The following is a 288,358-nucleotide window of genomic DNA, read 5'->3' on the forward strand; positions in this document are numbered from 1 at the left end:
TGCAACTAGAGATTATCCTATCAAGTGAAGTAAGCCAGAAAGAGAAAGACAAATACCATATGATATCACTTATATATGGAATCCAAAATATGACACAAACGAACTTATCTACGAAACAGAAACAGCCTCACAGACATAGAGAACAGAGTGGTGGTTGCCGAGGGGGAGTGGGGGAGGGATGGAGTGGGAGTTTGGGATGAGCAGATGTAAACTATTGTATATAGGATGGATAAACAACACGGTATTGCTGTATAGAACAGGGAACTATATTCAGTATCCTGTGATAAACCATAATGGAAAAGAATGTGAAAAAAGAATGTATATATATGTATAACTGAATTACTTTGCTGTACGGCAGTAATTAACACAACATTGTAAATCAACTAAACGTCAATTAAAGATATTAAAACAAAAAAGAAGGACTATGTACAGTTCAGCTTCAAAAGAGAGAGAATTGGGAAAAGCATATTGTCGGTAAAAGTTGGAGCTTTGGAATCAGAAAGACCTGGGTTCACGTTCTACCTTGCTGATTGCTAGCGGTGTGACTTTGAGCTGTAAATTGGGGCAGTGAGATGGAAGCATAACACCCAGCTGATGGGGTTGTTGAGTGTACCTACCTCCTTCTGGCACAAAAGGAGTTTGATAGGGGTTGGTTCTTTATTCAGCTTCCCATTTCTAGGGCAAAGCTCTGATATGGAACATTTGGAATCCTTAACTCACTCTTAGTTGTCAAGGAAGCAATGAATTGAGTCATGAAGACCCATTAGGAGGAGCTCAGGAACTGGTTTCCCCCTCAGTCACTCTCCAGCTGTGACTTCAGACGAGCCACTTCTCAGAAGCTTCTATTTCCTCAAATGCAAACTGAGGGGTTTGGAAGTTAAGCATCTTCCAGGATAGAAACTTACAGGAGCATTACCTTTATTATTTCAGGAGACCAGGGCCACTTGCCTTCATGTCTTTCTTTTGGGGAAGGTGATGGAAGACCCAGAGAAGAAGTGAAGCGCAGGGGTCAAAGCTGGAAATTAGAATCTGTATAAAATTAGTAAAATACTTTCATCTCATTAAAAAATGAGATCATCATACACTGCTATAGACTATATACGTATATATGAATTTTTAAGTTAACTTTTATTGGAGTATAGTTGATTTACGATGTGTTAGTTTCTGCTGTACAGCCAAGTGAATCAGTTATACATATACATATATCCACTTTTTTAGATTCTTTTCCCATATGACAATCTCTAGGTCCATCCATGTCACTGGAAATAGCATTATTTTGTTCTTTCTATGGCTGAGTAATATTCCATTGTATGTATGTGTGTGTGTGTGTGTGTGTGTATATATATATATATATATATATATACATATATACATACACACACACACACACACACACCCCACATCTTCTTTATTCATTCCGCCATCGATGGACATTTAGTTTGCTTCCATGTCTTGGCTATTGTAAATAGTGCTGCTGTGAACATAGGGGTGCACGTATCTTTTTGAATTATGATATTGTCTGGGTATAAGCCCAGGTGTCACTCCATCTTCTTGGTCTTAGCATCTTCCATCAGTAAAAGATGACTCGACCTTTCTAGCACTGGTGCCTCAGGGACCTGCTGGTGCAAAGAGTTTAGGAGATGGATGTGCTCCTTCATTCATTAAATAAAACTCGCTCACACAAAATAAGCAACCGTATGAAACATGTATAAGGCTAGCTTAATATAGAGAGGTTATTTACCTTACTGTAATTATATTTTGAGTTCTTTTTTTCAGATAATAAAATTTCCCCCAGCTTTATTGAGGTATAATTGACAAATATTGTATATCTCTTGTGTGTACAACTTGATGTTTTGATACACGTATATACCTTGTGAAATTATCACCAGTTGAGCTAATTAACTTATCCATTTCCTCCTTCTTTTTTTGTGGCAAGAACACTTAAGATCCACTGTCTTGGCAAGTTTCAAGTGTACAATATGGTATTGTTAACTATAGTCTCATTGCTGTACATTACATTTCCAGAGTGTATTCATCTTGCATGCCTGCAACTCTGTACCCCTTGACCTGTATCTCCCCATTCCCCGCCCCCCACCCCAGCCCCTGGCAACCATGCTACTCTCTGCTTCTATGAGTTTTGACTATTTTAGATTCCACAGCTCAGTGAGACCATGGAGTATTTGTCTTTGTCCGGCTTATTTCACTTATCATAATGTCCTCCAGCTTCATCCATGTTGTCTCAAATGGCAGGATTTCATGTTTTAAGGTTGACTAATATTCCCTTATATATTTACACCGTACTTTCTTCATCCACTATGGGCATTTAGGTTGTTTCCATATCTAGGCCATCATCAACAATGCTGCAATGAACACAGGAGTTCAAATACCTCTTCAAGATTCTGATTTCATTTCCTTTGGGTATATACCCAGAAGTGGAATTGCTGGATCACAGGGTAGTTCTATTTTTAATTTTTTGAGGAACCCCCATACTGTTTTCCGCAGTGGCTGCACCAGTTTACATTCCCACCACCAGTGCACAAGGGCTTCCTTTTCTCCACGTCCTTGCCAACATTTATTTGTTGTCTTTTTGATAATAGCCCTTCTCACAGGTGTGAGGTGGTATCTCATTGTGGTTTTGATTGGCATTTCCCTGATGACGAGCGATGTTGAGCATCTTTTCATGTACCTGTTGGCCATCTGCATGTCTTCTTTGGGGGAATGTCTACTTAGATACATTGCCCATTTAAAAATTGCTTTTGTTTGTCTTTTGGCTATTGACTTGTATGAGTTCCTTACATACGTTGGATATTAACCCCTTATCCACCCCTGCAGTGGTGGAGTGGGCTGCTAGGGCCCTCCTGCTCTCCTTTTCCCCCACAGGGAGAATTTGTGGCTGAGGTGATTCCTCTTGGTGCTGAACTGTACCAGTCTGAAGGATGGGAGACACAGTTAAACACTTTGTATAGCTTTCTATGAGGCCTTCTTTGGTTTTTCCCCTCTACTGGGTTGTTACAGCTTCTTAACTGTACCCTGAGACTCTCCTAGAGCTATTTTTCTCCATGACTAGTTGTTAAATTATTGTTTTGTGGGGTACAAAGGCTGAGACCTCTTAGTTCTCCATCTTACTAATGCTCTCCAACTCAGTCATATGATCTTTTTTAAAATATTTTTTATTATATTTATTTTTTAACGTTTTTATTGGAGTATAATTGCTTTACAATGGTGTGTTACTTTCTGCTTTATAACAAAGTGAATCAGTTATACATATACATGTATCCCCATATCTCTTTCCTCTTGCATCTCCCTCCCTCCCACCCTCCCTATCCCACCCTTCTAGCTGGTCACAGAGCACCGAGCTGATCTCCCTGTGCTATGCGACTGCTTCCCAATAGCTATCTATTTTACATTTGGTAGTGTATATATGTCCATATATACACTACCACTCTCACTGTGTCCCAGCTTACCCTTCCCCCTCCCCCATCCTCAAGTCCCTTCTCTAGTAGATCTGCATCTTTATTCCCATCTTGCCCCTAGGTTCTTCATGTCCTTTTTTTTTTTTTTTTTTTTTAAGATTCCATATATGTGTTCGCTTACGGTATTAGTTTTTCTCTTTCTGACTTACTTCACTCTGCATGACAGACTCTAGGTCCATCCAACTCACTACAAATATCTCAGTTTCGTTTCTTTTTATGGCTGAGTAATATTCCATTGTATATATGTGCCACATCTTCTTTATCCATTCATCTGTCGATGGACACTTAGGTTGCTTCCATGTCCTGGCTATTGTAGATAGAGCTGCAGTGAACATTGTGGTACGTGACTCTTTTTGAATTATGGTTTTCTCAGGGTATATGCCCAGTAGTGGTATTGCTGGGTCGTATGGTATTTCTACTTTTAGTTTTTAAAGGAACCTCCATACTGTTCTCCATAGTGCCTGTATCAATTTACATTCCCACCAACAGTGTATCAGGGTTCCCTTTTCTCCACACCCTCTCCGGCATTTATTGTTTGTAGATTTTTGATGATGGCCATTCTGACTGGTGTGAGATGATATCGCATTGTAGTTGTTTTTTTTTTTGCGGTACGCGGGCCTCTCGCTGTTGTGGTCTCTCCCGTTGCGGAGCATAGGCTCCGGACGCGCAGGCTCGGCGGCCATGGCTCACGGGCCCAGCCGCTCTGCGGCATGTGGGATCTTCCCGGACCGGGGCACGAACCCGTGTCCCCTGCATCGGCAGGTGGACTCTCAACCACTGCGCCACCAGGGAAGCCCCGCATTGTAGTTTTGATTTGCATTTCTTTAATGATCAATGATGTTGAGCATCCTTTCATGTGTTTGTTGGCAGTCTGTATATCTTCTTTGGAGAAATGTCTATTTAGGTCTTCTGCCCATTTTTGGATTGGGTTTTTTCTTTTTTTCATATTGAGCTGCATGAGCTGCTTGTAAATTTTGGAGATTAATCCTTTGTCAGTTGCTTCATTTGAAAATAATTTCTCCCATTCTGAGGGTTGTCTTTTCGTCTTGTTTATGGTTTCCTTTGCTGTGCAAAAGGTTTTAAGTTTCATTAGGTCCCATTTGTTTATTTTTCTTTTTATTTCTGTTTCTCTAGGAGGTGGTCAAAAAGGATCTTGCTGTGATTTATGTCATAGAGTGTTCTGCCTTTGTTTTCCTCTAAGAGTTTGATAGTGTCTGGCCTTACATTTAGGTTTTTAATCCATTTTGAGTTTATTTTTGTGTATGGTGTTAGGGAGTGTTCTAATTTCATTCTTTTATATGTATCTGTCCAGTTTTCCCAGCACCACTTATTGAAGAGGCTGTCTTTTCTCCATTGTATATTCATGCCTCCTTTGTCAAAGATAAGGTGACCATATGTGCGTGGGTTTATCTCTGGGCTTTCTATCCTGTTCCATTGATCTATATTTCTGTTTTTGTGCCAGTACCATACTGTCTTGATTACAGTAGCTTTGTAGTATAGTCTGAAGTCAGGAAGCCTGATTCCTCCAGCTGTGTATTTCTTTCGCAAGATTGCTTTGGCTATTCGGGGTCTTTTGTGTTTCAATACAAATTGTGAAATTTTTTGTTCTAGTTCTGTGAAAAATGCCAGTGGTAGTTTGATAGGGATTGCATTGAATCTGTAGATTGCTTTGGGTAGTAGAGTCATTTTCACAATGTTGATTCTTCCAATCCAAGAACATGGTATATCTCTCCATTTGTTTGTATCATCTTTAATTTCTTTCATCAGTGTCATAATTTTCTGCATACAGGTCTTTTGTCTCCTTAGGTAGGTTTATTCCTAGGTATTTTATTCTTTTTGTTGCAATGGTAAATGCGAGTGTTTTCTTAATTTCACTTTCAGATTTTTCATCATTAGTGTAGAGGAATGCAAGAGATTTCTGTGCATTAATTTTGTATCCTGCTACTTTACCAGATTCATTGATTAACTCTAGTAGTTTTCTGGTAGCATCTTTAGGATTCTCTATGTATAGTATCATGTCATCTGTAAACAGTGACAGCTTTACTTCTTCTTTTCTGATTTGGATTCCCTTTATTTCTTTTTCTTCTCTGATTGCTGTGGCTAAAACTTCCAAAGCTATTTGAATAATACTGGTGAGAGTGGCAGCCTTGTCTTGTTCCTGATCTTAGTGGAAATGGTTTCAGTTTTTCACCACTGAGGACGATGTTGGCTGTGGGTTTGTCATATATGGCCTTTAACATGTTGAGGAAAATTCCCTCTATGCCTACTTTCTGGAGGGTTTTTATCATAAATGGGTGTTGAATTTTGTCGAAAGCTTTCTCTGCATCTATTGAGATGATCATATGGTTTTTCTCCTGCGATTTGTTAATATGGTGTATCACATTGATTGTTTTGCATATATTGAAGAATCCTTGCATTCCTGGGATAAATCCCACTTGATCATGGTGTATGATCCTTTTAATGTGCTGTTGGATTCTGTTTGCTAGTATTTTGTTGAGGATTTTTGCATCTATGTTCATCAGTGATATTGGTCTGTAGTTTTCTTTTTTTGTGACATCTTTGTCTGGTTTTGGTATCAGGGTGATGGTGGCCTCATAGAATAAGTTTGGGAGTGTTCCGCCCTCTGCTGTATTTTGGAAGAGTTTGAGAAGAATAGGTGTTAGCTCTTCTCTAGATGTTTGACAGAATTCGCCTGTGAAGCCATCTGGTTCTGGGCTTTTGTTTGTTGGAAGACTTTTAATCACAGTTTCAATTTCAGTGCTTGTGATTGGTCTGTTCATATTTTCTATTTCTTCCTGGTTCAGTCTCAGAACGTTGTGCATATCTAAGAATTTGTCCATTTCTTCCAGGTTGTCCATTTTATTGGCATAGAGTTGCTTGTAGTAATCTCTCATGATCCTTTGTATTTCTGCAGTGTCAGTTGTTACTTTCCCTTTTTCGTTTCTAATTGTATTGATTTGAGTCTTCTCCCTTTTTTTTCTTAATGAGTCTGGCTAATGGTTTATCAATTTTGTTTATCTTCTCAAAGAACCAGCTTTTAGTTTTATTGATCTTTGCTATCATTTCCTTCATTTCTTTTTCATTTATTTCTGACCTGCTCTTTATGATTTCTTTCCGTCTGCTAACTTTGGGGTTGTTCTTCTTTCTCTGATTGCTTTAGGTGTAAGGTTAGGTTGTTTATTTGGGATGTTTCTTGTTTCTTAAGGTAGGATTGTATTGCTATAAACTTTCCTCTTACAACTGCTTTTGCTGCACCCCATAGGTTTTGGCTGGTCGTGTTTTCATTGTCATTTGTTTCTAGGTATTTTTTGATTTCCTCTTTGATTTCTTCAGTGATCTATGTGTTTGTATTTCTTATAGATTTTTTCCTGTTATTGATGTCTAGTCTCATAGTGTTGTGGTTGGAAAAGATACTTGATACTATTTCAATTTTCTTACATTTACCAAGGCTTGATTTGTGACCCAAGATATGATCTATCCTGGAGAATGTTCCATGAGCACTTGAGAAGAATGTGCATTCTGTTGTTTTTGGATGGAATGTCCTATAAATATCAATTAAGTCCATCTTGTTTAATGTATCATTTAAAGCTTGTGTCTCCTTATTTATTTTCATTTTGGATGATCTGTCCATTGGTGAAAGTGGGGTGTTAAAGTCCCCTACTATGTTGGTGTTACTGTCGATTTCCCCTTTTATGGCTGTTAGTATTTGCCTTATGTATTGAGGTGCTCCTATGTTGGGTGCATAAATATTTACAATTATTATATCTTCTTCTTGGATTGATCCTTTGATCATTATGTAGTGTCATTCTTTGTCTCTTGTAATAGTCTTTGTTTTAAAGTCTATTTTGTGTGATATAAGAATTGCTACTCCAGCTTTCTTTTGGTTTCCAAAAGATGGAACATCTTTTTCCATCCCCTCACTTTCAGTCTGTATGTGTCTGTAGGTCTGAAGTGGGTCTCTTGTAGACAGCATATATACGGGTCTTATTTTTGTATCCATTCAGCCAGTGAATGTCTTTTGGTTGGAGCACTTAATCCATTTACATTTAAGGTGATTATCGATATGTATGTTCCTATTCCCGTTTTCTTAATTGTTTTGGGTTTGTTACTGTAGGTCTTTTCCTTCTCTTGTGTTTCCTGCCTAGAGAAGTTCCTTTAGCCTTTGTTGTAAAGCTGGTTTGGTGGTGCTGAATTCTCTTAGCTTTTGCTTGTCTGTAAAGGTTTTAATTTCTCTGTCAAATCTGAATGAGATCCTTGTGGATAGAGTAATCTTGGTTGCAGGTTTTTCCCTTTCATCACTTTAAATATGTCCTGCCACTCCCTTCTGGCTTGCAGAGTTTCTGCTGAAAGGTCAGCTGTTAACCTTATGGGGATTCCATTGTATGTTGTTGTTTTTCCCTTGTTGCTTTTAATATTTTTCCTTTGTATTTAATTTTTGATAGTTTGATTAATATGTGTCTTGGCGTGTTTCTCCTTGGATTTATCCTGTATGGGACTCTCTGTGCTTCCTGGACTTGATTGACTATTTCCTTACCCATATTAGGGATGTTTTCAACTATAATCTGTTCAAATATGTTCTCAGTCCCTTTCTTTTTCTCTTCTTCTTCTGGGGCCCCTATAATTCAAATGTTGGTGAGTTTAATATTGTCCCAGAGGTCTCTGAGACTGTCCTCAATTCTTTTCATTCTTTTTTCTTTGTTCTGCTCTGCAGTAGTTATTTCCACTATTTTATCTTCCAGGTCACTTATCCGTTCTTCTGCCTCAGTTATTCTGCTATTGATCCCTTCTAGAGAATTTTTATTTTCATTTATTGTGTTGTTCATGATTGTTTGTTTGCTCTTTAGTTCTTCTAGGTCCTTGTTAAACGTTTCTTGTATTTTCTCCATTCTATTTCCAAGATTTTGGATCATCTTTACTATCGTTATTCTGAATTCTTTTTCAGGTAGACTGCCTATTTCCTTTTCATTTGTTAGGTCTGGTGGGTTTTTATGTTGCTCCTTCATCTGCTGTGTGTTTCCTTGTCTTCTCACTTTGCTTAACTTACTGTGTTTGGGGTCTCCTTTTCGCAGGCTGCAGGTTTGTAGTTACCGTTGTTTTCAGTGTCTGCCCCCAGTGGCTAAGGTTGGTTCAGTGGGTTGTGTAGGCTTCCTGGTGGAGGGGACTAGTGCCTGTGTTCTGGTGGATGAGGCTGGATCTTGTCTTTCTGGTGGGCAGGTCCACTTCTGGTGGTGTGTTTTGGGGTGTCTGGGACCTTATTATGATTTTAGGCAGCCTCTCTGCTAATGGGTGGGGTTGTGTTCCTGTCTTGCTAGTTGTTTAGCATAGAGTGTCCAGCACTGTAGCTTGCTGGTCGTTGAGTGAAGCTGGGTGCTGGTGTTGAGATGGAGATCTCTGGGAAATTTTCGTCATTTGATATTATGTGGAGCTGGGAGGTCTCTTGTGGACCAGTGTCCTGAACTTGGCTCCCCCACCTCAGTGCACAGCCCTGACGCCTGGCCAGAGCACCAAGAGCCTGTCATCCACACGGCTCAGAATAAAGGGAGAAAGAAAGAAAGAAAGAAAGAAGAAGATAAAATAAATAAAATAAAAAATATTATTTAAAAAATTGCAAAAAGTTATAAAAAAAGAAAGAAGCGAACAACCAAACCAAAAAACCATTCCACCAATGATACCAACTGCTGAAAACTATACAAAACAAAAACAAAAACAAAAACAAAAACGGACAGACAGAACCCTAGGACAAATGGTAAATGCAAAGCTATACAGACAAAGTGACACACAGAAGCATACACATGCACACTCACAAAAAGAGAAAAAGGGAAATAAAAATATATATCGTTGCTTCCAAAGTCCACCTCCTCAATTTGGGATGATTCGTTGTCTATTCAGGTATTCCACACAGGCAGGGTACATCAAGTTCATTGTGGAGATTTAATCCTCTGCTCCTGAGGCTGCTGGGAGAGATTTCCCTTTCTCTTCTTTGTTCGCACAGCTCCCGGGGCTCTGCTTTGGATTTGGCCCCGCCTCTGCGTGTAGGTCGCCTGAGGGTGTCTGTTCTTCGCTCAGATAGGACGGGGTTAAAGGAGCCGCTGACTCGGGGGCTCTGGCTCACTCAGGCCGGGGGGAGGGAGGGGTAAGGATGTGGGGCGAGCCTGCAGCTGCAGAGGCAGCGTGACGTTGCACCAGCCTGAGGCGCACCGTGCGTTCTCCGGGTTAAGTTGTCCCTGGATCCCGGAACCCTGGCAGTAGCGGGCTGCACAGGCTCACCAGAAGGGGGGTGTGGATAGTGACCTGTGCTCTCACACAGGCTTGTTGGTTGCGGCAGCAGCAGCCTTAGCGTCTCATGCCCGTCTCTGGGGTCCGCGCTGTTAGCCGCGGCTCGCGCCCGTCTCTGGAGCTCCTTTAAGCGGCGCTCTGAATTCCCTCTCCTCGCACACCACGAAACAAAGAGGCAAGAAAAAGTCTCTTGCCTCTTCGGCAGGTCCAGACTTTTTCCCGGACTCCCTGCCGGCTAGCCGTGGTGCACTAACCCCCTGCAGGCTGTGTTCATGCCGCCAACCCCAGTCCTCTCCCTGTGCTCAGCCCGAAGCCCGAGCCTCAGCTCCACGAGCAGACAAGCCTCTCGGGCTGGTGAGCACTGGTCATCACCGATCCTCTGTGCGGGAATCTCTCTGCTTTGCCCTCTGCACCGCTGTTGCTGCGCTCTCCTCCGTGGCTCCGAAGCTTCCCCGCTCCGCCACCTGCAGTCTCCACCCGCGAAGGGGCTTCCTAGTGTGTGGAAACCTTTCCTCCTTCACGGCTCCCTCCCACTGGTGCAGGTCCCTTCCCTATTCTTGTCTCTGTTTTTTCTTTTGCCCTACCCAGGTACGTGGGGAGTTTCTTGCCTTTTGGGAGGTCTGAGGTCTTCTGCCAGCGTTCAGTAGGTGTCCTGGAGGAGTTGTTCTACATGTAGATGTATTTCTGATGTATCTGTGGGGAGGAAGGTGATCTCTGTGTCTTACTCTTCCGCCATCTTGAAGCTCCTCTGGTCATATGATCTTATATGTAGAAAACTCTGAGTGGGTCTTTGTTCCAGAAAATGCACTTCCCAGTTGGCATGAAACTCTTTTATTTCTTTTAATTAAAAAATTTGAAATGTATGCTTCTGGTGGTTAGGCTTTGAAGATTTTGTAGTACTTCGCTGGCAGAGTTTGTGTCTTCACCTTGCCTATGGAATGACTTTCAAACTCTTTATCCAAATGTTTGCAGCACTGGACATTTGGCTCTAATGTATTTTCCTGTCTGGAAACTTCTGTTCTCTGTGTACTTCAGCTAGTCCATTGATTTGCTTACTTTCCCCAGAAGGCCCAGCCCCAGGTGTGCAGTCTTTGCAGGAGTGTGGGATCTTGTCTCCAGGAAAAGGACAGCTGATTCTGAGTACAAACTAATCCACCACCTTTCCTTGAAGTGTCTTAGTTAGAACTCAGAGCCAAGGGTGCTCTCTGGAAGGAAACAGCAAGACTAGCCCTAAAGACAGATTCAGGGAGATGCTCAAGGAATGCTGTCCCCATTTAAGAGAAAAGGTTTTAGTCTGTAGGAGAGAAATTTATGGGTGAAAAGAAATCAGTCACGTCTCATAACTGCAGTTACTAAATTTTGGCTGGTGTTTTGAGTAGCACACATCTTAGGTGAAATAGGGAGCAGAGAGGAAAATTCACAAAGTTCTTTGGGAGAATCCCAAAAGACAAGCCAGGTACTTCTAGGCACGTAGTAGGTGCACAATAAACACTGTTGAATGATTTTCTGATTGAGGAGCAAAAAAAGAAAAAAAATGTCGAATGAATAATACACTGAATGGTTTTCCAAGCTCTCATTACAGTGTTTTAGAAGGAAGCACAAAAGTGTGCCTTAAATAGAGTATTAGAGTTGTTTTATGCCCGGCTATCTTTAGGAGAAATTGGGCTGACCAAGGCAGGGGTCAAAATAATTCTTGTATTTTCCCAAATCCCTTCCTTCTGTTGAGAGCTAGGAGAAGCTGGTGTTGGAGAAACATAATTAAAAAAACCCAAATCTTCCCTCAATCCAGAAAACCTCTCCACAAAGGTAGCAGAGAAAGAAAACCATTGTATTACTGCGGGAGCACGGGGGCATTAAACCAGACTGTGATGTGCGTCACAGTCAACCAGCTGGGAGTTTGCAAAGACAGAAAGGAATTTCACCCCCTTAGATGGCCAAGCAGACACAACCTGTGATAGACCCGTTCTCAAGAGAAGCAATCACTGGTCCTCAAGCGATGCAACTTTACAGTGTCTTTTCCCACTCATAGTCTATCCTCACTTTCTCATGGTAATTGGGGCACCACCTGCACTGGCTTTATTTCCAAGGAGAAACAAAACTCTCATATATTTAGGACAGGAGGTAGTTTTGCAAATCGAAGCCAGGTGCCCATGAGGTCAAGCTCTTATGCTCCCAAGGGAACCGGGAGAGAGGCGCTCTATCTCCCTTGATGTGTGCACTTCAAAAAGGTGGCTCCCAGGTCCCTGAGAAAACATTCCTGAGTGGTGAGACCTCCAAAAAAAAAAAAAAAAGGTATGTAAAGTTTAACATACATTTGAGAAAGACAGAGAAAGAAATTCTGGAAGAAAAGGGAGAGGAGAGGGAGAAGTTTCTTCTCTCATTTTCAACAGGGAGAATTAGCTCCTGTTTTCAGTTGGTGTTTGTCCTTACCCTGGCCAGGGCTGGAATCATTCTGGACCAGACATAGTCTGTTTCCAAAAATCTTCTCTTGTCAGGTAGCAGGATGGGAAACAAAATAAATGGACTCTATCTAGAAGACATTCTGAACTTGAAGACCATATGTGAACTAGGAGATGTGCATTTAAAAAAGAATTCCCTGCCACTAATGGTGTTCAGTCTTCTTTTGTCCACACTGTAAAGGCCCAGGTGGCTGGACACAACACTCTCAGTTAATGTCAGAGAGGCTGTTTCTGAGCTGCTTCTCAGAGACAATCAAGAATTATTCCTCTTGTTGCTGATTTGACTTATAAGACACTCTAGACTACCTATCTGTCTATCCACCCATCCATCTACCTACCTACCCATCCATCATTATCTATCTATCTATCATCTATCGATATATTGATATAGTTATATCAATAGCTAGAGATATAGATGATAGATAGGTAGATAGATATGATGGATGGGTGGATAGATAGATAGATAATCTTCCCTCAGGCTCATGATCAAATTGAAAATATTAAGTGACTCTCATTAGGAAGCACCCACTAATTCCCCGCACTGTGCAGGGGCATCTTTTATTCTCATAATGGACCATAAGCTCCATTTTATAGGTGGGAAAATCTCATCCAGGAAGGTAAGTGATGCTGCAAAGCTTATCATGGCTGAGCTGGGACTGGACCTCAGGTCTGTCTGGTTTCCAAACCCACAGTCTCTCCGCAGGTCCCCATGTCCCCAGCACATCTCGGCTTACACATGGGATCATAGGAAGTGATTTTTTTCAACCAGTGTGTTCACAGTAGGGGGGCCAACAAGCTCTCAAGATTGTGTGGAAGTAGTTCTGGCACCAAGAGGAAAGCTTCACTAGCTGTGACCCCAAAGCCCTCGCGATGCGGCAGCTGGGGTCTGTGTTCTAAATACCGTCAAAGATTCTCCCCTTGACCAAACTCCACTCAGCCTTCCTGAACTCTTTTTCAACTAAGGGTTTCTCTGTTTGTCTCTGCATTGTCCAAGTTTAGCAAGAATCTCGCTAAGTCAGTTTAACCAGAACCCTCACTCGGGGCACCTGATCGGTTTCCTCATCCCCCAGGTGAGGTCTGATCACCTGGCTTGCCTCAGCAAGATCCCGATAGGTCGGTTCAGCCAGAATCCACCTTCCCGCTGCTGTTTCCTCTTAGTAATCTTCCCTCCACTGCCCTGCCCCTCACCGCCACCCCGCACCCCGCCCCTTCTCTATAAACCCCCGCTTTCCCATGCAGTCTCGCCGCTACTGCAGTACCCATCGCTGCAGCCCGCCTTGAATAGTCATCCTTCCTGCGCTTTCACAAGTGTCACTGGGTATTTTCTTTAACCACATTGACACGTTTATAAACCGCGGTGTGGATGTCCCACCGGCAGGATGCCAACTCACGAAGCGCCGGAGAGAGGCTTTCTTCCTGTGTGTCCGGAAAAGCTGAGCTCTGCAGTCAAAGAGGATATTGAAGGCCGGTGAGGGAAAAAGCAGGCGAGGGAAGTGAGGTGACAGGACAAAAATGGAGAGAAGAGTAAGAACCGCGATGGGGAATTCACGTGGACAAGAAGCTGGGCGATGGTGGGAGGTTGTGCCGTGGGAGGAGGGAGGTGAAGGCCTGGCAGGGATGGCATGGCCCGCCTGCACGTGTGGTGGCCGGATGGGCAGGATGGCACAAAGCTCACTGCCGCCTTCTCCTAACGCACTGCTGGCTTCATAGAATAGTGTGTATCAATTTCCCAAGGCTGCTGTCATAAATTACCATAAGCTGGGTGACTTGAAAACAACAGAAACGTATTTTCTCTCACTTTTGGAGGCCGGAAGTTCAAAGTCAAGGTGTTGGCAGGACCACGCTCTCTCTGCAGGCTCTAGGGGAGGACCCGTCCTGGCCTCTCCCAGCGTCTTGTGGCCCCAGGTGTTCCTGGGCTTGGGGCTGTTTCACTCCAATCTCTGTCTCCATCTTCACCTGGCCTTCTCTTCGCCCTGTTGTCTCTTGTAAGGACACTCGATGTTGGATTTAGGGTCCAGCCATAAAATCTAGGATGCTCTCACCTCTAGATCTTTAACTTAATGACACCTGCTGAGACCCATTTACCAAGTAAGGTCATATTCGCAGGTGCCAGGTGGACGTACCTTTGGAGGGGCCACCATTCAGACACCACACAGTGCATTCATTTACTTCCTCACCTGCCCAACAACTCACTTTGAGCCCGAGTATACCAAGGAAGTGTGGCAAGGACAGAGACAAACCAGACAGAGACTCTGCCCTCAGGGGTGTACAGTCCAGAAAGAGGGGCAAAGCAGATGCTTGTAGAGCTTGATGAAAAAATGGTGAGTGCCTGGGAAATGGACAGAGAAATACAATAGGACGGGACCTTAACAAGGTGAGAGACACATCAGCTCAAGTCGGGAGTGTTTCATGGCAGTCTTGATACTTGAAGTGGATCTTGGGAGATAGGAAGACATGAACTTGTGGGAATGCGGCATTCGAGGCAGAAAAACTAGCTTCCCGAAGGCCTGGAGGCAGGAGACGATGGGGATTCACGGGCAGTGCTAAGAAATCCGGCTCAGTGGGAGCACAGGGGAGTGAAAGGCAGCGATGAAAGGTGATGGTAGAGAGGCTGTCTGGGGACAAGGTGGGGCGCCCTGGATGGGGTTCAGCCAGGGAAGATTACACAGCGTTTTGAACGTGAGGGTGTGGGATAATAACCTTGATTTCTGAAGATAATATTTTTATATTTCATAAATAGTAAAAATTATTTTAAGCTAGAGATATTTGAGATTCAGTAGATGCAGAGAGAGGCCTTCCTGGAGCTTTCTTTATCTAACTAAAAGCAGACACTTAGGAGAAATAAGGACCACCGTGAATTCCTTCTTTGGGGTGGGTCTGACCCCAGGAGTGAGGCTGAGTAAACCTACTTCCATGAATCTCCATCTGGGGGCAGTTTTTGGCCCTGAAGAGAATAAGACAGGAAGACCACTCGTACCTATGCGGACAAACGTTATCACAAACGTTCTTGTCTCCTGAAACCCCTATTTGCTCTTTGCGTTGGAGGCTTTTCTTCTTCCTCTCTTTCCTCTGGTAAGCTAGCTATTTAAGCCCCAAATTCTAACCACTCCTTTGAGTGCCTCACCACGTGTACGCATGTTGCATGTGTAGATAAAAGCATGCTTCTCTTGCTCATCGGTATTTTGTTCATTTAATTCACAGGCCCTCAGGTACTGAACCTAAGAGGTAGAGGAAAAGTTATTCCCACTCTACAGTTTATATGTTGTCTATGTGAATTAAAATGGAGAAGGAGACTTAAGATGGGGACACTGGTTCATCCGCTATTAAATAATCCAGGCACGATTAGCAGGAGAGAAAGTAGAGATAAGTATATAGTTTGGCAAAGTTGCAGAGGCAGAATCATAAGAATTTGCTAAGAGAGAGAGGGAGGTTAGAAAGGGGGAGGGGATAGTCAACAAGGACTCTGTGGTTCTGAGCCTGGATGACCAGGTCCATGATGGTGCTGTTAATAGAATGAGGGACTACAAGAGATATAAAGATCATAAGTGAACAGGATGAGTTAGTGGAACCTGTGTGAAGCCTGGCAGAGGCTGGAACTGGGGATGAGGATTGAGATTGTCTGCGCTGCACGTTCGTGAAGGCATGGCGTGGGAGGAGAAAACCAAGGAAAAGTGAAAGCAAGGAGGGAAGAGGGGACTTGGAGGTGATTTGGGGAAGGAGGGAAAGGGGCCAGCCGAGGGTAGCAGGGGGTGGGTAATCAAAGGTGGAGGGAATGAAAGAGCAAAGGGCTGTGTCAGAACATCCGAGGGGCCAAGATCAAAGAGAGGGTCTTTCCTTGTATAAAAAGCTGCAGAGGGGTAGATGAGGAGCTAGAACATTTCACATGAACTGGCAAGAGGGCGTCCTTGGGGGAAGCAGTGTCAGGAGAGAAGTTGGAGGGCAGAGCTGAGCTCTGGGGTTGGAGATCACTCCTTCAAGAAGCTTGTGGGGGGAAGAGCATCCCAAGTACTGGGAGCAGGAAGTGCAAAGGCCCTGAGGCAGAACTGTGTCAGGGTGGTGGGGAAACCACTAGGACTGAAGCCAGTTGAGCAAAGTTGAGAGCAGGAGGCTAAAGACCTCATCCTGCAGGTCCTTTGAAGGCTGTGTAGGGAATCTGGAATAAAGTATGTTGGAAAGTGAGTGGAAAAAAAAAAAAAAGAAATCTTGTGGGGAAGGAAAGGAGGAATGTAATACTAATAACTTAAAGGTTATCTGAGTTTCTCTCCTGTTGGGGATTTTTAATGATTCTCAAAATTTAAAACATTAATTCTAGCTGCATTTTGATGATAACTAAAACAGAACCAAGTTTGGAGCAGGGGGAGGGGCAAGTAGGGAATTAAACTATGAAGAGGCATCTTTCTTTCTTTTTTTATTCCATTTTTACATATGCACCTCTTTGTCATTAAGTCACAACATTTTATCAAAATATACACACAGCACAGATATTTTAAACATGGATAGCTAGAATTCTTATTAAATAAGATCACGGCAGATAGCATGCATGGGTCTTTGTCTTGAAGGATGTCTCTCTCAAGAGACGTAGGAGTCATCAAATCATCAGTAATGGTATAATAAAGGGATGGGTTACCTTTTCTCTAGAAGAATTACGCACTTCATTTTTTTTTTTCCTGTTCTAATGTGAGGATGGTGATGAGAAACTGCCACTGATACTGAAATCAACTGAAAATGGATGGATGGAAAGGTTTTATTGGCAGGAGTAAAATGACTCTATCTTTATTGGACTCTGAATTTAATTCTACGTTGACAAGATAACCAGAGTAGGGGTCTGGCACGTGGATGACACGAACTCTCCCCACTTTCCTCTTGCCTGTGAATTTCATGGCTAAATCAGAATGAATGAATGTGTAAATCTCAAGTTACAAGCATGTTTATTATGAAGAATTCCCGTAAGAACCTATTCAGGGCTTCCCCTACCCCCTACCCTTGACACTCGCCCAGGTGTGAACAGAATAAAATGGGTTAGTGGTTACTTGTCTGCGGCCGAGTGGATGCCCGTGCTACGCCAGGCAATGTGCACTTTCAGTCTTGAGAAGTCTGGACTCTGCTCCGTGAGTCAACACGTATGTCACTGATCAGCAGTTGGTGCCCAGGTGAAGAGCCGTAACTTAGAGTGGAATTAAGTTTTCAAATCTTTCACAGTGCGGAGAACCATCTTCAAGTAAATAACTACAGTAAGGAAGGACCTAACTTCAAGAGTGGCTGTGAGAGATGACAGGGGAGAATCCAAAGGGCATCGTCATTAGTGAAGCAGAGCTGGTTTCTGCTACAGATGCAAAGTCGGTGAGGAGGTCAAAGGGCTCAGCCTTTATTGTTGGCTGCAGATGCAAAGTCCGTGAGGAGGTCAAAGAGCTCGGCCTTTATTGTTGAGTGTTTCTTTTCTTTTCCAAGTTGAAAAGGAACCCAAGAAGTGTCACTTGAACCAGTTCACAGAGAGAAAGCAAATCCCTTCGTGTGTCTGGAGAGGCGAGTTCAGGATATCAGCTTCTCCATCCCTGGATTCATGAAGGAAAAGTTCCGGAACATGTTCTGGTCCATGCTGTTGATCAGCGCTCTGTCTGCAAATGACAGCCGGGGCTTTTCATTCAAGAATTCTTTGTCGAAATTGCTGCAGTCGTACGGTGATTTCTTGACCAGCGTTTAAGGGGTGGGGAGAAAAAGAGAGGAAAATCAGCCACTGAATTCATGATTCATTCAAGACATGGCTTTTGTCATCTAGGCTCTAATCTGCATAAGAAAACGTTGGCACCTGCCAATCAACGAAAGTAATACTGATAGATGATTGTATAGGGCCTTTATTGAACATCTCTAAGATCCTGACTCATCAGCGTATCAGTAGTGTAATTAAATTCGTACACGGGAATTCCATGATGTGTACATTCAAATAACTTTACATGAAGCAGGACTGACAACCTTTGAAAAAGTGGTAAGCCCCAATTTGATCTCTGTCTTTTTAGTCTACAGGGGACAGTGGATGGGGGGAGTGGTAGGTTGGGGTGGGAGCAGAGGGGGCGCAGGATCGCAGGAGTTTTGCAGATTATATATCCCGGTGATCGATATCCTTCACTACCATTGGTTCCCCTACTCACATTAATTTTATTCTTTTATTTTTAAAATTTTTACTGGAGTATAATTGATTTACAACGTTGCGTTAGTTTCAGGTGTACAGCAAAGTGAATCAGTCATACACATACATGCATCCACTCCGTTTTAGATTCCTAATAAGGACCTACTGTGTGGCACACAGAACTCTACTCATACTCTGTAATGGCCTATATGGGAAAAGAATCCCACATTAATTTTATTATTAAACATCTTGGACTGTCTTCCAGAGACAACACAGATTGGGGTGAGCTCCCTTCTGGTCACCTGGTCCACTGGTGCCCATGACAGAGAAAGAGACCTATTTATAAATACTGTTCAGTATGGTGTATACTTCAGCTTTCTAAGATTAAAAGCAACCGTAATCAAATGTCACCCTTACGTGAGTGTGACTAAGATCCAGGCCCATCCCACCCTCAAGGGGGCCCCTGAGCTGCTGAGGCCAGTGGTCTGTGGTCTCTGCCTACAAACAGCCACTCAGACCATGGGTCAGGGAAATCCCTTCCTACGGGAGGAACTGGGAATTGTCGCATAGGGAAAGCAGAGCTGAAATGTCTGATTTTTATGTGGAAAATCTTGAGTCCATTGCAGTCTACCATGGAAGCTGAGACATGAATGACGTTGTTCTGATGAGCTGGAAAAAGGCAAAAATTCATCATATCATAAACAAATTATTCACCCATGTAGCAGAAATGGTGCTGTTACGAATAGTAAGAGTGCTAGAGGCCAGCCGGTAGGACCCTTGGAACATCTCCAGAGCTTAGGACAAATGTTGAGCACAAGTAACTCTTCCTGCTCTGGGGGCACAGGGCTGCTTCTGGCACGACTAATAACAGAAGATACTTTCTGGAGTGAACGCTCTGCTTTGAAATCCACGAGCCTGTGCCACCGCCATGCGAAGATGGTTCATGTCTACCCAGGTCGTTGCTACCTTATTCCCAGAATCACCAGGAATGGGTAAAGATGGCAAATCCACCACTTTGCTGTCCTCCTTAAAAGACTATTATTTACTCTTTAAGTTGAGGTAAACTGTACATAACCTAAAAATGACGATTCTAACCATTTTAATGTACAGTTTAGGGGCGTGAAGCACATTCACGTTGGGCCGTCCATCTCCGGAACTTTTTCATCTCATCTTTGCTTCATTTTATGGTGACCCAGGAAGTTCTGCCTTTTCTCGGGGAGGTTGGTGGCTCTTGCTGGTGGGTATATACATGGGAATTCAGAGACCAGTCTTTTTCTAAGTATCAGTTTACTTCTTAAATGAAGAAACACCTACCAGTTACCATTGGGGTCTGTAGTTATATGAACAGATGACAAATGTCCGAGAAACTTTCATAAATATCACAGAAAACATGGATCCAAAGCTCCTGTCAAAGGATGCAGGGTTTATACTGAGGTTTGGGTCATGCGGACTGTGACCCTGAAGCCTGGACACACCCTGTGCAAAGCTCCACATGGCATCTGAGGGTCATCCCCACATATACATGTTCAGTCTAAGGCATGTACACGTGGTGATCCGTTCTTCACACAAATACATTTGATCACACAGGTTAAATTCTGCCAGTGAGTAACACCCCCTCCCACCCAGACCAACAGCCTGATTAAAGAAGACTTTCTTCCAAGAACTGCAGAGGGTGGGTGGGAAGTCGAGGCCCCGGCAGCCTGGGTGTGATGTGAGGACTGTGCTGGCAGGACCACAGGGCCCCAGAGGCTCCTTACCACCTTAGGCCTGAACGGAGGGTCAATCTCCTTCCTTTCCAGCTCTTCCCAATTGATCTCCCGAAACAAGGGGTGCTGGCGGATGTCTCCCCTCACCCCCAGGCGCTTTTCAGGTTCTCTTACGAAGAGCTGAAAGGGAGCAGAAGGGGAGCAGTTACTTCTCAAGGGATGAACCAGGCCCCTGGGAGGCAGGACAGCACGCACTTGACTCCACTAAGAGAAGGGCCCGGCTTTTGCCACCTGATTTCCGAACCTTGTTTTTCTACCAACCACCATAAACTATCGACTCAAGTCAAACCAGCGGCAACAAGTCTACTGAATATTCCAGAGTCTGGGCTTTGCTCTAGAAGTGCAATGTTTTGAGTTATCTAGACCTGGGTTGAAATCAGCTTTGCCCTGTGTTGTTATTCATGGGACCTGGCAAGTTATAGAGTCAGTTCCCTCATCAGTAAGGTGAGGGAAGTATCCTCCTCACAGGGCTGTTTTGTGGGTTAAAACAACAACAACAATACACACACACACGCCCGCACGCACACACAGAGGTGTGTGCTAATTCCTGGTCTGTAGAAGCCAACAGCAGAAAGGAAGTGACCAGTGTGTGTGTTGTTTGGTTTACTGTCCATCGATCAAGTTTGATTTCTTTAAAAACTGCTTTCTTAGGATTACAGTCTTGCTCTAAAGAAAAGCTCACTTCAGGCGTGACATAAACTAGCCCCTGACAATCAGCTTTGTATTTTGTAAGGCATCTGAGTATCCGGAATCACTCTTCCTTCCTGCAAACCTGCTGGACACTAATACTTTATTCAAATCATCTTTAATCATCTCTGACCCATCACACATGTATTTCCTCTTTGTGCGCTCCCCTCTCCTATTACTTTCCCCCATGAGGTCAAAATGAACGTTGGCCAGCACAGGAAAGAAACCTGGAAACTCTTCAAACTTAAATAAAACACGTCACGGGCTTTAAGGAAGTAGAAGAGTCCTAGAATAGTCTCGGGTCCTGGGGGTCTGGAGTAGTTACCTCTTCTCTTACGTCAGCTAGATGTTTATGTATCAAATAACTGCTTATTACAGGGTATCATGGAGACTCTGAGTCTTGAAAACAGAATCCAAGTCAAGTGCAGTGATTTTTCATGAAGTTCTGGCGGGACTGGACCTCCATGTGCACCTACATTGCATGAACCTCTTGCTTATACCTCTCATAAGAAGAGTCAGTCTTATGTGTAGTCGGAATCTTCAAAAGCTCTAGTCTATAATCACTAACTAATTAACTACCATGCTGTAGCAAAGTGGAGATTTTTTTTCTTTCTTTTTTTTAATTAGGAGACTCCTCTAAAAGCCCAAGTGAGACCTCATGTGACCTCCTAGTATATCCAAGTGGTAAATTGTTGGAATGGCCCCAGCTTCCTCTCCCCTTTTTCATATGGAGGCCACTGAGGCCTCTCTATGGAAACTTAGGGTTCCAGAGCACCCCATTAGAAAATCACTGCATAGTGGATATAACATGAGACTGTCATTCAGTCTCTTGGCCTGGGGCAAGTTTTCTGAGTCTCAGTTCCCTCACCTGTAAAATGAAGGGTCAGACAAGGTGGTCCTTATGTCCCGTGAGTCCTAACATCCCCTGAACCCCTAGGCCCGTCTTCCAGGCTCTCTGCAATGCTGACACTCGTCCTCTGATTTCACTGTGACCTTCTCTTCCATCCGGACACGTCTACTCATTGCATACGCATCTGCCTTTCCTACCTCTGCCCTTCACCAATGACATTTCCATCTTGCCAGGGCTTCCCTCTCCCCACATCCACTCCCATTTCTTCCTCTTCTGCTTTAAATCCTGACTCACCTGTCAGGATTCAGCTTATACCCCCTCTTCTCTGTGAAGCTTTCTTTGATTACCTCCACCCATGGTGAGCTCTCTCTCCTCAAGTCATATTCACATAGTTGGTTACATCACTCATCCCACCCAATGTCCCTTGAGAGTCAGGTCTTGTGCTAGAGGCCTCAACGAGACCATCTTGACTTTAAAGGCAGATTCTAAAAGCAGAAAGCTTTTAGAAACTGAGGCTCAGAGTAGCTAAGTAACTTGCTTAAGACCACGGGTCTAGCCATCAGTAGAGCCTAAATGATGAGCAACCCCTTCCTACTTCTGGTTTTGGATGGTCTCTCCTCTGTGGTCCATAGAACACCTCCCTTCCACTAAAGGAAATTAGCACACTGTGTGTGTGTGTGTGTGTGTGTGTGTGTGTGTGTGTGTGTGTGTGTGTGTATTTAAAGACTGTCTTTCCTGCTGTAGTGTAAGCTCTGGAAGGCAGATATCATTTATGTTTCTGTTTCTTACAGAATCCAGCCCAGTGCCATGTACAAAGCAGACACTCAATAAATGTTTGTTGAATGCAGGAGTAAGCTGTCTTTCTACTTTTTTTCTAGATTACGTGTCTTAAAGTCTCTCTCTTCTGTTAGTCTCTTGGTTTCAGCATATAGAACAGCCTAGAGAAAAGTTCACAGTACAGCACACTTTCCTATAGACTCAGACACCAGCAAGAGTCAAGAGAGGGAAAAGCAGATTGATGCTTTCAGGAGAAGAGGGAATAAGTGACTTGCCCCCCATCCCTTGCCTTGAAATCATCCTGATAAATGTTCGACTTCCACTTCTTAAGGATATTTTGATGAAGCAAGGTTAGAGAGAAGGTGCGAGTGCCCCATGAACAAGCCGAAACCCAGCCTCGTGTTGTTATAATTAAATGCTTCAGGGAATCAGGTTAGAGGTGTGCACATGCTAGGTTTCCTGTTAGTTTTCCCCAGTAACATGCGGCATTTGTTCCAAGAGGATCGTGACAGAGAGCCTCCTGGGCCTGGTATATGTACCTGTGAAATTAAAAAAAATTTTTTTTAAGATAAAATGTATAATGAGTAGATCGTATGATCTCCAGCCTCAAGACTCAAAATCCTTTCCCGTTTTGCACAGACGAGTGAATTATCTTCTCTGCCCTGCAGCCAATCACCCCCCACACCCTGGTCCTGAAGATGCCTGTTGACCTTATGGGAGGTCATCGTCTCTGCCACCGGGAGGCTGCACCGAAGGAATAAATGTTCATGAAAGAAAGACTTGATTTTTGTCCATAAAAGCTGTCAGAAGTGTGGTTTACACTTACAGGAAAAAGCCCATCTCTGACATAAATGGTCAGGATGCAGCTGGAGTTTGTTAAATTTATTCGGTTATCTGGGCAAGAAAGCAGTGCTGGGCTGCTGGGGATGGACCCCCGCTTCGCCCGGCTCAGCGCCTGCCACTGGAATCTCCCTCCCTCTTTAGTCCCTCTTCAGATGGCTCTTTCTACAAAAGGGAGAGGTATTTCTGTTTACGATCGTTCGTTTTCCATCATTTTCCAAACAAATGGACAGGACATCCTGGATGAATAAATGAGGAAGAAAGGGGCGTGTCTTTGACAATAGTCAACTGGACAGCAGTGTCCCAGCGGTAATTCTGTTTTTTTTTTCCTTTTTGCAGTATGTGGGCCTCTCACTGTTGTGGCCTCTCCCGTTGCGGAGCACAGGCTCCGGACACGCGGGCTCAACGGCCACGGCTCACAGGTCCAGCCGCTCCGCGGCATGTGGGATCTTCCCGGACCGGGGCACAAACCCATGTCCCCTGCTTTGGCAGGCGGACTCTCAACCACTGTACCACCAGGGAAGCCCCCAGCTGTAATTCTTTAAAAAAATTAAAAAAAAATTTTATACAATTTTTAAAGGTTACTTTCCATTTACAGTTATTACAAAATATTGGCCACATTCCCCGTGCTGTACAATACATCCTTGAGTCTATCTTACACCGATAGTTTGTGTCTCCCACTCCCTCACCCCCTCCCCACTGGTAATCAGTAGTTTGTTCTTTATATCTGTGACTCTGCTTCTTTTTTGTTATATTCAATAGTTTTTTGTAATTTTAAGATTCCAAATATAAATGATATCATACAGTATTTGTCTTTCTCTGTCTGACTTACTTCACTTAGCATAATGCCCTGCAAGTCCATCCATGTTGTTGCAAACGGCAAAATTTCATTCTTTTGCATGGCTGAGTAGTATTCCATTGTGCATGTGTGTATATATATATAAAATATATATATAATCTTGTTTATCATTCATCTATTGATGGACACTTAGGTTGCTTCCATGTCTTAGCTATTGTAAATAGTGCTGCTATGAACACTGGGGTGCATGTATCTTCTTGAATTCGTGTTTTTGGTTTTTTTCGGATATATACCCAGGAGTGGAACTGCTGGCTCATGTGGTAGTTCTATTTTTCGTTTTTTGAGAAACCTCCATACTGTTTTCCACAGTAGCTGCACCCATTTACGTTCCCACCAACAGTCTACTAGAGCTTCTTTTTCTCCATATTCGCCAACATGTGTTATTTGTGTTCTTTTTGATGATGGCCATTCTGACAGGTGTGAGGCGATATCTCATTGTGGTTTTGATCTGCAGTTCCTTGATTAGTTTGATTTGTACTTCCTTGATTAGCACATTCTTTGAATGTGCTTGTTGGCCATCCTCATTTCCTCTTTGGAAAATGTCTTCTGCCCGTTTTTTTAACCGGGTTGGTTCTTTTTATTTGGTTTTGTTTTGTTGTTTTTGATGTTAAGTTGTATGAGCTGTTTATACATGCTGGATATTAATCTCTCATGGGTCGAACAATTTGCAAATATCTTCCCCCATCTGGTAGGCCGTCGTTTCGTTTTGTCGACTGTTTCCTTTCCAGCTGTAATTCTGGACGGAGCACAGCCTCTCGTGATGTGCATGTGTTCAGCGCGCGACGTGCATCCATGCCCTTTGAGGGCTAAAGAGGTTGAAGTCTGGTACTGACAACACTGCTGTTACAGAGGCCGCTGAATACTCTTTGCTTAGCATTTCCAGAGGACCCGTTACTTCTGGCTTTCAGAACATTATGTAAAATTCCCTAGAGGAGGTTTCTCTAGAAATGATAGATCACCTTTGATTTTTGCAGAAAAGGGAGCTCAGGGCTGTGGGGGCTGTTGGATTAAAATCAGAGCACAAGAGGCACAGGGGCAAGTAGAAGCCAGTCTCACAACCAGCACATTGCCGGGTGGCCACGAATTTTTATCAGCCCAGCTCCTGGAAAACAGACAGCTGTCTTCTTCATGGACAAGAACAGAGAATTTTTATTAACTCACAGGAGAAAGAATAAGCCCAGACTCTTCCACGGGGGTTTAAAACCTCTTTCACCAGCGAGTCCTTTTTCTTCACCGTCTTTATCCTTAACTGTCTCGGTCTCTGCTCCAGTCACCAAACTCACTTTCTACTCTCACAGCAAATCTTCTTCCTGCCACTGAAACTGCAGCTGACTCTCTCTTTTTTTGTTGTTTTTTTCGTATTTGCTGGAATTTAGCCTTAGATGTAGTTTTGGTTTTCAACTTTTTATTTTGAAATAATTACAGTGTCTCAGTCTGCTTGGGCTGAGACTGGGAGGCTTACAGAGCACACATTTATTTCTCATGGCTCTGGGGGTGAGAAGTCCGGGATCCAGGTGCTGACGTGGTCGGTTTCTGGTGAGGCGTCTCTCCCCGGCTTGTAGATGGCCGTCTTCTTGCTCAGTGCTCACATGGCCTTTTCTTTTTTATTTATTTATTCTTATGTTTATTTATTTACTGATTTGTTTTCTTATTAGTCATACTTTTTTTTTTTTTTTTTTTCCAGTACGCGGGCCTCTCACTGTTGTGGCCTCTCCCGTTGCGGAGCACAGGCTCCGGACGCGCAGGCTCAGCGGCCATGGCTCACGGGCCCAGCCGCTCCGTGGCATGTGGGATCTTCCCGGACCGGGGCACGAACCCGTGTCCCCTGCATCGGCAGGCGGACTCTCAACCACTGTGCCACCAGGGAAGCCCTAGTCATACATTTTATACACTTCAGTGTATACATGTCAATCCCAATCTCCCAATTCATCACACCTCCCCACTGTGGCTTTCCCCCCTTGGTGTCCATGCGTTTGTTCTCTACATCTGTGTCTCTATTTCTGTTCTGCAAACCAGTTCATCTGTACCATTTTCTAGGTTCCACATATATGTGTTAAAATATGATATTTGTTTTTCTCTTTCTGACTTACTGCACTCTGTATGACAGTCTCTAGATCCATCCACGTCTCTACAAATGACCCAATTTCGTTCCTTTTGATGGCTGAGTAATATTCCATTGTATATATGTACCACATCTTCTTTATCCATTCATCTGTCGATGGGCATTTAAGTTGCTTCCATGTACTGGCTATTGTAAATAGTGCTGCAATGAACATTGGGGTGAATGTGTCTTTTTGAATTATGGTTTTCTCAGGGTTTATGCCCAGTAGTGGGATTGCTGGGTCGTATGGTAGTTCTAGTTTTAGTTCTTTAAGGAACCTCCATACGGCTCTCCATAGTGGCTGTACCAATTTACATCCCCACCAACAGTGCGAGAGGATTCCCTTTTCTCCACACCCTCTCCAGCATTTGTTGTATGTAGATTTTCTGATACCCATCCTAACTGGTGTGAGGTGATACCTCACTGTAGTTTTGATTTGCATTTCTCTAATAATTAGTGATGTTGAGCAGCTTTTCATGTGCTTCGTGGCCATCTGTATGTCTTCTTTGGAGAGATGTCTATTTAGGTCTTCTGCCCATTTTTGGATTGGGTTGTTTGTTTCTTCAATATTGAGCTGCATGAGCTGTTTATATATTTTGGAGATTAATCCTTTGTCCGATGATTCGTTTGCAAATATTTTCTCCCATTCTGAGGGTTGTCTTTTCGTCTTGTTTGTAGTTTCCTTTGCTGTGCAAAAGCTTTTAAGTTTCATTAGGTCCCACTTGTTTATTTTTGTTCTTATTTCCATTACTCTAGGAGGTGGATCAAAAAACATCTTGCTGTGATTTATGTCAAAGAGTGTTCTTCCTATGTTTTCCTCTAAGAGCTTTATAGTGCCCGGTCTTACATTTAGGTCTCTAATCCATTTTGAGTTTATTTTTGTGTATGGTGTTAGGGAGTGTTCTAATTTCTTTCTTTTACATGTAGCTGTCCAGTTTTCCCAGCACCACTTATTGAAGAGGCTGTCTTTTCTCCATTGTATATCCTTGCCTCCCTTGTCATAGGTTAGTTGACCATAGGTGTGTGGGTTTATCTCTGGGCTTTCTATCCTGTTCCATTGATCTATGTTTCTGTTTTTGTGCCAGTACTATGTTGTCTTGATTACTGTTGCTTTGTAGTATAGTCTGAAGTCAGGGAGTCTAATTCCTCCAGCTCCGTTCTTTTTTCCCTCAAGACTGCTTTGGCTCTTCGGGGTCTTTTGTGTCTCCATACAAATTTTAAGATTTTGTGTTCTAGTTCTGTAAAAAATGCCATTGGTAATTTGATAGGGATGACATTGAATCTGTAGATTGCTTTGGGTAGTATAGTCATTTTCACAATATTGATTCTTCCAATCCAAGAACATGGTATATCTCTCCATATGTTGGTATCATCTTTAATTTCTTTCATCAGTGTCTTATAGTTTGTGCATACAGGTCTTTTGTCTCCCTAGGTAAGTTTATTCCTAGGTATTTTATTCTTTTTGTTGCAATGGTAAATGGGAGTGTTTCCTTAATTTCTCTTTCTGATTTTTCATCATCAGTGTATAGGAATGCAAGAGATTTCTGTGCATTAATTTTCTATCCTGCTACTTTACCAAATTCATTGATTAGCTCTAGTAGTTTTCTGGTAGCATCTTTAGGATTCTCTATGTATAGTATAATGTCATCTGCAAACAGTGACAGTTTTACTTCTTCTTTCCCAATCTGTATGCCTTTTATTTCTTTTTCTTCTCTGATTGCTGTGGCTAGGACTTCCAAAACTATGCTGAATAATAGTGGGAAGAGTGGACATCCTTGTCTTGTTCCTGATCTTAGAGGAAATGCTTTCAGTTTTTCACCACTGAGAATGATGTTTGCTGTGCGTTTGTCGTATATGGCCTTTATTATGTTGAGGTAGGTTCCCTCTATGCCCACTTTCTGGAGAGTTTTTATCATACATGGGTGTTGAATTTTGTCGAAAGCTTTTTCTGCATCTATTGAGATGATCATATGGTTTTTATTCTTCAATTTTTTAATAGGGTGTATCACATTGATGGATTTGCATATATTGAAGAATCCCTGCATCTCTGGGATAAATCCCACTTGATCATGGTGTATGATCCTTTTAATGTGTTGTTGGATTCTGTTTGCTAGTATTTTGTTGAGGATTTTTGCATCTATATTCATCAGTGATACTGGTCTGTAATTTTCTTTTCTTGTAGTATCTTTGTCTGGTTTTGGTATCAGGGTGATGGTGGCCTCATAGAATGAGTTTGGGAGTGTTCCTTCCTCTGCAATTTTTTGGAAGAGTTTGAGAAGGATGGGTGTTAGCTCTTCTCTAAATGTTTGATAAAATTCACCTGTGAAGCCATCTGGTCCGGGACTTTTGTTTGGTGGAAGAATTTTTTTTTTTTTTTTTTGCCGTACGCGGGCCTCTCACTGTTGTGGCCTCTCCTGTTGCGGAGCCCAGGCATCGGATGCACAGGCTCAGTGGCCATGGCTCACGGACCCAGCCGCTCCACGGCATGTGGGATCTCCCCAGTCCGGGGCATGAACCCACGTCCCCTGCATTGGCAGGCGGACTCTCAACCACTGCGCCACCAGGGAAGCCCTGTTGGAAGATTTTTAATCACAGTTTCAATTTCATTACCTGTGATTGGTCTGTTCCTATTTTCTATTTCTTCCTGGTTCAGTCTTGGAAGTTTATACCTTTTCAAGAATTTGTCCATTTCTTTCAGGTTGTCCATTTTATTGGCATAGAGTTGCCTGAAGCAGTCTCTGTGGATGCTTTGTATTTCTACAGTGTCCGTTGTAAATTCTCCTTTTTCATTTCTAGTTTTATTGATTTGAGTCCTCTCCCTCTTTTTCTTGATGAGTCTGGCTAATGGTTTATCAATTTTGTTTATTGTCTCAAAGAACCAGCTTTTAGTTTTATTGATGTTTGCTATTGTTTTCTTTGTTTCTGTTTCATGTATTTCTGCTCTGATCTTTATGATTTCTTTCCTTCTGCTAACTTCGGGTTTTGTTTGTTCTTCTTCCTCTAGTTCCTTTGGGTGTAACGTTAGATTGTTCGTTTGAGATTTTTCTTGTTTCTTGCGGTAGGCTTGTATAGCTATAAACTTCCCTCTTATAACTGCTTTTGCTGCATCCCATAGGTTTTGGATCATCGTGTTTTCATTGTCATTTGTCTCTAGCTATTTTTTTATTTCCACTTAGATTTCTTCAGTGATCTCTTGGTTATTTAGTAACGTATTGTTTAGCCTCCTTGTGTTTGTGTTTTTTCCAGGTCTTTTCCCTGTAATTGATTTCTAATCTCATAGTGTTGTGGTCAGAAAAGATGGTTGATATGATTTCAGTTTTCTTAAATTTACTGAGGCTTGATTTGTGACCCAAGATGTGATCTATCCTGGAAAATGTTCTGTGTGCACTTGAGAAGAAAGTGTAATCTGCTGTTTTTGGATGGAATGTCCTATAAATATCAATTAAATCTATCTGTGATTGTGTCATTTAAAGCTTGTGTTTCCTTATTTATTTTCTGTTTGGATGATCTCTCCATTGGTGTAAGTGGGGTGTTAAAGTCCCCCACTATTGTGTTACTGTCGATTTCCTCTTTTAGAGCTGTTAGCAGTTGCCTTATGTATTGAGGTGTTCCTGTGTTGGGTGCATATATATTTATAATTGTTATATCTTCCTCTTGGATTGATCCCTTGATAATTATGTAGTGTCCTTCCTTTTGTCTTGTAACATTCTTTATTTTAAAGTCTAGTTTATCTGATATGAGTATTGCTACTCCAGCTTTCTTTTGATTTCCATTTGCATGGAATATCTTTTTCCATCCCCTCACTTTCAGTCTGTATGTGTCTCTAGGTCTGAAGTGGGTCTCTTGTAGATGGCATATATATGGGTCTTGTTTTTGTATCCATTCAGTGAGCCTGTGTCTTTTGGTTGGAGCATTTAATCCATGCACGTTTAAGGTAATTATCGATATGTATGTTCCTATTATCATTTTCTTAAATATTACAGGTTTGTTTTTGTAGGTCCTTTTCTTCTCTTGTGTTTCCCACTTAGAGAAGTTCCTTTAGCACTTGTTGTAGAGCTGGTTTGGTGGTTCTGAATTCTCTTAGCTTTTGCTTGTCTGTAAAGCTTTTGATTTCTCCATCGAATCTGAATGAGATCCTTGCCTGGTAGAGTAATCTTGGTTGTAGGTTCTTTCCTTTCATCACTTTAAGTATATCATGCCACTCCCTTCTGGCTTGTAGAGTTTCTGCTGAGAAATCAGCTGTTAACCTTATGGGAGTTCCCTTGTACGTTATTTGTCATTTTTCCTTTGCTGCTTTCACTAATTTTTCTGTCTTTAATTTTTGCCAATTTGATTACTACATGTCTTGGTGTGTTTCTCCTTGGGTTTATCCTGTATGGGATTCTCTGCACTTCCTGGACTTGGGTGGCTATTTCCTTTCCCATGTTAGGGAAATTTTCGACTATAATCTCTTCAAATGTTTTCTCGGGTCCTTTCTCTCTCTCTTCTCCTTCTGGGACCGCTATAATGCAAATGCTGTTGCGTTTAATGTTGTCCCAGAGGTCTGTTAGGCTGTCTTCATTTCTTTCCATTCTTTTTTCTTTATTCTGTTCTGCAGAAGTGAATTCCACCATTCTATCTGCCATGTCACATATCCATTCTTCTGCTTCAGTTATTCTGCTATTGATTCCTTCTAGTGTGTCTTTCAGTTATTGTATTGTTCATCTCTGTTTGTTTGTTCTGTAATTCTTCTAGATCTTTGTTAACCATTTCTTGCATCTTCTTGATTTTTGCCTCCATTCTTTTTCTGAGGTCCTGGATCATCTTCACTATCATTATTCTGAATTCTTTTTCTGGAAGATTGCCTATCTCCATTTCATTTAGTTGTTTTTCTGGGGTTTTATCTTGTTCCTTCATCTGGTACATAGCCCTCTGCCTTTTCATCTTGTCTATCTTTCTATGAATGTGGTTTTTGTTCCACAGGCTGCAGGATTGTAGTTCTTCTTGCTTCTGCTGTCCGCCCTCTGGTGGATGAGGCTATCTAAGAGGCTTGTGGAAGTTTCCTGATTGGAGGGACTGGTGGTGGGTAGAGCTGGCTTTTGCTCTGGTGGGCAGAGGTTAGTAAAAACCTTTTCTTGGTGCATGTGTTTGGAGGGAGAGATCTCTCTCTCTCCCTCTTTTTATAAGGGCATTAATCCCATCATGGGGGCCCCACCCTCTTAACCTTATCTACACTTAATTACCACCAAAAGGCCTCACCTCCTATAACCATCACATTGGGGGTTAGAAGACTTCAACATATGATTTTCTGGGGGCGACACAAACATTCAGACCATACATATAGATTCACAGGAAGTTGAAAAGATAGTACAGAGATGCCCTGTGTACCTTTTACCTAGTTTCCCCTAATGCTTCCATCATATATGGTGATAGCACAATATCAAAACCAGTACACTGTGTGTGTCTTGTTCTGTGTCATTTTATCCCATGTGTAGGCCTGGGTAACCACCAGGACAAAAAGGATACAGGAGTCTTATCACCACAAAGGTCTCCCTTGGGGTCCCCGTCACAGTCATTCCCCTGCCTCCATGACCCCTGACCCCTGACCCCCGGCAACCACTGATCTGCTTTCCATCTCCACAGTGTTGTCCTTTCAAGAGTGTTAATACATATGTGGACTCATACGGTATGTGACCTTTTGAGATTGGCTTTTTTTTGTTTGTTTTCACTCTGCTTAATGCCCTTGTGATCCAAGTTGCTGTATGAGTCAATAGTTCCATCCTTTTAATTGCTGCATAATATTCCACACACACGACTGTGCAACTTTTCTCCTCCAACTGGAAGAAATCCTTTCCTCCTCCCCAGTCTCCCTCTCCTTTGGAAACCACCACTCCCAGCGTCTTTCCCTGAACTTATTTCCATTACCTTCACCTGGACCCAGTTAAGCCTCCACCACATCCTTGCCAGGTGTTCTCCCTTTGCTGAGCTGGGAGGAGCCGGGTTTGGGAGGCACAGCTGTTCAGCATTACGGTAAAGGTCGGTTGCAATGGCGGCTGCAGGGCCTCCAGGCTCCCCAAGCTTTCTCCTCGTTTCCTTTTACCAGTGAGTTTTGATGGCCCAGGCCTTCTGAGTGCAGCCTTCATGCCACGGATTGAGCAGATGCCAGAGCTTTCACACCAGAAAGCAGCCGTATGCAAGCCAGGAGGACTCTCACCAGAAACCCACCCTGCTGGGCCTGGATCTTGGACTTCCAGCCTCCAGAACTGTGAGTAAACAAATTTCTGTTGTCCAAGCCGCCCAGTCTATGATATTTTGTGTTATGGCAGCTAGAGCCAACTAACATACCTCAATTAAATCCTTCCAAGAGCCAGTTAAAAGAAACATAGCAACTGTAACAATGCCTGAAGTTGCCCTTATGGAAAGCAAAATTGTTTTAAGTTCCCATCCTGCTAACTTATTTTTACTCTTGTCCTCTCTTTTTTAAAACTGGTTAATTATTAAATTAGCTTTCATTTTATAGATGTTTTGTCCAGTCACTAAAAGTGAATTTAATTGGCTGTTTGTGGAGTTTTCTAAGTTTATTGCTTGTTCGGATCAATTGGAAAGTGAAAGCTGAGGGGTACTGGCTCAGATTTTTAAATACCATCAGCCTTGGGCTGGGTCTCCTCCTGGGGCTTTGTCAGCACTTCAGATTCAAGATCTTGATTCTTTAGGGAGAAGTCCACAGTTGCTGCAACATTTCAGATAACCCTAGACAAGCTGATAGCTGTATGAGAGAGGGAGAAGTGTATTATGCCCTTTAAATTGAATTTTGAGTTCTTCATGAGAAAAAAGATGGGCTGGGTAATCTTATAAGTTTGGATTTAAAATTCATTGATAGCGTCTGATGTTGAAAGATCTTATCCTAGCCCCCTTTTCACTGTGAGAAGAGCAGGGCTAAAAATTATTTCCCTAAATGACTTTTTTTAGCCAGCTGATATGAGTTGCCACAAATCAAAACCCTGTTTTGTTCAGAACGCCTGCATTCTCGGTCCACTTTAGATTTTCTGGGCCTTGGTAACATTTGTAGGTCTTTTTGATCCACATAGTTGCTGGGACAGCTCAATAAATGTAGGTGCTTACTATGATATGTAATTAGCATGAGTTTTTTGGGGTTTTTTTTTTTTTTACAACTTGTTACAATCACACTGTAGATGGCATTTTTGCATCTTCAAGAAAGGTAAACTGGGACTTAAAGTGTAAATCGTTAATGATGGCTTTCAGGTGCTTCCTCTGTGTTAGTTCGCCCGGGGAGCTCCTGGTTTATGGCTAGTGATTCTTGGAGTCTGGTTTACATCTGTAGCTCTGGGTGCCAGTTCTTAATCGATCCTGGGTTATCATGGGCGGTGTGTGACTCCGGCTTTGCTGGTAAGTTCTGGAGATTCCTGCTAAGATGGTAACAGTCAAGGATTCAGGATGAAAAATACATCAGTGTTTCCCATGGACGCAGGTAGGGAACACGGCAGGAGAGCTGGTCTGCGTCCATCTGAAGGACTGCCTGTGAGATTGCCCACTCAGCAGGCAGTGAGTCTCGGGGTGGAGTGCTGGTGGCTTAGAGTTTGGTACAGAAGCTGGGCTGTGGAATGGATTGAGCAGCCTCTACGTCAAAAGCTTCAGCTAAAAATGTTCCCAGTTATAGGTATTTCCAGAACACCTGCTAGAATCCCATACAAAGCCTTGGCTTTATTTTATTATTATTTTTTTGGCCATGCTGAGCAGCTTTCAGGATCTCAGTTCCCTGACCGGGGATTGAACCTGGGCCACGACAGTGAAAAGTGCTGAGTCATAACCACTGGACCACCAGGGAGGTCCCAAAGCCTTGGCTTTAAAACCCACCAGGTTCAAAGAGCAGGGAGCCCCTCAGCCATATAAGAGCAGTCCTTTCTCCTTATAATTCCTCCAGCCTCTCTGTGTGTTTGGTCTGAAACAGAAACCCAAGAGCTGGAGAGGAAGAGAACATACATGCGGTAGACACACTATGACCGTACTCCCTTCTCCAAGGCGAGTGGCTGCCAGCCATGAACTTGGCCAGAGGAAAGGGAGTGGGAGTCTTTTGAGTTAAGACTGATATGACGACTTATATCTTGGACTGAACAGCTTCAATTTCTCAGCTGAGACAGTGTTTCATGACTTAGGAGTGACAAGAAGTTTGTCTTTTCCCCAAGAGTGAGCAGAAAGTTACGCATCCTATCCAAGTCTTCATCCAGGGGCAGAGGAAGATTTTTAATGATAAGTTTCAGGTGTGCAGTACTATAATCACTACAGCGTAATCACCACTGAAGTCTGGTTACCATCCATCACCACAGCGTTGACCCCCTTCACCCATTCTTTGCCCAATCTTCCCCAACCCCTAGTCGTCTGGGAACCACTAATCTGTTCTCTGGATCTATGAGCTTGTTTTTATTTTACTGGGTTTGTTCCCTGTTTTTTTTTTTTTTTTTAGATTCCACATGAGTGAAATCACATGGTATTTGTCTCTGTCTGACTTATTTCATGAACTTTAACACCCTCTAGGCCATCCATGGTGTTGTAAATGGCAAGATTTCATTTTTATGGCTGAGTAATATTCCATTGTGTATATATACCACATTTTCGTCTATCCATCCATTGATAAACACTTAGGTGGTTTCCATATCTTGGCTATTGTAAATAATGCTGCAATGAACATAGGGGTCCATAGATCTTTTCCAACTAGTGTTTTCATGTTCTTCGAATAAATACCCAGAAGTGGAATACCATATGAGTGTGTGGCAGTTCTATTCTTAACTTTCTGAGCAATCTCCATACTGTTTTCCATAGTGGCTCTACTGATTTACATTCCCACCAACAGTGCAGGAGGGTTCCCTCTTCTCCACCTTCTCCTCAGCACTTATTATCTCTTCTTGATAAGAGCCCTTCTCACAGGTGTGAGGTGATAGCTCATTGTGGGTTTGATTTGCATTTCCCTGATGAGTGACGTTGAGCACATTTTCATGTGCCTATTAGCCATCTGTATGTCTCTGAGAATTGTTTATTCAGATCCTCTTTTGTCCATTTTAAAATTGGGTTGTTTTTATTGTTGAGTTGTATGAGCTCTTTATATATTTTGGATATTAATCCCTTATCAGATATATGATTTGCAAGTATCTTGTCCCGTACAGAGTTTTCATTCTGATGATTTCGCTTGCTGTGCAGAAGCTTTTTAGTTTGATGCAGTCCCATGTGTTTATCTTTGCTTTTGTTTCCCTTGCTTGTGGAGTCAGATCCCCGAAGACACTGCTAAGATGGATGCGGATGAAGTTACGGTCTATGTTTTCTTCTAGGAATTTTACAGTTTCAGGTGGACTGAATAGGTTGAATAGGGACTATGGGAAACAAATTTTAAGCCCAAAGTTGTTTGTTCAACAGACCAATTACATCTCAAAGCAAGGCCATTCAAGAGTCATGGAACTGGTTTCTGGGCATTTCTTTTGTAAATTATGCATGTGAGGGTCTATCTTATGCTCGTTTTGATTTCTAAGGTTCATCCTATTGGTGCCTCAGTTAAAACAGATGGTGAGCAGCCTCTTTAAATCTTGTTTGACACAATTACTGTTTACAATGTATAAATCAGAATTTAGAAATGAATGGGAACACTGATCAGAAAACCTAATACTAATCATATGAAGGTCTCCTTGACTTCACGTCTTACCTGCACTAAAAGGTCCTTAGCCTCCTTCTCGAGCCATCGTGGGTAAAAGGGGCTGTCCATGCGGATGGAGTGGAAGAGCTCCTCTTCATCTTGCCCATGGAAAGGTGACTGACCTATTAGCATCTCATAGAGAAGGACGCCAAAGGACCACCAGTCCACAGAATGGTTGTACTTCTGACCCAGCAGGATCTGTGGGACCAAAAGGCAGAGACATAATTAATCGAAACGAGGTTGACTTGAAAACCCTGCATGGACTTTTCAGGGCCACTCAGGACATAACTGATGAAGAACAGTGCATGGTTTTAGCAAAGATTACACTGAAAACTGTAGCTTTTGTGAAGTTAATGATTGGATAGAAATAAGTGGGCAGTACCAAAGCTAAGCAACATTTTTGCATTTCAGCATCTTTCTTCCCCCCTCTGGCCTTAAGCAAAACAACTAAATTGTACCATCAGCTCTTCATTTTCCTATCTGTGATGGGAGCCCATGGGTGGTAGCTTCAGACCTAAGAGAGCTGATGTGTATCTAAGCCCTTCAGTGCCTCTGAGGTGAATATCTAAATCAAACCCATGTGTTTTATGGACTTCTGTGGTCTTGAGTCTTTGCATAAAGTTCTGTAGCTAATCAGGCAGCCAAAGGGGTCATCTGACCAAGTCCACCCCTTAAACCTAACTAGTCACGGTTACGAAGAGTCGAATTTTGTGACTATGCCAAGAGAGACTAGGATAACAAGCTGATAGATGTTTGTGAAAATAAAGATCAAGTTGCAAACAGAATTTTGCAGTCTGCTGCGGACTTCCAGTATAAAAATGCTATCTACCGGCCTTAACTCAATATTTGAACACTGAGGTTAATTCTAAAGTAAAAAAAAAATAAACTTAGCCTTAAGGAATAGTGTAAAAGTAGACCCCGGGAGAATGATAAAATAAAGATGCACACACTGCGCGATCTTAGTTCAGGTACGTTTGCCTTAAGTGGGGCCCGGTTCACACGCAATTCCCAGGATGTGCCACAAGAGGGAGCCCAAGGCAACCAGAAGCTGCCCTGAGCATCGCATCTTGGTAAGCAATTTCGTTCGGTGGATTAATGGAAAGAAATTTGGAAGGAGAGGAGACAGCTGAGGTGGAAATTAAGTCTTCCAAGGCTAGGGGATGTTAGTAAAGAATTTCAGTCTTAAGTTAGGAGAAAGAAGCAAAATGCCGATTCACACTCAGTTATACACTGTATGAACAGAACGTCTGCAACTGCCTGCTGAGGTGTACTGGGTGTTTCCCATACTTTGTGTTTATTTGTAAGCACCTCTGGGGTAGGTGCCGCTATCCCTATTTAACAAAGGACGGTGACTGAGGTTATGTGTCTTCTTTAAGGTTGCCTGGTTAGTGGGTTGAAAGCTATGCTCTGGACCGTGGTCTCTTGGGATTTTACTACATAATGTTCCTTTTCTATTATAATGTTTCCAGGATTTAAACTTCGATCTAATTCATGCTCAAATTAGTCTGTATTTTAAAAGAAATTGGTGTAGAAACAATGGCTGGAGTGGCTCTTTTTCTATCTCAGCCCCTGGTGCCTTCTTATGGCCATGCTGTCTTTTGTCCTGTTCTCTCCCCATCTTTACTCAAATAATTCAGATGATAATGACGTTACCACTTCACGTCAGAGTCCCTCTTTCTCTCTTAGAGTAAGAGAAAGCTACAGTTCCATCCACCTCTTGGAGCCAGTGATCTGAGGTCTGTACATGGCTCACGACATGATGTGCACAGCGGGGAAAGCGTCCTTAGAAACTAAGTGACCACCAATGCCTCTATGGCTCTGGTTTCCGAGTGACTCCTGCTTTCTCCAGGGAGCTGCTTCTAGCTACTGAAATTCCACCTGGACTTACTAAGTGGCTAGTAGATGTTGGAAAGTAGGGTGTCTCCCTATTTAACTATTTTCTATTCTTTGTCAAAATGAGCGTGGACCTCCAATTATACGTTAGACCCTCGGTCCTATAACCGTGACATAGGGAACCACAGAGCTCTGGGGAAGGTCTCGGGAGACGTGGGCTGGTGAGGCTATTCCCTGGTTTGAGGGAGCACAGTCTGCTTTTTCATGCATCGTTCCTGAGGCTGCCCTGAATGCACTTGTTTTTTGTGTTTCGGGCCCTCTGCCCATATCATTGAGGTCCCCGGGGAGAGGGCAATGGGTCAGTGAGTGAGATAAAGGAAAAGCTTCGCAACGGAGATGATGTGAGTGGAGCTTTGGAAAATGGGTGGGATTTTGATGGGAAAGGGAGAGGCTAGAGACAAAAGGCCCCATCTCCAGCACATGTTCAGAGATGGGCATTTGGGGTGCATGTCTTGGTGTGGTCATTCACGGAACAGGTGATGGGTGCTCTGAGCTGTGGAGGAGGAGACTAGACACTAAGGTGGATAAATCATGGTCCTTAGCTGTGAGAAATTCAGTTTACTGGCAAATGGGATTACACATGGGCTGTGGTAGCACAGAGGAGGAAACAACTGATTATTCCAAGAAGCCAGAGGCACCTTCAGGGAGAAGATGACTTTGGAGGTGGGAGTAAATCAGACCAAGGATTCCGAGGGCACGGCTAAGGGATATGAGAGAGAAGGAAACGGATGTCTCAGGACATATTAAGAACCTTCTCTTGGGGTTTTGGCTTGTACCCAGCTGACAGTGGGGACTTCCTGAATATTTTTAAAGGCGTTGGCGTGACAGGTCTTCCCGTTAGAGAAGTAGATCTGGTGACGTGGTGGAACAGCGGCCCTCAGAACAGGGCATGCACCCCAGGGAGCACCCAGACGGCGTAACGCCGAGATACGGGAAGAAAATATTAGAACTTGTATTTATTCGAGTTTAAAAACTTCCAGTAGTGGCACTGATGCCCTCATTTAGAAATTTGACCAGTGACTAGGTTTTCCAAGGGAGGAACGGGAAGCCTCATCTCGGGAGGAGTTGGTGGTGGATTGGCTAGAGCATTCGTCTTGGGCACATCGTAAGGTGCATCACTATTACGATTACTTCTTATCCTAAGGTGCGTCATTTGCGTTGCATGCCCAGTTAAGGGGATCGGTGGGTTCTGTTTGAACTAAACTCATTTTCGCAAACTGGAACGTCCTTAAAAAGTGATCTGCAAAAGAGACTTGGATTGAAGACCATGCTAACGATGCAGAGCAGAAAACGGCAAGTGCAGAGATCTTCCGTCCTCCTAGTACCAGCTCTTTGTCACGTTATAACGAAGCTAAAAACAGTGACCGTCTCATTAGTTGTGACAGGAAGCTGGCTAAATCAGAAAACACTGTCGTGCATTCTGGACTTATATCCACTCTCTCCAGCCACGAACCTTGCCTTACGGACATACTGTAGCATCTGTCTTCCAGTGTGCCTTTGTGAGGGCTCTTTCTCGGCTATGAGCCAATAAAACCAGCAATTGAAAGAAACCAAGCAGACTTTTGAGTGGCAGAATCATAAAGGGTTAAACCAAGATTTTACAAAGTTATTTAGCCTCATTATTTTAATAAAGCATAAAATGTGCTATTAATAGAATACAACTTAGTTATTTAAAACTTTATTTCATCTTGAGTTCAGCCTGTTCCTTTTTCTGCATGTTTGATATCAGACTACATTAGTTGGTGATAATGTATAATAAATATACATATGCCGGGGATGCTTTTTAACTGATGAGGAGCATGATCAGAAAGTTTGAAAATATGTAAAGATGATGCATTGGCAGTTGGGTGGTCGTAGAGAGGAAAGTCTGGGTCAAAAGGCATCACCAGGATCCAGACCAGAGGTGCTGAGGGCCTGGACCAGGGCAGCAACTGGAAGATGGGGCGGGATTGGAGAAGCTTGATTTAATCCCCAAAGGGAGGATCAAAAAAGAAGGGAGATTCTTAGTACAATCACGAGACTGGGGAGGCATGAAAACAGATGTGTGAACCCCTGAGGTCTATATTTAGAAGGTCTTGGTGTTTGGATTTGGGAGGGGTAAGAAGGAATGAGAAGACTTGGAGGATTCCAGTTTTCTGGCTATAGGGGACTGGACGGATGGATGTGTATGTCACTCATCCAGAAAGGGATAAAGGAGAAGGGTGTGTGCATGTGTGTGTGGGGGGGCAATTTCAACAGAGAGTGGGTTTGGGATCTGTTATGATCGAACGGCCTGTGACAGTGAGTTGGAGATCTCTGCAGAAAAACAGACATACAGGTCTGAAGCAAGAAGTTTGGGCTGGTCATACTGATTTGGGAGTTGAAATCATAGTCATAGATACAGCTGTTCATGGAGAAGGTACAGAGAGAACAAAGGACCAGGGTGGAATTGTGTGAAGACAAGCAGGCTTGAAGATGAGTGAATGAGATTGGAGTTGCAGAGAGAAGCCAGTCTCTGAAGGTAAATTCTGGAAGATGCCAAAGGAAACAGAATTGGGAAGGAAGGATTGCCTGGGAAAGGGTTTGGCATAAGGCGTGTATAGACAGGATAGGTAAAAGCCATGATTTCTTGCTGACCAGAGGCCAAGCTTGAATTTAAACAAGGGGAAATCTAAGCTAAGTACATACGTACAGGGCAGAGTCTCCTGTTTCTTAGACTGAGGATGCGACAGTTACTTTGGCTATGACAGGGATCTGCTGCTGAATTTGTTTTGCCCAGGAAACCGGAGGCCCATCGCTGTCTATCCATCAGACAGCCGTCACCACTCACACACTTATCAGTAGTTGTTCATTCACTCTTTGAAAAGCTATCTATTAGCACCTTAATGTGCTGAGCCTTGAGCTCTGTCCTTGGATATAAAAGTGGATAAGATCACACTGATCTACACATACGATAAGTGGGGCAAAACTTTACACGCCTTGTAACAACATCCGTGTCCTGGTTCTGATACTGTACCATAGTTACGTAAGCTGGAACCAGTAGGGGAAGGGTAGATATGGGTGACATTTCTGTACTATTTTTGGCAACTTCTTGTGAATTTATAATTCTTTCAAAAGAAAGTTTTTAGAAAGCGAATAAGAAACAGCCTCTGACTTTAGAGCAATCACCCAGTAGTTCAGAGAGACCCAAAGATAGAAAAGCCGCGATAAGTTTGTGCTGCGGGAAGGACCAAGGGGGAAAGGCAGTGTCTCGTCTCCCTGGGGTGGGCAGCTGGCGTTGATGGAGGCCTTCTGAGCAAACTCTGATCTTCCAGGGGCTCAGAATATGAGCGCAACGGCTTATTTTGTTTTCTCTGTTGCTGTTTTTAAACTTTCATAGGCTCTCCCATGGGACCCAGGAACAGGAGAGAGAAGTGGGACCTCTCCAGGCTCACACAGTAGCAGCTTGGAAACCACAATTTAGGTTTTTCTGGCCCCACAATGAAACCCCTGGACTTAGGTAGATGCCTGTTCAGTGTCCGCCTGGCTCTTCACCAGTTGCTTCTTCTGCTTGGTCTGAGCAGAGTGACTATATTTTAAGGCTGGGGTGGGAGAGCCAGGATGGGAAGGGCCTGCTGGGTCCCTCACGCCTTGGCGAGGTGCAGGAGTTAGCGCGGGTACCGCGCCCAGTGCGACACTAGCGGCGCCTAGGTGCAGCTGCATTTGTCAAATACTCCGAAAAGCAAATACACATCCTGAACGAAAATAGTTTAAGGTCTTCTCATTTTCAGGGGAGAAGGAAGCAGTGGTGCTGGCCCCGGGGAGGCGGAGTTGTACGGGTGGGTGCAGAGCGGCGCGTCCTACCTCCGGGGCGATGTAGTCGGGGGTCCCGCAGAAGGTGTTGGTCCTGGCGTCCCCCAGCATGTTCTCCTTGCACATCCCAAAGTCCGCTATTTTGATGTGTCCATCTTTGTCTAACAGGATGTTATCAAGCTTCAGGTCCCTGAAAAACAAATCAGATTCGCACTTTAATAACACACGGTTTTGTTAACATGGACTTGCCCTGTGATGAGGGCTTGCACGTCCCGTCACAGCCTGAAGGGCAATGAGTAGGTACTTTGCTGGTCCTCCTGTCTGCTCCAGGGTCACTGCTTCTCGTCCTTGGTGTTTCCTCCTTGACCAGCGTCTCTTGCCCAGGACTGGACGTACAGTACAGCCCCTCGTGGTCCAGGTCGGCTTTCTCTGGGCCTGGCTCTGACCGAGTTCTGTATCTTCTGTATCAATACGTGGCCCATCTCCAGAGCTCCCTTCATAGTTCATGTATGATTGGCGGAGCAGGTGCCGAGATGGGGCCACATAAAGGTCATGCGCTATCTCTGCAGAGTAGCATCCCTCAGTGTTAAGAGGGGCCCTCAAGAAACAAAGCCTGGATGGAAAGGAATACGCTGGTGATGAAATGTCGTGGGGGCTGTGTTTGGTGACGTGTCTGGTGTAGGGTGGTATTCAGTACTACACAACACGTACACCCATCCACTTCCGTCCAAGGTAGGGGTGTAGATAAAACTGACTCTTCAAGGGAATGGCTGGCTGCTACCGATTCCCCTTTCTGACTTGCCAAGGAGTACAGCTAATATACCATGGACAAGACACAGACCTGAGGCTCTTAATCCCAGTACCTTTCCTGGGGGTAACGGAAAAGGAAGAAAGGCCTAGAAATATACTCATTTTATGCCATTCTCTAAGTATCTGTGTTTGTGGATAAATTATCCTGCACCTAATTCGAAGACCAATTAAGGAAAGATGTCCCTAACCCAGATTAATTCTAGAATCAGAATCCATCTGCTACCAGAACACCGTGTCAATGACTTCCTCTGTCCTCAGAGAACCAGTATCCTTGTAAGGCAGCCCACTTCATTTTTTAGGGATGTGTAAGTGGTGACACGATTTTAAAAACACGGGCCAAACTATGCCTCCCTGTGACTTTACCTGTTGGCCTGTTTACCACACGTGACCGCCTGGATATTTGGAAAGTGACACCAAGCTTTCTCTTGTCTTTCCTTGACCAAGTTGAGGACCTTTACTCCTCCACACAGCATGGTATTCAGACTCTGCAACATTCCGGCCCCTGCCCTGCACATATCTCGAATTTGTCCATTTTCTTCTTCAAAGATGGTTCTCAGAATGAAAGCGGTGTCTTCCGGGCACGTGATCTCACAGGTGCAGATGGCGGTGGCACCCTGAGCTTCTGGTCTAGTCCTCTTGCCTCTGAGCACCGTGGCTGCACTAGTTATTTTAGAAGCTCCCTCACAACGATGCTTAATATGGAACTCACTGTAAACTATAACCTCCAGGTGTCCTTCCCCGCCCCCCCCCCCCCCCCCCCCCGCACAAACTACCATTATACCATTTTCCTGTCATCCTGTACCTGCGAAACGGATTTTTTAAAAAGATAATCCAGGAATGACACTTGACATGAGTTTCTTTAAACTTTTATCGACTTTAGTCAGTGGCATTTTATGAATTCTAGTCGGTTATATAACATCCAGCTTTCTCTTCCTTTATCTGCCGTGAATTTCTGAGCTTTGTGAAAACTCCTTTAAGTCTAGGATATGTGGTGGGCGGTGGCTACCACTGCCTTCCTTAATGAGCTAAGACGACTTGGGAGAGAAGAGCTATTGCTGTTGCCTTGTTCTGCACCTCCTCTAAGAGAAGATGCTCAGAATCTCCTTCTCAGAGATTCTGCTCCCAAAGGGCCTGGCAAGTAGCTCTGTCTCCTCCGCCCCTGTTGATTGAGCCACAGGTGGAGGCCTGACTCAGTGGATTCTTCTTGGGGAAAACTTGCTGAGGTTGCAACATGACGGCACTCGTCCGTCTCGGCTGGGTGTCTGATGCATAGGGCTGCTGTGGCGCGCCCTCCACCATGCCCTTGGAGGGACAGAAAACCAGCCTGTAAAAGAAGAGACTGAAGTGGCTCGGCCAGGAGTAGAGACAGAGGCCGCATGAACCCGAAGAACAGCCCAGCCAATGAGAGAGCAGCCACTTCGGTTCTGATGGGTTTGCATTCTCGGTTCTGCTTTGTCAGTGAGGCTTAGCTTCTGCTTAAGCAAAGGTTTCAGTGGTTGTATGATGCTTGTAATCGATACCCGTATCCTAAAGTCCCGTCACTATTTGTTTTATCTCCTTTGTTACACTCTAAGCTTCACGAGGGCGGAAAGTGTATTGCTTGGTACTTGCTGTGCTGTGATGCTCTGACGCGAGTGTAACACGTGTTGCTGTCATTCCATAACCATCTGAGTGAGTTCATCCCCAACCAGTGACCATCTCACCACCAGCGAGTATCAGCTACAACTAAGTCCCAAGTAATGGTTCCCTTTTGTTGCTTTCTCACCTTCTGTGAGTAAATTAGCCAGAGGACGTGAGCATGGGATGCAGTTCTGTTTTGGTGCAGAAATGCTGCTAGCAGGTGTTCCCCAGAGCTGACCTCTTGCATTGCTGACCTCTGTCACTAATGCATCAACGATGGTTTCTGTCTGACCAGGTGCATGGATACCTCCAGGATACATGTATGTGTGTCTCACATTCAGATCAGTTTCGGTTCTGTTTCTCCCATCCTAATTCAAATGCTGTCGCACTTTCATTATTAGGACTGAAAACTTCCAATATGTCTAAGTCTTCTCTGTAGGCAGGCCTTCTGCCTTGTTCCTTCATTTTAATTAAATCCACTTTCATTGTGACTTATGGATTATATTGCAATAAGTCCAATTATAGGTCATGTTTAACTCCTTATGCTAAAACTGCAGGTTCATTTCCTAATCCACACTCTATGCGATAGTGATATCATTTTGAGTTTCTGCTATATGAAACATATTTGCATCATTCGCAGCCACGTATGTACGTTCCTAGAAATCTGGCTGAAGGATGGTTTTAGGGTCATCACTAGGGAGCCAGATATCCAGCTGCAGTACTGTACATAGCTCAAAAGGATAATGAACATAATATCTAATATTGGAATTTCTTTCACATGCATTTTATCATTTGATTCTCACAATAGCCCTTTGATCTGGAATCACTATTTTTATTCGTATTTATCTAATGGAAAACAAAGGCTCTTAAAATTATACAATCTATACCAGCAAAGCCAGGCTTTACCCTCTTTTACATCCCCTTAAACCATGCTCACCCGGTCTTTCGCATTGAACTGGTCTTGCTGAGATACCTAGAGTCTTCTGTGATTGCAAGGGTACATTTTAGTCAATTCTAAAAATGAATGTTCTCTAGGCCTCAAGCTAGGAAAGTTTCATGTTCAATTTTCAATCCACCCTCTAAAGTGGGCAGGGTGTCTACAGGGCTGGGAGAGAGGAGGTCATTGAAGCTTTGAGAGATCTAAGTCAGAAGGGGAAAGGTCTAGAAGGCCTGCCATGCAGAGCCAGACACCCTGAGGGGCAGGAAGGGGTGAAGGCAGAGGGAGACGAGCTGGAGAAGCCACAGGACCCAAAGGCCAGAGTGTTCACAGGTACCTCACAGGACACCAGGACCCAGAAGGGGCCTTCAGGGTCCAGGTCACCTGGAATGGCTCTTGGAAGCACCCGTCTGCCCAAAGGGCTGCACATCGGGGCATCAGGTACAACCGAGAATTCAGTGGAAGCCTTTCTTTCCATTGTGTTGTCAACATAAGCAAAGCTTCTCCATTTGGAAGAGGCAAAGTGGGAGCCAGAAGAAACAGCTTCCAAATCCAAGTTTTGTTCCTAAGTAGCTCGGCCAAGCCATGTCTCCTCTCTGATCCTTTAATGACTCATCCATAAAATGGGTCCAGTGGTGCCTGCCTTGCTTATCCCACAGAACTTGTGAGCATCCAGTGAGGTCATCCACATGAAGGCATTTGTAAGTGGTTTCAGATATAGGCGTTGGGTCCAGTGTCATCGATCAAAGATCATCTTAAGGTCCCTTTCAGTTCTAAGAGTTCTAAGACTTGAGACTCTAGATTCTGCTGCTGCTACGTCTGCGTATTTTCCGGCTTCTTGGTTTTACGTTTAACCTAAGCCAGGGCTGAGGCATCTTTTAAGATGCCACCGCTTTTACGATGCCACCAGTAATGGTAGATGATTGACGTTGCCACCTGCTTCTCTGCATCTCTTGGCCTCAATTCTTGCGACTGCCAACAACGGCCTTTCCAGAAAAGCTGGACACAATTTGTTTAATATTCCTCCACTCGACCTCCTTACTCCTATCTCTTTTTGTTGGCACACCCTCACCCATTTCTGATGATACCTTCATTATTCTTCCCTTTGGCAGTTACTTCTTTTTTTTTTTTAATAAACTTATTTATTTTATTTATTTATGTTTGGCTGCGTTGGGTCTTCATTGCTGCCTGTGAGTTTTTTCTAGCTGCGGTGAGCGGGGGCTATTCTTCGTTGTGGTGCACGGGCTTCTCATTGTGGGGCTTCTCTTGTTGCGGAGCATGGGCTCTAGGCATGTTGGCTTCAGTAGTTGTGGCTCGCGGGCTCTAGAGCGCAGGCTCAGTAGTTGTGGCACACAGGCTTAGTTGCTCCGTGGCATGTGGGATCTTCCCGGACCAGGGCTCGAACCCGTGTCCCCTGCACTGGCGGGCGGATTCTTAACCACGGTGCCACCAGGGAAGTCCCGACACTTACTTGTAATTAGAATCTCATTCACTTAGACTTTTTTAGAGTATATGCTGTTTGTGTCTTTTCATGTACTTACATTTTACCTCCAAAAAAACCCAAAATACAAATCCAGAAAGTGGCTTAATTATGGATCCAGAGGTTGGGACTTCTGTAGCTTTTGCATCCACCACAATGCTTAACCAAGGCTGTGTGTTTAGTGGCTGGTCCGTCTTCGTTACCAGTTGTAGTGGGTTTAGTGGGCTCCCCCCCCCCATAAAAAGATATTTATGTCCTAGTCCCTGGAATCTTGTGAGTGAGACCTTATTTGGAAAAAGGGTATTTGTAGATGTAATCAAGTTAAGGATCTTGAAATTAGATCATCTGAGATTATCTGGGTGATCCCTAAATCCAATGTCAGGTGGACTTGTAAGAGACCTACAGGGAAGACACAGGGAGAAAAGAAGGCCCTGTGAAAACTGAGGCAGAGACTGGAGTGACCCCAAGCCCAGGAACACCTGGGGCCACCAAAAACTGGAGGGGGCAAGGAAGGATCCTCCCCTAGAACCTGCAGAGGGAGCGTGGCCCTGCTGACACCTTGATTTTGGACCTCTGGACTCCAGAGCTCTGAGGGAATAAATTCCATTGGCTTAAGCCATCAGGTTTGTGCTAATTTCTTACGGCAACCCTTCAAAACTAATATGATGATCATGAGTGGTCAGAAAAAGGAAACTAATAGAATCCCCTTGTTAATTCAGTGGCCAATGCAAAGTTTAGGCCAGTAAAGTTACAATGGGCAGTTGAATAATTTCTTAAGGCCAATCTCGGTGTCAGTGTACCTGCCGGATGACCTCCCCCAGTTTTAATTATTCCATGTCTTTCGAGGATCTCCTACCACCTCAGTGAGTACACTGCTAAATAAACCCAGGATGCTTTCTTTGTGGTGCATAAGAAGCCTTAGAAAATATTTCTCATGGATGTAGTAAGAGCTCTAAAATGGGTACAATTTATGATATTAAAGACACTTATGGACCCTCATTGGTCTTTGTCCTGAGTGTCAATAATTTACAAGATGAAATAATAGAAACATCGTGATGTGGAGAAAGAGACTATACTGGGGCATGTGGGGTTTGGTTGCATGAGGTCCCCTTCAGCCCTAAGATCTCTCTTCTCTCCAGTCTTCCTAACTCTTCCTCCCTCTTTCCTATCCATCCATCCCACACAATCTACTGAGTGTCTCAGTATAGGTATATCTTAGGGATATTGCAGGCATTACAGATATTAAGAGGAAAACAACCACGGAATGTGATCAGGGTTTTCAGTGTTCTGGTATTTCTCACTTTCCTGAAGATTAAAGAATGGTATAAAACAGATTTTTAATCTATCATTTTGGAGATAGCCCCTGCTCCCCCAAATACAAAAGTATATCCAAAGGATGCCAAAGAGACGGCTTAAGAAAAATGAGCTCCCAAACCTCCCCTACGTCTTTAGTTCTGGGCTCTAAATGGGGCAGCCCTCACTTGGCTGGACCCTCTGGAAACGGAGAGGTTTCCCTAAGTGAATTTTCAGCCTATTCTGTAAGCACCAAAGCCCAGTACTGGCCATCCCAGACGGAATGCTTCTGGACTGTATTATACACAGTTTGCCATCTTCAACAATCTGTGTGGAACATCACTTAGCCTGTACTGATGACTCCGGTCATTCCTGTGGGCATCTGCTGCAGAAAAGCACGTGATCCCACTGTCTCGGGGCCTTGAGGTTGTCCTGCATCTTCCCTTTATGTCGGTTCTCAGCTTCCCTTGTCACCAGTGGTCACTGTGTAGGCCTCCAGCTCCTCAGTCAGCATCCTGTCAAGCTCCTTCCTTCCTTTTTTATTTGTTTTCTTCAATATACCCCCCCACCCCGCCCAATCTGCGGGAAACGAGACAACTAAGCCTTTGAAGATCTGTATGCTAAGTGTCAACTGTGCTTTGAGAGAAGTAAGGAGACTGAAGTACATCAGCTTTCATCCAAGAAGGATGTGAAATGATGGTGTCCAATAGCTTCTGGACAGACATCCACTCAAGAAAGAGGGCACACATGGCATCCTGGGCATGCAGACAAGGTGTAGGCTTGTAGGTTTTCGCAGGTGTGTTTGTTCAAGGAAGGCCTCCCCTTCTCCCTCACCCAAAAGGAGGACATTCAATGTGCAAATACAGGCAAGAAGGAGAGACACAAAAGACAGAAGAAAGAAAGCAACAGTAAGAGGCCAAAGAGAAAGTAATGGAAGGAAATGAGACAAAAGGTAGGAGAGAGGGAGAACAAAATGAGATCAGAGCCTTATTGCTTTTTTTTTTTTTTTTTTTGTGGTATGCGGGCCTCTCACTGTTGTGGCCTCTCCCGTCGCGGAGCACAGGCTCCGGACGCGCAGGCTCAGCGGCCATGGCTCACGGGCCCAGCCGCTCCGCGGCATGTGGGATCTTCCCGGACCGGGTCACGAACCTGCGTCCCCTGCATCGGCAGGTGGACTCTCAACCACTGCGCCACCAGGGAAGCCCCCCTTATTGCTTTTGAGAGCGGAATTTCTTACTTGGTTGGTAAATCACCATCCGTGCTGTCACTCTGGGCAGGAAGCCCGGGTGTGGAACTTTCTGCCACAGAAGCACACTGACCACTTCATGTCCCTCAAGCACAGTGATGAAATCACCTGGACCAGGAAATCCAGTTATCCCAGTACTTGTTTCCAAAGAGTAAAATTTACCTGTAGACTATTCCTTTGGAATGAAGGAACTGCAGACCGAGAATGATTTCGGCAGCATAGAACCTGAGGGAAGGAAAAATCAAGGCTCAACATGAATGCTTACTAGGAAAAAAAAGTTCCCCTTTCTATAGAGTGAGTGTGCAGCGCTCTGCTAAACGTGCGCACGGAAGTTTGTTTCATCACAACAAAAGGAAGATATCATCCATCCTACACATCCAGTCTCAGACCTGAGAGAATGAAATGGAGCCGGTATATTTAGCCCTACCCGCATCTAGGGCTTATTCTTATATTATAAACTATAAGGTTCAAACTGTCATTTTTTTTTTTTGCTAATAGAACATTCAGAAACACTCAATGTAACGATAGGGAAATAATTTTCCCTTTTATCTTAAAATCTACTTGGACCCTTCAGACCTGTCTGCAGGTCATTCCACATAGCCTGAGAGGAGGAGAAACGCACACAGGCAGACCTCAGGGATCTCACGGCTTCGGTTCCAGACCACCGCAGTACAGCGAGTCACACGAGTTTTTTTGGTTTCCCAGTGCATATAAAATTATGTTGACACTACAGTGTCGCCTATGAAGCACGCAATAGTATTATGTCTAAAAAAAGCGTACATATCTTAATTAAATACTTGTGAACTATACTTCAGTTAAAAAAATATGGCTAAAAGATGCTAACCGTCATCTGGCAACGCAGAGCTGCCACAAACCTTCCTTTATAAAAAAAACCAAGTATCTGCAAAGCACGATAAAGTGAAGTGCGATCAAACGAGATACGCCTGTATGAGAAGCTGGGAGGTGATACCTTGCTCTCCACCTTCCAAAATGACAGACTCAAAGGAGGTGAGTTTACAGGAGGATTAAAGTTAGAGATAAGGGAGAACTTCCCGCAAGTGAGGTCTGCTCGATCTTGGAGAAGAACGCAGAAACCCCTTCCTGGGGGAGGCAGTGAGGACAGATAGATAGCATGTGTCTGCGATGGCTTTCGTGCCTTACACACCTGGAAGGGACCCCGAGAATCCTTTCTAGCAGAAAAATACCCGATGATTTCTGGGCTGCAGGAATCTCATAAAATTATCTCCGGGCACTTGGCCGACGGTTCCTGGAAGCAACGAGATCAGTGGCGCGCTACCCACTGGATTCGACAAAACAGCCGCTTCAGCCGGGGTTTCTGTAGGAGCTCGTGGAAAAGTCTCTCTCTCAACGCAGCTCGACCTGAACCCCCCGGAGTGTTCACTAGGGGTGAGTGAGATTACTGAGCGTACAGCAAGCAAGGCTAGTGTGCACCCCCCCTTTTCAGTGGAGCCAGGGGCACAGTTTTCTTGTGTTTGACCGTCTCAGTGGTTTGATGACTCAGGAAAGAGGGCCTGAGGGAGGAAGGGTGCGGGGCTTCTGTGGGACTCAGCTGCAGTCCCACCTAGTAAAGCCACCCTGCTCGATTTCGCCAGCGCCTGGAGTGGCCTGATGCCAAAGAAGGAGAACGTATTCTCGAGAGAGAGCAAATGTCTCTTCCTGTTTCCTGTTTCTCCTGCCCCCAGAGCTGGCTGACTGATGCCTTCACACTGAGCTTCCCTTGAGACGCCTCCGTGAAGCCCCACCCAGTGACCGCCTCGCCCCTCTGTGCTCCATTTGACTTCCATTCAAGGGGCAAATATTGCTTCTGGGCTCGGATGATTTAGAAGCCTGATGAAGTGGGGCGGCTCCTTAAGAAACTAAGCAGTTGATCTCGCGGCAGAGAAGTGAAATAAAAGCGACTTGAATTTAAGTTTCGCAAGCTGGGAAAACAGTTGCCTCATTGGATGTGTTCCTGGGGTCACCTCACCCTGGGGTTTAGGCCCACTGAGTGAGAAACAGGAAACGTGCCACGTGGGGAAAAGCACGGTGCGGGCACAGTGGACCCCAGTCCCTGACAAGACCAGTGGGAACCCCCCAACCCTACCAGGGCTCTTACGTGGCTCTGCAAAGATCGAACTTGTGGCAGCTCTGGATGTGGTACATTAAGTCTCCTCCGTTGAGATACTCCATCACAAAAAAGAGGTTTTCCTGCGGAAAGACACAACCATCCCAACTGTGAGCTTCTTTAAAATAAGAAAACAAGGATTACTTTTTAAATGGATTTCATTATTTCAGAGGAACCGATTCTGTCTTGAAGTCCCTTATAAAAAGGCTGGCAAGACGATTTAGCGGATCTGTATAGCATTTCTGAACCCCAGGAAACCTGGGGAGTCCAGGAGGAGTATGTGGGATGTTTGCTAGGATGCCTGGATGCTAGCACGCAGCAGATGGGGCACAGCACGAGGGAGGGTCCACCCGGACTTGACCACCCGACGGTGGGATGGTCTTGGGCACTTCATGGATGCTGGCTGTATACCTACTGAAATTGACAGTGTGTAGGATGGTAAAAAGTACAAACCGGGGGCTCTGACTACAGGGGCAGGGCTTGAAAGCGTTCACTCGTTCAACACTCAGTAAGTAGTTCTGAATGTATTCTTCGGGTATGGCCAGAGCGAGAGTGGGTGTGCTCATGCGTGCCTCATCCACCCAGGATGGAGACAGCCCTGCCTTCAGGGAGCTCACAGTCAAGTCTGGGCTTACTTCCCTCCAGTCCTGACCTCACCTGTTGCAAGTCACGGCTTATAAGCTGTGCTGCTCCTAACAGGACGCCATGCATGTTGTTAGAGCCGCTGCCCCTGGACGGCAGCTGTCAAAAGCAAGGCTGAGTGGTCTTCGGACCGTGGTCGAAGCATCAGAGGTGGCTGATTCCAGGGAGCCTGAGCTCCTCCATGGCGTGAGACAAGAGTTCCTCAATACGTGTATTTATGACCCTTGGAGCACCCTGACTTTGAGAGTCCCCGTGAACCACAGATTAGTAATCTGCTCAGTTGGCGTGGAGACAGTTGGGATAGACGGGACTCAAGGCAACTCTTAGGATAATGGGCTTTGCCCCTACTCGGACCCGAGTTCAGATTTCCTCTATTTGTGACCTTGAAGTTACTTAACCTCTCCTAAGCCTCATATTTTTCATCTGCAAAATGGAAGAAGTAATATTCCTACTTCATAGGGGCGTCGTGAGTGGTAAATGAGATGACCTATGTAGAAAGCTAGCCCAGCGTTGGCACTCAGCCTGCACTTCAGAACTGGTAGCTGTTGTCATAGTAAACAATTTAAAAGCCAGTCAAAAACACAGATCACAAGAACTAACCAAATGGAGAGAGATTCCACGTTCATAAATAGGAAGACAGTATTGCCAAGATGTCAGTGCTTCCGAACTTGACCTACAGATTCTCCACAATCCCAGTCAAAATCCCAGTGAGTTACCTGGTGGGTATCGACAAAACTGACTCTAAAGGTTACACGGAGGAGAGGCAGAACAACATGTTCAACAACATGTTGAAGAAGAACAAAACTGGAGGACTGACCTTACCCGACTTCAGGACTTAATAAAACTACAGTAATCAAGATGGTGGTATCGGTGAAAGACCAGACCAACAGATCAATGGAACAGAAAAACCTAGAAACAGACCCATGTAAATATAGTCAACTGATCGTTGACAAAGGAGAAAATGCAATACAATGGAGCAAAGACGGTCTCTTCAAGAAATTGTTCTGATCATCACTGTATATTATCGTATTTCCACATTTCTTAATTTTCATTTGCACAACGTCAGAAAAACAAAACACCCAGCAGATACTTCTCAGAGAAAGGAACCGCACAGTCCTGTGGATCTTGAAAGAAGGAGGAAAACAGGGAGTTAGATCTCCTCCAACAAGTTAAATCTCCTCCAGCGCTATCTTTCTGTTCCAGTCAGAGCTGGGAGAAAATGCAAAGTAGGCAAAGCGAGGGGAATGTGGGCTTGTGACACGTGTTATTCCAGCAAAGACCCTCTTCTTAATGCCGGTGATACGTTAACTGATGCAAATGATTCTTCTGGGTGGAGTGAGAGTTGAAGTTGTGATGCTGGTGGGGGGTGGGTAGGGTGGGGATGGGATGGTCCAAAACTGCCCTGGACTTAGGATTTGTCAACAGCTCCTGGCACAGCATCTGCAGAGAGGAAATTCTCATCTCTGTGTGTCTCTAACTAGCTGTGTGATCAGGTAAATCATACCATCCCTGGGCCTCAGTCTCAACCTCTGAAAAATGAGAAGTATTGGTGAGACAGAATTTCTCTTTACTAGCCTAAAGATGCCCTGATTTTCACCTTAATTTCTCTTCCTTTTTCTTGGAGGAAAATATGAAATCCACAAACTTTGGTTATTGAGCACATGACAAGACCTATGTAGTGCTTCCCAGATGATAAAACACATGTTGATAAGAAGGTGTTATGCTGTAAAATTCTTAAGAGAAATCTTTGTTCAGAAACTGTGTATTGGAAGTAAACTGAAAGGTATAGAGATGAGCCTTCTCTCTGAATCTTCTTCCACGGAGGTCAGTATTATGGCTGGGTTCATTATGACCTATCATGATGCCCCAGAGAAGTTCACGAAATAGAGGTCAGAGGGCTTCCTCCCGTCTCATTCGTCTCCTGATTATGCTAATAGAATTTGGCTAGTCGGGGGCAAATACCTCTGTGTGTCACGGTCCTGAATTCTTTAATGTCTAAATTAATCCCGCCATGCACCGAGGGCTGAAAAGCAGAATGGGTTAGGACCTAATGGGTTAGCGCTGTTGTGTAGACCAGAGTGTCAGGTGAATCACTTTTTGATTGGTCTTTGTATTGTTTCTGAATCGTGTGTTTCTCGCTCTAAGAAAGATCTCGAGCGCCCCTGCTCAGAGAGGAGTATGTATTATTTCTGATTTCGGAAAAGAGTCCAAACAAAGGATTAAAACTCAATAACCTCCAGGATTTACCCTCCCAGTCCAAGCACTTGGTGAGTTTTTCACTTGGCCTACTTGGGCGGCAAAATCATAGCATTTTGTCAGGTAGCTCCGTGAAAAGTGAGTTTTAAAAGAGGAAGGTTGCCTTACTCAGGGTGTTCCCTCCTGCAGGGAAACGGCTAAGGTTCTTTTGAATGAAACAATAAGACACTGAGCTTATTTCCATCCTGTCCATGAAGTCAGTTTTACTTGGGGTTTGACAGTACAATGATGACAGCCACTGGAAGAAGTGATTCACTGAATAGTGCTGAAGAACCTCTCGCTAACAAGCAGGGATTTGCTACATCATTCAACAACACTGATTTATCTCTCAGCTCTCCGGTTTGCAAATATACCTATGGCATACATACCGTCCTGTATGCCAGATTCATAAAAACAAGAGAGTCAGAGTTAGTTATTGCTTTGCTGTGATTTTCTGGTAACCGAAGGATATAATCAATGCTGACATTCTGGAGATAGATGGGTATTCAAAGCTCTGTGGCTCTTTTTTTTTTTTTTGCCTTTAAAAAAGGTATTTATTCTTGCAAAGTCATTTAAATATATATACTGAGTACTTTCAAAAATTGAAAATAGCAACGGATTCTGTGTGTTTGTGTACAAAGTACTGTATTTCCCAAAGCGTCTACAAATATCTTGCATCACTTGGTTGATAGAACGGTATATTTTATTCTCCTATGTACTTACAAAAATATGACAGACCACTTTAGGGGGCCTCTAACATCTAAATTGCTTTGTATTCATCTTCTTTGTAAAATCTCTATATCAAATTTAGCCATGAAAGCGATTTATACTGGTAAAAAGGAGGAAGCAGGTAAAAGCTATATACAGAAATACAAATACTTAGTTTGCCCATCTAAGAGCTGGAAAAAAAAATCATCTTTCAGATGACAGACATGTACTAATCTCAGTGGTTTTCAAGGCCAAATCCTTTAAATCATTATGGTCTAAATTCAACCAAGATACTGCCTTTGAAACTCTACCTTTGTGGATCCCACCCTTGTTACTGACACTACCGATGTCCTGAGTCTGCACTAGTGTCAGACTGGAGGTGAGTCTCCTTCAGATTGACGACTACCTCCAAGGAGGTTTACATCTTTACTTCTACTTATTGTTCCCCGCCAAGCAAAGGTTTAGTTTGGAATTGCAAGTTGTGAGAGCTGCATTCTTGACGTGCACAGCTCTGTGGTGGGGATGCATTACAGGGGCTTCCTGTGTAGAGGAAGAGCACAGAGCTGGGGTCCAGGCTGCCCAAGCCAGGAGCTTACAGAACCAGCCAGGGCCCCACGTGGGGACGGAGCCTGCACCCGGATGGCACACCTGCAGGGCACCTGGACACGGGCTCACCCAGACCGCCTGCTGCTACGTGCACACAGCCTGCGTCAGTGTGGTCATTGACACTCAATGTCTTAGGTATGCTTGTCATTTAGAAGGCTGGAGCCATTCCAAATGTGGAGTACTTGATCTATTCCTTCCTTGTTTAGTGAGCTATAAGCTAAAACACCCTAGAAAACAGGTTTATTTCCTTTTTCATAAAGAATAAGCCATCAGACTTGAGGACACGGGGAGGGGGAAGGGTAAGCTGGGACGAAGTGAGAGAGTGGCATGGACATGTATTTACTACCAAATGTAGAATAGATAGCTAGTGGGAAGCAGCCACATAGCGCAGGGAGATCAGCTCGGTGCTTTGTGACCACCTAGAGGGGTGGGATAGGGAGGGTGGGAGGGAGACGCAAGAGGGAGGAGATATGGGGATATATGTATGCATATAGCTGGTTCACTTTGTTATACAGCAGAAACTAAAAGCCATCAAAAAACAAAAAAACGAACAGATAATCACACGTATACTTTTGATATCTAAGCGTTGCATGTGTATGTGTGTGAAGGAAGGAGGGAGGAAAGGCTCTCTGCAGACCAGCAAACTCATTCATTACGGCCTGTTTATATTTCTACTGTAAGTCTAATTAGTAAAACTCACTGCCTTGGATAGATTCATTAGTACCTGTCAGAAATAACGTGCCTGAGTTTCTAGAGGTTTGTACCTGCACGGGGAGCTTGGGCTCAGTTGGTATTTTCTGGTTTAACCGTCCCATGGGGTCATCTTGCATTAACTAGCAAATTATTTTCTTCCATAACGGAAGTACAAACAATGATCCATTTCACGAATTTTAAAATTGTTTTCCCTGATACGATTGGGTCTCTACTAAGAGGCAATAGAGCTGTTAGGCTGATGGACTTTGCTACCAAACTGCCCAAGGGTGAATCCTGGCTCCCTTGCCTGACACCTGTGGTGCCTTTGGCCCCTGTAGGGGCCACCTCGATTTCCTTGTCTGTAAAATGGGGATAATAATAGTCTCTACTTCAGAAGGTTGCTATGAAGATTAAATGAGCTAAAATACACAACGTGCCTAGAACATGGACTGGCACATAGTAAATGCTTTATAAACATCATCTGTTATTATATTTATGACCACAGTTATTGTATACAATATACACACAATGCATGTTGAGAAATATATATTCCCAAACACAGAGGGGTCCCTGGAACAGACTAGGTTTTAACATAAAAGGCAAGTTTTAAGGAATACGGTTTTGATGTGAAAATGACCCTACTCTGCTGAAGATTTTACAGTTACTAAATTATCACTACGACAAAGAGAAAAAATATACACAAGAAAGATGAAATACTCAAAAATCCTACCTGTGGGTGCCTTGAATGATATAACTAGAAACGACCCTTTTCTTCTTATAATGCTTTTGTGTATTTTCCAATTTTTAAAGTATGTTTTTGTGTAATTACTTTTATAATTAGGGAAAATGTTAAAGAATTTTCCTTAAGAATTTATAAGTGAGTGAGTTTTCTATCACTGGATGTTTGTATGGTGTAGATTCTCAACATCTGCCATGGGGGTTTGCTATCTGGCATGGAAATGTCGATTCAGTGTCTGATGTAAAGTAAGATGCTATCTTTTTTAGTGCACCGAAATTGAAACTGGCAGGCTTAAGTATTATGAAGCAAGCATGACCAGGTACAGGGGAGTAGAGTCATGTGATAAAATACTTTCAAAATCACTTTTAATCACCAGAATACAAATAGAATAATTCTTCTTAAAAAGAATAACAAAAATCTAAAAATGGAAGCATCATTAAAGTAAAATTTTACATTTACAATATGAAAGATGATTAATACAAGATTAAAGTGATAGATTTAACAAAATCAGTGGTGTGATTCTCACAGGGCTGTGTTTGCATATATGAATGTCCTAGAGAAATTAAAAGCCCTAGGGCTGTCAAAATATATCAGTATTTAAAACATGAGATCATTCTTTAGGAGGACATTTTGTGAATGGATATTCTAGTAAAGGGGAAATGTCAAGAGGGCTCAGTTATTCTAATATGATGTAGCTTCTACCCTGATTTCTCCTTAGTATATGATTACATTTGCTTTTAATGAGAGAATGAAAATAAAGAACATGGAAAACTATTTAGTAATGATGACTGTTCAGTATAGCTAGTCAAGTACTGAACCACTAAGGGGACTGTTGCCGAGTGTGCATACATTACTGGGTAAGTGAGAACTTTGTAGCATTAAAGATGCTATCATTTTATCAAACCTGTAACAATTAATTTTGAAAATACATGGAGAACACAGTAAATATCATGCACATGAGGTCAGGAATATAGAGTCCCTCTCCAGAAAAAATAAGAAACGGAGGAAAAGAATAATTATAGTCATTTTTTCAGGTTTTTGCCCCAAGGCTAGTAAATTAATAAATTTTATGTGAGAAGATTTGCATGTCTGAGGAAATAAAATTAGAATACCAATATTTATTAAAAATATCCAAGTATACCAGTATCCTTTTCAGAGTACCATATGTTAAGCATATGTAATAAATGCTGTAACATCCAAGATGACAGTTATTGATATAACAGTATGGAAACCGGAGAGTACATGTCAACTCAACTTCGGGGTATATCCTATTTTAGCCAGTGGAAAGTGCGGGACGGTGTGCCCTGAAGAATGAAGGGGAGCTGGTCCAGATCTAAAATTAAAGGAAATAATCCACATTAGGTATTTAGCCCTGCGCCTGACATAGAGTAAGAACTCCATACATAGTAACCTTTATTATGTCTATTATTATTTTGTTAGAACAAGTTAAATACGTTCTATATTCCAATATGTTCTCTCTCTATATATATCTTGAGAAATATACCTTCATAATGACCAAAAAGGCATGTGATGAATTTAGAATTCTTCCAAATCTTGTACTAGTGAAGTTGCTGAATGGGGAAAGCATCCTACCCCCTCCAGCCCCTAGCCTCCACAACAGGGAAATGCACACGTTTTGAGCTATTGGGGCATGGAATTCTGGGGTCCTAGAGATGGAATGAGGGATGAGGGGCCATGGTCCCTGGCTCCATGGGGGAGATGCTTGGCTCTAAGGTTGAGGACATGCAGTAGATAACTGTCCAATTAAATGAGTTGGATTTGGTGTCTAGGTACCTTGAAATCTCAACTTTACTAAGTTTTGGATTGACAGGATGATCTAGAAAAGAGACTAGATTGTGATCAGCTAGGCTGATCATGATTGGATCTCAGTTTCCTTAGCTGCAGAATGAGAGTATCTGATGTGATAACCTCTACAACCCCTTCCTGCTCTTAAAAATTTCATATAGTCTGTCATTACAATAGAAAAAAAACAAAGAGTATAACAAATCAGATTAGTAGCTATAAGCAAACAAGATGTCTCTCAATAGGTGAGGGATAAATTATAGCACATCCAGACAATGGAATGCTATTCAGTAATAAAAAAACCAACTATTAAGCCATGAAAAGACATGGAGGAATCCCAAATGCATGTCGCTTAGTGAAAGAAGCCAATGAGAAGGCTATATGTACTGTGTGATTTTTAACTATATGACATGGAAAAGGCCAAACTATGGAGACAGAAATCAGTGGTTGCCACGGGCGGGGGGTAGGGGGTGGGAGGGATGAATAGGTAGAGCACAGAGGATTTTTAGGATAGTGAAACTGTTCTGTATGATGCTGTAATGGTGGATGCATGTCGGACATTTGTCAAAACCCATAGCATGTTCAATACAAAACCCCTAATGTAAACTGTGGACTTTAGGTAATAATAATATAGGTAATAATAATATATAAATATGACGCATCAGTTATAACAAACACACTAGACTAAAGCAAGATGTTAATGGGGATTCCCTGGTGGTCCAGCGGTTAGGACTCCGTGCTCTCACTGCCGAGGGCCAGGGTTCAGTCCCTGGTCTGGGAACTAGGCTCCCACAAGCGGCACTGTGCGGCCAAAAATAAATAAATAAAGTGTTTAAAATAGGGGAATGTGCGAGGTGTGGAGAGAGGAAGGGGATGCATGAGAAGTCTCTGTTCTTTCCAGTTTTTCTGTGAACCTAAATCTGCTCTAAAAAACAGTCTATTAAAAAAAAAAAAAAAAAAAACGCTAGTAGCTATAGACCAGCCAATGCATTAAAGTACAACAAATGTACCAGAAAAAAACCTTCTTTAGAGTCTTCCTCATGTGGAGTTCATAAAAAATTAATAAGATAATGGCTGAAGAAGATGGAGACTATTAAGTTCTACTAAATTCTAATGTTTATTTACCCTGTCAAGGTAGAAATGACACAAAGAAGGTAGCACTGCGGTTTCTATCTAAAATCTGAAAAATATGACTTCTAAAAACATCTTTATTTTGGTCGATAGTGTCCACTTAAAATATTTGTAACTGCTCTTCTAGAAATATTTTTTTCATAGTTTCTTGGAGAATTTGCTTATTTCTTTTAACCTATTAAACACGTAGGATTTAAGAGCTCATTCACATTCTGGATAAATACAAATCATTCTAAAATGGTGGTAGAAGTTGAAATAGTAAGTTTTATTTCAACTTGTGTTGAAGGTTGTTTTCACTTTGCCGGTTTTCTGTCCCTGGGAAATTTTCATCACGAACTTTGTCTCCAAACTCTGGCTCTTAGATGGTCACTCGCAATTTGTGCTTCTGTGTGTTACGCAGCCTTTACTGGAGCCCCTACTGCTGACGTGTCAAGCCCTTTCTTCTGTCTCCATGGTCCCGTTCCTGTCCCTCTCATTTCCAGCCTGGAGACACTTCCTACTTTATTTATTGTGGTGATCACCACCATGGTGAGCCCACCCGGATTTCCTCCTCTTCTTAGTCTCTCTCCCCCGCCTCTCCCTCACACGTCCTCTCTCAGAAGTGACCCCGGAGACACTTCCTACTTTATTTATTGTGGTGATCACCACCATGGTGAGCCCACCCGGATTTCCTCCTCTTCTTAGTCTCTCTCCCCCGCCTCTCCCTCACACGTCCTCTCTCAGAAGTGACCCCTCTCCTTGTGTTTGCCGTATCCTAACCCCTTCGTCTTCCAGAATCTTCCACCACAAATTCCTCCCTTTCTGGAGCATTCTCTATTACTCATAACCCTTGAACCCTGTGATCATAACAAGCTTCCACCTTCGGAAACACACTTTCTGAAAGACTGCCGTGTAACTGCCAAGTTCACCCGCCCGCCAGCTACCCCCCTGTCACCTGACATATGTCCTCAGCCTCCCAGTGGGATGCTTCCTTCTGTTCCCCCTAAGTGACAGTCAACAGGTGGGCTCCTCACCAGCCTGACCCCATGGGCCCCTCTTTCCTGACATCCTTCTCTCTCCTGGCTTCCAGTGACCCTACTCCCCTGGTCCCCCCCTCACCTCCCTGAGGGATCTGTGCTGTCACTTTCCCTCTTCTCCCCCCACCCTCCTTACGAGGGGGCTGCGCTTTGGTTTGGTCCTTGAACCACTTCCGTGGGTTTATCCCAACTCTCATGTATTCCCACAGTGTCAACGACTGCCTGTTTGCAGAGTCCTGCATTTTTCCTTTCCTTGAGATGTGTGCCATGTCCCCTCCAACGCACGTGGTCTTTGGTTGAATTGGGGGATGCACCTCCAGGTGCCCTGTTGTAAGAACGCTGGGAATGACACGTATTAGGCTGCCGTTCGCTATTGATCATGTATTTTCTCTAAGACTGTCAGCTGAGAAAGGGACACATAAGTGACCTGAGTGTTAATGTGGAGAGACGAGAGGTGGATAAGAATGATTTTGAGGTCAAGGTAGAGAGTCCACAGGCTGCTAGGGGCACAAGATCAAGGGGACTTGGGTCGAGGGGGAGATAATGCACTTGAAGGGCACAGAGGGGTGGAAGAGTGGACACCAAGGGTGGACGTCCTCTCCTCTCGGCCAGCCTTTCTGGAACCTGAGGATGCTGGCAGACATGCCCCAGTCAGCCAATGTAATTTACCAGAAGACCATTTCTTTTTAGTTTTCTTCCCCTACAGCTCCCTATCCCAAGAACATTGTCTAGAATGCTGTGGGATCATTTTTTTAAAAAGAGAGAAAACATATTCTTGATATCAAGGGAAAATACTATTTAAATGGAGAAACCAAATAAATGCATCTGAAAGCGGTCACAGGAAGGGGCAAACCACAGGAATGAAACCAACCACAGGAATGAAACCACCTTTCTAGGTCTTGTCACCTGAGAAGCCTGAGGAGGTGAAAGATAACGGTCACTAAGTAGGACCTGGTGAATCTGAAAGATATTTAGGGGGGAGATCCTCTTTGACCCTTCAAAGGAGGGCGACATAAAAGTGAGAAAATATCTGTAAGCTTAAAAGCAGGTGTGCAGAAAGGGCACGGCATCTCAGACGCAGCAGGCAACACGTGTAGTCACAGGATTCCTGCATACGTGTTCACTGATTGCCTATTATCACCAGGGTCTTGTGAGGGGTGTGTGTGTAAGGCAAGCTTTTTGAGTACAACAGGAATTTACCACGCGTCTACTGTAAATTGACTCTTTTTGGTACATTTACTGTGAATCTGACATCTGCTGAATCATACTTTAGGTGCACAGAAAGGACATCTGAAGCACAGCAAAGTGATGTGCTATTTGTGAGATAACAATTTTCAAGCAATCTTCGTATCAGAAAACTGCCAGGGTCCTGTAAAGAGAAGAGACACTTCTCCGTTACTTACAAATGGGGACACACAAAAAGTTAATTCTTGTCTTAGTTCATGGATAAGTGGTTTTGAGGATGTGGGTTTTCTTTTCCTCGTTAAAATTGTGATAGTTGCTAGCGCTCCTAACTCAGCTGGAGGGTTTGTGGATTAAAGTGTGTTTTGAACGCTTCAGACGAGGTAGTTTCTGAATAAAATGCTTGACCTGAAAAACCTTCTGGCGATCTCAGGTGGATTTTACCTTCAAACTATGGGAATTCCAGAATGACACACTTTAAAAAAAACTGCCAAGCTGAAGTCATTTTTCTTCTATTTCAAAGAATAACAACTTGCAGTTCATATGGTACTTTCTCCATGAAGGATTCAAACTTCTCCGCAAATGCTATTTTCTTTTTTAAACGTTATCCCTTTGGAGGCTAAAAGGGGACGACCAAGGTTCCAAAGAAAGGTTCGGTGACTTGTTGAAAGTCACGTGAAGCGTCAGGCGTCAACTCCTGCTCTGAAGTCATGAGCAGAGGAGTGACCATGGTGAGGCCACCCTGGAAGTTAAGCCTCATGTGTTCTATAAAGGGAAAGTGAAACTCAGTTTTCTTTTTCATGAAAGAGACGTTGCACAGTAATGCTGACAAAGAAGGGTCACCTGGTTCAGACAGGGCGTGTGGAAGTCGAGGGCAGTGGTGTAAATACACGAATTAACACTAGCATCCTCACTCCTGACGTTCGGGAGCCTGCAAAGCCTTTGGGCCTTCGCTCACATTCAGCCTGGGGGGGAGAGGCCCGGAGATGTGCTCATATGATCTAAAACGTCTTGTAGGTGTGAAATTGTAAGGCTACTGAAACGACCTGAACACAGATGGGCCTTTCAGGATTCAAAGGAGACACAGATGAATGCAGACCACAGTCCACTTTTCATTTCTAAGGAAAAATTAGTTCCCTAAAAAAAACCCCGAAGAAGTGGTAGATGTATCTTTTCCTTTTTTTTTTTTTTAAGAGATAATAGTCCCCAGATGGAGTCACTTGTGTTAAGCCCACATCGCCAAACTGAGACTTAATACCTAACCTATTTGCAGTTCCAACCTTCCCCAGCGATGTAATCTTAAGCGGTCAGTCTGGATCTTTCTGGTCAGTGCGAGGCAGGTAATGCCCCCGCTAGAACCCTTCTTCCCTAAGGGAAGGTGGTCTTGCCTGAAACAGTCTGCTCTTTCTTTGTCCCTCCCCCATTTCTGCCAATAAAGTCTTCATTTCATGCAGCTCCTCAGAGCTCCCTGTTAATTGCTAGATGGGATGCTGCCCAATTCGTTAGTCACTGAATAAAGCCAATTAGAATTCTAAATTTACTCAGTTCAATTTTGTGTCTTAACAGATTTAGTGATGGTGACGGGATCCGAAGGAAACATCTGAGGACAACACGAGACACAGGAAAGAACACTTCGAGTGCATCATCCTTCCCGCCGCTGCAAGGGCCGTGGGTAAGTTCCCCTCGGTTTTGAGCTCTGCTCTTTGCGTCGGGCCCCTGGTCTAATTTAATTGGCTATCCAGTCCCCCATTTGATTGGAACCACTAGTTCCATGCTGGGAGCTGCTGGTGGTTTAGTCTGCGGTTCCCCATCTGTTTGGAATCCTCCTCCAGATTCCATGCTGGGAGTTGCTGGTGGCAGCTGTGCTTCCCCATTCTTTGGGGTTTGCTGGTTCAGTCCTTGCTGGTGGCAGTTGTGGTTCCCCATTCTTTGGGGTTTGCTGGTTCAGTCCTTCGCCCAGTCCCTGGTTCCATGTTGGGAACTGTTGGTGTGTAAGGTCTTTGCCTTGGCCGGGCTGCAGTGACATCTCTTGGTTACTGCTGGTGTGTTTAAGGTGCATGTTTGTCTTGTGTAGATAAAGGCTATTGTTGATGGGAATTGATGGGAATTTCAGAAGCAAGAAAAGCCACAAAATTGGTGGGCATGGATCAAGCATTTAAACTGTCAGAATGCTCACCACCTAACACAGAGACTCTTGTGTTAGGACAAGCTGGTCATGGAATGAGTTAGAGTGACACTAGGTCAGCTGCCAACCTCAAAATTTCCATGCAATGAGGCACACTATAAAACACCGCACAACCTCCCACCCCGTGGCATATCCCTCTTAGTTATTGACCTGGCTCTGAGAGACCCAAAGGCTTAGCCCGAAAAAATGAGACCTTTAAATTCTAAAGAGTTAAGTGTGCCACGTGCTTGTTTTATATCTAAGAACTATAATTCCGGAAGCTGCAGATAGATAGCTACAAAAATGGCAAAAATCTTACTAAAAATAACTCAGGATTGTTGTTTGGGGTTCTGAGAACTTAGCTTGGTAACTGTCACGATGGGGACTCCAAAATACGGCTGGACAGAAACGTGGCTGAACTACCTTTGCGGCTAAGGGTCCTACCAAACACTGCCGGCCCTTGGAGACATTGCAACGGCCATTATGAGGAAAGTTCCAATTAGTTGAGATCATCTGAGAAGTGCCCTTGAAAGTAAGGGCTCCCAAATCAAACAAACAGAATGGGGATACTTATTTTAACTGGCCTACAGAAGCCTTCAAAAGGCTTCAAGATGCCAGAATAGCTTCACTGAAAATTTTGTTGCAAAAGGCTAATGAAAAATTAAAGGCACAGGAGGTACCTAAAACAGATGGTAAAGTGAACGTTATATAACCTTTACTGCTCCCCTCTGTCCTCCTTTATTTGAATACTCATTCTAGTAATCCGGTCTAAATTGTCTTTCTACCCTAAAGAGGCAACAGGACCATAAAATCCACCAAGTTAGTGGCTTTACGGACAGCCCCATATCTACCCTTAAAGGAGGGCCCCCAAAGGGCGCTTCCCAGGATGGTCGAGACTCTGAGGGATTTTCTGGTAAACTGCTACATTATTCCCTTAAGCAGCTAAGGCAAACTAAAATTAAAATGAATGAAAAACAATTACCAAGTTATGGTAGATACCAGAGCTATACTGTCTACATTAAACCCCACGCAGAGCCTGCAGATGTGATCCCACGAAAACCGGCAGAAGCCAGCTAAGGTGAGGGTCAGCTCCTCTGGCTCTCTTGTAAACAGAGGAAAATATAACGACGTTTGTATCCCCTTTGGGGACATCAAGTACAAGGGGATGTTCAATACTGCAAGAAATATCTGCTGTTTGTCCCGATTGAAAACTGGCAAGATATTTATAAGGATTTCTTTAAAAAGTAGCTCAGTGGTAAGAAGTTGGTCAGAAATTGGAAGCTCATAGGAATTTTTTTTTTTTTTAGGCCTCTTCCCCTAAGCCAAAATAAAACTATGTACCCCCCAGGGTAAGCAAAACCTTCTAAAGCCTTTGTGAAAGGATTTACTAAAACATTCCAAAGGCAAACAGCTCTAAATCCAGAACATAGGATTTCCATCTTAGTTAGAAATCTTCTCCCTGATATAAAAGAAAAAAAAAAAAAAGTGAATTAAGGATAATTTAGTTGGATGGGGTGGATCAATTTATGATGTCATTTAGGCTGCAACCCAATTCTTTGAGGAATTGAGAGCTACTGTCATGATCTTAAAAATTTTGCAAAACTAGAAAATCAGCTCTAGAGGCAGTTCAAAAATCCAACTATTCCTATCACCCATCCCACGACCTCCCCTATTTATCTCAAAAGGCGTGTATGTATTGTAAAAATTCTGGCCTTAGGAAACCAAAGTCCTGCTTGGAGGAACTTACATTCTATCCCTGTGCCTTTGAGATGTAAACGTTATATAAACTTTAGGGAGGGAATTCGTATCAGAAGGAAAACGAAAGGGGGAAGGTCATTTGAAACTTAGGCGAATAAAAAATCTTCTAAGTGTCTTCCCCACAAACATTAGTGGAAAAGCTTTAGCCGTCTGAGCGGGTAACCTTAACTTACTCCCTCCACCAGGTAAGCAACTTAGATATTCAGCTGCTTTTATAAGCAGTGAATTTTGTATTATTGTAGCTGATTCATGGTAGTAATTTTAAATGAAAGCTATAAGGTCGCTGTACCTCTCTGTAAGCTTATGTGTCTGTGTATATGTGCTGTACGTGTATGGCATTTTTCACCTCCTAATGGTATTGCTAAAATTGTAAAAGAAAGATTAAGCACTTATATGAATTAAATATTCCTAAAACTCCCAGAAATATACCTGCATCCCTCGGTGATATTGCAGGTTGAGTTCCAGACCCTCACAATAAGGCTAATATCATAATATACCAAGTCACACAAACTTTCTGATTTCTTAGTGCATATAAAGGTTATGTTTATACTGTAGGCTATTAAGTGTGCATAATAGCATTATGCCTTAAAAAATACATATATATATATATATATATATACCTTAACTAAAAATACTTTATTGCTAAAAAATGTTAATCATCACCTGAGCCTTCGTCAGATCATAATCTTTTTGCTGGTGGAGGGTCTTACCTCAGTGTTGGTGACTGCTGACTAATCAGAGTGGTGGTTGCCGAAGGTGGGTGTAACCATGGTAATTTCTTAAAGTAAGACAACAATGAGGTTTGCTCTATTGATTGACTCCTCCTTTCATGAATGGTTTCTCCAGAGCAGGCAATGCTGTTTGATAGCATTTTACCCATAGAACTTTCAGAACTGAAGTCAATCCTCTCAAACCCTGCCACTGCTCTATCAGCTAAGTTTATATAACGATCTTCACAGCATCTTTACCAGAGGTAGATTCTAAACCGAGAAACCACCTTCTTTGCTCATCCATAGAAGTAACTCATCCATTAAAATTTGATCATGGGATTGCATCAATTCAGTCACATCTTCGGCCTCCACTTCTAATTCTAGTTCTCCTGCTGTTTCCACCACATCTGCAGTTACTGCCTCCACTGAAGGCTTGGATGCCTAAAAGCCATGCATGAGGGTTGGAATCAGATTCTTTTAAACTCCTGTTAATGTTGATATTTTGATTTCTTCCCGTGAATCACAAATGTTCTTAACGGCATCTAGAATGGTGAATTCTTTCCACAAGGTTTTCGATTTACTTTGCCCGTATCCATCAGAGGAATCACCATTTATGGCAGATTTAGTCTTATAAAACGTATTTCTTAAATAATAAGACTTGGAAGTTGAATTCACACCTTGATCTAGGGGCTGCAGAATGGACGCTGTGCTAGCAAGCATGAAAACAATAGTAATCTCAGTTTATATCTTGATCAGGGCTCTCGGGGTGACCAGGCGCATTGCAAAGAGCAGTAATATTTTGAAAGGAACCTTTTTTTTTTTTTTCTGAGCAGATCTCAACAGTGAACTTAAAATATTCAGTAAACCATGTTGTAAACAGATGTACTGTCATCCAGGCTTCGTTGTTCCATTTATAGAGCCAGGCAGGGTAGACTTAGCATCATTCTTAAGGGCCCTAGGACTTTTGGAATGGTAAATGAGCATTGGCTTCAACTTAAAGTCACAGCTGCATTTGCCCCTAACAAGAGAGTCAGTCGGCCCTTTGAAGCTTTGAAACCAGGCACCGACTTCTCTCTAGCTATGGCGGCATCTTCTTCCATCATAAGGCTCTATCATCTACATTGAAAATTTGTTGTTAGTGGAGCCACTATGGTTAATTATCTTCACTGAATCTTGTAGGTAATTTGTAGCAGCTTCTACTTCAGCCCCTGCTGCTTCAGCTTGCACTTTTATGTATATGGCTTATGGCTTCTTTCCTTAAACCTCATGAACCAACCTCTGCTGGCTTCAGACTTCTCTTCTGCAGCTTCCTCACCTCTCTCAGCCTTCACAGAGTTGGAGAGTAGGGCCTTGCTCTGGGTTAGGCTTTGGCTTAAGGGAATATGTGGCTGATTTGAGCTATCCAGACTATATCATTTTCTTAGCGTTCCTGTGTTCACTGGAATAGCACTTTTAATTTCCTTCAGGAACTTTTCCTTTGCATTTGCACCTTGGCTAATGGTTGGTGCAAGAGGCCTACCTTTCGATTTATCTTAGGTTTCAACATGCCTTCCTCACTAAGCCTAATAATTTCTAGCTTTTGACTTAAAGCGAGAGATGTGTGAGTCTTCCTTTCACTGAACACTTAGAGGCCATTGTAGGGTTATTCACTGGCCTTACTTTCAACATTGTGTCTCAGGGACTAGGGGGGAACCCAAAGAGAGGGAGAGAAACGGCTGGTCAGTGGAGCCGTTACAGTAGTAACATCAGAGATCACTAAGCACAGACCACCATAACAAATGTAACGTTAAAAAGTCTGAAATACTGCAAGAATTAACAAAATGTGACACAGACATGAAGTAAGAAAACGCCGCTGGAAAAATGGCAGCGGCAGACTTGCTCAATGCAGGGTTGCCATAAAGCTTTGATGTATTAAAAATGCAGTATTTGTGAAGTGCAGTAAAGCAAGGTATGCCGGTAATAGAAACTAACCCAAACGCTTCTCAAATTCACATGGTCTGAGATAATCTTTGGTAAATAAAAGCTAGCTGAAGTTTGTTCGATTTTAATTAAAATGTGTCTTAGCATTGAAAATAATGCAGACGTACGACTTTGTGTTTTACTGCTCAAATTATCTCTTACAAAGTTTTCAGCAAGAAAAATAGCTCGGGGGTGATGGTTGACTTTGTCTAATGTCTCACAAAGTTTTCGTGGGTGGTCTAAACATGATTATTGAGAACAAGTGAATTAAATAGATGTAAATGGGATAAAAGGTTTTAGGTAACTTTTAAAATAGTTTCCTCAAAACTTTGTGGTAACCTGAAACAAAGTTTGCTAAGTTAGATTAAATGATGGATAGGCATTAAATATCTAGATAATTTCCAAATAAGATAAAATATTGAAACACTAATTACTGAACACGGGTTTATCTACTTTTGGCTTCCTACAGATCAACTAAAGATATTTGGGTCTACTAGTAAATATTTCGGTGTAGCACAAAAAAATATTTACTATCAGAAAGCATGTTTCAAGAAATTTTAAAAACTATATTAAGCTACAGAACGCCTATTTCACAATGTTCTATGTCCTATGTGACCAAGTATTTTTAAACCTTTTGATGTTTTTGACAAACTTCCCACAAATCAAATTCTAAATGAAATCTTTTTGACCTCAAACCAACTTTGAGATTTTCCAGAGAGCCCCAGGAACATTTCAAAAGATTAGTTTAACATCTCTCTTTTTATGAGGAGAGAAACAAACTATTTGTTATGCTAAATTGCATGGGAAGCACTGTCAAAAAGTAACACTAAGCCTCCTTTATGTTGTATTTGTACAGATACATAAGTATTCCCAAAATTGATATGTCCTGGTATAATGTAATCAGACATCCTTCCAGTTATTATTTTAAAATGTATATCACAGAAATAACTAATTTCCTTATCAAATGAACTCTCATTAGATCTTTGACCATATTCTTTTTTAAGTTTTTGTCATTACAGACAGTTACTGTTTAACTCAGATGCTTTTGCAAAAGTATTTCTTCAAAAGTGCCTCATCTTTGGAGGAGCTTCAAGATGGTGGAAGAATAAGACGTGGAGATCACCTTCCTCCCCACAAATACATCAGAAATACATCTACATGTGGAACAACTCCTACAGAACACCCACTGAACGCTGGCAGAAGACCTCAGACCTCCCAAAAGGCAAGAAACTCCCCACGTACCTGGGTAGGGCAAAAGAAAAAAAATAAACAGAGACAGAAGAATAGGGAAGGGACCTGCACCAGTGGGAGGGGGCTGTGAAGCAGGAAAGGTTTCCACAAACTAGAAGCCCCTTCGTGAGCGGAGACTGCGGGTGGCGGAGGGGGAGGCTTCGGCGCCGTGGAGGAGAGCGCAGGGCAAAGCGGAGAGATTCCCACACAGAGGACCAGTGCTGACTGGCACTCACCAGCCCGAGAGGCTTGTCTGCTCCCCCGCCGCAGCGGGCAGGACTGGGAGCTGAGGCTTGGGCTTCAGTCGGAGCGCAGGGAGAGGACTGGGGTTGGCGGCATGAACACAGCCTGAAGGGAGCTAGTGCACCACAGCTACCCAGGAGGGCGTCCGGGAAAAAGTCTGAACGTGCCAAAGAGGCAAGAGACTTTTTCTTCCCTCATTGTTTGTTGGTGCGCGAGGAGAGGGGATTAAGAGCGCCACTTAAAGGAGCTCCAGAGACGGGCACAAGCCGCAGCTAAAAGTGCGGACCCCAGAGACGGGCATGAGATGCTAAGGCTGCTGCTGCCACCACCACGAAGCCTGTGTGTGAGCACAGGTCACTCTCCACACCTCCCCTCCCGGGAGCCTGTGCAGCCCGCCACTGCCAGGGTCCTGGGATCCAGGGACAACTTCCCTGGGAGAACGCACGGTGTGCCTCAGGCTGGTGCAACGTCACACCGGCCTCTGCCGCCGCAGGCTCACCCCACATCCGTATTCCCCCCTCCTCCCTGCCTGAGTGAGCCAGAGCCCCCGAATCAGCTGCTCCTTTAACCCTGTCCTGTCTGAGCAAAGAACAGATGCCCTCAGGCGACCTACTCACACAGGCGGAGCCAAAGCCAAAGATGAACCCCGGGAGCTGTGCAAACAAAGAAGAGAAAGGGAAATCTCTCCCAGCAGCCTCAGGAGCAGCAGATTAAATCTCCACAATGAACTTGATGTACCTGCATCTGTGGAATACCTGAATAGACAACGAATCATCCCAAACTGAGAAGGTGGACTTTGGGAACAATGATATATATACCAATGATATAAATGATATATATATATATATATCAATGATATATATATTTTTTCCCTTTTTCTCCTTTTGTGAGTGTGTATGTGTATGCTTCTGTGTGTTTTTGTCTGTATAGCTTTGCTTTTACCATTTGTCCTAGGGTTCTTTTTATTACTTAAAATTTTTTTCTTAATAATTATTTTAATAACTTTATCATCTTCTATTCTGAGCCATGGGAGGACAGGCTCTTGGTGCTCCAGCCAGGCATCAGGGCTGTGCCTCTGAGGTGGGAGAGCCAAGTTCAAGACACTGGTCCACAAGAGACCTCCCAGCTCCACAAAATATCAAATGGCAAACAGAGATCTCCATCTCAACACCAGCACCCAGTTCCACTCAACGACCAGCGAGCTACAGTGCTGGACACCCTATGCCAAACAACTAGCAAGACAGGAACACAACCCCACCCATTAGCAGAGAGGCTGCCTAAAATCATAATAAGGCCACAGACACCCCAGAACACACCACCAGACATGGACCTGCCCACCAGAAAGACAAGATCCAGCCTCATCCACCAGAACAGAGGCACTAGTCCCCTCAACCAAGAAGCCTACACAACCCACTGAACCAACCTTAGCCACTGGGAACAGACACCAGGAACTACGAACTGGCAGCCTGGGAAAAGGAGACACCAAACACAGTGAGTGAAGCAAAATGAGAAGACAGAGAAATACAGCAGATGAAGGAGCAAGGTAAAAACCCACCAGATGTAACAAATGAAGAGGAAATAGGCAGTCTACCTGAAAAAGAATTCAGAGTAATGATAGTAAAGATGATCCAAAATCTTGGAAATAAAATGGAGAAAATACAAGAAACGTTAAACAAGGACCTAGAAGAAATAAAGAGCAAACAAACAATGATGAACAGCACAATAAATGAAATTAAAAATTCTCTAGAAGGAATCAATAGCAGAATAACTAATGCAGAAGAACAGATAAGTGACTGGGAAGATAAAATAGTGGAAATAACTACTGCAGAGCAGAACAAAGAATAAAAAGAATTGAGGACAGTGTCAGAGACCTCTGGGAGAACATTAAATGCACCAACATTGGAATTATAGGGGACCCAGAAGAAGAAGAGAAAAAGAAAGGGACTGAGAAAATATTTGAAGAGATTATAGTTGAAAACTTCCCTAATAGGGGAAAGGAAATAAATAGTCAAATCCAGGAAGCAGAGAGAGTCCCATACAGGATAAATCCAAGGAAAAACACAGCAAGACACATATTAATCAAACTATCAAAAATTAAATACAAAGAACAAATATTAAAAGCAGCAAGGGAAAAATAACACATAAGGAAATCCCCGTAAGGTTAACAGTTGATCTTTCAGCAGAAACTCTGTGAGCCAGAAGGGAGTGGCAGGACATATTTAAAGTGATGAAAGGGAAAAACCTACAATCAAGATTACTCTATTCAGCAGGGATCTCATTCATATTTGACCAAGAAATTAAAACCTTAACAGACAAGCAAAAGCTAAAAGAATTCAGCACCACCAAACCAGCTTTACAACAAATGGTAAACGAACTTCTCTAGGCAGGAAACACAAGAGAAGTAAAAGACCCACAATAATAAACCCAAAACAATTAAGAAAATGGTAATAGGAACATACATATCAATAATTACCTTAAATGTAAATGGATTAAATGCTCCAACCAAAAGACATACACTGGCTGAATGGATACAAAAACAAGACCCATATATATGCTGTCTACAAGAGACCCACTTCAGACCTACAGACACATACAGACAATGTGAGAGGATGGAAAAAGACATTCCATGCAAATGGAAATCAAAAGAAAGCTGAAGTAGCAATTCTCATATCAGACAAAATAGACTTTAAAACAAAGACTATTACAAGAGGCAAGGACACTACATAATGATCAAGGGATCAATCCAAGAAGAAGATATAACAATTGTAAATATTTATGCAGCCAACATAGGAGCACCTCAATACATAAGCCGAATGCTAACAGCCATAAAAGGGGAAATCGACAGTAACACAATCACAGTAGGGGACTTCAACACCCCACTTTCACCAATGGACAGATCACCCAAAATGAAAATAAATAAGGAAACACAAGCTTTAAACAAGATGGACTTAATTGATATTTATAGGACATTCCATCCAAAAACAACAGAATACACATTCTTCTCAAGTGCTCATGGAACATTCTCCAGGATAGATCATATCTTGGGTCACAAATCAAGCCTTGGTAAATTTAAGAAAATTAAAATCATATCAAGTATCTTTTCTGACCACAATGCTATGAGACTAGATATCAATTACAGGAAAAAATCTGTGAAAAATACAAACACATGGAGGCTAAACAATACACTACTTAATAACCAAGAGATCACTGAAGAAATCAAAGAGCAAATCAAAAAATACCTAGAAACAAATGACAATGAAAACACGACAACCCAAAACCTATGGGATGCAGCAAAAGCAGTTCTAAGAAGGAAGTTTATAGCACTACAATCCTACCTTAAGAAACAAGAAACATCTCAAATAAGAACCTAACCTTACACCTAAAGCAATTAGAGAAAGAAGGACAAAAAAACCCCAAAGTTAGCAGAAGGAAAGAAATCATAAGGATCACATCAGAACTAAATGAAAAAGAAATGATAGCGAAGATCAATAAAACTAAAAGCTGGTTCTTTGAGAAGATAAACAAAATTGATAAACCACTAGCCAGACTCTTCAAGAAAAGAAGGGAGAAGACTCAAATCAACAGAATTAGAAATGAAAAAGGAGAACTAACAACTGACACTGCAGAAATACAAAGGATCATGAGAGATTACTACAAGCAACTATATGCCAATAAGATGGACAACCTGGAAGAAATGGACAAATTCTTAGATATGCACAACCTTCCAAGACTGAACCAGGAAGAAATAGAAAATACGAACAGACCAATCAAAAGCACTGAAATTGAAACTGTGATTAAAAATCTTCCAACAAACAAAAGCCCAGGACCAGATGGCTTCACAGGCGAATTCTATCAAACATTTAGAGAAGAGCTATCACCTATCCTTCTCAAACTCTTTCAAAATACGCAGCAGGAGGAACACTCCCAAACTCATTCTACGAGGCCACCATCACTCTGATACCAAAACTAGACAAATATGTCACAAAACAAAACTACAGACCAATAGCACTGATGAACATAGATGCAAAAATCCTCAACAAAATACTAGCAAACAGAATCCAACAGCACATTAAAAGGATCATACACCATGATCAAGTGGGGTTTATCCCAGGAATGTAAGGATTCTTCAATATACGCAAATCAATCAACGCGATACACCATATTAACAGATTGCAGGAGAAAAACCATATGATCATCTCAACAGATGCAGAGAAAGCTTTCGACAAAATTCAACACCCATTTATGATAAAAACCCTGCAGAAAGTAGGCATAGAGGGAACTTACCTCAACATGATAAAGGCCATATAAGACAAACCCACAGCCAACATCATCCTCAATGGTGAAAAACTGAAACCATTTCCAATAAGATCAGGAACGAGACAAGGCTGCCCACTCTCACCACTATTATTCAATATAGTTTTGGAAGTTTTAGCCACAGCAATCAGAGAAGAAAAGGGAATAAAAGGAATCCAAATCGGAAAAGAAGAAATAAAGCTGTCACTGTTTGCAGATGACATGATACTATACGTAGAGAATCCTAAAGATGCTACCAGAAAACTACTAGAGCTAATCAATGAATTTGGTAAAGTAGCAGGATAGAAAATTAATGCACAGAAATCTCTTGCATTCCTATACACTAATGATGAAAAATCTGAAAGTGAAATTAAGAAAACACTCGCATTTACCATTGCAACAAAAAGAATAAAATACCTAGGAATAAACCTACCTAAGGAGACAAAAGACCTGTATGCAGAAAATTATAAGACACTGATGAAAGAAATTAAAGACGATACAAATAGATGGAGAGATATACCATGTTCTTGGATTGGAAGAATCAACACTGTGAAAATGACTCTACTACCCAAAGCAATCTACAGATTCAATGCAATCCCTATCAAACTACCACTGACATTTTTCACAGAACTAGAACCAAAAATTTCACAAAAGACCCCGAATAGCCAAAGCAATCTTGAGAAAGAAAAACGGAGGTGGAGGTATCAGGCTCTCAGACTTCAGACTATACTACAAAGCTACAGTATCAAGACAGTATGGTACTGGCACAAAAACAGAAATATATATCAGTTGAACAGGATAGAAAGCCCAGAGATAAACCCATGCACATACGGTCACCTTATCTTTGATAAAGGAGGCAGGAATGTACAGTGGAGAAAAGACAGCCTCTTCAGTAAGTGGTGCTGGGAAAACTGGACAGCTACATATAAAAGAATGAAATTAGAACACTCCCTAACACCATACATAAAAACAAACTCAAAATTGATTAAAGACCTAAATGTAAGGCCAGACACCATCAAACTTAGAGGAAAACATAGGCAGAACACTGTATGACACAAATCACAGCAAGATCCTTTTTGACCTACCTCCTAGAGAAGCCGCAATAAAAAGAAAAATAAACAAATGGGACCTAATGAAACTTAAAAGCTTTTGCACAGCAAAGGAAACCATAAACAAGATGAAAAGACAATCCTCAGAATGGGAGAAAATATTTGCAAATGAAGCAACTGACAAAGGATTAATCTCCAAAATTTACAAGCAGCTCATGCAGCTCAATATCAAAAAAACAAAAAACCCAATCCAAAAATGGGCAGAAGACCTAAATCGACATTTCTCCAAAGAAGATATACAGATTGCCAACAAACACATGAAAGAATGCTCAACATCATTAATCATTAGAGAACTGCAAATCAAAACTACAATGAGATATCATCTCACACCAGTCAGAATGGCCATCATCAAAAAGTCTAGTCTACAAACAATAAATGCTGGAGAGGGTGTGGAAAAAAGGGAACACTCTTGCACTGTTGGTGGGAATGTAAAATGATACAGCCACTATGGAAAACAGTATGGAGGTTCCTTACAAAACTAAAAATAGAACTACCATACGACCCAGGAATCCCACTACTGGGCATATACCCTGAGAAAATCATAATTTAAAAAGAGTCATGTACCAAAATGTTCATTGCAGCTCTATTTACAGTAGCTAAGACATGGAAGCAACCTAAGTGTCCATCAACAGATGAATGGATAAAGAAGATGTGACACATATATACAATGGAATATTACTCAGCCATAAAAAGGAATGAAACTGAGTTATTTGTAGTGAGGTGGATGGACCTAGAGACTGTCATACAGAGTAAAGTAAGTCAGAAAGACAAAAACAAATACCATATGCTAACACATATATATGGAATAATAAAAAAAAAATTGGTCAGAAGAACCTAGGGGCAAGTTGGGAATAATGATGCACACCTACTATGGAATGGACTTGAGGATATGGGGAGGGGGAAGGGTAAGCTGGGACAAAGTGAGAGAGTGGCATGGACACATATACACTACCAAACGTAAAACAGATAGCTAGTGGGAAGCAGCCACGTAGCACAGGGAGATCAGCTCGGTGTTTTGTGACCACCTAGAGGGGTGGGATAGGGAGGGTGGGAGGGAGGGAGACGCAAGAGGGAAGAGATATGGGGACATATGTATATGTATAAGTGATTCACTTTGTTATAAAGCAGAAACTAACACACCATTGTAAAGCAATTATACTCCAATAAAGATGTTAAAAAAAAAAGTGCCTCATCTTTGAAGAGATTTATGGAGCAAACTATGGCAAACACAGGTTAATGATAACTTTACATCACAAAACTGAACTCGGTAAAAATTCCCAGAACTAATGGAAAAAACTGGATTCAAGCAGAACAAGAATTAATAACACAGGACTGAATGAACTGAGGACGATGATTAGAATTGTTATGACTTATTTGAAATATTGCTGGTACTTTAATGTTTTGTTTTCCAGATTTGAGACCTCTTGAGTTATCATGACTTATAATTAGGTAAAGTATACTTTTGTAAACAAAGATGAAACACTTACTTTTTCTCTCATTCCTCCAGAATCCAGAAACTCTCAAGTATTCTTTTTATGGAAAAATAGTTATTTACGTTAAGTTCAGTGAGAGTCTGTTTTTGTAACAGGACACAATTGGATACACTGGTTATATTACCCAGACCTTGACTGGAACGTTATATGTGAGAGAGATGTGTATAGACTCAGATATGACCAGACAGATTTAAATAACTAAGGTTGACTTTAGGGAGTCAGTAAAGTCCCTTGGAAAATTTGGACTGGTATTCTGGTACCAAGGTTCCTGGGAGCTAACCAGGTGAGTAAGAAAGGTAATTTCCTGGTAGGTTCCAGGAAGCTCAAGGAGAGAGAAATTCACCCAAAGCTATAGGTATTGCAGGTAAAATCTTACTGTGAGACTTTGGCTTAGCTTAAAGCCTCAGAGGCTTTAAGAGTTCACTCTGAGATTCCTTTCTAGAAAACAGTTTTTAAAAGTGCTTAAATGGTCAGTCACTATTCTTGCTGCACTTACGTAATTAATCAGGCCAAGTTCAATGCAAACGAATTAGGTTTACTGTAATTATCTTTGGTTAAAAAAATGGTGATGATACAGAGGAAAACTGTATCTTTGTAGATATTAGATTCTAATCCTGGTAATTGTTTTTGAGGTTTTGTTATATACCTGTAAACTGGATTGGATCTTGAATACTTCTAGTTCCCTCAATTAACTGGCTGTGACTCTCCAAACTCATGTTTCCAATTTTCTCCCACCCTTCTGATTTGGAGTCACTAAGAACAAAGACTGCCCTTGTGTCTCCTTGGAAGGGACTCTACCAGATCTTCCTCACTAACCTGATGGCAGCCAACCTGCAGGGGCTTGAACCTTGGGTACATATCTCACAACTGAAGAAGTCCCCACCGGATGCTGGGTACTGTACACCCACTGAAGACCTCAAAATCAAATTGAGAAGTAGCCGATGTTGAGGTAGACTGCTGGACAACTAAACTTGACACCCTTTCTTCTTCAGCGTTTACTCTGGCACTGGCCTGGAAAGATAACATCATCATCCGTATCTCCCAGGCCATTGCTTGGGTGTGTGGGGGGGTATCCTTTTAGATTGCTGGATTTATCATCAAAAACTCTGATCTATCCATGATGTTAGAGACCCTCTGGTCTGTTTCCCTCTCTCTGGCTAATAACCCCAAACCTGGGGAACTTTGTATCCAGGCTTTGTAAACAAAGAAAGGGACACGAGGCTAAGGGGAAGCAAACCCTTTCTTTGTCAGGGCCCTACTTCACTCGGCCAAGGCAACCTGTTGCACCTGGATTAACACTTCTGAGGAAGTTGAGGCTCAGTTACATAAAAATACTGAACAAGCCACTTGCCTTAAACAGGTGACTCTTTCAATGGGGTCTTTCTTTGACTCATTTGATTTTGATTAGTTTGGGTCTTGGGGCTGAAGCGCACTCCAGATATTGGGAATTATCCTACTTTTCATAATCATAGTGATCTCCCTGGAATGCTGTATTCTTTCAAAGGCTTTAAATTCATGTTGGCAGCCACTGACCACCAACTAAATGATCTCCCTAAGAGTGGAACTTCAAGAAAGGAATGAAGAGAATGACTGACTTAGAAATTGTGACCCTGAACTCTGTGGCCTGTGAATACCACCGATTAAGTAAAAACACATCCTGACCTATGAACACCACACAAAGGACCATCAAAAACCATGAGAACTTCAGAATGGTAGCTGGGAGTGGTGCTAATACCTTAAATTTTGATCACATCTCCCAGTTAAGTTGAGGGTCTGATCAAAAGAGGGGGTGTGATTGTTAGAAAAGAGACAACAGTCCCCAAATGGAATCACTTGTGCTAAGCCCACATCTCCAAACCGGCACTTAATACGTAAGCTAACTGCAATTCCAAACATCCCCAGGAATGTAATCTTAACCAGTCAGCCTGGAACTTCCTGATCAGCACCAGTGAGGACATCCGTCTAAGGAAGGTGACCTTGACTGAAACAATCTGCTCTTTCCTTGTCACTCCCTACTTTCTGCCTTTAAGTCTTCCATTTCATACAGGTCCTCAGAGCTCCTTTCTGTTTGCTAGACGGATGCTGCTCAATTCATGAATTGTTGAAAGAAAGACAATTAGATCTCTAAATTTACTCAGTTGAATGTTGTGTTTTCTTTCCAAACCCTGTTATTTTCACCCAGGGTTATCAGAGATAGATCAGAGAAACTTTGTGTACTTGAGTTATTGAACTTTTAATCTAGCATAATTAAAAAGAGAGGAAAACTATTTTTCTGTGTTTTTTTCCCCTGTAGGTGAACGTTTAGATACTACAGAGAAAACATGTCACTAAGACATGGTATGAATATATAGGAGGCCCATATCTGGACAAAGACATGGTAAGATTGATTGCTGTTTCCCGTTTCCAGCTGAGTGGCCTTAAGGCAAGGTTCATCTTTCTTAGCTTCAGTTTTCTCATAGGTAAAATAGAGTAATAATATCTACTTCATTGGGTTTATAGAATTAAATGAGATAATATATTTAAAGTTCCTAGGAAACTATCTGGCACAAAATAGGCTTCAGTAAACCTAGTTTTAATCATATTTTTATTTTAATATATATGTTGGAGCAGAAATGGCTGGTTGCCTCCCTTTCTTTCTTAGTAAAAAAAAAAAAATTATTCTGGATGACAATGTGCTTAAGATTCAACTTTCCAGCTTTCCTTACAGCTATAGAAGAGTCAGAGAGAGGTAAGCAGCAGTTTTTTGTGGGCCTTTTGGAAAAGTGACTTAAGAAAGAAGACTAAGCTGGCATGGGGTTGTTCTTTCTTCCCTAGAATGTGGCTGTGAGGGCTGGGCTCTAGCAGCCATATTGGACTGAGGAGTACCCTTGAGGATAGGAACTCAGTACAGTAGATGATGGAACAGGGAGCAGATGGTTCCTGGATCTCTGACACCATGGAACTGTCATACTTGCTTTGAACCATGTATGTAACTCCTTTTATATGAAGAGAAAAACACTTCTGTCTCATGTAAGTCATTGTTATTTTCTATCCCTGTTACTAGCAGCCAATGCAATTTCTAATTGACATACATGTTAATTCACATTTAGATAATTCTGAAATTGGGAGATGGCTTCTAGTTTTTAAAATAATTTTGTGTATCAAGTAAACAGGGCGGTGACTTCCGGGAAGATGGCAGAAGAGTAAGACACGGAGATCACCTTCCTCCCCACAGATACACCAGAAATACATCTACGCGTGGAACAACTCCTACGGAGCACCTACTGAACGCTGGCAGAAGACCTCAGACCTCCCAAAAGGCAAGGAACCCCCCACGTACCTGGTTAGGGCAAAAGAAAAAACTAAACAGAGACAAAAGGATAGGGACGGGTCCTGCACCAGCGGGAGAGAGCTGTGAAGGAGGAAAAGTGTCCACACACTAGGAAGCTCCTTCGCGGGCGGAGACTTCAGGTGGCGGAGTGGGGGAGCTTGGGAGCCGCGGAGGAGAGCACAGCAACAGGGGTGGGGAGGGCAAAGCGGAGAGATTCCAGCGCAGAGGATCGGGCCGACTGGCAGTCACCAGCCGAGAGGTTTGTCTGCTCGCCCGCGGCAGGCGGGGCTGGGAGCTGAGGCTCGGGCTTCGGTCGGAGCGCCGGGAGAGGACTGAGGTTGGTGGCGTGAACACAGCCTGCAGGGCGTTAGTGCACCGCGGCTAGCCGGGAGGGAGTCTGGGGAAAAGTCTGGAGCTGCCGAAGAGGCAAGAGACTTTTTCTTCCCTCTTTGTTTCCTGGTGCACGAGGAGAGGGGATTAAGAACGCTGCTTAAGAGAGCTCCAGAGACGGGCGCAAGCCGCGGCTAAAAGTGCGGAGCCCAGAGACAGACATGAGACGCTAAGGCCGCTGCTGCCGCCACCAAGAAGCCTGTGTGAACACAGGTCACTATCCACACCCCCTTCCGGGGAGCCTGTGCAGCCCGCCACTGCCAGGGTCCCGGGATCCAGGGACAACTCCCCCAGGAGAAAGCACGGCGCGCCTCAGGCTAGCAACATCACGCTGGCCTCTGCCGCCGCAGGCCCGCCCCACACTCCGTGACCCTCCCTACCCCCCGGCCTGAGTGAGCCAGAGCCTCCGAATCAGCGGCTCCTTTAACCCTGTCCTGTCTGAGCGAAGAACAGACGCCCTCCGGCGACCTACACGCACAGGCAGGGCCAAATCCAAAGCTGAGCCCCTGGGAGCTGTAAGAACAAAGAAGAGAAAGGGATCTCTCCCAGCAGCCTCAGAGGCAGCGGATTAAAGCTCCACAATCAACTTGATGTACCCTGCATCTGTGGAATACATGAATAGACAACGAATCATCCCAAATTAAGGAGCCCTGTGGATGAAAGGCTCTTGGTGCTGCAGCCAGGAGTCAGTGCTGTGCCTCTGAGGTGGGAGAGCCAACTTCAGGACACTGGTCCACAAGAGGCCTCCCAGCTGCACATAATATCAAACAGCGAAAATCTCCCAGAGATCTCCATCTCAACGCCAGCACCCAGCTTCACTCAACGACCAGCAAGCTACAGTGCTGGACATCCTATGCCAAACAACTAGCAAGACAGGAACACAACCCCACCCATTAGCACAGAGGCTGCCTAAAATCATAATAAGTCCACAGACACCCGAAAACACACCACCAGACGTGGACCTGCCCACCAGAAAGACAAGATCCAGCCTCATCCACCAGAACACAGGCACTAGTCCCCTCCACCAGGAAGCCTACACAACCCACTGAACCAACCTTAGCCACTGGGGACAGATACAAAAAACAACAGGAACTACGAACCTTCAGCCTGCAATAAAGGAGACCCCAAACACAGTAAGATAAGCAAAATGAAAAGACAGAAAAACACACAGCAGATGAAGGAAAAGATAAAAACCCACCAGACCTAACAAATGAAGAGGAAATAGGCAGTCTACCTGAAAAAGAATTCAGAATAATGATAGTAAAGATGATCCAAAATCTTGGAAATAGAATAGACAAAATGCAAGAATCAGTTAACAAGGATCTAGAAGAACTAAAGATGAAACAAACAATGATGAACAGCACAATAAATGAAATGAAAAATACTCTAGATGGGATCAATAGCAGAATAACTGAGGCAGAAGAACGGATAAGTGACCTGGAAGATAAAATAGTGGAAATAACTACTGCAGAGCAGAATAAAGAAAAAAGAATGAAAAGAACTGAGGACAGTCTCAGAGACCTCTGGGACAACATTAAACGCACCAACATTCGAATTATAGGGGTTCCAGAAGAAGAAGAGAAAAAGAAAGGGACTGAGAAAATATTTGAAGAGATTATAGTTGAAAACTTCCCTAATACGGGAAAGGAAATAGTTAATCAAGTCCAGGAGCACAGAGAGTCCCATACAGGATAAATCCAAAGAGAAATACACCAAGACACATATTAATCAAACTGTCAAAAATTAAATACAAAGAAAACATATTAAAAGCAGCAAGGGAAAAACAACAAATAACACACAAGGGAATCCCCATAAGGTTAACAGCTGATCTTTCAGCAGAAACTCTGCAAGCCAGAAGGGAGTGGCAGGACATATTGAAAGTGTTGAAGGAGAAAAACCTGCAACCAAGATTACTCTACCCAGCAAGGATCTCATTCAGATTTGATGGAGAAATTAAAACCTTTACAGACAAGCAAAAGATGAGAGAGTTCAGCACCACCAAACCAGCTCTACAACAACTGCTAAAGGAACTTCTCTAGGCAAGAAACACAAAAGAAGGAAAAGACCTACAATAACGAACCCAAAACAATTAAGAAAATGGGAATGGGAACACACATATCGATAATTACCTTAAATGTAAATGGACTAAATGCTCCCACCAAAAGACACAGATTGGCTGAATGGATACAAAAACAAGACGCATATATTTGCTGTCTACAAGAGACCCACTTCAGACCTAGAGACACATACAGACTGAAAGTAAGGGGATGGAAAAAGGTATTTCACGCAAATGGACACCAAAAGAATGCTGGAGTAGCAATTCTCATATCAGACAAAATAGACTTTAAAACAAAGACTATTAAAAGAGACAAAGAAGGACACTACATAATGATCAAGGGATCGATCCAAGAAGAAGATATAACAATTGTAAATATTTATGCACCCAACATAGGAGCACCTCAATACATAAGGCAAATACTACAGCCATAAAAGGGGAAATCGACAGTAACACATTCATAGTAGGGGACTTTAACACCCCACTTTCACCAATGGACAGATCATCCAAAATGAAAATAAATAAGGAAACGCAAGCTTTAAATGATACATGAAACGAGACGGAGTTAATTGATATTTATAAGACATTCCATCCAAAAACAACAGAATACACATTCTTCTCAAGTGCTCGTGGAACATTCTCCAGGATAGATCATATCTTGGGTCACAAATCAAGCCTTGGTAAATTTAAGAAAATTGAAATTGTATCAAGTATCTTTTCCGACCACAACGCTATGAGACTCGATATCAATTACAGGAAAAGATCTGTAAAAAATACAAACACATGGAGGCTAAACAATACACTACTTAATAACGAAGTGATCACTGAAGAAATCAAAGAGCAAATCAAAAAATACCTAGAAACAAATGACAATGAAAACACAACCACCCAAAACCTATGGGATGCGGCAAAAGCAGTTCTAAGAGGGAAGTTTATAGCAATACAATCCTACCTTAAGAAACAGGAAACATCTCAAATAAACAACCTAACCTTGCACCTAAAGCAATTAGAGAAAGAAGAACAAAAAAACCCCAAAGTTAGCAGAAGGAAAGAAATCATAAGGATCACATCAGAACTAAATGAAAAAGAAATGAAGGAAATGATAGCAAAGATCAATAAAACTAAAAGCTGGTTCTTTGAAAGGATAAACAAAATTGATAAACCATTAGCCAGACTCATCAAGAAAAGGAGAAGACTCAAATCAATAGAATTAGAAATGAAAAAGGAGAAGTAACAACTGACACTGCAGAAATACAAAAGATCATGAGAGATTACTACAAGCAACTCTATGCCAATAAAATGGACAACCTGGAAGAAATGGACAAATTCTTAGAAAGGCACAACCTGCCAAGACTGAATCAGGAAGAAATAGAAAATATGAACAGACCAATCACAAGCACTGAAATTGAAACTGTGATTAAAAATCTTCCAACAAGCAAAAGCCCAGCCAACAAGCAAAAGCCCAGGACCAGATGGCTTCACAGGCGAATTCTATCAAACATTTAGAGAAGAGCTATCACCTATCCTTCTCAAACTCTTCCAAAATATAGCAGAGGGAGGAACACTCCCCAACTCATTCTACGAGACCACCATCACCCTGATACCAAAACCAGACAAGGATGTCACAAAGAAAGAAAACTACAGGCCAATATCACTGATGAACATAGATGCAAAAATCCTCAACAAAATACTAGCAAACAGAATCCAACAGCACATTAAAAGGATCATACACCATGATCAAGTGGGGTTTATTCCAGGAATGTAAGGATTCTTCAATATACGCAAATCAATCAACGCAATACACCATATTAACAGATTGCAGGAGAAAAACCATATGATCATCTCAACAGATGCAGAGAAAGCTTTCGACAAAATTCAACACCCATTTATGATAAAAACCCTGCAGAAAGTAGGCATAGAGGGAACTTTCCTCAACATGATAAAGGCCATATATGACAAACCCACAGCCAACATCATCCTCAATGGTGAAAAACTGAAAGCATTTCCACTAAGATCAGGAACAAGACAAGGTTGCCCTCTCTCACCACTCTTATTCAACATAGTTTTGGAAGTTTTAGCCACAGCAATCAGAGAAGAAAAGGAAATAAAAGGAATCCAAATCGGAAAAGAAGAAGTAAAGCTGTCACTGTTTGCAGATGACATGATACTATACATAGAGAATCCTAAAGATGCTACCAGAAAACTACTAGAGCTAATCAATGAATTTGGTAAAGTAGCAGGATAGAAAATTAATGCACAGAAATCTCTGGCATTCCTATACACTAAGGATGAAAAATCTGAAAGTGAAATCAAGAAAACACTCCCGTTTACCATTGCCACAAAAAGAATAAAATATCTAGGAATAAACCTACCTAAGGAGACAAAAGACCTGTATGCAGAAAATTATAAGACACTGATGAAAGAAATTAAAGATGATACAAATAGATGGAGAGATATACCATGTTCTTGGATTGGAAGAATCAACATTGTGAAAATGACTCTACTACCCAAAGCAATCTACAGATTCAATGCAATCCCTATCAAACTACCACTGGCATTTTTCACAGAACTAGAACAAAAAATTTCACAATTTGTATGGAAACACAAAAGACCCCGAATAGCCAAAGCAATCTTGAGAACAAAAAACGGAGCTGGAGGAATCAGGCTCCCTGACTTCACACTATACTACAAAGCTACAGTAATCAAGACAGTATGGTACTGGCACAAAAACAGAAATATAGATCAATGGAACAGGATAGAAAGCCCAGAGATAAACCCACGCACATATGGTCACCTTATCTTTGACAAAGGAGGCAGGAATGTACAGTGGAGAAAGGACAGCCTATTCAATAAGTGGTGCTGGGAAAACTGGACAGCTACATGTAAAAGTATGAGATTAGATCACTCCCTAACACCATACACAAAAATAAGCTCAAAATGGATTAAAGACCTAAATGTAAGGCCAGAAACTATCAAACTCTTAGAGGAAAACATAGGCAGGACGCTCTATGACATAAATCACAGCAAGGTCCTTTTTGACCCACCTCCTAGAGAAATGGAAATAAAAACGAAAGTAAACAAATGGGACCTAATGAAACTTAAAAGCTTTTGTGCAGCAAAGGAAACCATAAAGAAGACCAAAAGACAACCCTCAGAATGGGAGAAAATATTTGCAAATGAAGCAACTGACAAAGGATTAATCTCCAAAATTTACAAGCAGCTCATGCAGCTTAATAACAAAAAAACAAACAACCCAATCCAAAAATGGGCAGAACACCTAAATAGACATTTCTCCAAAGAAGATATACAGAGTGCCAACAAACACATGAAAGAATGCTCAACATCACTAATCATTAGAGAAATGCAAATCAAAACTACAATGAGATATCATCTCACACCAGTCAGAATGGCCATATCAAAAAATCTAGAAACAATAAATGCTGGAGAGGGTGTGGAGAAAAGGGAACCCTCTTACACTGTTGGTGGGAATGTAAATTGATACAGCCACTGTGGAGAACAGTATGGAGGTTCCTTAAAAAACTACAAATAGAACTACCATATGACGCAGCAATCCCACTACTGGGCATATACCCTGAGAAAACCATAATTCAAAAAGAGTCATGTACCACAATGTTCACTGCAGCTCTGTTTACAATAGCCAGGACATGGAAGCAACCTAAGTGTCCACTGACAGATGAATGGATAAAGAAGTGGCACATATATACAATGGAATATTACTCAGCCATAAAAAGAAACGAAATTGACCTATTTGTAATGAGGTGGATAGACCTAGAGTCTGTCATACAGAGTGAAGTAAGTCAGAAAGAGAGAGACAAATATCGTATGCTAACACATATATATGGAATTTAAGAAAAAAAATGTCATGAAAAACCTAGGGGTGAAACAGGAATAAAGACACAGAGTTACTAGAGAATGGACTTGAGGCTATGGGGAGGGAGAAGGGTAAACGGTGACAAAGCAAGAGAAAGTCATGTACATACATACACTACCAAACGTTAAGGTAGATAGCTAGTGGGAAGCAGCCGCATAGCACAGGGAGATCAGCTCGGTGCTTTGTGACCGCCTGGAGGGGTGGGATAGGGAGGGTGGGAGGGAGGGAGACGCAAGCGGGAAGAGATATGGGAACATATGTATATATATAACTGATTCATTTTGTTGTGAAGCTGAAACTAACATACCACTGTAAAGCAATTATACTCCAATAAAGATGTTAAAATGAAAAAAAAAAGAGAAGAAAACAGGGCATCTAATTATTGATGGTATCTTAAAATCAAGAAAGCAGACTACTACTCTTCCAAGCTAGAACTTGTATTTTTCTATTTACTACTTAGAATTAGGTAGCAAAAGGAAATAGTTTTCTAATTTAATCCCCATATAGTTTGAGTCTTGCCTCTGTTGGGGAAACATAGAACTTAGCAGGTCAACAAGAAACATTTGTTAACATGAGTTTCTAAAGTAATTTATGACATGTATTTTCAAGGTTTTATGATTGTTTCTAATAGATTTTAGTTTGTTAGTGAGTACAGTTAAAAGATTCCTCCCATGGACACACTGATGTACACCTACACAGAAAGCAATTTCTCCTGAAGAACAAAGAGCTGATTGAACAGCTTCTGCACAAGAAATGACGGAGGGACCAAGACCCAGCATCAACAGGAAACACCCCTGACACAGCGATCTGCAGTAGAGAGGGATACCACTGAGAGGCCTGTGCACAGACTTGCCCACCTTGGTGCACAGTGAGAAAAAAAACCCCAGCAATTTAAAGGACACTTTAGACCATATTTGAAGGAAATCCATTTACTAACCTTAGAGCATCTGCCAAACACATGGGGAACTGCTGGAACTCTCTCCAGGGTTGGAGGTGCTGTGCATGGATGGAAAAACAGGCCAGACACTGTAGCCAGCCTGCCAAGGCCACCGTAGCATGCCCAGGCCTGCACTAGCTACAGCCATGCTACCGGGGTGGCTTTGGTGTGGTATATATCCTAGGCCACTCTGGCTCATGTTGCTCCAGCCATCCTGCCAGGGTGGCCACAGGACACCCTGCCCAGAGACAGCCCCCGCCCCCTGGCCCATACCTGCTCCAGTTCCAGCCCCCCTCACCCCTAGGCTGAGCCTGACCCAACCAGACTGCCAAAGCTGCCCAGCCCACACAGGGGATACTCCTTACACAAGGCCACCCTTAAAACCAGGAGATGTAGCTGTCTTACCTAATTCATAGAAACAAACCAGAAAGTCAAACTAAATGAGGAGACAGAGGAATATGTTCCAAGTGAAAGAACAAGATAAAACCCTGGGGAAAACACCCTAATGAAATAGAGATAAGTAAATTACCTGGATTTAAGAGTTCAAAGTAAATGGTCATAAAGATATTCACTGAACTCGAAAGAAGAATAAAGGAACACAATGAGAACTTCAACAATGAGTCAGAAAATATAAGAAAGAACCAATCAGAACCGAAGACTACAATAACAAATGAAAAACACACTACAGGGAATCAATAGCAGATTAGACGATACAGAAGAATGGATCAGCAATCTGGAAGACAGAAGAGTGGAAATCACCCAAACAGAACAGCAAAAAGAAAAAAAATTTAAAAATGATAGTTTGAGGTACCTCTGGCACAACATCAAGCCTACTCACGTTCACATTATAGGGGTCCCAGGAGGAGAAAAGAAAATGGCTGAAAGCCTCCCTAACTTGGTGAAGGAAACAGATATCCAGGCCCAGGAAGCAGAGAGTCCCAAACAACATGAACCCAAACAGATATACCCCAATACACATTGCAATGAAAATGGCAAAAATTAAAGATAAGAAAAAGCAGCAAGAGGAAAGCAACTAGTCACCTACAAGTGAACCCTTATAAGACTGACAGCTGACTTTTCATCAAAAACTTTGCAGGCCAGAGGCAGTGGCATGATAAAGTGCTGAAAGGAAAAAATTTAAAAGGAAGAAAACTTATAATCAAGAGTACTCTACCTGGGAAAGTTATCATTCAGAATTGAAGACAAGATCAAGAGTTTCCCAGACAAGTGAAAACTAACGTAGTTCATCACTGCTAAACTGGCCTTAAAGAAGACCCTTTAACATTTTTTTGTAAGTGAAACGAAAAGGCCATAAACAGAAATATGAGAATATATGAAAGAAAAAATCTCACTGGTAAAGGAACATATATAGGAAAGGCTGTGGAACAGCCACTTAAACTAGCATGAAGGCTAAAAGTAGTAAAATCGAAAGTAGTAAAATCAACTATAACTACAAAAGAAGTGAAGGGATACACAAAAAGACATAAAATATGACATAAAAACCAAAATGTTGGCAAGGAGAGTACAAATGTAGTGCTTTTAGAATGCATTCTAACTTAAGTGACTTTGAGCTTAAAATAAACTCATATACATATACGAGAGAGAGAGAGATGAACTTCATGGTAGCTGCAAATCAAAAACCTATGATGGGGCTTCCCTGGTGGCGCAGTGGTTGAGAGTCCGCCTGCCAATGCAGGGGACGTGGGTTCGCGCCCCGGTCCGGGAAGATCCCACATGCCGCGGAGCGGCTGGGCCCGTGAGCCCTGGCCGCTGAGCCTGCGCGTCTGGAGCCTGTGCTCCACAACGGGAGAGACCACAACAGTGAGAGGCCCGCATACCACAAAAAAAACAAACAAAAAAACAAACAAAAAACAAAAAAACAAACCTATCATGTACAAAAAATAAAGAGAAAGGAACACAAACATTACATTAGAGAAAATGATTAAACCACAAGGAAAGAGGCAAAGAGCATAAGAAAGGAACAGAGAAGGGCTATAAAAACAACCAGAAAACAATTAACAAAATGGCACTAAGTACATATCTATCAATAACCACTTTAAATGTAAATGGACTAAATGCTCCAATCAAAACACAGTGGCTGAATGGATTAAAAACAAAAAACAAGACCCAACTATATGCTGCCTCCAAGAGACTCACTTCAGACCTAAAGACACACACAGAGTGAAAGTAAGGGGACAGAAAAAGATACTCCATGCAAATGGAAATGAAAAGAAAGCTGGGGTAGCAATATTCATAGCCAACAAAATAGGCTTTAAAACAATACTGTAACAAATGACCAAGAAGGACATTACATAATAATAAAGGGGTCAATCTAAGAACAGGATTTAACATTTGTAAATATTTATGCACCCAACATAGAAGCACCTAACTATTAACAGACATAACGGGAGAAATTGAAAGTAATACAATAATAATAGGGGACTTTAATGCCACTTTCAACAATGGATAGATCATCCAACCAGAAAAATCAATAAAGAAACACTGGCCTTAAATGACCTACAGAACGTTCCATCCAAAAACAGAATATAGATTCTTTTTCAAGTGCACATGGAACATTCTCCAGGTAGGTTATGTTAGGCCACCAAACAAGTCTCAATAAATTTAACAAGACTGACATCATACCAAGCATCTTTTCTGACCACAATGGTATGAAACTAGAAATCAAAAGAAGAAAATTGCAAAAAACACAAACAAATGGAGGCCAAACAACGTACTACTAAATAACCAATAGGTCACTGAAGAAATCAGAGAGGAAATAAAAAATACCTTGAGACAAATGGAAATGCAACTTTCCAAAGTCTACAGGACACAGCAAAAGCGTTCTAAGAGGAAAATTCATAGAAATACAGGCCTACCTCAAGAAATAAAAATCTCAAACAACCGAACTTGACACCTAAATGAACTATAAAAAGAAATAAAGCCTGAAGTTAATAGGAGGGAAATAATTAAGATCAGAGTGGAAATAAATGAAATGGAGACAAAAAATAACAGTAGAAATGATCACTTAAACTTAAGAGCTGGTTCTTTGAAAAGATAATGAAAACTGGTAAACCTTTAGCCACGTTCATCAAGAAAGATGGCCCAGATAAAATCAGAAATGAAAGAGAAACTATAACTGACACCACAGAAATACAAAGAATCATAAGAGGCAACTATAAACAATTATATGCCAGCAAATTGCACAACCTAAAAGAAATGGATAAATTCCTAGTAACATTCAATCTTTCAAGACTGAATCAGGAAGAAACAGAAAATCTAACAGACTGATAATCAGTAATGAAATTGAATAAGTGGGGAAAAAAAAAAAAACTCCCAACAAACAGAAGTCCAGAACAAGATTGCTTCACAGGGGAATTCTACCAAATATATAAAAAGAGTTAATACCTATCCTTCTCAAAATATTCCAAAAAAATTAAAGAGGAAGGAATACTTTTGAACTCATTCTATGAGATCAGCATTACCATGATGCTAAAACTAGACAAAGACACCACACAAAAATTACAGGCCAATATCCCAGATGAATACAGATGTAAAAATCCTCAACAAAATATAAACAAACCAAATTGAACAATATATTAGAAGAGTCATACACCATGATCAAGTGGGATTTATCCCAGAGATGCAAGGATGGTTCAATATCTACAGATCAGTCAACATATTAACAAAACGAAGGACAAAAACCATATCATCTCAATAGATAACAGAAAAAGCATTTAAAAAAATTTAACATCCATTCATGATAAAAACTCTTATCAAAGTGGGTATAGAAGGAATACACTTCAACATATTTAGTGAAGGCCATATATGACAAACCCACAGCTAACAACTTATTCCATAGTGAAGAGCTGAAAGCTCTTCTTCTAATATCAGGAAAAAGACAAGGATTCCAACTCTCACCACTTATATTCAAGATAGTATTGGAAGTCCTAGCCATAGCAATCAGACAAGAAAACGAAAGATATCCAAATTGGAAAAAAGAAAGTAAAACTGTCACTATTTGCAGATGACATGATACTATACATAGAAAACCATAAAGAAACTGTGAAAAAACTAATATTAGACCTTATAAATAAAGTTGCAGGATACAAAATTTATATGCAGAATGTGTTGCATTTCTGTATACTGCGTAAAGAGAAGGTACGAAAACAATCCCATTTACAGTTGCATCAGAAAAGAATAAAATACCTAGGAATTAATTTAACTAAAGACGTGAAAGACCTGTAGTCTGAAAACTAAAAGATACTGATGTAGAAGATTCAAGATGATACAAAGAAATGGGGAAAGATATCCTGTGTTCATGGATTAGAATACTTAATATTGTTAAAATGTCCATACTACGGAAAACAATCTACAGATTTAATGCAATACCTATCACAATACCCACGGCATTTTTCACAGAACTAGAACAAATAATCCTAAAATTTGTATGGAACCACAAAAGACCCCAAAGAGCCAAAGCAATCTTTGCTTTGTTAAGCAAGTCACATATGCTTGGAATCCTCGTTATTATATAAGTTAAACCAAATTCTAAAAAATAAGCAAGCAGACAAAATAATCCAGAAGTAAGGCCCTTTCCCAACTGACTACATTAAAAAATTACCCAGAGGAAATCATGATTCATATCGACTGCTGCTGTTTACACTCACTTGTGTGTAACTCACTTGTGGTTATTTTGTTTGACATACAAGGTTTGAAGAACAAATCAGTACTATTAAGTATAAAATAAGTTACAAGGATATATTGTACAACACAGGGAATCTAGCCAATGTTTTATAATAAGTATAAATGGAGTATAACCTTTAAAAATTATGAATCACTATATTGTACACCTATAACATAATATTGTACAGCAACTGTACTTCAATAAAAAATGAATAAAATTAAAAAATCAGGACATCTCAAATCAGGGTCCTTCAGAAAGTATAATGTAAGCTTTGCCTCTCCCTGCCCCCCCCACATCTCTTATTTCTAAAAGGACTCAATTCCTTGAAATCTAAGTAGTGAGACAGTCATTTTTACATTTGATATGTACATTCTCTGACACTTTTTTCTCATGCATTTACTTTTCTGGTTTTGGTAAAGCATTACATAGGCTTGAAATCTTAAGAGCATTTCCTGTAACGGGGAAAGAAGCAAACTCTGCCTGAGGCTCTAACTGACAATCAGAGAAGGAAACATACCTATTTTCTGCAAAGTGGGATTCACAACAGCCTTCCCTACACAGTACGAAAACAATGATACAAACAAATATATAAAAACAGCAGGGAAAGGTGCCGAGTGAAACTTGATTACATAATGCCCCTAGAAGCCTGGTCTGAGGTGTATTTAGTATTTTGATAAAAGTCCCACAATATTTCAAGAGGAAAAAATGAGATTGTAAGTAACCACAGCAAATCTAGAACACAGCCCAGGAGAGTGGGACAGTTGCTTACTTTGTCTTCCAGTAAAATATCTGCACCATCCCAGACCAGCAGATATTTACGATCTCCAGGAGGAAATTTCTAGCAGGAAATCTTTCTAACCCTCCTTATCAGAAATTCCAAACTCCTTCCTGCTGGAAAACATAAGCCTACTTTTAAAGAGCTTATCATAATCCCTTTATTCCTTCATGCCTTCTTATAGCCCCTACACCTCTGCTGTCCAAGACCCTTTCTGCCTATTCTAATTTCTATTCAAATTCTACTTTCTAGTTTTCTCAGCTCTGGTGCTTAGAGTCTGCATTCTGCAATTAATATTACTCACCACTGTTAGAAGTGTCATTCTTGCCTCTTTAATTTTTTATAGTATGAAATTCTCCAGGTCAGGAACTGTATTCGTTCTATATCCTTCACAATGCTTTGAATACAGTATATGATCATTGAGTGCTTTTTCATGGTCTGGTTTCTCTTTATTTTAGCCAAGTATATTTATTCATTTATTCCCTAATTAAACACTTGCTGAGAAGCTACTGGGAGCTGGAGAAGTGGTGATGAAACCCCTAGTGACCGCCCACATTTTCTGGCTGACTCCGTTTCCCCACTAACGCCTCCTGTGGCTGGAGGCATCTTGAGGTCCTCGGTTACTTGTCCTAAGGTAGGACATTCTCATCAAGGCTTGAAAGAGAACAAGAGAAAAACTCCTCATGTTCTTTGGACCTTAACCATATGGCTCCACATGGGTCTGCTTATTATTCTAGGCTCTCATACATAGGGATATAGGGTCAAGTAGGGTAGAAAAATAAAAAGAGAAACTCATTATGTCTGTGCAGGAAGACTGAACTACAAGGATGTTCATTTCAGTGTTATTCGAATCAGAACAAAATTTAGAAGTAGCCTAATTAGATAAATTGTAGAAGAATACCCACAGATGTGAGGAAATGTAGAGAGTGTTGAAAATGCAAGTTACAGAACAGGAGGTATTTCCAGTAGGTCATTATTTTTACCTTTAAAAATCTAATGGGGGAAAAATCTAGAAGGATAAACTTAGAAGTATTAACGGTGAGTATACCCAAGTGATGGGATTACATATGATTTGCTTCTCTGAGCATATAAGCACTTTCCAAATTTTCTAAAATGATCTCTGAGCATATAAACACTTTCCAAATTTTCTAAAATCAATTTTCTAAAAATGATTTCTTCTCTGAGCATATAAGCACTTTCCAAATTTTCTAAAATCAATTTTCTAAAATGATTTCTTCTCTGAGCATATACGCACTTTCCAAATTTTCTAAAATGAGTCAAACGAAAATTTTTTTTTAATTTTAAGGAAAAAGGAGATCAGGAGGAGAATTCTCCCAGAAGAGACACTTCTGACAAAATTCACCCTTTTACCACAATGCTCAGGGCCTCACTGATGAAGCCCGCTCTAAAGGGTGATCTTCTACTGGCCTTATAAAGGAAAATAACAGTGCACACAGGTTTTGATCTATTTTTCCAACTTTCATCTCTTCAAATACACATATGGTAGATGAATAAACAGATGTCACTTTTTCCCTCTCACAAAGCACTGCCTTGTTAAGCAAGTCACATACTGCTTATATAAGTTAAGCCAAGTTCTAAAAAACAAACAAATCCAGAAGTAAGGCCCTTTCCCGATCAACTACATTAAAAAATTCTAAGTAATATTTCAATGGTGTTTAGCGCAGAAGAAACTTATTTGGATGGATGGAAGAAATAAACGGAGAGAGTATCCCATGTCTCCAGATGAGGGCTGCCAGGAGCACCCAGATTTACTGGGGTGAGAGGCAGAGATGAAGGATAGCCTTACCTTGGTCTGGAACGTACAGAACATGTGCGTTAAGAACGGATGCTCCCAGGCCAAGGAGAGAACTCTCTTCTCTACCATTGTACACTCCACGTCGTCGTCCATCAAAACCACATCTTTCTTTAAGGCTTTTATTGCGAAAAATTGATTGGTTTTCTTGAACTCCGCTAGGAAGACCTAGAGGGAAGGGGAAGACACTTTATTTTAGAATTTGGATTCACGCTCATTAAAGAAGAGTCACGAAGTCCTGAGAGAGATGTACTGGGTGAGAAAAGACGACTTCTCCAATCCTCCTCCACCCTCTTTATGGAGACAAATAGAGCTTCACAGGTGTGGGATGATACAGAACGGTTTCATCCTCTCTCTACCTTTCAAAGGGTTTCACAAAACTATGGTGCAATTGGATGGGTTATTCTCAGCCACTGAGAAATTCTATTTAAAAAAGTGTGCCCTGTCTACCCAGGGACCTGAGTAAGTTTATAAAACCATTCAGAGGCAAATATGTATTGAAGGAAGCAGCAGCAAGTAGTGGAAGGAGGACTTGATTGTTCTTGAAGTATCACTGAAAATGAGCATAAAACCTTACTCTAAGTTTTAGCCACTTTTTCAAGGCAGAAAAAGAATATGTGAGGAATTGAGCTTTCCTGATGTGCTTATAGAATGCACAGCATTTCCTCTGATGGCACAGACACTAATATTATCTTCAAGACCTACTATGTGTCAGGCATTCTGCTATGTGCTTCACATGTGCTATCTAATTTTAGGATCTATTTAATTCTTAGCTCAGAACACTCTGCAACACAGATAGATAGTAATAATTTTAAACAAACTAGGCTCAAAGGGTAACTTTCTCAAATTCATGGAGCTACTCAGTGGGAAATCTAACTCCAAAGTTTACTTTTTCCACTTGATTTCATGAATCTTATAAGAAAGGACACCAGATGGCATGTAATGGAGAGTTTCACCAACTTTCACTTTTGCAAATGATGCAGCCACAGACGATTGACAGGAGTGAGGACATGGCATTTGGAGACAGAAAACCCCAGCTCAGGCCTCATTTCACAGATACTTACTAGCTGTGGGAATGTGGGCAAATTAACCTCCCTGGGCTGCTTCAGTTCCCGAATGTGTAAAAGCGTAACTAGCAACACACTGCTGACTTACGGGACTGTTGTGAAAATCAAATACCAGGTGGTAAAGTGATTTGTGAACTGTAAAATGCTTTCTAAATGACAGTTACTGGAATCTAAGAAACAAAACAAATGGATGTATATAACAAAACAGAAAGCGACTCACAGATATAGAGAACAAACTAGTGGTTACCAGTGGGAAGAGGGGAAGGGGGAGGGGCAATATAGGGGTATAGGATTAAGAGATACAAACTACTATGCATAAAATAAGCAACAGGGATATATTGTATAGCACAGGGAAATACAGCCACTATTTTGTAATAACTTTAAATGGAGTATAATCTATAAAACTACTGAATCATTATGTTATACATCTGACACTAATATTGTAAATCAACTATACTTAAAAAAAAAACCACTTGCCATTTGCTTCTTTTAGTGACTTTTAGGGATTGTTGACGTTAATGATGTTACACCAATAGTGAAAATGCACGTGTCTGTGTTTAAAATAATACAGTGCAGACACATAACTGTGGGGTAGCTGGCTTGATAGAGGGGGTAGAGCTTAGATGAGAATTCAGGCAAATGAATGATGTACATACATATCCCCAGAAAACATGCAGTTTGTTCTCCTGGGCCTAAAATCGATGGAGAACCAGAATACAGAGGCTACCATTTTGATGAGGAACCATACTTCCCATATAGAGTGAAAAGAAAGAAGAGAAACAAGCTTGAGTATTCTTAGTGTTGGAAGAAAAGGAGATATGGCTGCCCCTTTTTGCTCTGGTGCTCCGTCCCCCTCTCCTTGGGTCCCAAGGTGCAGCCCCCTCAGAGTGCAGGGATCCGGGGTCCTGATGGTGAGGGGCTTACTGCTTTGGACACAGAGCAGAGGATACCTGAAGCTCTCAGCTGTCCCTTGGGTTATTTACTAAGGCATCTAGGTTTAACTTAATGTCTTCTTAACTTTGTTGAAAAGTAAAATCCACACGGGAACAAAGAAAAGCTTTCCTTTAACAATTAAAAGTCCCCTTTTGGTAATTGCTTCTTTCAATAAAACATCCCCAAATCAGCCATAAACTAAGAAGCTGGGAAAAAAAGCCATTTCCATCTCTATAACGTGCTTTCAGTTTTTGGAAACAGGTTATAAACTGCACATTAATTGATGCTAAATTTTAATGAAGACTGGCTGTAAAATTGCCTCTTACACTCAGATTAACACCAGACGAGCCTGCTACGGTTCATGTTATTGTGGAAACAAGATAAACGAATTAATGGATATCAGCTACAGTTTGTAGGGCAGAGTGGATTTTGCCAAAGGCAATGCCTTGGTGTTATATAGAAACCCCAACTGCAGCACAATGTCCTTCAGCTACGGCAATACCCAGTTACATTATTATTAAATAAACTGGGTGAGTTTTGCAGCCAAAGTCTAGTGAGCAGGTGCTGAGCACAATGCTGGTCTTGGCTGCACAAATTCACGGAACAGTAGTCTTTGGCTAAAACTTTCCTAGACGTTGCATCCAATATAAACATAAAACAACTGAGAGTTCCATTAATACACGTGATATCCTTAATATCCAAAATAACCTAAAAGCCTATATTCCATGACATCCCTCTTTACAATCACTGGCTTGAAAATCTCCTCTTGTCACTGAGAGTTGATTATAATTTCTTCCATTATGTCTCCTTCCTCCTCTCCTTGCCCTCTGTGACTGACTAATGGCCCATAACCTGAGTGAGTGGCAGGAAGAATTTAGAGGAGGGACTTCCTCTGTGGAACTCTTCCTAAGACGCTCAAGCTAGGGCCGTGTTCTGGGCTGAATTGTGTCCCTTCCAAAGAACTGATATGTTGGAGTCCTAAACCCCAGCAGCTCAGAGTGAGACCATATTTGGAGACAGGGTGCTTACAGAGATAATTATGTTAAAATGAGGTCATTAGGGTGGGTCCTAATCCAATATGACTGGTGTCCTTATAAGCAGAGGGTGTTAGGACACAGACATGCACACAGGAATGGCCATGTGAGGACAAAGGGAGAAGACAGCGTGGACACCCAGGAGAGAGGCCTCAGGAGAAACAGCCCTGTCCACACCTTGATCTTGGACTTCCAGCCTCTAGAACTAGAAGAAATAAATTTCCGTTGTTGAAGTCTCCCCATCTGTGGTATTTTGTTACAGTAGCCCTAGCAAACTAAAACAAGGCTGAGGACGTTTGGTAGAGAAGAAATCACACAGAAGGTAAAAACCACACTCCAGGTTTGAGAAAGGAACAAAAACAACAACAAAAAAACCACCAATGAAACAAACATATCTGTGAAACAGGAACCGGCTGAGGCACCTTCTCATTTCTTTGGTGTCCAAGGATACCAAACACACAAGCTCGTGGGATGGACACCTTCCAAGTGAAATGGCTTGAATCGTTGTTCCCAGGAAGCAGAGGCTGCTATTCCCCAGAGCTCCCCGGGTCCCTATTACTTCAGATGTCTCTCTGCCCTCTAACATACATCACATCACATGACAGTTCCTGACCAGGAATGCGCTCTCTGCACACCCATGTATGGTTCAGTTCCACCAGTTCAGTTCCACTGGCCAGATCTGCTCTTCAATTTCTGGAAGTTGGGCCACAGAATTCTACATACAATATCATACCTTGCCAAAACTTCCTTTCCCCAACATTTTGTGCAAGGTAAAATCCTCGATTTTTAATTTCATACGTAGAGATGGTCTTTCTACGTTAAGTTCAGGTTCTGGACGATGGCCTACTTTCTCCATCTCATCCAAGGGAGACTCCCAGGAGATCCCCTGAGGCTCTGAAAATGGCAAATCAGTGGTTAAAAGGAAATAAGGAACAGCGGAAGGTCGTCCTAGCTACTTTGAGAACACGCTTTCTTTTCCACATCCCATTCTGAAGCTCCATTCAGAGCGATGCAGAAAGGGGTGCCTGCAGGGCAAAAGCAGCACCTCCTGCCTGGGAGCCTGGGATCTGGGGGATGGACTGTGTCTCTTTATGCAACAGACTGGGGAAAATATCAAGTTAAGAAACATTCCAATCAGCAAAAGACCATCTATGCAACAGGAATGAGCACTTCTGATAACGCCGAATCGCAGACAAATAGGGATTTTAACCAAATTGGAGGGAAAATGGTTCTCCGTTGCTTGCGTGGCTCACAGGCACAGTGGCGTCAGTTTCTGTGACCGACCACGTGGGGACGAAGAAATGGAGAGCAGATCGTTAAAGATCTGAAATGCATCGTTCGCCACAGTCTTCGAGTCAAGATACTACCTACCTTGATCATGTCTGAGACACAAGGTCTACTCCTCTGCCCGGAGACCCTTCCCAAATGTAATCCAAACCCTTCTTTAAAAAATTTTCAGGACAATTTATTCCTCACCTCCTGCCAGAGAAGGTGTAGAAAAACATTTTTGGAGCCTTCCTCCGACCCCCTTATCACATTCCTTTCTTTTAAATTGAAATACATTGACATATCACATTGTGCTAATTTAAGGTGCATAACATGTTGATTGACACATTTATCTACTGTGATATCACGAGATAGTTAGCACCTGTATCACAGCACATAATTATGTCTTTTTTTGTGGTTGGAATAATGACATTTATTTTCCGATCTCTAGGTTTATCTTTCGTATTCTAAGTCCAAGGAAAATATTTTATAATGTATGCTGAAAACTATTCAGAATCACATGGTCATATCCTCTCATGAAGGACCTTCAAAGAGGAGGCTGGATAAACTTCCATAACATCAGAAATGTTAAGGACGTTAGGCTATTCTTCCCCTTTCTAATCTTTTTTTTTTTGAGTTTATTTATTTATTTTATATAGCAAGTTCTTATTAGTTATCTACTTCATACATATTAGTGTATAGATGTCAATCCCAATCTCCCAATGCATCCCACCATGCCCCCGCTTTCCCCCCTTGGTGTCCATAATCCCCTTTCTAATCTTAAAACTTTCCAGAAAAGTCTCAAAGGTACAGAATAAGATGGTCTGTGGCATTCCTAGTCTAGAGCTCTATGGAGGATTTATTTCTGTAAAACTGTTTAACCACGGCAGGGAGTAATGTTCTAAAATTCTAAGAAAAAGTTTGCAATTGTTTCCTCCAGAGATGCCGCATTTTCTTCTCCCACCTCAACCTCTCACCACCACCACCTGCTTATGAAGGTTTTCTAGTGGGGTATATTTCGGTTTTATAATACTTCTAAGAAGTAGGAGACTCTCTGTTGGTGGCTAGGTCTGTAATCTCGAACTAGAAAAGAATCGTTTATCAGGCCAGGTACGTGGAGAATTTAAATCCAGAGGACTCAGGTTAATCAAGGTGAATTACTGACGATTCTACAGTGGATCAGGGTAGCTACCTTTTTTCCCCGGTGCTGGTCCATACGGCAGCGTTGCTTCACCTTTTATGGAGCATGGGAGACCAATTTCAACTGGACCTTCTCTGAAGATGTGTTCAGAGTCTCTTAAGCAGCGAGCCTGGGTTACAAACAAAGAGTCAGACTACCCACCTACCCACCCACCATTAACGGGACAGTGCAGCCTGCTGTCCATGGGCGTGAAAGCCATTTCAGATCCCTAAATGTGTAAGATAACCGAATCTCTCCCTCCCCCTGGCACTCTCTCAGGGATCCCATATCCTGCGGACGTCTATCATATTTTACGTAGCAGCAGAACGTATTCGCTTCCTGCATACTTTTCTGGGGGCCAACTGGTTTATCCCATGCTATCCACATTATTCGGTCACAAATAAGAATCAAAGGCCAATGGATGGAAAAATAGCTTACGTGGGCAATGCCAAGTCTTAAAGAGGGTTCGTCCCTGGATGTGAGGATTCGGCATGCTAGTAAGTAGCAAGGCAAAAGTTGCCTTGGACTCAGTGTTTTGAAGGCATTCTAGGGATGATTCTAGCAAATATGTTTTTTCCCCCAGGCTATTATATAGTTGTCATATATAGGTATAAAACTGGCAATGAGTCCTCAATAATTTTAATGAATTTATTTGTTTCTTCCCCTGCTCATTCCATGAAGAATTTAAGATCTTATAAAGATCCACACGATGCAAATGCATTAAATAAATAAGTATCTCAAGCGGGGGATGTGGACACGAAGATGAAAGTCAGTGTCAAGGCAAGTACTCAGAAATAGAGTCCACGTCGCCCTGTAGAGCTGCTACAGAGCACAGGGCAAAGGGACTGGAATAGTCCTAGTTGAGCTGAAATTGTGGGAACTTGTCCCCTAAAAGCCGTTCCTACCTGTTGAGCGCTCTCAATCATTGCCAGTGCTTCAGCCATTAGCTTCTGGTTTATGCCACAAAGGTTGGCGACCTTCGTCTGGCATCTGTGATGTACGTTCATGCCACATGCTGAAAGGAAGAAAGCGACACCTTGAACAAGGGCAACAGAACCAACTTCCACGGACTCTGCCCGTGATCTGTTTTAGGTGCATGTACGCCCAAGGAATCACTGGCAAATCCCCGGCGCCATCTTCCCAGCAGAGGGAGACACTGAAGGCAAACAGACCAGGGCAGGGCTTTTATGCCACCGCACATTCACCTCTGATTCCCTGAGACCTTCACCCACACACCAGATGCTCCTCAGCGTGCTGCTGGGAAGTGACTTCCGCTCAAGGCAGAACCAGAGCCTGTGGATGGGGAGGAAGGCTGCTCCCAGAATGCATGTCCACTGTGCCATCGCTGAGAGTGAAAAACTGAGGTTGGCTCTTATTCCAGGGATGATCCCAGCAAATAAGTTGGTGGTAATGTGGAATGCTGGGTGGAAGGTCATTCACTGCCACTTAGACTGGGGTCCAAGCATCCCCTTTCCCACGTGGGCTGCGAGAGGCTTCTCCACCCTCTAGGCTGAAGCCTAGGGTACAGCCTCCGTCGAAATGGAAATTGAGACAGTGGGGTGGTCTGTGCATATGTGAGAGGCGGGGGTGAAAGGAAGGAAAGTGTCCGGAGACCGTGTTCTCACCACATGGGAGAGTTGGGCTACTTGAACTAAGTGATCTGTATAGGCTTCTAGCTCTGAGACCTACGATGCTGGAGGAGTATCCTGATCCATTAGTCCTAAAAACAGCACGACCGTGCTGTGACTGTGGGAGCCTTCTTGTACTGGGGGTCGGGCACCTGTGTGTCTGTGTAAAGACAATATCGCTTCATGTCATTAGTCTTAGAAAAATGCAAATTCTGCTTATGAAACATCACCGTTATGCCAAAAAAAAGGTACCAAAGATCTCCCAACACCAGCAGATAGAACTCTGATCTCACGTCCTGCTAGGTTCTATAAAGGTATATCAACAGGGATTGTTACAGTGGAATTAGGCAGGAGAAGATATAAAATCATGCCATTTTAATCTTCTTACCTTATTACTTGCCCATTTGTGTGCAAAAACTTAGCACAGTGATTGGCCTCCAACAGGTGTTCACGAAAGACAACTTTTCTTTCATCTTTATTATTTACTACAATAAAATATTCTTGAAATATTTAGGTGAAATTTTAGCCATCTTCACCTTTAGTTTTCACTAAACAGTTCATAACAAGACAAAATAAAACAGCATTTTCTAGTAGGTAAGCATAAACTATTACTCATCCCAGTATGAAGTCATAAAAATCCACCTGAAGTGGAACCTTTAATATAGTAGAGGTGCTGCTCATAATGGCTTCTGCCCTCTGAACTCTGCCTCGTTAGCTTGACTCCTCCCGGCTCCCGGATACAGGTTTTACGCTGGGCGGCCCCATTTACTACTTATTTACTGCAAGGTAGAGGGAGGTATGTAGCGAGCATCGAGCACCTTGCTCTTTTTTTTTTTTTAAACATCTTTATTGGGCTATAATTGCTTTACAATGGTGTGTTAGTTTCTGCTTTACAACAAAGTGAATCAGTTATACATATACATATGTTCCCATATCTCTTCCCTCTTGCGTCTCCCTCCCTCCCACCCTCCCTATCTGTAATGAGGTGGATAGACCTAGAGTCTGTCACACAGAGTGAAGTCAGTCAGAAAGAGAAAGACAAATACCGTATGCTAACACATATATATGGAATTCAAGAAAAAAAAAAGTCATGAAGAACCTAGGGGTAAGACGGGAATAAAGACACAGACCTACTGGAGAACGGACTTGAGGATATGGGGAGGGGCACCTTGCTCTTTAAAACTGTAGCGGATCTAAGCTCCTCTCTGATGTGCCGTGAAGAGAGGCCCCGTGCCCACTAGGATCACAACGTCCTAAGTCTGTTACTAACCTAGTTGGTGATAACTGGACCTCGGTGAGTGCAAACAGTCCCTCCAGATGACTACTTTCATGGCAATTCAGTGGCGAGAGAAAGGAGACAGGGTCAGGAGGAGTGGGGGCCCTACTTAGGAAGGAAGCTTACAGGAGAGTAAGAAGAAGAGAGAGTGAGGAAGAGGCGGGGAGAGACCCAGGGGAGAGAGTGAGAGGCGGAGATGCAGATGAGGGTAAGGGGGGGGCAGACAGCGCCCAGCCTCTCGGGGTTCCAGGGAGTGACTTGGGGAAGGAGAGGGGGGAGGAGAGGGGAGAGGAAGGGGAGAAGAGAAGAGAGGGAGTAGGGTTAAGGAAGCACAGGAGGACAGGGAATGAGGAAAGAGAATGGAATGAAGAAGGAATGTTCGAAAAGGACAGAACCCAGCAGGTCGTGGTGGAACAATGCCAAGTAATCCTGGAAGTTCTGAGCTCAGAGGCACAACCGTGCTGTTGGGACCAGCTCGGCCTCTGCAGGTGGGGCGCCTGGGCTCCAGGGAAAGAAAACCCGACGAGTGAGAGTATCACAGGAACAGGGGTGCCAGCAGACGGGGATCTGATTATTCCTGTCCGTTTGTCCCCGCAGAACACTCCAATATTACCTGTTGCCTACGACTCTTAAAGACACTCTATACAACGCCCAGCCCACCCACCCACGGACTCTTAAACAGGTGTAGAGAGGAAAGTGCGTGGTGGTACTTTGGGTGATGGAGGGACTGTTCAGGTGAATTTTGACTACCTGTGGGTTTGCCTTCAGTAATGATTTGGAGACCTAACCCCTCCCGCCTCCATTAAGATGTCACTCCAGGCTCCACCAGACACGTGGATGCAACTGGGATGAGGACAGGCAGGCAGCTAAGGGTGATCTTCCTCCTTAGGTCAGCGCCCTTTATCACTTAAAAGATACAACACGCATTAGCCAGTGGCATAAGTTAAAATGGGGCTGCCCAGAAAAAATAAAGTGGCTTCTGTGTTTAATCAATATCCTATGATAAACCATAATGGAAAAGAATATATAGTAAGAAATGTATATATATGTATATAATATATATATACACACACATATATAATGTATATATATATGTGTATAACTGAATCACTTTGTTGTACAGCAGTAATTAACACAGCATTGTAAATCAACTATACTTCATTAAAAAAATTTTTTAAAATAAAACAAAATACAAAGGTCCCTGCTGAGCGAGGCATCTCTGTTTTGAATGTTATCTGGGCTCTGTCCTCCCCTCAGCTGCACTCCAAGGGCAGAAGTACTTTGTTAGTTCTTGTTGGACTTTTTCCTCCCTACCCCCTAATCCTGGCATAACAGCATCTCAGTTTCTAAAGGTTTTTGCCTTCGCAGCCTGGACTTTCAGAGAGAGAGAGCTCTTGTGCTTTTTCTCAGGGTCCGGCTGAATAACTCCACGGTGGAGGGCAGCAGGCTCGGGCTCTGCTCTCAGGCCGTCAGCATCAGAGCTGGGCGTCTTCCCGTGCACGTGGAGTTCACAGCACGCTTTGGGGACAGGCTCGCCAGCTTAAGTCAGGCAGTTTTCTGCGCAGGACTAACCAGCAGCGAAACAGACGTGCCAGGCTCGCTCCCTGATGGAGCCACAGACAGAATCGCACTCGCTGGTGCTAAGGAGAGCAGCAGGGGCAGGGCTGGGGCTGCGGAGGTCAGGAAGGGGCAGCTCCAGGGGAGGGAGCCAGTCAGAGGAGAATCAGGCAGGTACCACAGAAGGCATGGGGCCAGGGGCTGTGACATTTGACCTGGAAGACTGGGCACTTCTCTGGGAAACAAGGCATGGGGTGGGGACAGGTGGAAGGAAAAGAACAGCAGTGGCTTCTTATCGGGGAACTGCTCATTCAGGATCACGGGGCTTTTCCGGGCTGGACGGAGAAGCCAGTCATCTCCATCCTCCCCCCCGCCCCGCCCCGCTCCCTGGTTCTCTCCATCAAAGCTGCAAATCCAGCCGCAGGGGGTTCCAGGGGGGCCACGCTCATTAAACTCACCGTCACACTTGAGGCCTTGCCTCGCCAGGCCCCAGAGCAGGGTCCCACAGTGCTCACAGAAGGTGGGGCTCTTGTAATTGTAGACCTTAAATCTGTGTGGCATGTCGATTTTGAACCTCTCCTTGTGGAACTGAAAGGGAAAAAGAATGCGTGATGGTCGGTGTGTCCCCACTTCCCCACTTTTCACGTCTTAGCAGATACTTCAGCACAGTGAACAGAATAATAAAAACACTGCAGTGCTGTTTATTAGAACCCATAATTTTTACTTGTCAAGCCTTATAGTCATGGCCAAAGAAGACACGAAGCCGTTAGCTCTTCTAGGTCAAGGGCAAGGGGGCAAGTCTGCGGCCTTCCCACAGACGGGCTAAGATTTCAGGAAGAGGAGACCAGGGTTATTTATTTAAATGGGAGCTAAGTAAACGTACTTCCCTTCTTTTTTTTGCGGTATGCGGGCCTCTCACTATTGTGGCCTCTCCCATTGTGGAGCACAGGCTCCGGACACGCAGGCTCAGCGGCCATGGCTCACGGGCCCAGCCGCTCCACGGCATGTGGGATCTTCCCGGACCGGGGCACGAACCCGTGTCCCCTGCATCGGCAGGCAGACTCTCAACCACTGTGCCACCAGGGAAGCCCCTCCCTTCCTATTTTAATATAAATATTTCCTTTTCTCTTTTAACCTAGCGCTAGTGCTTTAACCTTTGGAAGATGTTACATAATGCCTCCTCTAGAGAGATCGGTTTATTAGTGTGGGAGCCCAAGGTGGGAAGGCTTTTCACACTGCTTATACATGAACTGAAGAGACAAGAGGTAGATAACAGTTCTGCCAGGTGCTGTGATAGACACGTTAGACACGTCACGTGTTATCTTTTACATGTGTGATATCTCATACAACCCTCAAAATACCTCTTTTGAAGCAGCCTCTGTTAGTATCCTGCTTTGATAGGTGGGGAGATTCAGCACAGATAGGGCCAGACACTTGTCTAGGACACACAGCCATCAACTGAGCTGGGATATCTATGAGCCTGACAGTCCGAATCTGAGCCCATCCCCTCTTTCACCATTACTCTTCGCTCTCTCAAAATAAATGTGATGGTTTAAGGGATGGAGAGAAGGGAGATGACAGAGGGATGCTGATAGTAGATACAGTGAAGATTTTCTTTTTTAAAGTGTTCTAGAGTTTAAATTCTCCCCTTTAATCAAACTTATTACATTAACAACAACAAAAAATCAGGCACTTTGATTCCTGGCAAGAATACCAATATTCTTGTGCAGCATAAAAAGTTTTATTTACTTGAGACTTAAAGCCTCTACAAAAGTTTTTAATTAAACAATGTCTTTGAGAACATGTACAGTAAAGTGGCCTTATTTGTTAAAGGAATACATATTCTCATGGTGGCTTCCGGTCAGCATTTAGTCTTTAGAATGGCTTAAAAGCTGCCCAGCACTTACTCGAGATATTTTCAACCAAGAAAAAGTGCCTTTCAGAACTCCTATTTCGTAGAAACTTTTCCACATAAATATGAACAAGTGATGTCAAGGTCCAGGCTAGGAGACTTCTACTTCAAATCCTGAACCCAAGTCCAAATGCTTCAAGATGTGTCTGCGAAAGACTACACATCTGTACTTTCCAACACGACAGTCACTCACCCACGTGGGCCAACACTTACAAGGTGTTGAAAAGATGTGCTGTAAGTGTAAAATACATACTGGATTACGACAACTTTGTATGAAAAAAAAAAACAATGTAAAATATCTCAATTTTGTATATTGAGTCTATCCTGAAATGATAATATTGGAGCAGATTGGGTTACATAAAGTATATCGTTAAGATGAATTCCACCTGTTGCTTTTTCCGGTCTTTCATGTGGCTACTTGAAAGTTTAAAATTTGACCTGTGGCTCTCATTCTAGTCCTACTGGACGTTAGCCATTGAAGTTCACAGTCATGCTTACAATTTGTGATTTTGCCAGGAAAGCTGAAGGCATCAGATAAAGGGAGCAGGCGGGCGGGATGAAAAGAGGCACTGTGATTTCAACAACAAAAGCCTTAGTCTGGGAGACTGAGATCCGAATTCTAGTCTGCCAGGTGAAAGTGGCTGACCTTGGACAAACTACTTCAACCTCTTTGAGCCTTGGCAGAGTCACTCATAACAGGAGATTATCCCCTTCTGGCTCTAAATTTTAAAAGACATTCTACTCTGGAAAAACCCAACCGATCTGCTGTCTCTTTGCCTACCCCTTTGCTGGAGAAAATCACACACCCGGGAGATGGCTGCCCTAAACTCAAATGGACTTGCAACTGTGCTTGGCAATCCTGCTGCTTTTCTTGAATCCCCTTGCCCTGCCATCTATGAGATAATTATTTTAGAGCTCCTTCTTCCTCCTCAAAGACACTTGCTGCCTTCTTTCTTCCCCTAGTCCTCAGACTTCATCGAGGACCTAAGTCATCTAAGGGAAGCTCCCTCATCCGTCCTTCCCCAAATCTACAAGCCTACCTTCATCTACAACCATCTCTCCAACTCCTTCCTGTCCGTCAGAGTTTCATGTCCATGTGGCTTTGGACCTCTTCCCTTCTTGCCAAGACTGACTGCTTTGGTTGCCTCTCTCTCTCTGCAGCTCCATCTGCCTCCCTCTCCCACAGAGTAAAGTCTGACTTGCCCCCAGATGATACATCTCAAAGTTCATTCTGAAAGAAATACTTGCCTCTCAATATAAGCATTACATATCTGTTACCCTCCCTTGTCAACGCTCACATCTGCATTTTATAACCATTGCCTCTACTCTTTAACTGTCACTTCTAGCTGTAGATGCCACAGGAGTCGTTCTCACATAATTGATCAGAACTATGCTTTCTGGCCACCTTTCTGTGATGTTTTTCTGGAAAAGGTAGAATCATTAAAATTCTTCTTGTGCTCTCTTATTCATCCCCTAGTTTTGGATCTCAGTAACCATCACCACTGGAGAGGAAAGGGTTTTAGGGTGTGCAAGGAAAAATATAAGCATTCAAATTCAGGCATTAGGAACAAGAAATAGCGGGCTGTAAAATTTAATGTCAGGATAAAAATCATCGTATTTCAGACAGAGAGGAATCTAGATCTGTACCATGGTTTCTCGGCTGTTGATAGCTGATCCCGTGCACTTCGCTATAACCTTATCGATACACTTCTTGTGAATTGCTGCATTACATTCTGAAACGAAATGACTACAGCTTGAGATTTTCAGAAGTTAAGGGACAACTAAACGAAAAGAATGACGATAATACAAAAGAAATCCTTCTGACTTACGTCGACACTGGTAGCCCTGTTTGTTCAGACCCCTGCAATAAAGCACATGTTTGAACATTTATATGGACCTTTGAGTCAACAGTCGTAGCAAAAACATTTAAAAGATGAACAAGATCCCATAGCTTTCTGCCATCACAGAGCATTTTCTGATCTGAAGCACTAGTCTATTATTAGCCAAGAGTGTTAACATGTGCTTTTATTTATTTATTTTTTGCGGTACGCGGGCCTCTCACTGTTGTGGCCTCTCCCGTTGCGGAGCACAGGCTCCGGACGCGCAGGCTCAGCGACCATGGCTCACGGGCCCAGCTGCTCCGCGGCATGTGGGATCTTCCCAGACCAGGGCACGAACCCACGTCCCCTGCATCGGCAGGCGGACTCTCAACCACTGCGCCACCAGGGAAGCCCTGTGCTTTTATTTTAACCTGCTTTGTGAAAAGTCTGATAATTAGATAAATAAGGAGTTGTTGATTTCCCTCCCATTTGCATATTTTCCAAACAAACATGTAGAGATAAAAATGCCTGACCAAAAACGGATAAAGCGGGGGCGGGGGGGGGGGACTTCCCTGGTGGTCCAGTGATAAAGAATCCACCTTCCCATACAGGGGACGCAAGTTCGATCCCTGGTTGGGGAACTAAGATCCCACATGCCGCAGGGCAACTAAGCCCGCGCGCCACAACTACAGAAGAGAAAACCCACATGCCACAGCTACTGAGAAACCCGCACACTGCCGCAACTAGAGAAGCCCGTGTGCCGCAATGGAAGACCCTGCGTGCCTCAACAAAAGACCCCGCATGCCACAACTAAGACCCGATGCAGCCAAAAAAAGAAAAAAATTTTTAAATTAATATTTAAAAAAATGGATCACGGGATCATGGTAGCAAATTTCCACGTCTATGCTTAAAAATTCAATGTCTCGCTAAGCTCAGTACAGATAAGCAAAGATATCTACATTTATAACATTTTATTTTATAACATTTTATTTCCTCTGAGTATCTGAGAATATGTGCAACTAATGAATTCTCAAGCTTAAGACCGAAGCCTGAGTAACATTCACTCTTAGAAAGGAAGGAGGTTCAAGTCATTAGATGAAGACAGTTGATGGAAATCCACCAAAAGTCTACTTGACCTCTGGATACCCTGGTTACACAGGGGTTAAGGAGAGAACACCCCAGAAGAGGCGAGGAGGCTGAGGCCAGAGATAGGAGTCATTTCAAGTCTCCACTCCCCCATAGCCTTCGCTGTGTGTTTACTGAGGGTTGAACCAATCTCTCTGTTTGAGGGCTCTTAAGACACCCAAGAGCCCTGTAAACATTGAAACCCATTAGCTCCAACGGGCAAGTGTTGCCTTTTGCAGACATTAGTAGCAGCACGGTTGGGCTGTTGAGCTGGTGGCGGTTTTGGCTGTAAAACTGTGCTTACGATAAAGCTCTCTCCTTCTTCTTTCCCTTCCCGCTCACCCCCATAAGCCTCCCATTTAATTGGAAACTGAAGTCCTTGGAACCTTTCCTAAGGAGGCTGGTTTCCTGGCTCTACAAGAGTTATATTATGAAAATGTTCTAGAGAGTCACACCCTTTGAACCTTCTCCATCCAGGTGAGGCCACTGGAAACTCTCAGGTGGTTCCTATTCCGGCACACTTCCCCAAGGTGGGGCATGCCAGACCTGGTGGATCGAGAAGATGCGACAGAATGCATAACTTGAAGCTTGGAGTGCAATGCTGAGTTACCATACCAGACAAACTCATGGCAGACGGAGCAAAACGTGGGTTGTGGGAAAAAGGTGGCCGTGAACTCATGGCACTTGACGTGGTGGACCTTGGCCTGTTTGATGGCTCCTCGGCGCTGGTGCAGAGCAAAGAAGCCTTCGTTCTCGAATTCACTCATGTCCTTTGTGTCTGCAGGAAGAGGACAGGGGACAGAGTGACATTCTGCCATACGACTGTCAGAGCTTGGGGGAGCGGGGCTGGGGGAGATGGGGAACGGAAGAGACTGACGAGGAATGAGACAAGCCTCGAGACCAGCAAACCCCAAGTGCTTTTTTTTTTTGAATTCTATTTATTTTTTACACAGCACATTCTTATTAGTTATCTATTTTATACATATTAGTGTATATATGTCAATACCAATCTCCCAATTCATCCCACCCCACCCCTCACTTTCCCCACTTGGTGTCCATACGTTTGTTCTCTACATCTGTGTCTCTATTTCTGCTTTGCAGATAGGTTCATCTGTACCATTTTTCTAGATTCCACATATATACGTTAATATACGATATTCGTTTTCCTCTGACTTACTTCACTCTGTATGACAGTCTCTAGGTCCATACGTGTCTCTACAAATGACCCAATTTCGTTCCTTTTTATCGCAGAGTAATATTCCATTGTATATCTTTATCCATTCATCCGTTGATGGGCATTTAGGTTGCTTCCATGACCTGGCTATTGTAAATAGTGCTGCAATGAACACTGGGGTGCATGTGTTTTTTTGAATTATGGTTTCCTCAGGGTATATGCCCAGTAGTGGGATTGCTGGGTCATATGGTAGCTCTATTTTTAGTTTTTTAAGGAACCTCCATAGTGTTCTCCATAGTGGCTGTATCAATTTACATTCCCACCATAGCACAAGAGGGTTCCCTTTTCTCCACACCCTCTCCAGCGTTTGTTGTTTGTAGATTTTCTTTTTTTTAAATTTTTTTGCTGATTTTTTTAACATCTTTATTGGAGTATAATTGCTTTACAATTGAGTGTCAGTTTCTGCTTTATAACAAAGTGAATCAGCTATATATATACATATATCCCCATATCTCTTCCCTCTTGCGTCTCCCTCCCTCCACCCTCCCTATCCCACCCCTCTTGGTGGTCACAAAGCACCGGGCTGATCTCCCTGTGCTATGCGGCTGCTTCCCACTAGCTATCTATTTTACATTTGGTAGTGTATATATGTCCATGCCACTCTCTCAGTTTGTCCCAGCTTACCGTTCCCCCTCCCTGTGTCGTCAAGTCCATTCTCTAGTAGGTCTGCGTCTTTATTCGTCATCCTTGCGCAGAGGCCATGCTAATCTTCTCTGTATTGTTCCAATTTTAGTATATGTGCTGCCGAAGTGAGCACTGTTGTTTGTAGAATGATGGCCACTCTAAGTGGTGTGAGGTGATACCTCATTATAGTTTTGATTTCCATTTCCTAATAATTAGTGATGTTGAGCAGCTTTTCATGTGCTTCTTGGCCATCTGTATGTCTTCTTTGGAGAGATGCCTATTTAGGTCTTCTGCCCATTTTTGGATTGTGTAGTTTGTTGTTTTAATATTGAGCTGCATGAGCTGTTTATATATTTTGGAGATTAATCCTGTGTCCTCTGATTTGTTTGCAAATATTTTCTCCCATTCTGAGGGTTGTCTATTCGTTTTGTTTACAGTTTCCTTTGCTATGCAAAAGCTTTAAAGTTCCATTAGGTACCATTTTCTTTATTTTTGTTTTTTATTTCCATTACTCTAGGAGGTGGATCAAAAAAGATCTTACTGTGATTTATGTCACAGAGCGTTCTTTGTATGCTTTTCTTTAAGAGTTTTATAGTGTCTGGTCTTACATTTAGGTCTTTAATCTATTTTGAGTTTATTTTTGTGTATGGTGTCAGGAAGTGTTCTAATTTCATTCTTTTACATGTAGCTGTCCAGTTTTCCCAGCACCACTTATTGAGGAGATTGTCTTTTCTCCATTGTATATCTTTGCCTCCTTTGTCACAGATTAGTTGACCACAGGTGCATGGCTTTATCTCTGGGCTTTCCATCCTGTTCCATTGATCTATTTCTGTTTTTGTGCCAGCACCATACTGTCTTGATTACTGTAGCTTTGTGGTATAGTCTGAAGTCAGGGAGTCTGATTCCTCCAGCTCCGTTTTTTTCCCCTCAGGACTGCTTTGGCTATTCGGGGTCTTTTGTGTCTCTATACAAATTTTAAGTTTTTTTTCTAGTTCTGCAAAAAATGCCACTGGTAATTTGCCACTGGGATTGCATTGAATCTGTAGATTGCTCTGGGTAGTATAGTCATTTTCACAATATTGATTCTTCCAATCCAAGAACATGGTATATCTCTTCAACTGTTTGTGTCATCTTTGATTTCTTTCATCAGTGTCTTATAGTTTTCTGAGTATAGGTCATTTACCTCCTTAGGTAGGTTTATTCCTAGGTATTTTATTCTTTTTGTTGCAATGGTGAATGGGATTGTTTCCTTAATTTCTTTCTGATCTTTTGTTGCTAGTGTTTAGGAATGCAAGAAATTTCTGTGCATTAATTTTGTATCCTGCAACTTTACCAAATTCATTGATTAGCTCTAGCAGTTTTCTGGTGGCATCTTTAGGATTCTCTATGTATAGTATCATGTCATCTGCAAACAGTGACAGTTTACTTCTTCTTTTCCAATTTGTAATCCTTTTATTTCTTTTTCTTCTCTGATTGCTGTGGCTAGGACTTCCAAAACTATGTTGAATAACAGTGGTGAGAGTGGACATCCTTGTCTTGTTCCTGATCTTAGAGGAAATACTTTCAGTTTTTCGCCATCAAGAATGATGCTGGGTGTGGGTTTGTCATATATGGCCTTCATTATGCTGAGGTAGGTTCCCTCTAGGCCCACTTTCTGGAGAGTTTTATCATAAATCGGTGTTGAATTTTGTCAAAAGCTTTTTCTGCATCTATTGAGATGATCGTATGGTTTTTATTCTTCAGTTTGTTAATATGGTGTATCTGAAGAATTTGTGTATATTAAAGAATCCTTACATCCCTGGGATAAATCCCACTTGATCATGGTGTATGATCCTTCTAATGTGTTGCTGGATTCTGTTTGCTAATATTTTGTTGAGGATTTTTGCATCTAAATTCATCAGTGATATGGGTCTGTAATTTTCTGTTTTTGTAGTATCTCTGTCTGGTTTTGGTAACAGGGTGATGGTGGCCTTGTAGAATGAGTTTGGGAGTGTTCCTTCCTCTGCAATTTTTTGGAAGAGTTTGAGAAGGATGGGTGTTAGCTCTTCTCTAAATCGTTGACAGAATTCACCTGTGAAGCCATCTGTTCCTGGACTTTTGTTGGAAAATTTTTAATCACAGTTTCAATTTCATTACTTGTGATTGGTCTGTTCATATTTTCTATTTCTTCCTGGTTCAGTCTTGGAAGGTTATACCTTTCGAAGAATTTGTCCATTCTTTCTAGGTCGTCCATTATATTGGCATAGTGTTGCTTGTAGTAGTCTTTTATGATGTTTTGTATTTCTGCAGTGTCTGTTGTAACTGCTTTTTCATTTCTAATTTTATTAATTTGAGTCCTCTCCCTCTTTTTCTTGATGAGTCTGGCTAAAGGTTTATCAATTTTGTTTATCTTCTCAGAGAATCAGCTTTCAGTTTTATTGATCTTTTCTATTGTTTTCTTTGTTTCTATTTCATTTATTTCTGCTCTGATCTTTATTTCTTTCCTTCTACTACCTTTGGGTTTTGTTCTTCTTTCTCTAGTTCCTTTAGGTGTAAGGTTAGATTGAGATTTTTCTTGTTTCTTGAGGTAGGCTTGTATAACTATAAACTTCCCTCTTAGAACTGCTTTTGCTGCATACCATAGGTTTTGGATTGTCGTGTTTTCATTGTCATTTGTCTCTAGGTATTTTTTGATTTCCTTTTTGATGTCTTCAGTGATCTCTTGAGTATTTACTAATGTATTGTTTAGCCTCCATGAGTGTGTGTTTTTTACCTTTTTTTCCCTGTAATTAATTTATAATCTCATAGCATTGTGGTCAGAAAAGATGGCTGATATGATTTCAATTTTCTTAAATTTACTGAGGCTTGATTTGTGACCCAAGATGTGATCTAACCTGGAGAATGTTCCATGCACACCTGAGAAGAAAGTGTAATCTGTTGTTTTTGGATAGAATGTCCTATTAATATCAATTAAATCTATCTGGTCTGTTGTGTCATTTAAAGCTTGTGTTTCCTTATTAATTTTCTGTTTGGATGATCTGTCCGTTGGTGTGAGTGAGGTGTTATAAAGTCCCCCACTATTATTGTGTTTCTGTCGATTTCCTCTTTTACAGCAGTTAGCAGTTGCCTTATGTATTGAGGAGCTCTTACGTTGGGTGCATATATATTTATAATTGTTATATCTTCTTCTTGGATTGATCCCTTGATCATTATGTAGCGTCCTTCCTTGTCTCTTGCAACATTCTTTATTTTAAAGTCTATTTTATCTGATATGAGTATTGCTACTCCAGCTTTCTTTGATTTCCATTTGCATGGAATATCTTTTTCCATCCCCTCACTTTCAGTCTGTATGTGTCCCTAAGTCTGAAGTGGGTCTCTTGTAGACAGCATATATATGGGTCTTGTTTTTGTATCAATTCAGTGAGCCTGTGTCTCTTGGTTGGAGCATTTAATCCATTCACGTTTAAGGTAATTATCAATATGTATGTCCCTAACCATTTTCTTAATTGTTATGGGTTTGTTTTTGTAGGTCCTTTTCTTCTCTTGTGTTTCCCACTTAGAGAAGTTCCTTTAGCATTTGTTGTAGAGATGGTTTGGTGGTGCTGAATTCTCTTAGCTTTTGCTTGTCTGTAAAGCTTTTGAGTTCTGCATCGAATCTGAATGAGATCCTTGCTGGGTAGAGTAATCTTGGTTGTAGGTTCTTCCCTTTCATCACTTCAAATATATCGTGCCACTCCCTTCTGGTTTGTAGAGTTTCCACTGAGAAATCAGCTGTTAACCTTATGGGAGTTCCCTTGTATGTTATTTGTCATTTTTCCCTTGTTGCTTTCAATAATTTTTGTCTTTAATTTTTGTCAATTTGATTACTGTGTGTCTTGGTGTGTTTCTCCTTGAGTTTATCCAGCCTGGGACCCTGTGCTTCCTGCACTTGGGTGGCTATTTCCTTTCCCATGTTAGGGAAATTTTTGACTATAATCTCTTCAAATATTTTCTCGGGTCCTTTCTGTCTTCTCGTTCTGGGACCCCTATAATGCAAATGCTGTTGCGTTTAACGTTGTCCCAGAGGTCTGTTAGGCTGTATTCATTTCTTTTCATTTTTTCTTTATTCTGTTCCATGGCAGTGAATTCTCCCATTCTGTCTTCCAGGTCACTTATCTGTTCTTATGCCTCAGTTATTCCACTATTGATTCCTGCTAGTTTATTTTTCATTTCAGTTATTGTATTGTTCATCTGTTTGTTTGCTCTTTAATTCTTCTAGGTGTTTGTTCCTTAATTTTTCTAGGTCTTTGTTAAACATCTCTTGCATTCTCTCGATCTTTGCCTCCATTCTTTTTCCAAGGTCCTGGATTATCTTCACTATGATTATTCTGAATTCCTTTTCTGGAAGGTTGGTTACCTCCACTTCATTTAGTTGTTTTCCTGGGGTTTTATCTTGTTCCTTCATCTGGTACATAGTCCTCTGCCTTTTCATTTTGTCTATCTTTCTGTGAATGTGGTTTTCATTCCACAGGCTGCAGAATTGTAGTTATTCTTGCTTCTGCTGTCTGCCCTCTCCTAAGTACTTCTTAAGGTTGGTACAATACGAAGCATCTTACCTTAATTCCATAACAGGATTATCAGGGGGTGTATTGTTATAGGATTGGAACCATGAGGCTGGATTACTGGCTTGACCCTTCACTCCTCTTTCATGACACTGAGCTATATCCTCTTTCAATTTTTAAAAACAAAAGTCAGAACATTCAAGGTATTTACCAGCCTCTCCTATTCACTGTCAATGATGATTCAGCCAGAAAAGGCAGGAAGCGGCAAATACTTTACCTGTAATTCTAGAGAATAACGTGGTTACTGACAGTAAGTTGGAAACGACGTTTTTTTTTAAGGTCCCAGGATGCTTTGTATCTGGTTGTTTATGGACAAGAAAAAGTAGGAGGGAGCTAGCCAGACTTCTGAAGACAAAAGAACTTTGGGAAGTTGTTCATGCTCTGGTTCCTGAGGCCCACAGTAATCAGAGGCACCAGCCATAGATTACACAGGTCAATGTGGAAAGGGCCAGAGATGAACAGATCACTGCAATTAAAAAAATAAAAATGTAATCCTGGATGTTACCTAGTCACCTACATCAAATCATCGCATTCACATTTCTTCAGTTCACCCTGGGCTCTGGATATTGGTGAAGGTACTTTGGGTAGTAACTGTCCACAGTGCCCAATACCCAAATGACATCTTCCCAAAAGGCTGGTAGAATTCCGAGAATACCAGTGAGACTATCAGCACTGGCTGAAGCCCAGGCCCAAAGAAAACACACAACAGCAAGGCAGTCGTGGTTTAATAGCACGATCGAAACTCTAGCATGTGAGACAGTGTGACATGGCGAACAAGAAAGAAATAACAAAAATAATCATCATCACTAAAACAAGGGTAATGAATTTAATGATTATAGTTCCTATAACCACGATTTTAAGTAGCTTGAAGATTCTTGGATGACTTATTCTATTTATTTTTTCCAAATACAAAACTAGGAGGTTTAACGAGAATAAGGGGCTCATGTTTCACAAGTGAAAAGAGTTCACAATATTTAAACTAAATTATTTCCATCCTGGCTAAGCCATGGCAGAGAATGGACAACACACTTGAGGCAAATGTTCCTGCCAAAGTACTTTAATTTCCCCACCCCTTAGCGTGGCCAGACTAGAAACACACTGGGTGGACAAAGGTGGGGCATGGAGGTGGAGACCTCTCCCCCAGGATGCAGCCTAGTCTCAGGACTCATTTTAGGACAAAAGTCTTCTCCACAGGGCTCCACAGGTCTGTTTTACGGAAACTCCAAACTTCCAGATATAAAGCCTTCCTAATAAAGAGCTCCTTAGATAGGGCTGAATATTTTGCCTAATACTTCATTAGGCAATTTAAGTCTTTTTATTAGGAACTGGGTCAGAAATAAACTAGGCTTGGTGAATAAGGGATTAAATTTAGGGTCACTAAGGCAACTGCCTTCTTCTTCAAGTTCTGGTTTAAGTGTAGAGATCCATTTACAACTTGGGACTGGCATGGTAGGCCATTTGTCAGTAAGATTTGACTCATTTTTATTTTGATCCAGATGTAATAAAATAAAATAAAGCATAAAATTACTTTTAAATTCAGGGATGGAAGTGGATTATTCTGGGAACCCTATCTGTATTACTGTAAAAAAATTATATATATATATACATATAATTATGTAAAAATTATATATAGTCTAATACATAAACTATTATATAATAGTACAGACTACATATAACTATATATTTATAAATAGAGTCTGTATTAGAATATAACATTGTACATTTAAAAAACGCCAGAGTATTAAAAAGGAATTCATTCCCTTGCTCCTTCCTGTGATTTCCTTTATCCTCTGACCATTTCAATCATTACAAGAAAGTAAATGTATAAAAAACTCAGAATTTTAAACATTCTCCTTGTATTTACTGTTTATTTCTGAAGTAATTTGGTCTTCCGTTTGTTTATTGGCTTGAATAAGTGCGTTGGTTTTTGTATGTTTGGTTATTTCTTTTATAGTAATGGCGCCCAATCTATTTATTTAATCTGTCACTTGTTTGTAGTCAGTTAAATCACAAATATTTCCTGGCCATCTATGAGCAAATTGTTGTGCTGAATGGTCTAAAGAACTACGAGACATCACCCCTAATTCTGAATGGCTAATAGCCCAGTCAGGAAGACACGGCACTCACACAAAGAATAGACTTGGAGATAAGTACACACCCATATTTTTTAGGAGGTAGGAAAAGGAATTACAAAAGAGGCCATGAACAGGCAGCTGAAAAATTAAGAGGAAAACTTGAATAATATTACATCAAGCAATCCGAGAAAGAATGGGTTTCTCAGCGTTGACTGAAACAGAGGTGTCAAGGGAATTGAAGGTTAAGACACATGCATTTGTTTTGAGGATTTGTTCTCTTGGAGAAAGCCATTTAGCAGATTGGTTGAAATATAAGCCAGACTCTTAGGGTTTAAGAATTGACAGAGTAGTGAAGAAACAGGGACTGATACATTAAACTACTTTCTCAAGAAATGTGTCAGGGAAGGAAAGGAAAGAAAAACTCATGGAGGTTAAAACATTTAAAAAATTTTTCTTTTCAGGTTGGAGAAGATGGCTTAATTATGTATGTCTTGGCAATGAGGCAGAAACCAAAGAAAGACAGAAAAGTTGAAGGTGCCAGAGTGGAAGTGTGACTGATGTTACAGAGCTGCTAGGGGTGAGAGCCAGGAGACCAAGAAAGGGAGGGACTTTCTCCGAGGCAGAAGAGCAGGAAGAGATGCAGGACGAAGCAGCTGAATCCTAAAGTGCAGAGACACACAGAAGACGTAGTCTCTCCCAACTACCCTGGAGGTAAAGCCAACCTTCAAGAGTAAGAGAAGATCAAGACACCTTCAGCAACCAAAGAGTATGGGCAGGTTTGGAATAGCCACTGCGTGGGAACCAAAAGAAAATAAAAGGAATTTCTAAATGCCAGAGTGAGTCCAACTGAACAGTTCAACAAACATTCATCGAGTACCTCCTACGTACTCAATGAAATAGGAATATGAATGAAATCATGCCATTTGCAGCAACATGGCCAGACCTAGAGATGATCATACTAAGAGAAGTAAGCCAGACAGAGAAAAGACAAATATCACATGACATCGCTTATATTTGGAATCTAAAGAAAAAGAAAGACACAAATGAACTTATTTACAAAACAGAAATAGACCCACAGACATAGAAAACAAACTTACGGGTTACCAAAAGGGAAGGGGGTGGAGGGATAAAAATAGGAATTTGGGCTTAACATATTCACACTATTATATATAAAACAGATAACCCACAAGGACCTACTGTATAATACAGGGAACTATACCCAATATTTTGTAATAACCTGTAAGGGAAAAAGATCTGAAAAAGAAAGTATATATTGGGTTGGCCAAAAAGTTCGTTTGGGTTTTTGTGCAACTCCTTACGGAAAAACGTGAATAAACTTTTTGCCCAACCATACATATATACACGTGTGTGTGTGTGTGTGTGTGTGTGTGTGTGAGAGTGATGTATATAAAATAGATATATATATCTGAATAACTTTAATGTACACCTGAAACTAACACAACATCGCAAATCAACTATACTTTAATAAAAAAAGATTTTAGGAGTAGTAGCATTTGATCCATTGACACAGCACTTTGACAACAGGATATAAACGCAACAGGAAGAACTGACGGGCTATCACAGGCACCAAGCACACTGCCTGTGAATGTAACTTCTGTGAACGGCATCTGTGTGTGAGATGGAAGTGAAACTCTTTAGTGATGCGTTTTTTCCCTGCTTGTTCCTAAAAGGATTTGAGGTGACTAATTTGAAGCATTAGTATTTTGCTACTATAGTGTTATAGAAAATATTTATTGGTTTCTTATTTATTTTGTATTCTACTGATGGTGTGACAACTTGTTATATCACATCATTTATACACAGTGTGTACACACAGAGCAACACATTAGCAGAGCCTTTGGTGTTTACATTAAATTCCCAAATGAAAATACAGACAGACTAGAAAAGCACTGGGCATACGAATTCACACCATTTAAAAACGAATGCTATAAATGTTTTCTATTTCTATGTGGATCTGGCCCCACAGAGTGTATATTCAACTCATGCTTGAGCACCACTGGGAATTTTAAGAAAATCCCTTGTGCTTCTATCTTCTTTGCTCTCAGAAAAGCAAAGTGAAATAAGTTGCAAAGGAGAGGAGACATGCCCGCCACACCCCCAAACAGGAATAAGAAATGCCACTTGCCACTCATTTCCAGAAAGTATCTTGCGTTCATTAGCATTCGGCCTTGAGGTTTCAGCTCTAACTGGTGTAAGGAAGGAAAGAAACAAGGGTCAGAATGTGACACAAGTGCTGAGTTGAATGACATCACAACTGGCGGGTTTGGTGATGGCAGGAGATCCCCAGCGCAGGGCCCACCCCTGTTCCCTTTCACTTAACTTACCCATATTATCATCAGACTAGCACAGCATCCATGAACATAGGCTTTCTTTTATTAAAACACCTCAGCAACTACCTAATTTGACTTGGAGACCAAAACATCCTTAAGGAAGAAACCAAATTCTAAAACAGATTCTATGTGACTTCCTTGCCCTGCGCTACAGCTTATCTTAAGAGTTGTAATAGGGTAGATTCATATCTTGATGGTGACAAAAGAATCATGGAGGCTGGGGACTAGCTCACTTGGAGAACAAGTAGGTTCCCTTTGGAAGGAAAGAGAAATCCTGCTTTGAGGATGCCTGAATACACTTGCCCCTAGGTTAATCGGATATTAAATGGGAGTGGCCTTTTTCTTTCACACAGAGAGCCTGTTTCCTTTGGAAAGTGCTGGAAATTTTCACACTACTAAGGGAAATTTTAATTAGATTGGTCGAGGAAGGGATTTAAAAAAACATACTTCAGGACTTCCCTGGTGGCGCTGAGGTTAAGAATCCACCTGCCAATGAAGCAGACACGAGTTTGAGCCCTGATCCGGGAAGATCTCACATGCCGCGGAGCAACAAAGCCCGTGCGCCACAACTACTGAGCCTGCGCTCTAGAGCCCACGAGCCACAACTACTGAAGCCCACGCGCCTAGAGCCCGTGCTCCGCAACAAGAGAAGCCACCTCAACGAGAAGCCCACGCGCCGCAACGAAGAGTAGCCCCTGCTCACTGCAACTAGAGAAAGCCCACGCACGGCAACGAAGACCCAACACAGCCAAAAAGAAAATATAAACAAATAAATAAATTTAAAAATATATATACACACATATATATTTCAGTATCATTATGTAGAAGGGATGATGCAGGAAATCATGTGATGTGACATAAGGGGGAAAATGGCAAATCTGACACAACCTGACCACTACTGATTATACAGTAAACTGTAACACTGTACTATAAATATGCTAAAAAGAATACGAAGGTGAACTGCAGGGCACTGCCGATCATTACATCCAGGGGTAACTAGAATAACTGAAAAATAGTAAGAAGGGTCTGGTCAAAGTCAGGACTGAATATGAATCATGGCTAAATAATTCAAGGTCATGGTGACCTTGTGCCTGTCACCAGACCTTTAAAGATCTCGGAGAACTGACATAATAGTGATGTTGATGTTACAGCATCACTACTATTAGAATTTTATGATGTGACAAGCCTGTACTGCTTGGTTACCTACACATTCTCATGCAAGCTTAAATGGATTAATGAAGAGAGAAGTGCTTTTGGCAACAAGTATATACACCATTATTTTCTGGTTTATGGAATAATAAATAAGGAGGCAAAAATAAAGCTAGAAGAGCAAGGGAACAGGGGGTCAGTCCCAAAGGAAGTGGCAAAAATTGGTACCAGGTGACTGCAACCAATATTACCAATATTCAATACCGATATTCAGGAATTAGTGGTGATGGAGGAAATTAAACCAGTTAGCTGCTGGAAGAACAACATTCACAGAAAGTGACAGTCCATTATGTTTTTGAGAGTGAACAGGAGATAACCGCACCAACAGGGAAAATCTTGGGACAGCAGAAGGAAAAATCTTAATGTTTGGAAACTGGATGGTGCTTATGGAAGTGAGAGGCAATTCTGAGAAAATCGTTTTTGGTTTTTTTTTAAATAGAGAAGCTAATTTTAAGAAAGCAGACTGCAATAGAAGCAAGGGAAACTATAAGTCCAAAGCAACCTGTTGACCTTTAAACATTATAAATAAAAGTGAACTAACAAATAACCCTGAAAACAGCAAAGGTGGAAAATGTAAGAAGGTTGCTAGTAGTTAAATGAGGATCCAAGGGCTTAGGTCTCAAAAATCCCAATATGCAAAAAGTGTAAGAAGTCTGATAAGGATAAAAATCAGAGAAAGTCGAGGCAAGAAATCAAATGCAACTTTAAGAAATACAAATAGAAAAGCAACTTGTCAGTGATGCTTAACAAAAGAATTTTTAAAATAGTTATCCTCTCATTAATTGAAAAGGAAATCAAATAGCCTGCTACTTAAAAAATTAGAGATTTGGTGACTCTTCCCTTTTTTTAAAAAAATGGGGCAGAAAGTGGAAAATAAATGGGAATGGGGGAAAAAACTGAGGAAAACTTTCTCCAGTTTCTCACTTCTTTCTCTGAGCCTAGCCAAATGCTCCCATGATTCAGTTGTACCTACAGCCTCACCCCCTCACCTACCGGGTTTGTATAAACCTTTAACACTAAGCCACATACCTGTGACATTATCCACTTATTTAAACTCTTCCTACTTGTATAACTAGCTACCCAAGAGGAATTCTGCTGAATGCGGAAGTTCTCAACAGACACACTGAACTAAGTTATCTAAACACATCTGAGCATAGGGAACTTTAAGAAAAAATCTTGATATATCTTTATCTTTAAAGATTACTTTAGTGATACAAGCAAAGATACATGTACTTTCCTAAAAAGTACCCTTTTTTTTTCAGATCAAAAATACGTAATTGACACAAAAATCTAGGTTTTAGGCTTGTATCATTCCCATTTTGAAACCTGTGACCTGAAGATCTTTTGGCTGGAGTTCTTAAGAACCTGCACAAAGCAGAAAGGTAAGAATCTCCTTTGCATAAATGATACAGACATGTGAAAACACTCTGTGGGTTTCAGACCATGTAAAAGCAGTTTTTACTAGTATATTTTCTTCAATTTTTGTACCCCAGAAATTTTCATTAGAATTTGTTATGCTTTCATATTTTACTTCTCCCTTTAACTTTCTAAACATTTGCTACCAAAATAGTTATAATCTAAGTTTTCAAAAACTTGGTGTGGTAACACGGATTGTGTATAATGTACTTTTTAGAGTAAAGTAAGCTAAGTGAACAAATTACGGCTAAAAAAAAAAATTATAGGGATTGAGATATCAAACATTAAACGGATCTTTGCTCTCTCTTCTCACTTATCCACCCATCATCTTATCTAAAATATTTTATCAAGGTATCACATAGGTTCCTAGATATCTTGATATCTACGTGACGCCTTGATAAATAGGCCACAGGTAGGTTCCCAAGTTATGGAAAATTTGTGATATTTCCAAGCTTACTTTAACAGTTATAAATAAGGCAATAACAGTTCTTCATAGCTAAGAGACCTTCTTCCCCTTACATAAGAATCAAAGAGATCTGAGTAAACCAGTACGTTCTAAGACTGCAATGAATCATCATTATCATTATCAAGCCACCCGTGAGTCCGTGGTAGGGAGTCAGTTTACTTAAGGCCAGTGTATCATACCTTCAGGATGACACTGAAATCTTGAGCTAGTCTTCAACTATGGTTCTTAGCACTTAATGGAATATACACTTAAAATAAAGCTCACAGCTTGGCTATTTACCCATATTTCTGTCTTCCCATTGTTTTTCCTACATCTCTCGGCCAGGGAGTAGAGCTCCACAGTTGTTTCGGATATTAGGTCCACATTTTTGCCCTTTACGATGATCTGCATTACTCTTCCCTTGTTGATATGGGCGTCAAAAGTGCTGTCCCAGGGAGGGTACATGGTTGGCTTTTTCTGGATGTACATCTGCCCATTCTCTAGGAACAGAAAGATATGTTCTCATTACTCCCTTAACCAGCCCTGGGAAATAATTCAACTCAACAGTGACACCTATTCCCTCTGCTCTCCGGGATATATCAGTCTGTTGGGAGAACAAAAATAACACGTAAAGGAATTAGAGATTGATCTGAAAGATACAGGGGCATAATTTCAGGCTTACAATGAGTGCTCCTTTAAAAAGATATTTAAAACTTTTCCATTTGACATAAATACACTAAGAGGCAAAACCTTTAAAACATCATGAGCCGTTATTTCCTTCCCTCATTTGCAAATGAGGATATATTTTACATAAGCCATGCACCCTAAGCAAAAATTAACAAGTATTCCGGAGGGGTGGTGGTCCCCATCCCCAGAGCCAGTGAAGCCGGCTGTAGACCTGCAGGCTGGTGGGGGTCCTGGAAATGGTTAGTAACAGGAGCCAAGGTCAGGATGATATAGTTTAAGGGAACTTCCCCAGAACCACCAGGCGACTGGACTTACTCGTGGGATTAAGCAGTGTTGTCCTATCTCTCATCCATATTGGATTTTCCATAGTATTTGTTCTTTAATCATTTCAGGAGCGGAAAACTGCAGCTGTATTTCAGTGTGTGTTTCTTGTGATCATAAGCACACAAAGTGGCAGATTTAGCAACGCAGAGATGTTGATAAAGCAAAAGGAAAAATTCACTTAAAACAGGGCAACAAAGCAGTTCTGAATCCTGATTCTCTCCGGCGCATGATGCTAAAAGCAGAATGGGCATTTAGCATTTGCTAAATTATTCTCCGGGAGGTATACAAGGATTTGAAGAAGCTGAGACTTCAAATTTTAGGTAAACCTGGCTATTAGCGGTATAAACTCTGACAGTGTTGAGCGTGGAATAGGAAGGGGAAGATTTTTATGTCTTGTTTAAAAGAAATTTAACTCAGGATCGGACTATAAGAAAAAGCAACGGCAATATTAGTGATCGGAGTAACGTTTTACTTCCACAGGCTTGAAGCCACCCCTCATAATTCCTTTAATTCCTCCCAACCACAACCATTCTCCACACCCCGAAAAAGGACAGAAATTCCCACGGCAAGGCATTTTTTACACCTTCATTCAGTAATGTTTGCAATCACTTAAAAAGGGAGCCAGAACTCAGGCTCCTATCTATTTAAAGTGGGTTTTGCCATTTTCAAAGGCTCCCAGACGGACAGCACTGTGTCCTGTTTGTCCCTGTTCTACTGCTTTACGTAAAATGCAGCCTCACACCCCCAAGACTGAAATGTGCTTAAACTCTAGAGAAGTAATATTTGAATGATCACGTTCAGAGTGATTTCTTTTCCGAACAAAACTAAAACAAAATCGACACCCCAAACCTCTAAACTCCACAGCCTAACCTTTTGGAAAAACAGTCTTTTTCGACACGTTCTCTGGATCCATACGGCTGATTAGACTAAGTTCAAAGGCAAGGCCAAAAGAAGAAGAAATTTTAGAAAGGCTCTCAAGAGGCAAATGTCAGTGAGAGCTGTGGTTGTAAAGGGAACTGGATCCCGGGGACATTAAGTCGAAAGCAGCTTTGAAAAACTCAGACGTTGCACACTTCAAAGATTTTGGTGACCTTTGAAAGGTCTTAGATTGGGAGCAAATGCCACTCTCACTTTTAACTAAACAGGAGAGAAACCTGGGCAGAAGGGAAATCGAGATCATCAGACAGTCTTCCCCGCTTTCATGTGCTCACAGGGTCTGGAAGGCTGAAGTCAGTCAACCACAGAGCAGAAGTCTTAGAAGGGAGAGAAAAGCCAACACACCAGGATTTGAAACCCCAGGGTTCTGAGCTGGAAACATCTAGCTGGAGGTTCTCAACTGCAAAATCAGGTTCCTCTTGCACCTGTGAATGTCACCCCCTTAAAGGACTATTTTTTTGAGGACTTCTGTCTCTCTCCACCTGTCTCTCCAGCCCCAATCCTTCTCTCTCCCCACTACCCTGCTTTAATGTCTTCATTTCACATGACTTACTACATGATATTTTTCTTTCTTGCCTATCTTCCTCTGCTAGGAAAGAAGCTCTAGAGGAAAGGCACGTATTCTGACCCAGTATACAGTAGGTGCTCCATAAATGCTTTCTCTGTAAACGAACTATAATGGCTCCTATTGTTACTGGGATTCTGCATTGGTGGCAATCAGACTTCCCTACGAAGTCTCTGTGAAAACCAGAATGTGTGTAGGAAGGCAGTGAAGCTGGAAAAATCATGGGATGTAAATTTCCTCCTGCCTTTTTTTTTATTAAGAAAGTCCATGAGAATCTTAAAATACAGAGACAGGGATCAGGGAGGGTGGGAACAGTTGAAGTGATCATGGAGAGACTCCAGACAGAATAATTATTTTAATGGAATGATTTAAACCCACAAAGGAATCCGGGAAGACTGTCACTCTCTCCCCCTCACCATGAACTTCTCATAAATATTTAAATTTGACAAAATATGAGTATTCTTTCACTCAACCAGGGTTTTAGTAAACACAGAAGTTAAGTTTTCTGTAATTTGGACTCTAAGCGCTAATCATATATTCTTTGTACTATTCATCTGAGCTTGGCCAAAGAAGCAGTAAACCATCTTTGGGGTTAATTCTAAGATTATGCAGACTTTATCTATAATCACTGACAACAACCAGACTTAACACCACCATGTTTTACTTCAGCTCATTAGATTTTTTTTTCCCCCGTAACTCTTCACAATAATGTCCTCAACTCATTTCTCCTTTCCTTTGTTTATGTGGAAAATGGGACCATGAAATATTGTAGAACATGAGGCAGGAGACCAGGTCTAGTTCAGAGGCTGTTACTAAGCCCATATGCCTTTGAGAAAGCACTTGGCTTCCCCGGGTATCAGTTTCCTGAGCTGGAAAATTAGGCTGTGCCAGATGACCTTGAAGATCCCGGAAGACCTTGCTTCCCGGTTCATAGCAGGGTCTTCCTCCTCCTCTCCCACCCCACCTACACCACCCACTCAAGCTTACCTGATTCAACATATTCTTTGACAAGCACAGCACAGTAAGGGTTAACGGCCTCTCCCTGGCACGGCTGGCAGGACCCACAGTCAAAGTTGGACAAACCAATTCGAAGAAACGGTGACATGGCCGCTCCCTGAAAAGCGACAAAAGACAGAAGCTGTTTGGGGGCTGTGAAATATATTATTGTGGGTGTCCCACCCCCACTTAACCAGTGCTTTATCTCTGACAGCCAGAGCCTGAAATGGCTCAACTATCCATTCAAACAAATGTTTTACTTCCCCTTCTGCACAGTACACTATTGGGCTCACCCCAAACCACAGACTGACTAGCCAGAGAAAGTGGCGTTCAGGACTTCAGCGTTATTGAACCTTGTCCGTTAGACCTAAGTTCCACTCTTAATCGAATGGAGTTTTATTTAATAGTTGCAGAGAGAAGCAGAGGCTTTCCAACATTTTACTTCTTCTATCAATATTATTCAAGAAGGTACCCAGGAAACAACACGCAGTAATAAGAAAATGAGTTTACAAACAGTGCGTCTATTTTAGTCACACCAGTTGAACATGACACCACGAAATTCTTACATGGGCTATTTATGTGTGTGATGGAATTGGCTCTAGATATCTATTCAGCAGCTGATCTCTGTTTAGTTTAGACACACATACACACATATACATATAGATATAGATAAATTAAGCTCTTGAATATTACAAACCACTTAAAAACCCTAAATCACTGACCACCGTAAAATACCACTTCATTGTGGAAGGAGAAACAAAGTCCTTCGTAAAAGCCAAAGAACTAATAATTACACTTTCCCGGAGATATCGGTGAAAATCATTGTAGTGTTGGCTACAAATTCCAGAATTTTCCAGTCTGATTCTTCACCTGTTGTTCCTTCCTTGTCTTTGTTTTGTCCATTTACTTCAACCCTTTTTTGAACCTACTTTTCCAGGAGGTTCCATGAATCTGAAACTATTGCCTGGTATTCAGTGATAGAGTTACGTCTTTGCTTCCTCTTTCTCTTGAAACAATTTTGCCTCACGAATTTTCCCCTTCTTACGCAAGCCAAAGATATCAAGAAGAAAGCCTTAGTCATCTTTTCTACCTTTTTGTGAAGGAAGAAAACTACTCAGAGTAACAGGATCCCAGGTGTGAGAATCAACGACACAACTGGAAATCTTGGGCCCATAACCCTGAATCCGACAGAGCCATAAAAGATTGCCAGTCCTCTGGAATGCCGGCAGCCTGGGTATTTTTTGAACAAACAGAGAGACAAATTAGGGGGTCTTGATCACTGCTGTTAATTTCATGGAGGTTAAGAGAGTCCCAATTTCCTGCAATTCAGCAGGTTTAACTAAAGGAGATGGTTATGGAATCACCATGATTTGTCAGGAGTTCTTAGCCTTGGAAACACATTCTGTATATGTCACTCTGCTGAATTAGCAGCTAGATGACTTCCAGATTTGTCTTTAGGGGGCCCCCTTCCCCCTCTGAGCTTAGAACTCTTGGGCAGAAGCCTGGCTAAGAACAGAGAATTCTCCAGAGAAAACTTTGAGACCCCCATTCCTGGACCACGTAGATCTTTCAGACAAATCTATATTCCTCCACTAATCAGGAACAATCACCAAGAACCAGCATCATTTATGCGAGTATTTACCACGTGTGGACGTTTTGAAGATTTCCTTAACACAAGTGAAGGTAAGTAATTAATTCTGACTTGAGCCTCGAGGGATCACTGACTCATAAAGTCCGAGTTACAACCACTCTGACCTTTACTGATGGATGTGTCACTCTGCTATTTCCAGGCTGGGTTCAGAATTAGGCAACAGCAGCTCAACATGCACCTGGGAAAATCTGTCTGGGGAACAGACTGAAAGGTCTAGTGTCCCCAGGGGTTCTATCACAGTAAGGAACAGAGTTACTGCAAAACCCCCTCCCCCAACAGGGCTGGCTTAGACATCAACTGACTTCCTATCCACAGCCATCCTGATTCCCTTGCCAGTTCACCAGACTCGCCTTCCCTATCCCCTCACCCAATAGCATTTTGATGATCTGCCCAATGCATGCATCTGTCTGGTAGCCAAGCCACTGTCTTTCTAAAGGTCTAGTCACAGTGACATTCTGACATTTAGAAAGCAGAACTGGCATCTGTGTGCTTAACCTCACACGTTGTTCAATAAAGCCTCAAGCTCAGGGGGTGCCTTTTAAAGGCAAAAGGTAGCATTTTATTGCTGAGCTGCCCAGAATCTTTTCCCCTTCTGTAACAGTAATAGGCAATCATCATGAAATGAAGAAAATACACAAAATTGGTAAAAGACTTCTCATAGTTCCACTGACAGAAGCAAATCACGGTTACTATTTTAATGGATTTTCTCTAGTCTACGGTTTTGTTTTATATGCTGTGCTCATACTGTGTGTATGAGATTGTATCTGACTTTTAACTTTTACCAAAAAAATTGTCCAAGCTACTATGTCATCTCTGTAAGCATCCTTTGAATTCTTACATGACAGCCCACTGAGGGACAGCTCCATCATCTGCTTTACTGAAGTCTTATAATTCCACATTTAGATTGTGTCCAGTTTTTCCATAATAGAAATAATGCTGTGATGAGCTCCTTTTACATTTTTTTTTAATTTAGGAAGAACGCATCAAACTAGATCACCAGAGAATTCCAGTATTACTACATCAAACAATATCACTATGTGTAAGGTCATACACACTTAAAGAAAATAACAAAATGCAAAGGCAAAGACTTAAGGAAAATATCTACGGTAAATGCAACAGAAAATAAGTTAGCATCATTCTTATATAATAAGCATACACAAATGTGTAGGGGAAAAAAAAACCCCAAACCACTACCCATGACCCAACTAAATAACTGGCAATGACACAAACTACACAAAATACAAAAAACATACTTGTAACTAGTTTGTAGGAAAATGTTCAGCCTTGTGAGCAATTTAAGATGTACAAAACAAAGCAGGATACTATATAATTGCATTTATATGACATTCTTGAAAAGACAAAACTATATGGAGAAAAGAAGCAGTGGTTACCAGTGGTTTGGGTAGGGAACAGGGTATGATTATAAAAGGGTGACACGAGCAGGTTCTGGGGGAAGATCCAACTGTTCTAGAGCCGGATTGTGGTGGTAGTCACAGAAATCTAGACTTAAATTCACAGAAGGATGCACCCAAAACAAAGGTCAATTTTGCCATACGATAATTTAAAAGCCAAAATTAAGAAATATGCCACTGGCATTTCAAGGCATAGATTATAAATTCAGAGGTTATATAAAGAATATACATTAGGAAACTGAGAATTCATATAATAAAATATTAAACTAAAATCTGAAGTAAGCCAGCATAGTTTCAGTTTACTAAAGGGAAATGGTTAGAGCCTTAAGAAAACATCTTTTACTCTGTAGTATTTAAGGTTTCCTGAAATTTTGCATTTTGGTGCAAATAGCTGAGAAAAAAATAACATTGGAACCTGATAATGCATTTTCTTTGAGGATCCATTAATATTCAATTCAATTTAATAATATCATTTTATAATAATAAAATATTATAAAAATAATTTTATTATATTTTATATTAATAATATCAATATAATTAATATTAATATAATAATAAATATTATTGTTTTAAAACAATATTATTATTTTACCTGTGCAATTAGCAAATATTTTAGAAATGCTCTTCCCTAACAATGGCAAGGACAACATGCATCATACACTTCCATACAATACTGTGTGAGCGTAAATTTGTTGAACACTCGTGTGTATGTACCAATATATGTATATGTATGTATATACATGCAAATCTCAAGAGCCTAGAAGATGCGTAACACGCACATGAGGATGAAATTAACATAACAGATTTTTGTGGGCTGGTTTTTTGTGCGCAGAGCTGATGGTAAAGGAGAAGGGGTGCTAAAATAGAAAGGAAAATTACTTGTGTACAGAAATGCACGCACTGGAATCGCATCTCTCAGGACTGTCTTCCCCCAGTCTCTCTGTGGCGTGTGGATTTCATAATCTCTTTCTTGCCCATCACAGTAGCCTCGCCCTCTACAGCAAACAATGTGTGCAGTAAGACTGACTGGCCAGCTCAGGCTGTTCCGGCAACACACGGGTCCCTCTACGGACCGCTCGTCCGAGGAATAAAAGCACACATCCAGTCTCTCCTGGACAGCTCCTGGGGACCCCCCAACCTGCCAGGTGCGAAAGGAACTCACTGTCTTGCCTTTGGAATCCTCCTCTTCTTCTGTTTTATCAGCTCAGTGACTGGGACCATGACTCCCAGCCTAGCACCCTGCTTAGACATCACCCTTTCTCTCATCCACCGCAACCAACCTGTCCTTCTCCTTCCCCATCTCCTCTCCTCCTTCCCTGGGGTCTTGGCGGGATTCTGCATCATCCCTCGTTGGACCCATCATAGCAGCTTCCCTGTCTCTCTCCCCAGTCCTGTCACCTCTCACTCCCAGTCCCAAAGGATCTTCCCTAGGATCACGCAGAGCCCCTGCCATTTCTCCAACTTGTCATGCTGTTTCGGAGCTCTAGGCTCTTAGCCATACTGCCTCCTCTCCCTGGACCGCCTTCCTATCTCACTCCAGCCTCCATCTGCCCCACCCCCGCTTCCTCATCTTCCAAGCTCCCGCTCAGTCTGCACCTCCTCTGTGAAGCTCTTCTTCCCTCACCTCCATCAGCCTCCCTCGACACATCTTGGTGGAATTTACTCAGCGCTCGCCCAGCCCCCCATAGCTCCCCGGGTACCCTGCGAGACAGCACCTGTCATATTTGTTCACCTCACCTTTGCCATTTCAAAAGTCTGAGTGGGGTAGATCCTGTACCTCCCATTCTCTGTCTTTGTCTTCAGCTCTTAGCCCCCAAATTTGGGGGACATAGTAAGGTCCCACCAGGATTTCTCCTACATAATCCTTGAAGAGGGTGGGATCTACTCATATCCCCAGAAGACGGGTGGGACTCAACCTATAGAAGTCCCTCTGGTTTCATCTGCAGCATATCTAGCAAAAACCCTCCAGAGTGAGTGCAGGCAGGTGCCTTACTTACTGGACTCTAGCTGTGATGAGGGGTCTCCTCTATTACCACGTTCCTCTGGGGAATGTGGGGCTGGGGAGGAGACCAAATGCTCACACAGCCGTATTTCCCTATAATGCTTTATTCAATGTATTAGTTCCTGTTGGTCTTCCCAAACAAGACTTTGGGCTCTGAGAGCAGAGACCATATCTTAATCATCTATGTACCTCCTGGGTCAATCCCTCTGTCTGATATCGAGCTGATGCTCAATGCCTTTTTGCTAAGAAACTTAATTTTCAAAAGCAACGTTTTACATCATCTTTTAATCTTCATGCATTTCTTTTACCTGAAAGGGTATTCTATGGTCCGATTAGGTAGCAGACAGTTACAGAGGAAATCAATACAAAGGAAACATCCCAGGCATTGTTACTGGCAGAGAATCGATGCCATTATGAGCTCAACTGCAGGAATTATTTAACCTCTCTGCTTTCTCATTTGGAAAATGGTGATAATACTATTACTCGTCTCAAAGGGCTATGAGGATGAAATGGGAAAACACATGGAGGTGCTTAGAACAGGGCTGTCACACAGTAAACTCTCAAAGTAATGTTAGTTATTATTATTATTACAACTGATATACTTTTTAGTGTACTTTATGGTCATTATTAGTATATACCAAAAAAGGGTAGGAAGAGAACGGAAAGAGTCTTTTAGGAGCATATCTGGGCTGAATTAAGTGACCTTCCTCTGTGCTCTGCCACCGAGCTCCCATAAAACCCCTCACGTGTCTCTCCTATAGCACTTATTTTCCCCTAATGGAGTCATCACGATGCTGGCACTCATCACGATGAACTATCAGTGTGTCCATCCAATCTTCTGCGCTTCTGCCATCCCAACTGCGAAATACCATCCTAATGTGTACTTTAAATTTGTGGAGGACCTTTACTCTTACAGCTCAGTGTTTTCACCTTTAAGTGTGATCTCATTTCTCTTCGGCAGGTAGTGACAATGCAGGGAGATGATCAAGAATCGCTGCTCAGGGGCACGCTTGAGGTCATATGCCAGTAAGTACTGAATGGAGAATTCTGGTCTCTTGCCTCCCTGATGCTGACTGACCTACTTATCCAGATGGACTCACCTGCCACAATTCAAAGCCACCAAATACTTTCACGGTGACCTGAAGGGTTGCCACCACCTAACAAAAGTGGATGGGGGAAATTCCATAGAAACAGAAAGCAAGAGAAGAAGTTCTCTATACTCTCATCAGCTAAAACGTATCACGACTCCTCTTCCTCTGCAGCAAGTGAACTAAGAATGAGCATACTTCTTTATTTTAAAAAAATCTGGATGTCACTTTTATTGCTATAATTTAGCTGGCGGTGTCTTAGGGACACAGGGAGAGTCTCAAAGAAATATCAAATCTTTACCATATAGAAAACACAAATGAATCAACAGTAAGCTTGGGGATGAGGGGAAAAAACATTCAATGAGTTCCAAACACATCAGCTTAGCCAAAATTTGGTCAATTAAACATCAGGCAAATTTTGGCAAATTAAGTTTATAGCTTTCAATTTAAGAGATAGAAAGGTTTCTCAGGTAAAAGTGGCAATTGAATAAAATGGCTTACTGCTGTAGAAAAAAGCTATAATAAAAAAATTAATTTGCCTTGCAATGTGCATGGAAGAAAGACTAACTAGTTGGGAAGTGTTTTATCCCCTTGCTAAGATGTCTACAAAGTAGTACAATAAAAAGAGTCAGACTTAATATTAGCCTCTCGCTCCTAAATATGGTCTCAAAAGTGAATTAAAATAATAAGTGTGAAATGAAGATAATATTCTAAAATAACTCTGACCATACATGCTACATGACAAAAGGAAAGAGGCCTAACCTTCAACGAGTAAGGAAGGGGGATTTGTGACAGAGCTAGTCATGCCCTCCTACCTGCGAACGTTAACAAGACTCCCCCCAACCCCAGTTATGGACTGAATTGTGTCCCCAGCAATTCATATGTTCAGGCCGTAAGCCCCCGTGGGACTGTATTTGGAGGTGGAGCCTTTAGGGAGATAATTACGGTTAAATGAGGTCATAAGGGTGGGGCCCTGATCCATTAGGACAGTGTCCTTATAAGAAGAGAAAGAGACACCAGAGCTCTCTTTCTTTCTTTGCCACATGAAGACACAGTGGGAAGATGTCATCGACACACCTGGAAGAGGGCTTTCACCAGAAGCCAGCCTTGAAGGCACCTTGATCTCAGCCTCCAGAACAGGGAGAAAACAAACTCCTGTCATTTAAACCCCTCAGTCTGTGGTACACTGTTCTGGCAGCCTGAGCAGACTAATAGAACATAGCCCTTCTCCCACCAAAAAAAAAAAAAAAAGTGTAGAAATAAAACAAATATTGAAATATAGGAAAGAAGGAAACTGGGATGGCATTATTAATATTCTGACACTAATTTTAATGGGTGACATGAATAGACAGTCCCACGAAAACACAGCTCTGATCACATTACACAAATACTCAACTGTCCATATCCTTGCTGAATTAAATCATGATTCAATCTGTTAGTTAAAAGCCCCCACGTGTTGGCATCAACGTACTGACCGCACACCACATGACTCAGCCTGTTTTCTGAATACGCCCCGGCAGTCCATCTCGACGGCTCTGTTTACACCTTCCTTCTGCTTGGATGCTCTACCAGCTCCAGGCGTACACGGTTGCCACCCCTCAATCTTTCTCATCTTTCAAGGACTTCATTTCTGTACTACTTCATCCAGAAATCCTTTCCTGCTCCCCGTGAGAAGAGGAGCGATTTATCTGACAGATGAGTTTTAGAAGAATAAACTATGCTTGCCCAGTCCAGCCCCCTCCTCTCTTTTGGGGGGATCTACCGACTTTCAGAGACCATGTTTCTCCACTCCCCTCTGCCACGCCATAAGCAGGGCGGGGCTCATCTGCCAGTCCTGGGAGGCCAGCCTTTGTGCAGTACTGCCTATGACACTGTGAACAACGACCAATGGATTTGCTTGGACACTTTGGCCATACCCACCAATCCAGTCTTTATCACTAGTCAAGTTGAGTTTTTTCTTCTCCATCTCCCTGACTCCTGATCTATCTGTCCATTTGTTTCAAGCACACGCATAGCCTAGACGGTTATTTATTAGGTCTCCTACGGTTCACAAAACTTTGCAAAAAGCTTTCCATAGCTTGTGTTATTCAACCTTCTCACCAAGCCCGTGAGATAGGTATAATGAGCTCCATTCTACAGATAAGAAAGCTGAGGCCTAAGTGGGTAAGCAGCTCGCTGAAGGTCACACAGCTAGTAAGCAACTGAACCTGTATTCCAGCCTTGGTTGCTAAGTACCTCCACTCAAACTAGTCAATGATTCCTTGTTAGAAAATGGCTTTTAAGGTTAGGCCAGGGAGGAAGCGAAAGCACGGAGAGTTCCCCATAGATTGTTTCCATCTGTTCAACCAGTTCCTAATTAGCAAGGACCCATGACAGCTGTCAGACAGGCTTTCCCAGCAGCCTCTGTACTGCCTACTTGCCCAGTTACCTTGGGTACCAATTTGACGTTTCTTTTTGTCAGAACCTGTGGTTTAATGATCTTTCTACTGCATGGCTATAATTTGAAGAGTTAAAGAATGGGTAATATAAACGGAGTTGAAGTTTCTTGGAAGAGCTTAAGCTCTCTTTCAGAAGTGAAGTCAAAGCTGCTGACCTGGGTAGTTCTCCCAGGTGGTCCTAAGTGTGCACTGTCTACCTCTGCGCCTTCTCCATTCATGCCTTTACTGGTGGCTGGCTGGTATCAGTTAGGACTCCCGGGGCCAAAGTCTAGAGCAGACAGAGCTCACTGCTTTGTACAAAGTCGGTCTCCTCGGCACTACTTTCTACCCAGGGTAGGGTAACCACGTACCGAGGCCAAAGATGCTGCCTGGTACAGGAAGCAAATTTAATGATGGGTCTGTTTACTGCGTCAAATTTTACTCTTAAAAGACACTCTTCACCACACAAAAGAAGGAGACTATGTGAAATGATGGATACGTTAATGTTTGATTGTGGTGATTATTTCAGTGTATACGTTTATCAAGTCATCCGATCGTACACCTTAAATATATATCCAACTTTTAATTGTCAATTATATCTCAATAAAGTTGGGGGGAAAGAGACAATTTTCTCAGTGACTCTACCATCATATTAACTCAGTAGCTCTAATGAGACATAGGATACTCTGGAATCTTCCTAATGCATCAGAGGAAGAGTTCTGCCTGTCAGGTGTTCAGGTAGGAAAAACACCCCACCTGAATGGATGTGGGACGTCCAATCAGAGGCAGGGCCCAGTGTGCCCCGGTCAAAGGACATCTTTTTTTTTTTGCGGTACGCGGGCCTCTCACTGCTGTGGCCTCTCCCGTTGCGGAGCACAGGCTCCGGACGCGCAGGCTCAGCGGCCATGGCTCACGGGCCCAGCCGCTCCGCGGCATGTGGGATCTTCCCGGACCGGGGCACGAACCCGTGTCCCCTGCATCGGCAGGCGGACTCTCAACCACTGCGCCACCAGGGAAGCCCCCAAAGGACATCTTGACTGAGACGGTCAAGTTGAAGTCCCTGGCCACATGGTCCCTTTTCCCTGGCCTGGCATGGCAGTATACCATCAGGAAGGAGAGGACACAGGCAGGAGCTCACAGGTGTGTCAACGAGAGGGCCACGGTACAAACGCCAGCTTTCCCCAACTGCACAGTCATAGACCAGTGACCTAATCTCTGTGCGACTATGTTTCTATTTCTGCAACATGGGGAAAATAACAGACCCACTTCACAGAGTTGTCGGGAGGATTAAATGAATTAACCATTGAATGAAACGCTTACAACAGTGTTTGGTGGAAAAGGTAGCTATAACATTATAGGACTTTTCTAAAGTAACCGCGGAAATTCTCCCTGATGAAATTAACTACCGATGATGATGATGATGATGATGATGGTGATGATGGTGATGATGATGGTGATGATGATGGTGATGATGATGACGAAGACGACGACAACTGACTCAGCAGATTATCTGACATGGCCTAGAACTCACCTAAACTATTAGCTAAGGAAATGAAGTGCCATGTACATTTGTTTTTTGCCATCGCTCACTAAGTATCTGCTAAACCTGCCTCCTAGGTATAAAGCCTGGTGCTGGATGCAAAAATGTGACAGGGTCCCTGTTCTAAATCAGCCTTGGGACCTCAGAATGAAGTAGACCCCTGCCTAGAGGGGGACAGAGAGGAGGTTCTGACAGCCTGGACTCCACTTTCTCGCTGTTCATCCTGCGAGTAAAATGACGTGGCCAGGCAGTGTGGACTCAACATTAAGAGACAGAGAAAACAAGAACTGCAAAGCGGGCTGTCACTTGTGGGTACGGCGGGAGCGAAACACCCCTGTCCCCCCAGTGGTGTTCAAACACCACACCCCACTTCCTCCCGAGGGTGTGTGACACTTTTCAAAGAAAATACAGTATTTGGTGGTATCGTCATAGCAAGAGGAAATAGCAATGTTCAGTCCAAAGATGAACTAAGAGTTTTGTGAAGAATAATAACACACACACAGCCCTGCGTGTGCCAGCGCGACACGCACTGCTGTCGAAGTTACTGCTGGAGATAAAGGGAAAGGGAGACCGGGGCGGAGACCACGAGGAGGAGAAGGCCGAGCGGGGCTCAGACGCTCCAGGATGGACGTGTGCATGCAGGTCTAGGCGAACCACCCATGTCTCTCGTTGCCCACGGATGTCCCCACCTTAGAAATGAGTGGTTTGTAAAAGCCTGTTTGTGTTCAGAGCTTAGAATCCACGGAAACTGAAATTAGATACTATTTAGGTACCTGGACAAGCCCATGAACAACCCATTCATCTGTTAATACAGAATGAAATCAAAAGGATGAAACTAAGCACCTTTTCGTCACTGTTCCAGCTTAGGAGGTCCTCCCCTGGTTTTATTTCCTGTGACCTTTCAGGTTTATTGTGGGTTTAGGAGCCCATCTGGGGTCTAATTTCTCAATTTAAAGACCACAGATTACTCTGAATCTCAGCAAACACTGGTCGAACGGGTGAGGCGAGAACACGTATATTCTCGGCCACAGCTGCCGTGGACACCCGTCACCTGCGAGATGGGAACCCCCGAGCCCAGCGGTTCTCAAAGTGTCATCCTGAGGGACCAGCAGCGTCGCACCAGCACCGCTTTAGACATGCAAACCCGCCAGCCCCACCCGGACCCGCTGAATTAGAAATGATGGAAGCGGGCGTCTGCAGTCTGGGTTCCAACAGGCCCTCCGCTGACTCGCTGCACATCTAAGTTCTAGAAGCACTGGCCTGGAATCAAGGCCTCAAGACAAGGCTGTGTATTTCTCTCCTTTATTTTCCTGGCATCCAGCACAGTACGTGGCACTGAGGTGATTCTAAATCACTGGTTCTCAACCAGGGCAACCTTGCCTCTAGGGGCCATTTGGCAACGCCTGGAGACACGGATGGTCGTCACAAACGGGTGGAGACGGTGGGACCGGCATCGGGTAGATTGAGGCCAGAGATACTGCAGACAACCTACAATGCACAGGACAGCTGCCCACCATGAACACATCAATGGTGCTGAGGCTGAGAAGCTCTGTTCTCCACAAATACATGAAATGTGGTGATGCCAAGACAATTCCCCCCATTCATTCCTCCCTGTCTCTCATCATTTCCCCATGCTTAGTGAATTCTAGCGCCACAACAAGAAGGGAATTCGGAGACTTGGGGGAACGCATCTCTCTCTTCCATACTGCCTTCTCATTCGGCCGCCACGATTAGCACAGTAACTGACATGTAAATATGTTCACTGCAAGTGTCTTTTGAATACGTACACGGATAAATCGGTTATGAATGAACCAATCTGTGAACAAATCAGTTAGTTGATCTGTTCATTTTTCTTTTTGAGAGCTGAAAGTGCCTTTAGTGATCCAACTGTCTGCTGTCTCTTGTAACAGCTGAGGAAACTGAGGGTCAGAGAAATTAAAGCAAGTGATCAAATCTACCTAATTGGTGGAAGAAATGTTACTAGGACTCAGGTCTCCTAGGTCCTTATTTATTCATCTTTCCACTGCGCTCTTATTTTATTGTAGATATCACTCAGTGAGGAATATGATTTGAACAGATGACTAGATTTTCTCCTACACAAAATATGAGTACTGCCTACACCCCCCGATGCCAGACCCTCGGCCCAATCGCACTTAATATTTGTGACGGGTCCTAATTTTGGACACTGCAGCATCCTCACATGCAGTAGCAAGCATTCAGTGAGTGAGTGCAACTAGCTAACTGCTGATTATTCATATTCCAAGGGGGGCTTTTCTGTGTTCATCACACACACATAAAATATGAAGACATTAAAAACTTTGTGTCTTTGAAGATAAAGAATGGTAAAAAGAAAAAGAAGTACTTGATTATGTGGCAGACCTCTTGAAAATGCCAAGCTTAGAGCTTCCCTGGTGTCGCAGTGGTTAAGAATCCGCCTGCCAAGGCAGGGGACAAGGGTTCAAGCCCTCTTAAGAGAACGGCACAGTATTTCACAAATACGCTTTCACCGTTCTGCAGAGTAGAAGGTAGGTGGACTGAATAAATATCTTCATTTCGACAAAGAATCCACCACAGATTAGTGGCAAATAACTAATAGGCATAGAGCATTGACAGTTTACACACAGCTTTTCAAAGATGAGGTTAAGAAAGAGGTTGCTAGTCTTAAAAGATATTGGAAATTGTTTTTTTTTAAATTGGTCCTTCATCACAGTTTTTTTTAATGTAAATTTATTTATTTATTTATTTTTGGCTGCGTAGGGTCATCATTGCTGCGCAGGGGCTTTCTCTAGTTGCGGCGAGCAGGGGCTACTCTGCGTTGCCGTGTGCGGGCTTCTCTTTGCAGTGGCTTCTCTTGTTGCGGAGCACGGGCTCTAGGCGTGCAGGCTTCATTAGTTGTGGGTCGCAGGCTCCAGAGCACAGGCTCAGTAGTTGTGGCGCACGGGCTTAGCTGCTCCACAGCATGTGGGATCTTCCCAGACCAGGACTCGAAACCATGTCCCCCTGCACTGGCAGGTGGATTCTTACCCACTGCGCCACCAGGGAAGCCCCCTTCATCACAGTTCGAGAAGCACTGTTCTCTGGTGCCTATTTGTAACACAATATTTGAGAAATGCAATTTCTTCTAGTTTTCTATTTAGCTTTTTATACTCTCCCCTTGGAGGTAAGCTCTGCGATTTCAGGAGTAATGTCTAGTTTTTGTTTTTTTAATAGACTTCATTTTTTTAAACAGCAGTCTTAGAGTCACAACAAAATTCAGCAGACGGGACAGAGATCTCCCATATATTTGCTGTCCCACCTGTGCACAACATCCCCCATCATCAACAGCCCCAACGAGACGGTACGTTTGTTTCCTACACTGACACGTCACCATCACCCAGAGTCTACAGTTTACACAAGGGTTCACTCTTGGTACTGTCATTCTATGAGTTTGGACAAATATATAATGACATATATCCACCACTCTTGTATCAGACTAAATATAGTTTCACTGCTCTAAAAATCCTGTGCTCCACCTTTCATCCTTCCCCCACCCCAGCCCTAATAGATATGAAAATAAAGATGTAATAATGGAAATAGTGTGGTGCTGGCAGCAGCAGACTTGGAGAGATCACCAGAACAAAACCAAATGTTTTGAAACAGGTCCAAATACTTATGAAAGCTTATGTACAACGATGACAGTAAAGTTCTGGGAAAAGGAAAGATTGTTTAATAAATGGACTGTGCCCATCGGCTAAAACTTACATTAAAGCTGACATCAAAATACAATTCAGAGAGATTGATGATATTAACATAGAAATAAAACCCTCTAAACTACTAAAGATACTAGATATGTAGATTAATGATTATATCCTTTTGGAATTAGGAAAGATTTCTCAAATATACCATAGACAAGCTCCATAAAGGAACAAATTTCTATCCTATTTTACTAAAAACTTATACGTGTTACAGTCAACATCATCCTCAATGGTGAAAAACTGAAAGCATTTCCACTAAGATCAGGAAGAAGACAAGGTTGCCCATTCTCACCACTCTTATTCAACATAGTTTTGGAAGTTTTAGCCACAGCAATCAGAGAAGGAAAAGAAATAAAAGGAATCCAAATCGGAAAAGAAGAAGTAAAGCTGTCACTGTCTGCAGATGATATGATACTATACATAGAGAATCCTAAAGATGCTACCAGAAAACTACTAGAGCTAATCAATGAATCTGGTAAAGTTGCAGGATACAAAATTAATGCACAGAAATCTCTTGCATTCCTATACACTAAGGATGAAAAATCTGAAAGTGAAATCAAGAAAACACTCCCATTTACCATTGCAACAAAAAGAATAAAATATCTAGGAATAAACCTACCTAAGGAGACAAAAGACCTGTATGCAGAAAATTATACGACACTGATGAAAGAAATTAAAGATGATACAAATAGATGGAGAGATATACCATGTTCTTGGATTGGAAGAATCAATATTGTGAAAATGACTCTACTACCCAAAGCAATCTACAGATTCAATGCAATCCCTATCAAACTACCACTGGCATTTTTCATAGAACTAGAACAAAAAATTTCACAATTTGTATGCAATCACAAAAGACCCCGAATAGCCAAAGCAATCTTGAGAACAAAAAACGGAGCTGGAGGAATCAGGCTCCCTGACTTCACACTATACTACAAAGCTACAGTAATCAAGACAGTACGGTACTGGCAAAAAAAAAAAAAGATAGATCAATGGAACAGGATAGAAAGCCCAGAGATAAACCCACGCACATATGGTTACATTATCTTTGATAAAGGAGGCAGGAATGTACAGTGGAGAAAGGACAGCCTCTTCAATAAGTGGTGCTGAGAAAACTGGACAGCTACATGTAAAAGTATGAGATTAGATCACTCCCTAACACCATACACAAAAATAAGCTCAAAATGGATTAAAGACCTAAATGTAAGGCCAGAAACTATCAAACTCTTAGAGGAAAACATAGGCAGAACACTCTATGACATAAATCACAGTAAGATCCTTTTTGACCCAACTCCTAGAGAAATGGAAATATAAACAAAAATAAACAAATGGGAACTAATGAAACTTAAAACCTTTTGCACAGCAAAGGAAACCATAAACAAGACCAAAAGACAGCCCTCAGAATGGAAGAAAATATTTGCAAATGAAGCAACTGACAAAGGATTAATCTCCAAAATCTGCAAGCAGCTCATGCAGCTCAATAACAAAAAAACAAACAACCCAATCCAAAAATGGGCAGAAGACCTAAATAGACATTTCTCCATAGAAGATATACAGACTGCCAACAAACACATGAAAGAATGCTCAACATCACTAATCATTAGAGAAATGCAAATCAAAACTACAATGAGATATCATCTCACACCAGTCAGAACGGCCATCATCAAAAAATCTAGAAACAATAAATGCTGGAGAGGGTGTGGAGAAAAGGGAACACTCCTGCACTGCTGGTGGGAATGTGAATTGGTACAGCCACTATGGAGAACAGTATGAAGGTTCCTTAAAAAACTACAAATAGAACTACCATATGACCCAGCAATCCCACTACTGGGCATATACCCTGAGAAAACCATAATTCAAAAAGACTCATGTACCAAAATGTTCATTGCAGCTCTATTTACAATAGCCCGGAGATGGAAACAACCTAAGTGCCCATCATCGGATGAATGGATAAAGAAGACATGGCACATATATACAATGGAATATTACTCAGCCATAAAAAGAAACGAAATTGAGCTATTTGTAATGAGGTGGATAGACCTAGAGTCTGTCATACAGAGTGAAGTAAGTCAGAAAGAGAAAGGCAAATACCGTATGCTAACACATATATATGGAATTTAAGAAAAAAAAATGTCATGAAGAACCTAGGGGTAAGACAGGAATAAAGACACAGACCTACTGGAGAACGGACTTGAGGATATGGGGAGGGGGAAGGGTGAGCTGTGACAAAGTGAGAGAGAGGCATGGACATATATACACTACCAAACGTAATGTAGATAGCTAGTGGGAAGCAGCCGCATAGCACAGGGATATCAGCTCGGTGCTTTGTGACCGCCTGGAGGGGTGGGATAGGGAGGGTGGGAGGGAGGGAGATGCAAGAGGGAAGAGATATGGGAACATATGTATAACTGATTCACTTTGTTATAAAGCAGAAACTAACACACCATTGTAAAGCAATTATACCCCAATAAAGATGTTAAAAAAAACATACGTGTTAAACATTATCAAAGTATAAGACAAATGACAAACTAGGAGACATGATTTAAAGTATGTGGCAAAATGTTTGACAAATATGTGAAAAGCTCTTAAATATCAATAAGAAGATCAAGCCTAATAGTTAAATATTATTTGCCCAATTAAAAAACAGGCAAAGGCTAAGAGCATACCTTTTACAAAATGAATATTATAAAGGCAAAATAAAACCATGAAAAAGTTCAAGTTCACTAGAACCTAAAGAAATGTAAATTAGCCAGTTTCATAATCCCTTTTCTGCAATTCCAAAATCCAAAAGCTCTGAAAATAGGAAAAAAATGGTTCTGTAGTGCAAACTAATTTTGTAGCAAAATCTGATGTGGGCTATTTATGGTCTATTTAATCCCACTGAACATAACTGTTAATACCTTACCCCCCAATGCATAGCTTACTAGGAATATTTTGTACTATACAGTGTATAACTTTATTACCTTTATAAAATATGAATTATAAAATAGATTTGGCTGTAATAGTTTGGATAAGGGACCTATACAGTCTTTATGGAAGAAAATATGTATGAAATGACTTTAAAATAATAAGGCAAGTATATGAAGGTATATAAACAAGAATGCCCACTGCAGCACTGGTTAATAATAGCAAAATTGGAAACAGCCTCAATGTCCCCAAATAAGGTATTATTTAAATATATTATGACATATAACTACAGTGGAGTATTTTACAACCAGCAGATTATTATTCACTCAATTTACAGGATACAGTTAAAAAGAGATACTAACCATAGTGTATATAATAGGCGCTCATTTAAAAAGATAAATTTACATGCATAAATTTTAATGGGAAAAACTTTGGATCAAAAGTGCTATCTCTGGATGGATTGGATTTTAGGCGATTCTATTTTATTAAAAATTTTTTTATTATTTATTTCTATTTTTTATTTATTTTTGGCTGCGTTGGGTCTTCGTTGCTGCACATGGGCTTCCTCTAGTTGCGGTGAGCGGGGCTACTCTTCTTGCGGTGCGCGGGCTTCTCACTGCGGTGGCTTCTCTTGTTGCGGAGCATGGGCTCTAGGCACGCGGGCTTCAGTAGTTGTGGCACATGGGCTTCAGCTGTTGTGGCTCACGGGCTCTAGAGTACAGGCTCCGTAGTTGTTGTGCACAGGCTTATTTACTCCACAGCATGTGGGATCTTCCCGGACCAGGGCTCGAACACATGTCCCCTGCATTGGCAGGCGGATTCTTAACCACTGCACTACCAGGGAAGCCCTTAGGTGATTTTAAATGGTTATTTTTTCAGAGGTTTACAATACTAATTTTTAAAAAAATGATCCTAGGTAACAAAAAGGAGAAAATGCTTTTCCTATATCAATTCATTTTTCACACCTAACAGTTTTGGGCAGTAGGATGGACAGTTCCCATTATAGTGAAAGGAGAAATGGATGCCTGCAGCAGTGGGGACTTTTTTCAAGGCTACAGAACTTGTAAGTGACACAGCCTAAGGCTCCTGATTCCAAATCTAGTCCCTTTCTACTGCAAGGTCACTGGGCACCAGGCCCCAGGGTACCACCTAGCACACATTCAGATGCCTTGCTCTGATAACATTTGGTAATTTAACAAGTCACTCAATATCAATTCCTGGGAGATTAGTATGTGGAAAGTACTGGGGGGGCGCGGTTCTTAGACATCGAACCCACAGTTCTTGATTTCAAGAATCCTCCAATCCTTGTCATAGGAGATTCCGATTTAGGAAACAGCAGCGGTCCACAACTTCACTAATAGGTAGTTTAGATCAGAGCATATTTTTTTTCCCATAGAAATGTTACCCATGATGTTGAATCGACATATGCACATTTGGGGAAGAACTGAATGGTACTATGAAACCACCTACAATGGATTTATAATAGATTTACTAGGAACTGCTTCCCAAAGTCCCATTTGGGACACACCCTGGGAGAGTAGAGTCAGAGATTCCTCTTCCTATGGAGTCGTGGGATCAGATCAGGTCCTCCACCAGCTCCAGGTCACGCGAGGGGCTTCCACGGCCAAGGGTAGTGGGAAGTAAGGGCCTGGGGGAAAGGGCTCTGGGGAGGGAGGCAGGAGTGGGGGAGATACGCCCACCGGTGATGCTGAGCATGGAGTGCAGAGGTGAAGCAGGAAAAGGTGACAGAGGGCAACAGAGACTGGGGTGGGTGGGGCAGTGGAGAGACAGGTGTGGCTGGAGAGTGATGCCAGGGAAGGTGAACCAGGAGAGCAAGGAGGATGAGGGGGAGAAGAAGAAGCGTGCAGCTGGTGGTCTCCAACAGAGGGCATCTGAAGGTCGCGGCAGCCTATGGCGGACACCTCACCACTGGCACAATTTCCTGCAGGAGGGTGTGGCCAATGGCCGGTGAGCCTAGCTGATGAGTAACCTCCAGGTTGGGCCCACCTGCCTCCTGCTACCGGCTAGAACTTGGAGGTGGTGGTGGCACTGAATCACCTTGCCGATGCCCTGGACCACCTGAGCCTGGATGTGCAGGCAGAAGAGGACTGGAGGCCAGTGACCGCAGCCGAACACATAGACTAACGGGTACCACACTTCACAAGACTAGTAAGAAACAAATAAGAATATAACTGATGAAGTTTTCTGAATGATAGAAGGACTGTCCTAATAACAAAACAGAATTTTTTATTCTACTCTAAAAAGTCTTCCTCCTCCCGTCCCCCTTCTTCCGGCCCCTGCCCCTGCCCCCCAGACTGAGCAGCCAATTCTCCCTGTCCTGTTCACAGGAAGAAAGAAAAAAGAGGATGTGACAATGGGGCATCTGGTGTCGATGTCCTGCTCTCATCCCGCATCTGACAGCACAAAACAAACCCGAACCATCTTCTGAACACAGGTATTTTCCTGAGGTTTAAAAATCTGAAATTCAAATTTGTCCAGGTAGAAGCTCTGGGAGAGAAAGAGGCAGGAAACGTGCAGTGGCCCTAAGTCCCTCTGTCATGCTCTTGGGCTGCAAGAAGGAAAAGGCTGAACTCAGGCACCAGCTTGCCCTCCTTGAAACAAAACCTACAATATCTTGGAAAAATATGCCCGCTCCTAATTCTCAACATCTCCCAACCACTCCGAGGGGAGTGAGCCCTGGTCAGGCTGCTGCTGGAACAAGCTTGTGATGCTTAAGAGACAGAGGGAGGCAGGGGCTGAAGTTCCTGGGCGTGGACCAGGGGATATGGGAGAAGAGGACCACGTGCTCTCCCTGGATCTTCACTGTGGACATTTGTGATTGGCTGGACGGAAGTGGGAGATTCCCTTTCTTACTTTTGTTTGTGTCTAAAAGTAACATTTCATCTTGTTCTAAAAAGAATGGAGAGCAATAAGCTATTCTGTTAGTCTTTGCCTCAGTTTACCTCTTAGGGAAATCAATGAGAAGAAGGAATAGCAAACTCTGACATTAATTTGAAGTGCTTTTTACATATGTTTCCTCCATTTTCATGCCACGGTCTTGTGACATATCCAAGGTGATACTCTCATCCATATTTTACAGGTAGGGAAACAGGCTCAGAGAGGTGAGGACATGAATCCAAGGTTGCACAGCTAATGGTGGTGGAGCGGGGACCGGACTCCAGTGCCACAGAAACCAACCTGTGGGTTATCTGCTGTAACATTCTCTTCCTTTCTGGGGTCTGGAGTCTATTCTGAAAGCACGCAGAGCACTTTGATCTCCTGTACAGCAGGTTCTGTCCTGTAAGTAATTATTTTTAATTATGTCTGACTGGGTGAATTATACTGACATCTTTGTCAAGAACACTTTGGGTTCCCACTGAGTTCCTTGCAGCTATTCTTTACTGCAGAGACGAGATGATGAAAAGGTACTATTCATCCCATGCTTCTCTAGGGCTCTCAAAAGACACTTGTACCCCAGTTGCTCCCAACAATGAAGCTACACTTCTTGTCTTTGCAAACTTGGGTCAGGGAAGGGCTGGAGGAACACTGCCTTTTTCTGGTTCCTCATCCACAGTGCCACCCTTCCCCACATTTCCTCCTCTGGGACTGCTGCAGTTCAGGGCTTCCTCCCTGGTGATGGAACAGGAATAAAAGCCAAGTGATGGTCTCCAGGCAAAGAGGAAAGATGAAGAGGAAGGAGTGGGGGTGGTTTCTTCCCTGTACCATCTCTCACACACATCATCTCCAGGAGCAAAGAGAATGGAACCATGGCTCCCACCAGGATCTACCTCCAGTTCCTGCCTGAAACGCCCTTCATCTTGCTCACCTGCTTAGACTCTGAAGCAAGAGTTGCTTCTCTAGGGTGTAGGTCCACTGCACTATGCTCTGGGGCTGCCATGACTGGGGCCTGGGGATGGTTGACTCTGGAGCAGAAGATGGATATGCACATCTAGCCCGACCTGTCTCCACTGATTCCAGGTATTTCCTTGCTGGGCTTTCGGTAAATTAAGGAAGCCAGGCTGGTTCTGATCGGAGGTAGAAAGCATTCTAACAGGAATGACCTCTCAGCAGAGAGAGAAGAAACATCTTATAAAAGCTGCTCCACTGGGAAACGTTAAACAAAGTTCTGGGTTTCCAGTCTACAGTTGGCAGGACTGGGTTTGAAGGAAACATGGAATGGCTCTACAGAACCAAAGCTCCCCTCACTGGTTCCTTTTGCTTTCAGGAAATCTAGGCAGCACTAAAGCAGCTAGGAATTTCCTTGCTTAGCAGTAATGCCACGGTGATGTCACCAAGGTGACACAGGTCCGGCATTACAGTTCTCTCCCCACAACTCTGGAGAGGCTGAGTTGGAGTCAGACTAAACCTCCTAGTTGAGGTTCTAGGCTGCCAACTTTTAACTCTATTTCCAAATGACTTGAAAAGGAAGTACTTTCAGATTATTTTTAGTGATTGAAAGTGACGTGGCTAAGTATCAAGTTATGGTTCTCTAGGACTGGGGAAGAAATATTAGTGAATTTAATCATGAGAGCCCCAGTCTCCTTTCTGTTGATCCAAATTATTTTGTCTTGCTATAACTTCAGGGCTCATCGGTGAATGAAAGTAACATATGTTAGAACTTAGAGGAAGTTGCGTTTTCTAAAATTACATATACTGATCCTTTGTCCATTTGGCCTGACTTCTAAGCCGTCACTAAGGTCATTTATTTCTATAAATACTGATGACTAGGATAGACGACTTCTATGACCCGCCACTAAAGACGCCTCTTTCTCGAATACGAAATGAATTGTTGTTCCCTAGGTGTTTTTCATATTTTTAACAGGAGTGTTATGAGACATCCTATTAAATGTCTTACTGACATAAAAATGTTCTCTCAACTTTTCTAGTATTTCACCCATGTGGTAACTCTATAAAAATGGAATTAGGTGAGTTTGGCACAAAGCCTAGGAAGTTTATGCTGTCCTTCTGATTACCAATTTTTTTTTTAAACAACTAAACAGAAAATGTCCTGCTCTATTACAAGCCTATTTCTCTCTTTTAAGTGAAGATGAGAAATTGCTAGTTAGGACTCTTTTTTCAATGATCCCTCTTATATTGATCGACATATTAAAATCACCTTCAAGCCTTGTCTCTTCCATGTGAAGTAACAGCTTCTCTTCATTCTTTCCCCCAAAAGTATTTATATTCAAATTTCAAATGCTTCTCGCCTTGCTCTTTAAAGAGTATCTGATTTCTATATGAAATGCTGAACTCAAGGGCATTTCTGTACAATGAAGTTTAAGTTCCAGGGAAGAAACTACATCTTTTCAACGTGTTCCTGACTCCCCATCAGAGACAGGAGCTGGGACCATGCAAGGGGACCGCAGCTCTAACTGTGGCCAGCTCTTGGGTTCTCACTAAGAATGAAAAGGCCAGGGCAAAGCTCGATGGGGTAAACTTGGGGAAATCTCTTCCACTCTGTGGGTCTCAGCTTCTTTGTCTATAAAATGAGGGAGCAGAGATTCAGCTCTCTGGTCTGAGTCCCCAGCACGCCACAGGGCACGATGGCTTCCCGGCTCGCTTGCTGTGCTCACCACTTTGCTGAGGCGAATGCGTTTACAGGCAGAAACCTGCCGTCTGGAGAAATATCCTTGCATTCTGATATTATGGGAATAACAATAAATTATCTATTCAGTAATAACATTCATACAATGAATACTCATGGAGCATGGATGATAGGTACTTCATCCGCGAAATACTGGCATTTCAGTGGAAGCAATAAAACATGAATACAACAGCCCTGATAGACACCATGGGTATCGATAACCTGGCACCTCTAACTTCAGGGTTAACAGCTCTCACTCTAAGACAAAAGCAGCATTTGAGTGTAATTCAACAACAGGACTGTCTGGTGTACTGTCCTCCCCATTTTTAGACGTTCGATTGTAGCACATAAGAGCATATATGAGAAAGTTGCCATGTGAGCAAGCAATCCCACTCCTGGGCATATACCCAGACGCAACTAGACTTTGAAAAGATACGTGCACCACTATGTTCACAGCAGCACTGTTTACAATAGCCAAGATGTGGAAGCAACCTAAATGTCCATCAACAGATGAATGGATAAAGAAGATGTGGTACATAGATGCATACGTGGAATATTACTCCGCCATTAAAAGAATGAAATAATGCCATTTGCAGCAACACAAACCTAGAGATTATCATACTAAGTGAAGTAAGTCAGAAAGAGAAAGACGAATACCATATGATATCACTTATATGTGGAATCTAAACTACAATACAAATCAACATATCTACAAAACAAAAACGGACTCCCAGCTATAGAGAACAGACTGTGGTTCCCAAGGGGGAGGACAGGTAGGGGAGGGAAGGAATAGGAGTTTGGGAGGCAAACTATTGTATACAGGATGGATAAACAGCAAGGTCCTACTATATAGCACAGGGAACTATATTCAATATCCAGTGACAAACCATAATGGAAAAGAATATGAAAAAGAATGTATATATGTATATATATGTGTGTATATATATGCATAACTGAGTCGCTTTGCTGTACAGAGGAAATTAACACATTGTAAATCAACTATATTTCAATAAAAATTTTTTTAAAAAGAGAAAGAAGATCAGCTTAACGTTGAAGCATTTGATGTTACAATGTCACCTGCCTGCTTTGTGCTTCAAAGTGCTTATCTAAAAAGAATGGAGGTAATAAAGGCTACGCTACCTACATCATAGCTTCCTTAGGTATTCCTAGGAATACACTGGAAAAATGTGTAACCCACAGGTGTGAGGTATTCAAAGTCAAGTTCACATTCTTTTCATTGTTTTTGCCAAGTACAATAAAATAAAACTTTAAGGTTTCTTTCTTTTTTTTGCTTGGGTGCAGAAGGTCCCAAAGTTAGTGGGAAAACCCATAGCCAACATGTCCTTTCCCTACGTAGAGCTCCTTCTGCAGGGCTCTGAGAAAAGTCCCAGGTTAGGAAGTCAGCTCTTCTCCCCGGGAGAGCACAGCCCTTTAAATGCCGGGCAGGGGGGCAGCCAGCTCCTGCCACAGTCCTTTGAAAGCTCTTCCTTCAATAGAGCAGTGCCCGGGTTTCTGTGTGCTCGGTAATTGGTGTGCACACATCCTGCTGTGTTTAGTTTTAAAAAGAAAAGAGGAAAAAGTCACACGGGTGGAGCCCAGGCATCTAAAACTGCTGCCAGCCTGGCGTGCGCTTCCCTGCTCTGCTTTCTTTCTATCCCCAAACGGAGGAGTAAAACGACATGGGGAAGGGTGGTGCTGGGAAAAGGTGAGAGAGGAAGAAGTAAGAACTAGGTCTGTCGTGACTACACTCACCAAGTTTACTCTCAGAATAAGATGGCATGCATCATCTTAAAGGCAACAGCAACTCCTGTCACTCTTATCTGTTAGAGAGAAACTAACCACTGTTTTGTGGTCACATAAGAAAAGCAAACACACACCTCCAGACACTTAAAACACTGTCATTGATGATGAAATAAACTCACTCCTAACGGAGAAGGTTTCTGACCAGGCCACCCTCTGGCCGGTGGGGCTGTTCTCCAGAGAAAACCACGCCTGTGTTGGAACGAAGACCAGCCTGGCCAAATCTGGGAAGCACCATACTCTCTCCTCTGATGGTCCTCCTGCCCTTTATTCTTTCTTTCTTTCTTTCTTTTTTTTTCTGTTTTGTTTTTGGAGTAGAGTTGACTTACAATGTTGTGTTAGTTTCAGGTGTAAAGCAAAGTGAATCAGTTATACATATATACAATCTTTCTTAGATTCTTGTCCAATATAGGTTATTACAGAGTATTGAGTAGAGTTCCCTATGCTATGCAGTAGGTCCTTATTAGTTATCTTCAAGGGCATCCTTCCTGGTTGAGACGACAGACCTTGTTTGTCTTATGCGTTGTGTAGGCAGCTGTCAAGACTGGAAGGCAGAGTGCCAATCCTCCCCATTATGGGAAGGGGAAAAGTCATCTCTAGCCCCATAATGCTAAGAGGGTTACCATGTTTTCAGGTGGTTTGCATGTAGCTTCAAAGCAAGTTTCCCTTAACTGAGTAAAATTGATTATACCATTTATTACTTTATCTTCCTACAGTGAACCAAACACCTCATTGATACAGTCTGTCCCTCATCCCTGACTAATTTGGGATGTGTGTAAAATTCCACAAGGAAGTGAGAGATTGAAATTTACCTTTGGGAAACATATTTTGGTGAATGTTTGCTATATGTCGAGACTATTTTAAGTCTTAAATGGGTGTGTTTAAGTGTGTGACAGATTTTTACAATGAAAATATGAGTTAGACATATTAGGATCAGTTACTATTGATTGAGCACCTACTGTGTGCTAGACTGAGTGCTTCACACTCATCTAAAAGAATGCCCACGGCAGCTCTGCAAGGTAGAAATCGTCATCCCTACTTTACAGATGAAGAAACTGGGCATAAAGGTTAAACAACTCACACAAGGATTTGCAGCTAAAAAGGAAAAGAGCCATGATTCAGCATCTGAGTGCCCTTCCCACTATACCAGGCGGCCAGAGTTTCTAGCTTTAAAGGTGAATGCCCTCAGACAACCTATTTTTAACTTTTTTTTTTTTTTTTTGCGGTACGCGGGCCGCTCACTGTTGTGGCCTCTCCCGTCATGGACCGGGCGCGCAGGCTCAGCGGCCATGGCTCACGGGCCCAGCCGCTCCGCGGCATGTGGGATCTTCCCGGACCGGGGCACCAACCCGTGTCCCCTGCATCGGCAGGCGGACTCTCAACCACTGCGCCACCAGGGAAGCCCTATTTTTAACTATTTAAATTATTTTACATACCCCCCAATTAATCAAATGTAATTAAAACTATTTATTCTGACATTTCACTACTTCACATTTTCCTTTCGATTCGAAGTACAAAGGAGTCACAATGTATATCTTGGAAGAAACGCAAGGCAGCAAATGTCAGTATCAGATTAATTTCTATTTTTATCATCATGTGCAGGACAGATCTAAAGATCTGAGGCACCCGCCTCACCCATGGCCAGAGCACCCAGCACCGCGTATCTGTCTCCAAAGCACCTGTGCCAACTTGCTAACCTGCTCTGTCCTTCAGGAAGGCCCTTTGTAACCGTTAAGGATGAGATCCTGGGAAAAAAACGAATATATTTGTTTGCATAATACTGTGTTTCACCTTTTATTTTTAGACAGACTCCCAAGTCTGCAAGTCCTACAAATTATTTTGCTCTCTGGGTTCAGTGTCGCATAAAGAATGCATTCGTGGGCTTCCCTGGTGGCGCAGTGGTTGAGAGTCCGCCTGCCGATGCAGGGGACACGGGGTCCTGCCCCGGTCCGGGAAGATCCCACGTGCCGCGGAGCGGTTGGGCCCGTGAGCCACGGCCGCTGAGCCTGCGCGTCCGGAGCCTGTGCTCCGCAATGGGAGAGGCCACAACAGTGAGAGGCCCGCGTACCACAAAAAAAAAAAAAAAAAAAAAAAAGAATGCATTCGTTTATTTTCCAATCAATCATGGGGTTGGCCTCCCTGAACTATGTTGTGTTTGTTTCTAAAACATGCAGAAGCCTATTCTGTAACACAGATGACACGTTTACTTTCAGAAAATTGGGAGAGTTATATTATTTCAGGTGCCTAATAAAATATTCACAAACTTTTACCATTTATCTAATTTCTCTTGAGACAATAAAATAAACAGACATTTTCTATGTAATAAACTTATACTCATGGCTTTCTCAGTCTAGATAGGCAAGATTCTTTTAAGAAAATGAAGGATTTCAAAAAACTTTGAGTTTTCTCCCTGAGTATACTTCTATTATGAATTGGGGGTAGAGTCATTAATTCATATTAAAGAAAAAAGAAATTCTCAGAACAATTTATGTATTAAGTTACCCTTTGGGGAGAGCTTCAGAGAGAGAGAGGTTTGGAGAAAAGAGTGGGGGGAAAATAATCTGAAAGGAGTTAAACTGTCATAGTTGCAGTTTTGAGTTTAATTCCTGCATCTATTTGACATCTATTCCAGAAAATTGGTGGATGGCTGGATGTTTCCACGGAAATCAACCCCACTCAAGGTTCTTCTTCAGATTTGCCTTTTTAATGACCCAATCATACTGTCAACTTAAGTACCAATTTGCCCATCTAATCATGCAATGACCACAGAATACACTGGTAACAGCAAGGAGTGACAGTATAATTAACTCCACACTGATTTAACTTTTATTGATTCAGGCAAAGGAGGATACAAATTAAGATAACTGGAAACTGGGTCCTGACTTGTGATTTGATGCTTTCAGCTTGTCCTCAACACCTGCATTTATCAGACAACTGTTCAACATTCTCTCCTACGTAAGAGAGATCCAATCCCACAAACGTATTACATCAGCTTTGTTTTCCTGAGTGACAGGTCTGCTATTATTTTCCTCACGTTATTGATGTATAGGTGGCGGGGGCTGTGGGGAGAGCAGCAGGAAAGGGTGAGACAATCACTATTACAATGCTGGGGGCAGATCTCTAACTTACTATGTAAGGAGATTCTCTAATTCAAGCAAACATGATAATCATTACTGCGCTCTCACTCATGTGTCACACAAGGAACTAGGGAAATGAAAAAGGCATATTTCTTGTACCTGGTTCTCAATGAAATTTATAATTTAGCAAGGGGAGACTTTCCTGGTGGCAGAGTGGTTAAGAGTCCACCTGCCAACGCAGGGGACATGGGTTCAATCCCTGGTCCAGGAGGATCCCGTGTGCCACGGAGCAACTAAGCCCACAACTACTGAGCCTGCGAGCCACAGTTACTGAGCCTGCGTGCTGCAACTACTGAAGCCCGCATGCCTAGAGCCCGTGCTTTGCCACAAGAGAAGCCACCGCAATTAGAAGCCTGTGCACCGCAATGAAGAGTAGTCCCCACTCGCCGCAACTAGAGAAAGCCCGCGTGCAGCAACGAAGACCCAAAGCAGCCAAAGATAAAAAAGATTAAATTTTAAAAAAAAATTAGCAAAGGAAGAGAAGGAAACAAACATATATCATGGGCCGAAGCACTGTGCGAGGCACTGGCCATCATTTCTCATGTTCTCGTTAAATCCTCACATCAACCTTTGAAGAATGGGCTACTGATCCCATTTTACAGAGGAGACAACTCAAGTCTAAAAAGATTAAAGTAGAGTATTATTCAACCCCATGTTATAGCATACGTCAGAATATCCTTCCTTTTTTATTGGAGCATTGCCTTCCTTTTTAAGGCTGACTAATCCTCCATTTTTTGTACGTGCCACGTTACATTTATCCATTCATCCGTCAGTAGATATTTGGGTTGTTTCCACCTATCGGCTATTGTGAATAACGCTGCTATGAACACGGGTGTGCAAATACCTTTTTGAGATGCTGCTTTCAATTCTTTTGGATGAATACCCACAAGGGGGACTACTGGATCGTACAGTAACTCTATTAATTTTCGTGAGGACCTGCCATATTGTTTTCCATAGTGGCTGTACCATTTTGCATTCCCAACAGTGTAGAAGGGTTCCAGTTTCGCCACATCCTCACCAAAACGTGTTAGTTTTTTTGATAGCGGCCATCCTAATGGGTGTGAGGTGATATCTCATTGTGGTATTAATTTGCAATGATGCTGAGCATCTTTTCATATACTCCTTGGCCATTTGTGTATCATCCTTGGAAAAATGTCTACTCAAGTCCTTTGTCCATTTTTTAAGTTGGACTCTTTTTTGTTGTTGAGTTGTATATAGCTGTTAGTTTTTAAATTGTATTATAAAACATTTCAGGCATACAAAATATAAAAGATAACTTGATGAATACCTTATACCTAGAATCCAACCTAAAATAGAAAATCTAACTGATATATCTGAAGTTTCCAATGCCCTTCTCTGGATTGAATTCCCTTTCATACTTTCACTACCCACCAAGAGAACTACCATCCAGACTCCGGAATTTATTATTTCCACCATTTTTTATACATGTAACAAATATCTGTATATCTATATCTATTCTAATATAGCATATTTTACTGGCTTTAAAACTCAATTGTTGTTTATAATATTCTTCTGCAGCTCCATTTATCAGGTTTGTGAGATACATTCTTCTTGATACATGTAATCTCAATTTATTCATTTTCATTGCTCTATAGCTGTAGCTCTCAAATTTTTGGTCTTAGGACTCCTTTACCTTCTTAAAAATCACTGAGGATGCCAAAGAGGTTTAAGTGGATTAATCAATATTTGTTATATCAGAAAATAACAATGAGAAGATTTTTAAACACATATATTAATTTTAGATAATAAAAACCCATTACCTATCACATGTTAGCATAAGCAACATATTTTACGATTAAATAATATTTTTCAATGCAAAAAAGCAATGAGAAAAGTGGCACTGTTTTACATTTTTGCAAGTCTTTTTAATGTCTGGCTTAATAGAAGACATTTGGCCTCTTACACCTGTTTCTGCATTTAGTCTATTGACACCTGTTTCTGCGTTTAGTCTGTTGCTATCATAACACACAGCCTCTGGAAAACTCAGAGTATGAGACTGAAAATGTGAAAAAGGTCTTAGTCATGCTGTGAAATGAGTTTTGACCTGGGAACACCCTCAAAGTCTACAGGATCTCCAGGGGTCTCTGGACCATACTTGGAGAATCATTGCTCCTTAGAATTTCATTGAAATAAATATATTACAATTTCTTTATCCGTTCTTCTGTCAATGCTTTTTTTTTTTTGCTTTTATTAATCATACAATTATGAACATTCTTGCAGATATCTCCTCGGGTGCATGTTTCTACAGAATATGGGCAAAGTAGTGAACTACAGGGTTCTGGTGTATACACATCTTCAACTACAGTAGTTATTGTCAAACTGTTCTCTAAAATTCAAAATCTGTAAATGTGTCACTAGTCTCCAACACCTAAAACTTTAATCAAGGTTATCTCTGGGAGGCAGGAAATGTGAGGATAATTTTTTACAACTTGAAATATAACTAATAGTATGGAATTGTATCTTATATCTGGAGGAAGGCCTCCAGAACAAAAAGGTGCTTGTTAGCAACAGAAATAGCAAAAACAAAAAAAAAACCAGCCTCAAAAACAAACTCTGGCAGAGCTCATTCAAGTAATTCTAGGGAAGAAACACACCCATCTTTCTCTCCATCCTTTTCAACGCCCAATTCAACCATCGGTTGTTGAATTCAGCTGTGTGACCTTAGGCCAAGTTATATCACCTCCCTGGGTCCAATGTCCTCATGTGTGAAATGGTGATATTTCATGATTCTATGGATTAAAACACATTAACTTCAAGAAGATGATAGTGTCCCTGGGATACATGACTCACACACAAAGCAACAAAGGCCAGTAGGTGAAGTCCACACAGATTTCTGAAGACAGAAAACTCCACAGTGGCAGCTTTAGGAGAGAAATGGGGCTCAGAGCTGGGAATTAAAGGGCTGGAACTGGAATGAGGGGAGGTAAGATTGGAGTAGGCACGCATATGAAAACAGTTCCCCTTTATGACAGCTTGGTCAGTGATATTTAGAGGCGGTGGCTAGATTCAGGGCCCGGGGAAATGCTGTGGCTGATGACACTTCTCTAGAGAGCCCTAAATTTAGAAGGAACCTGGTAAGGCCACGCCCACGCTGTGACTTGGCTTCTCCTGCAGATATGGCTCCGCCTCCCCTCCTCCACCAGCAAGCTTCCCTTCTCCACCTTCCATCAGCTGCTCTACCCTCTGCCCTTTGGCTTCTGCCGCCTACCACTCTGCTGACCTTGCTCTCCCTAAGGGCACCAGTGATGTCAATTTCCAGATCCACCAGCTCATCCTGGGTCTTCTTCCGCGATATTGAACAACACTGCTGACTCCCCTCCTTCCCTCCTTCTGTCTTTCCACCTCTTCAGGCTACTCTATTGGTTCAACTTCCTTTACCTAAACTTCTGAAATATGTCCAGGTTTTGACTTGACTCCTTTCTGGCTTATCTCACCCACGTTGCTGGCTTCACTGATTCTCTACTTAGTGGTAACTTCGAAAAGGACATTTCTTCTTAAACTACACTTGCACGCCCTTCAGTCCTATACTTTTAACTACAAACTGGACACCTCCACCAGCTCAAGCACAGACAAAATAAATACTAATTCTACCTTTTCTTCAATGCCCAAGACTCTCCTCTCTCTCCTCTCTTGATCAATGGAATTACCATCCACTGAATCGTCCAACCTGGAAATACTGGAATTAACTGTGAGTACTCTTCTTTTCATCTCTTACATCCAACTGTGCAACAAGACCTACCAATTTTATCTGGTTATTTCTTTTGTATTTGATCCTTACTCTTTAATCTTTTAGCTTGAGAACTTCAGCCGTTTTCCTTAGATTATTACAATAGATTCCTAATTAGTACCAACCCCTTGTCTTTGCATGCTGTCTGTTCCTCCTCCATCTTAGCCATAAGATCTGCCTTTCCAAATCTCTTCCACGTTGAGAATCATGGAACACCTTCTCTTTGCCTAAAGTATAAAGTCCAGACCCAAAAGCCACACGATTTCTTCATTATGGACAAACTTCCAAACTTTAAGGAAATTCAACTTGGGCTAAAGATATCGATTAAACAAGACATTTAAAAGTATTTTGGTTTCTTAAAAATGTGTTCTTCTAAATAGTTCTGAATGTTTCAAAGAACCTTCAGCAAAGCAAATCTTCCCTCACACAACTAGTAAGATGGAAACAGACATATAATGTGAGTTAAAAAAAAAAAAAAGCTTAGTAGACACAGGGAGGGGATATATGCAGAAACCCACAGCTGATTTAATTTGCAAAACCACAGCTTTAGCTCAACTAAAGTAAAGATGACTTAGATAAAATACAACCAGAAAACTGAGATAAAAGATATGGGGTAAATAAGTTAAGCTGATGATTTAGCAAGCAAATGTCATGGATGTACAGCATCAAAGTCTGAGAAAGCGCTTTGGACAAGAAAGCTGATGGACTGACTCCAGGGAGCCCCTGGGAGCATGAAGTTCCTAGGGGACTCCCTGCCTGCTGGAAGAGCATCATTTCCTGGACCACGTCCCTTCCCTTGTGAGGATACGGTCACTTAGTTTCAGGAGGAGAAAGAAGATTGTTTAGGTTAGAGTTGAATTTTGAGATTGGCGTGGGAGACCACTGGTATTTATTAAGGCGGTTTTGGAGCCAGAGTTATATAGTGGAAGTCCCGAGGGCTTCAGTGTGGTCTTGACTCCACCACCAACCAGCTGCGACACCCTGAATATCTCATCTGAGCCCCATTTCCTCGCCTTTAAAATGAGAGGTCTAGAAAGAAAAACTCATATTTGTACTTGCTAAAATTCTACACTTATTTTTACCTCAATATTATGAAGATCAGAAAATGCTAAGAGACAGTGTTTATCCTTAGGATGAAACAACAGGGGAAAGACTGTTTAAAATTGACTAGTGGTATTCCTTCTTCAGTAAACTATTTAGACAGTACCAAGTGCATTCTCAAGCACCGCGAGGCATGTTTCCTCCGATGTGGCATGTGTGGAGGTTAAAAGGAGGAAAGGGAGTGACAGCTTGGGGGCCTGGGCTGCAGGGGTGGGAAGTAATTAGATAGCCCTTTAGTTTCCTTCTACTCATTTGCCCACCTGCTGAAACTGCAGCAAGAAGCAATGAAAAGTTGTGCATTTTTTTTTAAAGGTACAGCCCCTCAGTACTCATCAGAATCGGAATAGTCAGATTCCATATATCTATTTAGACAACAAATACAACGACCACCTACGAAGTCCCAGGCATTTACCAGTAAAGAAACCCAGTGGTGACAAAGGAGCCAGTGATGACAAAGGGCCTCATGGAGGAACAAAGATGACAAGGGTTATGTATCACTTGGGACCAGGGAGGGACAGAACATGCTTTTTCCGTATCTCCCGACGACTTGTCAGCACCCTTTTTTACTTTTTTTTTCTAACCATGATTTTATGGCACTGAGTGCGTATCAGATGTTTTTCCTGTCCCTCCCTCTCCATAGAAAGAAAGCACTTGGTAATCTAAGCACAGGCCAGGTTCCGGAAATTCGTCTCTTTAGCTCTTCACTCTCTTTACTGATTTCACAGCACTGCCAGGATCTAATTATCTTATTTACATCCTGTTTATTTATCTTACTCCTCCGTGAGGGCTGAGACCTTGGCCCTCTTTTCTCCGCTGTATTCCCAACACCTGCATCAATCGCTGATAACGATCAGTGAAGGGCTTGACCAATGAATACTTGTGGACTGAATAAATCCCCGCCTGCTCCATCTTGTAAGAGTTCCCGTTTTTCTCTAAGTTACTGATTAAGCCACTCTAACGTGTGAAGGAAATCTCAGCAGTACTTGCATTTTTAAGAGGATCTGTGTTTCTTAAACTTCTAGTTGGCAGAATTTCAGGTACTGGAATAAAGGGAAGTGAGGACTTTCAGGCGGTGTACTGGAGGGTATTTTGAGATCAGGTGGGAAGTAGCATTCCAAAGGCGGTCACCCTTTGATGTGCTGGGACGTCTGTTCCAAGAAAAAACAAATTCCTCTGTTTTGGTCACAGCTTTCTCCCTCCCTCTATGGCCAAACCCATAAATCCTCTAAAAGTGCTGGCTGGGGAGGGCTGCGCAGCAGGGGCCCACGGAGGTCAGAAGGATAAGGTTAAAACAGAAGCCACAGAAAGCACAGATACGCTATATTTCTACCCCCAAGACGGTGCATCGTGGGTGTTATGTGCCTCGGTGGCTACTATAATTTTCCTACTTACTCATTTTCAGGACTAATATTTATATTCAACCTCTGAAAATTGTCCATTTGCTCAAATATGAAATATCTATTATATTTCTAGTTGTTATTTTGCAAACCAACCAGAAAAATAATAAAGTACAGAGTTCTTAAAATTTTTTTAAATTATTCTTTGGAAAATATTGGCAAAAGAAATGTTTTCTTTTTTCTTCGGTACGCGGGCCTCCCACTGTTGTGGCCTCTCCCGTTGCGGAGCACAGGCTCCGGATGCGCAGGCTCAGCGGCTATGGCTCACGGGACCAGCCGCTCCGCGGCATGTGGGATCTTCCCGGACCGGGGCACGAACCCGTGTCCCCTGCATCGGCAGGCGGACTCTCAACCACTGCGCCACCTGGGAAGCCCATGTTTTCTTGAATAAGGATATCACTTTCAACGTTTTGGGATCCTGTGCTTCAGGAACTTGTCAAATAACAACAATTAATAAGTAATAGACATAAAAGGGATCAGAAAATTAATTTGAATCTTACCAGTGATTTCATAGATATACTGACTAAAGAGCAAATGACAAAGTTACCTCAGGTATATACTGAGAAACAATTTAAGTATATCTCACAGCATAAGAATATGTCATTCTTCTCATTTCCAGAACTGCCTTATAAAGTCGAAGTTCAAACTTCAAAGTTATCACCAAAGAAGTTTAACCTGGCTGCATTTCGCACTCAGTTTTAATTAAACACACTTTCTTCTCAACAGCTCTTTGCAAATTACAGCAGTGTGTGTGTGTGTGTGTGTGTGTGTGTGTGTGTGTGTGTGTGTGTGTGTGTGTGTGTGTGTGTGTGTGTGTGTGTGTGTGTGTGTGTGTGTGTGTGTGTGTGTGTGTGTGTGTGTGTGTGTGTGTGTGTGTGTGTGTGTGTGTGTGTGTGTCCAGAGCTGATAGAATTTGCCATTTTAAAATGTGCCCCAAACTGTAACTGAGATATAAAGAGGGAAAGAAGTCTCAAAACTCATTTCTTAGAATTAATACCACTGTCAGGTAGTATTTTTAAAAAGTGAGTCCGTAGATACAGTATATTGCCACATTCAGCCTAAACCAAGTAGAGCATTAGGAACATGGACTACGGCGTCCAACTGCCTGCGTTCAAATCCCGGCTCTGCGGTTTAGCAGCTCGGCGACTCTGAACAAGCTGTTTAACTGGTTTCCTCGTCTGTAAAATGGGGACAATAACAGGACCCACCTCCAGTGAGTTAATAGATGTAAACGGATCGCAGCAGCTCCTGGATGCAGAAAAAGCTCAATCCAAGTTAGTTATAAGTATTAGTACTGAGTCTGATACACTCAACAGAGTCAAAGGAAAGATGGTCATATTTTCTTCCTCCACCATCTAGCAGAAAACATTTTCTCACGATGATTACTTCCTTTAGAGTTGTTTTGTCAAAAGGCGGCTCCTGCTCTTTCAAAGTGGGTCTTCCTCGCTGGGGATTAGCTACATCCTCCCTCCCCTGAGTCACACCACTTCCCCTGAACCTTGTCACCAGCGTCAAGTACAACAGTTTCACTTTGATGTTATTGAGTCAATTTGGCCCAGGAGGAAAGCTATTCAGACCAGCGAAATAAGCACCACCGTGGACTGAGGAGTGATGGTCCCACAGGTTTTCCCGGAAGCAGCAACTCTTCTTCCCTTTGCCCAACTTCTCTCCCGCCCTCTTGGTCGGGCAGTCACCTGTTGAGAAGGTGTGCAGTGGAGTGAGGCTGTGTTATTGTTTGGCATCGGGGTGCCCCGCCTTTTAACTGCACGTCCGGGATGCCCCGACAGGGTGCGGTTCCCGCATCTCTGTGGATGCACATGGCTGGGTCCAATGTCAGCCTTCTGTTTCTTCCTTCTTACCCATGACACTACGCTCTCACTGAATACTGTTTCAGCTCGTCTCTCGTCCTCTGTGCGTCTAGCGTGTTCCCTTTCTCTCTCTGCACGTTGGCGGTTCTGCATCCACCTTTGGTTCCGTCGCTCGGCTCACTCTTCACGGCTCTGACCTCCTCACACCGCCTTCTTCCTGTTTGGGGTTTTCTGGTCTTCCCTCCAGGCACCCCGCCACTCTACCCTGTGCGTAGACTATGCTGACTGTAATGCCTGAGCGCTTGCTCTGTGGGGGACAAGGCCAGGGCTGGAGAGAGAGACTCGGACCCCTGCCCTCAAGGAGCTCACGGTGTGGTCGGGGAGGAGGGGGTGTTATTACTGCTGCGGTGGCTTCCTCACAGGGCACTTCACCGGGGGAAGGATGCTTTCATACAGCAGGGGAGAGCCTTTGCAGAGGCAGTGATGTCTGAGGGGCCAGTCAAGTGAGGATGCAATGGGAAGAAGTGCATCCCAAGCACATGGTCCCACGTGGAGCTGTGCTAACCAAGTGGCGGTTGAAGAACGACTGGTGCTCAGGGCCTGGTGAGAGCGAGGCTGAGAGGCAGGCAGGGGACAGATAGGGAAGGACCTGGCAAGCCATGTGAAGGGTCTGGATCTTATTTTGTAGGTGACACAGAGCAAGGCGGAGAACGGCAATCAGATTTTTGTTTTCGTCAGGTCCTTCTGTCAGAGTGAAGAGGCTCTATCTCAGAAAATAAACGTGAGGTCACTTTTATGAAACGTTATCCTATAACAGCCTAAATATTTGTGCTAGGCTGTGTTTCCACAGACGGCTGCAAGAGCATCTCCCATTCCAAAGCTCTTCTGCAATGCCACTTGGCCGGGCCCCTCCCTGTGATCTTGGCTGGCCTGGGATTTTGCTTGGACCAGTAGAACTCCGTGACGCTCTGCGTCTTCTTAGTTTGGCCCTTAAGAGATGTGAGCCTTTGTGTGTTGGGAACACTCACTCTGAGAATCTAATTACCATGAAAGGAAGCCCAAGGTAGCCGCACAGAGAGAAAGAGAGGGAGCGGGATGTCCCAGTCTTCGAGCCATACCTACCCAGTGCCATATAATATATGAGTGGTCCCATCTCAGATCTGTGCACAACCTCACGAGAGACGCCAGGTGAATCCCTCAGGCGCAGAACCAGCCCACATTCCTGAGCCACAGAATCATGAGCAAAGAAAACGGTGTTGTTTTAAGCCACTAAGTGTCAGGGAAGTTTGTTACACGGTGACTGATACCCAAAGCAGTAGTCTAGGTCAAATAAATAGGACACCACAGCCTTGACAAGTTCAGGACAATCGCATTGGTCCACTGTCAACATGCGCTAAGTCTGTACTTCACTTAATTACTTATCACCAACTCTTATTTCAAGCCTATGTCACACTTAACGGATGAGCGCTCAAGCTTTTACAAAAAATGGTTCTTAGAAAATGTAATCCTCTGATTCCATCTTGCAAAAAGGCTAAGAAAATGCAGTGTGTGGATTAAAATTCCCTGGAATTCAGTCTGAACTTTCCTAATGGTAGTTTTCAGACAAAGAGCCAAACAAACACGTGTCTCACTTTTTGGACCTGCAGAATGTCTGTTGGTTCTTTATAATTTGCTTTCTTAGCTATATTGCTAAATGTCTTGAGATAGGCCAGTACTTGAATAAACGGTGTGATCTCTCTCTGGGTCTAGATGTTTAGACCTAGAGATCTTGACTATTTTTCCATGAGAAGATATCTACAATATTTTTTCAGGAGAAAACTGATTTTGTATATTTAAAGGAAGATATATTCTCTCTGTTCTGAATACCTCTAGTCTGTTCTCGAAAGAGAAAGGCTTGCCCTTCTTCCTTTCATTTCAACTGAAATAATAAAATTCAAATATGATGTTATGTGATGACATTTCTCACTACCAGCTCCGCCTGTGGGAAACTGTTAACGGATAACTTTGCCTTCATTAATTTCTAAAATTATGTGCTAGTTTATGCTTGGCAATATTGGCAATTTGGGGTCAAGTAAGTTGCATTTTATTTTAATAAGTAATGCAAAGCCTTTCCTACTGCTCACGTGGCTTTCTTTCCTAAAGCACTTTTCATCAAAGTTCCCAAGTGCACTATAAATAATAACAAATCTCAATGCCCAGGAACTAGGAAAGAATCCCTGTTGTCAAATCCTTCGTTTTATTGGAATGGAGGAAGGTTAAGGTATTTTGTGCTGAACCTTTGGCAAATATTCAGGCTGCCCCTGCTCCAGAACTTGGAATTATGCAATTTATTTCTCCCTGAATTATTTCAACATTAAAAGGAGTTTTACAAAACTATCTAGGACTGGCTCAGCTGCATGTAAGAATTACTCTGATGAAAGAGTTTATTTATGGCTACTGTGAATATCACTCCATCTGTACAGCCTAAATATGTCCTTAAAAATGCATGCTAATTTATTTTTCTTTTCCAATGACTGATGCAGAAGAATGAAGAGAGTTCCCATTCTGAGAGGGGAGAAGATGCTATTCACCACGATCCTATCTTCCAGAAACAAAGTCCACTGAGGAAATCAAGTTGTTCTTTTTGGAGAAGCGGCATTTTGAGAAAACCTGGTTGTTATTAGATTTCTTGTGCCACTGTCATCACTGACACAGTAGAAGAAAAAAATGTGTTATCATGTGAAGTTTTAATTTGCAAAATCTAAATGACAGTGGAATGATTTCAGTGTTTGGGTGACTGCACTCCCATTTACTGGCGAAGGGTTACGCTACTGGTTATATTCTCTGTTCTGCACCTGTGCTTACGAGCGGGCTAACTACAGACTGGGAGCCATGAAATGTATCCACTACTGCGCCACACCAGGTGCCTGGGTGAAATCCCGGTGTGACTAGAATGTGTAGATATCAAAAGAACCCCCGCCCCTCAAACAGCTGCAAAATATTAGGACCAGGAGGGATCCTACAGACTCCTCATCCGACTCACTCGTCTTATGGTCAATATGACAAAGCAGGAATGAGAACGTGGGTCTCCTCGCCCCCATTTCTGTGACCTTTCCATCTGCCTTCACTGTTAGATGGCTTGGGAAGACTGGCAAGGCCATGGAAAAGCTGGACAAAGGCAGGGGGAAGGATGCCCCAAGATCCTATAGCCTCTCTCCAGTCTCTGCTACTGAAAAAGACAATCTAATCTGGATTAATACCCTTGGGTGCCAACTCCCGTATGTCTTCATTTATTGCAAGAGAAATAAATGAAGCAAGGAAAGCAAGGTGGAGGGACTGGCACAATGGAACTGGGCAGGGGAGGGGAGGAAGGCAACAGGTGACAGGGTATAGAGTCTGGCCAAACAGACGTCAATGCGCCAAACTGTAACGACGTACTTGGCCCTATGCACCACTTCTGAGCCAGACCCTTAACATTCACCTTAAGCAGACAGGCCAACATTGCAGTGCTTAGGGCTCTTAGCACTAATGATTAGGCCCTGAAAAATGTGACATTCAAAGTCAGAATCCTTCTTGTTAGCGATGAGAGAAAAATAAAATCTATTCCCAGACTAGGAGAGGCTTCATGACTTCCGCAAATCAAAATGCGGTCTGAGCTCTGTGCCGAGAGTTTAAGAAAGAGAAGGAAATAGAAGACCTGGAATAGGTGAGCTTCCTCAGGAAATACTAATTGAATTCGAATATCATTGTTGAGCTCTGCTTATGAGCTAGACAGAATCTCAAGTCCCCAGAGACATGAGGAAGCATAAGAGGGAGGGTAACACGTTACAAGCTACACAGAAAAGGTACAACACACAAAGACACTTGCTTGGGTGACTGCTAAAGGGACTCTGGTTGAGAAGAGGCTCCATGAACACGGTGAGGAATGCACTTGGGGGGCCACCTGATTTTCTTATTTCCCAAAGGAAAGCAGGATACATGGGATGGAGAAACCATTAGGCTCTGGAAGGAAGGGGTGCTGAGTCTCACACAGGGAGAAATGTCTCCCTTGTTCTGCAGTCAAAGATGAGCATAACTCTTTGGTTGCCCTTGTGTGATTCCCCCACCCACCCCCGGGGGGGGGGGGAATGTCACAGTGGAACTCACAGAGCTTTTCCCCTGAAACATGATGGCATTCACACAGCAAGTATACTACGAACTGCCTCTGAAATCCCACTGGGGTGACACAGGCTTTTGAGGTTAAAACCCTAAGCTCCAGTTTTAACATTGTTTTAGCTGTGCCTTACTTGCCATTAGAAGCCCAGGCTGGTGCTCGTTTTATTACTGCTGGGATTTATCTTTAATCTTCTTTAAATATTATGTTATTTTCCTCCGCTGGTTCCATATTTCTGGTTACACTTTCAGTGAGTCCCCTAAATTATTACTCTTTAAGCTATTTTTCTTTGAATACTCTCAATTATTGAATCTTTGGCATGCCTTTATTGTCCTAATTCTCAAATTTAGTCTTTTACTTTTTACCTTAATGAAGTGTAAGATCATGATGATTTTGTTTTGAAGAATCCTTAAAATCTTTTATCGTTTCATTAAATTTTTTAACCTTTTACCCTTTGATAATTTCTTTTTATTAAAATAATTTTGCGTTTGCTGTATATTTGCATTTAATGTTTACCTACTGCCTCAACCTTGTAGGATATTTCAGAATATTTCAATATTACTTTTTATTTCCTGATCATTCCTAATCTTTTTGCCTTTTATTATTGGCATCTCCCAGCAAAGTGAGAAACTATGAGGATGACAGAGGGAGAAAATCATACCACAGAGATGGGGAGATGGAGTTTTTCCCTTGTAGCAAGATGCGTTTTCCCATTTTTTTTTTTTTTTTTTTTTTTGCGTCTTCCCATTTTTAAATGTTTCCCATCACCTTCAACTCTGACTCTGTGGTAGAATGTATCTAGATAATTCCAGAGACCCACAGGCAAAAACTGCTGAAGATGATAATGATTCTATTTGTGTAGACATTTAAACTACTAGATTGGGATTAGCACACAGCCCCTTAGACAATAAAGGTTCTAAAATGTTTGGCTCATTTATTTATTCCACTAATATTTATTGAGCACCTACGATGCATCAGAAACAGTGCTAGATACCAGGGATTCAATCAAGAATAAGAGAACGTGCCTTCTGCCCTCAGAGAGTTTACAATCTATTTGGAACATCTAAAGGTAAAGAAACCAGTATATGCTAAGTGCCGTGCCAGCTAACGTGTACTGACTGGTTGCCACACATGGGGCTAAGTGCTGTATATAGATGATCTCGTACATGCTTTAAGGACATGTGGGAGGAAACAACATCCTAATTTGGAGGAAGAGTTTTCCAGAGGAAAACTATCTAAGTGAGGCACTGAAAATGTAGAGAATAGCCAAAGGAAGGAGGGATTAGAGGTAGGGCAGAAATTTCCATGAGGCAGTAGGATGCACAGAACCACTACGGAACCCAAAGAGGCTTGGACTTGGAGGAAAGTGATGTGTGTGGTGCTGGAGAGATGAGGCTGGAGAGGACGGGGGAGTGTAGACCAACTAGAACCTTCTAATTCATGTTACAGGGTCCAGCTTTCATTCCAAGTACACTGGGTAGCCACTGGAGAGTTTAAAGCAAGGAGTGACAAGCTCAGATCTGGGTTCTAGAAGGATCCTCCCAGCTGCAGCACGGAGGACAGTCCACAGTAACAGAGACCAGTGAGGAGGTTCTGGCAGTGATCCAGAAGAGAAATGGTGTGACCTGCAAATAGCGTGGGGGCTGGAGAAGGCGGATGGAGTAAAAAGATAAGCAGGGGGTGCAGGTAACAGAACTTGGTTTGGGCTGAGCTGCGGAGGTGACGAGTCAATGAAGACATCCAGGTTTCTGCTTGTGCAAGGACAGCTGATGCCAGCACCAGACACAGAAAAGAACGGGAGGCGGGTCTGTGGAAAGAGGAAGGGGAAGACGACACCTGCAGTTTGGGGCATGGGGTGCTGGATGTGCCCGTCAAGCAGCAGCAAAAGAGGACTCTGGATAGGTCATGGATGGGCAGTGGTCAGCCAGGAGGTGGCTGTTAAGGTCAGTGAGCGGTGAGGTTACCCATGGGGTGAGAACACTGAGGAACATCAACCTTCCAGGGGACAGAAAGGAGAGCAGTAGCTTGAAAAGCACAAGAGAGGAAGGAAGGAGAACGGGAAGGGGGGATGGGAGGAAGACGTTGCTCAGAGAATCCAGAGGTGCTCAGTAGCTGTCTGCCACAGAGAAGTCAAGGAAGACGGGAGAGGAATTATAGCAAGAATCAGCAAAAGGGAACAGGAGTGGGATCCATTCCCAGAGGCAATGCCAGATGTCTGTGGCCAAGACACGGAGGGAGAACACAGAGCAGCAGGTGCAGAGGACAATTTAAGGAGTCTGGCTGTGAAGAGGAGGAAAGAGAGAAGTAGCTGGAGGGAGGCACAGAAGGATGGCCTTTTTCTTCAAAGAAGGGAGGGATTTCAGCATGTCTGTACAGTGAGAATGGGGCCAGGCATGAGGGAGGGAAGGAAAATACAGGTGCAAGAGAACATAATCAAGAGAATGAGATTCTCAAGGAGGAAGAATGGATTCCAGAGCTTCAATGGAGGATGAACATTAGACAGGTGAGGCTTTTTTTCTTTTTTCTTCATTGTAAAAGACGGGAAGGATGGGAGGGTGGATCCAGACAGAGTTGGGCTTGTAGCCCTGTGATCTCAGGGTAAGGTGGTTTTCATCAGGAAAACTTCCATTTTCTCAGCGAAGCAGGCTGAGGGGGTGACGGTGGCAGGAGACGGTCTGAAATAGCTGCTTTAGAGAGTTGACCAGGCAAAGTCTGAAAGCCTGGCAGGTGCTGGAGATCATGGAATCACGCACCAGGAATTTGCATAATTGCATCACTTTGTCCAGTAGAAACTCATTAGCCTCTGGATACACACTGCGAAAAGGAGACAGTGGGACTCAGCTATGGCCCCAGGGATCCCAGCTTTAGAAAGGAAAGCGCGGCGCCTCACATGGCTCCACGGAGGCTGCTTCGCCCAGCGGCAGGGAGAAAGCTTCAGGGGGGAGGAAAGAGTGGCCCTTTTCATCTTTGTCAACAGCCCTGGTCTGTTTAATCAATACTACTTCTTCCTATGTGACTTAGTTCCTTAAGAAGCAGATGGGGTATATCCCAAAGTCCATATTCCTCTTAACTAACGTGGAATCTGGTTATAACACATTCCCTGAGAAGATGTCTTCAAATTGCGGGAATACAATCTATGGAGGCCTGAAAGCAAGATTAAATTGTGAGCCAAGAGATCAGGGTTCACAGCTAGTCATTTGTCAGGTAACCCTCGGTCAAGTTTCTTAAGCTCTGCAAGCCTCAGCGTCTCCTCTGTAAACTGCAGATGCCACCCAATGAGCAGTACCGTAGGAGTAGATAATTCCATGTATCCAGGCACCTGCATGGTGATCGCCCAACTAATGTCACTTTCTCCTGCCCTCCCTCCAGGCCTGCGCCTGTGTGATTCTATAACTTAAAAGGAACATTATAGAAAACTAAATGTCATGGGTCTATCATTTTCAAGCTTTTGGGTAAGACACATGTCCCAAACTCCAGGACCCAAACTTTCATGAATTACTCTTGCTACATGAAATGCCTACTGGTCTTTTCTGTTCCATTCGACTTCATATTTAAAGATATGCTTGTTCCAACACAGTAAGTTAACTTCATAATCCAATAATGGATTGTGTCTTGCAGTTTAAAAAACACTGGGTGAGAGGCCTGTTTTTCTATCACTGAAAACATTCACGGACCACAGAACGGAAAATGCTGAAGACTACTGCTCTAAAAGCGCTACACACGCAGCTGACGTGAATTTCTCCCCAAACTGAAAGAAAGGTCAGCTGACTTTCATGAAAGACTTGGCTTCTTGCTCACCTGGGCTGAGAAGAGTTGTCTTATCTGACCATGAACTCACAGCACTTGGCTTGCTTTGGAAACTCCCCCGTATCTTGGCAACACTCTACTTGCTACATGCTTATTTTAGCATCTACTCAGTGTGAACTGAGTAGAGGGCTGAGACGGGAAAGAGGGTAAGATAGCCAAGGGCATCTAAGGGTCTGCTCTTTGTACTTTCAACTAAAGAGTGTAGTTGATGCCAGTAGCACACTTTGAGGGGGAACTCTGGGCTCAGCCCCTCTACTCACTCACCAGCTGTGCTCAAACCAGACTGTCTTCCTTTCCCTCACTAGGATGTCATGCTCCCAGCAATCCTAAAATGCCATTCCCACCTTCCAGAACATCCTCATCTACCCCTCAGGTCTCAGCTGAGCCGTTGCTTTCTCTGGGACGTCTTCTCAGACACCCCAGATCTAGTGCTCCCATGACACCACGTATGTCCCTAGTACAGCGCTTACACACTCATTCTGCACTCATTTACTCACTACGTGCCAGCACTACTGTAGGAGCTGGGAATACGGCTACAGACAAACGCCAGCCCTCAGGGAGTTTATACTCTAGAGAAAGAAACAGACAAACTACACATATAACGTTGTCATATAAACTGACATATAACAATACAAATATTGGGCTGGCCAAAAAAGTTCATTGGGTTTTTCCATAAGACGTTATAAAAAAAACCCAAATGAACTCTTTGGCCAACCCAATACATGATGAAAGCATCACACTTATAATTTCCCCTTCATCTGTCTGCATCTCCGCCCCGGGTGGGTTACACAGCACAGCGTGCGGCTCTGCGCCTCCCAACAACAGCTTGACGGATGAAACCACAGCCATCAACTTTTTGGTTCTCTCCACTGTCCTAAGAATTTGTCCTGGGCTTCCCTGGTGGCGCAGTGGTTGAGAGTCCGCCTGCCGATGCAGGGGACACGGGTTCGTGCCCCGGTCTGGGAAGATCCCACATGCCGCGGAGCGGCTGGGTCCGTGAGCCATGGCCGCTGAGCCTGCGCGTCCGGAGCCTGTGCTCCGCAACGGGAGAGGCCACAACAGTGAGAGGCCCACGCATCGCAAAAAAAAAAAAAAAAAAAGAATTTGTCTTGTTTTGGTCACATATAAGAGATAACTCAACCTTTACCTAATCTTCTGCAAAGGGTCTGTTCTGAACATTTAGTGTCATTAATACTAACGCCACGCTTACTTGATTCTCAACAATTATTCATTGCTAAACCACGAGGTCCTTCACATAAGCAGGGGCAGCCCTCCCTACAGAGACGCGGTGTTTATCTGTCAGGAGCCCTCCTGCCCATGGGTTCCCTAGTCCTCCAGGAGGTGCTGGAGTAATAAGTCCTCCAGTTATTCTTCGCTAGAAAAAGGGACATAAACACAAGGTGAGATAGGTAAAAACTAATTCAGGAGCAGCATCGGCCCAGAGAACCCGCACGTCGGGCACCAAATGATTTGGTAAAAAGCTAACTGGTTAATTGGTTAACCTCACACCCATTAGGATGCCAACTGTCAAAAAACAGAAAATAATGGGTGTCGAGTATTGCAGAGGACGGGAGACGCTGACACCCTCGTGTGCTGTTGGTGGGAGCGTAACATGGTGCAGCCGCCACAGAAAACAGTGTGATGGCTCCTCAAAAAACTAAACCCGAAATTATCATCTAATCCAGCAATTCCACTTCTGGGTATACAGCCAAAAGAATCTAAAGCAGAAATTTGAAGAGATACACCCATATTCACAGCAGCACTACTCGTAAGCCAAAATGTGGAAGCAGCCCAAGCGTCCATGAACAGATGAATGGATAAACAAAATGTGGTGGATACATACAATGGAATCTTCTTCAGCCTTAAAAAAGGAAGGAAATTCTGACGCGGGCTACAACACAGACGAACCTGAAGGACATTAAGCTAAGTGAAATAAGCAATTCACAAAAAGACAAATACTGTCTGATTCCATTTATATGAGGTCCCTAGAGTAATCAAATTCAGAGACAGAAAGTAGAAGGGAGGTTTTAAGGGGCTGTTGGAAGGGATGGATGGGGAGTTATTGTTTAATGGGTACATAGTTTCAGTTTTGCAAGATGAAAGAGCTCTGTAGATGGACAGTGGTGGTAGTTGCATGACAACGTGAATGTACTTAATGCCGCTGAACTGCACATTTAAAAATGAGGAAGATGGGAAATTTTGCTACGTGTATTTTATCACAATTTAAAATATTTAATTGGTAGGTCGTCTAGCTCTGTGGTTTATGGCAATGCTTGGTGATCACACACACCTGACTCTAACAGTTACCAGCTGGAAGAGCTGGGCAAGCAACTCAACCTCCCTGAGCCTCCGTTTCCCCATCTGCAGAATTCGGATGGTGATGGTGGTGGTGATGGTGATATCAAATTTATATAAGCTTCGCGAAGATTAAACATTACAGACAGTAATGTCTGTCAAATACAAATAAAACTGAGTATAATGTCTGGCACATAAATTATAAATAATAATACATCAATAAAACCATGCCTTATTGCTTTTATTGGCTGATTACCATCAATATTATTAGCTTAATTCAAAAGTTATCATAATTTTTAAAAAAAATGATATAAATGAACTCACTTATGAAACAGACTCACAGATTTTGAAAACAAACCTATGGTTACCAAAGGGGAAATGTGTGTGGAAGGGGGATAAATTAGGAGCTTGGGATTAACATACACACACTACTAAATATAAAATAGAAAACCAACAAGGACCTACTGTATAGCACAGGGAACTCTACTCAATATTCTGTAATCATCTATATGGGGAAAGAATCTGAAAAAGGATATATGTGTATGTATAACTGAACCACTTTTGCTGTACACCTGAAACTAACATTGTAAATCAACTACGCTCCAATAAAACTGAAAAAACAAAAGTTAACATCAATCTGTAGAAGTATGTGCTGCCAGAGTTGAGTGGCTTTGAATATCCGCTAATTTAATCCCAGAGCAGAAATCTATGATTGCAGGCTTAGGATGTGCTATTCCTAATTTCAGAAACCTCTGGTTCTCATTTTGCACCAAGGATATCTTTAGATGACAGAGCAATGTGTCTAAGTGCTTGACAGGTTAAAATAATGAAAGATGTTTCCATTATTGCAAGGAAACACCTTATATCTTTTTTGCCTCGACATCATGTTTTCCTATGAGTTTCTCCTAATTTCTGCCTTAACAGTTAAAATACATATTAGAAAGCAAACCTGAATGATTTGCTGCTTGAAAACGAGACACTTAACGTTTTAAAATAGACAGAAACAGAAAGAATGAGTTTAATGCTATGTCATGTCACCACAAGACTAATTTCCCTACTTTTTAATTACAATCTGATTTTGGGCAACAAAATTACGCAAATATGAAACCACATTATACATCGGTATTCTCTGGGACTTACAACCATTTTTTATTTTTATGAAATGATTTGTGAAAATTACTTGAAAAACAGATAAAAGATTGAACCCTCTAAAATGGAAGCCACCTGAAATCAAAAATACCCTTAACAGTCACATTTGATTACTATATCAGCAATACTTTCAAAGGCCAACAACATAATCAGTAACTCTAAAACATGAAATGCACTAAGAACAGGAAGTACTAATTCCAATTCCTATTTTAAAGGAAGGCAAATGTCCTATCGTCAAATTCTGCATTATAAGGAGATCTGTGGAGCTTTACTCCTGAATCTCCTGGTAGATTTCTACCAGAAGCCCACACTCTCAAAAGAAAATCCTGAACCCAGTCCACATGGAATTTTAGATAAAACACCAAATTCATGACACAAAAGAATTTCGTCTTTTCCACAGAAGAGAGACAATATATTACAATGGCATGAGGGACCTTTATAGAAATGGCCAAAGACAAATGGGCTATTCGAGGGAGCCTCCAGGACCTGCTGTGAACAAGAGAAATCTCATCTCGGTGTTGAGATTTGAAGAAGGACCACAGTGTGACTTACTGAACAATATCCCTGCATACCCGAAAGACAAGTGACACAAAAGAAAGTTCCAGTGTTGACCTATGTATCTTCCAAACAGACTCAATAGGGAGTGTCTGTTGCAGTGAGGAGGGTCTGGGAGAAGGAAAGCAGCTCAAGCTCGTCTGAGAGCCACCTGCCATCCTGAGCAACCATCACACAAGACAGTGGCGGAAGCGAACAAGTGATAAGGCGGAGGAGGTGACAAGAGTCCTCCCTGGAAGTTTACATTTTAAAAGTTTACAAGAAAAATCACAGGGGCTGAAACAAAGGCTGGTGATGCCGACAGGTTACTCTTGAAATCAGAGAGGAAAGTTATGGGGGGGAACCCCCCAAAAAAACAACTTAATTTTGACTTAATTTTGACTTAATTGCTAACTTGGAGGAGTTCCACAGCTGGGGCTTTGAAGGTTTTAGAAGCTCTTCCCATGTTGCCTCTTTAAATATATATACAGTTCAATCAGCACAAGACTAACCAGATCAGTCTGTGGCAGACACCTGCCTCAAACAATGGCACTGATCTCCGAGGGATTTCAAACAGCTGTGCATAAACTTCAAAAGTAATTTGCAACCAAATTAGTAAATGTCACCCTCCTTCCCACCAGACACAGCATTTTTTAAAAGACATTAAGTATCCGCGGTGAGACAGCCATTTTACAAGAGTTAACAAAGATAAGTTATGGGGGAAATGAAGATGGTGATTCACAAGTTTGGGTGTGGGGTAGGAGTTGGGGGGGGACCTTATGAGCAGGGCTTGTCTATCAAGTATCCCCAACAAGAAAGGATGGTGGTGATCACAGCTTCTAGAGAACAATGTAAGGAGAGCAACAACCAGACTCGTGTTCAGAAAGGGCAGGGCACCTGCAGGACCCGCACGTTACCGCTACCTAGGGATGGATCATCCTTGGTCTGGGTCATTCTCTCCACGGACACAGAGCAGTGTCCTCTCCTTCTTCTCCCCGTGTCACCACCTCCTTCCTTGTCAGCTTGGTCCATCACGGAATCATCTTTTCTTAGCACCACTCTGATCAGGACAACCCCGAAGGACGAGGCAGCTCAGCAGTGCTGATCCTGCAGAAATCCCAGCATCTCCCAGGTGAGGCCGCCTCGGGCCTCTCTTCATTGACCCCGTGGGGAGTGCCGAGCCGTTAGCATGAAAGGTCCATTTCACACTGATAACCGGGGCCCTTAAAAACCCAATAAAATAAAGACACTGACTCTACTTTCTTAACGTGTGGCCCTCAAAGCTGAAAAACATTCTTACCAAGGTTACAGGATTGAGCACCAGGGAAAAAAACGCTCTCACCCACAATTACGGCCTGAAGCACCACTTTTTTTTCTTTGTATCTATCAAAACCCGCCTCGCCCCGACGACGGCCCCTGGAAACAAACCAAGTTTGTTTAGAAGCGAGTGTTAGCAGCCCTATCCGATCCTCTAACAAATGCCAAGAAAACTGGTTATTTTCCTCTGCGGACAGGTTGCCACTGCATCAAACACCTCGCCTTCCCAATACGTGCCGAGAACACAAAACTTTCCGCCGCCCTCCTCCCTCCTCCCTGCCTCCCACCCAAGCCGTTCGTTCAGGTGAGAGAAAACCCCAGAAGCAAGAGGAGGCGGCCCGGCCCCTTCCCCAATGGCCTCCGCCCGGCCAAGGTCCGCGCATCCCGGGCACCCCGCGCGCGAGAAACCACGGAAACTAGACCCAAAGTTTGCGGCTCGAGTGGCCGTTTCCGAGTTCGCCATCAGCCTACTCGCCCCTTCCTGGACCGGCTAGGAGCCAGAGCCCGAGCTGGGTGGCCACCCTCCGCCCCTCGCAGGGCGCACGGCCCCGGCCCCGCGGCTCCTGCCCTCCCGGTCGGCGCCCGGCGCAGGGACCTACCTGCGGGCGACAGCGGCCCGAGCTCGCGGCTGGGCGGCGGCGGCGGCGGCGGCGGTGGCTGCGCGGGAGCGGGGTGCCGGCGCGGTGGGTGCGCCCGCGGGCGGCGCCGGCCAGAGGGCGCTAGTCACCCCGCGGCCCCACCGCCGAGCCTGCTCCCCCGACACCCTCCCCGGAGTCGCGGCCCGCGCACCACCCGCCGCGCGCAGGTCTCCTCTAGGGCCCGCCCAGCGCTCCTCCCCGCGCTTCCGCTCGCGGCGGCTTCGGCCCTGAGACCAGGACCCATCCCCGCGCTGGGGATACTGAGCCAGGCGCCGCGCGCGGGCAGAGGGACCCCGAGTCCACGTGACTCTCCATCCAACCAAACCGAAAAGCGAAACGAGCCTTCCCACGGGAAGGCTCGAGGTCATTAGGTAAAATGAACTTCAGCTGTTTTGCCAGCTTTTTCCACTAGAAAGGACTAGAACCCTGTTCTTTTAAAACGACCCACCTGAGAAGGATTTGGTGCCGTTCTGTCCGCTAGATAATCTTTCCTCGGTTGTGGCCTACCTCTGACTGTTCCTGCTCAGTCGTTTTATATATCATTTCCAAGTTGCATTGCTTTGAACTTGACAGCCCTTGAAGCTGCAGTGCAATGTCTTATCAGTGCATTTGTCATTGGAAGATTTTACGCCTGGTTTGTGGTACTGATGATCGTGATGAGGATAGTTGGGGTGCTTTTTCCTGTGCTCTGTAGAATTAACTTTTCATTCAGGTTAGAAAATCTATATACTGGTTACCAGTACTGCAGGGCCGTTCCCTCTCAATTAGGCCACGAAATGATTAAAATGTACTTGCTGTAGGCTTTTGTTGCTATAATATACTAAGCCCAGGTTAGTTTAAGAAATAAAACAATAGTCCTTTGTTTTGTCTTTTTTTTTCTTTTTTCTTTTTTTTTTTTAACAGAGGGAGATTAAAAATGTATGGAAGAGCCTAACCTTGGATCAGCGCGCTTCCGATCATGCAAGTATAGACCGTCAGCTGACTACAGCTCAGACTACAGCTAGTCCCAAACTTCTAAAGATGAAAAACTGAGGCCCAGAAGGGTTTACTGACTTAATTCACATAGCTGTCTTGTGGCAGGCCTGTGCTGGGAAGCCAGATATGCTGACTTTACCCCCTAATCTGTATAAATTCAGAAAAGCAAACGCACACACCTTTTACAGATAAAAATATATTCCCTGAAAAGTTTGCTGTCTCTCACACTTATCAATATGTAACAGCACTGCATGGACCCTGGGGCCAGGATCATCCAACAGAGAGGCTGCCACCTCTTGGAAGATAGTAGCCAGGAGGTGTGAGTGTGGACAGACATTGGCTGTGTGGGCTCACTGTGATGTCACCAGAGCCTGGCACACAGTAGGCGCCCATTGTATATATGCTATTGAGATTTGGTGGGAAGATGCATCTATGGCTGAGAACAAGGTGGCAGAGCTGGAGAAACGACCCCCACTGAAGAGGCCCAGCTTCTCTCTGGGAAACCTCCTGGTTCAAGATGCCTTCCTCCTGGCTCTCCACAACCATCCTTAAGCAGAGCCTGTCACACGGAAGAGAGATGGCAGACTGCCAGAGGCTGCAGGGCCTGGGAGACAGCAAACCCACTCATTCCTCCTTGCTGGGGTTTTCAATGACTATTTGAGAAATGACTATTTGAGAAGGTTAAATATTAATCACATGTAGGGGCTCAAGGGAAAGTCATATGTCCTTTTAATTTAGTCAGTAGTCTGTGGCTTTTAAAAAGTTTCAAATGATGATGATGATGATCATATACTGAGTATCTACCAGTGGCTGTAATGAGCACTTTTCATTTTTTTAATTAGTTATTTTTGTGATGAGCACTTTTTTTTTTTTGCGGTACGCGGGCCTCTCACTGTTGTGGCCTCTCCCGTCACAGAGCACAGGCTCTGGACGCTCAGGCTCAGCGGCCATGGCTCACAGGCCCAGCCGCTCCGCGGCATGTGGGTTCCTCCTGGACTGGGGCACGAACCCGTGTCCCCTGCATCGGCAGGCGGACTCTCAACCACTGCGCCACCAGGGAAGCCCTGTGATGAGCACCTTTGATGCACTATTCATTTAATCCTCACAACAATCTTAAGAGGTGGATATTATATCCTCATTATCATCACTATCATCATCTCTATTTTAGAGACGAGAATAATGCAGCTTAGAAGGATTATGCAGCTTGCCCACAATCATATAGTTAATAAAGTACCACAACCAGGGGCTCCCCTGGTGGCGCAGTGGTTGAGAGTCCGCCTGCCGATGCAGGGACACCGGTTCGTGCCCCGGTCCGGGAAGATCCCACATGCCGCGGAGCGGCTGGGCCCATGAGCCATGGTCGCTGAGCCTGCGCGTCCGGGGCCTGTGCTCCGCAACGGGAGAGGCCACAACAGTGAGAGGCCCGCATACAGCAAAAAAAAAAAAAAAAAAAGTACCACAACCAGTATTCAAACTCAAGCCAGTCTGAAACGGCTCCCTTAGGCACTGTTGAATACTGCCTCCATTCTATAGCCATACCCTCCTTCTTCTGCTTCTCTCTCTTTTGGACAATGGTCCCTGGAGACCCGTGCTACTCTACTATATAACCATATAGTCCTACGATTGGAAACCCATGAATCTGAAGACTGGATCTTTTAAAACAATAGTCAACAAATGTCTAGAAAGGCGTTGTTGTTGTTGTTGTGTTGAATCTCGTCTAAAAGAAAAAAAAATCCCGACTTGTTCTTGTTACATGTAGGCGTTAGGGATACCTGTAGACCTTTCTGACCCCAGCATCCTGTATAGCCAGCCTTCCCTTCCCCAGATTACAAGGCATTTCTGTTTTGTGTCAGACTTTGTCTCATTGTTTTATAAACATGGCTGCTGCTCAGAAGTTCTCCACACCTTTATTTCCTGGAAGAGGAAATTGCATTTCCGGGAGAGGCTTACACGTGGGTGGTGAGGTTCCACTCATTACGTTAAACACACCCGAACTTTCAGTTCTGTACTTCTTTCCCCGCTTCACCTTCTGCCCTGAACTTTCCTGGAATCGCGCTGAGAATAAGACTGTGGGGCAGCTTTTTCAGTTTCCTTTAGCTGGGAAAGACATGATTTCTCCTCTGGATCCAGAGCTAAGGAATAAATGACTCTCTGGAATCTTATCTCTGGGGACATCTCAATCCATCTTCCTTCTACTTGGGATTTGCAAAAGGGAGCTGAAGACATCTCTTTGCTTTTAATTTGGACCTGTTGGATGATTAAGCTCTATCTCCCAAACAGGCCAGCTCTGACACCCTTCTGTGAAACTGACCTTGGGATTGAAATTAAAAAGAAAAGATTCTTATTATGGGCCTCAATTTGGAGAAAGACGGTATTAGGGAGAAGTAGGATATGATCCCACAGACAGTTTGAACAGAGGATAATTTCACAAGGACCCTTCTGTCTGTGCAGAAAGTCACCACTCGGAGGAAACCAGTCCGGACAATTTCATGAGGAGTTTATAAAGTGGTCCACCTCAACACCCAGAAGAATCAGCATGGAATTGGAAGACAATGACCTACCCTGACTGAAGATTTGATAAACATGTTGTGTCTGGTGTAAGTTTATTCAGAAAATGTCAAAATTATTCTAGGAGCTACGGGTGAAAGAGGCACAGACAAAAAACAGATATTTTCTTGTAAAACACAGGGAATATAGCCATTATTCTATAATAATTATAAATAGAGTATAACCTATAAAAATTTAGAATCACTGTGTTGTACACCTGAAAATAACATATTATCAATCAACTATACCTCAATAAAAATACCACTGCCTCTAATAAAAACAGGTATTTTAAATCCACAGCTTGGACAAGGGAAAGGGAGATTTTTTTTCCCCTTGCCCTCCAACTTTATAGACATTCAAGTGGGAAAAAAGGATAACAATTAGAAATTTTTATTGCCAGAGGAGAGCTCTAAACCGGGAAGCAAAAATTGGTCCTCCCCTTAGGTAGTAAGTAAACCTTGATTACTGTTGATAGTAAGATTGATATCAACTCTTCCAAACCATGAGGGGGAATGGTGAAAGGTGAATGCAAATTTTATCCTGAAATAAAAAAGGAACAATGTTCATAATCTGGTATGTTTGAGAGTTCTGCTGTTATTATACATGCTTAGTAATGTTAAACTAATTTTAAAATCTTAGACAACGTAGGGGAGGTAGGTGTTTTGTCTCCATTTAAGAAAGAGATGATGAGTGCACCTAACATAAGCTAAAACTTATTGTGCATTTATGGCGGGTGTCCAGGCATGGTGCCCAGCGCTTTGTTTAAGTTAGTTAATTTGATGCTTACAACAAGTCCCTTGAGATGAGTAATATCCTCTTCATTTTCCAGATAGGACAGCTGAGCTTCAGAGGTCAATAAATGATTTGCCAGGTTCATTGAGCCAATAAGTGTGGGGTATGGCTTGACTCCCAGTCTGTTGACCCCCAAAGCCATGATTTTTGCCATCATGCACAGAGACAAGAGCTGAAATTATAGCCTTATTCTCGAAACACTAAATGAATCGTGTATGTTTACAGATGTCCTGATGAATACAGTATTCTAAGAAGAATTAACACATGTGTAGATGGCCAGTTGTAAATTAGAAGGTATCAAAATGCCCACTTAATACAGCCATAGGAAATAAAACAAATAAAAATTTTAATCTTTAATGATGCAGGACGCTTAGAGTAAATCATTTTTCCTGAGCATCAAATATTGTTACATCATAAAGAAATTGAGCATGAAAGTGTTTCTTTTTTTTTTAAGGTAGAGAGTTATAAAAACACAATATTGCTGTCTTTTTTTTAATTTAACATCTTTATTGGAGTATAATTGCTTTATAATGGTGTGTTAGTTTCTTCTTTATAACAAAGTGAATCAGCTATACATATACATACATCCCCATATCTCCTCCCTCTTGCATCTCCCTCCCACCCTCCCAATCCCACCCCTCTAGGTGGTCACAAAGCACCAAGCTGATCTCCCTGTGCTATGCAGCTGCTTCCCACTAGCTATCTATTTTATATTTGGTAGTGTATATATGTCCATGCCACTCTCTCACTTTGTCCCAGCTTACCATTCCCCCTCCCCGTGTCCTCACGTCCATTCTCTACGTCTGTGTCTTTATTCCTGTCCTGCCCCTAGGTTCTTCATAACCTTTTTTTTTTTTTAGATTCCGTATATATGTGTTAGCATACGGTATTTGTTTTTCTCTTTCTGACTTACTTCACTCTGTATGTGCTATCTTGTTTTAGTTGTGGCTTCTGAAGTCCTTAGGCACCATTTTTTAAAAGTCATCCCTGCCCCTAAAGATACTCCAATTGTAACATAAGTATCTGAATCAGATAGTGAATCGTAACATTTTCAATGTTTTAATATGGATACAAGTTAACACAATAAACTTCTGGTGTGTTTGTAAGGTCTAAGGATAGAATCAGGGAGAAAGGAAAGGTCCAGAATCTCTGAGGATCCACAGATACGTTTTGGATTTGGTGAGTCCAGGTATATCAGCAAAATGAGTATGGCCCCAATGGGTATAAAACTTTGTCTGAAATTAAAGGGAGACTGACTAGATAGAATCATCTATACAGAGCACGTTTTTTAGTGATTCTCTTCCACCAGTGGAAAAACAACAGCAAACTGAAAGTGCAAAAGACCGTACATTTTGATGAGAAATCCTCCCCAGGGAGGATTAATAAATCTGAGAATTAATCTGTGAATTCTGGAGGGAGAAATTAGATGAAACTTTGGTCATCTTTATAAATTTGATTATTGCAATTCTACGATTTGACACTGCACAATTACCCTTAGATCTGGAAATCAGTGAAGGCACGTTAGAGTAAAGTGCTTTGTTTCTCAGTCTCCTTTTTGAAAAAGCAAATAACACACCTGCCCCTCATTACTCCCTTTTTCTTCAATCCACACCTCTCAAACACATGTTGTTTATGGTTTTATTCTGCCATTAAAACACACACACACACACACACAGATGGAGGGAGGGGATTTATGTTGGACTACATGGGGTTGTTCTGTCAGGTTTCTTTGAGCTATAAAAGGCCAAGAATAAATGCCAATTAAAAGGTAGTTCTAATTGTTAGTGATGGGGAATGTAATATAATTTGCTTCTAGTGCTCGTTGCTGATTTAATAGAGTCATTGGTATAAAAAATTCAAATATTCTCGAGGAAGTCATACACTGATGGCACAGGAAAACGCTGACAGTCAAGAATTTCTTCTTTGTGTTCAGCTTTCCGGACTACACAATAGTTTCAACCATTCAGTTTAAAGTAAATATTTTGCGAAATGAAAATATAAGTAATTTCTTTTTTTCCTCAATGGTTAGAATAGTGGCCTAATGAGGCTAAATTGACGATATTTGGCTGTGCTGTGAGTCAGAGGTGCTCTGTTGCATGCTCCCACTTCATCCCCCAACCCCAGCATCTCATCCCTGAAATGTTTGTTTTTAGCCCCAAATGGTGACGCTCAAGACTGGTTATTTCTTTTCTTTTTTTTTTACATCTTTATTGGAGTATAATTGCTTTACAATGGTGTGTTAGTTTCTGCTTTATAACAAAGTGAATCAGTTATACATATACATATGTTCCCATACCTCTTCCCTCTTGCGTCTCCCTCCCTCCTACCCTCCCTATCCCACCCCTCTAAGTGAAGACCGGTTATTTCTTTAAACTTACATTGGCTCATATGTTGTAAGTAGATCCAAGCTGATATTTCCTTCCTTCCTTCCTTCCTTCCTTCCTTTCCTTCTTTCCTTTCTTTCCTTTCCTTCCTTCCTCCCTTCTTTCCTTCTTTCTATCCTTCTCTCTTTCTTTCTTTTGCTCTTTCTCTTTCTTTCCCCACTCTCCCTCCCTCCCTTCCTTCCTTTCTTTTTCTTTTGTTTTTTCCTGTCTTTTCTTTTTCTGCTTGTATGCTAGGCAGAGTCAGCAAGCAAAAGAAGTAAAGCCCTACCTTTGGGATTCAACATATCACTCAGAGAGCAGATGCTTTATCTCCATTTTACACATAAAACACACATACACACATATACCACACACACAAACCATAAACCTGAACTGCCCAAGACTTGAATAAAATGTGCTCTGATGATAAAAGAAAAATCTGTAATATTTAAGTAATCATATCAATAGGTTATATTTGTACATTTATGCAACATTAAAAATAATGAAAAATAAATTAATCTTTCTACACCTCATACTAGAACTTGATGGAGATATGCCCCCAAATCAAATATATGCAGTATCTTAAGTTGGAAGATAAGCTTTTTTTCTAAATAGATTACAAATATCATGCATTATTTCACAAATACTTCTGTTTGTTTTAAAAATTAAATAAAGGAGAGGTATGCAGATTACATCTTGCCAATTTCATAAGGAAGATTGAGTAGGTCAAACCTCTAAAGCACTTTGGTCCCTATAAACCTTAAGAAGAGAATGTTGTACTTTGAATGATCAGCTACTCTTTGTAAAGCATTTGTACCATGGTATTTTACATGTATTATCTCGTTTAGCCCGCATAACAAACCTATAATATGGGTGGTGTTATTTACAATTTACCGATGAGACCACTAAGGCTCAGAGAGGGTAAGGAACTTATCCAAGATCACACAGCAAGTGAGTGGCAAAGCCAGACTCAGAACACAGGAAGGGATCATTTGGACCTATGCCAAACTGTGTCTAGAGAATTCTAGCCACCAACTAAAGAGACCAAAAATAGGGGTCATAGTCTGCCTGCAGATTTTGAAAAATAATGTTTATTATTTTTCCCATGATAAAAGTTATGCATTTATTTGCATACACACACATCTAGAAATTAGAGAAAAGAAAAAAGAGAAAAAAGATTACCCATAGTTGCACAACCAAAGACAATAAACATTTTGATATATTTCCTTACATGCTTTTATCTATAATTTTGGGGATTATTTTATTTTAAAAATAACTTTTACGTGTTGCCTAATTGTAAAGTAATGAATATTAGTTATAGAAAATTTGAAAAATATTAAAATATATATAAAAGAAGTTGTAAAACCCTCGTACACTCAAAGTATAAAGATGACTGTTAATCCTTTGGTATCTTATCTTAATCACAGCTGAGAGCACAAATCTTGAGACTGAAGCTGAAACTGTCTGCATCACACAATTTGTAGTTTATGGTTCACAATACCTTTTTAAAATTTTGTTTGTTTGATTTTTACTTGATTTGTTAATGTTTTATTTGTCAAGAAATTGCAAATGTGATTTTTAGCCAGATGATTGGAATGCTTTGGTTGCTCTAAACAGGACCGGCTACTTGGCTTTTTCCTAAACAACAAAAATTACTCTCCCCACACACAAATATCTTAAAGAATGAATAATGATACTGTTTAAACCTGTCCTTATAACTCCACAGAATGGCTTAAATTGTTTTCCTCAAATGTCGCTTGTTTTAAGTAGTTTCTACTGTGCGGGAAAGAAAACCAGCAACTCCCTGTTTACTAATTAGATCATGCACTTTTAACCAGAGGGAAAAGCTTCTGGTCAGGCGAAAGCAATTCATACTGAATTTCGAGATTAAGTAAATCACTTTGAGTGTTACATAAATTGGGAAGGGCTGCAGAAATTCAGATTAAATTGTAATCACACTAAAAAGTTTCTCTCCAAGCAAAAAACAAGACAGCTGTTGCTTGAGAACCTGTCATGTGACCTGATGTGCCAAGCAAACTTAAAAAGACTTAAAAACTTAAGAACTTAAAAAGGGTTCTGAGTGAAACAGCAAAAGGTGCCCCACATTCCAGCTGCTACAATATTATTACCAAGTTTTCACTTCTCCTGGGAAGGTAGTGAGGACCAGCGCAAAGGAAACCAAATAATTAATCAACGGAAAGTCTTTAAACATAGGTTCTTGAGGTTATTATGGTCTTTTTTCACGTTCCATAGAGTATCAAAGCATTGAAAAGAGTTTTTTTTTTTTTTTTTCCTTTACGGTACGCGGGCCTCTCACTGTCGTGGTCTCCCCTGCTGCGGAGCCGCTCAGGCTCAGCGGCCGTGGCCCGCGGGCCCAGCCGCTCCGCGGCATGCGGGATCCTCCCGGACCGGGGCACGAACCCACGTCCCCTGCATCGGCAGGCGGACTCCCAACCACTGCGCCACCAGGGAAGCCCTGAAAAGAGTTTTGAAATAACTATTGTACATGTATTTGTTTTTCCAAACCTCTATTTACTTACCTTTTGCAGATTCATAGTTTCTCTTTTCCTTGTGATTTCATTCAGATAGAATGGAGACCTCTTCCATGGTTCCAAACTTACATTCTTCCTTTTATTTCTCAGCTAAGAAAGAAAATTCCAAAAATTCCATGATCTACTTTGTAACTCTGGACATAGTGACTCCATTATGTACATTATGGGGAAGATGTGGAGAAAGTGGAATTCTCATGCAAATTAGTACAACTAGGGGAAACTGTTTGGCAGTATTACCCAAAGCTGAGCATATGCAGACTCCGTGACCCAGGCATTTCTTGAGTATAGACACGTATACATACACGCACTAAAAGATGTGAACAACATATTTGCATCATGTGTGCAATCATGATGTACCACATTTCATGAGGCAGCAATGAAGTTTAACAAACTACTGCTATAGCATGAACAACTCTCAGAAATTGTCATGCTGAGTGAAAGAAGCCAGGCCTAAAAGAATATACACTGTGTGATTTCATTTACATAAAGCTCAAAAATGGGTATAATGAATTTATTCCATGAAAAGTCAAGATATTAGTTATTACATTTAGGGATGTGGATGATGTAGTTTCTGGAAACGGGCATTACAATGGCTTATGCTCTTAGAATGGCTTATGGCTTGGTTTATCACTTGATGTGGGAGGTGTTTACATAGATATGTCCACTTTGCATAAATTCATCTCATGGCACATATATGGCTTATGTACTTTTCTCTACGTGTCAACCCCAATAAAAAGGTTACTATCTGAAAGAGACTAGAAATAAGTGTTCGCAAGGATGTGGAGAAAAGGGAACACTTGCACGCTCTGGTGGGAACGTAAGTTGGTGCTATGGAAAACAGAAGTCCTCAAAAAAATTAAAAATAGAATTACCATACGATCCAGCAGTTCCACTACTGGATACTTATCCAAAGAAAATGAAAACACTAATTCAAAAAGATACATGTACCTGCATGTTCACTGCAGCATTATTTACAATAGCCAAGATATGGGAACAACCTAAGTGCCCATCAATGGATAAATGAATAAAGAAATTGTGATAGATAGATATAATGTTATATATATGTATATATATATATATATAATGGAATAATATGAACTATTATTCAGCCATAAAAAAGAATGAAGTCTTGCCATTTGTGACAACATGGATGGACTTCAAAGGCATTAAGCTAAGTGAAATAAGTCAAAGACAAATACTATATGATCTCTCTTATATGGAACCTAAAAAACAAAAAATACTAAGCCCCAAAATAGAGAGCAGATTGACATTTGCAGGGGGTGGAAGGAGAAATGGGTAAACTGTTTTTTTGTTTGTTTCAGTTTAGAAAAACTGACTTAAAAAGGGTTATTTGCGAGTGGAATATAATATTATCATATTCATAAAGCCCTTTCTCTGTAGCCTGAAACAGGATTGGTGTCCCAGGTAAAGGTGAGTTCACAAACTCAGCGAGTGCGACTGCAGGGCAGATGTGTGAGTTCTCTCCTTGATCTATCTCTGCCTCTGTCTCTGTTTTTCTTTGTCTCTCTCTATTTCTCTGGGTCTGTCACTCTGTCTCTCTCCCTATCCCTCTCTGTCCCCACCTATCTTTCTCTCTCTCTCTCTCTGTGTTACTCAATATGCCACAAGTTAAGCTCAATGAGAGCGTGACCTCAAACAAGTCACTGCTACCTTCTGAGTCCTTTTTCCTTGTTTGATGACGAGGGAGTTAGACAAGATGGTGCTTCCAGTCCTTTTGGACCCTCACTGCTGTGATTCTAGGCTCCTTTTCCTCTGTGAGGCTTCCCTGACCTCTTATTTCACAGTAGTCTCTCTCTCTCCCTCTCTCTCTCTCTCTGAAATCCACCTGCCACCCCTCTCCAGGGTAGCACACTGACATCTCAGCCTCAGATTTGTGCTTGTGTCTTTGTCTCTGTTCCCACCACCGCCCCTGACCAGTTTCCTACCACTGCACCTTGTACAGAGTAAATAATACACAATGTTTGTCCTATAAAGGCAAAAATTCAGTAAAAAATAGTTTGAAGTCCACACTATAGTCAGTGGGTAAATGCCTAAAAATGTTTTAAAAATTAGAATATTTCCCAACTTGGGTGAAAGGCAGCTTGTGCCAATTTCTAAATGGACTTTAATCACGAATGTGAAGTACAAATGAGAGTCGTTATGACCCATCAATGTTGCTTTTTGGGCGGTAACGTGTCTATGAGATTAAAGCATCATGAAATAACTGGCATAAAATATAAATACAGACAAAAATATAAAGACAATAAAGAATCATCTGGAAGATTTTTACTTGAGGTAATTAAAGATAAGGTTTATAATGATAGAGATCCTGAGAGTTGATAAAGAATATGAAAAAGGAGGGCTGGTTGATAAAAATTTGTGTGTCTTCTGAATTGTTCAATTGTACTTAATCATACACTTAAGGAGCTGAAAACGTTTATTTCAAAAGATAATGTTGCTAAACTCCGGAAGGATAAGTTTTATATCCTTTTGAAAACAGCTACTTTCCTATATTATCGTTTTTTTGAATATTTCTTTGCTCGTGAAGAACTGATTTGATCTGTGGTTTAATCTCCTGAATAACTGAGTACCAGTTATCTCGTGGGGGGGATGCTCCATGATGGTTAGTGCACGCTCTCTCATCAGGTATGGATTACAAAGTTGTTTCTGCAACTGTCAAATCCAGGACCAGGTGTGGGAATGGAATCTTTTAAGGCGCAGCCGCACTGAGGCACCATCTGGGCTGAGAGGCAGAGAGGGGTGTGGTATGAAAAAGGTCCATGTGGTCCAGGTTCAAATGGACTGCATGCTCCCGGCCAACCAGCCTACCCTCAGCCTTTATCCCTCATGAAAACCTGTGAGCATTAGGATGCATCTTGTGACAGAGGGTCAGCGTGGTCCTGTGGGTGTTTCTGGTGTTGCTGAGGAAGCCAGAGAAATAGGTGGAATTTTCAAGCCATGCATTTAGAAAAGAATAAATGTCAATATATTTGGTTTCTGACTCTCAGCCTTAAAGAAGCATCATCGCCTTTTTCTTTACCTTCAATAGCAGCTAAATCCTGATGATCAAAGTCTTTCTAGGACACGGAAAGTTCCTGCTCATATGGTAGGTATTCAATACATTTTCAACACTTCTCTGCTTCCACTTGCCTACCTTGTAGGGATGAGTTCATTTCAATAAAACATGTGGAAATTCCACTGTAAGCACTCAATATAGTCCCAAACCTTTCTAATAGTATCTGCTATATTATGAAGAGAGACAGGGTGGTGTGTGTAAAGCTTATGGATTTCAGAGAAATAAACCTCCAGATTCACGCCTGGGCTTCACTGTTGGCAAGCCAGTGGATAAGGGGGAGTCTCACCATCTCTCTGGGCCTCAGTTTCCCCAGTTGTAAAATGCAGTGATGGACTAGATAACGCTCCTTTCAATTTAAAAAATCTATAAGGTACAAAATAACCTAATTCTGACAAGTAATAGTACTTGTTTTTTACTCTGGATAATCAAATGTAATTTGTATTCAGCTGAGATTGATGGACTCAAAGCTCCATTTTCAACTTACTAGGATTTCTTGCAGCAGAGGAAGCCGTCAGTGAAAAGACATTTTCATTTTCAGCGACAGGTACCTAGTATTTTAAAGTCTTCCATTTCATTATTCACCTTCATGTTTTCACTCAAACACATGTGGTTTTCAAACACAGGAAAGAAAACATGGTAACCTGTGGTTATAATTTCCACTAGAAAATAGAAAAAGTGTAGCTCAGTAAGAGTGTTTAACCGTGAAAAGCTGTGTTATAAGTTTTTTTCTTGAGATGAACACTGTTAGTTATTGCACATTTCAAAAGTTGTTGGCAAATGGAGCCTGACTGCATCTGTTGTCACCATGAGAATACAGTTGTGGACACACAACTGCGGAGGTGTCAGCGTCTTGGACATTCTCCATCCTCCAGTATGTTTTCAAGCAGCCACTCTTTTAATTCAAATTCTGGGAAATTTGGAGAACATGTCTTTCTAGGTGACCCTTCCCATTTCCCAAGTAGCTCTAAGTGTCCGTTATCAGAGCCCATCTTGAAGCAAGTTGGCCTCACAGTAGCTCTTCCTCTATCCAGCATTTTATCTTCATGGTTATTTTCAACAAGGGTTCTGTCTTCCACTGTGATCGGTTGAGTTTACTCTATACCTGAAATTAATGAATTCTTTAGTAAACATGTAAAAAGCACCAGCTAAGTTCATGATGTGAGCCCATGTCTGAATTTCACAGTGAATCAGAAGGAAATGCAAGCAACAAACCAAATCAAACAGAAACAAACAAAAAAACCCAAAAACCAAACTCTGAAGTTTCTGAAATGGAACCATCAGAAACTCTTAGAGATGCCAAGTAAGTTTTATGTAGATTCTATTTTCATAAGACACTGTTATTTTGACCTTGGAAATCCTCTTTTCAGATGTTTGGGTTACCTAGCAGTGAGGGGAAAACCACCCTTGACTAAACCTTATGCACTGGTTCAAGAAGCCATCTGCTAAATCTGCCAGGGAACGCTGTATAAGTGGAGAAAGACGTACACGGTAGTTTAAATGGTTTCTTCTGGTTGCCTTACCCATCACAGTCAAATAAGAATATGGTACGTAAAACTCTGTAGTGTATCGAGAGGAACAGGTACAATTGATTTTCACATGTGGGTTTAAGCCTTGGAGGGAACAGCAACGTAGTATAGAACTAGAAAGGCAGAGTGGGCTGTTCTACATCTGTCAGGCTCTTATCTGCCACCGAGCAAGATGGTATCAGCGTGTTCATGTTTATACACAAGCACAGATGTCTGTGGCATCTGTGTCAATGCAGGACAGCATTGGGGAGACCCTCCCCTGCAGCCTGTCCTCTGCATGCAGCCCGAGGACCCTGTTAATGCCCACGTCACATGCAATGCTCCTGTGTCCCGGCCCTCCAGGGGTTCCCTTCTCTGACATCTGCCCCACATGTGCCCCACGCCACACAAGCCTCTGCGCCGGACACTTGCACAAGACCTCCTTCGGCTCTGGGTCTCGACATCAGTCTCTCAGTGAGTATTTCCCTGATCACTCTATTTAAAATCGCAGCCCCTAAGAGCACCCCCCCCGCCATCCATCCATACCCACTCTTCCCTGTGTCCCCCTGCCCCGCACCCCTCCCTATCCTCCTTCCCAGTTAGTTTCATTTTTCTGGAACATAAAGTCCATGGCAGCAGGGATCCTTTTTTTCCTGTTTTGTGTTCTATCACATCCCCAACAAAATGGTACATAGAAATCACTCAAACAAGATTTGTATCTAGATGAATTAGTTAAAAGTAGCTAGGGCTCCCCTGGTGGGGCAGTGGTTGAGAGTCCGCCTGCCGATGCAGGGGACACCGGTTCGTGCCCCGGTCCAAGAAGATCCCACATGCTGCGGAGCGGCTGGGCCCGTGAGCCATGGCCACTGAGCCTGCGCGTCCGGAGCCTGTGCTCTGCAACGGGAGGCCACAACAGTGAGAGGCCCGCGTACCGCAAAAAAAAAAAAAAAAGTAGCTAATCACAATACGTTTACACATGTGAAATACATTCGCTTAAATATTTATATGAAAGAATTGAATGGCTGATTTAATGAATCCTTTCATATCATAAGAAGTGGTTAATCCACTTACAAAAAAAACAAAGAGCAAATGTTTTATTTATTTATGTATTTTCTTTTCCCCCCGACTTTATTGAGGTAGCGCTGACAATTAAAAACTGTGTGTAAACTACTGAGCCTGTGCTCTAGAGCTCGCGAGCCACAGCTACTGAAGCCCACGCGCCTAGAGCCCGTGCTCCGCAACAAGAGAAGCCATGGCAATGAGAAGCCCACACACAGCAATAGAGTAGAGAAAGCCTGCACAGCAACGGAGACCCAACGCACCAAAAATAAATTAATTTTAAAAAAAAACAGAAAACAAAACTGTGTGTATGTAAGGTATACAATATGATGGTTTGATATATGTATACAATACCATATTGTTAACTATAGTCACATTGTTGATTACACGAGATATTGAAATACTGGATTTAATTAGTCCTCTCACATCATAAGAAGTGTTTAATATGTTTACAAATAAAAACAAAGAGCAACTTCTTTACTTTAAAGGGATCATCTACCCTCAGAAAATTGCAATCCAATCACCTCCATAAAAACGAGTAATAAGTCAATGTGGGGATATGAGGGGAAGAAGGACAGTAAAGATGGTGATATGACAGGTGGACTGAAGGCCCAGGGTTGGCAGGGTTTGAAAGGTTGGTTGGAGCAAGAATACTAGAAGGAGTCATCTAGAAAGACAGAAGATGGTGGTCAAGACATACAAGGTTTGCAGTTATTTGTAATGACAAGGTCAAGGGAAGGACCATGGGAGTGAGTTCATTTAAAGGACGAGAAAATAGGAGGAGAAGATCAAGGAACTGAGGGCATATTAGAAGGATCACTTATGTGTATCTGGAATTATGATGGAAATAATGTCACAGAAATGACCGCAAGAGAGGAGATAAAAAATCCAAGGGGTTTGGGAGAGTGTCCCTGGGAAAATGGATAAAGGCAACAAGGAGGAGAAATTGGGTCAGTAATCTGCTGCCATAAAATTCAAATGGAGGGAGTTTCAGGAAGGCAGACGTTTCAGGAAGCAAACGTGAGGAGTAAGAGAGCACGCCACAGCCTCCAGACCCCGTGGCGTGAAGGGTATCAAAGGTAACGCAGCAACGGCTCAAGAAGGCTTCCAGTAAGGCAGGTCCTCGGAAGAGAGCCAGGGAGGTGAAAAACGCATGCCCAGAAGTGGTCAAAGAGTGAGGGGAGTTTTCGCATGACTGACTGGAGTTCCAGTGGACACAACTAGGCAAGCCTTGGCATGGGGGAGGTTTAAAAATAATCTTGGATAAAGAAAAACATTCCAAAGTAAGACTCAAACCCACACATGGGGCTGATGCATTTGACGTAGGGAATGAGTGAGCAAGAGGACCAAGGTGAGTCTTGTAGGCTTTGTTCTGCAACTGGATGAATGATGGTGCTCCCTGACTGTGATGGGAATGAAATTCAGAGCTCTGTTGTGGTCATGTTACATTGGAGAAGCCTTAGATATACATTTGTCGTTGTCAAGTGGGCAGTTGCATAGACTTATTCCTTAATATCAAGGCAAAGTTTAAGAATATAAACTTACTCTGGGAAATATTATTGCCAAAACCATTAGGATTAGGGTCCTTAGCTGGTTATCTCATCCTCTTACCAGTAGGAAAGTTTCTTGGGAAATGCAACCAAGGTCAGCTATTTACTCAGTGAATGGAGGTGAGAGTAAATTCAGCACAGGCATACAATTCCTTAACCACAGCTTAAAAAGCCCCTGATGCCGAAAGCTCAGCTTGTCTGTACACCAGCGCCGAATCAAATCCTGGAGACAGAGTTTTGGGTGAAGTAGAAAAGGATAGCTTTATTACTTGCTATTCAAAGGGGGGACACAGCGGGCTCCTGCCTTGAAAAACTATGTGCCCCCAGTTGGAGAAGGTAGTGAGACGTTCTATAGTAATGGTTCAAAGAGGGCGTGATCAGCTGGTGGACATTCTTTTGATTGGTTGGTGGGGAGGTAAGTGGGAGTCAGTATCATCGACCTTCTGGTTCCAACCGGTCTGGGGTCTACGTGCTTGTGGGCAGTACACAGTTAACCTCTCCCACCTGGTTGGGGATTCAGTATCTGCAAAACAGCTCAAAGACACTTGTTGTGTGTATCTGTTGATGGGGAACCAGGACCGTGCCCTAAGGATGCGCTATTGTTTCTCTTGACCGTTTGTTTCTCCCTGGCCTCACATTCCCTCCCTTCCCTCATTAGCAACCGCTTGAATCTGTCCATTAGAACTCAGGGAAGGTCACGGAGGCTGAATGAAGCCTATTTCCTGTAATCACAGAAAGGCTTTGTGTCAGGAGCCCCACAGGGCCCTGCTCGGTATCATCCCCAAACCTCAGAAAACTGCAAGTACTTTTCATCAGTTTGATGCCGACACTCATTTAGTAAACAGACATGAGTCTATTTGTAATCTTGATTCCATTTAGTGTGAATATTCAGTTATAGAGTTTTGCCCCAGACCTCACGGTAGGCACAGTGTATGTGGCATATGCACCACACTAGCTTTCTAAAATAAACGAAGAAAATGTGGGTTCTGAAGTATCCGCCTGAACAGTGTCGACTACAAATTGGCATTTTCCATGGTACTCGCCGTTTCCCTCTACAAGGATTAAGTCACGAGCCTCTGCAGCTGCTGACTTCCAACACCCTCTGAAAGGAGTTCAGGTGGAGATCAGGAATGAGGCACTCTGTGCTCTGGGAAAAACTGGCAGAACAGGTCTACGGATAATTAGATTTTTTCAGGAGCCAATTTTATGAGCCCAATTCTTGTATCTGCTCATATCTAGAAAAGCACTAAAATCTTTCATGGTGACGACTGCTTCTCCTGACTAGCAGTAACCTTCTGCAAAAAAAAATACGTGCTCAATTTTATGTAATCCCCCTTCACCAAAATCACATATATACTGACCTTCCCTCTTACCTCTTTGGAGCAGTTTCTCAGAGCTATCTGGGATGCTGTCTCCCAGGCTTCAGGCCTCATTTTGCCCCGAATAAAATTTAACTCAGAACTCTCACGTTGTGCATTTTTTTAAGCCGACAAGAGCTTTGGAAAAGAATTCATAAAACTGTACCACAATGATGGTAACTGCTATACCCCTTCTTTACAAACACATGTGCCTCTCAAGATTACTGGAAGACTTCTATCGTCATTGCAGGCACTCTCTCCCTAAGACAAGATACTTGACTACTCTTGAGCTCTGTCTTTTCCCCCTGAAATCCTCCATGATTTTTTCTAGAATCAGTGTAACTCACCATTCATCTGTTCTAGCTAGAGTGACCATACTTTTGCAACTCCAAATCATCATATCATCTTACTCACAGGGTATTGGTGAGGGCTCTCAATTACAAAACTAACTAGAGCTAATTTAAGCAGAAAAGACATTTGTTGAAGGATATTTTTTAGCTCACGTGTTTTCCAGGAAGGCCATGGAATCAAGCATGGAGACCATGCAGCCAGGAACATACGCACATTATCCTTCACGACTGGAGACCCTGGTATTGTTACTCCTGGTGTACAAACCCACAGCTTACCCTGTGCCCAGGATTCTGCTGAGGGAGTCTTAAGGTGGCCTGATAAATATTATTGCCTTTCCCCGTCTGAGTTCTGAACAAATAAGACAAATTAGTGTTGAGAAATGGAATGTTTCCTGCCATATCAGTAAACAAAGGATGTCACAGTCATCAGCGATTGCGGCCACAGCCTATGGTGAGCTGGTGAGCCCTGAGGGAACTCAGGGAGGAAACAGAATACCTGCCATCTAGCAGCCATCAGACTGCAGCCACTCCATAAGGTGAGCCCTGAGGAAACTCAGGATGTGAAAACACAGGACACTGGCTCCTGGTAGCTAAGGTGCATAGCAAAGGAGTGATTTCAGTGAGCCCAGACTCTTGCATCTTCCCACACATAGAAAAGCACTAAATTCCTTAACTTGAGATATCTGGTTTTCTTTAATAACAAAAATCTTTTGACATTCAGAGTACCTGCGCTTTGTTGTAAAACTCATATATCCTAGCTCGCCCGGCCCTACGCCTGTCTCCTCCGAGCAGTTTTCTCAGTTACTTGAGATGCTGTCTCCCGGGCTTGAAGTCCTAAAAATTTCCACCGAATAAAACACAACTCACAATTTTTAGGTTGTGAATAATTTTTTTAGTCGGCAGTGGCAACTGGAGAACAAATATCTTTATTCCTAATGACTGCTAAGTTAAAATACTAAGGTTAGTATTAGAGTCAAATGAGCTTGCTAATTAAACCTCAGAATTGGGAAGATTTACCCACCTCATAGCCAGTCCTTGAACCAGGGCAGACCTCCCCTACAGGGGTAGTCTCCCCAAGGTGATACCCACAGAACTCACGGGACCTGTGGACAGGCTCAGTTCCAAGAGGGAAGGAGGAACTCAGTCAACTTGCCTACTTTATCCTTCACCAATTTAATAGTCAGAATAGACATTCCACCTCCCTAGGATAGAGGCAGTGAAGGAGCAGAGAGAAGCCAGAAGTGTGATATTAATCACACTTGGAAAGACACATGAGGAGCGGGAAATACATGTCCCCACCCCCGCATCAATTATATGCACCGTACAACTGGTAAGACCACACTTTTTTTTTTGGTCAGTTTTTTTTGTTTTGGCTGCACTGTGAGGCATGAGGGATCTTAGCTCCCTGACCAGGGATCAAACCCATGTTCCCTGCAGTGGATGCAGTGGAAGTGCGGAGTCTTAACCACTGGACCACCAGGGAAGTCCCGGAGCTACCACTCCTGCCAGAACAGATTCTGCGAGGTGCTTTCTTTTCTTCTCTTTCTTGAAAATCTAAGTGTCCTGCAGGAGCGTCTGATGCACAGCTTTTTAAAAATTTTTTTAATATCTTTATTGGAGTATAATTGCTTTACAATGGTGTGTTAGTTTCTGCTGTATAACAAAGTGAAACAGCTATACGTATACATATATCCCCATATCCCCTCCCTCTTGAGTCTCCCTCCCACCCTCCCTATCCCACCCTCTAGGTGGACACAAAGCACCGAGCTGATTTCCCTGATGCATAGCTTCTTGTCCTCTAGATGCTATAGAGTTTGCAAAAGCACATTATTCGTTTCTAAATGTCTAGCTCTTACCTGGACTAGCCCATCTGAACACCTGTAGGCACCTGAAATCTAACGCACTTACGTAGATCTGTGTCCTCGTACCTCCTGCCTGTAAGTCTGACTCTCCTCTTATATGTCTATCTTGATTAGTTGACTCACCACCCACCCAGGTTTCCAAGCTGGAAACCTCAGAGTACTTTTTGGTTCCCCTGTTTCTTTTTCTCTCCTTCACTCCTTCTATTCAAGGGGTGGAGTTCTGTGGGTTCTGCCTCTGGTTGTCTTTCACACGCACATGCGTTCCTTCTTTTCCTTTCCCCTTGTGCTGCCCCCGCTCAGCCTCTTCATCCTTTGACCAGACAATGGCAAAAACCTCCCAGCTCTTTGGCTCCACCCTTAATTTTGCCCTTAAGTGACTTATTGGTCTAAACCAAAATCTGATCATATCTCAGATAAAGCCTCCTGTGATTCCCTCAGCAGTTAGTAGCCTTCACAATCCATGCCTAACTTCCCATCCAACCATACCACCTGTCATTTTTCGCTATAATGAACTTTAACTAAAATTCCCAATACTTATAGAGTATATATTGTGGGGATGAGGCATAGTCCCTGATCTTGGGAACTTAAATTCTAGCTGGGCATATTAAAGTATCACACATGGGGCACCTTAAACTACAGAAATGTATTTGTCACAGTTCTGGAGACTGAAAGTCCAAGATCATGGTGCCAGTAGGGCTGGTTTCTCTCCTTGGCTTGCAGACAGCCACTTTCTCCGTGTTTCTTCACATGGTCTGTGCGTGTCTATCCTAATCCCCTCTTTTTATAAGGACACCAGTCATATGGGAGTATACCCTACTTCATTGACCTCATTTAACCTGAATCACCTTTTTTTTTTTTTTTTTTTTTTTTTGCGGTACGCGGGCCTCTCACTATTGTGGCCTCTCCCGCTGCGGAGCACAGGCTCCGGACGCGCAGCCCCAGCGGCCATGGCTCACGGGCCCAGCCGCTCCACGGCATGTGGGATCTTCCCGGACTGGGACACGAACCCGTGTCCCCTGCATCGGCAGGCGGACTCTCAACCACTGCGCCACAAGGGAAGCCCCTGAATCACCTTTTTAAAGACTGTCTCCAAATGCAATTACATTCTGAGGCACTGGGGGTTAGGATTTCAGCATATGAATTATGGAGAGGGGAGACACAATTAAGCCTATAACACAAGGTAAATTACTGTTCTATAACGTGCCTCTGGGAGAAAGGCTGAGTAGAAAGCCTTCCGAGGGGAGGTGATAATGCTATGAACGAGATCTTGGAGAATAAGTAGGCTTTCTCCAAGGGGAGAAATAAACACAAGTCATTCCAGGAAGAGGTAATGGCGCGAGCAAAGATACAAAGCTGGGAAAGTTTATAATGTGCTTGGGAAACGTGGAGATGTTCTCTTTGAATGCAGTAGCAGATGGGTGGTTGGAAGTAGGGGACATTCAGACCCAGGGGGTAATAGCGGCAGCCACAATACTTGGCACTACATTTGGGGAAGAAACTGCAAACTCAGTGGGACAGCCTGAGCGATTTGATCGCATCAGCATCCACAGCCCATCCTATACAACGGAGTTCTCTGTAGAGTCATTCACTTTGTTTATTTGGTTGTTAAATTACCGCCTGTCTCCTGCTGATGGGTTTGCAGAGAAATTCACAGATGTTGCTGTTATTTCCAACCTAGCCATGTTGGTTTTGAATAGTGACTGCTTTCATCTTTGTGAAGAAAATACCTGCTTGCACAGCATCCTTGGAAGGAGACTCTATGAGGCCAAAATCTTTTTGCTGGATGACTCAAGCTACTGACTGAAATCACATTTTGCTATGTACCTTGCCCTCGTTTCTAACTGATGGAGACATGTCAACTATGGGTAAATATGGTAGAATTTCTTCCATCTCCAGACGGAAACAGCTCTTGAAACTAAGGCTATCATGTTTCTGATGCGCTTTCTTGTTTTTCTGGGGGTTTTTTTTTGGTTAAAAAAATGACACCTGATAATGTCACTTTTAAGTATTTTTCCAACTTGCACAAAGCTTTTTACTCAATAGATATATCACCACAATACTATCAAAGATAACAGGCTTATTAATAAGTATTGGGGATTTTACTAATTTCTGGAATTTTTATCAATTGCATTATCTCTGCCTAAGGAAATCTAAGTATTAAAATGCTTTTTTCAATGATTAGTTGTAGAAAATTTTAGGATGAGCTGTTGATGTAATAGAATCATAACGATCATTTACTAAAAGCTTAAATAACTGAATCTCAAAGAATGGGAAGGGCAAGATAAAAGTTACTGTATATTTCAGGGACTTCCCTTGTGGTCCAGTGGTAAAGAATCTGCCTTCCAATGCAGGGGATGTGGGTTCGATCCCTGGTCGGGGAACTAAGAGCCTACACGCTACGGGGCAACTAACCCCGCGTGCCACAAACTACAGAGCCCACGCACCCTGGAGCCTGTGTGCCACAACTAGAGAAGAGATAACCCACACGCCACAACTAGAGAGTAGCCTGCGCGCCTGCGTGCCGCAACTAAGACCCGACGCAGCCAAAAAATAAAAAATAAATAAAATTTTAAAAATCATGTAAAAAGTTATCGTATATTCCAAAATGCTTGAAAGAATTTTTAAATCATTGAGAAACTGGAAAGCAGACGTCCCAAGTGATTTGAGTAGAATCACATGAAACAAATAACTTTCAGCTTATTTTCTTTTAGAGTCAGAAGGGAGAAGTGAAACTAAATCCATGGAGATTGATTTGGCCATCCCTAAATGAGTTACAAGTTAGAATTTATGTTTCCTACAGAAGTTTAAAGATTTAAGGGAGACATTTAAATTATAACCAGTTACTTCTATAGGCAGAGCCCATCACAATTGCTGAAATTATAGCTAGGAGATTAGCTAATGTCCTATCATATGGTACTAATCCTTTAATATTTTTTGGATAATATGGAAAGTGAAACTTCAAAAATTTTAAGCTGCCTTTAATTGTTCAATTACTATAGGCATTTTATAAATGTAATTCTTATAATAGACTATTAGATGGGTATTATTTCTCCCATTTTACATAAAGAAAAATTGAGGGCCAGAAATTAGACACAATTTGCCAAAATCCCATGATCAGAAAATGAGTTTAGATGCAGCTTTGACACCAAGCCTGTGTTCTGATAACATTCCAGGGTACATAATAAGCAAAGAATATTTGTTGAGTGAATGAATTTTTAGTAGAATTAAAAATATAAAATAAATAATAAGATAAAATAAATAAAATTAAATTTACAAGGAGGCAGCTGAGTCCATCCTCTCACTGCGGATTTGAAAGTCTTTTTCCTGCTCCATCCTGCCTGCCTAATTATTTTATCATTTAAAGTCTTTGAGTATATTTGGTGGTTAAAATTTTAATGCCTGGTAAACATTCTTTCTTAGAAGCATCTTCTAAGTCTTAGAATCTGGAGGTGATGATTTCTGTAAAAATCAGTGACTTTGTTCAGAAAAACCACTGGAATTGAGGTTGGAAGCTTCAGGTTCAAACTCTAAGGTCTTGCCTCTTGCCTCCCCTGTGTTCAAGCATTATTCAAAATTGTCACATTCACTTCTTACTCTTCCCAAGATTTGGGGGGAGCAGCTGTGTGGTTCACGAGCAGACTGTGGTCTCCTTTGTGTTCTACCATGTGGCCCGAGATATTTTCTTATTGCTCCTGGTCTGAAAGGTTCAAGCATAATTGGCAGCCGTCTGAATCAACAAATCGTCAAAAAGACTCTAGTGCTTGTGGAATAAGCAAGCAGATTTCTTATTCTGATCTTTATGCTTCTCCATAGTCTAGTACCAACTTAACTCTCCAGATTTCATCATTTCCATAAATGTCCTCTCCCCTATACTAGTTGACTAATTGTTTCTTGACCATGCCATGGACATCCCATGCTGCACACTTGCTCAAACCAGTCCTCAGCCTGCAATTCTCCATCTACTCCTCTGCCTGTTCAGACCTTTGGACGTCCAACTCAATCAAGTTCCACCTCTTACCCGAGGAGTCACTCTAAAGCTAACAATCTTTTCTTTGTGCCATTTATTTAGTTTTTAGAACATGCTATTTCATAGTATTAACTTTTGCCCTTGGGTCTTTTCTTTCTTGCTTACATTTTAGTCTTGCAAGCTTGATTCCCCACCAACACTTAGATCATATTTTTAAAATGTACACACGTAGAAGAAACACTCAGATAAGGTTGATGTGGATGACGATGAGAATGAGCAATTTGTCTTGATTTTTAGAGATAATGAACCAAAGATTGAACTTCAAGGTAAAATACAAGGTTGGTTTCAAAGTTTACATGATGACAACAGTTTTCAACTGACCAATCATCTCAGTGGAGTTGCTCTGTTATTAATTAGAGTTTAAATCATTATAAAGGGTGGAAGAGACAAGGTGTGGCAACTATGTGGCTTAGAGCTTAGCTCCCTAAGAACCCTTTACTCAGGGCTAACCCCAATAATTTAGCATGGCATTTTTCCTCAGCTTGGATTTCCCCCCAAAAGCAGAACTAGAAATAAGAATTCTTATGGAAATAATTTACTTTGAGAAGTGGTTTCAGAGGATAGCAGTGAGGAGTTGAGGAGAAAGCGAGAGGGAAGGCGGGGAAGCCAACCTATGGATGCCCCACGGTGCTGGTTACTGCTGTGGGCAACTAAGGCTCAGCCCTAAGGACCACCTGAGCAATGGTGTAGAATTCTCCTCGGAGTTGCCTGTCCAAGACAGAAATGGAGTACTTAGTCACTGGCTACCAGCCCAAGGTCAAGGGTCGTCCCAGCAATTTGCCCACTGGCAGAAGGGCCAACCCAGTCCCTGCGGACATCCCTCACGAAACGGGCAAAGGTGTCCCTGGACAAAAGACAAAAGGTGCACAAGGCGGCTGAAGTGAGGTCCTATCAGCCGTCACCTGTGCACAGGTGCTGCTGAGGCATCGGCCAGAGCAAAAGACGTGAGCAAGATGAGGCCGAGATGATGTCTGACACACAGGTTCTTTCCTAGTGAGCTCATATACGACCTCAGAATCCTCTCAACCCAGTGCTCCAGGGAGCTCCTGTGAGTTCATTGGAGATGGCATATGAAATAAACCATCGTGCCCTCTCCAGAATAGGTGATCAAAAACAGCGGAGGAGCAAGTTTTCCCATGTGCCTCTATGAAAGCTACCAAACATGGTTGATTAATCTGGTCCTTAAGAACGTGTAGATTTCCTACGTGTGTTCTCACTGGAGTTGGTTCTTATTCTGGGAAGATAGAGAAACACTGCCCTCCTTACCTGGCACTGCCTTCCTGCCAGGTAAGGAAGCCAGGCCAAGGAAGGTGTTCTTGTTATGGAGATAGATGCTATTTGCAACTGAAGGTGTTGATGCCCCCAGGAGCCCCTTGATACATTTTCAGGGAGGCACTGAATGATAACCGTCTGAGAACATGAACCATCTGAATGAGTTTGAATAGTTTTTAAGAATCAATAAAATATTTAGTTTAGTCAGTTACAATATATATCAACTCCCCTTAGGAAATTTTTTCCCCCCAATTACATACTACAAGTATATGTGACTAATTCCTTGATCATATAAGAGAAATTATCCAGTTGATAAATATTGTATGTGAAAGATATGAGAAGAGAGAAGCAGATAAATAATAAAACTGATTATTCAGCATCACATCTGTTCTCCAAAAAACAGTTAAGATGTACCACTGTACTTTAAATGATCATCGACGAGGTGTTTCACGGAGCATTCCTCCCCGGGACTGTGTCTTGGGTAGTAAACATAAGAAAATATGCTGGCAGATTACAAATTAATCAATAGCACAGCACTGAAGAAGAAAGCCTTTAATTGGAGACAGTTACATATTCAGCCACAGATGCTAATCTTGTAATTCTCAGAAAGCCTCAGGTCAATCACCCATTGTTTAAGACCCAGAGGAACAATGTGGTTTGTGGCTGGACCTGCGTAATTGAGAGAAAAGTTGGATACATTTTTGTTTAACAGAATTATCCATGTTGGATTTCTACCAATGCCCAAGTTTACTTCCAGAGCATTTTTGGCTTCCAGACCGACTAATTGGGTAAAAAAGGGAGATGGTTTCTTACCATGGATTTGGGTTCAGAGGCTTAGAGCCAGTTTCTCTTTTAAGATGTGCAAATCTCCAATATACATTCAAATAAATGACAGCAAACCAGTCTTGGTGTGAGCTGAGAAAAACTTGCAAGTGGAGCCAATGGTTTCTGGTGGCAGAGTGTAGGAGATGTTAAAACAGCTTAGGCAGCTGTGATTAAATAATGGCCTTTCTCTGACTTTATTGCAAAATTCTGAGGTAATTTGATGACTTCAGTGTAGAAAAACAGTACAGTTTAAAAATGCTTATGAGAAACTGGAAAAAGGTGCAGAGAAAACAAGGACAGTCTTATTCACGGAGGAGACTGTTGCCAATGTGAGCTGCTCGGGGTTCTCAGGGATTATTGCTCTTATATAAATCAAAAGGCTCCATAAACCCCATTTATTAGAAGCACACACATTCTCAAGCTCGTTCACATACGTGCATCCCAGTTTAAATGTTTTATTATTTGATTCCCCATTAAATGATTATTCTTCATAAGACCTCTTAAGGATTAACTGGGCAATTCTAGGAGTTAAAGGTAGACATAAATGAAAGTCAGATCTCTTCATTTGCAGATGCTAATCAATTCTGCATAACTAAGCATTATCATGTGAAGATTGACGGAAACTTCATAAAGCAGACATTTTTCATGCAGCTGTGATCAGTGAGTTTCTCGGAGTGCAGAAAAACACCATTTGCATATGCAAACCAGTACAGCTTGAACAATGTCTTAACTGTTGTTATTTAAATGAGGAGTAATTAATTAGCATTCATACAACATGCTAGCTTTCACTTAGTTAATTGTATAGATCCAAATTTCAAAATAAAAACCACACATCTTTGGGTCCCGTTTGCCAAATTCAACATAAGCTGAGAAGTGTTAAAGAGAGAAGCTTGTCAGAGGGAATTCCCCTCTGGCAGGAACCATTCCTCTCTCACTATTGCTCTGGCTGTATATCTTGAATAATCTTTTTTCTCTTTCTTTCTGAAATAAAACTAGAGACCTTAAAAAGATAAGATAAAAGTAACTATGAAGAGAAATCCAAAACACAAAAAGATAGCAATGGAACACAATTCAGAGTTCAAATTTCTGAACCAAGATTACTTGCACTGAGGCTGAATTGCCTTCCTCACTTGCAAGGCAACTGGTTCTCCTTCCTTTGCTCTGACTCCCTGCTCCTTTGCCAAGAAGAGATTCTTGGCATGTCCCCAACTCAGTACAGCCACTTGCCTCAGGTTACTGGCATCGCACAATTTTCCTTGCTGGTTCTTTTTTTTTAAGATTTTTTTTTTATGTGGACCATTTTTAAAGTCTTTATTGAATTTGTTACAATATTGTTTCTGTTATACGCTTTGGTTATTTTGGCCGTGGGGCATGTGGGATCTTAGCTCCCCGACTAGACCAGGGACCAGGGATCAAACCCGCACCCCCTGCACTGGAAGGCAAAGTCTTAATCACTGGACCGTCAGGGAAGTCCCTCTTTGATGGTCCTTGATGGGACTTCACCTAGGGATCCTCAAGGGACGTGAGCAGACGCTATGGATTGGTTTCTTCACCTGCCTTCCTAGAGCGGAGGCTGGGATGCTAAAGATTACATCTCCTAGGACTCCTGTGCACTTAGGTTTTCTGGATATGATGTAGGTCTGCTGAGCATAAACATTTGCTTGGGACTTGAATGCGATATGGACAATGAGCCCCCTTTCTGTCTGTTTGGGTCCTAGCAGAGCTAGTGTGGTTCTGGGACCAGTGAGCGTGCAGGCAGCCTTCAACCCTGGGCTGGCAGCCTCCTGACATCGGGTTGTGGCAGAGGCAAGAGCTGCCAGATACTGCACTGTAATTTAAAAGTCGTTCTTAGAAGTACAGCCCGGAGTTTGTTTCCGCAGCTTTCCTAATGATTCTGGAATGTGTTTAATAGCCCGCGAGAAAGGTCTTTTCTTACTTAAAAACCAGCTAGCGTGGAGTCTATTGTCTGCAACTGAACTTTTACCCTAGTAATAATTAGTATCAGTACTCCCAGAAAAGTGGAGAATTTGGAGATGGTGGTCTTATCTGGTTGGATTTGAAAGCAACAGGGATATCCTACCTAGAGAATATGAGCTATGCTTTTTACTCTGCCAGAAAGCTTAATGAAAAAAATATACGATCAGTTCAGGGTTTAACATCTTTTTTTTTTTTTGTAGTACGCGGGCCTCTCAGTGCCGTGGCCTCTCCGGTTGCGGAGCACAGGCTCCGGACGCGCAGGCTCAGCGGCCATGGCTCACGGGCCCAGCCGCTCCGCGGCACGTGGGATCTTCCTGGACCGGGGCACGAACCCGCGTCCCCTGCATCAGCAGGCAGACTCTCAACCACTGCACCACCAGGGAAGCCCTAACATTTATTTTAAGAACCAGAGAACTAAGGAACGTCTACGGACGCTCTAAAAACCTCTCGTGTCTTATAGCCACAGGCGGATGCAACTAGAAATCAGATGAGGTCTGCCTTCGTGGGTTGCTGAGTTACATCAAAGGTTGTCCTCTCCGGCCTCACACTATCTTCTTTTGTGAAAGTAGGACAACATCGGGAGAAAGAGGATTGGAAGGAGGATATCTGGGCAGATTCCAACCTTAAATGAAGCTTCCTCACCTGCAGAAGCAGATCCTGCTTCCCCGTTGCTTTATGTCATGCGAGCACCTGGGGTGACCTAACAGGGGATTCCTGGTTTCTCTATTCTGACAGTGCTAGAATCAGGGAGGGAGTTTCAAGCCTGACCTGGGAGGAGAAGTCTCACCCACTTCAGGAATTGCAAGACTGGCTCATTAGTATCAGCAGAAAGCAGGGAAGAAGGGGCGGGAGTGGATTCCAAATGGCATATCCCAGGAAGAAAGGAACGCCATTTAGATTAGGCTGAATTTATCAAACAGGGCACTTACTGGAGGTTCTGGCTTCAGTGCGTGAGCTCGCATAGCCGAAAATGGTTCTCGATATTGGCTTGGAGGAAGGGCTGAAACGCAGACTCAGACGAAAGGACTTTGAGACACCAGAACGCCTTGGCTTAAGGCAGACGAAGGAATCAAAAGATTTACGGACATAGAAATGCTGCCGTGGATTTATTATGTTGAATGCGCTCACTCACCCCCTGTATTAGTCACCCTTTGCTACTGTAACATATCGCCATGAACTTAGCGGTCGAAAACAACAAAGGTATCTCATCGCGCTTCTGGAAGTCAGGGGTCCTAAAATCAAAGTGTTGGCAGGCTGTGTTTCCTCTGGAAGCCCCGGGGGTTGGGGGGGGGGCACCGTGTTCTTACCTTTTCCACCGCATTCCTTGATTTACGGCTCCTTCCTCCACCTTAAGAGTCAGCAGGGTTGCATCTTCCCATCTGCCTCACACACAACCACATCTCTGCTCTCATCCTCACGGCTCCTTTCCTAACGCTGACTAGTCTGTTTTCCACTTACAAGGACTCTTGTGATTACATTGGGCCCACCTGACAATTCAGAATCATCTCCCCATCTCAAAATCCTTAACTTGATTACCCCTGCAAAGTCCCTTTTGCCAGGTGAGGTAACAGGTTCACAGTCTGGGGATTCGGATGTGGACATCTTTGTTGGCAAAGATTCTGTCTGCCATACTCCCTAACTATGTCCCCTAAGAGGGGCCAGAGGGTTTGTCCTTCCCCAAGGCATTGAGTAGTACGTATATGAGGGAAAGGTAAGTGTCTTTAAAAAGCGCTGAAGGTCAGGCCTCTGTAGGCTGGAGGTGCAAATGCTCTTCTGAAAAGGGCTCCCTGGCATCTGGAGCAGCAGAGAGAGGCTAGAGGCAGCTCCTAACTGCCCAGAGCCAAGGTGGGCGTGGCTACCAGGTTTTCTGAGGGACCCAACAGCTTCCTGGGAAATAACTCATCTTAAGAGTTGAGAGCAAGGAACATAACATCTAGAAACAAAACTAACCTTTGCTGGGAGATGGAGGGGCAGAGTTCTGTCACTCCAGCTCGTTGCCTAGCCCGACTTCCGTGAGAGCTCAGAAAAAAAGGCGTTGAAAATAAACATCAACAATTGATTGAAAAGCCAAAAGGAAACCATAAGGTCTGGGAGAGGTTTTTATTTGTTTGTTTGTTTTTAATTCAGGGAAATGTGATAAGAAAGGTGGTGCATACACTGCTGGTGGTCCAGGCACTGAGGGCTGCCTGTCCATGGTGTCAGAACCAGCAGAGCTCCAGCTGTGGCAGATGGAGGTCTCAGTGCCATCATGGTCACATTGATGGACTCAGGTGCTTAATCTGTAGCAGGAGATGGAAGACATCCTCTGAAGGTTCACAGAAGTAGGTACGGGGCAGACTTTCAGAAGGACTGAGATTACATTAAAGAATGAGAAAAGGTCATCCCCAGAGAAATATTACTAACACTATGTGACATTGATCACTCTTCGCGTGCCAGCCTAGACTAAGCCCTTTACATGCATCGTATAATTGAATCGTTATTTTCTCAATTTGTGGGGAGGAGGTAAATGAGGCTTAGAAAAGTTAAGTGCTTTGCCCGATTACCCCCAATTGGGAAGTGACTATCACTTTGTCCTTCTGTACAAAGTTCAACCATTTCACCGCATTTTACCTTATAAACGTTTCCCCCAGACCTGTACAGCTTACGGAAATCGAGTTATGCTCTACGTGGGAACTGAGGTTTGGGAAGGTGAGTAACTTGCCAGGGGTCCTATGGGCTTTTATGGCAGAACAGGGACCAGAATCGAGGTTTCTGACTGCTAGCCTACTGTTCTTCTGGCAATAATAGACTATTGGATTATAGACTCACATGTGAACAAAGCTTAGGAAATGAGATCAGCTCGTCTACATGTGATAAAACAGACCACAGATACCCCCAGCCCTGTGACATCCGGTTACAAGTTTACCGTGAAATGAGAAGCAGCAAAGACCTGTGTGTGATGTGTCCTCTGCTTTCCCATCCACCAGGCTCACACGTGTACACCAGCAGCTGTGCCATGTGATACTCACCTGAGGGAGCTGACGCTCGCTCAGAGCTGCAAATATCCATGTGCGTAAGTTTGACAATATCATATTGAAAAGACACAGGGAGGTTAAAGATGAATCCATACAACATGATATAACATATAAAGTTGAAAAATGTAAAGCAACACTACATAGCTCTAAGAATCTGTGCATCTATAATTTAAGTATAAAGAAATGCCTAGAGATGAAAACCCTCAACTTGAAGAGAGGGTGGTTCTCTTGGGTGGAAGCTGATTTGGAGGAATGGGAGCATAAAGGGGCAAGATGGATATAACAGTGCCTTGAAATCATAGCTACAAATCTGATGAAGAGTTTGACTTTTTCTGGACAATCTTATCCAGGGTTCCAAGAGCCATTTTCAATGTTGGAGCCAGTAGGGGTGGGGAGAGGGGAGGAAAACCTTGGCCGTGACCCAGCTATGTCTAGAAAAATGGGAAATTTGCCCTGACAGTTTTTTCCTCTATTGTGCAAAGCAGGGCCAAGTGATGTCATTGGGACACGCAGATGTCTCTGACCTCTTCTTTGACTAGTGCCAAGAAAAATGATCTTTGCAATCGAGTGATGCTCCTTCCTCCAACCCAGATTCAGCCCTCTACCATTTCTATACCTGTGGCCACAGGCCAGATTCCTGGAAACTCAAGAAACCTTTTTATTTAGAGAAATTGTGTCCTGTTGATTTCAGTGTTAAAATGGAATGCTGGAATATCTCCAGGATATTATAAAGGCTGGTTTGCATCTCACTTCTGTTACCAGGGGGCACATACACACACATAGCAAATTAATTAATTCCTCCTTACCTTTTTAAACTCATTTGTTTATTCATTCATTTAAGGAGCAAATATTTGTGGAGTAACTACTCAGAGACCACAGAAACAGAGATTAAAGACACAGCTCCTGCCCTATAGGTCAGTATAGACAACAGAGATGACAAAGTAGGGACCAGACAGCTATAGCTCAACATTGTGCAACCATAGAGATAAGAAGAGAGGAAGATGGGAGCCCAAGAAGGATCACCTGACATAGAAGGGCTGTTCTGGGAAAGTTGCAGAAAAAGGGCCACATGAGATGAGTCTGCAGGAGAAGTGGGAGTTAGCCAGATGGAACAGAGCAGCAGCAATTTTTGATAGAGCAGCAGGTGGGAAGCCAAAGGGCTGGGAGAGACTAAGGTGCATTCTGGGAACTGCCAGAGCCAGGTCTCAGCCAGGATGGTGTGAGATGGGTCCTAGTGAGGACCATGCTTGTCCTTAATTCCCCCAGGGAAGCATGCATACAACAAAAGCTCCCATCCTGTATATGTACCATAATATGTATGTTACGTGCCGGGCACTGTACTTGCAGTTTACACATATTCATGTTAAATTTCTACAAAACTCCATTTTATAGACAAGGAAGTGGTTTAGAAGAGATTTGACCCTGATTTTCCTGCCTTCCCGTATCTGCTCTTTACACTGTTGCCGCACGGATTATAAGGTCCACCCCGCCTACCGCACAGATATTGTGACGATCAGATGATACACGGTGGGTGAAAACGCTTGGAGAACTAGAACTCTACAAACCTTTAAGAAGAAAACTAGGATTGGTAATAATCACTGGTAATTCACAGTGCTTGCAGCTAGTTTGAGGCCAGGGGTCTGAGGTAATAGAGAAAGGCAAGAGGCAGCTTCCATTAAAGTACATCTTCTTAAGTGCCCCCAAAGCAGAGGCTGCCTCTGCCCTCATTTACTTACATGCAAAATCACCTCTAGAGGATTTATTAGTTTGTGAGCTTTATCCTGGGGCATTCAAGCTAGTGTGATCTCCCATCTCTGCTTATTGTGTAGCAGTACTGACATCACCCGCAGTGAGGGGCAGAAATCTCAGGAATTGGAAGGGTGATTGGACCCAGCACCTTCTGAATTCATATTAATAAAAGGAGGTTTTCAGATGAAACCCAGGGTTGGGAAGAAATGGATATTGTTTCAGCATAACATGGCCCGGAACTTATACTGGGAGCAAGACTGGCTTCATAATTTGCAGGGTCTAATGCAAAATAAAAATGCAGGATCCCTGGGGCTTCCCTGGTGGCGCAGTGGTTGAGAGTCCGCCTGCCGATGCATGGGACACGGGTTCGTGCCCCCGTCCGGGATGATCCCACATACCGTGGGGCGCCGGGAGGATCCCACATGCTGCGGAGCCGCTGAGCCTGCGCGTCCGGAGCCTGTGCTCCGCAACGGGAGAGGCCACAACAGTGAGAGGCCCACGTACTGCAAAAAAAAAAAAAATAATAATAATAATAAATGCAGGATCCCTTGTTCAAAAATTATTTGAATTTCAAGATAGAGACAGAAGAACATTCTATCACGTGTGTTGTCCTTCTGAACCTGGGGTCCATGAAGCCATTCCCACTATAAATTATCAATTTCCCGCATAATCTGGTGAAGGATGTTGGTAGACACTAATCCTTGTAGTGAAAATGACTTGTTTGGAGGCAGTTAGGATGGGCTAGTGAAAAACAAGAAGAAAAGGGGCAACCTGTATGGGAATTTGAGAAACCTCACTCCCTCATTCCTCTTCTTTACTTTCAGGTTGCAAATTTTCCCTTCCCTCTACTAAGTAGCTATGTTACCAGCCCCTTTGTTAATCCATTCCAATGACACACAGCTTTTATTGGAAGAACCTCCTAATGGCTAAACTAGACTAGTGCCATTGCAACAGAAGGTGAATCCGTTTTGCCTGGTTCTTAGGGGAAATCAAATAGCTACGTATACTGTGCTTGGCTTTCAAAGTGTTCGTAATCTGAACGTACCTTTCCCAATTTCCAGTTCTTCCCGGTGTGCATTTTGTCCCCCTGCCCAGGGGATTATGACTCTGTTTCTTGAATTTGTTTTTTTAATGCAACTTTGGTTTTGGTGCCCTATGCTTACCATGGGGGTGAGAAAACCATCCTCCCCACTAGGCTTCTCACACCCACCCACCCTCTTTACTGACCCAACCCCAAATTTATTATTTTCTGGGTGAATATGATTGCTCTGGTAACACAGCGAATTGGTTCAGTATGGTATCCATCCAACCCGTAGTGATTCGGCATCATTAAATGTCAGGAGCTGTGCTAGGTGTTATCTAAGAAGCGATGAACAAAGGGAGTTTGAAACTTACATTCTATTGATGGCGACAGACGTAAAACAAATAGTCACAGGAATAAACATATAATGAAAATATACAGTAAGTGCAATGAGAGAAAAGAACAAAGCTCTGTGAACAAAGGTCAGTTGCTATTTTGACTGCATGGTCTAGGAAGCCCATTATTTAGGGGAGATAATTTAGCCAAGACTTAAAAATAAGAAGGAACTAGCTAGGCAAAAATCTGGCATGGGAATAAAGAGTAGTCCGGGCAAAGTGTGATGATCCCAAGACACAAATTTATTTTGTGAATCTGAGCATCTGATAGAAAGTTAGAATGGTCAAAGCACTGAGAATTGGGGGTCAAATTTAGAGAGGCAAGTAGGGTCCAGAGAACATAGGTGGAAACAATAGGATGTTTGGGTGCCGAGTAATCAAAATAGTGGACTGTGCCGGTTATTAAGCTATTGTTTCCTAGCTCCAAAGCCACCCTTACACACTTGATTTTTTTTTTTTTTTTTGATGCTAAGATGGAGACTCTTCAAAACCATATTTCTGCTTTGTCAGCTCCCAACATGCTAGGCTCTGGCAAAAGGAGACATTAAAGGAATATTGGAGAGCTGGAGGGTAAGAAGAGACCTGCTCCTTCTTGATCCTGCCAGCGTTAATTTAGCAAAGGCTCTACATCTAGTTTGCGACAGTGAATTTCAGTTTGCGGTTTTCCTAACAATCTCAGATTCAGCTTCATTTCCACCTCACCCCCAGCCTGAGATACCAGCAACAGCTAGCTGGGGACTCCTCCTTAGAGGACTCTGCTCCATGGAGTATCCCATCCAAGCTTCTCATAACCTGAAACTTCTAGTAATTCCAACCATATCCCTGTACTTAGTCCTAGAGCAGTAGCTGTTTCCCTCACTTACAATCTTTGTGATATCTCTATGTTTCCTTTCCAGATTATCTAACATTTGGTTAATATTTTTTATATAAAATTCTTTCTGTTCAAATAACTAATGTGGTTTCTGTCTTTTGACTAGATCCTAACTGACACAGATGCAGTTAGGAAAAGGAGACAAGAATGATTTTCATCTTTCTAACTTAAGCTGGGTGAATGAAAATGCCATTTATTATGATAGGAAGACTTGCATAAGAAAACTTTGATACCTGGGAAAAGCAAAGGTGCAGTTTTGGACATATGAAGTGTGAAATGCCTCGGAGACATCTAAGTGAACATGTCACATTAGCAGGTGAATAGACAAATTTGAATCCTGGATGTATGGCTGGTAGAAGCAGATGAACCTACGTGGGAGACAGAAAGTTTGGAGAAAAACCAGGAAATTGTTATGGTCTGGAAGCCAAGAGAACAAGGTGTTATGAGAAAAAGATTAACAGAATAGATTTGGGAACCCAGAAATAAACTCTCACATTTATGGTCCATTGGTTTTTAACAAGATTGCCAAAACTATTAACTCAATGGGGAATAATAGGGTTTTCAACAAATAATGATGGGACTACTGGATATTTACCTGCAGAAAAATGGAGTTGGACCTCTCTCTCACTCCATATATAATAATTAACTCAAAATGGACCTAAATACAAGAGTTAAGACTGAAAACTCTTAGAAGAAAACACAGGAGTAAATCTTTGTGACTTTGGAGTAGGCAATGGTTTCTTAAATATGACACCAAAAGTAGAGGCAACAAAAGAAAAAAATAAATCAAACTTCATCAGAATTAACAACTTTTGTATTTGAAAGGACACCATGAAGAACGTGAGAAAATAACCCACATACTGGAAGAAAATATTTGCAAGTCATATATCTATTAAGGGCTTGTATCTAGAATATATAAATAACACAACTCAATCATAAAAAGACAAGTAACTCACTTTAAAAAATGGGCAAGGGATTTCAATAGACATTTCTCCAAAGTAGATCTAAACTTGACCTATAAAGGCATGAAAAATGCTTATTCGTCATCATGGAAATGTCAATCAAAACCACAATGACATATAACTCCATAGCCACGAGGATGGCTATAACCAAAATGATGGAAAATGACAAGTGCTGGTGGGGACGTGGGGAAACTGGAACCTTTATTCATTGCCAGTGGGGACGTAAAATGGTACAACCACTTTGGAAAACAGTCTGGCAGTTCCTCAAAAGGTAAAACATAGAGTTAGCATTTGACCCAGTAATTTCACACTTAGGTATATACCCAATAGAAATGAAAAGATAAATAAAAATGGTATGTCCACTCAATGGAATATTATTTGGCAATTAAAAAGGAATGAAATACTGATATAAGCTACAGCATGGATAAACTTTGAAATCATGCTATGCAAAAGAAGCTAGTCACAAAAGATCACATATTGTATAATTTTATTTAAATGACCTGTCTGGAATAGATAAATCTATGAAGACAGGAAGTAGATTATTGGCTGCCTCAGGTTGGGAGGAGGGCTGGGGAGATTAGGGAGTGATGGCTAGAGTATAGGATTTCTTTTTGGGGTGACAAAAATGTTTTAAAACTTGTGGTGATGGTTGCACAGCTCTGTAAATATTCTAAAGAACATTGAATTATATGCTTTAAATGAACTATTTGTATGGTTTGTAAATTGTATCTCAATAAAGCTGTTACAAAAATCAATATTCTCGCGGCAAAAAATAAATAAAAGATGGGATGGTGAATTGCAGAAAATGCTGCTCAAAGGGTAGAAAAGAGTCAACATCTTTGGCAACCTGGAAGACAGTGGCCACTTGGACAACAGCAGGCTCAGTGAAGTGACAGACATGAAAATCAGTTTGGGGTAAACTGAAGAGTGAGGAAGTGCAAACAGTTTGTGGAAAGAGACTATTTCAAGTGGTTTTTCTGTGAAAAGGGTCAAAGAGGTGCTTAACATCTGGAAGGAGCTCTAAGGTCAAGAGTTTATTTTTCATTTTGTCTTTAAGATGAGAGATACTAGAACATGTTTTCATACTGATGGAAGTCACCTGGTTGAGAGAGAAGTTGATGATGCAAGAGAAAGGGGATAAAGGACATAAAGGATTGAAGTCTGTAAGGGATAAGCCTAGAGGGATCCAGGCCACAAGCAAAGAGGTTGCCAGGGATAAAAGGAGGGTGCTTCTTTCATGTTAACAGAAGGCAAGAAAGGAAAGTTCAGTTCAATTGCAAATAGGTTTATAGATTTGGCGATGGGGATGTGAGGGAGTTCCTGAAGTACGAGGGGAGTCATCCAAAAGTGAGAGCATTAGGGAAAAGGCATGGAGGGATGGTCACTGTATGGTTTGAGGAGAGAGGAAAGGTAGAGCAAGCTCACAAGAGACGCCTCTTAGGGTTCCCACGCCATGATGAGCGTTTATTTGAGATTATGATCATGAGTTCAAAATGAGGCCAGTTGAAGTTGGCCAGACCCCAAATGTTGGTCTGGGTTGAAAAGTTGGTGAAAGTAATGATTTGGACTTGCCTAAGGTCATTTTCACTTCGTTTTATTATTTCCTCACCAAAAAAGAAAAGTAAAGGAGACTTTTTAAAAGATAAACATTTTATAATGGGGAAAGTGATCATAGCTCCCTGGGGTTTCACTTGCTCTTCACAGAGAGGAACTCAAGATTCAGGGGGTACCCAGGAATCAAGATCCTCCAGGAAAGAGAATCCTTTCTCCCTTCTTTGGACTTGGAGAGGCAGGTGGGGAGTGGTGGTGATGTCAGCCCATGTCACTGGGACCCAGATTCTGGTTCTGAGCTCATAATTCCTTGCTGGGTCCAGTTACAAAACCAACTTCTCCCATGTTTTATTTCTTGCCTCACCTTTGGGTCTACTTAATGTTTCATGGCATTAGACATGTCCCTGCTGAAGTCCAGTCATGTGAATTTCTTCAGAAACACTCAGATGCCTAAGGACGGCAGTGAGGGGAGAGGATGTTCACCAGGCTGATCTCTGTTGTTTTACATTAAAAACACTTTAGCATAAACAGTAAGATACATGTGTGTGTTCGTTGAAGCTACACCCTAGGACCGAGTTTCTCAAATGGAATCCTGTGGGCGTGTTTTGCTGGTGATTTTGTGAGAGATGGTGAATGCAGAAGTAACCACCATTCTCTGCACTTGGCATGCCATTGAATGCTGGTGTTCCTAGTGACCTAGCAGCCCTGGAAGAATTTCCTTCAGCCCTACTGTATGGCAGTAACAGTGGGGTTGTGTTTATTCGCTTGCGTCCATTCTTATTTTCTATGCAAATTGGAGAGGCTGTTGCTAATTGGTTAGTGCCATATTGCATGTAGTGGAGGACCCTGTACTGGAGATATCAGCCTCTTGCTCAGGAATCACCTCTCCTACTCCCGATTGATGTACTGGAGCAAACAAATTGTACCCAGTGTAGAAACAGGAAATTGGATGGACTTTTCACTGCAAAGAAGGAATTGTTATGTGTTGCCACCCAGCTTCCCCTCCTGCCATCTTGCTGTTGTAAACACTGTGAGATGTGGATTATGCGGGTTAGAAGAGAATTTTACTGTGACATTTTTGTATTTTTTGCAACTTTTGTTCAGCTTTGCATCATGCGCCCTGTGTTATAATTTATTGCATGTACATTTTCAAACACATCTGAGGTATCATGTGGTAATTTTTGAAAATGACAGGTGAAATGGAAGAGATTTCCAGATCTAGACCAAGACAATTCCGATAAAGTGATGAAGTGATGAATTACAATCTTCTGAGTCATTTCATCGCATCAAAGGGCACAGGGAAGTCTGTCTGTTCGTGTGTACAATGAAAACTGCTTATCAATGGATTTTACGGGTCATCCAAGGTGTCCCGGCCCATTTTGTGTTCTCTGTGGCAAAGAACTAATGAAGGCAGAAATGACTCCAGCAAAATTGAAAAATACTTTATGTGAAATCTGAAAAATGAAGGTACTATTTAAACAGCCTTCAGAATCTCAAAACAAGCAGTGTAAAACATTCAAGAAGAGTCTCTTTCAGTAAGATGGCTCAGGAAGCAGTTTTTTAGAAGCAGAACTTAATGTCCCCAAAAGGATGAATTATGCCTTTGGGGAGAACCAGCACACAAAATTATACTGAGTTAAATGCTAGGACAATTTACAGTGTAAGAAATGGAAAAGCTTCCAATCTCAGACAGTATGAGTGGTTGACATATTGGTGACAAGCTACTGGTTGCTGAAAATGTCTTGTATAATAAACTGATGAAAACAGCATCTTCATCTGGCTTGACACCAATTGTGTCATTCATAAAGTTTGTAAATAATGACGAAATTCAGGAAACCTTGTCAGCTACAAAAACCTGCTCAAAACAAGCCAAGGCCAGGATATATTTTCTGTTTTGTCTTCATATCTTGAAGCAAAGCATCTAATTTGGAAGAATTGTGTTAGAGTCTGTACTGAAAGTGCCTTATTCATGGTTCACCCTGTGAGAGGCTTCCCTCTTTAGGAAAACAAGAATACCCTGACATCGTCATAACACATTGATTTGTTGGTAAACAGGTGCTTGGGTCAAAAACTACTGGAGGGGAAATGGAAAAAGTTTTGGATGATGATACAAATATGATTAGTTTGATTAAGCAAAGATCAGTTCAATTGGAGATCTCTTTTTAAAAATGAGTGAAAACTCCAATAAAAAATGTATCTCCTACAAACAGAAATTTCACTAGTGTGTTTTAGGGGTAATCTGAAGAATACAGAAGACCAGATTTTGCAGAATGCTTCGAAGATGAAGGATGGTTACTGACACTAGCCGAGTTGGAAGATGTTTTTCGTCATGTGAATCAGCTGAACAAGTCTTTGAAAAACCCTGGAGGTAATGTTTTCACCCCAAATTTTGGGATTTAGAAGAAAACTGAATTTTTGGAAAAATAATATTGTAAAAGAGAATCTTGAGATGTTTTCCTTGCTCCTTGGGCCTAAGGCTATCAACAAATGTCAATCTTGCTGAAAAGGACCTGGAAGAATGAAGAATAAAATTGAACCTTATTTTCCCTGTCTTAAATACAAGTGCATGACCAGGTGAGGGAGCATTTCTCTCTTGCTGAGGTGAGGACACAGTTCTGAGGGAAGAAAGAATTTTGTGCACTGCAGCCCGATTGCATATTCTAGGCGAGGTTTCCTGATCTCTCCTTTTCTGTGTAAGAAGCGTGTCACAGGGGAACAATGGATATTTCGCTGCAGTTTTCAACTCCTCACATAGAAGAGCAAGCTTTGCTTTGTATCACAAGCATCAAGGGCAAAAAATCATTGCATTTCAGTTGAAAATGAAATCTGATTCGGCTCAGAATTGAATTTTCATGCAGCACCAAATAGACACAGGTTTCACTTTAAAGAAGTAAATTTCATTCTTTATTTTCAGTTTCAAAAATAACACTTTGTAAATGCGTGTATAGGCCTAACAGAGAGACGAAAGAATCAACACGTAACTTTGTAACTGCTGGGTCTGTATTTGAGCCTGACTGTATCACTCAGTAAGAAAGTCTTTTTTGCAAAGTGTTACCTCAAATCATTTCTTGAGCTATACTTTTTATTCCTATTGCTTTGGTTTGTGGTTTCAGAAGCTTTGCTATTTATTGTTTGTCAATAAATGTTCATGCTATAGATAACCTTTACTAAAGTAAATTGATAATCTTGGAATAAAATCTATCGAACCATCAAATTTAGAAAAATTCAATTCTATTTTGGATTAATTCATTAGATTTGCTTTATGAGGGTTTAATTTTTTTTGGAAAGGAAAGGAAGAGCTTCATTTTGAGAAAGGTTAAAAACTAAGCATAACTTGCCTGTCTTGCCTTTTTTTCCAGCAAAGATTGGTTAAAAAGTCATTTTTAGTTTTAAACAAGGGAAACAAATTTCCATGTGCATGTACCATCTGACACATATATCATACCTCTTTCACATCTTGTATCCTGGAAATCATTTAAAGGGTTCCTCCAGATGCTAAAGATTGACAAAGTCTGCTCGTGGGGGGTAATCAGTTGTCATCTTAGACATTCACCTTTCAGGGGTGTCAGAAAGGCCACATTTGATAACATTAATACCACAAGGAATTTCACCCTTTTTAATCCCTGATCAACACTAGGCTTTTTCTCTAATTAGCATAATAAATGTTAAGGACACATTTTTATTTGTAAATTTAGAGGCTTATGAATTAACATCATGGTTGGAAATGGGCTCTCAGTGGTGAGATCAGTGGTATTCGAGATATATGGTTGGCCTAAAATATTTTGGAGACATCACTAACACTTACAAGGGCGGAATATATCTCTAAGTGGACCTGGGCCTAGACATTGGTCAAAGGTTTTCGGATTATCTGACAAACATAAGGGTGGCAGAATCCTGTTTCTGCAGTGTTTTGTCTGCATCAAGTTAGTTTCATGCAAGATGTGGACAGACCTTTAAAAGGTCAGAGAGCTGAACTTACAGAACTCTTCCCACCTGCTTGCTAATAAGTGATAGTATACAAAATGTCCACATGTGCCGAGGTCTTCGATCTGTGACCTGATTTTATTATGACCAAGTGGTAGGTTTGAGAGGAAGTAGCCAACACTCACCCACTTCAAACTTTCCCTACTACTGTTATCTATCAAAAATAACCAACAATTTTGCACAGTTAAGTTTAGGTGGACATGGATCTCTATTTGCAAGAGTTGAGTTCATCAACGGATGGTGTTTTGCAAGGTCAGTGTGGTGTAGGTGGTTGATAAGGAGAAAAAATTTGTGCCATGTTCTCTTTAATGCTTTTCCCATTCGGAAAAAAAAAAAAAAAGAATTTCAGTAGTGTGACCCCAGATTAAACCTCAAGAATGTCCTAAATAAAGGGACCCGACCTTTGATGTAATCCTTTCTTGTTCATTATGGTAACTTGCTTATCCATCCTGCAAATAGGGATTCTCTGAAAAGAAATTGTAGTCTAAGACCAATTTTTTTTTTTTCGGTACGCAGGCCACTCACTGCTGTGGCCTCTCCCGTTGCGGAGCACAGACTCTGGACGCGCAGGCTCAGCGGCCATGGCTCACGGGCTCAGCCGCTCCGCGGCATATGGATCTTCCCGGACCAGGGCACGAACCCGTGTCCCCTGCATCGGCAACCGGACTCTCAACCACTGCACCACCAGGGAAGCCCTAAGGCCAATTTTTTCCCTTCATGGTTCCTTTTCTTCCATGCATAGATGGGAAGTACTAAGTGAATACAAAGATGTTTTGCAGAACCTTTTAGAAAATAAAATTTGAAATTTGAGATTTGCTATAAAAATTAATCATAGGAAAGTTTCCATGGAAATGAATTTTGGGTTAACTATTTTATTTTACATTGAAAATGGAAATCCACACAGTTATCATCCACATTAATGTGACTTTATTATTCCAATCTTTTCATTTACATAATTTTGCTATTCCGGGAAACTCTCAGAGAAATAAAAGTTGAAATAAACTTATTGCTCATTTCAAGAATTTCCATAGATTACTCTTAGAAAATATCGGACTACAGTTTATACCCCAAGACTATTTGAACCTCTTGCCTGGAAATTCTTGCATTGCTATAATCTCCAATCCTGGACTATCATATCTTGGTTTTGGCCTGCTCCTAATTAAGCCCCACATTGAAAGATCTACCTTCATTCAGACTTCAAAATCTCAGAAATGTCCCAAGTACCTCTTCTGAGATGCTAAGACTGTAGTAAGAATAAATATAAGTATAAACATTTATATTAATGTTCACTTTTTTACATCAGATTATCATTTTCCTCTTTGTAAAACCATAAGCTTTTATTGGCCATTAGTAACCATTGCGGCTGAGCACTTTATAAGCACTGAGTTCTCAAAACATTGTATGATAGGTACTATTACTATACCCATTTTACAGAATGGGAAGATGAGGCTTAAAAGGGTCAAATATGTAAAATAGATAACCAACAAGGACCTACTGTATAGCACAGGGAATGCTGCTCAATATTCTGTATTAACCTAAATGGAAAAAGAATTTGAAAAAGAATAGATACATGTATATATATATAACTGAATCACTTTGCTGTACACCTGAAACTAACACAACAATGAAAATCAACTATACTCCAATATAAAATAAAAGGTAAAGAAAAGAGGATCAAATATCCATTCATCTGGTGATGGGCACTTAGGTTGCTTCCATATTTTGGCTATTGTGAATAATGCTGCTGTGAACATTGGGGTACCAGCATCTTTTTGAATTAGTGTTTTCATTTTCTTTGGCTATATACCCAGGAGTGGAATTGCTGGGTCATATGGTAGTTTTATTTTTAGTTTTCTGAGGAACCTCCATACTGTTTTCCATAGTGGCTGCACCAATTTACATCCCCACCAACAGTGTAGGAGGGTTTCCTTTTCTCCACATCCTCTCCAGCATTCGTTATTTGTAGCCGTTTGGATGGTGGCCATTCTGGCAGGTGTGAGGCAATGTCTCACAGCAGTTTTGATTTGTATTTCTCTGATGATTAGTGATGCTGAACATTTTTTCATATGCCTGTTGGCCATCTATATATCTTCTTTGGAAAAATGTCTATTCAGCTCTATTTTTAAATTGGGTTTATTATGCACGGCGCGCCTCAGGCTGGTGCAACGTCCCGCCGGCCTCTGCCGCCGCAGGCTCGCCCCGCACTCCGTACCCCTCCCTCCCCGCGCCTGAGTGAGCCAGAGCCCCCGAATCAGCGGCTCCTTTAACCCTGTCCTGTCTGAGCGAAGAACAGATGCCCTCAGGCGACCTACACGCAGAGGCAGGGCCAAATCCAAAGCTGAACCCCGGGAGCTGTGCGAACAAAGAAGAGAAAGGGAAATCTCTCCCAGCAGCCTCAGGAGCAGCGGATTAAAGCTCCACAATCAACTTGATGTACCCTGCCTCTGTGGAATACCTGAATACACAACGAATCATCCCAAATTGAGGAGGTGGACTTTGGGAGCAAGATAGATTATTTTTTCCCCTTTTCCTCTTTTTGTGAGTGTGTATGTGTATGCTTCTGTGTGAGATTTTTTCTGTATAGCTTTGCTTTCACCATTTGTCCTAGGGTTCTGTCCGTCCGTATTTTTTTTTTTTTTACTTAAAAAACGTTTTTTTTCTTAATAATTATTTTTTTAATAACTTTTTTTATCTTATTTTATTTTATCCTCTTTCTTTCTTTCTTTCTACTTTTTCTTTTATTCTGAGCTGTGTGGATGAAAGGCTCTTGGTGCTCCAGCCAGGAGTCAGTGCTGTGCCTCTGAGGTGGGAGAGCCAACTTCAGGACACTGGTCCACAAGAGGCCTCCCAGCTGCACATAATATCAAACAGCAAAAATCTCCCAGAGATCTCCATCTCAACGCCAGCACCCAGCTTCACTCAACGACCAGCAAGCTACAGTGCTGGACATCCTATGCCAAACAACTAGCAAGACAGGAACACAACCCCACCTATTAGCAGAGAGGCTGCCTAAAATCATAATAAGTCCACAGACACCCGAAAACACACCACCAGACGTTGACCTACCCACCAGAAAGACAAGATCCAGCCTCATCCACCAGAACACAGGCACTGGTCCCCTCCACCAGGAAGCCTACACAATCCACTGAACCAACCTTAGCCACTGGGGGCAAACACCAAAAACAACGGGAACTATGAACCTGCAGCCTGCAAAAAGGAGACCCCAAACACAGTAAGATAAGCAAAAGGAGAAGACAGAAAAACACACAGCACATGAAGGAGCAAGATAAAAACCCACCAGACCTAACAAATGAAGAGGAAATAAGCAGTCTACCTGAAAAAGAATTCAGAATAATGATAGTAAAGATGATCCAAAATCTTGGAAAGAGAATAGAGAAAATGCAAGAAACATTTAACAAGGACCTAAATTGGGTGCTTTGTTTTTTTGATACTGAGTTGTATGAGCTATTTATAAAATTTAGCTATTAACCCCTTATTGGTCATATCATTTGAAAATATCTTTTCCCTTTCAGTAGGTAGTCTTTTCCTTTTGTTGATAGTTTCCTTTGATGCAGATAAATGGATAAAGAAGATGTGATACAATGGAATATTACTCAGCCATCACAAAGAATGAAATGGCGGAGTAATATTTGCAAAAACATAGATGAACCTAGAGAGTATTATACTTAGTGAAATAAATCAAACAGAGAAAGACAAATACTCTAAGTTATCACTTATATGTGAAGTCTAAAAAATAAAACAAACACGTGTATAACAGAACAGGAACAGACTCGCAGATTTAGAGAACAAACTAGTGGTTACTGGTAGGGAGAAGGAAGTGGGGAGAAGCGAGATAGGGGTATGGAATTAAGAGACACAACTACTATGTATAAAAGAAATAAGCAACACGGATATATTGTACAGCACAGGGAAATATAGCTATTATTTGGTAATAACTTTAAATGGAGTATAATCTATGAAAATATTGAATCACTATGTTGTATACCTGAAACTATACTGTAAATCAACTATACCTCAATATTTAAAAAAGAAATATTTTTTTAAAAAGGGTCAAATAATTTCCCTAAGGTTATACAACTAAGAAGGAGAAGGGCCAGGATCTGAACCCTGGTGGTTTATACTTAGCGCCTACCTTTGAAACCACTAAAGTCTTCTTTCTAACCCTTTTAGACATGGGTGGTTATCAACCATGGGAGGTACATTTTGCTTATGTCTCTTCTTCTAATCTATACTGGGAGAAGACCTAATATAATATCCAGTGTCCTGACCTGGTCCAAATGGTCACTGCTGTAAAGCTGAAAATGGATGCAACGCTGTCTCGGAGAGTTAATTCCCAAGGGCTGTGAGTCATCCAGTCTCCTTTCAGAGCATGCAATCACTAGGAGGAAAAGAGAGAGACTTTTACCGTGATCTAGCCTGTCATTAGGGATGAGCTCGCTTTGATTTCAAGCAATTTACAAAGGGATTTGTACACCTCATTTCAAGTGTTTCACCAAGATATTGACTCATTGCTGCAGGTTGTAGAATTACTCACATTAATCTAGAAAATGATGGCAAAATGCTTAGTAATGATATTTAACTGGGGCATTTCTAGGGAACTTTGCTGTTTAATTAGGAGATAATGATAAGAGTGTGGAGAGAACAAGGGTATAAAAGGTGTTTGCGTGTCAATGTGTTTATGCCTAGTTCAAGATGGTGACTCTTTAAGCCAACTGGTCAAATAAATTGCCATTATTATGGTACATGAATTTAAAAGGGATCATCATTCACTAACTAACTGCATTTTAATGTACACTTAGGAATAACCAACTATTGATGCCAGGGCATAATAAAAGGTACCCAGGGAGCGACAGCACTGAGTACAAAGGATGTGGTCTGTGATCACTACTTGGCCTCCACTTACACACCATCTTTCCCCGTGGAATAATAGGCTTGGAAATTTCCCTCTTCTTACACATGAAACACCAAACCATTAAATTGCAAAAACAATTCTGAATTTATTATTTCTAGTAGCAGGCCCTTTGAACACAAATGAAGAGTTTATCCTCTGATTGTGGTTGTACTATTTTCTCCCCCAAAGAGCATATTCAAATTTGCATTTAAGCTTGGATGCTTTTAGTTGAAAGTAGTATATAGAAAAGCAAAAACCCAGAGTGTCATAAACTAAAAGGGAAATTTATTGGCTAGAGGCAGAGCAGGCTCAACTGTCCAATCAGAGCTCTGGTTCTAGTTCCAGATGTTTCTCTCCACTCTGCCTTGCTCTGTATATCAGTTCATCCTCATCCTGATTGCTCTCACAGGAGGGAGCTGGTAACAATTATAGCTGAGCCACACGGTTGCCCGAGACTGGGGCCGAGAGGATGGTCACGTCCCAGGTCTCCAGCGAGCTCCTGGACGGGCCTCCAAGTGAGGGTCCTAGGCTTTGCGCAGGAAAGAATTCAAGAGCGAGCCCTAGTAAAGTGAAAGCAGGTTTATTTAGAGAGATACACATTCCATAGAGAGAATGTGAACCCTCTCAGAAAGTGAGAGGGGCTCCAGTATATGGGGTGGTTAGTTTTTATGGGCGGGGTGATTTCATAGGCTAACAACTATTTGGGGGATGGGCGGGGATTTCCAGGAATTGGACCGCTGCCCACTTTCTGGCCTTTTATAATCAGCCTCGGAACTGTCATGGTGCCTGAGGGTGCGTCACTTAGCTAATGTATTAAAATGAGGGTATAATGAGGCTCAAGGTCCACTGGAAGTTGAGTCTACTGCCATCTTGGACTTAGTTGGTTCTAACCAGTTTATGTTGTATCCAACCGCTGTCATTCTTTTAAAGGTTGTACCCTGCCCCCTTCCCTCCTGTCTCAACAGATGGGAGAATGGCTTTTCTGCTGGAGAAGAAGTGGGGTGAAACTCTTTTCCTTTTAATGGCTTCAGGAAGTTGTAAACTTTAAGATATTAAGGAATCCCTAGGCAGGTAAATTATGAAATGTTTGCATCAATTAATTCATTTATTCTGTCAATGCTTTTCAGCTAAATGCTACCAAAAACACACCAGTAGTTAAACAAGTTGGGCTAATGACTTATTGCATCAAGTGAGGACACACGTTATGCAGGAAAATGGGGTGTTCCAGTAAGAAGGTATTAAAAAGAACAAATTATAAGATTAGGATGATTTGGGGGAGGATCTAAGGAAGTAGAGGTTTTCTCTAGATTGAATAATATCTATGAGTATCTCAATAAGTCTTTGAAGAAAGGGAGGGGAGAGTGAAATGAGAATAAAGCTGTAATTGGTAAAGAAGTAGCATCACCCATTTCGACCAAGAGATGGGGCCGGGGTGTTCTGGTATTTGTAAGTGGCATAGTGACCTTGTTTTTGTCTGTGCTTAGACAAAATTATGAAGTTGCTTCACCTGGTTTTATCATGGTCTCAGAGTAGCCTTGTTTGAGGTTGGTATTCTGTGAGATTGTTTATGTTTAGTAGGATAATAACACGGCCTAGATGTTCAGAAGTGTCAGGCCAGCTTCTGAATGTCAGGGGCTGTTCTTTTTTCCTTTCTCAACTCATTCAACATTGTTAAGTGCTTGTTGTTTGCTGGGATATCATTGCAAATTAGAGATGGTTCCTGTCATCAAGGAACTTACAGTGTAGTGAAAAAACAGATAAGAAATAGACAGTTGGCATTTATTCAGTTAACAAACATGGATTGCATGCCTGCTGTGTGTCAGTCCCTGTTTTGGACGTGGAATATATTAGTGAAAAAACAGTAGAGATCTCTGCTCTCGTGGTGTCCTCATTCTAGTAGGGGAAGACACAATAAATAATAAAATGAAGAAGGATATTATTGATTTTTTTCAACGGTAATTATAGAAAAAAGGAAAAGTAGACAGGGTTAGAGGATTGAGACCAGGGAGAAAGTGGACTGTGGTATTAAATTGGATGAGAAAGAGAACGTGCTAAGGGACTTCCCTGGTGGTCCAGTGGTTAAGACTCAGCACTTCCAGTGCAGGGGGCGGGGGTTCGATCCCTGGTTGGTGAACTAAGATCCTGCATGCCGCACGGTGCGGCCAAAAAGTAAATAAACAAATGGAGAAAGAATGTGCTGTGTTAGAAGAACATGGAACCATTAGGTAAGGGAAATATATGACCACTCAGGCATAATTTCAGGGTATTTTACTCATTTTTCTTTGACGATCTATGAACCAGAGTAAAATAAGATTTGGGTTGTTTTATTTATTTTATACTGGAGGTCAAGTTGGGCATGTTGAATCAATATGGCTTTATAGAAATATTATCTGTGTTTATTACAGGAATGGAAAATAATTTTGAGCATGTTTCTCGTTTATCTACATTTTACAAAAAGTTAAAACTGCAAACAAACTTTCATACCACAGAAAAGGAGGAAGAGACTCCATTGGTCTCTATTTGTTTATTTACTGTAACTCCAGTTGACCCTTTTTAAAAGTTATGGATGTTGGACTTTGAAATGGATGGGAACACTTCCACCAAACTCATCTAGTTCTTTGCCAGCTTTAATGTCTATTTCTTAAACTAGCAGAGTGTTGCGTTTTCTTTTTCCTTCACCTACTATCTTCCTGTCAATGAAGACTTTTTCTGCTATCAGGATGTCTCTGGAGTGAGGAATGAGCCAATTTTATGTTTTTCTTAGGAGTGCAGTGGGTCATGGAAGGGAAGTCTGGGGAGACAGAACCCCAGTCAAAAGGCATACACATATGAAAGAGGTACTGGAAAGGTCGTCTTCCACAAGCCAAGAAGAGGAGTCTTCTACTTGCTCATTGTTTTCTTCCCTTCATCCACTTCAGTTTTTAAGGAGGTTTCTTGGGGATGACAACTACTCAACTTTGTTTTCTTCTCCTGATTTGTGTCTCTGGTCTTTGAGACATTGCTTGTTTTTAGATTTCATCACAAACAGACCTAGCCCTGGTGAAATAGTGATGAGGTGAATTCTGTCTTCTGTCTTCCTAGTTTCAATGCTCTTTCCTTAAGAATCAGAGTCTCAGGACTTCCCTGGTGGTGCAGTGGTTAAGACTCCACCCTCCCAATGTAGGGGGCCTGGGTTCGATCCCTGGTCAGGGAACTAGATCGCACGTGCATGCTGCAACTAACAGTTCACATGCCACAGCTAAGGAGCCTATGTGCAGCAACTAAAGGAGCCCGCCTCCTGCAACTAAGACCTAGTGCAACCAAATAAATAAATATTAAAAAAAAAAAAGAATCAGAGTGTCAAATCAGGAAGAGACATTAAAGGTCTTCTGGTCTACCTTTCCTGTCTACACCCAAGACCCAAACTAGCATTCTATGTTGAAATGCCCCCAATGAAAGGAAATTAATTTCTACACAAGGTATCTCATTATTTCTTGCCACGACTTTGATTTTTTGTTTGTGTAGCTTCTACCCATTAATTGCAGCTCTAGCACTTGGGGGGTATGAAGAAAAAAACATTCGCTATTTTGGACAACAATCTTTTAAATAATTTAAGATTCTTTTGATGTGTTTCTGTAATTCTTTACCTTTAATTTTCTTCCCTCCAGGGTAAACATTATCAGTTTTGCTTTTTTTTTTAATCTTCTTACAGCTCTCAAATGTACTCCAGTGCTTCACAAACTTGAGAAAATACAGATCCCTTAAAAGAAAACACAATACAATATATACTGTTGACTTAAATTAGTTTTAATTTAAACCCATGTAAATATAAAAATATAAATGGGTATAAAGCCCTTATGTTAACGATTCTTAAACATGCAACTTGGAATTTAAAAATAAGCAAAAGTGTAAAACTGATAAAAATTAGCAACATTAACAAAACGTGACAGATTAAACTTGTATTTTACTGAAACCAAATTGTTTTCAATATGAAGATGATAATGCTATAATGCAAATTCTTTTGTTTCAGCATGTATATATACCCTGATGCCTTGTGGTAACACAATTCTCCTACCACTTTCTCTGTATATAAAATAAGGATACAAAAAAAAATGGTCTCACAGGATTACCGTAAGAATTGCACAAAATTATGTATGTTAACAGTTCTTGGTGCAGAACAGTCAGAAATGGCAGGTATTATTATTACTCTAATTGTTATTGCTGGTGCTAAGTGTAAACTGGTGTGTAATAGCTGCTTACAGATTTGAATGGAAGACAATAAAACGCTGGCTGATAAACATCTTCCAAATTTAGGGCTCGTTTCCATTCCCCAACATGGCTTTTGAAATTTGCTCTTAATTTCCAAATTAAACAGACTTGCCAGATGCTTGCTGGAAAGTGGGTCATCTCTGGCAAGCAAAGCCAGGGGAGAGTCACAATAACATATAGAGGATATTCCTTGCTACATTTCACTCAGTGAGCTATGGTCCTTGTATCAAAGAGCTGAAATGTTATGTCGGAATCAAGAAAATATTATTCACCTGTCTTCATTACCTCGGCTGCCCCTGAGATGGATTAAGTTTTGATTTTCTCTGTCTTTGGATATAATAGATGGCAGCTCCCTGAAGGTTAATGAATTGTTCACAGAGCTGTGGTGCAGCGAAACTCTGCAAACCCTTCTTTCCATCTATACCAACACAAAGAGTAGATGTATAACTTCACTTTGGATCCTGAAAATACATTACCTTCCTACTGACATGCACCAAAACCTGACTTTAATCACATTGTAAGTCAAAGAACAAAATGAAATGGACAAAGATGTTAATTGTTACTTTTAAAGACCTTATCAAAGTAGAGGTCATCTCCTTGGATTCATTTGTCGTCTGGATGGTGATACTTTGAGTGATAAAGTAATACGAAACTTTAGGCTCAGGTTTTTACTATGGGGCAATGGGATATTTTGAATGAACACCATCCCTGAGCTGGGTCTTTGTGCCTGGATGCCCCAGTTTAGCTATCATATTAGATAAGACTTGACTAATGCAAAAATATTCACAGTTGTATTATATTATCAGTTCAAGTTGCTAGGTTTTCAGAATATGTGTTATAGAGACACACTGAAGAAAACACACACACACACACACACACACACACACACACACACACACCATATGGCTTTCTGATGTGTAGCCAAAATGAAACTAAAAGACCTTGGTTGTTTTGAATCAAGTTTTCTTGCAGTAATTTCCAGTAATTGTTTTTTTAAAAATGTCTCTTCCAAGTCAAGAGAACTGGAGAAGACCTGTTTTGCTCTGGTCCATACTTTTGGAAGTCATACTCCTAGACACTTTATTCTGGAATATTTGAATTTGCAATTTCCAAAGTAAGTAATAAGGGCTACATGAAAACTTTCCAGGTGGTACATGGACCAGGTAGTTTTTAAAAAATCAATTTCCAGATATTTGACTTCCATGTATCTATTTTCCTAAAAATGATCTGTATGACAATGCTCTTGGGGCAACTTCTGAAGCTCTTCTCCTTGGCCTTATCCCCTTCACAATTCTCCTTCTCTTACTTTATCAGAGACACCTCTCACCCACCTGGGATCTTAATATGATGTGTTCCCCTGGGGTCCAAAAGCTTCTACGCCTTCAATCAAACGGTCACTTACAATATTGGTGTCTGGTGTCATCTCTTAATAGAGGCATCATAAACCCATGGGGGTGGCCCCTGTGGGTGAAGTCAGGCATTAGAATGATGATATTTTGGTCTGAAGGATATTCAGAACCCACATGTATCATAAAAAATGGGGTTGCTGCAGCGGTGACACTTTTTAATATTATTACTTCACCTTTTCCATTCCCTGAACATTGTCAAAGAATGCATCACTTCGGACGGAAAATTTGAAAAGAATGAAGTGGAGAATCTGATATGTCTGAAGTAGAGAACAACGGTGAAAATACTGTGGGTAGCAGCACGTCAGTTCAATCTGGGGGAAAGCTCTGGGCAGACATTTGTGCCTCCCTTACCTGTCCATTCCTCCATTTATCTTAAAATATTAGAATTTCAAAATCTGGTAAAAAGCTACTCTGCACACCAGCTCCGCATGTTCACCGTTCTCAGGAATGAGTCAACGCTTGTAAAGAACCTCATTCATCCCTGTCTCAGTCTGAGTCTCAGTTGCATGTTTTGTGTGATTTCAGGGAAGAAGGAAACGGTTCCATATTTAGTTTTGAAAGAGCATCTCTTTAAGAAAAATATCTTCGTTTTCTATGCTGTATAACAAATTGCTGTAAAACTTACTAGCTTAAAACGACACAAATTTGTTGTCTCACAGTGTCCCTGGGTCAGGAGGATGGGTACAACTTAACTGGGCTCTTTGCTCTGGGTCCCACCAGGCTGAAATGAAGGTGTTGGCTGGGGCTGTTACTCTCACCTCAGGTTTAGAGTCATCTTATCAGCTCACTGGTTGTTGGGAAAATTCCTTGCCTTATGGTGGTTTGACTGGGGTCCCCTTTTCCGGCTAGCTGTTACCAGGGACCACTCTCAGCCCCCAGAGGCCACCCACAATTCCTTGGCATGTGGCCCCCAGAGGTAGCTCTGGTTCACAACATGGACATTTGTTTGCTTCCCCCCAGGCCAGCAGGATCGTAGTTACCGCTGCTTCCTTTCTCTGTAAATGTCCCTGATTAGATTAGCCCCTCCCTTTTGTTGAACTCAAGGTGAGCTGATTTGTAACCTAATCATGGGAGCATATCAGCTCATACTCACAGTTGGAGCCCACAAGCAAGGAGAGGGCGTTATACAAGGTGTGTACAACACGGGATGGTATCTTGGGGACCATGTCAGATTTCTGCCAACCACAGCCCCCCTCTGTCTCTCCGTCACTTACGTCCCTCCCAAATGTAAAATAGGAATATATCTACACCCTCCGAAGCTTCCCAAGAGTCTCATCCCACTCCAGCAACAATTCAAAGTCTAAAATCTCATCTAAATGTCATCAGCTCAAATCCAGAATCTAAATCAGCACCAGGTAGGAATGAGGCTACTAGATGAAATTCATTGAGCATCGCTGCTGGGCCACAATGTCTCGCCATCTGTGGATACTCGAAACCAACGACACAAACCATTTGCTCCCAACGTGCAATGGTGGGACAGGCATAGAATAACAGATGCAGGTATCGTGGTTCAAAAAATAGGAAAATGGAAGGTAAAAACCTACCTATCTGTTAAAGGCAGTTCTGAAATCCAGCTGAGCAAATGGGAATTTCCTGATTAGATTTCAAGGCCTGGGAATAGTTCTCCCCGGTTCATGGATCCACCTCCTGGGCTCTTGGCTCCACCCCCTGAATCATCCTTCCTTTTCTACGAAAGGCGGCTCCTGTTTGCAGCTGAGTACTTTTACTAGCCTGCTTCCTGCCAGAGAATCTGGGGAGGGCAACAGCCTCATCTTATTCCCTATGATCTTTGTCCCTTTTAGCCCAAGCTGGCAACGTTTCTGCTGAAACAATTTTCTTAAGAAGTCTGTGGATCCTCCGTGAATTTTACTGGATTTCATTCGTTTGATAAAAGCCACGCCTACCAATGTTTTCAGGATCATCATTTCAGTCTCTCAGGTGGCTGGCGAGACGGCAGAAGGACGTCACGCTAAAGCATCCTAGAGGCCCTCTGGTTTGATCGAAGCACACCTTGTCTCTTGAAAGGGTCCTTTGTGTGATTGGATACACTAACCTTTTAATCTTGCTGAGGTTTATTTACTCCTCAGCTGATGGGCATTTGGGTTGTTTCCAGTTTGGGGCTATTATGAATAAAGCTTCTATAAACACTTGTTTACAAGTCTTTGTGTGGGCATATGTTTTCATTTCTCTTGAGTAAATGCCTGGAAGCAGATTGCTGGGTAATAGGGTAGAAACGTGACGAGAAACTGCTAAACATTTTCCAAAGGAATTGTACCATTTTACACACCTGCCAGCGATGCATGCAGTTTCTGATCGCCCGGTATATTGAATTTTAGCCATTTTCAGTGGGTGTCTAGTAATATCTCTTCATGACTTTAATTTACACTTCCCCAATGACAACAGGGTGAGCATTTTTCATATGCTTACTGGCTATTCATACACATTCCTTTGTGAGGTGTCCCTTCACATTGCTTTGCCCATGTTTTTATGAGATGGTCTTTTAATAATTGAATTAGAGGGATCCTTTACATGTTGGATAGAGGCTCTTTTCCAGATATAAGTATTACAAATAATCCCAGTCTGTGACTTGCCCTTTTATATTCTTAACTGTGTTTTTAATAAGTTTAAAATTTTGATGAAATATAATTAATCAATATTTTCTTTGATAGTAATTTCTGGGTCCTGTCTAATAAATATTACTTTATCCCCAGGTCATGAGATAGTCTCTGATGACTCTTCTAGAAGTTTTATAGTTGTAATTTTTACAGTTAGTTCTCTAATCCACCTTGGATGAACTTTGCGTGCAGAGTGAGGTAGGTATCACGATAAATTTTATTCCATGTGGATACACAATTGCTCCATCACCATTTGTTAAAAGACCTGCTTTTCCATCTGTCCTGAGCCTATTGATGGTAGTGCCCTTGGCTAGGAAGGCCCATGGTGCTCACCCAGCACATGTTACACACAGGGAGCTCCACTGACATTTCTTCCACTGGGGCCACTATTTATGGCTGGGCCAACTCGAGGTTTTTATGATCAAAGGATGCACTTCAGCAAGAAACTATTAGGGGGCTTTGAGCAACAAGATTTACTACTCACAGGTCCTGGAGGGTATAGGTCATGCTGGAGAGACCACACAGTAAGGTCACAGGCAGAGGCAGTGTGGACCCGGGACTCTGCCTTTATTAGGGTCAAAAAGTGGCGTGTCTAGGGTTTGGGGGTTCATTCTTTTTTTTTTTTTTCTTTGTGATACCTGGGCCTCTCACTGTTGTGACCTCTCCCACCTCGGAGCACAGGCTCCAGACGCGCAGGCCCAGCGGCCATGGCTCACGGGCCCAGCCGCTCCGTGGCATGCGGGATCCTCCCAGACCGGGGCACGAACCCACGTCCCCTGCATCGGTAGGCGGACTCTCAACCACTGCGCCACCAGGGAAGCCCTGGGGGGTTCATTCTTTATTGGCTAATGTAAAGCATGAAAGTGGGAATTAGGGTGAGAGAAGGGAGAAGTAGGGTCACTCAAGTGGTCAGTGATCTAGGTCTTTCTGGAAGAGGGAGCTGCTTGTGGGGGAGCAATCTAGTTCCTTACCTGGTTGTTTTGCCAGTAGCTGTGTCTTACAGCTGGCAATATGCTTTTCGCGATGGATGTCTTTTGAAATGGCTGCTTTGGAAGTCAAAAGCTTAATGTCAGGCACTTACACTACACTCATATTTTCCCTTAAGTTGCTTTAGTGTCGACGCGAGAGGGAGGAGATATGGGGATATAGGTATATGTATAGCTGATTAACTTGGTTATAGAGCAGAAACTGGCACACTACTGTAAAGCAATTATACGCCAATAAAGATGTTAAAAAAAAAGAAAAGCGAAACAAAAAAAATAAAATATATTTATAGGAAGCAAGATGATTTTTAATCTATAAGTGTAAAAGCCAAAATGTGAAACGGATTTGGGGCAACCGAAAAGAATTTAATTGTTCGTATGAGGTAACAAAGAGAAAGACTTTCTGTGAGCTGATCATTATAAATCCATTTTAAGTGAAAAGAGTAGAAAATTAACTTAGGGATTTGTGGGGCCATTTCTCAAATTAAAAAAAAAAATTGCTTTAGTGTCTCTGTTGGAAATCAATTGACTATATAGGGTTGGGTGTAATTCTGGACTCTCTCCTCTGCTTCATTGACCTATTTGTCTATACTCATGTCAATATCCCAGTCTCTTGTCTGTTGTTGCTGTATAAAGAATTAAAGTAAGAAAGGTAGATTCTACAACTCTATTATTCTTTTTCAAGATTGTTTTCCCTATTATAGGTCATTTGAATTTCCATATACATCTTAGAATCTGTTTGTTAATGTCTACAAAAAATACTGCAATTCTGATAAGATTCATGCCACCTAGAAATCAATTAGGGATAAATTAACATCTTAACAGTGTATGTCTTCCAATTCATAAACATAGTGTATTTCTCCCTTTATTTAAGCTTTCTTCAATTTCTCTCAGCAGTTCTTCGTAGTTTTCAGTACATAGTTGCTGCATATCTTTTGTTAAATTTATTCCTAAATATTTAATATTTTTTGACACTAATGTAAGTAGAAACATTTTTTTAAAATTTCATTTCTGGTGGTATAAAGAAACAGCTAATTTTTGTTACACATTGACCATGTGTTCTATAACCTCGATAAACACACTTATTCGTTCTAGTAGTTTCACTGAAGATTCCTTAAGATTTTTTTTGAAGAACAGCTTATATTTTTAGAGCAGTTTTAGGTTCACAGCAAAACTGAGCAGAGGGTACAGAGGTTTCCCACATACTCTCTGTCCCAACACATGCATATCCTCTCTCATTACTAACATCCCCACCGAGGCAGTACATTTGTTACAACTGATGATCCTGTACTTACGCATCATTATCACTCAGAGTTCCTTGTAGACATTAAGGTTCACTCTTAGTGTTGTACATTCTATGGGTTTGAGCTGTACAGGTTTTCAACACTTTTGGGGAAATACCAAGGAATGTGATTGCTGGATCAAATGGTAAGAGTATGTTTAGTTTTATAAGAAACCACCAAACTGTCTTCCAAAGTGGCTGTGTCATTTTGCATTCACGTCAGCAACAAATGAGGGTTCCTGTTGAGCTACATTCTTGACAGCGTTTGATGTTACTGGTGTTCTGGAGTTTGGCCCTTCTAACAGGTGTATCGAGGTAACTTGTTTGAATTTGCCTGATGACATATGTTGTGGAGCACCTTTTCATATGCTTATTTGCCATCTAATATCTTCTTTTCCCCCGGCTTTATTGAGATATAATTGACATAGAACATTGTGTAAGTGTGCGATTTGATATATGTATATATTGTGAAATGATTACCACGATAAGATGAGTTGACACATCTATCACCTCACGTAGTTGTCTTTTTTTATGGTGAAAACTTTTCAGATCTACTCTCTTGGCAACTTTCAAGTGTACAACACTGTTGTTAACTACAGTCATTATGCTGTATATTAGATCCTCAGAACTTATTCATCTTGTAACTGCGAGTTTGTCCCCTTTGACCACCTTCACCCATTTTCCACACCATTTTGCCCTTGGCAACCACCAATGTTTCTATGAGTTCAGGGTGTTTTTTTAAGATTCCACATATAAGTGAGATTGTACAGTATTTGTCTTTCTCTGTCTGACTTAGTTCCCTTAACATAATGGCCTCAAGTTTCATTCATGTTCTTGCAGATAGAATTTTCTTTTTTATAGATGAATAATATTCCATTGTATATATACCATTGTATATACATATATATATATATCTCCAAAACTGAGTTCTATAAAATGCAGAATTTACTGAAATTGTCTTTTACAAATTAAAAACTCAAAGAATGAGAAAATAAAATTTATTGTAAATCAGAGGTACTGTCCATTCAGATTTGGTGTGACAGAAGAAGAGACAAGAATATCGATATTAGTAAGAGAAAACTACCTGTGGCTCCATTTGGAACTTCATAATCAAGCATTCGCTCTTCTATGATTAATCTTTGGCAGCCTTCTTTGTTTTGGACCATCTTTCCTCTCCCTTCACACCCCTCATCACCAATGTACTTACCCTCAGAGCATCTCTAAGCCTGTGCTGTTCCTCTACCTGTTACCTGAAGATCCATGCCTTGCCCTGTCCATGCTCTGCTCAGTACTTGTTGGATGCGGCTAATTGATAAGAAATTGGGGGCTAGGGGCTGGAGAAGACAGGGCATTTCTTTCCTCCCCCACAGTCTTAGATGGTGTTTCTTATAGCAGCCGCACCTCCTTGAGACTCTAACTCCTACCAGACACACCCAAGGTGGTCCCAGCTTCCATCAGGTGGTGCTGGTCTCAGGTCTCAGCTGGCGTTGCTTTTTCCCTTTGTCCCCGGCCTAAGGGCAGTCCTGGCTTCCTGCTGTTGCTAATCTCTGGGTTATCTGATGCCTTTCGACAGCCATGTAACCATTTCTCTGAAATAAATTCCCTTGTTGTAAATATTTGAGGAGACTTTTCTTTTCTTGGTTAAACACTAATGGATGCAATCACTTAAAAATTGCCTTATTCTACAATCTTAAAATAGTGTCTAATATCATAACCGTGATTCTCAATGGTGGGCTAGTGACCAATATAGAAATTCAAGGTTTTCTTTCCGTTCTTACAGAAAATGAAATGCAAGTCCACAGAATCATTTTTATGTATATTAAGAGCTACTTACTAGTAATCCATTAAGTGGATTATTAAAGGTTACAAATATTTAATATACATATAGCAAAATGCTTTTAATAGATTTGGTGAAAAATATTTTGAAATATTGTAGGTATTAATTTATAGTGGTTTGCCTATATATGTTGATTTATCAATACAGTTATTTACAACATGGGATAACATCTCCCTGATCAGCTTGTGAACCTCAAATCTAACCATGTATTACATTTTAAATTTAAAAAGTAAAATTTTTAATGTTTTTGAAAAATACAGGTTCCTGGAACCTAATCCAGACTCACGGATAACTCATCAGAGAAGGGGGACCAGAAATCTGTGCTTTTAACAGCTTTCTCAGGCGACCCTTTGTCAGTTAACTTCTCATTTTCATTATGGGTGTTTGGGAAGACGGTGTGGCAAGAAGTATGAATACGTAAAACTGGTAGCTAGTGGGAAGCAGCCGCATAGCATAGGGAGACCAGCTCCGTGCTCTGTGACCACCTAGAGGGGTGGGATAGGGAGGGTGGGAGGGAGACCCAAGAGGGAGGGGATATGGGGATATATGTATATGTATGGCTGGTTCATGTTTATACAGCAGAAACTAACCCACCATTGTAAAGCAATTATACTCCAATACAGATGTTAAAAAAAAGAATAAAAAATAAATAAATAAAATCTAAAACCATAAAAAAAGAAGTTTGAACACAAATACGATTTTCCAGAGCCCAAATTGATCAACTTTGTGATTATTGCTTTTACCTCTGAGAAACTTACAGGAACTGGAGATTAAACATTGGACCTGGTATTGAAAGCATCCAATACCCAGAGAGGGGCCCCAACTATTTCCTTGAAGCTATTATCTTCTGAGGTTGACTACAAAAACACTTAGTCATCCTGAGGTGTGACTGTGTCTGTCTGATGGACAGGAAAGGGGGAAAATTTTACTCATATCAATTAATAGAGAAGTTCTGGAAAGATCTTATATTTCCAGAAAATAAGTCAACCCAGTAACACCACTAGTCCTCTTTGCACTTGTTTTGAACTACCTGCAAGTCGGAGTTAGTCTGGGTGAGAAACAGGGTCACAAAACAGTATTTTCTGAATATGAGTCCATTTCCAAAATTCCCATAAGCTCCTCCTGGGAGCCCTTGGGGTTTTTCATGTATGCTCACTATGGGGGAGGTTGCTAGCTGCCCTTCAGGGTGCATTCTACCCATCTGCTTTGGTATTAGGACTTTCAGGTGGACACAAGGCTGCCAGAACAGACATTCCCCAGTTTTCTTTCAGTTGGGTGCAGCCGTGTGATTTAGCTCTGGTCAGGAGGTTAAGTGTGAAAGTGGTAGATGTAACGTCTGGTTCTTAAGGGAAAGGTCCATGCTTTTCCACTCACTTTCTTCTTTTTTTCAAATTTTTGTTTTATATTGGAGTATAGTTGATTAACAATGTTGTGTTAGTTTCAGGTATACAGCAAAGTGATTCAGTTATATATATATATCTATACACACACACACACACACACACACACACACACATATCTATTATTTTTCAGATCCTTTTTCCCATATAGGTTATTACAGTATATTGAGTAGAGTTTCCTGGGCTATATAATAGGTCCTTGTTGATTATGTATTTTGTATATAGTAGTGTGTATATGTAAATCCCAAACTCCTAATTCATCACTCCCCTCCTTCAGCCACTTTCTCCTTTCCTCTTCTCTAGGGGCTGAATGCACGTGTGGAGGTAAAGGTGGGTGTGGTGAGGACTCAGATGAATGAGCAATTGGAGAGAAGGGGTCAGGGGTTTGGAGCCCTTCCCTGAGCAGCCCATGGCATCAGCCAGGATTTTGAAGGAAAGAGAAAGAAATGTCTATCCTACATGAGCCAGTATTATTGGGTGACTGTCGCACACCCCACACTCATGCTCTCATACATGAATGCATTGCCTTAGCCACCACTGACCATCTGCTCCAGCTGTTTCTGGATTACAGAGGCTGCCAGGGCCTTTGGGGAGGCTTGACAGGCACTGGGTGTTGGTGGGGTCCGTAAATTGCTGTGAAAGCAGTTTGCTGGTTGCCAGAGTCTGCTACCCCCAAAGCCCACGAGAGGCTGCTCTAATACACGTATTGGCTTTTCTGGGGCACGGCTCAAGTCACTGGAACTCCTGGATACACTGATGCCCTTTTACCTCTCAGACAAGGTTAGTTATGTCCCAATCCCCGAGTGAACATAGTTTAAGATATTTCAAGTCAATCAATTAGCAGATAATCATTGAGCAACTATTGGGACTTCTGCCACATTCTGGTGATAGAAAGACATGAAAGAGAGGGCTGTGTCTGAGGATTTTATTTTGGGATAGAATGTGGAAATACTGAGTTGCACAGCACACGAGAGCTCTTCTAGCCCAATGTCCCAATTTGCAAAGGTAGGAAAAAGAAGGCTCAGAGCTGTGATTTGCCCAATCACATATCCTAATGGGGTAGGACTGCCTCTTAATGCTCTTTTCATCGTAATTCCTTGTCCATCAGTCATTCAGAATAGGGCTTCTCAAACTTTCATGTGCATACGAAGCACCTGGGATCTTAACAGAAACGTATTTTCTCAGTGTTCTGGAGGCTGGGTTCCCACAAGGTTTGATCTTGGTGAGGACCCTCTTCCTGGCTTCAGGTGGCCACCTTCTCACCACGTCCTCACATGGTAGAGGGGGAGCAGGTAAGATCCCTGGAGTCTCTTCTGATAAGGACATGAATACAGATGGATCAGGGATCCACTCTTAGGACCTCATTTAACCTTCATTTCATCCTTACTCCAAATATAGGCACATTGGGAGTTAGGGCTTCACCTTCTGGGGGATATAATTCCATTCATAGCAGCCACCTTAGACAGGAGGACAACCTGAGATCACCCTAAACAGAGAGGACAGGTGATTCAACTTAAAAAGCCCTTCTGGGGCTTCCCTGGTGGTGCAGTGGTTGAGAGTCCACCTGCCGATGCAGGGGACACAGGTTCGTGCCCCGGTCCGGGAGGATCCCACATGCCGCGGAGCGGTTGGGCCCGTGAGCCATGGCCGCTGGGCCTGCGCGTCCAGAGCCTGTGCTCTGCAACGGTAGAGGCCACAGCAGTGAGAGTCCCGCGTACTGCAAAAAAAAAAAAAAAAAAAAAAGCCCTTCTGAAAAGTGCCTCTGGACAGCCTTCCTTCTAGACATCACTGGAAATATAAAGCGTGAGAAGATGAGTATGAAGAGATGCTGCTTGGAAATGTGTTCTCGGCAAAGCTCGGTACGTACCCGAGCTTGATGTCTTCTTCACAGTGTCTTCTTTTATCCTTAAAAGACGTCCCGCTTTTTTCTTAGCTCGCCTGTATAGGAAATTAACCTCCAGATTCTGCTTGTCTGAGGTCTTAGACCCTTTTCTTTCCTTGCTTAAGAGTCTTTGAAACAAACTACACCGTGCTTTGGGTCCGTCATGATGTCCAGAGAAAATATTGCCTCAGAGTTTTTGGAGATGCTCGGGGAAGGGAAGTGTGGAGGAGAGGAGCTCTCTTCATTGGCTTTCTGGGTAGCAGAGGAGAAGAAATCCCACGGTTATAAGATCTGATGCCCGTGTAGCTGGTGTTCGTTCCACGGTGCATCGGACCTGTGCTGACTGCTATACCATAGCATGAAAAAGCCATCCTTCTCTTTGCCAAGGAACCCAACTGAGAGAAGCTTTTTCCGTTGCGGAGCACAGGCTCCGGACGCGCAGGCTCAGCGGCCATGGCTCACGGGCCAAGCCGCTCAGCAGCACGTGGGATCTTCCCGGACCGGGGCACGAACCCGTGTCCCCTTCATCAGCAGGCGGACTCTCAACCACTGCGCCACCAGGGAAGCCCTGAGAGAAGCTTTTTAAAACTTAGAAGAGAGAGAATGTTTAGTTAATGCATGAATGACAGATTGCAGTAGTATATATATATATACATCATCTGAGTTTCTGGGATGTTAATGAAATAACTGACTTATTATATGACTTCCATGACATTTAACGAGTAATGTTGAAGCACATAAGCATATACTTAAGACTCTTTTACAGCTACTGAATTTATTTCTCATATTAATCCTTTCAGGCAATGGATGATCCTATCTATATCTTTGTGTTTGTATCCTAAATAATAATAACAACACTTTATTTTTTTTTGCAGAATATATCAAAGCTTGCAAACATTTATTATTTCTTTTCTACTGTACTGTATTATCTGAGAAGACTAAGTATTTTAAATGCATTTGACCTATGCAAATGGACCCATCCATTTGACCTAGGCAGAGCCTCTGGTAAATGTCTGGCCTCGTGTCACCATATGTTCCTACGTGGGCAGCCTCCTCCCCTACTCCTCTCCCAGCCTAGGGCAACTTAATCTTCACCTATGGGATCTTCTTTGTCTCAGACCTTTGGATTGGTCTGGATAAAGTCGAGGGGAATTTGATAAATGCCTAGATCAGGGATTCAGCTGCAGTACAGCTCAGGTTAATCTTATTCTCTAGTTTTAGAAATCAGGCCTAGTTGTTTGTGATTGAGTCCCATATTGTGAGCCTTTCAGTATCTGAGTCTCACTCGTGCTCCCCAGACCTGGCTTTGCTTGGTACCGCTTGTCTTTTGGTGCCTATGCTCTGCCCTTATTAGTCAATTCTCCTGGTGACTCAGCTTTGCAGACCTCTCCTGGTGTCCAGTGCCGAGAGCAAGCACCCCTGCAGGTAGGTGTGAGACGGAGTCTTTGCTCTTCCTGGTGTTTCAGGATCACCTGGGTATACTGTGTTGCAGTAATTTGTAACTGATGATCAAATTCTTAGTATTTGGGAATGGTTTACTACGATTTTTATTTAAAAGATTAAAGTGAATTTGTGGTTGTTTTTTTTTTTTGAAGTATAGTTGATTTACAATGTTGTGCTAGTTTCGGGTATACAGCAAAGTGGTTCAGTTCGTATATATGTCTATCTGTCTATCTATCTATCTATTTATAATTCTTTTTCAGATTCTTTTCTTTTTAAAAAAATATTTATTTATTTATTTGGTTGCATGTGGTCTTAGTTGCAGCAGGCGGGCTCCTTAGGTGCGGCTTGTGGGCTCCTTAGTTGTGGCATGCGAACTCTTAGTTGCCGCATGCACGTGGGATCTAGTTCCATGACCAGGGATCGAACCTGGGCCCCCTGCGTTGGGAGCATGGAGTCTTATCCACTGCACCACAAGGGAAGTCCTGATGGTGCAGTGGATAAGATTCTTTTCCATTATAGGCTATTATAAGATATTAAGTATAGTTCCCTGTGCTATGCAGTAGGTCCCTGAGGTTATTCTTATCATAACATTACTCTCTGGCATTATGATCTATTCTCAGGGGAGTAATCGGGGTGTGTTATAACTATCACTCTGAGAATTGTACATAAATCAGGGTATGGCCACAGAAGTGTGCCCAATCTGTGATGTCATCTACTGCATTTCCTCACAAGGAAAAATGGTGGATGCCCTAATCCAGGACACAGTAAGAATGTAAGTGAAATTTAACCTCTGAGGCATATTAGGAGGAGCCAGGGAAATAAGTGAATGTAAATACTTTCAGAAAAAAATTCATTGATTTATCTATATAACCTATGTCTATCAATTAACCCCTGCCTAATTCCTAAAGACCTCAAGGTGACCGGGCAGACAGACATAGACCGGTAAACATACCTTTTATCAGACATCCTGACAAGTTAGTTGTTTCTTTAAAAGAAAGGGACTTTTGGGAATACTTGACTGGTCTCAGACCAGAATCTGGTTTAATTGGTTTCAGTGGGACTCAAGCATCAGTACATACAAACCTTCAGGTGATTTCAAAATGCAGACCAGCAAAATTACAAAGGTGTCCTGTATAAAAACACCTTTAATTGTGTGAATTAATTTTGCAACCTTCACAAGAATCCTGGAAGGATAGAGCAGGTGTTAAAAATGTGATATATGGAGGAACTCTGGAATTTATTTATCTGTCTTGAAGTCAGAGGGACATGAACCCAGCACTCAGAGGCACAGCGATGCTGGACGCAGAAATGGGGAAACGTCTCTGGGATTCGTAGGTTTTCATTTCAGCCTAGAATTTCCCTGAGCAATGAAGCTGTCAGTCTGTCCAATTTGAAACCTTCTAAGTCATGAAGTCACTGCCACCTAGTGTTTCTGATTTTCTTTCCTTTTTGGATTTTTTTCTTTTTTCTTCTTTCTCTCTCTCCTTTCCTCCCTCCCTCCCTCCTTCCTTCCTTCCTTCCTTCCTTTTTTCGCTCTTTAACTCCCTCACTCCCTGAAATAAACCAATGTTTTCCCAGGGCTAGGAAAGTTAGCTTTGGCTCAGAGAGAGGGACAGTGTAAGCTCATATTCCCAGATCTATTGTCTGGGCTCTTGTTTGTGAGAATTTTCTCTCTCCTAAGTGAGGATCTAAACTGCCATTATTCTTATATCTTTTTAAAAAATATTTATTTACTTATTTATTTGGTTGCACCAGGTCTTGGTTGCAGCAGGCAGGATCCTTAGTTGTGGCATGTGAACTCTTAGTTGCAGCATGCATGTGGGATCTAGTTCCCTGACCAGGGATCGAACCTGGGCCCCCTGCATTGGGAGCGCAGAGTCTTAACCACTGCGCCACCAGGCAAGTCCCTATTCTTGTATCTTTTAGGAGTCACTTCCAGATTGAAATAAGGTAGTCATGAGGAATTTCAGTTTATCTGTATCATTACTCCCACCCATTACTTTTTTAGAAGGAAAGTGGTGCTTAGCAAATATTTGTAGAATCTGCTTGATTTGTTTAGTGTTGGCTTTCAAAAAAAAAATTCGTTATTAAACCAACCAGAACAACCCTACAGAAAGACGTTTAAATAAAATGTGTGACGTTCTGCACAGTGATTACCTTGTGGATAAAGGGTGAAAAAGAAGGTGACTCTATGATTTGCGGGTTTTGACTTGTCCTTTTCTGGCTTCATTCCCCATATCAGGTCTATCAGTTGGTCCTGCCAACCCCACATCCAAAATACATCCCTAATCCATCACCTGTCTTGGTTCTCATTGGTACCCCTTTGGTCCAAGCTGTTAGCATCTTCGGCCTGGCCCATGGACGTAATTGCTTACCTGTTCTCTTTGCATCCACTCAACAGACTCTTTTTTACACAATAGGCAGAAAGGTCGTGAGAAACAGGAGTCTAATCATGCTACTCGTTATTAAAATCCACTCATGTTTTCCTTCCCTTATCATGACCAAGAGGGCTCTCTATGATCTGACCCTGGCTTTAACTCTGACCTCACGTCCTACCACGTAGCCACACTGGCCTCCTCGGGACTTTTGTACTGGTTGTCTCCTCTGCCTGGAACATTCCTTCCCTGAATCACAAGGACACTATCCTGCAGATCTCAGCTTAGACGGCGCCTCAGGGTAGGTTTGGATCTCCCAAATCCCTCCCTTTCATGTTACCCTCTTTTATTTTCATAGTACTCATCATTAGCTGGAATTATTTTACATATTCATTTTGCTTTTTTTTTTTTTTTTTGCTTGTCGCAATCCAGCAGTATCTGTATGCTACAAAAGCAAAAGTCTTGTGTTTTATTCACCTAGAATTCTGGGTGAATATTCCAGGGCCTAGAATAATGTACACAGTAGGTGCTCAATAAATATTCGTGGAATTAATAAATGGTAAATGGTTGAATGAATCTGGGCTATTTCCTAAGTGTTACTGTGTACTCACTCCAGATTGTGCGCATGTAAATAGGGAAATAAGTAGGAGTGTAAAGCAGGGTTCTTCCTGTAGGAGGTATATTAATATAAAGGAAACAAAACAGATGTAATCATATATGTAATTTATCAAACCTGTATTTTCAGACAGTATCACCAGGTATGACTCTCGGACTTTTCTTTAAAAGAATTCTACTACCGCCTGGATTCCTCCCACACTGTTCTGGGCCTTTCCAAAAAGTATCTCGCATGGGCTCCGTGAGCTAGATTTCTTGATACAAAATGACATTTGCCATTCGCCTCTTTTTTTTTCCTGCCTGGTTGTGGAAACCTTCCTCTAGACAGTGAGTCCCTTGAAGTCGAGAACTGTGTTTCATTTAATTTTGTGTCTGTACATCTAACCTAGTGCCTGGTACACCAGAGGTACCCAGTGAGTGTCTGCTGAACTAACGAGCGAGTGAACGAACAGGTTCCGAAAACAACTGTTTCCGTTATGCCTTTGCTGCCGCGTGTGCAGAGGAAACTTCAGGTACTGATGGCCATTGTTTTATGTGGAGACCTCAGGTGCCTGGTACCTGTGAAGTCACAGGCACACACTAAGATGCCCTACACCCTGAATAATGATTTTTATTGTAGTCTATCCCCCAACCTAACTTCAAGCTGAGAATGGACAGAGGCCCATCTAGAAATGTCTCCCTGTTGGTCCCCAATCCCCCAACCCTATAATCCCTCCTGCCCTGGTTCAATGTCTTTGACCAAACTTGTTTCTTCAGTGTCTCTTCCCTTGGGATGAATTCTTTTGCAGATTTTTTTCCCTGCTCTTTTCTCTATTTCTAATGGAGTTCTGGTAACTTACTTCCCGAATCCTCTAGATTTGACTGAATGTTAGGATAAAGGCTCCAGTCCCCGTCTCAGGAGTTTATAGCCCGATATCACACTGCTGAATTTCCTGTCCCCAAGAAGGATGCTTTCTTCTCCCAACCCAACAATTCTGTCTTAAGACTACTACTGGGAAACTCCAATTTTCTATTAGACTGTTTTTTTTTATTTTCTGGAGAATGATAGTGCCTTTCCTAGCAAATTGTTGTTATTAAAATTTATTAAACAGTAATAGGAGAGAAGAGGGGACTAGGCAGTAGAGAGTTTCCAATACTGCATGGGACATATTTACACTAAAGTATGACCTGTTTGCCTGAAATTCAAATTTAACACCGGGTGACGTGTATTTGCTAAATCTGACAACCCTACCCGAATATCACGCACACGCTCTGAGGAGTCAGGAGAGGCGCCTTGGTGTCATTGGAGCTATTTGACCACCTCATGTGCCACTCAGGACCGTTGTTTTCCTGTCCAGCAGGACCTGCTTGCGCACCAAGTGTGGACCTCTCGAGAGGCTGGCAGCCTCCTGAGGCTGTGCATGGGAAGCAGGTCACTAGACCCCAGTGTTCTGAGTCCTCTCCTACCGCTCTGCTTTTTACAGCCAACACCCAACTCCCTTAGTCCCATCCCCTTGAATTTTGACATTGAGTGGTTAAGGAAAAACTGAACTCAAGACACTGGTATCTGCTCTCTTCTCGCTATATCTTTTTCTCCCTTTCAAGGAAACAGAAATGAAAGACTTTCCCTACTTCTCCGTGCATCACGTCGTGAGGTCTCTCTACTCTCGATTTATAGTGAACTGGACATTCTAACACACCAGATTTTGTTCTTAATACAGCAAATGAACCTAAGTAACTTAGATGACCATTTCACTTTTGAAAACAACTTGGCTTTCAAGCTAACTGGCATGGTGCAGACTTGAAAACCTCAACATTGCTTCTTTGCATCCCTGTTGTAACGATCATAATCGTTCCTTAGGTAGAGGTGTGCCCACAGCAGAATTGGGGAAGGTCCTGGTGGAAGACATGCAGAAGGATGAAGTGTTTTTATATTTTAAAAATAATATCCCAATGCATGATATGCATCCGTCCCCAAAACACAGGTAATGTTTTCAAAAGCTGGGGCTTCTATACTCCATATCCAGGTTTTTCATTTTTATCTTCTATTTTCCATTTCTTTATCTTTACAATCAGCTTCTGGAACAGTTGAAAGATGATAAGGAATAGTCTTAGTGTAATAAAGGTACAGAAAATAGGATGGAAATAAAAGAAGACACTGTGAGGACAGTTCTAGCAAATGCAACATCCAAGTAATGGTAGTTTCATAAAAAGAGACAAAAAATTGAAGAGAAGATTTTCAAAAACAATTAATATAAGAAAATTTCCTAGAATTTGGGGACGTGAGATTTTTAGATCGAAATGGTCCGCCGAATGCAAAACACACAGAATGAAAATGAAGCAAAACAAAAAGGGACAATAAAGCACATCTCACGAGTTGTATAGAAAAGATTGTAAGAGGTTCTTGAGGAAAAAAAATTCCATGAAAAGCATCAAAAATTAGAAAGTCTTGAGATTTCTCAGTACTTGTGTAGATGCTGGAAATAAAGGAGAGGTGTCTCCAATGATGGAAAAGCACAATTATGGACTTAAAAAATGTATCCTGCCAATTCAGAATATATATTTTTCTCAGGGACATATGAGCCATCCCCCTCAGGGCTATTCTTCAGAATCAGAAGATGTTATTGCTGAAAAGGCACATAAGGAGGATCCTGTTCAGCATCTTCATTTTATAGATGAAAATGGAGGGCCCTGTCACCCAGCTGGGTAAGGACACTGCTGGAATGCAACCATTTCTCCCGTTGCCTTTCCTTTCTAGCTCCTCCGACAAAGTGATGCATGACGCATGGGTCATTAGCGGCAGAGTGGAGGGAGGGCTCCAGCTTGAACTTGAACTGGACCCATCACTGGTGTTTAGACATGTCTGATCATATCTATGACTAGAGCTTTGAACCAAGCAGGCATCTATTTGCTTGTGGGGCTGTGAAGCCTTCTGGGAGGTCCTATAACAAAGGGGAGGGAGGCATGATGAACTTGACACAGTAACAGGGTCTCAGGCTTCTGAAGGGAAAGGCAATTTCAGCACAGCATGGGGTTGGCCCCCCTGCTTTGCCTCTCAGGCACATGGAGGGAAAGAGGAGAGGTGTTGTAAGTTAAAGCATAGGGAAAGTGCTTCACATAAAACTCCAAAAGGCACTGCAGTACTAGCCATTTCTTTGGTACCTCCTAAGAGAATGTGACAGAAAAGGGAGAAAGAGGCTCTTCTCCCTGCTTAACCACAAGTAATCGCGGCTTTGCTAGCTCATGGGCTTCGAGGTGTAGCAGGGGTCGTATCTAGGGATATGGTAGAACTCAGCCAAAGCGGCAGCGTTGTCTAGCGGGGCTGCAATGCCTGTGGGAAAGAGCAGTGGGCTGGGTTGTAGAGCGGGCGACAAAGCAGGGGAAGAAGAAAGAACACGTGCCTGCTATATTTTAGCTGGAGGACAGATAGGGCAACTTCTGGGGACTCTAACACAACCAATTAAACTTTTATTGGAGCTAAGAGGTCTTACAATTAGCAGGTAAGGGCAAGAAACACAAGTAAGTGCTGTCAACACCCATTAGCTCGACAATGGCCCCTAATTTGGAACTATTGGTTTAGTGGCCTCCAATTTTTTGTGTGTGCCCCTCTCCTCTACTTGTAAAATTGGAGGAGGAGGAATGAATCCTCAATATATGTACCTTTATTTATTTGTTACCTATCTCTTTTATGTATATATTATTGTGCTAATATAGTATATATGTTGTGAAGTTCGTACAAAAATAGACGTTAAAGAAGAATGAGATAAAAATAAATAAGAATGAAATTAACAGTATTAAAATATCACAGTAAAATATTAGCATTAGCTAATATCCCAAGGTAAGGTTCATCTTAAATGATGATGAATATAAATAGATGTTTCGAATAGTCTCTCTAATCAGAGTGGCATCAAGGAGGTCCAGATTTATCTCGCCTGACAGTGTGTTGGTGGAGGTGGAGGGAGGGAATGAAGAGGAGTGTGGTTTTAAAGTCACGCTGGAGACGGCATCAAAGAGATTAAAGTCAAAATTTTTCAGGCCAAAAAGGGGATAAAGCATTCCAGTCAGATAGTATGTTAGTCAGCTTGGGATGCTGTAACAAAAATGCTGTGGATTGGGTGGCTTAATTAATAAATATTGATTTGTCACAGTTCTGGAGCTGGAAGTCCAAGATCAAGGTGCTGGCAGATCCAATGTCTGGCGAGGGCCCACTTCCTGGCTTGCAGATGGTCACCTTCTCATTATGCCCTCAAGTGACAGATTTCAGACAGCAAGCCTTTGCATCCCTGTCCTTGTAAGGGCACTAATTCCATCATGGGGGCTCCACCCTCATGACTTCATTACCTCCCAAAGGCTCCACCTCCTGACACCATCACCTTGGGGGATAGGTTTCAACATGAATTTTGGGGGGAGGGGGCACAATCATTCAGTCCACAGCAGATATAGTCAGAGAATCTAAGTCTTTCCACATCCTTTATGTTACCGATGAAGAACTTGAGTCCCACAGAGGTAAAGATATTAAGCCAAAGCAAAAGCACAGAGTGATATGATATCATGGGCTCTTCAAAGAAGTGAGAGCAATTCAGCGTTGCTGAATGGAGTATGTAGGGTCTGATCTACAGATAGGGAGTAATGATCGCTAGAGAGAAAAGGGACAACAGAGTGGTGAGAGGTGACACGGGGTTGAGATTAGGCAAATCTTGTACAACATAGAATTTAACTTTAGTCTTTTTGTTCCTGTACTTAACCCATTACATATTAAGAGTTCAGTATGTGTGTCAACAAACATGAGGAGTCTGAGATTTTACCCTATGTTCGAGCTACCAAATTAGCTGCTACAGTTTCACAGATGCTGGTAGAAGGCATGCAATCCCTAAGTCAGCAATTGCTGTGCACTAGTGTAACCAAGTGTGAGTGTTTTGTGTACGAATTCTCCAAGTCCCATTCCCACGGGTCAACACAAAGAGGGGCAGGTGGTTACTTGGAGGTGAAGTGGGTTGCATTACAGGAAAGGAGCCCTGAGTTTGGGGAGACAAATCTTTTATAGTAGGCAGTAGGCATATCTGCCCCATGCACTGGAGGAGGTGATCCCTCTCTCTTCCAAAGCTGTTTTCTATAAAAAGATACTTGAAAAGATAGCCCGCAACAAAGGCTAAGAGTACCTTGCTCTCAAAGTGCAGAAACATGAGAAACTCATGGAAAATTATCTCCCAGTAATGGGTCAAAAAAAAGACCTTGAAAGATCTATGACTAATATATCAAACCCTGGCTACTACACTCCCTGACAAACTGCAAGAAACTGATTCAGAAATATGGGCAGTTGTAATGAATCATCCTGGCAATGTCATGGCAACGTTCACCCAGGTGTTAGCACAGAGCTACTTACTGTGTAGATCTTCAACAAACAACAGTTAAACAAGTGGAAAACTAGAACAATTCTGGGATCATTTATTCAGATGAGGTATGAATAATATTTCTTGTATTTTATTCTTAATAGATTTATATATTTTCCCTAATGTGCATTGCTTATTTTTATAAACACCAACAAAATACATATTATACAAACATACAGACATTCTATTTTAAACAATAACATATATATACAGCTTTATCATGCTTTAGAATTTGCTGTAGGCAGAGGTCTGAAAGAAGTTAAGTGTGTTGACTAGCTCTCACCTTGGACAGGCCACCTAACTTTATAAGTTTTTTTTAAATAGCATATAACATTTTATGTGCCTTGGTTTTACTTCTAACAAATTTAGAACTTGGGCTAAGTGATTTTTAAAATCTCTCCCTTCATGATTTTTAAAAATTTTAGATTTCCGAACGAGGAACTAGGTTACATATTAGGTATAACTTTTAGGCTATAAGACTTGTGACACTGAACTTTTGATGTTGGAAGTTTTGTGAGTTTTTCTCAAGTATTTTAAAGCAAAGGTAGCCTGCATTCCTGCAGTGGTTAAATATACTTCAAAGGAAATGCAGAGTAATTATGTATTGATTCATGGTTCCCTGTGTCTCTCTAAAGCATATGACCTTTCTCTAAGCTAATGATTAGGTTTTAAAAAAAGGGATTAGGTTTGGATCTTAGGTTTTGACTTACTTCTTTCCTCTTTTTTAATGCCTTTACTAAAAAAGTGAGGGAGGTCAGTTACATGAGAAGAGATGTGTTTGTTTCACTGAGTGTTACAAGACTTTCACGGCAATGTTAGCAGAAGTGGCAACCAGCCGCGATGAGCTCCACCGACGTCCAGGTTCCCACTGGGCACTGTCTTCTGGTTTCTTCTGTGCAGCCATGGAGGCTCTGGCAATCAGCTTTCTGAGAAGAGACAAGAAAAGAAGCTCAAAGACCTTTGGAAGGATGTGGGATGAGAAAAGGAGGGAAGTGGGGGTGATTCCGTGTCTAATGGCAAACGCCAAGTAGTTTTGAATGGGTCTGCGTGCTTGTGCTTTAATGGGTCCTGCAGTGATGCGTTACTCAGCCTGGCAATCCTACTCCAGAAATTCGACTGGCTATAGTTTCCATCCATTTCCAAAGATTTTACTTGAGGAAAATGGCTACTAATTCAGCGAATCCATGTCCCCTCAAATCTCCCTGCATCAGCCTATTAGTTCACTATTCATCACCCCATATGTCCATGAGTTATTACCTACTATTGCATCCATTGTAGTGGCTTGTGAACATTGACCGTATTCTCGTTTCAGTTAAAAGTGAATTCTTTTCTGTTATTGACTCTATTAACAAGAATTATGGGGAAACGTGATAATTTGTTCATGGTATCAGTGTGAGCATAATATTATTACTATAATAGCTAACATTTATGAATAATCTCTATGTTCATGACACCAGCCTAAGCATATTAAGTGTATTAATTTAAGTGCTTAATCCTCATATTAATCCTCTAAGGGGGTACTACTTTTATTCCTATATTATAGACAACAAAACTTAACACTGAGAAGTTAAGTAATATTGTGAAACAGAAATGGCAGGTCCACACCTGTAATAATTCCGCAGGTAAAAGCCTAATTTCTGTTCCACTATAGGAGAAGCTTCTATACGAGGCAAAGATGGACCAGGTTTAAAAATGATCCAATGAGACGCAATTTCTATAAAGGTACCTGTAGGTTTCATTACATGTCATTGGACTCCTGCAGTATACCTGAGTACCTCACCTAATTTGCAAAAATGGCACAGGTATCTCTATTTTGTATCATTGTAACAGTTGAAAAGGAAACAATGCCATCTGTTCGGCTTGTTAGTTGAACTTTCTTTAGAAAGGAGATCTTTGCAAGAGCTCTATGTGACACAGTGGTTAAAGTTTGGACTCTGAAGCCAGAGTACATAGAACTGAATCCCAATTCACCACCTACTAATTGTGTGACTTAGGGTGAATTGTGCTTAATCTTTTGGGAATCAATTTTGTCTATAAAACAGGGATGATAACATAACTTACTTCATATATATCTCCTACCCTTTAAGGTGCATAATTGAGTGGCTTTTAGTATATTCACATGCGTGTGAAATATCACCCTTAAGTAATTGCAGAACAGGCTTATCATCCCCCAAAGAAACCCCATATCCATTAGCATTCATTCCATATTCCTCCCTCCACCCAGCTCCTGGCAACTACTGATATACTTTCTATTTCCACGGATTTGCTTATTCTGGACATTTCATATAATTGGAATTATATAATATGTGACCTTCACGTCTGGCTTTATTTACTTAGCATAATGTTTTCAAGATTCATCCATGTCATAGTTGCCATTTTTCAGGTTGAGGGAGTTCCTTTCTATTCCTAGTTTGTTTAGTGCTTTTGCCATGAAGCGGTGTTAGAATTTTTGCATGTGTTGTGACGATCATGGGCTTTTCATCTTTATTCTATTAATATGGTGCATTACCATGGGCTGCTGGTGTGCAGGACGGCTGTGGAGCTAGGGAGAGGGGCATGGAAATAGGGGAAATTAACACAACACACAACTCACTGTTCTTAACAAGAGTCGGTTGTTTTTCTTGAATAAATACTCCTTGGATTGTTGCAAACTTTTGGCTAATTTCCAGAATTCTGAAAATGATGAGTTGACAATTTTTCCCAGTGTTCCTTTTGCTTTTATGAAGGAGTGAATTTTCAGAGGTTTTTATTCCACCATTCCTGCTAACATCTTTCCTATGCTTTTGCTAAAGATTGGATAAGTTAATAAATATAAGCTACTTGCAATAGTGCTTGACACATAGTAAATACCATAGGATTATATTTAGTAAATTTATCCGTAGTTCAGTTGGGCTTTTGGAGAAGTCTGCTGGGCTAGGAATAGAGAAAGTGTTTTTTCCCCTTTTTGTAAAAAATATTTTTATTGGGGTATAGTTGATTTACAAAGTTGCGTTAGTTTTAGGTGTATAGAAAAGTGAATCTGTTATACATATACATATATCCACTCTTTTTAGCTTCTTTTCCCATATAGGCCATTACAGAGTATTGAGTAGAGTTCCCTGTGCTATACAGTAGGTCCTTATTAGTTATCTATTTTATATATAGTATTGTGTATGTGTCAGTCCCAATCTTCCAATTTATCCCTTCCCTCTCCCCTTACTCCCCAGTAACCATAAGTTTATTTTCTACATTTGTAACTCTATTTCTGTTTTGTAGATAAGTTCATTTGTAGCCTCTTTCCAGATTCCACATATAAGCGATATCATATGATATTTGTCTTTCTCTGTCTGACTTACTTCACTCAGTATGACAATCTCTAGGTCCATCCATGTTGCTGCAAATGGCATTATTTTGTCCTTTTTTATGGCTGAGTAATATACCATTGTATATACGTACCACATCTTCTTTATCCATTCCCCTGTTGATGGACATTTAGGTTGCTTCCATGTCCTGGGCCCCCTTTTGTTTATAGAAAACAATCTGTAAGAAGCCCAGTGCATTTAGAAAAGGTCAGTAATAGCCCTGGGCTTTTATTTGGTGGAGGAGAATCATAACTCCAAACCTTTTCACCTTCTTCCCATACTGCCCACTGAGAAGACTTTCCTATTTTCTACATAGATCCAAGGATTCCAATCTGGCTGGCAAATCTGGTTTTTGCTCTTCATTACTTTCAATAATCTGTGCATAATTTAATGTCCTATATTTCAGAATCAAAAGGAGAAAAGAGAAAGGGCTGGTAAGATGATATAAATTAAATTACAAAGAAATTGCGAGTTTTTGTTCAATCCAAGGGCATGAATCTCTGCTGTTATTCTATTTTGGAGATTACCTCCCACTTTATGAGAGAACTTCTATACAGTGGTGAAAGTGTTCCAGATCTTGATTTGGGTGTTGGTTATATGGGCGTTTTCAGTTGTCAAAACTTATCAAATTGTACCCTTAAGGTCAATGCATTTCATTGTATATACATTTTGCCTCAATAATAAAAAAGTATCTTTCATTGTATCTCTTTGAAATATTTGGTATTTGTAAACATTTGGAATGCTGAAATGACTTCTCCAGGGCCATACGGTATCTTTGTGTTGGATACGGAATAAAAATGGGGTCTTTGGACTCCTATTTCATAGCTCCACTTCCCAAATTATAGGACTGAACTTATTTTCCATGAAATTGGAAATAGTGCTGTACAAGTATCTACCAAATAAACTCTCTCTTGTTATCATTTGAGTGATTACCTTGCTTACTGATGAGTAAGGGTATTGGCAATTTGAAAAGGGAGAAGTCAATATTTATGACTATATGCTAGGCTGAAGATTGATAATAGTTAATGTTAATAACCCTGAGAACAGATAGCAAATCAATTTATTAGAGCTCTTTTTTTTGCATCATATGTCAATTCTTAATATTTATTTGTTTAGAGATATTTTCTTATTTTTATTTTTTGGTGCTTATTTTAATAATAATGTGCCTACACATCCATGTTTACCTTTCAATTTTGCCTACTGCTCTAGAAGATTATCAAAAACATTTATTATTCTCAAGGTGACAGATCCTCCCTAAGATAACAAGTGATCATAATTAAACATGTAAACAGGGACCCAGTGTCTGTGAGTAGACAGTTAAAGAACATTTGGGGTATATGAGCGAGTAACAACACGGCAAATATGTTCCTTTTATAATGCTCAAAGCATATGCCCTAATCATTATTTTTGTAGGTGACATAAACATTATGAATCCATAATGCGTTATTTAGTATTCTAAACGATGCTTTCATAATAAAAATTCTTGGAGATGGGAGATCAACTTCAATTTAACTCAAATATTTCCGACAATTCAAAACATATCGTATCCAGATATTATCTGGGTGCTTGTGGAGAGCATTATAGGCTTGAGATTTGTAAATGTTTTGTTAAAAAGAAAAAAATGCTGTTGGTATAATTTAAAGGCATGTTAAAATAATGAAGTTACTTTAATCCTAGTCTGCCAGGTAAATAGAAAAATTCATTAGTGATATTTTGAGATCCTGAGTTAAAAAAAAAGACAAAGACTGAGAAAGGCAGCAGTAATAATTCCTTGCAAACGAGCTGACACACAACACACACACACACACACACACACACACACACACACCCTCCTCACAGTTATCCATTCATTGCTTTAAATAACATGATCCTAATTCACATCTAGACTTGACTTGTGAGATGATGGAATCCATCCCAAGCTGGTCTGATGCATCTCTTCCTTGGGATATTCGGTTTGAAACAGAGAGAGTCAGCTTTGTGTCTGTCTTGTGGCTGAAGCTGTCAGACGAAAATCTCCAGAGTTGATAGCTGTGTACCTGTCATGCGATCCTGCAGAAGGAGAGAGAGAAACAAATCGGATATACAGACGTGAGCAGAGTGGACAGCAAAAGGGGTCTGAGCTCCACCGGGTTCCTGGTTCTAGTGTTTCCTGAGGTCCAGTTGCATTCCCATTCTCAGGTTCTGAAACACGATCGACATTCTCATAACATTTTTTTTTCCTTAAGCCCTTTTGAGGGTTTATTTTTGTAAGACAAACTTTTTGGAAAAATGTTAGTATGTATTTAGATATATTTTAGTATATCCAAAATGTGGACTCCAACTGGGAAGACGTGGAGACCTGTCTGAAAGCAGATGAAATGTCAGCCTATTCAGCAGGCGATGTGTTTAGAATGCAAATATGAAGTTACCCTATTTTTGATAAACCCAATAAACAGTAAAGTGCATTAGAGGCACTTGTCACAGCTTGGTTTTGAAAAAGAAGACAGAAGACACACAAAGGCAGTTAAAATAGCTATCATATGGTGTAGGGATTTTCTTCCCTGTGGTATTTTCAAATAATAAAGCAGATGCCTGACATTTGGGAGGGAAAATTCACACGAGATGTATCTAGAAATCCTTCAAACACTCCACTCCTGAAACACTGCTCTAAAATATACTCTTTGTTAATGTAACGAGGTTGGTAATTTCTACTTCCTAGACTTACTGTGTGGACAAAATGAGATTGTGTAGGAAATGGGACGCAGACATGGCCAAGGGTGGCTGGGGCCACTGGAGACCCAAGGGTCTCCTGCTCTCAGATCAAGCCCCTCAAATCAAAATTTCTTTCTTGTATGGCTCACAAAGAGCTAAAGCATGAATTTAAATCTTCCCTGTGATTTTAGAATTTAGGAAGACTCGAAATGTTCCCAAATGTGGGCACTGGCCCATATGGTGCTGGGTACTCCTTCTCTCTAAGTGGGGCATTCCCAGGTGTGGAGCTGACACACGGGTCCGATGAGCCTGACGGGTATCCGTCTCTGAGAGCACAACCTTGGGTACCTGGGTGAGGGGCCAGGCACCAGAGAACCACTTAGAGAACTGCAGTGAAATTTACTGAATGGCTCCATTGTGCTAATATGCATCAGTGGGAAAATCTACACCCTTGTGGGCTTTCTATTATATACCTCCTTGGATATTTTATTCACCAACACACAACCAGATAACCCCTCTACCTTCGCATTCAGAAATGGAGAAATGCGTCAGAAATGGAGAAATCGTCTTCTGGAATTCACTTTTATAATTATAGTCCTAAGTCATTCCTGTGTATTGAATGTATGACTTTCCAAATGGTCCCATATATGTATTTAGGTACGTAAATTATATAGTATGATTTTGTATTATTTTTGCTACAAATATTGCACGGGATGTTTTTTTTTTTTTCCTTCTAAAATTGTAAGGTCAAAGGTGCTGCAAAGAGTTCAAGTTGTAAAGTATTCTATAGTTATAGCAAAGCTAGATTGCTATTTTAGTGCCTTAATCCAGCCACAGCTGTGCGGGATCCAGTTGCCAGTAGGGGAAAAGTGAAACTTAATGTAGAGGATTGTAGCTCCCCTTCCTGGCCCTATGTATTTTTCAATCCCACTTTTTTCTATTCTTTCCTTTCCTGCGTTAGACTCAACCCCTTTGTAATCATAAGAGAAAACCCTCCAGGGATTCTCAACCTCCATTCTTTGGGCCATTGATGATAAACTCATCAGAGCCAAGAAATTTCATGTGGAATGTGGTCTTCCAGATGTCTTGTCTTTTGCAACTCTGTGATGACAGAAGGGTTCTGTAACTGTGCTCTCTGATACAGTAACCGGTAGCCACATGGAACTAGTGAGCACTTAATGCTAATGAACTGAATGAACTGATTCCACTAAGGATCTGAATTGTTAGTTGTACTTAATTTTAATTAATTTCAATTTAATTAGCTAGATGTGGTTAGTGACCTCCAGATTAGATAGTACTGTTCAGACACTAATAACTTCTCTCCAATAGATGCTTCAGACCTGCTAGAGTGTTGTTATTTTAACTAAACTCACCGATTTCCCTGACTGATGGGAACAGGATACTTGCACCACACTGTGCAAAAGTACCCTTTGTTCTTTCTGCTCTATCATTTCACTGCATCTGCCTCCTTAGAGCTCAAGCCATGGCTGGGTGGCACATACAGCTTGAGTTATTTTCTGCTTCACGGCCTGGTTTTGCCCTGGCATCATTCAAGTAACAAGGCCAGGTCTGGACTTCTCAGATGTAATCACTTGCAGGAAGCTACCGGCCCTGGGTTGAGAGACACGCTTAGACACAGTCAGATCCAGAGGAAAGGAAAAGTAGAACATATAGCGATGGGCATCTCAACTTTACTATCATCTTACCAAGGTTTGGGCTTATAACACGGTAACGGCATTACTTAATATTGAAAATTGTTCTGAGACAGTTTGAATGGAAGACATGGGACAAAGGTTTATTGCACTGCATGGTATTGATCTGATCGTATTCTATCACACACTGAAATTGTGCTTTTAACGAAATAGACCCATTGTAATTGAGAGCTTCAGGGGAGCTGAGAGATACTTTGTAACAGATCAAATTTTCAAATTCAAACTTTTACTTCACTTAGATAGAGAGGAAATGGGATAATTTATGAGATGAATAAAAGGAGAGAGAAAGGAGATACAAAGAAGCATAAGGCTCTTGTAATTGTCATTACTAGTCTCTGACACAAGAGGGAAGCAGAAATTAACTCAAGATTCTTCTCTATTCGTTATCCAAGTTATCCACGAATAGGCAATCTTCATACAGTAAAATGGACAAACATTTAAATAAGACAGTTTAAATAAGACAGTTTATTGTATCATTATGAAAGAGTTTGTTATTATTTTAACATCAGAAAGAGAAGCCACAATACCTGTTTTTGCTGCCAGGGGGAGATTTTCTAGAAAGCAATGCACACAGTACTGATGAGATTAGGGTTAGAAGTCAAACAAGTTAGGAGTCGTCATGGCTCAAGTTCATAGTAACTGGGTGACCTCGGGCAAATCCTGTAGCTGCTCTGAAACCCAGTTTCTTCATCTGTAAAACTGAGATACTCATGCCTGCCCACATCCCAGAATTGTTGCAAGCATCCCATGATACTATGTATGTGGGGGACATATATTTCCAATACAGGTGAAGTCCCCAATAAGTGGTAGCTGCTATGATTTCTTTTTTACAGTTGTTGGCAGAAGCCTTGTGTTGTTTGTCATTCTTGTGAGAATTAAATAAAAGCATTTCTCTAGAAAGTATTTTTTGTATTGTGTGCAGAAACTGGTTGCTATCTTCTGTCATGTGGAATGTGAATGTGTGTGTGTGTGTGTGTGTGTGTGTCTGTGTGTGTGTGTGTGTGTGTCTGTGTTGGCGGGTATTTCCTGTTTCTGGGGAAATTAACTTTCAACTCTCTCACTTTCTGCACCACTGTTGTCTTTACTGCTGTCTTCTCTCCTCAGCTTCTGGTAAATGAAAAGACATCTCCTTTCATTTTCAGCTATGAGTGTTTACACGTAATCTGGGTTGGAGAGTTTAGGGCATATGTCTCTTTAAAATATAAGCTATGATTTGCATCTCAAGGAGGAAGTTGGGAAAATTTGGAGCTGGTGACACAGAGTGGAAAAGGAAGAGATCTGAAATATGCATAGTTTAACCAAGTTGAAAATACATTTTACAATTATACAAAATGACCAATCCATACCATTTTAAATGTGAAAATTTTCATGCTAAAATAAAATTTACTCAGGCCTGTTGACATTATTTATCATTATTCTCCCTTTTGAGAAAATTCTCTGTTTACTGTAGAGTATAAATCAAAAGTGCAAGCACATCTCCAGAGGCAATGTTTATAATATTAAGAACAGAAATCATTTAAAAGTACATTAAAGCTTTATTCAAACAAAAGATGATAACTGTGAATAATTGTTTTTTCTAATCATCAGAAGAGACCCTAGAGAGAGCCTGTAGTGGGCAAGCGTTGACCCTATATGCCCGCAAAGAAGCACTGGCTATTTCATGTAATTGCAATGTATTATACTGAATTTCTTGAAAACTCTACTAGGCCTCCTAGACTCATCAAGAATTAGTGAGATTTTACTCATATTCATTTGTCATATGAGTTCCTTCGTCGTAAATCGTGTCTTTCTTTTTCCCCCCCCTTCAAAATTCCTTGGTATTTTTCCGATTTTCTGGTTCTACCCAGACCTAGCCACCCCCGGCTCCTAATTTTTACTACCTCTCCCAGGTAACTTGCAGCAGCCATCTAGCTAGTACATCAAGTTGCAAGCTCTTTAATTCCCAAAATTTCCTCCATATTTTATTAATTCTTAAACCCATTTTCATCTAATCATTCCACTTCTTTAAAATCTTTACAACCTACTGCTTATATTAATATTACCATTTCTGAACCAGCACAGTGCCTAGTTAGGATATACCTACTTACTTTCTCTAATCTTACAACAGTACTTTAAAGGATTAGCCCCACTTTAGAGATGACAAAATGCTTGAGTGTGAGGTGGGGGGGGGGGGGGAGTTAAGTAACAACATGTGTGTGATATGTAAACACCAAGGTTTTACTCCAAAGCCCACTTTATTTCTCAAGGTTCACTACATCTTATGGTGACACGTGTGTAGGTTATATTTCTGCTTGTCTTTCAAGACCTTCCAAAGACTGGTTTGGTGCTCCTTTTTATACTCTTTTTCTTCTTTAAGGATCTTTCTTGGGACTTCCCTGGCAGTCCAGAGGTTAAGACTCCGAGCTTCCAATGCAGGGGGCACAGGTTCAATCCCTGGTCAGGAAACTAAAGTCCTATGTGCCACGTGGCATAGCCAAAAAATTAAAAAAAAAAAAGATCTTTCTCTGTCTTTTCACATCATTGTTATATTGCTCTACAAATAATTATGTTCATTCTGTGCTCAAATGGGTCTACTCATAATAAACGACCTTTTTGTTTTTCTGAAGAATGTTTCCTTACTTTGTTCATGTTCATTATACCCATGTTTATTTTCTCCATGTGTTTTCTAAGCCAGCTTGTTTTGCATTTCAAGTTTAAAATGTTATGGGCGCTCCAGACAAGATGGGGTAGACACACTTCTCCCCATTCCTCCTGGTAAGTACAACTAAAAACCCTGAACATTATGTTTAAAACAAATATAAGAAGACTCTGTAAGCTGGGGCAGTGGGGGGAAAGGCAGACCAGTTTTGGAGACATCAGGACGCCAAAAATGACATGGTGGTAAATTCCCTGCATTTTCCTTTTGCTTCATATATTATCCCAGGCTGGGCCCTGGAGAAGCCAGCAATTTGGGAACACTAGTGGGCACAGACAAAACAAGTCCCAAGAAAAGCTTGCTTTCTCTAGTCAGAGGATAAGAGAAGGGGCATCCTAGCAAGAGAGACAACTTTTAGACAACAACCACCATCCGCAAGCCAAACGCCACAGGGAAAACTATAGCCCCATCGCTACACCTGCCTGTGAAGTTTGAGTAGGGAGCTTCGACTTCCAATCGGGACAGGCTACAACTAGGCACCTCCTATCCCCGCTGGAGTGGTATGAGAGAAGGCCAAGTGGGGACTGGGGGCTTCCTTGGCAGAGGCCATATGGAGACTTGGAACTTTCATCCCCACACAGTGGGAATGAGGAACCACTCCTTCCACATCTGTGGTTCTGCAGATCTGAGAGTCAGGACTTTCATGATGGCCCGGGTAATGAGCGCGCCCCCACCCCACCACACACACAATGGTGTCAGTGGAAGTCACGTGGGGAGGAGCAAGGAGGTGTTCCTCCTTCTTCTAACCAGAGTGGGTCATCAGAACCCTAGTGGGGAGTCTGAATTCCCACCCCTACTGTGTGAAAAGAACCTAGGTGATGAATCTGAATTTCCACTCCCGCATAGCCAGCCGTAATCATGTGGTACCTCCCTTCACCTGCTGGCACAATGTCAGAGGAGGTCTGCTAAGACAGAAGATTTAAATAGGATCCAAAGTCTCATAATATGATACCACAAATGTCCAGGATATAATTGAAAAACACTTGTCATACCAAGATCCAGGAAAATCTCAACTCAAATGAGAAAAGTCAGCATCAGGCGCCAATACCAAGGTGACACAAGTGTTAGAATTATCTGAGAAGGATTTTATAGCAGCTATCATAAAAACGTTTTGAAAAGCAATTATGAACACACTTGAAACAAATGAAAAGACAGAAAAGTTCAGCAATGAAACAAGATAAAAAGTCAACTGGAGGGCTTCCCTGGTGGTGCAGTGGTTGAGAGTCCGCCTGCCGATGCAGGGGACACGGGTTCGTGTCCCGGTCTGGGAAGATCCCACTTGCCGTGGAGCGGCTGGGCCCGTGAGCCATGGCCGCTGAACCTGCGCGTCTGGAGCCTGTGCTCCGCAACGGGAGAGGCCACAACAGTGAGAGGCCCACGTACCGCAAAAAAAAAAAAATCAACTGGAAATTTTAGAACTGAAAAACTACAATAACTGTAATGAAAACTTAATGGTAGAATGGAGAGGTCAAAGAAATTAATCAATGAACTGTAAGATAGAACAATTGTAATTACTCAATTTGAAAAATAGAGAAAAAATCCACTAAAAGAATAAACAGTGGGAACTACATGACCATAAAAAAGATTTAACATTCACGTCATCAAAATCCTGGAAGGAGAGGAGAAAGAAAATGAGGCTGAAAAAGTATTTGAAGAAATAATGGCTTAAATTTTCCCACTTTGGCAAAAGACACAAACCTACAGATTAAAGCAGTGTGTGACTTCCAGACTGGATAAATCCAAAGAAATCCTTGCCAAGATATCATAATTGAATTTCTGAAAACTAGAAAAAGCGAAAATGAAAGCAAGAAGAGAGAAACAACACTTGCTTATAGGAGGAAATAATTCAAACAACAGCAGATTTCTCATCAGAAACCGTGGAGTCCAGAAGGAAGAGTATACAACTAGTAAGTGCATTCAGTAAGATTGCAGGCTACAAGATAAACATAGAAAAATCAATTGTACTCCCGTATAGTAGGCAATGAACATGTTACTATCCAAAATTAGGAGATGATATCATTTCAAATTAATCCAAAGTTAAATACTTAGATATAATCTTAAAAAAACATGTACAGGGCTTCCCTGGTGGCGCAGTGGTTGAGAGTCCGCCTGACGATGCAGGGAACACGGGTTCGTGCCCCGGTCCGGGAAGATCCCACATGCCGCGGAGCGGCTAGGCCCGTGAGCCATGGCCGCTGAGCCTGTGCTTCCGGAGCCTGTGCTCCGCAACGGGAGAGGCCACAGCAGTGAGAGGCCCGCGTACCGCAAAAAAAAAAAAAAACAAAACATGTACAGAACTTGTATATTGAAAACTACAAAACACTGAAGAAAGAAATCAAAGATCTAACCAAATGGAGAAACACATTGACTTAATGAATTGGAAAAATCAACATAGTGTAGATATCAATTCTTTCCATGTCAATATGTAGGTTTAATGCAGTTCCTGTCAAAATCCAGGAAAATCTTTTGTAGATGTAGATAAGATGATTCTAAAACTTATATTGAAAGGTAAACGAACTAGAATAACTAAAAGAGTTTTGTAAAATAATAAAGCAAAAGTAATCACTCTACCCAATTTTAAGAGTTTTAAATAGCTACAGTAAACAAGACGGTGTGATAGGGAACAGAGCCCAGAAATAGGTCCATACAAGTACAGCCAACTGATTTTTGACAAATGTGTAAAAATAATTCATTGGAGGAAGGATAGGCTTTTCAACAAATGGTGCTGAAACAATTGAATATCCTTAGAGGGGAAAAAGGGAGAGAGCCTGGACATAAGGCTCGCACCTTATGCAAAAATTAAGACAAAATGAATCATCAATGTAGATGGGAACGCAACACTAGAGACCCTTAGGGAATAAAAATATAGTAAAAAATCTTTGGGACCTAGGGTTAAGTGAACAGTTCTCAGATACGACACACCAAAAGCACATTCCATAAAAGAAAAAAAATCGGTAAGTTGGGCTTTATCGAAATTAACAACTTTTTCTTTGCAAATTACCCTGTCAAGAGGTTGAAAAGATAAGCCACGGACTGGGAGAAAACCTTTCCAAATCTCATGTCTAACAGAAGTTTCATATCTAGATTTCTCAAAACTCAACAGTAAAAACAGCCCAAACAATCCAAATAGAAAATGGGCAAAAGACATGAAGTGCCATTTCATTGAAGAGGATACAAAGATGGTTAATATGAACATGAAAGAATTTTCAGCATGATTAGCCATTAGGGAAATGCAAATTCAGACCATGATGAGATATCATTAGAAACCCATTAGAAGAGCTTAAAAAAAATAGTGACAACATCGAATGCTGGTGAAGATTCAGAGAAACAAGATCTCTCATACATTCATTGCTGGTGAGGACGTTAAGTGGTACAGCCACCCGGGGAAATAGTTTGGCAAATTCTTTTTAAGATAAGCATACGCTTGGCGTAAACACCATCCTTATACTCCTGGATATTTATCTCAGAGAAGACTTACATCTACACAAAAACTTGTACACGATTATTCATATCAGCTTTATTTTTAACAGCCCAAAACTAGAAACAACCTAGAGACAACAAAAACTAGAAATGCCCTTCGACAGGTAAACACCTAAAGGAAGGGTGGTACATCCACGCCATGAGTACTACTCAGCCGTAAAAGGGAATTAACTACTGATACACACAACATCGTGAATAGTTTTCAGGGGTGTTATGCTGAATGGAAAAAAGCAGTCTTGAAGGTCACACTCTGTATGATTCCATTTATATAACACTTTCAAAGTGACACAAATATAGGGATAAAGACCAAATTAATGGTTTCTAGGGATTAGGGATGGTGGGAATCCGGGGTGTGTGTGTGTGACTATAAAGAGTAGCAGGGGGGAGATCTTTGTGGTGATCTGATACGTCAGTCTCTTGATTGTGGTGGTGGTTACGTGAATTTATACATGTGATAAAACAGCTCAGCGTTACACACCCACGTTTTTCTGATGTTACTTTCCGCCTTTTGATGTTGTTCTCTGGCTATGTAAGATGTCACTATTAGAAGAAACTGGATAAAGGATATAGATGACCTCAATATACTATGTTTGCAACTTCCTAGGTATTTGCAATTATTTCAAAATAGAAAGTTTTTCTCATAGTACAAATACTTTTTATTTGGGAAGATGGGGAGGGAGGACCCAAGGAATGGAGCCATCCACCAGGAGCTTATCATGACTTCCAGTCTCTGGGTAGAACGTCTAGGGGCTGTGTCTCAGATGGGACTTGCCACAAGAGATAGAATGGAGTAGAGTATCAACTGTCACCAAGCCTGACTCACCCCACGTGGGATGGTAGAGGAAGGAATGGATACTGAATAAGTGACCCAGAGTTTTCTGGGGCTCAGTGGTCATGGACGCCACCTGGCTGTATCACCAGGGTCTAACCAATGACCTCAAGAGCTGCTTGCTCTAGGGCCTCCTCAGTTGGTTCCCTGTTCACGGCATTCAGGCCAAAAGTGTCTTGGAGGGGAGCTCAGATGTGATCAAGGTGAAGCCAATGACTGGCTCAGATCTACTTTTCATCTGATAACCCATCAGCGTTCAGAGTGGAAGGGGCTTGTGGGGTGGGGCGTGTGGACACCCATCGGGTCAGTATCCACTGAGCCTCATCCTCTCTCTGAGGCTCTCTCCATCTAGAGCAGAACTGGGTTTATCTTCTGGAAGTTCAAATTGGCCTTTGTACTCATATAATTTAAAAAAGGGATGGGGACCGCTGTCACTTAGGAAGCAGGGTTGTGTCATTTGTCAATATGTCAAATTGGTAGGACAGGAAGAATCTACACTCCAAATAGCTGGGCAGTCCGTCTGTATCTGGAGGGCAAATGAGGTGGAATGAAACTTCAGGGGGGTGTCTTCCCGGGGGAACAGTGTTCCCTAACCCTTCTTGGCATTTTATCCCAGAAGGAATAGAAAGTGGAGCCTACTGGGATGCCCTGGCTTGGAGGAGAGCCTGTGATATGGGTGCTTTGATTGGGAATCACATTACTTTCCAGGTACACAGACCTGGAAGGAGGGAGGGAGACAGACCAGACGGGACAGGTACGGGAAACTGACCTGGCTATGGGCCGTGACAAGACCCCATGTTCAGGTCCACTTTGTGCAGGTGTTTGCACCACAGAGACTCAGCTGACATGTGGAAGATGCCCGGGACAGTGACACAGCGCCCCTGAAAGGCTTGTCATGAGAGGGGTATAACCCCTGGGGTGGCAGGAGTTTGGAAACTTCTGGATGAGCCGGCTGGCCTTTAGAGCACTGCTCTGCTCCTGAGTGCTCGCCAGGGAAACTGACTGGGTTAAGATAGCAAAGGAGGAGGCACTCTCTGTGGGCTCACTCTTTTCTAAATCTATGAACATCAAGACGGGAATTCGTTTCTGCTTCTTGCCTCTGTTGGGATCGCCCCAGGAATGCCCCGGCAGACCCAACAGTGAGTAGTGGGAAAAAATGGAGGCAGGGACATGGGAAAGAGGCTGCCCGATAGGCCGTGGTAGTTACTACGGTCACAAAGATTAGTTTGCCTAGTTGGTTCTCCTGTAGGATCTCTTATTTTTTATTTGTTGAAGTATAAAGTTTCACTCCTTTCATTAGCGGTCAAAGGCGAAAAAGGAACAGCAAGTCCATTTTCACAGTTTCAATCCAGGAGGTGGAGGGATTCCCAGGCCTGGTATCTAACTAGAAGGGCAGGAAATTTAAATTTGCTTTGTTAATGCTTTATATTCATCAAGAAGCTCGAGTTGCAGGTTTCAGAAAGTGTGACAGGGCTTCAGGTAGAACCCAAATACCCCTACTGTAGTATGTCAAGAAGTTATAGACGTCTTAAGTCAGAGTGTGGACTGGCATTTGTACGTCTGTTTTTATAAAGGGCCGAGTGGAGACAATGAGTTTTAACTGGAGTAGATATGACCTATATCCCGGGGAGGTGCTTACCCACGATTTCACTGTATGTATAACTAAAGTCCTCTTTGTGATGGAAAATTCTGACTGAAATCATGTGAATTATAAACCATAGTTTCCCCATTCATGGCAGTCTCTATGGAGTTAGGGATTTTCGGCCAGTGTTATTATCTGTTTTTCTGAAAGTGAGATAGAGGAATTAATCATCTCCCTGGAGATACTCAGGATGCTGGAGGGAAATTGTTTTCAGAACCCAGAACTTCAGAGCTCTTGGCCGCTCTCAGAGGGCTAAACCCAGAGTTCTGTGCCTCATTTTGCCTACCTGTAAATTATGGAAGTTCTTACCTCTCTCTGCTGTTTTAGGGAATGGCTAGTGCAGACAGATTGGGAGTACAAAGGAAATACACAACAGGGTGTCAGAGTAGAAGAATCAAATATAATCAGGTCAGCGTTGTACAAATATGTGTACAATTCAATTCCCGGAGTCCCCAGAATGGATGTGATATAGATGCCAAGTCTGGCAGGAAGCTCCAGTTCTTTCCAGAACTTGTTTACTGGACTTCGGGGTATAAGAAGAGAATTCTGTTGTCTCTACGCTGGTCTTTCAGGCATCTCATACCAAATTCCAAGGTCTTTTGGCTTCAGCCTTTAGAAATCGGACACTTACCTTCCTTACTCCCTCCCTCCCTCCCTGTCTCTCTCTTTCTTTTCCTTCTTTCTCTCTCTCTCTTCCTTCCTTCCTTTTTTTTTTTTTTTTGCTTTTATTCCCCCAGTTTTCAGGCACATTTACAAACTTGCAGCTGGGGCTGGTCTTACCAATCCTAGAAATTCTTCCTCTTCAACTATTTTCTAAAAAGTCTCCCTCCTCCCTGTCCCGCCGCCATTCACAAGGGGATTTTGAGCCCCTTGAGTTCACATCCCTGAAGATATGCACCACCCTCAAAAATATCTATATTGAATGAATGAAAACTGTGAATGTTTTCCTAGTGGTGGTCAGATGAAAATAATGTGGATGTTATCACATCGTTACACTGAGAGACTATTTGCTTTACACTAGCTTTCTGCTAAAACTTCCAGTACATTTTTTTCTTTTTAAAATAATTTGCTTCCTCGTGCACCTCTCTATCAATTTCTAGTTCTAGTCTACATTCCCATCTAGTTCCTAGTTCACCGGCAGAGCAGAGACAATGGACACTGTCAGGGTCTGAAAAACAAACCCTCACAGGGTGTGGTTACCACCATCAATTACCTCGGTTCTTAGTCATTATTCAGTTTTTCTCCCCCTTGTGAAAGGGGTTTTAAACAATATCAAAACACTTCCAATAGATAGAAACATTAGCGTCAAAATGCCCATCAAAGGGAGGAAATAAAGTCACTTTTTTCTTTCACTCAGTGGAACTCAGCATTGTCGTCCAGTGGAGGAAATACGCTGACCCTGCACTTCTTGCAATTACCTTTTCCTGCTACTGCCTCCTGCTCTAAAGAGGAAAAGGAAACTCTTCTGGAAACTATGATTGAGTAGTAGGTTACTTCCAACCGAGGCCAGAGGTAATCATTAGTTTTAGCAACTTGTGGTTCAATAAAAACTATCTGTAGCAATGCGACAGGAAGCTCTCTCTTTCAGGGAACACGATTAGTTTTTATTCAATCCCTGCTCTCTTTCTAAATATCATGTTGATAGAAATAAAAACACACTCCTGAAACAACAAAAGAAATGGTGGGTATATCAAGATTTTTGCCCTGAGACGTTTGTCTTAACTCTCACCTTGCTTAGTTGACATACACTCTCTTGAGGCAAAGATGGAATAAATAGTCCAGAGTGACAGTGGAGTCGAATCTCAAATGACCTTATGCCTCAACCGTGCACCATTTAAAGCAGCGGACCCCAACATTTGTGGCACCAGGGACCGGCTTCATGGAAGACAACTTTTCCAGCAACGTGGAGGAGGGGGCGGGACGGGCGGTAATGCAAGCGATGGGGGGCGGCAGATGAAGTTTCACTGGCTTGTCCGCCGCTCACCTGCTGCTGTGCCGCCTGTTTCCTAACAGGCCATGGATCAGTACCAGTCTGCGGCCCAGAGGTTGGGGACCCCTGGTTTAAAGGTTTGTTCCAAAAATATCAGACACTCTGAAAGGTTAGATGTCCGTAAAACTGCTTTCCCTTCTATGAGTGATGTTGAAACTCATGATTACCTTAGCTTGGGCACCTGGGAACAGTCAGGATCTGTTTTGTTGCAGAAGGAATGAATGCATAGCATTAGAAGGATGATAGGACTGGGTGTTTCTGACCTTCGAAGCAGACTTAACATGAAACAAAGCAAGCAAAAACTGTAAATATTTAGCAGGAAATGTTACCAAGTTTTAGAGGGGAAAGATGATACAATCTCTAAAGGGTCATTAGCTTGGGGATAGTCATGACCTTGAGAACACAGCTCCATCCACTAAGTGACCAGTTGGTAAATCTGTACAGAGAGCTCCATCTACCCATATCAGCTCAGGGTCAGTTTGATCTTCTTGTGGGTGTTTTGTATTTTGTTTCAGGTCTTTAAAAGCTATTTAAAAAACGCAAACAACAACAACAGCAACAAACCCTGCTTTTCTTTTTCCTACTTCTTGTTCCTGAGCCCTACCCACCTCCCTTTTTGGCTCTTGTCTACCTTTGCAATTTCTGGCACGTATGTGCTCTGCTGCATGCCAGTTTCAGGTCAACAGATGTTGTCATGAAAAACAAGAACTAGAAAATTAGAAAATCTCACTGCTTTGCAATGCTTATTAGCAGGAAACTGCAACAATATGCTTTATATTTTTTAGTAGAGAGCTCTTGTGGGCATCCTACTCATCGGTTTGTATATTTTTAAACTTTCTTTTTTGAATACGTGTTATTTTTGTAGTGGAAAAAACCATTTAATTTGGAAACTGTAATGACCTTCTCATCCGCTTCTCTTTAGCTTTGTCTCTGCGATAAAGTCTGATACAGCATATGCAAGTGTGTAGAAAAACTATGGCCATTAACAAAAGAAGCTTTCAGAGGAAACATGTTTTTGAAAAATTTTAAATCTGCAGTTTTGAAAAGATGTCAAACCTTCCCTTTGCTAAACAGAAATTTTTTTGAAAACTGGCTAATGGTCTCAAAAACAGTTCAGACAGATTTATAGGAAAAAGTATTTGGTTCCTACCTTATAATAATTTCTTTATAAATGAAAAGACTGAAATAGTTTTTTAAGCCAGATTCTAAAGCGCTTTAGATTAGTTTGCTCTGTAAAGGGGACTCAAGCTCTTGGAAGAAAGCTTGTCCCAGCAACTCATGAAATTGTCCCATCCAACTATGAATTTCCAAAAGTAAGATGCCTACCATAAAATATGTATGATTTTTCAATGTGAGGCTGATGTTATATAGAGCAATATAGCATATGGACTGCCCCGATTTCCAGGGCAGCAGAAATAATACACAGTTGGCAGGGCCAACATGGGCCTCACCCACAGGCCTCACCCACCCCACCCCACGGGGTGTCTCATTTCATTATCATCCTGTCATTTGTTCTTGTTGAACTGTAATAAAGGGAAAACAGATTCCTGGTCCTGGGAAAGCATTTCTTGTTTCTTTATCTGCATAATAAGGGGTTTGAGCTAAATCCTTTCCAAGACGCTTACCAGATATAAAATTCTGAAGTTCTTATGTAGCAACATGTAATTTTGGAATTGCTCACAGACACACGTGCCTTGGAACTTTCAGCAAAACCCTGAAACAGAAAGTCAGAGTGTATGTGTGTATATATATGTATATTTGTTTGTTTGTCTTTATAGTCCATTTTTATTTATCATTCTATTAGTCTCACTAGAAGCTCAACACTGTGGACTCATAGATTTTTGATCTTACATCATAACTCACTGATAATAACTTTATTAAATGTTCTACATTTTTACACATATTATGATTATTTATTGTTTTTAACACTTTCTTTGAAAAATTAAAAAATATTTTATACAATTTGTAAAGGTTGGGGCTTCCCTGGTGGCGCAGTGGTTGAGAGTCCGCCTGCCGATGCAGGGGACATGGGTTCATGCCCCGGTCCGGGAAGATCCCACATGCCGCAGAGCGGCTAAGCCCGTGAGCCATGGCCGCTGAGCCTGAGCGTCCTGGGCCTGTGCTCCGCAACGGGAGAGGCCACAACAGTGAGAGGCCCGCGTACCGCAAAAAAAAAAAACAATTTGTAAAGGTTACCTTCTATTTACGGTTCTTACAAAATATTGTCTATATTCCCTGTGTTGTATAATACATCCTTGAGTCTATCCTACACCCAAGAATTTGGGTATATTAAATTCTGTAGTTTTTATCTTTGGTACTGTTAATGTGATTAATAACAACAACAACAATAATAATAATAATTGCTGTTTTTCCTCTAACTTTGTCTCATACAAATAGGAGATCATTCTCTTGCAGATTTCTGAGGCCTCTTACAACTACTCTCTTTTTTATGTTTCTTTCTCTTTCATTTTTTCATGGTTTATACTCTTTATCCTATTTCTTTTCCTTTTCATTCGTTATTTTCTCGTTTTCTCTCTTTGCTTGCCATTATGTTTTCTCTTTCCTCGGTTCCTCTTTGAGATTTTGTGAAATTAGTCGTCCCTTGGATAGAATAAACACCATGACAGTACTGGCATTTTGGGGTTTACAGAAGAACATTATTTTTCACAGCACTAAATTATAGCCACTTAAGTGTTTGGTGAATCTGCGCCACCTTCTGTTCATTTAATTAAAATGCCATCCTAATTGTGCTGGGTCACCATGCATTTTTTCCTTCCTGCTCATCTGAGTGTTCATTTTACTGTCATTTCCCCCTGAAAACCTCCTCTCGCAAATAGATTTGACATTTTGTGAGCATTTCATTCTACTTGAGGCCTGATATTTACATGACCTAAATGGTGCTTGGAGAAAAGCTTCCTGGATTTTTAAATGATTTTATTTTACTTATATAGTCAAATCCAGATGACACAAGGAAACGTGTTAGGAATAGTCTGGATTTGTGTACCGTTTCACCTTTCACCTTGCTCCCACCCCCGCAAAGCTAGAGGATTGTTGGCCCATTAGAATGGGTTTGCATTTCATGAATATTCACAAAGTTAGTGTCAGAATCGTGGGCATGGCTGACGGGAAGAGATAATCTGTCTCCTAGGTGACTTTGGGGAAAACAGCTTATGATTTGTAAAAAAAATGGTGCTCTCTGGGTGAAAAGTTTAACAGCTAATCCGTCATTCTAATGGCACAGGCCATCACAAGCCAATGAAAACAGAAAAATGACTGGAAAATGACTACTTTGATGACCTTCTTATTTTTGTAGTTCAATAGTAAATACAGGGTAGCAATATGAAGATTAATTTTATTAGGAAAAGATAGCAAGAAATCTTGAAATTCAGAAAAAAAATCATGAATAGTCTTCTAGAATGACCTAAAATTTATGTCTATATATCCTCGTCTTTTATAAGCTTCATCACTGAAAGGAATTACTAAACTGGAAATTCTTAGAAAAATTTCTCAGAAATGCCCTTGGTAGTAGTGATGTACGGATGCAGAGGGGGATAATAGTGAAAGTTTAATAAAAGTATATTTCATCCAGATCTTCCTTTTACTTTATTTATTTTTAAAATTTTATTTATTTTATTTTATTTATTTTTGGCTGCATTGGGTCTTCATTGCTGCACGCGGGCTTTCTCTAGTTGTGGTGAGTGGGGGCTACTCTTCATTGCAGTGCGTGGGCTTCTCATTACGGTGGCTTCTCTTGTTGCAGAGCACGGGCTCTAGGCATGCAGGCTCAGTAGTTGTGGCACAAGGGCTTAGTGGGATCTTCCCGAACCAGGGCTCGAACCCGTGTGATCTGCATCGGCAGGCGGATTCTTAACCACTGCGCCATCAGGGAAGCCCCTGGATCTTTCTTTTAAAGAACAAATTTTTATCTTATACCTATCATGAAAACGTTCCAATGCCTGGCAACTAAACAATTACTTTTGTTTTCAAATGACAAATGGGCCGTACGCTCCTTGTGATGTTATTGGATGATTAGAGCCATGACCACACTGAGAAAGAAAAAAATCTCTTTGAAATAAATTTAAGATACTCCCTTGCTCCAATGCCCTCCTCCTCCCCCACCCCGAACTATGAAACTCAACGATGCTTCAGAAAGTTGAGAGGGATTCTGGTACAAGAGACATGCTCTTCTCCAGAGGGTACCACTTCCATCTCTCCATGAGCACAGAGCACTTTTTCATAGTTGACGTGTATGTATTATATATACGTAATAGGTCCTGAAAATATTGGAAATTCTCCACGTCGGTATTGACTGCTAAGGTGATTTCTAAACCTCTGGTTGATTCCAGTCTCCTCAGAATGCAAATTGCAGGAGCTGTTTTAACAGTGGACACCTGTGGTTTGCGTTGTCCTAAACCTCCTTACCAGCCATTTTGTTGTCATTCAGATACTAAAGCTTGACTTCAAGGGTCTGAAAAGGCCAGCTTTCCCCCGTCCCATTATCAACTGAGATCAACTGCTGTTTAAAGGTTATGACAAATGACAGAATGGCCTCTCTTTCAGTCGTTTCTGGCCTTACCCATATATCACTCGACCTGAGCTCTCCTCCCTGTTGATATTACACAGAACGTCTACTGAGCGTGTTGCCTACCAGCAGACATTTTGTCCTTGTGAATGTAGCATCATTTCTGAACCATCCCCTGAATCTTCTTTCATTCTCCAAAGGAGGGAAGTATCCTGGGTCCTCAGAGTTTACAGCTTTATCACAGTAAAGAGGGTAAGAGGAGGTGGTGGAGGTTGGCGGGGGAGTGGCTCTGGGGGATTCTATGTTCGCATTCAATCTTGAATTGAGAGCAGTTGCCTGGGAAACAAAACCTCAAAAAAAAAAATCTCATTTTTGCATGCATCTTCAAATGGCAGGACGTGCTTTTGTGTTGAAAGCAAGTCCTCTAAGTCTAAAGGCTCAACGAGGCCAGGTTTATGATCTGCCCAACCCACCTGAGCATAGCACGGATACTGTCTATCACGGTGCTAATCAAATAGAACATGCTTACGTTAAAAACGGAGACAAAAAGGTTAACATGCTCTTCGCTGGTCCCAGGAGTTGAAAGGCATCAGGGAGCCGCAGAATGGACGCTGCAATGCAGTCAGAAGACCCGCCTTTGGGACGTACCTCTAATTGGTAATTTATGTTTTAGGGTAGGGTGTGAGCTTGGGCTGTGTGTGACAAATATACCTAACCTCCAGGCTCAGCTGCTTCAACTATAAAAGAAAGAGTTGGTCTGGTCTCCAAAACACCACCTTTCGCCACCCCTCCTCCTAGAGCTAATAATTACCTGGGCCTGTAAGAGTGTAGCTTAGGACTGCTAATCAGTGGCTTTCAACGTTTATTGGGTATTGATGATGTCACCCGTGTAGGGGTGGAAAAAAATGTCTGTTACCCTTTTAGGTTCTGTACCTGAGGGCTGTGAATTAAACTGACAAACACCAGATTAATGGGAGAAAAGGTTTATTTTGTTTGCACACGGGAGCGTCACAGAAAGAAGTAAAAACTGAAAGAAGCAGTTAGGTTTGAAAGCTTATGTACCATTTTAAGAAAGGGTGATAAATGGTAGAAAAGTGACTAGACAAAGGAAAAGGAGTTTGGGCTTCTGGGGACAATACACTGTGAGAAAGTAAATATATAGGGGAGGCATGGAAGATAAGGGTTACTTCGTGAGGTTGGCTAAGCAGACTCAAGTGTGTGTGTCTCCAGTGATAAGAGTCATCTCTGGTGATTAAGAGTCATTCTCTTTTTCGTGGTATAGGAGAGGGAGACATTTTACAAATGGAAACGTATGTCCTACTTTCAGGCAGAAAGGAGGAAGACAGAGTATCCTTCTTGCATCTGCTGTTTCTCAATTGCCTTCAGCTCAAAATAATCCTTATGCCGAAGGGGAACACTTTGGGGTGGTGTATTCCGATCCCTTTCATTAGCATAGTGCTGGGTTTTTTTCTGACCCCTCTCTGTATAGACTGACTGATCCATTAATTGAAGGAATTAATTACAAAAGTTGATTTTTTTGCATTTAAAGCATCAAAGAAAGGTTTCTTCAATTTTTCAGAGATTATACGAGCTCAGGTGTATGTATTTATTAGGAATTTTTTTCCTTCAGAAATATATTCAGTAGAAATGTTGATTATTCCAGAAATAATTATCATAATGAGTGTGTGTGTGTGCATGTGTGTGTCTGCCACCAAGTATATGGATGCAAAACAAATATTTGGGATGGAAATTATGCTTTCCTTCAGGAGGGTACTATGATGTGTTTTATTCTTCAAAAGCGTCATCTAGTAACGAGAAAGCTTCATTCTTGCTCTATGGGAGGGGAGATGAATTACTTTTGCTGATTTTATTGTTACATGACTTATGCCAAAACAAAAGACATTTTTCTTGGGGACTATAATTAACTCATTATTAAATAAGTAACAATTTGCATTTTTGTAAACAGTGCATCTTGTTTTATTCCCCTCACGTTTCCAGAGTCATAGGCACACAGAACTAAATTAACACCTCAGTTATATGTTTTTTTTTCAAGAGCGGGTAACATCCTTTCAAATGAACCGTGCTTCTTCTGCTTGGCATTTCTTTCCCTCTTATCTCCAAATGCCTAAATCCACCCCACTGCTTCAGACCTATTTCAAATGCTCCCTTGCACGCAGCCTCGTTTGATACTTCTGCCCCCTCTCTGAACTGCCATGGCAGAAATTTTTTTCTGTCTCTTACGTATCACTCTCTGCCATGTATACGTGCCACTTAGTTGCTGCACGACTTACATCTTCCGCTACAGTGTGAGCTCCTGAAGGCAGAGTCTCAGAGACCACGGAGTGCCTCACTCAGAGCAGTCCTCAGTAAATATTTCAAGAATAAACGAAAAGGTTTATTTATTTCCAAAAGGAGACGACACAGTGAGTTTTGACAATTCTTGGAAGATTAGCCACCCTGTTGATTATGTTTGGAAAACCTTTCATTCACTTATTTTCAGCTGGTGTATATGGACCATCATTTAATATTAATATTAATAATAATCTGATCAGGGACTTCCCTGGTGGTCCAGTAGGTAAGATTCCGTGCTTCCACTACCGGCAGCCTGGGTTCTATCCTTGGTCGGGGAACTAAGATCCCACATGCCTCGCAGTGCAGCCAAAAATAAATAAATAAAATAAAATAAAATAATCTGATCAAAGAAAATAAGGAGCGCCGTCAATCTTAGGCAACATGGCAAACAGCGAACTGAAACACATAATTTGGTCAAACATGAAATATGAGTGGTTTTGAGGTCATCTGTTTTTGGCTTACTTCTAGGCAGGTTTCTCTGTTAGATGGAAGGATAGAAGTTGACTGTTTGTAGTATCTGGGTGCATTGGGAGAGGGGGACAATCGTCATGGAACTTGGATAAAACTTGTTTCAAAGGACCTCTTGCGTTCAGTTGGATGAAATGGTTCTGATTTACCACCATCGACAGTATAATCAGGGATTACCCAAATGGGGCATTTCTAGAGAGAGCTGGAGAAGAAAGAAGGATATGGAAGACAGCTGATTGTCTTGGCATCTTCATGGATAAACGTTTTGAGTCTCCAAAAAAAAATAACTTCAGAGAGATTTGCTGACACACAGGGAAATAAGGTTTGCATGTGAATTTGAATGGAAAGGGTAAATTTCATGATCATCTTATGGTTGCCAAGAGAAATAAGTCACCCAGATAGTGTAACCTGGCTTAAAGGGAAGATTGACAGATGCATTTTTAGGTAATAATGAAGTCATCATGGAGATCTAAAATGAAACCTAATAAAAATAATAAAAATTGCTAAGTGCAATAACAAGAAAGCTGAAACGCAGGTTACGTCCCCCATAACCGAATAACAATTCACTTTGTCCAAAAAGCAAAGTTTCATTGCTCCTGTCAGTCAAAAGAAGTAACCAAAATATTGACCTTTACCAGTTCGCTACAGATTAAGGAAGATTTTTCTTGTAACAAAGATTCTGACCCCGAGAACTTGAGTTTGCAAAATATCTGCAAACACACTTGTCCCGGTGTTGGAAAGTTGGGAAATTAAGCAGGTTAAGCTCTTAAACCCAACACCCTTCCTGTTGAAGAACGCAATCCTCTCTTCCTATCCATGGAAAATAATATGAGTTGCAAATTCTACCCCATGTAGGCTTCTGATGACCTATATGTTAATATTAGCTGTTGCCACGTACAGTAAGATGGTATCTATGGAGGGTTCCATAACTACAGTGAGCCTATAGCCTCTAGGCTTGACCTTCCATTTTCAGATGGGGCGCTCTTGGGGCCAGGAAGAGCCCAGCTAATTGCATAAACCAGGAAGAGCCCAGTTAATTGCATAAATCTGAAGAATTCACTATGAAGCCACTAGCCACATGTAGCTAGTGAGCACTTGAAATGTGGCTAGCCTGAATTGAGATGTGCTGTAATCATAAAATACAAGTCAGATGTTGAAGACACAGTATGAAAAAAAGAATAGGAAATATCTCGACATTTAAAAATATTGGTTGCATGTGGACAATATTTTGAATATATTGGATTACATAAAATATATTACTAAAATTAATTGCACCTGTTTTTACAGAAATGTGGGTTTCATAAGTGTGGGTTAATTTATAGGAAAACAGAAGCAGAGGCAAGACAAGTTGCTGGTAGCCAGTGGGATGAGCAAAGACTTGGGGAGGTGAGCAGGTCATCTCCATAAGACCGAGCACTTCTATGGAGTTGGACAGAGGGTGAGAAAAGAAATGCCTCCTTACAGCTGAGGAAAGATGTCACAAATGCATACTTTCTCACTTGTGTGGTCTCTGGCCTGATTACTTAATAGAGTTACTTCTTCATGTTGTACCTTTTACGACAATCAGATGATGTTTGCTAAGCACAGTGAGCTGCTTGGATGAAAATAAGATAAACACCTTGGAGGGTTGTCCATCCCCATGGTGACCAGCCAGCAGGTAAGATTCTGTCTCTGTACCAAACCATTTCCATACGAAATTGACAGAAGTGATACGGTTTACTTGGCGGTGTTTCTGCTTTTTAAACAAGTTGGGAGGAAAGCTGGAGCCTAGAATATTTATCCTGGTGTAAAAGGTATGAAAACAACACTTAGAAAATACTTTTTTGGTGTGGATGGGGAGTCCTTAAGGAGGTATTTGCTTGTGTCTGATTTCTCTTTGTTTTTTACTGACTTCATTTAATTAGATAGATCCTCTAAGATCCAGAGGAGTGACACTGAAATCTCATGAAATCTCATAAAGATGTATAAGGCTGCGTGAGCTGTTTAAACTGAGACGCGGCCTCTGTACTTGTGGTTGTCATTGAACTTGCCTTACTCAGTCCAGGCCGCTGTTGCAAGACAGCACAGATGGGGACTTAAATAAAAGACATCTATTGATGTTTTTCTTAGAGTTACCATATGATCCAACAATCCCACTCCTGGGCATATATCTGGACAAAACTATAATTCAAAAAGATCCATGCACCCCAATGTTCATAGCAGCACTATCTACAGCAGTCAAGACATGGAAACAACCTAAATGTCCATCGATGGGTGAATGGATAAAGAAGATGGGGTACATATATACAATGGAATACTACTCAGCCATAAAAAAGAGGGAAGTAATGCCATTTGCAGCAACATGGATCCACCTAGAGATTATCATATGTAGTGAAGTAAGTCAGAAAGAGAAAGACAAATGCCATATGAAACCACATATGTGGAATCTAAAATATGACACAAATGAACTTACCCATGAAACAGAAACAGACTTACAGACATAGAGAACAGACTTGTGGTTGCCAAGGGGGAGGGAGAGTGGGGAGAGATGGATTGGGAGTTTGGGTTAGCAGATGCAAACTAGTATATATAGGATGGATAAACAACAAGGTCCTACTGTATAGCACAGGGAACTATATTCAGTATCCTGTGATACACCATCACGGCACGGAATATGAAAAAGAATGTATATATATGTATAACTGAATTACTTTGCTGTGCAGCAGAAATTAACACAACATTGTAAATCAACTGTACTTCAATAAAATAAAGTAAAAAAAAAAGACACCTATTTTCTTACAGTTCTGGAGGCTGGAAGTCCAGGATCAAAGAGCTGGCAGGCCTGGTCTCTGGTGAGATTCCTTTCGCTGGCTTGTAGATGGCTGCATCCCACTGTGTCCTCACATGGCTTTTCCACTGTGTGAACGAGAATCCCTGATGTCTCTTCCTCTTCTGAAAAGGACACCACCCCTCTCAGAGCAGGGCCCCACTGTTATGACTGCATGTAACTTTTAGTACCTACCTAAAGGCTCCATCTCCAAACAGTCATAGGCGGCTTTGACGTATGAATATGAGAGGGACCCAATTCCGTTCATGACAGGGCTGTTCATGAATGTTCCATTCTCCTACCGGGCGTTTGGAAAAATCGTACATCCCTGCTTCCTTTGAACTTGAATGTGGCTCAGGGGTGAGGGGTATGGCATCTGTTTGTGACCTGCTTTTCTCAGTGAAGCGTGTGATGGAGTGACATGCAAGCTTCTGGGAAGAAGCTTTAAAATGTAAGGCACGAGTCCCCACTGTCCCTTCCCCTTAAAACAGTGGTTCTGGAGATACATGGAAGGTGGAGCTTTCGGTGGAGCCCAAGAGAAAAGCATCTCTGCTGACCAGTGCTGTCCATGTAGGATGAATAAGAAACTTTTTAAAAAATTAGTATTTAAAAGTATATTTTAAAAAAATATGTTTTGCCATTGAGATTTGGAGGTTGCTTCTTGCTGGTACAGACCTAGCCCATCCTGACTTACACGAGGTCAAAGATTCATTGGTTATGACGTTTGGGACTTAAGATAAGTACTGGGGATGTGATGTACAACATTTTGCAGCCCCTAATGAAATAATAGCTCCAGGGCAGTGGTTCTCAAAGTCTGGTCTGGACCAGCAGCATCAGTGTCACCTGCAAATTGGGGGTGTAACCCAGACCTATGGAGTCAGAAACTCAGGTTGGGAGCTCAACAGTCTGTATTTTAACAAGCCCTCCAGGTGATTCTGGTGCACATTCCAGACTGAGGCACGCTGCCCTAGACAGTGATTATCCATGACTGCTGATATCACAGAAACAGACAAGCAAATATCATGAGTCTCCTGGTAGAAGTGTAAGATATCACCCATGCAGCAGTTGTGTGAAATAATGCATATCGGATCTCTACGTCAAACTATCAATTTATAGGAAATGCCTGGGAACGCAGACAATGCTAAACTATCATTCTGGGGACTCAGTCAACAAATCCTACTGTGGAAAACTCGACAGGCAGCCACGCTGGGGTCTTCAACATGTGAACTGTAAGGAAAAGAAAAGGATTAAGTGAGAGAGAGAAAGGGATAGAACATCTATAACCAGAAGAAACAGGTCAACTAACTGTAATGTATGGACCTTATTTCAATCTGACTCACGTTGACAAAAACACCCACAAAAATTTATGAGACAACTGACAACAAGCAAAAGAAGAACACTGACTCAAAATGTCTTACAGAGCTCATCATTTTTCAGCGGATAATGGTGATGTGGCTATCTTTCAAAAAAAAAATCCTTATCTTTTAGAGATACATAGTTAAACATTTATAGTTTCAAAATAGTCTGATAGGGGTGGATATAGAAAAGAAAAGAATAGGACCAGCCATGAGTTGATCGTTAGTTGCTGGATGAGGGGTACACGGAGGTTCATTTTACAATCCTGTTGACCTCTATATAGGTTTGAAACTTTCCAAAACAATTTTTATAAAAATAGAGAGATTTCAGAGACATTTCACCTACCCCAACACACCCCCAAAATGTTTCTGAGGTTAGTAGTCAGGATGATGACATAGAAATGGTGACCGGAAGAAAGTAGTGGAATTGAAGGGGAGGGTAAGTTTGTTCTTGAGCAGGTTGAATTTAAGGCACTGGCAGTGTATTTATGTGAAGAATTCCAGGCAGCCATTCGGAAAGGTTAGTCTGCAGCTTGGGAGAAAAGTTGGTATTAGAGAATTACCAGGTTAGATAACACATATTGTAGATATTAACGACACGTGCTCAAAAAAGAAAGAAACAAACAAGAAAGTCAATCGCCAGAATGAGTACCACAGTACACTGTTTTCTGTATTTGTTTTTATGCTTTGTATTAATGGTCACTGGCATGCTTGTCTATTACCCTTTGCAGGGTACAAACGGTCTTTTTGTTGTTTTATTTAACATCATACCTATGCCCTCTGCCTTGCAGGTGCTAAATACATATTTGTAGAATTATACTGAATGTGAAGTATTAGTCATAAACTAATATCTCATTCATTGAAATAGATATGGATATAGAGGTTTATATATATACGTAAGTATATACATGTTTATATTTACATATATCTTATTTCTACAAATTCTAAGGCACTAAAATTGTTCATGTTTTTCTGGATCCTTCAAAGCACCATCATAATTCTGCAGAGAGGCAATTTACAGGGCCAGCACTCTCTGTAATCCCATTCAGTAAGCTAGGAGGACAAGTGATTCTCCCCTTCTTGCTCTACCTGTAATTTCCTTTGAGTCCTTGCTTTCACTCCACTCCACAGAGATCTGGCCCCATTTATCTGACATGATAGGCACTGCTCTGCCTAGTTACTCATCATTCAAATATGTCTGTGATCTGACTGATCCATCAGCTATAACTTGAAAGATGGGGATTTTTGAAAATCAGCTTTTAGGAGTAATAGGTACTAAAAACTCACATCCCCTTTCTTGGAGCACTTTGGAAAGGGGGTTTCCCACACTTCACGGTGCTGTACCCTGAAAAGCCAGAAGGGAAATCAGGTGGATAATTTTTACGTCTGTTGTTATGACAACTAACCCAACCACTTCCTCAATGATGTGGACCATTATGCCAGGGCAGGGATTCTCAGCCTGGGGTCCCTGAGCCACACTGCCAAGTAAACCCTCCCTATCCCCCCCTTGGCAACACGAAAAACAAAATCAAGTGTGCCAGGATTCCCATCCTGTTCTGTGGAAACACCTGTAAGAGAAGCCATAAATGGCTCACTGATGAACGCTAGAAATCAGAATAAATTGCCTCGATGCAGTCTTATGGCAGGAGCCATCTGGAGGGGCCGTACGATTCACAAGTCATGCCCAAGATCGCACCTGGGGAGCCGGTGATATTCACAGGGAAAAAGGACCACTTTCTCACTTCCTCAAAATCCAAGAGCTCTAGGTGGCATCCAACATTTGGCTGTGGTTACAGAGAGGGTGCTTAACTTCAGGTGTTGAATACACGCAGTTCTGCATTTCATCCTCAATATTATGATAACCTTGAATTCAGCTCGGGAGGGCCGCTACTTGTGATTTTAATTGTCCTGTTATCTGAATTCTTAAAATGATTATTGAAGTGTCTGAGATTATTGGTAGAGTTATCTTGAGAATCCATGTGGGGTTGGAATGTAATTCCTTCACTGCGTCTTGGTCCTTCATGGGTTAAGACATGCCACCATTTTTATTTTATGAAGCTGGGCAGATCCTTCTTGTTCCTCTTAAGTAAGGGAAATGCCATCCATAGGAGGAACAAAAGTCACAAATACAATCTGCAAAGAAATGACTTTCACTTTTATTTTGAAAACAATACTCAGTTTGAAATGGAAAGGTAAAAATATTTCTGAAAATGATTTCAGTGTGTGTGTGTGTGTGTGTGTGTGTGTGTGTGCACATGTGCATACAGAGAGGTAGAAGGCAAAATTGGAAACCACTGGTAGGTGCAGGGTACAAAGAATTTGGAATTGCTATTTTCTTCGGTTTTCTTTTCCTCAGGTGCTAAACTTTAGCACACCACTCCTTGTTCCTTAATTAATGATTAAACAAATTCAATTCATGGTTTAACTTAATTAAACAACTAATGAATTTGTGTATGCAGGAATCATTAATGTGTGTCTGAGGCAGGCCTCGAGGGCACAGTTGCCTCAGTTCTGCACAGCTCAGTAAATTGTATTTAGAGCTGAATTCACCTCTCTTTGTTTTACAAGCCACACCCCTGACGTATAGCTTATTCACTCGAATTGGGATTAGCTATATGCATAGATCACTCCTTACCTATGAAGATAAACTTTCTGGTACATTTTCTAAGCGGTATCTATTCAGAAACGTATTTTCAATAGTGCAATCAGTTTAGTTGTTTTTTGTAAAGCTGTTTAGGCTCATCGTGGAAGTGCTCATGCACAACTCATTTTGGGAAGACAAAACATAATCTTGTTATATTTTTAGGTATTCTCATTTTATTCTGAAAGTACAATCACATCTCACAAATCCAACTTAAAGGCCACTCTAGGAAATAGAAAATTTGAAAAGAAATCGTTTTCATTGCTTTCAAGTGGAGGCCCTTACATGGGGATAACTAGATGTCTCTCTCTCTCTCTCTCTCCTGGGTGGAGGTACTATTCTGGAATAAATGGAAGAGAGGAGGGGGAAAGGTAACCACCCCATATCAGAGCTTGATATCTGTTCAGTGCTTTAGATCCATTAGCTCGTTTGAGATGTTTTCCCTTGGTTTTCAAAACCATGGCTTGGGGCTTCCCTGGTGGGGCAGTGGTTGAGAGTCCGCCTGCCGATTCAGGGGACACGGGTTCGTGCCCCGGTCCGGGAAGATCCCACATGCCGCGGAGCGGCTGGGCCATGGCCGCTGAGCCTGGCCGCTGAGCCTGCGCGTCCGGGGCCTGTGCTCCGCAACGGGAAACGCCACGGCAGCGAGAGGCCCGCGTACCGCAAAAACAAACAAACAAACCAGGGCTTGGAGAGACGAAGTAACTCGTCCAAGGTCTCCCAGCTAACATGCAGTGGAACCGGAGGGGCTGTGACATCTGTCCGAGTCAGTGCCACGCCATCCATTTAAGCCGTGTTTGACACACACCTAATTGATAGCTTGAGGTTCTAGCGAACTTGACAACAGTTTGTTTTGTAAAGCAGGCAAACATTTCCTTGGACTCTCATAGGCTCTTAATTTGCTGAGCAAACCGTTCTCTCCCTTGGTAACGCAGAGGAAAACTTGAGCCATCCCCTTTCTTAATTACCCGGACTTCAAATTAGTGAAGCCCTGTTTAATGAGGTTGCACTGTAGATCTACACAAAAACACACGGAGGCTTCATAACTGGGTTATTCTTGTACAGCAGGCCCAGACATAGAATAAAATTTTGATGAGAAGAAGCAGACAGCAATTGGCAATGTCTCTATGGGAAAAGCAAAGCTGTAAAGTGTACACTTGCCTTGTTAATTTGAGGATTACATTAAAAAAAAAAACAAAAAACCTGGATGTGGTAGGTCGCTTTCTGTATGTCTATATTTTGGAGACAGAGTTGTCTCAACTCATTAATTATGTTTTCCATCCTGTGTAGACAAGTGATAGGATCTTCTGATTTTAACCTGGGAATGTCTCTATACGCTGATTCCAGCCTTTCTACACAAGCAGGATAGCTCAGTGAGAGGAAATGGATTAAGCTGAGTCTGTTTTAACAAACTCCTGGATCTATATTTATTGACCAATCCTGGACTTTTCTAAACCATGCCTTTTTCTTGAACAGGCTCATGACACAAGCAACGGAAAATGTGATGTTAGTCAACAGCTACTGACTTCACAAAACATGGAATTATGCAATAGAGGTCCTTTTAGGGTAGGTGAAAGGCCAAGGAGGCTTTGGGTCCTGTGTGAGAAGTCCTCAAATGCCTCTGTCCTTAGCTCTTGGTAGAATTGGTAGGACTGCATGTGAGAGCCTGGGGAGTTCTGAAGAGGAGAGGCTCCTGGGTTTGACCTTCCCGAAAGGGATATCTTGGGTGGATTAAATTTTGTCATGAGAAGGGAGGCCAGGTCAAAATACAAATAGACCTCAGATACCACCGCTTTCTCTCCTCAACTTCCAAACTCCCAGCTAAGAAAAAAAGGCCAACGTCAAGTGCTCTGAAGTTGTCCAGTTCTGATTTAAGATAAGAAAGACATTCTAAAGAACATGGATTTGTCCTAGTTCTTCACCTGGGCCAATGTTTTGTATTGCATTTAAATTCATACTCTTTATCGTTCGTTACTTTTTTATTTTTAAAAGTAAGTTTAGTTTATTTAGGTTCATAAACATTTACACATAACTGTTCAGAAGAGTATTTAACTAAGAAAGAAACACTCATCATCTTTATCATTATAATCATATTAATTAAAAAAAATTTTATATTGGACTATAGTTGATTTACAATGTTGTGTTAGTTTCAGGGGTACAGCAAAGTGATTCAGTTATACATATACATGTATCTATTCTTTTCCAAATCCTTTATAGTTTGTTATTATTCACCCATTTCTTCCTGAGCACGTGGAGAGAAACTTCTCTCAGATCTTAGGACCCGGGACCTCTGAATCCCTGAGGAACAACTTTTCATTTCGTGTACATATGACTCAGGAATCTTGTGGTATTTCTCTCATTATTTTGCCTCTTAAGGAGTTTAGAGGAAATGTTGTGTTCAAATCTTAGCAATGGCATACAGATTTCATACAAACTTACACATGGCTAAAATCTATTTTCCTGCCCTTACTTCAATTTCATGAAAATTTCCTCATCTGTATTTTAAAAATTCTGCCACAATGGCAGGCTAACTGATAAAAGAATCCTTGGAGCATTCAAATTTGAATTTGTATATAGTAAGCTACTCAAATTCCTTTTTGTATGAGCAGGGTTTACACACATAGTCCTACCTACACACATAACTCTATAAAAGGCTTGTGCACTCATTTGGGTCTTTTCCTCCATAAATGGAACATACTGTGGGCAGCTTCAGGTTCACAACTGAGAGGAAAGTACAGATTTCCCATATCCCTCTTCCCCCCAACATGCATCCCCTACCATCAACATCCCCACCAGATGGTACTTTGTTACAACTGATGAACCTACATGGACACATCATCATCACCCACAGTCCATAGTTTATGTTAGGTTCACTCTTGGTGTTGTACATTCTATGGGTTTGGACAGGTGTATAATGACATGCATCCACCATTATGGTTTCATATAGAATATTTTCACTGCCCTAAAAATCCTCTGTTCTCCACCTATTCATCCCTCCCCTCCCCCTTGATGACTCTTTGATCTGTGAATTCATACTCATTTCTTTTTGCTGCTAGGTGAATATCCCAGCAAGCTTAACATTAGGAGAACCTTTTCTCTGCTATTCCAGGCCCGGTCCCACCTGCTTGCATCCTAGGATTTCCAGGGGATGACCAGCTAACTGAATACAGGTAATAACAATGGCTATGACGGCTTAGCACCCACCAGGAACCCTGTGCTTTACTGACAAGAGGTTAACTCTTTCCCTCATGGCACTCCTGCAAGAGATGATTTAATCATTATTTACAAATGAAAACCAAATGCATCCTGTTACGCTGAAAGCTCACCCACCCTCATTTCTTTTCAACTCTTCACCAGCACACCCACTTTTTCCTTTTGGTAGAAACCCCTGTTTCTAAAGTCCCTGTTGTGAAATTTTCAAGACATGTCAACACCATGACCAAATTGCAGTATGTCCTGTGCATCTTTTTGGGTTGTGCACTGCCTAATTCTAAAGAAATGTCATTCACATAGACTTCAATGAGACCACAAAGTGAATGGTGCCCCCTAGACTTGTTCAGTGTACAACCTGCACAACCATTCATGGGAGAAAAGAGTATCTTCCAGAAGTTCCATTCTTCATCCATTCTAGATGGGAAACTTACCTTTCACAGGCTGGGGTTTCTTCAAGGAAATGGCTCCAAATAATTTGAAACATGACTCAGGAAAGCCCACCTCTGATTCTCTTCCTCCTCTGTGATTTCCTTTTGAAACAAAGCAAATAGCTGGGAGAAAGTTCTAAATAGAAAATGGTACCATGTTATGTATTCGGACAGAGCACACAACTCGGTTAATTCTGTTTCCTCCATTTGGATAAATTCCTGGAACGCCTGGCACCTCTTTTGCCAAGGCAACTTTCTGGTGTCGATTCCCTTGTTCCTCCCCCTCACTGGGGTTGTCCCTCATGGAGATGCGAGAGATCAGATGCCATTCCCACTCAGCTTCCCTTAAAGAGATTTCCAAGTCAGAAACTTCCTTCTGTGATGGCTGGACTGATCTTCTTCTGAGCAGAGTTACGGGGACATTTACATCACCTCTTTGTTATCTATAATGAGAAAGAAGGAAAGACAGCTTACAGTTACATCCAAGGAGAAGTAGCTCATGCTTTCTGGTTAGCAGAATGTACATCACATTCCCAACACCAAACACATGTTGGTCTCAAAATAACCCACTCATGTAATACTAGAGTTTCTTCTGAAATTGTCCATGTTTCTTAAACCAAAAGCATATCCCTATCAATCATATGATAAGAAAGCATCTTATAGACCACAGGTCTCCATCTGCTTTTTTGACTCTCACCTGCCTATAATACGCTGATATTCCAAACCAAATCATACAATAGTAAAACATGCAGGGGCAAGTGATAATTTAGCAGCAAAATGTTGATATTATACAGAAGCCTGAAGTGACTAGATTTTAAGTATCAAGATTTAAAAGTAGATGCATACCTGGAAATGGTAGCTAGACTTGTCGTGATGATCATTTTGTGATGTATAAAGATATCAGTTTCCTATGTCGTACACCTGAAACTCATATAAATATTGTAATTCAGTTATACATCAATTAATTAAAATAAAAAGTAGATGTATCATTGGCATGCATCGTAGAGAGAGCAGCTAGATAATTTCATGTGAAGGCAGGAAATGTGATGATGTTAACAACATTTTCCTTCTCCATCTGCACAGGTTTGGGAGTGGAAGATGAAAGTATAGACTCAAACTGAGTAAGGGAGCAGTCTAGTTTCAGAGAATGTAGAAATACTAGCGGTATAATGCAGACACTATCGGAACAGTAAAGGCAGCATCGGGTTGGAGCTCAAGGTCTGTGACCCAGTTTCCTCTCAGTAAAATCGAGACTTCTGCTTCTCTGTGTTGCAGAGACACCAAAATGAGGGGAAATACATGAAAGCATCGTGTGGGAAACTTCAGGCAGAACAAGGTTCTTCCGTAATGCTCACCACTAACCTACTTTGGGACCTGGCATCTTGATTTTAATATTGTGATAAGGTGCGCTCAGGGTATAAAGATGACCAGAAAGAGTTGTTAACAATCAGTGGATACAAAAAAAAAAAAAAGAAAAAGAAAGGAATGGAAGCTCTATTTTATTTATTTTCCTTTGCAATTTACTCAAGCATAAATGAATATTGCATTGTGGGGTTCTCCTTATTTCCATTTCCAGTTCATTAGGAAACTGGTTTAAAGATTTTTAAAAAGAAACAAGAGGGAATTTACAATAGCCAAGACATGGAATCAGCCTAAATGTTCATTGGCAGATGAATGGATAAAGAAGATGTGGTACATACCTATACATGGAATACTACTCGGTCATAAAAAAGAGTGAAATATTGCCATTTGCAGCAACGTGGGTGGACCTAGAGATTATCTACTAAGTGAAATGAGTCAGAAAGAGAAAGAAAAGTACCATATGATATCACTTACATGTGGAGTCTAAAATATGACACAAATGAACTTTTTTACGAAACAGAAACAGACTCACAGACATAGAAAACAAACTAATGGTTACCAAAGGGGAAAGGGGGTGGAGGAGGGATAAATTAGGAGTATGGGATTAGCAGATACACCCTACTATATATAAAATAGACAAACAAGGTCCTACTGTATAGCACAGAGAACTATATTCAATATCCTGTAATAATAGTGGAAAAGCATATGAAAAAGAAAATATATATGTATAACTGAATCACTTTGCTGTACAGCAGAAGCTAACACAACATTGTAAATCAACTCTACTTCTATTAGAAAAAGAAGCAAGAGAGAAAGAAAAGAAACAGGAAAACTCTTCACAGGATGTGGCAAAGAATAATCTCTCTTCTGGTGTGATTTTCTGTGTGTTCTGTGATGAGCAGGTTCTGCAGAGCCTTTGGGGTCTGCCCATACTCTTCCTGGCCCTTCCTGTCTGTGCTTGGGGACCAGGTGGTGATCTCAAGGTTTCCACTCTCAGCCTTGCTCACGGTGAGCATCTTTATCCCTTACATTTTTAAGGAAGCTTGCCTCCTCCAATATGCTCTGCAAAGCAGTACCTGCTGCTGATTGCTTGGTCCATGGAAGGCCTTGCTCTGTGTTTTCATCACATGTGCTGCTCTGGTTTATAAGAAGCACAGGCACTGGCCATTACGTGTGAGTTAAGGTGCCTAGTATTTCCTTGGATTCCCATTCAAGTCTCACTAGGGCCCCGTGAAATGGCCCTGATATTATCCCCTGTCATCAAGCAGGCTCTGACAGATGCAGAGAAAAAAGTGACAAGTCCAAGTCAGCGCTGGGATGTAGACTCAGGTGACCCGAGGATAACTCCTGCCTTCTTCATGATCACATCTTCATCACTGCACTGGCTTCTACCCTGTGGTCACGGACAGAGCTAGAGCTTTACATCAGATAAACAACTTCCTTTATAAAGTTTGACTTGAAAACAGACTCTCCATTGGGAACAAGTGCCAAGATTTTGCTGTGTTACTCTCAAGATATTTTTTTTTTCTTGTTATTGTCTCATTATTCACATTTGCCATCTTTTTTAAAAAAATTTTTATCCGAGTACAGTTGATTTACAATGTTGTGTTAGTTTCAGGTGTACAGCAAAGTGATTCAGTTATACATATACATCTATCCACTCTTTTTTAAAGATTCTTTTCCCATACAGGCCATTAGAGAATATTGAGTAGAGTTCCCTGTGCTAAACAGCAGGTTCTCATCAGTTATCTATTTTATATAGAGTAATGTGTATATGTCAATCCCAATCTCCCAATTTATCTCTCCCCCCACTTATGCCCTGGTAACCATAAGTGTGTTTTCTACATCTGTGACTCTACTTCTCCTCCCAAGGACCATTAGTGTGAAGGCTACAGAGTACCCAATACAGGGCCCAGAACTCAGAAAGAACTCTAAATAAGAGCTAGTCTTGGGCTTCCCTGGTGGCACAGTGGTAGAGAATCCGCCTGCCAATGCAGGGGATGCGGGTTCGAGCCCTGGTCCGGGAAGATCCTACATGCCACAGAGCAACTAACCCCGTGCGCCACAACTACTGAGCTTGTGCTCTAGAGCCCGTGAGCCACAACTACCGAGCCTGCGTGCCGCAACTACTGAAGCCCGTGCGCCTAGAGCCCGTGCTCCACAACGAGAGAAGCCACCGCAATGAGAAGCCCGCGCACTGCAACAAAGAGTAGCCCCTGCTTGCCGCAACTAGAGAAAGACCGCCCGCAGCAATGAAGACCCAACACAACCAAAAATAAATAAATAAATTAAAAAAAAAAAAAAAAAGCTAGTCTCTTTCTCTTTGCTTTCTTTTGGCTGGTAGGGGGTAAAGCTGTACTTTATCCAAGCACGTTAAATGCATATCCAAGCACGTTATTTTATTTGTTCTAGGGTTTTTGATTCATTTCAGGTGTCCAATCAATAATAATAGAAATAACGATAGCAATGATAATAGCCCTGATAACGGTGCTGCAATAATTTCCATTAGCCTCTCAGAGATCAGACTGTCATCTGAAGTATATGCCAGGACAATGTGGCTCACGCAGCTCCTAAGTGCCCCGGTGGCCTGCATCCTCCACAGGCTTGCTCAGCCAGACCATAATGAGACATCTGTTTCTGTGAACTTATAAATATCAAGGTTGATGCATTACATGAATGCTTCGGAAGCTCTGTTTCATACGTGTGTCAGAGGGCAGCATCCAGCAGCTAGGTCAGGCAACAAATATTT

General features: G+C 42.0%; 1 protein-coding gene, 2 long non-coding RNA genes and 1 other non-coding gene across 8 annotated transcripts; 2 read left to right on the forward strand and 2 right to left on the reverse strand.

Moving 5' to 3' along the window:
- Window positions 1–16,795: 16,795 nt before the first annotated feature.
- On the reverse strand, window positions 16,796–176,300 carry PRKCQ (protein kinase C theta). 5 transcript variants are annotated; one of them, XM_067700752.1, is made up of 18 exons: window positions 176,037–176,300; window positions 126,869–126,995; window positions 123,670–123,867; window positions 120,095–120,155; window positions 110,051–110,213; window positions 108,320–108,351; window positions 108,138–108,223; window positions 105,037–105,166; window positions 101,023–101,132; window positions 100,130–100,247; window positions 98,405–98,565; window positions 94,632–94,805; window positions 51,058–51,149; window positions 49,104–49,166; window positions 41,607–41,745; window positions 35,901–36,089; window positions 20,090–20,218; window positions 16,796–17,893 (listed from the first exon to the last, which is right to left on the reverse strand). In XM_067700752.1, the coding sequence occupies exons 2-18, from the start codon at window positions 126,878–126,880 to the stop codon at window positions 17,738–17,740; spliced, it is 2,013 nt and encodes a 670-aa protein (XP_067556853.1). In that variant the 5' UTR covers window positions 126,881–126,995; window positions 176,037–176,300; the 3' UTR covers window positions 16,796–17,737. The 5 variants fall into 5 exon arrangements, with proteins under 5 accessions (XP_067556853.1, XP_067556837.1, XP_067556846.1 ...); XM_067700736.1 differs by lacking the exon at window positions 176,037–176,300 and adding an exon at window positions 127,171–127,293 and having other exon boundaries at window positions 123,670–123,869; XM_067700745.1 differs by lacking the exon at window positions 176,037–176,300 and adding an exon at window positions 124,372–124,484 and having other exon boundaries at window positions 123,670–123,869; window positions 126,869–126,998.
- Window positions 111,319–111,426, reverse strand: LOC137207239 (U6 spliceosomal RNA). The gene has a single exon (XR_010934996.1). It is a non-coding gene; the product is annotated as a U6 spliceosomal RNA (small nuclear RNA).
- LOC137204195 (uncharacterized) lies at window positions 157,250–166,785 on the forward strand. The gene is made up of 2 exons (XR_010933467.1): window positions 157,250–157,858; window positions 164,726–166,785. It is a non-coding gene; the product is annotated as an uncharacterized lncRNA (long non-coding RNA).
- Window positions 168,003–173,067, forward strand: LOC137203838 (uncharacterized). Its single transcript, XR_010933323.1, has 2 exons — window positions 168,003–168,838; window positions 169,954–173,067. It is a non-coding gene; the product is annotated as an uncharacterized lncRNA (long non-coding RNA).
- Window positions 176,301–288,358: the final 112,058 nt, after the last annotated feature.

The sequence above is a fragment of the Pseudorca crassidens genome, chromosome 1 (assembly GCF_039906515.1).
Source record: "Pseudorca crassidens isolate mPseCra1 chromosome 1, mPseCra1.hap1, whole genome shotgun sequence".
In the NCBI taxonomy this organism is placed as follows: Eukaryota; Metazoa; Chordata; class Mammalia; order Artiodactyla; family Delphinidae; genus Pseudorca; species Pseudorca crassidens.

What these genes read in the sequence shown, in the direction of transcription:
- PRKCQ (XM_067700736.1), bottom strand. Translation starts at nt 126,986, where the DNA reads ATGTCACCGTTTCTTCGAATTGGTTTGTCCAACTTTGACTGTGGGTCC. An exon ending in ATACTTTCTGGAAATGAGTG is followed by an intron (nt 110,214 to 120,094) that starts GCAAGTGGCATT and finishes CTCTTCCTGCAG; the next exon opens with ACACAAAGGACATGAGTGAA. An exon ending in TTCGATCTTTGCAGAGCCAC is followed by an intron (nt 49,167 to 51,057) that starts GTAAGAGCCCTG and finishes TCCTTCCCTCAG; the next exon opens with GTTCTATGCTGCCGAAATCA.